This window comes from Crocuta crocuta, unplaced genomic scaffold (assembly GCF_008692635.1).
Source record: "Crocuta crocuta isolate KB4526 unplaced genomic scaffold, BGI_CrCroc_1.0 scaffold36, whole genome shotgun sequence".
In the NCBI taxonomy this organism is placed as follows: Eukaryota; Metazoa; Chordata; class Mammalia; order Carnivora; family Hyaenidae; genus Crocuta; species Crocuta crocuta.
Window position 1 is genome coordinate 22,059,998 of NW_027532203.1, and position 288,358 is coordinate 22,348,355.

General features: G+C 37.0%; 1 protein-coding gene and 1 pseudogene across 2 annotated transcripts; both read right to left on the reverse strand.

Moving 5' to 3' along the window:
* Positions 1 to 16,588: 16,588 nt before the first annotated feature.
* PIK3C3 (phosphatidylinositol 3-kinase catalytic subunit type 3) lies at positions 16,589 to 162,925 on the reverse strand. 2 transcript variants are annotated; one of them, XM_077777613.1, is made up of 25 exons: positions 162,790 to 162,925; positions 159,179 to 159,367; positions 154,335 to 154,478; positions 147,076 to 147,205; positions 116,340 to 116,426; positions 114,199 to 114,294; positions 111,542 to 111,613; positions 102,756 to 102,860; positions 101,954 to 102,046; positions 93,719 to 93,904; positions 88,492 to 88,646; positions 86,821 to 86,911; positions 80,550 to 80,617; positions 74,373 to 74,478; positions 72,771 to 72,887; positions 69,610 to 69,741; positions 66,186 to 66,314; positions 65,494 to 65,563; positions 63,442 to 63,506; positions 57,171 to 57,255; positions 51,839 to 51,913; positions 37,888 to 38,056; positions 32,764 to 32,854; positions 26,160 to 26,285; positions 16,589 to 16,940 (listed from the first exon to the last, which is right to left on the reverse strand). In XM_077777613.1, the coding sequence occupies exons 1-25, from the start codon at positions 162,855 to 162,857 to the stop codon at positions 16,926 to 16,928; spliced, it is 2,664 nt and encodes an 887-aa protein (XP_077633739.1). In that variant the 5' UTR covers positions 162,858 to 162,925; the 3' UTR covers positions 16,589 to 16,925. The 2 variants fall into 2 exon arrangements, with proteins under 2 accessions (XP_077633739.1, XP_077633741.1); XM_077777615.1 differs by lacking the exon at positions 114,199 to 114,294.
* Positions 162,926 to 258,372: 95,447 nt separating this feature from the next.
* On the reverse strand, positions 258,373 to 274,165 carry LOC144242661 (cleavage and polyadenylation specificity factor subunit 5 pseudogene; annotated as a pseudogene).
* Between the last annotated feature and the right edge of the window lie 14,193 nt (positions 274,166 to 288,358).

A 288,358-nucleotide genomic window follows, 5' to 3' on the forward strand; every position in this document is an offset into this window, starting at 1 on the left:
CACAGCATTCCATTCTTCAAAGACTATGTCAACAGCAGAAATTCCACTAACTACAAAATCTTGGCTTCAACTGTCATTTGGTGACTATCACCGCCTACCTTCCTATCTCACCTGCTCACCCATGCCCACATTTTAAATCTCCTACAGACCTCCAATGCATTGACTCTACTACTTTCACAATCTTCTCCCTCTCTTATCTTCACCTCCCATTCTTTGTGGAGCATGGATGACATACCTTATCAATTCAAGGATTTCCTGAAAGAACCCTGAATTCTCTTACTCTACTGTATCTTCTTCACTTTTGTAGAACCAAAGCCAAGCTCTGGATACCCCCAACAATCTAGTTTTTCTACTCTTGCAGCTGAAGATTGTTAGAAAAGAGAAATTATACAACTCTCTTCACTTTATTTCATTATCACAATCTTGAAATGGGCCAACAATACGGCAAATTATTACCTGGGATAACCATCCTAGCCAGAGCAATCAAGCAAGAAAAAAGAAATTAAAAGAATTCGAAATGGAAAAGAAGAAATAAAATCATCTCTGTTTACAGAAAACATGATCTTATTTGTAAAAAAAATCCTAAAGACTTCACCAAAAGCCATTGGAACTAAAAAGCAAATTCAGTTACACTGCAGGATACAAACTCAATATGCAGAAATCAATCATGTTTCTATACACTAACAACAAATTATCTGAAAAAGAAATAAAACAATCTAATTTACAATAACATCAAAAACAATAAAATAATTAAAAATATATTTAATCAAAGAAGTAAAAGATCTGTACACCGAGAATGATAAGACATTCATAAGAACAATGAAGACACATGAATAGAAAGATATCCTGTGTTTTCAAGCACTGGAAGATTTAATATTGTTAAACCATCCATGCTATCCAAAGCCATCCACACATTCGATATACTTCCTATCAGAAGTTCATCAGCATTTTTCACAAAAATAGAAAAGAAAATCTTGAAATTCATATGGAGCCACAAAAGACCCTGAGTAGCTAAAGGAATCTTGAGAAGGAACAAACTAGAGGCATCACACTTCCTGATTTCAAACTATAGTACAAAGCTATGATAATCAAAATACTATGGTGGTGGCATAAAAACACATAAGCCAATTGAACAGAATTGGGAGCCCAGAAATAAACCCATGCATATACACTCAACCAGTGTTTGACAAAGGAGTCAAGAATACTCAACGGGAAAAAGATAGTCTGTTCAATAAATGGTGCTGGGAAAACTGGATATTCACATGCAAAAGAATGAAATTGGACCCCTATTTATAACACCCATAAAAATTAACTATGAATGGATTAAAGAATTAAACTTAAAACTGAAGCCATAAAACTCCTTGAAGAAAACATAGGGAAAAAGCTCCTTGACTTTGGTCTTGGCACTGATTTTTTTGGATATGACCAAGAGCACAAGGAACACAAGCAAAAACAAACAAGTGGAACTACAACAAACTGAAGGCCTTCTGCACAGCAAAAGAAATGATCAAGAAAATAAAAAGGTAACTTACAGAATGGGAGAAAATATTTACAAACAGATATGTGGTTTGTAAATCTTATTAACACAATTAATAAAATGATTAATGTATAATTTATTACTTATTACAATAGGTAAATAATAAGACTAGTAATTAATCTGATTAGGGGATTAATATGCAAAATATATTAAGAGCTCATACAATGGTAAAAAAATAATACTAATAATAATCTGATTTTAAAAAGGACAAAAGATCTGAACAGACATTTCTCCAAAGAAGAGACTCAGATAGCCAAAGAACACATGAAAAAATGCTCAACATCACTCATCATCAGGGAAATGCAAACCAAAACCACAATGATATATCACTTCCTATCTGTTATAAAGGCTATTATCTAAAAGACAAGAGACAGTGCTGGCAAGGATGTGGAAAAAAGGAACTCCTTATGCACAAGGAAATTCTCGTGGTGAGAATGTGAACTGGTGCAGCTGCTGTAAAAAACAGTATGGAGCTTCCCTCAAAAAATTAAAAATAGAACGAATAATATGATTCAGCAGTTCCACTTCTGGTTATATATCCAAATCGAATGAAATAACTGTCTTTCAGAGATATCCTCACCCTCATGTTTACTGCAGCATCATTTACAACCAAGACACGGAACAACTTACGTGACCATGGATGGGTAAAAGTAGCAAGAAAATGCAATGCACACACACACAGACAGACAGACAGACACACACACACACACACACACGCACACGCGCATATCCTGGAATGTTATTTAGCCATGAAAAGGAGATCTTAACATTGCAACTACATGGATGGACTTGGCAGGCATTATGCTAAGTGAAGTAAGTCAGAAAAAGACAACTACTATATGACCTCACTTATATGTGGGATCTAAAAAAAAATGAACTCCTAAATCTAGGGAGTAGATTTATAGTGGCCAGAGGTGAGGGAGCCCATGAAGTTAGTCAAAACATACAAATTTCCAGTTATAAGACAGCTAAGTTCTAGGAATGCAGGGTACAGAATGATGACTATAGTTAGCAATGTTGTATATATGAAAGTTGCTACAAGAGATGTTACAACTTCTCAACACACACACACACACACACACACACACACACACACTAAATTGTAATAATGTAAGATGATGAATATGCTAAGCAATCTTACTGTAGTATTCATTTCTTAATATAAACTCTCCCATCAAACCTTCCACACTATTCTATCACTCTCAATGAATAACCTTTCCTACCATTTTATACTGTAGAATTAAAAATTCAAATTTAAACTCCCTCCTATGTATCAACCTTCTTTGTAAAAAAAATATTAGAGTTCCATTATTTCTTTTAAATTTGATTTATTTATTTTAACAGAGAGTGAGAGAGAGAGAGAGAGAGAGCAGGGGCAGAGAGAGAGGGAGACATAGAGAATCCCAAGCTCATGCTGTCAACACAGAGACCAACACAGTCTCAATCCCACAAACCGTGAGATCATGACCTGAGCCAAAATCAAGAGTCAGACGCTCATCCAACTGAGCCACCCAGATGCCCCTGTATCAACCTTCTTATATCTTTCCCCTGCCCCATCTCCTGTCCTCACAGTGGAAAAATCACTCTTGCCATCTAAAAAAAAGTTCTCCACTTGGCTTTGGGATGAAACACCCCATCACCTTCTTGGAAACTTTACTCTTTTACTTACAGCCCCCTCTCCATTATCAGCCTTCCTTCTTTTAATTCATCACCATCCTCTTAAGGTTCTATTATCTAGTTCTGTGTTTTTAAAGAAGAAAAACATCCTTTTGCCCTATATCCTCTTCAATCTGCCCCTCACTTACCAGCTCTGTCAACTGTCTCCATTTATTGTTTCCAGTTTTTCACCTGCCATTCACTCTACAACTGTCCCCAGCGGGCTCTGTCACTATTTGTCCCATACAAATTGATGGTCTTATCAATCTGCCTTCAAAGAACTTAGTGTCTAATAGGAAATAAAGATAATGCTGCTTTACCAAATACACTGGTTGTTTCCTCATTCTCAACTTGCTAGCTAGCTTCTTAGTAACATTTCTATCAACCACTGCTTTGTGTCTGAGATGCTCTTTTAATTGGCTTGTGTCACGCTGTACCACACACATATTTCTCCTATTTCTTGGGCCACTCCATCTCAGTCTCCTTTGCCTGTTCCTCCTCCCCTACCCAATCTCTAAACGTGGAAGCTCCTCAAAAGTTTATCTGTGTACCTTCTGTTACCTTTTTCTCTTTTTTTCAATACTTTCTTGCTAGGTAATCTCACCAATTTTTATAGCAGTTTTATTGAAGTATAACTCACATACCATAATACAGAGTTGTGTAATCACAACCACTACCTAACTTTGGAATATTTTCATCATCTGCAAGAGAAATCCCATACCCACTAGCACTCACTCTCTATACCCACCTCTTCCCATCACTTGTCAACAGTAATCCATTTTCGATTTCTATAGATTTGCCTACTCTGAATATTTCATATAAATAGAACCATACAATATGTGGTCTTCATGGCTAGCTTCTTTCACCTAGCATGTTCTCAAAGTTTATCTATATTATAGCATGTATCAGAATTTCATTCTTTTTTATTGATGGATAATGTCCACTGTACTGTATACTACAGTGATTTATCCATTCATCAGTTGACAGGTATTTGGGTTGTTTCTACTTTTTGGCTGTCATGAATAATGCTGTTATGATCATTTGTATATAAGTTTTGATGCGGATATATATTTCCATTTATCTCAGATATATCTAGGAGTAGAATTGCTAGGTCATGTGGTAACTCTGCAATATTTTGAAACTGCTAAACTGATGGCTGAACTATTTTTCAATCTCACAACTAAGTGTATGAGGCTTCCAACCTTTCTACATCCTCATCAACAACTTTTATTGTCTGTCTTTATTATTATAGCTATCCTAGTGGGTATGAAGTGGCATCTCCTTAATGACTAATAACATTGAACATCTTTTCATGTGCTTATGTATATAAGCCATTTGTATATATTCTTTGGAGAAATATCTATTCAGATCTTCTGTTTTTCAATTATTTGTCTTTTTATTGCTAAATTTTAAGTGTTCTTTATATATTCTAGATACAAGACCATCATCAAATATATGACTTGCAAATATTTTCTCCCAAACACAAAAGTTTTTAATTTTTGTTCAGTGCAATTTATCTTTTTCTTTTGTTTCTTATGGTTTTGGCATCATAGCTAAAAAGCCATGGTCTAATCCAAGGTCACAAAGATTTACTCGTATGTTTTTTTTTTCTTTCTTAGCATTTTAAGTAGGTTTAGCTCCTACATTCTGTGTTGATTTTTGTGTATAATGTGAGATAAATAGCTACAACCTCATACTTTTGCATAAGGCTATCCATCTGTCACAGCACCATTAGTTGAAAACCAGTACCCACTACATACTGGATTTTCTTGGAAAAAATAAATTGACCATTGGAGCATCTGGGTGGCTCAGTTGGTTGAGCATCAGACTCCTGATGTTGGTCCAGGTCATGATCTCATGGTTCATGGTATCGAGCCCCATGTCAGGCTCTGCACTGACAGCACAGAGACTGCTTGGGATTCCCTCTCTCTCTGTCCTTCCCTTGCTCACACACACACACACACACACACACACACACACACACACACACACACTCTCTCTCTCTCTCTCTCTCAAACTAAATAAATTTTAAAAAATCAATTGACCATAAGTCAATAATCTCTTTCTGTATTCTGAAGTATCAATTCCATTGATCTATATCAATTCCATTGATCTATATGTCCATCCTATGCCAATACCATATTGTCTTGATTACTATAGCTTTGTGGTAAGTTTTGAAACCAAGAAACTTGAGTCCTTTAAACTTGTTCTTTTTCAAGACTGTTCTGGACATTTTTGGTCACTTGCACTTCATAAAGTCTTATCCTTTGAATACCATTTACTACATTTACTAACAGAAAACTTCCGAGATTATATCCCCCAAATCCTTTTCTGCAGCTGTCACTCATATTGAAGCTGTGCTTCAACTGGCTTCCCCACTTGACTATCTCACAGCTTTCTTCAAGTGTCCAAACTAAAGTGAAAATTCACCCTCAAAACTCTCCCTCTTAAATAACCTTTCTTCTTCTGTCATTTGTACTTAATCACTGCAAGCGTCCCCATAATTCACCCCACTGCTCATTCAATAAACCACTGCCAGTCTATATCTTTGTGCTCTGTCAGTAAGCTCTATCCATTCTTCCTCAAAACCAAAATTCAAATTCATTCACTTGTCCCTGTAGACATTTTTAAAACCTTAATTTTTAAAGCCTTAATGCGAGGACACTTGGGGGGGCTCAGTCGATTGACCATCTGACATCAGCTCAGGTCACGATCAAATGGTTCCTGGGTTCGAGTCCTCTGTTGGGCTGTGTGCTGACAGCTTAGACACTGGAGCCTGTTTCAGATTCTGTCTCCCTCTCTCTCTGCCCCTCCCCTGCTCATGCTCGCTCGCTCTCTCTCTCTCTCTCAAAAATATATAAACATTAAAATAAATAAGTAAATAAAACCTTAATGCTAACCACTATAATTGCCTCCTAGATTACTAATTGGACTCCCTGATTTTTCCCCAAAAGGTTATTGTTTACACGAGAAACAAAGTAATAATAGCTTCAAGCAAATCATTTTCGTGCCCTTCTTAAAAGTTGTACACTCAGAGGGGTGGTTGAGTGGCTCAATTGGTTAAGCAGCAGACTCTCGAATACAACTCAAGTCACGATCTTGTGGTTTATGAGATTGCGCCCCACATCTGTTTCCATGCTGACAGTGTACTAAGCCTACTTCTGTTGCTCTCTCTCCCTCTCTCTGCCCCTCCCCCTCTCACTCTTGCTCTGTCTCAAAATAAATAAACTTCCAAAAAATTTTTTAAATAAAAGTTTTACACTTATAATGAAATCTCAAATCTTTCCTATAGCTTATAAGGCATTGCATGATTTGATTTCACCTGTCTCTCCCACCTCATCTTTTAATGTCTCACTTTGCTCACACATTCAAGATACACCAGCTTTCAGGTGCTTGCACAAAGCAACCTTTTATCCTTGTCTGAGGTCTTTGTGCATGCTGTTCTCTCTAACTGTAGTGCTCCACCTGCCACAATGACCCTATGCTCTTCCATCAATAGATCCTTTGATTAATCTTTTCTTGGCTTAAGTATTATCTCCTCAGAGAATTCTTCTTTGGTGACTATATCTAAATTAGGTCTTCCTCCTATATCCTCTTTCATTGCACACAGTTGTTTCTTTCAAAATATTTATTCCATTTTATGGTTTATTAATTTAATTACTTATATTCTTGGTTATTGTCCCTCTCTCACTAAGTTGTAAGAGCCTCACAAGTAGGAACCAGGTGTGTTCTTTTCACCAGTTTATCTTCAGTACTAAGATTACACGATAAGTACTGGTTAAATCACTGCTTGCATAAATATCCCTTTCTTAGTAGCCATTTTTGAAAAATTAATAATAGAGAACAGTTTCATAATGTATAGTATAGGCCAGGTGCTGTTACACAAACCTTTACATAGAATAATTTATTTTAATATCACAATAATTTTATGAGCTAATCCTATTCTTATCCCATTTTTTTTAGAAAAGTCAATTTTGACACAGAGAAGATAAGCAACTTCCCCAATGTCACCCTGGTAAGACATGAGCACCTGGAACTGGAACCCAGGCACTTTAGCTGTGGCACCGACATTCATAACCATGGTGCTAGGCTGATGTAGAGCAGGAAGGCACAAGTCCTGTGGAAAAGGAGGGAGGGGGGCTTTTGGTTTGGTTCTGGGAGGTTGGCATCTTCTGCCTGACCCTGACTTTGTGCAGACTTTGGGAGAAAGGATGGAACAATTTGCATGATGATCCCAAAGGACTGTGAAGTAGAAAAAAAGTACCTTGTTGCAACTCTGAAATTCTAAGATTAAGGGAGTATTATGGGATGGAAGTAGGTGCTGCCTAAAAGTCCGATGACAGAGAGGATAACAAGGTCTTCAAAGTAAAATATGCTTGAGGGGGGATACAGAGGTGCCAATGCATAGGGAACATGTACCTCAATGTTCACAGCAGCACTTTCAACAATAGCCAAATCATGAAAAGAGCCTAAGTGTCCATCAACTGACGAATGGATCAAGTAGATGTGGGTTATCTATAAAATGAAATACTACATGGCAAGAAGAAAGAATGAAATCTGGCCATTTGTAGCAACGTGGATGGAACTCCAGGGTGTTATACTAAGTGAAATAAGTCAGGAAGAGTAGGACAAATACCATATGTTTTCACTCATATGTGGAACAGGAGAAACTTAATAGAGGACCATGGGGGAGGGGAAGGGAAAAAAATAGTTAAGGAGAGGGAAGGAGGCAAACCATAAGAGACTCTTAAATACTGAGGATTGATGGGGATGGGGGAGAAGACAAAAGGGGTGATGGGCATGGTGGAGGAAACTTGTTGGGATGAACACCGGGTGTTATATGGAAACCAACTTGACAATAAACTATAAAATAAAAAAATTAAGTTAAATTTAAAAAAAGGTAAGAGAATCAGTATTATAAAATATAAAAATATATGCTTGAGGGAGTCATAAGTCTAAGCTGATGACCTAGGATTAATGCATAATACAATGTGAGTGGCTAAAACAGTGAGCTCTGTCAGGAGAAGCCACTGGTCTTAGCAGAAAATGGCTGAGTCCAGGTGTACGTGAATTTAAGAGTTGCAGGTGAATCAAAACTACAATAAGCTATCACTTCATACCTGTTGGATGGCTTTTATAAAAAAGACACAAGATGACAAATATTGGTGAGGATGTGGAGAAAAAGGAACCATGTTAGTGAGAATGTAAATCAGTGTAGCCATTATGGAAAACAGTATGATTGTTCCTCAAAAACTTAAAACTTGGATACTGTTTGATCCACTAATCCCATTTCTGAGTATGTCCAAAGGAACTGAAATGAGTATCTTGAAGGAATATCTGCACATCCATATTCATCACAGCCGAGATATTGACAAAACATAGAAACACATTATTCACAATAGCCCAGATAGGGAAACCTAAGTGTCCGTCAAGTGATGAACGGATAGAAAACATACCCCTACAATGGAGTACTATTAAGCCTTAAAAAGAATGAAATCCTGTCATCTGTAACATCATGGATCAACCTGGAGGATATTATTCTAAGTGAGATAAGTCAAACAAAGAAGGATAACCATCACTTTTTTGTGGAATCTAAAAAAGAAAGAAAGAAGAAGGAAAGAAGGAAAGAAAGAAAGAAAGAAAGAGAGAGAGAGAGAAAGAAAGAATTAAAAAAACAGTAGAATGGTGATTACCAGAGCCTTGGGTAAGGAGCGAGTGGAAAGATGTTGTTTAAAGGTACAAATTAATAACTGGTAGACAAATAAGTTCTGGACCTCTAATACACAACAGAGTGATTATAGTGAACAATACTGTATTATAAATTTCAAAGTTACTAAGAGACTAAATCATAACTGTTCCCAACACAAGAAGAATGATGGAGGAGTGGAAAAGGTGTTAGCTAATGTTACTGTAGTAATCACACTGCAATATATAAATGTACCAAACCAACACATTGTATACCTTAAACTTACAGAGTTCTATGTCACTTACATTTCAATTGAAAGATATTTTTTAAAAATGAGTTACAGATGAAAGCCACATAACAGGCACTGCTGTGCATGGTATGGGCCTTAACCTTAACTCACACACACACACACACACACACACACACACACACACACACACACACGGCTCCCTGACATTTCAGGATGTACACAGGTTCTTGGCTGTTTGTGTGCTTAGAACACCACTATCTTCTTTTCTTTTTCCAAGTGAGTTCTGTTTCAAATGAAAAATGTGGCATCTTATAGCTGTCAGTGTCCCCACTTTTAGTCACAGATAGAACATAATTATCTTATTCTCTCTTTGAGCCTCACTGAATCCCCTTGTACTGTGGGCCTCCCAGAGTTCTGTGCTCACCTGGCACCGTAAATGCTAATTTAGTAGCAAGGGCAAGGGATGGGGACTGATAGATACACATATTATGGGCATCTCCTTCGCTTCCGCACATGTTCCACTGTCTCAACAGACTTCTGTTAAAAAGCAACAACTCAAAGATGAAAGTACTAAGGCTCTCAACACAGCAACAGCAGAGCATTAAACTAAGCTCAGGGCCCTTCTGAATGTGGTGTTTTGTGCAACTGCACACGTAGCAGCCCTCCCCGCCCCCCCAAGCTGGCCCCCGTCATCAGCACATCACCACTGGCCTCTAACTCCATGTGACTGGATGAGATGACTTCTGGAAATGCCAGCAGAAAGAACATAGGGTCCAAGCCACAAGCACTGTGGTGGCTCAACATTTAGAGGCTGATCAGAGGAGAAAGAGCCCACAAAGGAGTCTAAGAAAGAGCAGCCAGGGAGGTAAGGACGTGATATGAAGAAATGTCTGGACTTGATGCTGTTAATTGTATTTTCTGCCCTTTCATTCTGTGACAAACAGGATGGCAGTGATATCTGAGGGGCTCACTACTGAGTTTCTGGCATAACTACCTGGACCGTTGGGTGGGTATGGCAGAAGAGAGTCATTCAGTTGTAGTGGGCTGACATATAAATGCTCTCATAGGAAAGTACAGTAACATTTGAGAGCAAGTTCCAAACAGTTTTCGGATTCAGAGAGGTGTTTGTTCTTAAGGGAATTTGAGTCAGGTGCCTGTACAAATGGACCAGACATTTGAGGGTTAATTCTACTGATTCAGTGGCGGCAAGGTATATGGGGGGGAGGGGGATTTCCCTAAGGAAACACAAGCCCAAACCTCTACCTGGCAGTGTGTGTAGCCACTGTAGCAGTAATCCTGGGAAAGGAATTAGAACCACTGGAGGTTTTACCATCTATTTTGGGAAGAGAGACAAATTCCTCTCCTGAACCAAGAAAGAGTTCCAATAGTCCCAGAATACCGATTTGGCTTTGTCCTCTCATAAACCTAAGAAGCATCAATTTATAGAAAGGGCGCTACCAGTTCCAGTTCATCAGGTACCCAGGCTGCACATAAAAGAATTAAAGGGGTTACCTTTTTGAAGGGAGTGCAACACTCAAAGGGAAGTTATTCTCCTCCCCGTGGTGAAGGAAGTGGTGCTTCTCAGTTCAAGCCGAAGGAGAAAGGCCCCAAGAAAAGTGCTCCTAAGTTTGGAGGTGTCCGCTTATACCTGGGGCCTGGCCTCCTCTTTGATTTCTGCCTGGTACTTGATTTTCCAGTCTCTATCATTTCCCGAATTGAAGATTCCACATCTCAAATAATGTATAGACTTAGATAAAGCATGATACTGTCCTTCAAGATTGAAGTCTCCTTAGCAAACAATTTATCTTGGTCGGGGCTGGGCCAGCAGTTCAGGACCGTGCGTCTGTGGGCGTCTGCGACCACGCGCCTGAGGCCTCTGACTCCTCCATGGCTTTGCGGGCTCCTCCTGCTCCCTTGCAGCAGAGAGGGCGGCTCCACCCTTACCAGGCCAGGCAAGAACGCTGGAAATGTACATGGTGTCACTTTCGGTGACTCTGGAAAGACAGCTGGTAGAGGTGGCGTCTGCCAGGGACTTGGAAACTGAGGAGAAGCCCAGATAGGCACGTGGTAGAAGCGGCGGCCAGGGGAGGAGTGGCCCCGGAACCACCTGGTGCGGAGGAGGCGGAGACCTGGCCGGGAAGCCCGCCAGCTTCGCCCGCCAGCTTCCCCCGCCACCTCAGGCGCCTTCTGCGAGCAAGCAAGAAAGCAAGCATTTCCTTCCTTAGACCTTGAGTTGCTTCGGATCTCTCTTCCCAACACTGGCTTTACTGAAGCACAATTCACCTAATGTAATTCCATGGCTTTTAGTAAATATGGAGTTGTGCAACCATCACCAAAATCCAGTTTCAGAACATTATCATTACATAAAGCTCCCTCTTTTTTTTTTTTTTTTTATGGTCCATTAGCCTTTTTACCCCCAGCACCTGGCAGCCTCTGATCTGCTTTCTGCCTCTTAAGATTTTTTGTTTCTGGAAGCTTTGACTACGTGGTATTTTGTGTCTGGCTTCTTTCTCTTAATGTCATACTTCTGAGGTTCATCCATATTGTTGCAGTGTAAGCAGAGTTTTTGTTTATTGCTGAATAGTATCCCACTGTATGAATGTATCACGTTCTGTTTAGACATTCACCAGTCGATGGACATTTGAGTGGTTCCACTTTTGGGGTTATTATGAATCATACTAGGAACATTTATGTACAAGTCTTTAGGTGGACGTGTTTTCATCAAAGAGTGGTATTGCAGTTTGAAAGTTAAGTTTATGTCAAACATTTTTTATGCCAAACTCGGATCTCTTTATTAGGTTTAAAAGGGAACTTTAGATCAAGAATCCAACTTTATGAAATTAAAGTTGGTGATGGAAATTCTAATTATTACCTTTTAACTGAGAACCATTATTTTACTCTTTTTGGAAAACTGAGCTAGACAGACATTGTACTAAGTATTCAGTATTTGGTATAGTTAACTAACCGTGATTGTTTTCTTTGATGACTTGCAAAGGATCATGATTATGAACAAATCAGTCATTGTTCAGTGCTGTGTAAAGAAAATGAGGCTGAAGGTATAGAGACACTAGCATACACTCTGAGGCCTTTTTTAGTTCACTTTTCACTGAATTCCTAAACTAACTTGGTTTACTTGGTTTTTTCTTCTAAAAAGAGAAAACAGCAACAAAGATGATAGATAGATGATAGATAGATGATAGATAGATAGATAGATAGATAGATAGATAGATAGATAATGAGTAGTACCCATACAGCACAAAAATAACCTTTAATGTTCACAGATTCATTCCGTTGATGATGGCCCATGGAAGTCCAGAGGTTGTGGAGACAGGTTGTACAAAGCTGATGTTAATGAGGGATCTCGGTATAAAGAATGACTTAAGGAGGTCTGGGTCTCTTGGGGTGACTAACATAAACAGAGATAAAGGGCATAATAATATGACTAGTCTTCATAGACTCAAGGCAGTTAGGATGGTGATGATCTACAGCTGAGAACTGAAGCTACAGCTGGCTAAATTCACGTTAAATTCTGTGGTTTATTTGAATACGGATTACTCTATTTTGAGCTTATTTATATCCATATCTCATTGTCTAGACTCCAGAATTTTAGAATGGCAATATTGGATGCTAAATTAATTTCTATTTTAGAAAAATCAGATATTTTATTTGGGGAGTTATCTGCTAAAATCAGACCGGTTAAGAACTAGGACTCTTTGGAGAAATGGTTGACTCCAGGGCTGAGGCAGAGAAAGAAGATGAGCCTGAAACATCTTGTACCAAAAAGTAAAAAAAAAGGGCCCCAAAAATATTGGTACTGTGTCAGGGGACACAGGTACCAGTTTGAAAATAACTCAGTTCTGAGGTAATTGTACCATCAAAATAAATGGTAATAGGAATGCATTTCCTAATACAATAGGAACCCATATTAATATAAACAAATGAATGCATAATTAATGGAGAAAGGGGAATTCTAACTTGCAGTAGAACATGCAAAAGTGTAGAAGAATAATGAAATTTAAAACAATGATTTGGCTTTCACCATAGTAATAAATGATTAAGGCAAAAATCATCAATCCCTGCTAAAACTGATGGGTAAAAGTGTGGTAGAGAACAGGATATTTACATGGTTTTAAAGTATCTCCTCATAAAACTTATGAATTGCTTAATATTTTATAAGTGTCAAATACAAATTAATTTCAGAATGAAGAAAGCTGGAAACCATCTTAACCAAGTAATAAAAGTTAGACCACCAGGAATAGGACAAACTGACATCTTGTGCCCTCTGGTAAGATGCCTTGAGAAGAAGGGCACTTGTGGGGATGAGCACTGGGTGTCATATGGAAACCAACTTGACAATGAACTATTTAAAAAAAGAGAGAGAGAGAACACAGCATTATTTAAGTATTCTTACAAAAAGTGAATCAACCTTGAGAAAAGTTAGACAAACCCAAAGTATCTAATTGCTTTGTACTTTTAAAAATATGTCAAGGTCAAGAAACACAAGAGAGGGATGAGGAATAAGTTCAGATGGAAGATCTGATGCAGTTCAGTTTCTCTAAGTGGACACAAATGGTGGGACGTTCATGACCCTGAGGGTACATTCCACTTCTTTTTAAACTACTACTTTATTTAGATTCCTTTAGTTTTTACCTAATGTCCTTTTTCTTTTCCAGGATCCCACCCAGGTTGTATGCATTCTTTACGGTGAAGTTTATATCAAATTATTCATTTTGGCAAGTCAGTATATTTTTTGTATTTGATTATAGGTAGTCCATGTTGTTTCTGCAGTTTATTATTTTTTTATATATATCCTAAGTCTCAATCTGGTTTATCTATTTTTTAATTGCAATGTTAGGTCTATGTGGAAAGATATAAGGTATATCCTGATTGTAGGTTAACAGTTGCATGGTTAAGATTTATTTTACCTGTATGTTTTTACTGAATGGTTTATGCCAAGACAAGTATGAATGTGTGATATGATGATACAACTCCATTTCTTAAAAATTTGAAATCTACTTCAATTTAATTTCTCAGGAATTTTTAATTTTGTTTTACTACCTACTGCTGGCACCTTTGGTAATTCTGTTCATTACAATCAATCAACAAATCAATCAATCAACAAATAAACCATTAAATGGAATTTTGTTTTTGGGGGATCCAAATCTCAGGGACCACATACACATGCATGTACATATTAGAGGTCAGACTCACCACTGACTCAGTGACAAATAAAGGCCAGGAGGATTTGATGGTCAAGACTGTGGTTACTAGAATCTGACTTACTCAACTTCGAATGCCAGTTTTGCTCTCACTTGCAACCTAACGTTGGGCAGATGATTCAACAGTTTTAAAATTCTGGAAAATGGGGACACAAGTCTGCCTCATAGGACCATTATACAGAATAATGAGATAAAGTATATGAAGCAATTAGCAGAGTCCTCTGCTGTTATATATACAGTGAGCCCTTATAAATAATGTTGACTGTTACTACTACAATATATACCCAACCGAAAACTCTATAATACAAATGAGCTAGGGAACCCTAGTGTTATGAGAATAGCAAAAATCAGGTTGTTATCAACCCTTTATTCAGGAATGTGAGTCACACTTTACTTCTTTCCCTACTTTCGTAGCCCCACTCTCAGTGGCTGCCACCAACATTTTCTTTCCCCAATGCAGAAATCTCAGAGTACTTACAGTGCATGACCATGGTACCCACACTCTTGAATCAAAGCACTGTGTCCACAAAAACACATTTCTCTAACTCAAAACGAGTATTGACAGAAAGTGGAAGGCAATGACAATGAGAAACAGACTATACTGTAAAGAAGGCTCTGAACAAAAAAATAATGGAGTTCAGGGAAAACAGAAGGAACAAAGAGGTTGTTTGAAGCAACAGAAATTAAGACTGACAAATAACTTTTCTTTCTGATGTAGGCTCACCACCCACAGACAAAATACTCTCAGCAAAACCATGGCCACTGTCTACCCTCAAAGATGCTATTTCTTCACTCAGTAACCATCTTCCTTCTTAGAAAGTTTTATCTCCCTTATAATTCTTACCAAGTTTGCACTGAATACATGGTCATTCACGATCAGCTCTCCATACCAATTGTCAGTGTTGGCTGTTATAGAATTTCCTATTAGTCCAAAAATAATTCATGGAGCCCTACTATCAACATACTACTACCTATGCTAAGCACAGTGGAGTTCATAAAGATGAGTAAGATGGAGAGTTTTTGCCTTACACTTAATTCAAACTAATCAACAAATGAAGGCTCGAGGGTCAAATCTGGCCAAGCCCATTTGTTACATGTTGTCTATGGCGGCTGTTTTCCTCTAATAGCAGAGTTGAGTTGTTATAACAAAGATTATATGCTTTCAAAGCTTAACATAGTTACCGCCCTGGCCTTTTACATAAAATGTTTCCCAAACCTCTGAAATGGAAGATGCAAGTATAACAAAAATACCCACCTTTACTAAATGCCAATTAAAAAGCTACAAATAAAGGTGCCTCTAGGACGTCTCCCAATTATGTGCTTGCTGTCCAGCTGATAAGCTCACTCTAAAAGGGCAAGCTAACAGATAATGACCATGTGGTGACAAACAGATTGTAATTAACTGTACTCTCTGAAACTGTGCCTCAATTTAACCCTCTATTCTTTCTGTCATCTGATATTTAATATTTATTCAAATATTATTTACTCAATGAAAGAATGAGACATTGTTTTTCTTCCAAAACAAGTCACATGTGACCATGCAACACATTAATTTGTAAAGATTATTGCTTTGTTCCTCCTCTATTTTCATATGTGCCATTTTCCCAAAGTTCCACAAGGCAAAAAATCGATTAGCAGGACTTTTAGTCTTAAAAGACAAACAATTACTAGAAATAACAATCAGTAATGATTATTAAAGACAAACAATAATCAGAAAAGATATAGTACATTAACAAGTCTAAGAGAGCTATTTCAAAAAGCCTTTGAAAAGAAAGTTTGCATCAAAAAAGTATTTATTGCAGAAAGACAATTTATGCTTGCGTGTGTATGTAAAAAATATCTTGGGCTCAATACTAAAAGTGGTGTCATTGTTATCTTTTGGCCGGTGACTCACGTTAATATATCTGCATGTCCTGATTCATGGACTTACAACCCAGAACTCTGAACTAACCGTAGTTTACAAAAAAAATCTATATTTAAAAATGAGAGTACATGACTGTCTTATTTGAAGTATATGCAATTGTTGAACTTTTGTAAAAGAATGAGCCACAATATGTAAAGCTTTAGGTACTGTAGATTAGGGAAAAAAAACATGAGCAGGGGAGAAAAGGGGGAGGGGAGAGAGGGAGAAGGGAGAGAGAACAAAAAAGTCTTCTTAAGTAAGACAATCCAAATTCCTAACTGCTGTCTTGGTGTAAAGAAAGGATTTTTTTTTTTTTTAAAAAAAGGACAATCCAAACTCAAGAGACTAAAATGTTTTACTATTTCAACATAAAATTCTTCTAGAACTCTCAATATATACATGATCCTGGAATAAATTTTTCACTTCTTAGCTTATTAACAATGTGTACACTTGAAAATAAATATATACAATATTTCAAAACAAATTCTTCAAGACAATTTTTAGGCAGGGACATCCAAGGAAACTAAATTCTGGCACCATGTAACATTTAGGATATATAGTATCTTGAAGATTAAGTGTTCTCTTCCTTGTTACTCCGAAGTCTTCTTTATACAGAGGTTGCTTCTAAAGTCATTCTCTTACAGAGCCAAACATTTTAAGGTGCCAAACCCAGTTCATTTTCTCCAGTACTATGAAAATTAAAAACAGATAAACAAGTAGTAAGTAATTAACCTCAATGTTTACAAAGAAAGACAAACAACAGAGTCCACAGTTTTAAAAAAAAATGCTTAGTTTTGTCATAACATTTTTAGAGACTGTGAAAACCTGCTTCTTATTCCACAGAGTGCAACCATTTCATTCCAGAACTGACCTGGAATCAAATCAAAGAAAGCAGTCCTGAAAGAACAAGGAAACCCAGTCAAGAGTTATTTGGGGGCCAACATACGAACAGTGTTTGAAATTAAGATATCAAGTAGAAATAAAAGGAAACAATGCTTTCATCACCTATTTTTGCTAGGTATCCTCACAGCTACCTCAGATATGGCTGATAAAGAGATCTGTGACACTGCTCCTCTTCTCATTCTCTCTCTAAATTAGCATTCAGTGAAATTGAGAGAATGCTACACGTTACTTTGAGAACTATTAAGTAAAAATAATCTGCAACAGTTAATGGTTGTCTTTAACATGTACAGATACTGCTAACTACCACTTTCTAAGCACACATACCTCTCACTGTTTGGGCAAACATACACTCAGTCATCCATAACTCATGTGTCATCTTATTCAGTAAAATGGATGTCGGCATTATCTTGGAGGAAATAAGAATGCTGTACATGTGCAACAAAAATCTTGTTTCCGTGAACGTCACCTCATTATTACTCTGAGAAAAACAGGGGGGAAAACCTCACTGACAAATATTTGTGGATGTGGATGTGTATTCACATATATGTGTAAAAATGTGAAAGATGCTGACTGCTTTTAATTTGATACAATTTAGGGTGGCAATTCTAGCAAGAATATGGTAAGATTCAGCATTAATGCTGGTAAGAAGAATGTAGTTTCTGATTTAAGAAGCTGTATAGAGGCACCTGGATGGCTCAGCTGGTTAGGCATCCAACTCTTAATCTCAGCTCAGGTCTTGATCTCAGGGTTGTGAGTTCAAGCCCCACGCTGGGCTCCACGCTGGCATGGAGCCTAGTTAGAAAAAAAAAAAAAAGCTGTTTGAATATTTTCAAGAAGAAAATATCAGAGAAAATACACTTCTCAAATGGTCCTGGGCACTTATATAAAATCACATACTTTTATTTGGTGCCTACCATGTTCCAGGAATGCCTCAGGTTCTGTGAGAGTCCCCAAGTTACTTAAGACAAAAAAAAGCCTGAAGACAAAATGCTCATACAGAGTGTTCACCACTCATACACATAAACAAGCATAGCCCCAAAGCTGGCGAATGGTTGGGGAACTCATTCCAGACAAAGAGCAAAGGGGTAGCGCTTGTGACTGTTTGCGGGGAAATACTGGGCATGGGGAATTGTTGTGGGGGTAAACCATTGGAGTACAAAAAGGGTTCTTTTTGAAGGCTGGTAGAAGATGATTAAAGCTGAAAATGAAGGTTAGAGCCAAATTATGAAGGGTCCTCACAGACCTGTTAGAAGTCTAAACATCCTGGAAATGATAAAAAGCCACACAAGTGTATATACGTGTTTGTACATGTGAGAAAAACACTGCTACTGAACAGACGGTCTCTAATATATCTCCTAATATATATAATCTCCTAAGTACTTCAAAGTGTCTCTGTGAGGAAAAAAAAATTAGTAATACTACGTAACAGAGTCAGTCCCAAAATATTCAACGCCCTGCACATTTGATGAATTTATATGGAATAGTTTAATGTAACAGAAGGGCAGGAAAACAAGAGTATGAGAGCTAACTTTCCTAAAAGCAGTTAATGAAGCTAACAGACAAATTTCACCATGGATGACACTCAAGTGTTTAAAAACTTTCCCCAGAGAAGCAAAGAAATTAAATTTCTACAGATAAAAAATAAACTGCAGGGCATTTTAGTTGAAAATTCTGGGGCATTTTGCTGACTGTTGCTATTACAGTAATTAACTAATCTTAGGACTTTAAAACATTTGGAATGTAGCAAGCTCCTTCCTCTATTAGATTTTTAAATATCATGGGTTTTGATGGCTCTTCGTGCAGCAATGCTGACAGCAGCACAACATGAGAGCACGTGTGGGTCAATAAAATTCAAGACGGGTTATGACCAACGTGCAGAATAAATGTTATCCCACATTTTATCATATTTATCTGGGAGTAACTGCTCCCAACGACACCTTTTTATACCATCCCCATTGGCTGTCTGCACAGCTGACTTTTTTCTTTTGAGGGGCAGATGAAAGATCAAAGTTAAAAGATCTTTTTTTAATATAATTTACAGGTGTTATTTTTTAAAGCTCGCTATTCACAACAAAACCATCTCTAATAAATTAAAGCTTTAATGTATATCAAGAAAAACATGAGTTAGAAACTGTCTACTTCTACAACTTTGGGTCTGGGATTGAATCTGGACCTTTGTCCCCTATTAACCATGAGACCTGGAGTATGTTATTTAACCTCAGCCTCAGCTTTCTCATCTATGAAACAGGCCTGGTGATACACCCACTTCACAGGTGTGAGGATTAACCAAGGCAATGCAGAAAAAGCTCTTTACATAATTCTTGGTACATCCAAGTGTTCAATAGGGTGTAATTATCACTATTATTGTTGTTTCTTTGTTGTTAATTCTTATTCTTCCCAGGTTAATTCAAATGAATTAGGAATAGATCTGGGGCACAAAATGATACCAAATAGTTTTGTATGATATACTGGCATTATGATATTCATTTAAGCCTCATGGAATCAACTGACTCTTTAGAAAATTACTTATTTTAATTTTTTTTTATTTTTTTTTATTTTTTTAATGTTTTTTATTTATTTCTAGGAGAGAGAGAGACAGCATGAGCAAGGGAGGGTCAGAGAGAGAGGGAGTCACAGATTGAAACAGGCTCCAGGCTCTGAGCCGGCAGTCAGCACAGAGCCCGACGCGGGGCTCGAACCCACGAACCGCGAGATCATGACCTAAGCGAAAGTTGGACGCTTAACCGACTAAGCCACCCAGGCGCCCCGAAAATTACTTATTTTAAAAAAAAAGTTTGTTTTTTGAGAAAAATTTCTCTTTGGCTAAAGAATTCAATACTTTTTATTTTGTTCAATAAAATATTTTATACTGCTGTCCTTTACTCCAAATGGTAAAATACAGTCCATATAGCATAAACTCGGAAATGATGCTCTCTTGTTCTCTCCGAGGGCATCTTCTGCATCTACGTGCTCTCACAGGAGAGGAGAAGGTAGAGCAGCCACAGTGTGAACATCCTACACTGCATCTGGGTGCTAAGGTCAGTACATAAAATAGCAACACAAATCAACAACAATTACTCAAGAAAAGCCCTTCACAGGGAAACACAATACAGATAGTTATCTCCCCCCAAAAGTCTACATCAGAAAGCTTTTCCCTTAATACTGATACAAAACAACTTGTTTCTTTGAGCAGCAGATGGGGCATATGGAAGGTCTGCACCCAGACCATGTTGTACAAAACGTGAGAATCTTCAATACTGGAATCGCACGCAGCATGCTCATGGAAGACACCGGGATCCAAAACAGCCCGGAAGGAGCTCCGCTCACATTTATTAGAGGACGTATGCTCTTCAGGGAATACATCGGGCAGAATAACCACATCATTTTTCTCCTTTCACTTTTTTTTTCTTTTTCCAATCCCCACAAGTATATACATAGTTGAATTTTCTTCAGTTAAAGGCACATAACTTGAAGTGTTAAGTTGATGTGCCTCTCTACTTGGACCTGTGCTTTTCCCCTTGAACAGCACAGGGGGCTAAGTAACGATTCTTGCCAAATGTACAGCAGTAATGTGTTCTCAGTATCTTGAGCTGGAATTTAGGTAAACTTTATTTTTAAAATATTTTTAATGTGTTTTTTTTTTTGAGAGAGAGAGAGAAATAGTAGGGGAGAGGCAGAGAGAGAGGGAGACACAGAATCTGAAGCAGGCTCTAGGCTCTGTACTGTCAGCACAAGTCTGAGACGTGGGGTTTGAACCCACAAGTCTGAGATCATGGCCTGGGTGAGGTTGGACACCCAACCGAGCCACCCAGGTGCCCCTGGGTAAACTTTCTGAACCCAATCTGTTGCTGTTTTACTCTCAGTCTGCAAAAAATACATCTCTAGCCCACATCTACCAAGATTCAATTAATTAGATTATTAACAATATATATTAAGATGAATGGAAACCATACACACTCTCCAGCCTTCTATTGTCAATCAGTGAAGAAAGAGACAGGAGAAAGCAGAAACTGGGAAGAAATGGGTTGTACTGTAAAAGATCAGCATCCAAAGGCCTCATTTTAGTGCACTAAGTGCCCCAAACTAAGTGACCTCTACTTTCTGTGCAGATAAGACTAGAAAGCCTTTTAAAGACTGTTTCAGTGGAGACAAGAGTTCTGATGATGCAATTTCAAAGACAATGACCTAAATAAAAGTGTTTTTCAGTGGAAAATTTGTATCACTAATAGGTGGGTGTTGCTAGGCAACATATATTGCAGTGTTTAATCTCTACCCTTTCCAGGGAATGGTATGATGAAAGAAAATAAGGCTTTTTAGCATTATTTCAGCAACATAATAGTTTTATGTGGCCATTTTGTGGCCTTCTTATAGACTATAATTTCTTTTATGCTGAAAAACCATAATTTTTGTTAACATGTATAAATCAATTTACCTTCATTTTTAGAAAACTGTCCTACAATCCACAGTGATTAACAGGAATGCACTAAAATTAGCCTAACTCATTTAGCAGTATTCATTCTTATGATAAATGTTTTGAGTGACCAGAAGAAACAGATGTTGGTCATCCGGATTCGCATGTGCAAATAATTTATTAGTATCACTACCTAAAATAATATATAGTTACTATTTAGAAATTATACAACATTTAGAAATGTGAGTTTCAAAGGGAAAATAAACTTCAGAGATTAGCTTAGAAATAGCTATGCTTCTGTCATTTCATAATTTGAAGACTATGTAAAGTTAAAACTTTACTCAGTATCTCTTGTAACCCTCAATGCCTAAACAAATTCCAATGAAATTAAACATCCTTAGTTTATTCTTATTCTGATACTGTTTTAGTTGCACTAGAGTACAGGCACAGGTGATGAATACATTTAAGGAAACCTAAGATAGCATAAGCGTTTCCAAGTTCATCTCTTAGGATGAAGAAAAGGGGATATTCTGGTAAAGAACTGAATTTGATAAGCTAGGACACTTCTTATGTGGCTCAGCCTTCTCATTTATAAAAGAGAATGTTAAAACTCACTTTTGTGGTTATAGTAAGGATTATATAATATTAAAAAATAGTTAAGTAAAATATGAAATACCAAGTTAAAATAAATAAAGTATGGCTATTGTAGCCCCAGACACTGTTATCTGTCATTATAAACAGCTGAGGGATATGATCTAAAAAATTTTGTCTACATAAATAAATATTCATGCTGCATTAAACCTCCACTTTTACCTGTCTCGGATGATGCGAGTGGTATTAAGTTGCTGGAATCATCCAGATATTTGCTCTTATTAATATTCATGTTTACTACAGCCTTAATTTTAGATAATAATAACACTATTTTGTTATCAAGAATCTATTCTAGTCCAAGAGAGTTTTTAACAACGAAGGCCAGAGTGAGATAAAATAACTATTTATCCAGGATTTCTAATAGAAACCTAAAAAGACTTAATATCTCTTTCCAAGAAATATAATCATCCATTAGTTCATACTTATAAAATGATCTTTCCCATATTTAAGAGTATATCCATCTCTATTACTCATTTATCACCCATATTCATATTTTCTCTGTGAACAGAAAAGATATGTGCATTAACTCTTAGTTCTGAGCAACCTTCATAATTTAACCATCAGTGCTGGGAGGGGGGGGTTCATTTACTTTTAATTTTTGTAGTAGTCAGTATAAGCTTTATATATGGAAAGCAAATGACCTTTGTGTGTCTCTGATTATAGATTAACTTTATATTAGTTTTTACCTCAATACCAATCACACTACAGATATGGAAACTGAGGCCTAGAGATGCTGGTAAATGAAGGTCCCTCTATTACTACCTCCCCCAAATAATAATGTGGTCCCTTTTTTATCTACCCTTTTTTCTCCTCTACTTTTAATACCAATATTAAGAAAAACAGTACTTCTATTCTCAGATGCAGTGAGCAATGTAAAACAGGCATCTTATGTAAATTGACAACACAATTTCAAAACTAAAATAAAGTATGCCCCAAGTTCATTTGCAGAACTTGAAGGCTCAAACTTCAACCTGCAGTGTGTTAGATGAGTTAAGCTTTCAAAGATGTCACACTTAACCCCTCTCCTCCCAAGAGTACACTCTATCTCTTGTCCCTGAGAACAGGGGCTGGCCTTGAGACTTTCGCCATGCAGTAGAACAAGAGACTCGGCTAGAGTCCTGAGTGGTGAGAGAAGTGGAGAGGCTGTAGGGTGTGAAAGCTTTTGGGCCCTTCAGACAAACTCAATCAATGGCTGAAACGAGCCGAATAGTGAGCCCATTTGACATAACTGGAAACCAAAGAACCATGTGGCTGGGCTCTGGCTGAAATCCTAAGTAGAGGATCATAACAAATAATATATAATTACTGTTTTTTAAGCTAGGAAGTTCAGGTTTATTACATAGCTACAGATAATCTGAAATGAGGTGTTAGGCAGCTACATTATTTTCAAGTATGGAGTTTTAGCTCCATTCTATATGGTAAATAAATGTCCAGGAAAATAAAAGAGAAAAATGAGAAATTTCAAGTATGCAAGAAGGAAAACTCATGAAGGACAGAAATTTGTACAGTTGTAGATAAGGACAGAGTAAAATGAAATAGAAATAACCAACTCTAAAGGAAATGCAAAGACACAGAAGTTAAAAGTTTCTAACCTCAAGCATGGTACAACTATTTTGATTTTTTTTTTTAAAGTGTACATAGAAAAAGGGAGAGAGGTGACGGAATGGCTCAGTTGGTTAAGTATTCGACTTTGGCTCAGGTCATGATCTCACAGTTCATGAATTCAAGCTCTGTGTCAGGCAATGCACTGACAGCTTGGAACCTGGAGCCTGCTTTGGAATCTGTAACTACTCTCTCTGCCCCTCCCCCACTCGTTCTCTCTCTCTCTCTCTCTCTCTCTCTCTTTCTCTCAAAAATAAAATAAAAATAGGGGCACGTGGGTGGCTTGGTCAGTTAAGCGTCCTTGATCTAATGGCCTATGAGTTCAAGCCCCACATTGGGCTCTGTGCTGACAGCTCAGAGCCTGGAGCCTGCTTTGGATTCAGTGTCTCTCTCCCACCCCCCTCCTCCACTCACACTCTGTTTCTGAAAATTTTTTAAAAATGTATAAATAACTTAAAAAAATAAAATAAGAATAAAAAACATTAAAACAGGGAAAGAAAAAGGGAGAGAAAATAACAGGATTGTGTGGGCTGTGCCAGAGAAAATTTCATTAACACATAACATAACATAGTGGTGAGCAAAATACTGACAAGAGAAATGGTTTCAAAATATTAGATATGGAAGTCAAATGATGTGGGCTCGAGTTCTGGTTGTCCCTCCTTGTTAGCCACATGAAGCTGGCTAAGTCATTAAACTATTCTGGGCTTCTATCCTGTTCTATTGCTTCTGCTGCTCTAAAACAGTCTGCTGTGCTATGTGTAGACCCGGATTAACCATTACCTAGACAAGTCACTTATGTACTATCTGAATCACAGTTTATTTGCTTGAGAAGTGACTGGTTAGGATTAATAACCTGTGACACAGGTTGGTTCTTATAAAAAATATTACCCAAACTGGTGCTCTGGAAGAAGAAACTTTTTGTTAAGCCAGAAAGAGTATAAGCTGACATTTACAAGAAGAAGCTCCTTTTTGTCCACTGGATATTTTTTAATATTGTGCTAATAGGTGAGTAACAGATATAGCCCTGACTTCAAGAAGTTTGTATTTTAGGAGTTATAAAACAAGTATCCACATATCTATAATAGAAAGCAAAATATAAATGCAACTCAATAAACTTAAAAAGTACTATAAATAGCCAGAGGAAGATCAATCAAAGTGGCATTAAGAATACATCTTGGGGGACAGGATGGATTTGGTATGCAGAAGTTTACTCAAGATTCATTATTAAGAAGATGTATGGATGGATGTTCTGTGCTGACAAAATGGCAGCTGCAAAGTAATCACAGAGACAGAAGAAACCAAAATATTCAGAAACAGTATTAGGGAAACAGCTTGGAAAGCAGCTTGGAATACAATATCCTAGGAAGGCCTTGAGCTGCCAGAGATTGGTCTTCATTGTTAGGCAGTGGGGAAACACTGCACATTTACATTAAAAGGGGGGATGGGAGGACAAAGCAAAACATTATTTTGTGAAAATATATATGATATTTAGAAGAATAAAAAATGTTTAGAGAAAAAAAGGTTAAAACAGAGAGAAGAGTTACAAAGGGTTTTAGTTATCAAGTATTATAAAGAGCAAAAATGGATTAAAATGTTAGGAGTCCAAAAACGACAGAAAATGGTAACTGAATAAATAGTTAAACTGGCAAGGCTTGGTGACACAGTGGTACTGGGTGAGGGAGAAGTCAGGCTTTGAGCTTGGGAGCGTAGTAAAATTACCAACAGAATATGCAAAATCAGGAAGGGGTGCACAAGGAGAAGAATGTGAAGGTGAGGGCAGGGGGAAAGAGGCCTCATTTTTCTGTTTGCTCAGTATTTTCATAATCATCCTTCACTGTGAAATTCAAAATGAAACCAGGCTTTAAACCTGAGGTTTAGTATCATAGGCTAGTGTGAAAAGGTCTCCATCCCTCAGACACTTGTATGCAAGCTTCTGCTAACAGTAAGGCTACCGACAGACCATTTCAGTGTGTGGTGCACACTGGTTTTCTCAGCTTCAAAACTCCTTTCCCAACACTTTATCATTTGTCAAAACCCAACATGTGTTTAAGTCTCACTTGCCAAGACCACCGTTAGACCCATGATCATTCTCAAGAAAGGCTTGCAATCACCACTGACTACAAGGACAAATACACCTGTGCTGATACTCCACAATTTAGTTGACGACTAAGAAAATTTCAGTGGGCTGCTTTAGAATTAATGTATGCAGCACGTTCACAACAGCTGGCTGGTGAGATGGCAAAAGGGCTTGACAAAGAGCAGGAGAAAAGTACGGCTCTCTGAGGACTCTGGGGTAGGACATGGAGAGGCAGAGATAAAGTACACTGCATTGTGAATTTACCTGGGCAAACTTGTGAATCTGTTCTACCACTGCAGCAAAGAGAGCATGGACACTTTCATCAATCAGACTCTGCATGTAATGCACGGCCTCTTCATCGGACAGGTCTAGTCGGAATTTATCCTGAACCTACAAGGAATGAAGGAAAAAGAAAAAAAAAGGACATACTTTAAAGAGACAGAATGAAACAGATACAGATGTATGTTATTACAATATACTGTGACCTATTTCCATGACGAAGTGTTTCACAACTTAGAAGAAGTTCTGAAGTTATTATTCTTCTGAGTATCAAAGTTTACTGTTTTTGCTATATGCTCTGTATCACCCTATCCTTGTTAGCTGTTAGGTATTTTTAAAGAAAAAAAAATAAATATTAAACATGATTCTTAGGCCCTGCAAATTAAAAAAAAAATATTTTTAACTCAAAAGTATGCTTCATTTTTCATATTTCCAAGCTAGAACTACTGTGTAAGATTTAAAATGTTACATATTTATTAATTAATAATCTTCTTCACTTTACCCCTGTTGTTCATTATTAAATAGATATATCAAGGTGAGATAATAATGATATTCTCCTCCACTGTTTCACTGCCTATACAAGAACAGAAACTATGTTAGTCACTGGCAAAACTAACTGAGGTAAATCTTCCAGAAATGTCTCCCTTTCTTTAGCAATTCCTTATATTTTTGCAAAGAACTACTTTAATTGGTCTGTAATATCCAAAGACAGAGAAACTTTTCTGTACTTCATATTTATAGTTATAGTTGATTCCCAATAGCAAGAAGTACAAGAAAAATTAGTAGAGACATATATGAGAATGTTTCCTAAAAAAAAAAAAAAAAAAGGCCAAATATTATTGATGACCACTTTGTGTAAAACACTTTACATGCAGTATTTCATCTGACTCGGAGATAGCAATGAAGCAGAACAGTATTTCCATCTAAAAGATGAAGAAACTGAGGCACAGTGAATTTATGAAGCCAACCCACAGACCCTTAACTGATGGCAAGGGTCTCATGCTTGCAGATAATCTCATACCACTGCATATAAGCACTAGACTCTACTTCTTTCTCCTCTTATAAATGACCCAAACATACTTTTGAAAAAGCAGGGAAGGAGAAAATGATGTTTCCAAGCAAATAAAAAGTGTTCACAATTAGTATTTAGTTTTAAGTATAGAATTTAACTACTAGAAAAATGAAGAAGGACACAGTACAACAACCATGGCCATGGTTCGGTGCTCATCTCTTCACTAGATTGGAGGTATATCAAATGGCCCAACAGCTCTGAAGCTTCAGGCTGGGGAAGTAAAAGAGAGGTGGACATAAAGAGTGAAGAACAATTCGATGGAGGGACATATAAAGGTCTATTTTTTAATGTTTTTAAATGTTTATTTTTGAGAGAGAGGGAGCGTGAGCAGGGTAGGGGCAGAGAGAGAGGGAGATACAGAATCCGAAGAAGGCTCCAGGCTCTGTGTTGTCAGCAGAACCCAACGCAGGGCTCCAACTCATGAGCTGTGAGATCATGACCTGACCTGAAGTAGGATGCTCAACCAACTGAGCCATCCAGGAGCCTCTGAAGGTCTATCTTGAATGAACTAGCTCTCTCATTTCTTAATGCCATTTAATGGCCTATCTGTTCCTTGATTTTAATCCTTTATTTTCCTTGACTTAGAAAGATGTCTGACAGGTCTGTAACTATTTTTAAGGACATCAAAAAGCTATAGGGCAAAAGAATCAGAACTTTAGTCAATTGATCAAAATTTACACACTTGTATATGTGCTTGCAATACAAACAGAATATATGTATTTGGCATAAAAAGATGTTATTTATCAAATATGAAAAAATAATCTTTTATAACAAAGAAGCTAAGGTTAACGGCATATAAATGGTTGATCTGGTATTAATGTATACTGACTAGCTTACCTGGTACTGTCCCCTAGGTCCTTAAGATTCTAATCATTTTCTTCAAGCTACATTCTCTTTGCTCTTCATATTACACGTTTAAGCTCTATTTATGTGTGTACATGCACACAAACATGCACACACACAGTCTCTATCATTCCAATTAGTACTAAATATTAAGTTTTATCTTCAATAGCATTTTGATGTACACTCTTCTTGCATCCACATTCTCAGGGTTATAGAGCTATTCCCCACACAAAACACATTTCTAAACTAAATTATATTGTCTTTCTGGGCACCTGGGTGGCTCAATTGGTTAAGCATTCGGCTTCAGCTCAGGTCAAGATCTCACAGTTCGTGGGTTCGAGCCCCACATCAGGCTCTGTGCTGACAGCTCAGAGCCTGGAGCCTGCTTCAGATTCTGTGTCTCTCTCTCTCTCTCTGCTCCTCCTCCACTTATACTCTCTCTCTACCTTATAAAATAAACATTAAGAAAAAAATTAAATTGTATTCTTTCGTAAGGAGCACAGTGATTTCATTTATAGCTAACCTTTACCTTTGTCTCTGAAAGCTCAAAACACATCATCGCAAAACTAATTTAGAATTTGTTAATAAAGAAGACTTTTGCTTAAAACAATTTAGTGTTTAGCATCTCTGAAGTAAGAGTAAGTCATTAAAATAATAAAGGCAGAAACTCCCTATTAATTTTTTTACTCAAATTATTAGAATAAAAAAGTTTCCTTGTAATAATAATTCAATCACAAAAGCGATTACAACAAAGGAACAACTTTCATTTATCAGGGTAAAAGGAAGAGTTTTAATCTAAACATTATTTCCTTGCTGAGTTCATTTGATTATCTGAGCTGCATTAGAATAAACAAAAATCCCTTACCTGAATAAAAACCAGAATTAAAAACAAAGGGTAATTAAAAAGAAAACTGATAAAAACTGAACCCCCATCCAACTAGTGCTAAAAGAGAATCAATGCTATAATTGTTTGTAATAGGACACATGACTGCTAAAGAAAAATGAAACCTACATTACCAAAACTCCCTGAGAGTGGATACTATAGCTTGAATGCTTTAATAAACACATCTTGTAGGCACCAAAGTAATTTCATTTTAGAGGTCATTTGAAACAAATCTTCAATTTGTAGATCTTATACACATATATATAATAAATATGTATATATACAAATATGTACACCTACAAATATATATATACATGTACTTTTTTTGTTTTACAGATCACTCAAAAATCAATTTAGAGAAAAAAACACATCCATTTATTCTTCAACACAAACAGCATTATATTGTTAAATTCCTTTGAATAAACTTATACCACAATTTAAAAGATTCCTTATTACTAATTTGAAGAAAAACACAAATGAAAAAGCACTATTAAGTGGTGATGTTTATCCATTAAACTATTCTATTTCTCTTTCCTTTTTTATTTCCTAAATAGAGACTCACCTGTATCAAAAAGCTAAGAAAATTCAAAACTCCCTGAAGATAGGCAATTGTCATTTTTCAACACACTCTCCCTGGTAACAAAGTTAATGATTTGCTAGGAAATACAAGGTTTTTTTCCTTTTTTTTTTTTTTAATTGAAGTACAGTCAACATACAATGTTACATCAGTTTCTGAATACACAGGTCTTTTATCTCAAATATTTTAACTTCCTTTTATTTACTAGGACAATCTAGTCACACAGAGATGACCTAAGAAGTTTTATTTACATAACACAGTTCATAAAATATCTCCTTTTAATTTATTCAGAAAGAGCTGACGACACACCCTAATTGGTGAGGCCTTTCCTGGCCACAAGTTCTAAAATTTTCAAAATCAATACCAACTCAACATTTCATTTTCCCCTCATTTTTATTTTTTCTCTAAACACTAATCACTATTAATATGTAATGTATTTTAACTTACTTTATCCGGTTTCTTTTCTGTTTCCCTTATTAGAAAGTAAGATCCTCACTGAAGGTAAGAAATTTTGTTTTGTTCAGTATTACTATAACTCAAACAATTAAGATAGTGTTTGAGACATAGTGAATATAAATGGCTCAATAAATACTGTTGAATGAATGAATGTAGTAAAAAAATATTCATGAGAAGGATATAGGTAAATGTATGAGAATAATTATCCTTAGGCTAAAGGAAGACATGTAGGGTGCAGTTCAACACTAACGACTGTTTTGACCCATTAATAAAAGAGGACTTAAAGCAAATAGGGAAAAATTTTTAAAATACAGATGGTGATTACTGGGTGTTTCTTACATGAGCATCTGTATTCTTTATGATTTAAGTATTTCATATAAAATTTATCAAAAGAAAAAACTAGTATGATGTTTGCTCATTTTTGAAAATTAGTCTATCCATTATATTTTAGTTATCCTAACACTATAACACTTTGCTTTTATCAATATGCATTATTTTAATTAGACCACTTGGATAGCTTTGTTCCAAATTATTAAAAGGATTAAAGCACTTCTGTGCAAGCTTCCCATAGCATATAGCAAAGACTGGCACACTTACCTACTATTACCAGATGATTAATGTCTATGATTGATGACAATGTGTTTTAAACATTGTGATTCCATCTCACATTTTTTGGGCAATTGGGTTTTATAAGAAATGAACAAATCTGATCAACAAAAATATTATGTATTCCACCCATAAGTATTCAATTTCCAATATTAAAACATATGGATATATACTAAATTAAGTTACAGAGACAGGAAAATATTGTTGCACTTTGTTAGGATTACTCAAATAATTTTAATAATCTCTCTCTCTGTCTCAAATGTGCTACACTTTATTTCCTTAGTTGGCATCCATTCATGAGGCCAACACAAAAACATCCCAAGTGATAAGACTTTGAAGTAATGTTAGCAATTGTTATTTCAACAAGGTTTAAAAATCTATACTTTTTTAAAATGTTTATTTATTTTTGAGTGAGAGAAGGATAGCATAAGCTGGGAAGGGGCAGAGAGAGTAGGGCAAATCCATGTTGAAAAACTAATGCCCAATGTGAAGATATTAGCATAGAGCTTTTGGGAAGCGCTTAAGGTCAAGAGAGTGGGACCCTCATGAATGGGATTAGTGCTCTTATAAAAGAGATCTCCACAGAGCTCCCTATCACGTTTGCTAGATGAAGATATAACAAGAAGTCAACCCAAAGAGGACTCTCGTCTGACCATACTGACACCCTGATCTCAGACTTCCAGATTCCAAAACTATGAGAAATAAATTTCTGTTGTTTATAAGACATCTAGTCTCTAGTACTTTCTTACAACAGTCCAAATAGACTAAGACAATGTTCAAACCAGAGGAATCTTTTCTTTTTTTTTTTATATATATATTTTTTAATATTTTTATTTATTTCTAGGAGAGAGAGAGAGAGAGAGAGTGAGCAGGGGAGGGTCAGAGAGAGAGGGAGTCACAGACTGAAACAGGCTCCAGGCTCCAAGCTGGCAGTCAGCACAGAGCCCGACGTGGGGCTCAAACCCACGAACCGCGAGATCATGACCTAAGCGAAAGTCAGACGCTTAACCGACTAAGCCACCCAGGCGCCCCTCAAACCAGAGGAATCTAACAATGTTCAGAGTTGGTTATGTCAAAACTTAGAGCTTTTTGGTTCCCATTATGATTTTCAACCACCAAAGAGACTCCATCTCAGAGACTACTACTGTCCTTGAGTAACTGTATACTTCTGCAAGGTAAAAAGTTATACTATCTTTCTTTCAAGTTGCATAATAATAATCACATGGATATTGAAGATCATCTCATGTTATCTTTGGATTTAAAAAAAGCACTTTATATACACCACCCCTAATTCCCCCACCGAATCAGAGAATCAGAAGCTAATTCAGATAAAAATCTTCAAATCTATTGCCCTTCCTCCTGTCTCTTGTTAGAATTCATGGTAAAACAGGGGCACCTCGGTGGCTCAGTCAGTTAAATGTCCGACTTCAGCTCAGGTGATGATCTTGCGGTTTCTGAGTTTGAGCCCCTCATCTGGCTCTGTGCTGACAGCTCAGAGCCTGGAGCCTACTTCAGATTCGGTGTCTCCCTCTTTCTCTACCCTTCCCATGCGCTCTGTCTCTGTCTCTCAAAAAGAAATGTTTAAAAAAAATAAGAATTCATGATAAGACAATTCTGAATCACCGTTCACCTACATGACAACTATCCTTTTTTTTTTTTTTCCCTCTTTGCAGTCTGGTCAAAAGGCAGGTCTCTACTTTGTTGACATAAAAACAAAAACAAAAACAAAAACGGTAACCAAAGTATGGATGGGAAGGATATAGAATGGTTGTTTTGTTCCAGACAGGATTATAATTTGTCTCTGATTCTTAGCATGTATAGCCTGTGAGTGCCAGGCATCAGATATCCTATCAGGACTATTACAGGAGAGCTACAACTTTCTAGAAAAGACTAAAGGTTGCAGCAGTGAGCTCTCTCTGTAGACACAATGACCTAGTCATATGACTGTGGCTACGAACAGAGCTGGCTGCAAGGACCTAAGAGGCTGTTATATTCTGGAAGGTGAAAAATAATACAAAAGCTCTCTTTCTTAATTTAAGTTACTTAAAAGAGTCTGGACCCAGGGACATCAAGGGGAAATGGGTTATTAAAACCTTAACATCTTTTATATATAAAAAGTAGACTACGGTACATGAGGATATATAAAAATTACCTTTTTTACAGTTTTATCTGGTTCAAGAGCAATATCTGGAATGTTTGCATCCACCATCAAGGAAAACAAGTTCAAAATCAGGTTAGAATACCTAAAGAAGAGTGGGAAAGAAAAAAAATAGCAATGTGTTAGAATTTTGCAGCTTCTTCCTCTGCAAGAAGAGGCACCTGGATGCCTCAGTCACTTTAGCATCCAAATCTTGATTTTGGCTCAGGTCATGATCTCAGGGTTGTAGGATCGAGCCCTGTATCAGGCTCTGTGCTAAGCATGGATGCTGCTTAGGCTTCTCTCTCTCTTTCTCTTTCCCTTTGTCCCTCTTCCCTGCTCATTCACTCTCTCGTGCTCTCTCTCTCAAAAGAAAATAAAAATAAATGAATAAAAGCTCTCACTGGCCATCTTGTAGGGAATAAGAATGGAGGTAGGAAAACTATATCACAGATATCCAGGTAGAAAAGAAACAATATGGATGTTCTCAGGACGTACCCTGGGGTTGGAGTGGATGACACTTGCTGATGGTTTCAGCAGAGCAAGGGAGAGGGGAAAGAGGAACTGAGTATCACCAAGGATCAGCCTAAGCAATGGGAACTACTGTTCACCAAAATAAGAGTGAACGAACAAAGAGCAGGATTTGGGGCTGAAGATCAGTAATATTCTGTTTTAGAATACTGAGTTTAGAATACTGAATTTGAAATGCCTACCAGACTCTTAGTCAAGACATCACGTAGGCAGTCAGAGAATTCAGGGAGGATACCAGGGCTGATGGTATTAGTTCAAAATATCAGCATCTGGATCCTAATTAAAATCACAGGTCTGGATGAAAATGCTGAAAAAAAGTTTAGAGGGGAAAATAATCCAGAACTATATGCTTTGTACTGACAGTGGAACTTCTAGACAGTTCAATATGTAAAGGCCAGATAGAAGAAGGGAGAAATCAGGAAAGAAGCAGAAGTGGTCAGCAAGGCAAAGAGAAAACAGAGGAGTGGGTTACACCAAATCAAAAAAACTTTTTCAAGAACAAAGAGGTACCCAACTGTGTCAAAGAGGCAAAAAAGCAAGGTGGCCACTAGACTTGGTATAGGTTAACAGTTTATCTCGATAAAATTAGTTTTGATAGGGTACGTCTGGAAGTGTTAACACTGAAGGAAGAAAAGGAAGGTTAGTGGAGATAGTGAGAACAACTTTTTTAAAGCAAATGGGCTGTGAAAGAGTAAAGAACTAGGGCAGAAGTACAATGTTTAGGACTATCCCAGACTTCTCCCCACTAGACGGACGCCAGAGGCACTCACCTAGCTGTGACAACCAAAACTGTCTCCAGACATTGTGAAATGTGCTTTGGGAAAAGGGGAGTGCAAAATAGCTCTAGCTGAGAACTGCTATTTAAAACCAATGGTGAGAACACCATGGAAGTTGGTTTTCTTCAGTAACATACAGCTGTTGCACTGTACTCATGAAATAGGAAGGAACACAGTTCTGATTAGATATGAAGTATCAGCAGGTGAGTTTATAGGACTGGATAAAAATGTGTAAGAAAGTTTAGAGAGAAGTGATTATAGCTTGAGGCCATAAAATTCAGTGGGGAAAAGAGAAAAGTGAGAATATAAGGTAGATTTTATATGGTGCAATGGTGCTGTTGAAGTCTTCTAGGAAGGAGTATAATCCAAAAATGAGCTGAAAGGATAGATGATGTTGGCGAGTGGAAAGCTTGTGATTGATATTTTGGAGGGGTAAATTAATGGTACTTATGAGAGGCAGCAGACAAGCTGGTTCTACACGAAGAGGAAAAGACCCTCAGAGATCAGGTCATGGCTGGACCACTTATGTGAATGCTGAAGCCACAGCAGGCAACACAAGTTTTCAAGGAATAGAGCATGACAGAGAGATACCTGATCATTGCAAACGGGAGGATATCTATTGGTGTGATCTCACGGTGTGGGTGTCTATGTTTTTTTTCTTTAAGAAAGCAAGGAAAGAAATGGTTTGGAAGTTGCAATACGGAGCAAGGAGGGCACCAAGCTCTTCTCTAAGCTCTAGAATATGTAGAACAAGGAAATAAAGAAGATCCGCTTAGGAGGGCTGCAAGGACCATGGTATCAGCAGAGTACAGCCATTGGCAAGAAAAAATACGCTTTTTCAATGAACTTCAACTATTTGTACTCTGCTTTGTTGACTATACAGTTTTTTCCAATCTTGTCATAAGGGAATCTCAGGAATGTATCACAGGGGAAATTCACAGAGTAACACAGGGAGGGGAATACAAGGCTCAATTTCAAAAGGGATATTTCAGAGGTTCTCAAAACTGGCTGCCCACTAGATTCACCTGGGAACTTTTTAAAAATATTAATGCCTGAGCCTAATCCCATACCAAGTAAACTGGATGGAACCTAAAACTATTTTCCCCCTCCTAAAGTTTCCCCAGGCAATTATAATGGGCAGCCAGGATCTATGTGAAAATGTTTGCTTTTGGGGAAGCATATGTGTGTTTCTTTTTAAAAAGCAAATATTAATGTTTTCTGGATTATCTGTTGGTTTTAAGTTAACCACCATGCTTCTATTATTGTAGCAAAAGGAAACAAAATATAAATAAGGAATAGTCTATAAGAAACTTAAACATTCAATTATTTTGTAGAACATCTGTCACAAGCAGACTATATTAATCTTTTACACCTGTTGTTATGAACCTGTATCTTCCATTTAAGATAGGGTGAGCAACCCCAAACAGAAAGTATACACTAAACAGAGTAGTCATTAAATACCTTAACCAGAAAAACAGATTTAAAGGTTATGAGAAATCTTTAAAACCATTATCAAAAGAAAATATAAGGTCATACAAAGATGGTCTAAATTTTTCAGTGAAAACCTTCAATACTAAAAACAGAAATGCATTTAACTATTAGGTATTGTTTAGTAAAAGAGACAATGATATATTTTGTTACATGAAAATCATTAACACCATAAAATGTGTTCTGACATCTATATAGTTGTAAGCATTCGCAACTTATTTCAAAAAGGGACTGCTCTGTTTATGTGGTCAAATGTTAATAATGGATTCTTGTTGCAGAAAATCATCAGTCATTAACAAAAATCATGAAACCAACCCTAATAATAAAAGTGCCAAGTAACTTTAGCTCCAAACAGACTTTTAATTATCAGGTTAATTCTCATGTTATAAAGGCAAACTTTTACTAACAGAACCGTATTCTAAAAGACAACTTAAAAAAATAAATGTTGATCAAAATATTAGGGTCCAGCTGATCTTAACCAAAGTACAGTGAAATCTAAAAACAATAAAAAATAAAGGTTTTCATAACTTAAAATAAAATTATTTAGATTGCTCTGTGATTTTTCTTAGCAGCGAAAAAACTTAACTTTGGCTCCACATTAATAACCTGCCTTTGTTTTTCCATTCTACTGAATTGCTACTAATCCATTATCAATGACAGTTTATAAAGCACATTGTTTTCCTTCTGCTTTCAGTAAGACAGAGCACCCCTGACATTTTTCTAGTTATCATTTCATATTCTGTCTGCCTCCTCACTGAGAGTGCCATGGTTCCATCTAGTTTTTAGGAGGCTTGGACTATTTTAAATTAAAAATCCTAGATATTAAAATGGAACTTTCATCTCTCTGAAAGTGCTTCTGCATCACCAGACAAATCAAAGAGCACTCATCTTCTCATTATTCTTTTACCGTTTCTGGAAGCAAAACTGAGTCACTCTGCCACCTAAAGGATAAACAGTATGGCTATCTGTAAAATGCACATCAGAGTTTGTGACACATGGTATAGACTGAGTTAACAATGAAGGCCTAATGAGTCACTGCAAAGATGAAATCTAATTAATAGAGTACAGCCACTTTCGTAGGACCGACCACATCAACATAGTCCATGAACATGGCCTCACCCCAGATAGGAAGTGGAAATTCATTTAATAAACATACACTGGGTGTCTATGTTCTAACCACTATATGAGTAACAGGTTACAGAGACAAACAAGACAGAATACGTGTGCATAGTCAATTCACTGTCTACTGGTTATATTTTCATCTGGAATAGGTAAAAGGAGGTAAGTCTCCTGGGCTGGGAGTTTTCGTGGACTAAGAATATTCATTTTTGCAAGGTTAAGTTGAAAATGGAGTTAGAGTCAAATGATCCTGCCATTTTTGACTAACCATCAGAGCCATGTCCTAAATTTAACAAACCTGACCTAATTTATTTTTTTCCTGATGACATATGATGTTACAAGTAGTAAGTAAGCCAGGATGAAGAAAGGAGAGATGGAATGGCACTGCAGAAAAAAGAAGGGATGGAGAAAACCAACTTTTTTCGTTCAGCATGACCGATGAGGTATTAAAAAGAGACAAAATCATATGTAACACATTACTCCATCATTTAACAAACTTCTGAATGCTCCTGAAGAGCAACCAAAACCAAGGCTGATAAAGTTGCTAAAGAATAAAAATGAATGGATTAATATCACTTTAAATAAGCTAAATGCTTCGTTCTTTGATAAAAAAAAAAAAAGTGGGAAGTGAGCTTGGGAGAAGTAAAAAAAAAAAACCTCAATATCATGATTACAATCCTTCACGACTGGCTTCAGGGAGATGTGAATGGTTATGAAGCTTCTTAATCTTTTCTCTATCCCAGCACTGTCAAAAACCACAGAATATATTTTATTAAAATGATTTTAACCCACTGATTTTGAAGCTTCCATATTTGCCTAATCTTGTGGAATGTCAGCTTCCTTGTTGGTGGATTTAGCAATCAAATAATTAGTGGGAAAACATAAGATTCTTTTTCCTTTTAACTAACAATAGAACTCCCCTAGGACCCAGCAATAACACTGCTAGGAATTTACCCAAGGGATACAGAAATGCTGAGGCATAGGAGCACATGTACCCCAATGTTCATAGCAGCACTCTCCACAATAGCTAAAACATGGAAAGAGCCTAAGTGTCCATCAACGGATGAATGGATCAAGAAGATGTNATCAAATGTATATTAAGAAATATCTTTGTCTCTGTCATTCTGGGAAAGAGTGATGAAAAGAGTGTACATTTGAACAACTCCTTTTCTTTCTCTATGAAATGAATTTATCAAAATTCTTTACCCCAAGCAAGTCAACTTACCTTCGAAGGTGGAGAAAAGCCGTGTAACACTGTTTACGAAACTCTTGATACTGCTCACTCTGGGTGCCCCCCATTCCTTCTACCATTTCTTTATTCAGCTTCATTGGAGGAGGAAGAGGCTTCGGATCCCGACCCAAAATATATCCAAAGTCTATGTGGAAGAGTTTGCCTGGATATTGATAAGAAACTCATTTGTTTCAAGAATTATCTTTAAAAACTGAGAAGGGGATATGCATTATATACTGGTATAGGCAGTGTCTCTTCACAAGGAATATTAAGTCATGATGAAGTTGTTTAATCCTCTAAAGCCAGGCTTGGGTGTGGCCTTCAGAGCATACTGCAGTTCATTTTAACTCACATTTATTCAAATGAAGAAACTTCAGTTAAAATAATATCATAGTAATATTAATTTATATTCTACTTTAAGATCTCCAGAATCAAAGACGGTCAAAGGCTACATAACTTTTTAAGGTATTAGCAAAAATTAGTATCCTGCAGCAAATTCCTCATGTTAAAGTTTACACAAACTCCATTCATACAGAAGACCATTTCTTTCTGAAATAAATCCTTTAACTTTTCACTATTCCCCTCACACACACACACACACACACACACACACACACAAATCCCCCAAATTGCAAATTATATTCTTAGCTTCTTCTGAACCATTTTCAATGAACCCATGTCACTCATTAGCTACAATCTAGGAAACCAAAGTATTTATGTCTGCCAAGAACTGAATACAGCTGCAGTGCCCATGAAGACAAACTCCAGATGAGTCACCAAAACCCACAGACCAGATATGTAAGAATCTAATCGATCATTCACTTTAGAGAATGACTCACCACTGAATTCATAAAGCATTTTATGACTTACAAGTAGGTGTAAAAGAAGTGTACATGTTTAACACAAAAACTAGCCACATGGATCCTACAACCCAAGCTCCACTATGGCAGCAATTTATGCCCATTTCGTCTATCACTGTATCCATGCCTTGGAATAGTTTCTGTCACATAGTAGGCATTCACTGTTGAATGAAAGGAAGACTTTATTTAAAAAGCCAACCTAAAATCTTCCTAGTGTAATCCTCCCACTCTTGTTTGTCTTGTGATACATCACATGACCTGTTTTATGTGAAAACCTATCCTCCATCATGTATTTGGGAAGCTTAGATTCCTCCAACGCATCAAGGGCAGCAGCCAAAAACTGTCCTCCAAGTACATCTATGGAGATTGGGTATACTTCTGCCATCCTACAAAATATTTTTATACATCCATTCTATCCATTAACATATTAGCTAAACATCCTACCTCTTTCTCTGTGCATTATTACTGTTCCCTGTGAATGTTATTCTCCATCATTAGGTCACTGTTGGAAATATAAAGCAGTGATAGGCACGGAGCAGCTGAGTCTGGGTGTGGCAATGAAATCCCAGGTGAACAGTGATGCACTGGCAGGCCCTCTGAGTCAGTGATGTAACCACCCCTGAGTAACACTGACACCTTCACCTCTCACTTGGGATCAGGTATGTGACCCTGACAAAGCCACCTAATGTTTTAATCCTCATTTTTTAAACTGCAAAACAGGTTAATACTGTTGATTACCTCATAAGACAGAATTAAAAGAGATATAGATGTATTATCTTAAAACAGTACGCAGTACACAGTAAACAGTCTAAATGTCTGCTGTAATTATTATTTCCAACTAAGCTACAGATAACAGTGTCAAGCAAAATAACTAAACAACCTCAGTTAAGTCAAGAATGAATATATCTATAGCCTTGTCTCATTTAAGAAGCTATGCCCCTCAGAGGAAAAAAACAGTTTAGTATGAACACAAAACTAAATCAAGCTATATAATTATCTAATGACCAGGTATCCTAAACTCATATACAAATATTTATCTTAAATACTTTGAATGCCACTTTTTAAAAAAAAATTAAAATGCTAAACTCTGTTCAAAGAAATATTAATAAGTACCATTTTAAAGACATTTAAAATATACTGAGTTGGTATTTATATGTTCCTTACACCTTAGATCACTACTGACAGGAATGAGTAAATTTAAATATTAAAGGGATAAGCAAACTTATTATTTGCAACTCTTCCCAGGCATTGTTCTTACAATGAAAAACTAAAGAATACATTAAGTGGGAAATCATATACAACTTTGAAAATGAGAGATAACTTCTGATTTGCTCAGGGCAGACTATAGTAATAAGTCCAGATTTAAGGCAATAATGATATTAAGCTTAAGTAAAATTCAAAGTAGACTCTGGTGTTATTTTCACACCACAGTAAAGAAAACTACACTGAAAATTATCTGGAGTAGACAGCAAACAATGTACTAATTTGGGGTATGGAGTTCATATATATCTATATATATATCTACATATATATCTACATATCTATATCTGTATATATAAAAGCTTATATATGACTGCTCACAATAACAAGTAACCAAAGGTTTAAACACTGTCATCACCTGGCTACAGAAAAAGTAGCCATTAACAATGTAACTAATGCACTGAAAACCAGTTTCCATTTATCCACATTATCTTGTCTTTGTTTTTTTGTTTTTTAAGCTTATACCACACTTAAAATGTTCTGTTCAAATTGGAGAAATGATGAAAAGCTCATAAGAACTTTTTTTTTAAAGTGTGTATCTAGTATAGTAAATGACAGATGAGGGAGGTGAGAGGAGAAAGAATTATAATTAGATACAGAGAGCAAGGAATTATAATTAGATACAGAGAGCAAGGAACCTATAGAGAATTGGAAAAGGGTTTGTTCCCTCCAAAGTAACAAAGTAACAGTTTAGCAAAATGGTTCCTCAAGCTCATACCCAGGGCTAACTAAATACACAAGCATTTGTAAGTAGTTACTAGTGAGACTCCTACTTCAAAACACTTTAGCTAAGTGTATAATGAAATTATTTCTTCACTTATTTTTCTCCCCGAAGCTAACTCTTACTGAACCACTAAGAGTCTTATAATTACAAATCTTGCTGTATTTTTGCATAGTACTGAAACCTAGGATAATGCCCTTGCATGCAGAAGCACTCAGTGTAGCTATTTTGCATTTACTTAACCAATGATAACTCAATTTAACATTTATAGCTTAAGCAATTTTTTAAAAACAAGAAATTCTCTTCTGGAAATGATAGTTCTTATAGGAAGTTGTTTTGTTTTAAAATTTTTGTATTTTCATTTCCATGAAGATCTGTAACAAAATTAATAGAGGCCAAGTCTGGATCACCTACATGCTGCTTTACTACTTAGTACTATCCTGTGATTTCAGTTTTTGATTAGGTTGGTATAAAACAAGGCTACTGTAATTGTTTCAGGCTAACACTAACAGAAGCAGAATTGGTTATATGTTGAAATTACATGACAACATTCCGAACAAATGAAGGTTATTAAGTAGCTCAAGTAGAGAAAAATAGTTTAAGAATATTCACATGAAATATATATACAGCACTCTGAACTCAAACTTACTCTATAATACCCATACCATATTCACATTACAAGTGACATTTAGTTACATTATTTCATCTTTATTAATGTTGGATTAACATTAATGTTGGATTTCACTTTGCTAGTTTGTAACATGATTTAATGTATAAAGCTATCTTTATTTTAAAATTTTTTTAGTGTTTTTTTAATTTATTTCTGAGAGAGAGACAGAGAGAGCGAGAGACAGTGTGAGCAGAGGAGGGTCAGAGAGAGAGAATCTGAAATAGGCTCCAGGCTCTGAGCTAGCTGTCAGCACAGAGTCCGACACGGGGCTCAAATCCATCACCGTGAGATCATGACCTGAGCCAAAGTTGGACACTTAACCGACTGAGCCACCCAGAAGCCCCTATTTTTATTTTATAGTATAGAAGAGTAGATGCCCAAGAAGTTAGTATTAGCTTTATATTGTACATAGTTAAGATTATAAAATATTTAAGACTATAAACTCAGCACAATGGGTTTTACTTCTTTTTAAGACAGTTTTGTGTATTACTCATCATTGAAAAACACCATTTCAGAATTCCTAAATGGGCTTCAGAGGTCCCTAACCACAATATAATTAATTTGGGGAGAAATCTATAGACCTCACCAAATTCTCAAGGGAAGTCCATGATTTCACAAAGATGAGACAGTACTTTTAGAACAAAGAGTTTGATAATTGTAGTATTTACTGGGAAAGCATCATCTCCTAATCCTTTAAGGTCCAAGGACGCATGCTATTAATTCAATTTTCCATGATTTGCTAGAAAGTCCTTGATCAACTTCTCTTAAAGATGCCAATGCTTTGAATCAAATATGTATCCACTGTTCAGCTAAGATAAGCACTTCATTCTGTGCTTTACTCTTACTCTGGAGCCCCCATTTGTTTTCTACCTTGTTATACAAATACCAGTCTACCCCTCAAAAGATAAAGAGATGAAATGCTTACAGTATTATAGGTACAAATAAGCTTTCCTTAGTTTTAATTATTTAAGTAATGTTTACTTTAGGGCACCTGGGTGGCTCAGTCAGTAAAGGGACTGACTTTGGCTCAGGTCATGATCTCATGGTCCATGAGTTCAAGCCCTGCATCAAGTTCTGTGTTGTCAGCTCAGAGCCTGGAGCCTGCTTCAGATTCTATGTCTCAGTCTCTTCCCCTCCCCCACTCACACTCTGTCTTCTCTCAAAAAATAAGTAAACATTAAAAGAATTTTTTAATAATGTTTTGTTCTGTTGCCAATATAATTTCTAATGATACTCAGCACTTGAGCAGATAACCTATCTGACCCCTCTTTGATTCAAACTGATTTTTAATAAATCATGCTATCCTAGTATCAAACTGTACCAGCCATCACACATGGTTTATTTAATAGGCTCCATCCTTTAAAGAGAAACCTAGCCCCACTTTTCTCCATCTTACCACAGGCGTTACTGGAATTCCAGTGTCAGCTGCTTGCAAATGAAGAGTATATTTCTATCCTTCTTGTAAGAAAACTCTCAAAGAATAGGATTACTGCTTAATTATAAGGCATAAAAGATTCAGTATCTAACAATGAAACCATTATTACGCTTTGCAAGTTCAAAAAGTCAGGTATTTTGAAAAGAGGATATTAATGTTTTAAGAAAATTCATCCTCACAGATACCAAAGGGAATGGCTCTTTTAAAGTTAATGTCTAAAATGAAACTTGTAATGATTTTATAAATGCACTTCATGATATTAAAAAAATGTATAAGAAATTAAGGAAGTATGGGCTTATTCAAATCTAGTTATAAATTTACTAATCTTAAACAATCAAGAGGTAAAGTGTACATAACTAAATGTTTGTTGATTGCAAATACCTCCTCTTGTCATTGACTTGGAATACAAAGAAAATAAGATGTGGTAATTAAATTTTCTTGTTATTTGAATAAGTGACATGAACTTATTTTTAAAATTGTGGTTCTAAGTATTTGTAGTCCTTGGATTAAAGACAATAGATATTGCTGAAATGAATGTATTTCATAGCAGTTTTTTAAATTTCCCTTCTGTCTATCCAATAATTACATATGACCAATTTCAAAATTGTTCTTACTCTATTTTTTTACACCTCCATTTATTCCGTCCACTTGATACTCTTCTTCTGTTCCCTATAATCCAAACTTGTTTTTTTTTTTTTTTTTATCCCACACAATACACAAATTCAAATATTCTTCCCTGCCATTTTATTCTAGTCTCCTACTCTTTACTTTCTTGGCATCCAACCTGACATTTTACTATTCTTCCACAAAATGCCTTTTATTTCTTATGTGAATGTTGTATTTTTCCTATGTTTCTTTATGTGAATGTTGAAGTTGCCCTTCCATGAAACCTAGAAACAAAGAAGATAGTGGACAACCATTTATTGATAAAATGGAACCTATACTTTTGGAATTTAAAGTGCTCCCTAAGCTATACTCCCAATGTTCCCAATGCTTATTAGTTAAGCCCTTATGATATACTTGGTTAGAGCTATTTTCACTTACAGTTAAAAGCACAGTAATGATAAAATATTTTTTAGTAATAGTTTTTGAGTAATGAAGAATAAGACATACATAAGTAAAGATCATTATAGACATTCTACAATTATATGCTAAATATTTCATATAATTTATTTTTTCACATTCAACTGTTAAGATCTTAGGTTTCTTATGATAGGAAGAAAATTTAGCTCACTAATGAAAGGGGGGCAAAACATATCTACGTAGTGTATCTGATTATATAGTCCATTTCTATTCAAGAAAAACTTTTAAATGTTCTTCATTTTCATTTTCCTACAGTTATTAAAGCCAATAAAGAATCTATTCCCTAAAATATTCTATTCTTCTACAGAATTATTTTAATGTCTAAAACAAAACAGAAACCCTCTGTAGATTAAAAAAAAAAAAACCCAAAATACAGTCTTTGGTATTAATTCTAAAACTTTTTTGTGTAAAAGTTTTACGCTCTTAAAAATTATTGAGGACCCCAAATAAGCCTTGGTTGGGCTACTTCTATAGATATTTACTGCATTTTAATTAAAACCGAGACCTTTTAAAAATATTAATCTAAAAATAAGTAAACATTTTAATATTTTTATGAGTAATAACTATTTTCTAAGACAAAAAAATTAGTGAGATGAGTTCACTCCTTCCATTTTGCAAATCTCTTTAGTGTCTGATTTAATAGGAGACAGCTAGATTTTCATATTTGTTTCTTTCTATTGTGTTATTTTGATGTATAAGAAGAGAATCCAGCCTCTAAATAGATAGGAACTTTTAGAATTTTAATAACCTTTTCAGATAATTATGGGTAATTTTCTTTGCTACTGGAACAAATTCTCAGGCTCTACCATATGGACTGAATCAGAAACTGAGCCTGGTGCCCAGCAATCTGTATTTTAAGTTGCTCTCCAGGTGATACTGATATAGCCAAAGTCTGAGGACTTCTGATCTATTTTACACAGACTAATACAACTCTCAACTTCAGTTAGGTCACTATGGAAGAAACCCCATTACTTTTAAATTTGACACCTCTTTGTTCCAGGGGTCACTATAAAAATGGTACTAATTTTTTATATCTGGTTTATGGTTGCTAGTCTATGGTGGAACTTGAATACTTTAAAGTTCATTAAAATTCAACCCCTTCCAAATTATTTATTGCAAAACAAATATAGTATCTACCCAGCTTTAAAAAATATATCACCTGATAAGAAAACTTACATTAAAAAAAAAATATCCTAACCTACAGTTTTACTTTAATGACTGAATTAAGCTTTGCCATATAAAAGACGATACAAAAGGAAATAGATTGATTTGTCTCCACAATCTGATCTAAATCAATCTGACCAACCTAGTATTACCTGCAAAGGCACTGCTTATTTCAGCTTCCAGGTATTTTCACTGGAATGTGTGCTTTTACTGGAATGTGTAGCTCATAAAAACTCAGCACATTCTTCATAACTCAGTCTAGGTTAATTTCTCCATGAAGGATTTTTCAGCTCCTTAGGGATAAAGAGTATATAGCACTTTATCATTTTATATTACTTCTAATGAGAGGAAACAATGTCCTTATAGCACTGGAGCACAGAGCACCTGGGTGGCTCAGGTGGTTAAGTGACCTTGATTTCGGCTCAGGTCATGATCTCATGGTTGTGAGATTGAGTCTCCACTTAGTGTGGAGCCTGCTTACAATTCTTTCTCTCTCTCTCTGCCCATCTGTCTCTCTCCTCTGTTCAGGCTCTCTCTCAAAAAAAAAAAAAAAATTTAAAAAAAAACAAAAAACAAGCACCCTTTATGACACCAATAACAATTTCTTTATAATAGGTTTCATTAAGTATAAGAAGACTGCCAGATTTCTGACACTGAAAATTCAAGAAACTTTCAAAATATCGATTTTTTAAAATGTCTACAAAGAAAATTATTCACATGATTATGATTCCTTCTCATTATCTAACCATTTAAAGTAATGATTAATAGACTAAAAAAGTATTTACAGATTAAAAAGGGGTGGTCTTACATGCCTGGTTCTCTTCTCCATACATCAACTGAGAAAAAACAAACTGGTGAATAATACTATGTCCATAGTCTACAGTAAAAATAAGTTTAGGCAGGAAAACAGATTATTCTAGAAACCCTAAAGATGGATAAAAATGATATGAAAAAACTTAGCTCATTTATGCATTTTAAAAGCATTTACTAGGTGCCTACCAACTGCATAAAATGTTTTACACATTTTTCTCTCAAGTTCTAGAGAATAAACAAGCACATTAAGAAAGTAAGTCTATAGATTTTGGTGTGCCTGGGGTGGCTCAGTCAGTTGATTGTCCAACTCTTGATTTCAGCTCAGGTCATGATCTCATGGTTCATGGGACTGAGCCCAGTATGAAGCTCCATACTGTCAGCACAGAGCCTCCTTGGGATTCTCTCTCTCCCCATTTCCCACTCATGCTCTCTTTCCTGCTCTTTCTCAAAATAAATAAATAATCTCAAAAAAAAAAAAGGTAAGTTGGGGTGGCTGGGTGGTTCAGTCGGTTAAGCATCTGACTTTGGCCCAGGTCCTGATCTCACAGTTTGTGGATTTGAGCCCCACATTGGATTCTGTGCTGAATGAGCTGGGAGCCTGCTTCAGATTCTGTGTCTTCCCCCTCTCTCTGCACCTCCCGTGCTCATGCTCTCTCAAAAATAAACAAACATTAAATATTTTTTTTAAAAAAGCAAGTCTATAGATTTATATTTTACAGTATATTTAATCTACCAAATTAATTAACTTAAATACAAGTGGCTGAGGAAGCACCACCATATAAGTAGTAACTAAGTTCTCCGTATGGAAGATTTTGAACTACTGTGCTATACCGTGAGAAAAAAATGAAACACATAAACAACATATTTATTCTCAAAATACCAAGGTTTACCTCAAAACAGAAATAATAACATGAAATCAATGATCAAACCATTTATGAAAAAACTTTCCTATAGTACTAAGATAAAGAGCCAATCAAACCAGAATTTAAAAGGCAGTAACTTAAAGGAGTTAGGATTTTAGAGTATGAAAAAGAAATTTTTGAAATATATTAATTATATTTTTATCTCTAAAATTATGACTGCAAATCAAAAGCTACATAAGCCAAAAAAGGATGGCATTTTTCTTTTTTGGTAGTAAACCAAACAAAGAAAACCATAATAGCTAGCCAGCCCTTAAGGAATGTTGACTATATGCTCAGTACATACAAAAACTTGTCCACTTTATCTCATTCAACCCTCACACAACCACTGGCAGAGAGGTTCTATTCTTATGTGCACATTCAGAAAAGAGACTGAGTCACAGACAGAGACAACTTAAAGTCACCCAGTGGTGGAGGGACAATATAAAACTAAAGATGTCTACGTTAGAGCCTGATACATTAACTCCTATGTGAGACTTTTCCTCAGAATTAAAAAAGGATGTGAATCAATTTGACATCAAATTAAAGAATGATGAAGAAAAGTTTCCAATTAGGGTAACAATGACTTTCTTACCATCAGGCTTTGTGACAAAAGGTTCAGAGAGTATTATTCTGAAGTACTGAGACAAAGAGCCACCACTCCTCTCACTGTACAAATGGACAGCTCCAGACTGGAAGAGCCATCTTTAGGAACTATAGGGAACTTTCCATTTACTAGAGACATCTAGCTCCTTGTTTTCATTTATGAGTCTTTTTCACTTATTTATATAGTAATATAAATGTTCATTCTGTTATAAAGTCTGTAAATCATAAACAATAAAGTTTTTCAGTTATACTGGTCCTGGTTTTTCACCCTCAAATTTTAAAAACTAAACGATAAAAAAAATCTTGCCCAGAGTTGAGATAAACCTAAATCAGGCTTCATTTGACTCCTGTCACAATCGAATTACCTGGAATAAACTTCTCAAAGCTTCCTCAAAGGACACCAACTCCGAAAAAAGTTCATGTTTTCCAATCCCATTCTAGAACTTCTAGAATTTAAACTTTTAATTTCTTGCCCAAATAATGCTATATCACTGCATTAATAAGTGAAACACCATTCACTCCAAATTTGCTTCAGGAAAACAATGTTGTAAGTGACCACATGGCAATACACTGACAAAGGAATTTCCAGACTTTCACATTTATGATGGACACACAATGCCCTCTGCTGGACAAGCTGGGGATACTTCTACCAAGTTAAAGTATCTACAACCTAATAAATCCAGGCAAAAAATTTTTCTGGAAATCTGTTATTGAGTCTCATTATTTTGTGTTTTTGTACATTATTGTTGTATACATTTTGAAATTATTTCTATGCAGTGAAACATTTTCCTCCATACACTTCTAAAGTTATCAATCTGACCCTTTTGTGTCTCATCTAAATTTACAGGTGGAACAGTGTTTTGGGGGCTAACCCCAAGAGCTCCCCAGCAAAATGAAATCTAGGTGTCTTCTTCCTCCCTGCTCCAACTCTCATGCTAAAGGAACTGGGCACAGATGAATCAGGGGAACTTTGATTACAATTCCAAACCACTTTCATCCAAAAGCAGAGTCATGGACACAACCTGCTCGAGTTGGCAGATCAGAAGACCTTAAAAGGTATTTTATTCTGAAGAATGAGAGCAGTGTTACTTATCATAATAAGAACTGCTCCAACAAAACTGAGACTGGAGAGTTACATAAGAGATCTAAAGTTTTAAAGTTTTAATATGTCACAGTCTGTGCCTAAGACATAATGGATCCATAGACGATTTTCATGATATTTGAGGCATGTTTTAACTACAAGTACTGAAGTGTATTTCCTGCAATGAACCACATTCAAAATTCATATATATAATTTAATATGTGATACTTGTCTAAATTATACAAAGTCTAAGTATACTATCACATATGTAAAAACCACTATGAAATATGGACTATCAGTAAAAAAAATGACCATCAACACAAAACATTTTAAAATAAATCATTACAAATTTTTAGAAGTTGAGGAATATTTCATACTTCCATTTGTACTGATATAATTGGTATTTCCTTATATAATCTAATTTCATTAAAACTAAACTTAAAAATTAAAAGCATTAATCCTAGCAAGTTAGACTTAAAATGCTAACTGTATATCAGTAATGAAATAACTAAAGACCAGTTAAGAAAAAATAACCAAAAGAAATGCTGTTTCAAAAGAAAGAATGTGTCTCTCATGTAGCACATTTTAAGTTTTTGATTTTTAAAGCCATATTTTGAGCACCCTCTAGTGGAAAACTGGTGACAAGAAGCTTAAAACCAGCTTCTGAAATTTTACGTTCTGTTTCCATTAAAACCAATTAATTGTGAACTGGATCACCAAGTGTATTAAATAGACTCTGCTTTCCAAATCTTATTCTTAAAATATCCCCCAACAACACACACAGACATATACACAGACACACACATTACGGAGCAGTCTCAAAGTCCAATAGAAAAGGTCTATTATTTATCAATTTTCAAAAGAAGAGACACAAGATATGTGACAAACTATGTGAAAATAACATTATAGATGTAATAGCAGTCTATATATTAAATAATTCCATTTAGTTAAAAATAATTATAAAATAATTTCAATAAAAAACAAATAGAATCCCTTTGGTACTTTGATTCTTGCAGTTAAAAGATTCAATTGAAAAATCAGTGTTAAGGAACAACACAGGAAAACTTTTTCCAAATTACAATTCTCTCCAAATACACCATAACATTTTCTAAATATCCTCTGCTACACTGGCAAACTTGGCAAGAGCCTCCATGACATTCTGTGGTCCTGGTTACTACAGGGACAGCCTGGCCTTGACACAGACATGGTTCCCACATGCAAATTCTATCACAGATAATCTTTCACACTAATGTATGAAATTCCAGACTATGAGAATTAAAATTATATGTTAATAATTAGACTACATTTGATATATATTAAATTACATTTGATGTGTTAAATTCTTGGTATCACAATGTGGAGGAATACTAACAAAACAGAAAATGTTCTTACCTGAAAGACCATTTTAAGAGTAATTTAAAATCTATTTTCTGTGGAAGACTGAAGAAACCTGAATTATTTAGAGCAGGGAAGAAAAGACTACACAGAAGAGCAGAAATGTTTACTCACTCATTAATTCAACAGTGATTTATCAATCACTTTAGCTAGGTGTTGTTCAAGGCACTGTTGGCATGGTAGCAAACTAGATGGACAAGGTCCCTGCTCTCATAGAACCTGCATCCTGAATGGAAGAAGATGATGGATGAGAAGAAGTCAACAAGCTCCCTGAGGACCTGGATTTGTGGATTACATACAGTAATGCTCAATAAATGTTTGTTTTATTGTACAGAAAAGATAACTTTGGCTGGTGGTAAGTGCTCTAAAAAAAACAAAACAATAATAGACAGTAATAGAGAAGGGTGGTGTGGCAAGTATAGGCCATTTCAGATCAGAGAGTTAGAAAAGGCTATTCTATGGAGATGCTACTCAAACTTAGATTTAATAACCAAAGTCAGATTTGTGAAGATCTGAGAGAAGTGCTTTCCACAGAGAAAAACCACAAGGGCATTTGACTGAGGCAGGACTTTTGACATTCAAACATTCAAATTGGTCAGTGTGGGCAAGCCACAAGCACCACAGTAAAGAGTTCAGATTTTATTCAAATAGTTTGGGCAAAAGATGTTGGTGGTTCAAATGGAGTCAAAGCACTGGAAATGAAGAGAGTGGATAACTTCATGATCCATTTTGGAGGTGAAGAATAGACAAGATTTGCATAGATTTGATATGTGAAATAAGGCCAAGAGTGGAATTAAAAGTGACTCTTAAGCCTGGGGCTTAAACAACTGGGTGGATGATGTTGCAATTTATTGAGATGGAAAAAAATTAGGTAAGGAGCAGGTATTGTTACACAGGTAGTGGAGAAAGAGAACAACTTTTATAACTGGCCATATAATTAGGATGTCAAGTAAGTGACTGGATATTTCAGTCTGAAGCTTAATGAAATGGACTAACATACAGAGTTTGGAAGTTACCTGCTTCAAGATGGTGTTAAAGCCAAGGGGCTATCTAGTTATCAGGAAGAGAGGGATGAGAATGATTATTCTATGCAACTCCAAGGGGAAAAGCAAAAAATTAAAGACAGGGGCTGATGTGAGTTCATTCTAACACTAACTAGAGCTATGCAGTAACAACTCAACTGCTTGCATACATTATGGTCTTTCCACCAAAGGAGGCATTTTCAGAAGACAGAGAAAGAAGACTACCTAGAGAATTACTATGGAAGTGATTTCTTTGTAAGGAATGGGAGTTTCCAGGGCACCTGGGGGGTTTACTCAGTTGAGCATTCAGCTCTTGATTTCGACTCAGGTCATGACCCCAGGGTGGTGAGATCCAGCCCCACGCTGCGTATGGAACCTACTTGGGATTCTCTCTCTGTCTCTCTCTCTCTCCCTCCCTCCCTGTCTCTGTCTCTCTGTCTCTCTCTCTCTCCCTCTTTCCCCCTCCCTCTCCCTCCCTCCCTCCCCCCTGCCCCTTTCCCCAGCCTGTGCTCTCTAAATAAATAAATACGTAAATAAATACATTTTTTTTAAAAAAAAGGAATGGGAGTTTCCTTGAAAGGTACCATATGACAGGACTTTTAAAACTATGATTTTTCAGGGTTGCCTGGGTGGCTCAGTTGGGTGAGCATCCAACTTTGGCTCAGGTCATGATGTCACAGTTCATGGGTTTAAGCCCCACATCAGGCTCTCTGCGTTCTGCACAGAGCCTGCTTGGTGTCCTCTGTCTCCCTCTCTCTCTGTTCCTCCGCTGCTCGTGCACATTCTCTCTCTCAAAAATAAATAAACATTAAAAAAAAAAAAGGCTATATGATTTTTTTTCACTTATGCAACTTATTTGTTTTACTAAGCAGATTCCACAGTAAAAATCACCAGCGTATAAAACATATACATCTGCTAGTGGCCATTATTTGATACCTGTTTTTGTTAGCAAAAGGTTATCCAGGTGTCTGTCTCCAACTCCAAGTATGTACGTAATCACGCAATATCCAGCTGCAAATAACAGTTAAAAAATTGTGAAAACACATGCAAACCAGGTTAAACGTACAACTGAATATAAAAGCAGTCTGCGTTACTTTCATTTCAATTTAACTACTACTTTTTGAGTTCTCCCACAAATTCTCAAATGTGTAATTTTCTTTGACTCTATGAAGAGTTTATAACTTGAAACTCAATATAAATTGCTACTTCCATGAGAAATAATATCTTGTAGAATTTTGTCAAATTAGAAAAGTCACTTGGATCAAAAGTTAATTCAGGCTTCAGGAACCTTAATTATAATATGATTCTCCCATTTCTCATTTCAAATTGGACATATGTTACAGATGACAGCAGAAAAAGAAGTGTCTACAAAAATACACATAATGAAGTCAAGCATCCCACAACCCTATTATCTACAAGATAACAAAAGTACACGTAGGTTTAAAAGAAAAATCTTTAGAGAAACAATCATGAAGTGCCAACAGATAAAAAACAACTGAATTCACTTGAGTGGTAAAGGAATTTAAAAAGTTCACAGTACAATCTTCTAAAGTATTAAGAAAAATTACAAGAGTAGGGTTAGGGGCAGAGTCACTGGTTCTATCTTTATTCTTTCATCTTTCTCTTTGAAAAAGTCTAGAAACCTGCCATGTTTTGAAAATTCTCAAACAAAATTAAGCAAATACCACCTTTTTGAAGATTACGTTTTTCCATTCTATTTCTATCATTATTAATATAACAAGAAATATACCTTGTAAACATAAACATGGCTATATCAGTATTTACAAAACCATGTTTATTTCAGTTAATATGTAGAAAAAGGACTGGACCACCTGATAATGACCAAATTAATTTCCTTTGATTAATCATTAATTATTAATTAATTAATCACAGTTACAACTTACTGAAGGCTATTCCCTTAGCTAGGCACAGCACATTCATCATCTCTAACCTTTAATGATGCCAGTTAAGTATTATAACTATACTTCTAATGAAAATATCTCAGGATCCAGAAGTCAACAAGATTGTCCAAGATCACTAGGTTGGGATTTGAATCTAACTCTCACTCTAAAGTCTTTGGCTCAAGCCACTTCTGCGTTGTATAACTCCTGTTCCCCAAAGTGGCTATTTAGACAGATGGAACACTCAAGATATTTAAGCTCAAGTGTATTTGTTTGGAATAACTAACCATATCTTAATTATAGATAAACTTATATATTTTATATATTTCAAAATGCATCCATATGTACAGAATGAATGAAAGCACATTATTATCCAAAAAATTCTTCTAATCATATTACTGTTCTACTAACAATTTTCACTGAACTATAACAAGTCAGTTATTCTCAAAATATAGCCTGCAATGTGACAGGAACTACTAGTTTGCCTACACACGATCCGATCTATGTTTCTTCCTTAAAACAAAACAAGAATTTGGGGGACAAGCCTGTGCCTAGGTAAAAGACTATTTCCCAGCCTCATCTGCACTGAGGCATGTCCAGGGAACTATAAGCAAATGTAGGTTTGTGATGAGCATGTTTAAAGATAGAGCAGGGCTGAGCTGAGAAGTAAGCCTTTTAGGCTTCTTCTCCTGGCTGGCTGGACTGCAAATATGGTGACTACATTTATAATAGTCATTTGGGACCACTGGGAGAAGGCCAAGAGGATCACAAAGACCTTGGTTGGCCCTAACATCTGTAAGCAGCTAAAATAACTGCGACTAACATCTGGGCTTCTTACAAAAAAGGAAAATGACTTGTGCATGTAAATCACTATAGATTATGTTACCTTCAGCTGAATACAACTGTTGACATGTTAAGTGGTCCACTGAGAGACTTACATAAAGGGTGAGCAATATAGCTTGATGCCAAAATGGAACGCCTCTGTTTTTATATTTTATCAAGTTTACTGAAATCAGCCACATCCATTAATTTACCTATTTCTTGAGCACTACACTAGCCTAGCTGAATGGCTATAACAGAGACCATGTGGCCTAAAGAGTCTAAAATACTTACTATGAGGAAGGCTGTAGGGAGAAAGTGATTTGACTCTTCATCTAGGGAACTGCTCTTCAAACTGTGAAGCACAGACTGGCAGCATCACTCTCCTCTAGAAGCTGCTTAAAATTGCAAACCCTTAGAGCCCACTTCAGTCCTGCTGCATCAGAATTACTAGGGACAGTGTCATCAAAAAGTGATTGTTATACACACCACAGTCTGTGTACTCCCTAGTGCTTTAATGTACTAGAATCCCCTGGGAATCTTGTTAAAATGAAGATTCTGACCAAAACATTAGGGGCAAGGCCTGGGTTTTCCTTAATACAAACAAGTTCCCAGATGAAGCCAATGCTGTTGTTCCAGGGATTATACCTGGAGTGGTGCTGCTCTAAAACTGCAGCAAAATATGCAATTCCACAAACAACGAATGGCCTTCCACTTAGACACTAGTAAGCTCCATACTAAAGGGTATTCGTAAAGAGAAAACATAAGAACGTAGAGGACAAAGAGCTCTTAATACTTGTGAAGGATACAAAACTGATAATGTGTGTCAGAACACAGTTAAAACAGCTGCAATTTTCCAAAAGAACATCACTTGTGTATCACTGCACTTGAGTTGCTGTATGGTGCAACTTAATTTTTTGTTAATTATAAATTAGCTTAGTTTTATCATTATTTACTTTGTTTCACATTGTTTAACTGCCTCTAGGGAGTAATGATTCACATGTGCAGCAACAATACATTTGACCTAAAATTTTTCACAACTAGACATGCCATGAATTTTGCCTGTCTCTACCGATAAAGCAAGACGTTTTTATCTACTACTTTCTATCTTCACATTTGCTTTTACAGTAATATTTCATTGTTATTACTAGATTATTCTCTAGTAGAAATGGGAAATGTATGAAAAAGAGCCTTTACCTTGCTTCAGTGGGTTAAGGTCAAAAATATGTTTGAGGGTCACTTCAAGAGATGTTTTTGGTTTTTTCTTTTAAAGTTTATATCTTTTGAGAGAAAGTAAGCACACAAGCAGGGGAGGGGCAAAGAGAGAGGGAGAGAGAGAATCCCAAGCAGGCTCCATACTAAAAGAATGACATGAGGCTCGATCCCATAAACTGTGAGGCTGTGACCTGAGCCAAAATCAAGAGTCAGATGCTTAACCAACTAATCCACCCAGGCACCCCTGTTTTTTAAATCAGGTGAGATAACATATGATCTTCTCTCTTTCACATTTATACAAATGGGGGCTGTGTGAATTCAGGGTGTTCCAATAATTCAAAGTGTCAATACTTAAGGGAGAACACCCTGAAAAAGACATGAGTTAAGAGTGGGATGATCCCCAGAAATTTTCTTTTTCTTTTTTGTATTTTTAATTTTTTTAATATTTTATTTATTTCTGAGAGAGAGAGAGAGACAGCATGAGTAGGGGAGGGTCAGAGAGAGAGGGAGACACAGAATCTGAAACAGGCTCCAGGCTCTGAGCTAGCTGTCAGCACAGAGCCCAATGCGGGGCTCAAACCCACGAACCGTGAGATCATGACCTGAGCCGAAGTCGGACGCTTAACCGACTGAGCCACTCAGGCGCCCCGATCCCCAGAAATTTTGAAAGTAGTGATAACAGATTCAGAATAATCTGAGATGGCACAGAGTATATTAGAGGATTTTGAGAGAAACTGAAGCTATTCTTTCACTTCAGTGGAAACATTATACCTGTCCAAGGGAATCTTGTCAAAAGGATGCTGTGCATTAGTATTTTGAGCCCATATGAAATGCACAGCATCTTCAAATTGGTATTATAATACAACTTTGATTTAAAGTAAAATTAGACAACAAATACGTGTAAAAATAATTAATACTCTATTTACTTCCATGAAATATACTTGATACCTTGCATAATTTGGAAAAAAATGTCACCATAAATGATTATCACTTTCTTCTTACACTCTGCCAAAAGTCTAAAACTTTACTTTCTAAAATAAAAGTTATACCTATATCTATATGATAACGTCCAGCAATCAGATTCTAGTACAAAGTAGCAACTTATTGATCACTAACTCCTTTGATGAAAAACTTAAATAATGGCTTTCAACCTCCAATATACCAAACTCCCTAAAATACAAATGATTATTTTGTAACAGAGCAAGATATAAAGGAAAAAGGCTATTCAAAGTAAGATGAAGAGAAGACCTGCCATCAAATCAATTATCAGGGAAGGAATAAAAGTGTAATATTGGGAAAAGAGAGAAGCAATATTCAATTTGAACTGAAGTATCTAAGAGGTGCAATTAATTAATTAACTTATTTCTTTATTTTTGAGAGAGAGAGAAAGAGACAGACAGAGCACACACAGGAGAGGTAAAGAGGAAGAAGGAGAGAGAAAATCTTAACCAGGATCCACACCCAGCATAGAGCCTCATCTCAGGACTGTGAGATCATGACCTGAGCTGAAGTCAAAAATTAGATGCTCAACCAACTGAGCCACCCAGGTGCTCCAAGAAGTGCAATTTTAAATGGCAATTTTTATTTTACATGAAAAACCCAGTCATATTTTCATTAGGTCTTGGGAAAAAATAGAACATTACATAAAAGGTACAACAATTATGACATGCATCCATAATATACTGTTCCAGTAGTTTTGCTGCTAAGAGTGAGCAGGGCTTTCAAAATTTTAGTCACTATTTATAATGGTATGTGTGTATATATATTTCAAGTAGGAAAAGTTAGCATTCATTTATTAAATAGATTTATGGTGTAAAAAAGTTTTCAGTAACTAGGTGTGGTGGATTAAAGAATAGCCACATGCTCTTTAACATGCTTTTTTCACTCACGGTGGGAACTATAAGCCCTCCTTTTGGATCCAGGCAGGGTCTGTGACTGCTTTGACCAAGAGAGTATGATAGAAATGACAAGTGACCTGGTTCCCAGTCCAAGCAAGCCTTCAGAAACCAACAATTTCTGGTTGGGTAGACCCCTCATGAATGGGATTAGTGCTCTCAAAAAGGAGAGCCCACAGAGCTCCCTAGCCCATCTGCCAGGGGAAGATACAACAAAAAGTCTTCTACCCAAAAAGGGCCCTCAACTGACCACATAGGTACCTTATCTTGGACTTCCAGCCTACAAGCCACCTAGTCTCTGGTATTTTGTTAGAGCAGCCCACACGGAGCAAGGCAAAATCCTACAATGTACTAAATGTGTATAAATATAGCAACATCCGGATAGTCTACTTCCTTGACTCCAGTGCCTCAGTGAGAACTAGAGCTTGAAAAACTTACCACAGCTTTTAACGTAAGTGTCCATAACTTCAGCACTGATTCCATTTGGTCCATTCTCACTTGGTGCATATTTTCTAAAGAAGTTCTGAAAAGATATAATTTACATGTTTACAAATTCAATACAATCCTTAGCAAATCACACATTTTGCAATTGTAAAAAATGACCAAGTATCTGGTCTAAAGATTAGTCAATAATTATAAAATGTGGACTTAAAAAAAAGCATATTCTAACAATCAGTCTTACCACTGTGCTTGAAGATAGTTAAGGTCAAAAAAAAAGTATGCTACTAACATCAGATAAAATAAATTTGCTTTTACTCTATATCACTTTTTTCACCTTTCTTCTGAATGTAAACAATGAGGTTTTTTTTTTCATACATTCTCCTTAAAGTGAACACGAGTTATTGAAATTACTTTTTAAGTATAGCTATGGAAACACTGTTACCATTAACAAACTTCCAGTTATAAACCAAATAAGGCAAGGGATATAAACCACAGCACAGGGAATACAGTCAATAATATTGCTTATAATAACTATGTATGGTGGCAGACGGTAACTAGATTTATGGTAATCATTTCATAATGTATATATTTGGCAAACTCATTATGTTGTACACTTGAAAGTAATATAATATTGTATGTCAACTATACGTCAATAAAAAGAGCTCAATAAAAATAATTAGAAAGCAAGTGCTAATAATTCTCAGGGGAAATTGATGGAAAGATAAATATAAGAGAGATGTTAACTGAACAAAAGAATTATAGGGACACAATACATGCACTAGAGTGCCCAAAAAGTCTGAAANTTGTTTTTTTCTAATTATGAACTATAACTATTCCCTTACATGTAGATGTTAAAGAAAAACAGAATATACTATTTGAAAACACAAATAACATGCTGTTAGAAAACAAAAGGTTTACCCTATGTTTCAGGTTTTCTGAACACCCTTAGGTTTGACAAAGGATCTATGCCAAGAATATATAAAGAACTCCTATAAATCAGTAAGATCCAAACCACCCAAGAGGAAAATTAACAAAAGATGTAAATAAGGACTCCACAGAAGAAATGTATAACCTACACATATATTTTTTAATGTTCAACCTGTGGGGTAATCAGGGAAAACTAAAACCACAATAAAATACCAAATTTAAAAGTCTGACAATATCAAGATTAGGCAAAGATGTATAACAATGAGAAACAGGGGCACCTGGGTGGCTCAGTCGGTTAAGCATCCGACTTCAGCTCAGGTCATGATCTCACGGTTCGTGGGTTCGAGCCCCGGGTTGGGCTCTGTGCTGACAGCCAGCTCAGAGCCTGGAGTCTGTTTCAGATTCTGTATCTCGCTCTCTCTCTGACCCTCCCCTGTTCATGCTCTCTCTCTCAGATATAAATAAAATATTTTTGAAAAAAAAACAATGAGAAGCAGAATAACTTTGCAAAAACAACTATTTTAGAAAATAATTTTTAATTATCTACTGAAGTTGAACAAGAGAATAACCAAAACTCAGCAACACTATTTACACAGATCAGACATGAAACCAAGAATGCACTGTACAAACGGCACTGTCCTTATTTTACCAAATCATAATTGCACAGAGCAACATAATAACTGATAATTTATTAAACTAAATAGTATTAAATTACGATTTATTAAATAATAATTTCACTTAGAAACTATATTAAAGTTCTACATACACTTCACCTCAGCTTCAGGTACTAATTCTAGAGGCAGGTACTATTAATTATTACCAAACTTCACAGATGCAAAAACTGAGACCTAAAGGGTATGTTAGGTCAAGGCCTCCAATAACTTTGTTAGATGGAGTCAGAGATTCAATATATGATTGTACCACAACTGACACTTATTAAAGCAAAAGTATGCACAGTAGAATCAGGATAGGGAAAATACACGGGCAAAGTCTGGAGAAGCCCATGTGTCAGTCTACTGGCTCTCTTTTCTATGAGGGGATATACTGAGCATACTTACTACTTTTTTCCAATGGGAATTGGTGGGGGGGGGGGGAGGCAGTAATCTGGGTGCAATGTTCTGCCCAGAGATTTGTCTCTTCCTTCCTTTCCTCTGTTCATTTGTTTTGTTTCTTAAATTCTACACAGGAGTGAAATCATACGGTACTTGTCTTTCTCTGACCTAGCTTATTTCACTTAGCAATATACCACCTAGTCTAACCACGTTGTTGCAAATGGCATTATTTTATTCTTTGTTTACTGCTGAATAATATTTCTGTGTGTATGTGTGTGCATGCATGCATGCATGTATCTTTATCCATTCATCTATTTTTTTTAAAGCTTATTTAATTTGAGAGAGAGAGAATGAGCATGTGCAGGGGAGAGGCAGAGAAAAAGGGAGAGAGAAAATCTTAAGCAGGCTCTGCTCTGTCAGCTCAGAGCCCAACTCAGGGCTCAAATTCACAAATTGTGAGATCATGACCTGAGCCAAAATCAAAAGAGCATGACATGCTTAACTGACTGAGCCACCCAGGCACCCTACTATCCATTCATCTATTGATGGACAGTTGGACTGCTTCCATAGTTTAGCTATTATAAATAATTCTGCAATAAACACAGGGATGCATATATCCCTTCATTTGTGTTTTCATATTCTCCGGGTAAATACCCAGCAGTGCCGATTACTGGGTCGTAGGATAGTTCTATTTTTAATTTTTTGAGCAACCTGCATACTGTCTTCCTCAATGGCTCCACTAGTTTGTATTCTCACCAGCAGTGCATGAGGGTTCCGTTTTCTCCACATCCTCACCAACAATTGTTGTTTCTTGAGTTTTTCAGTTTAGTCATTCTGACAGGTGTGAGGTAATACCTCAAAGCAGTTTTGATTTGCATTTCCCTGATGATGAGTGATGTTGGTCATCTTTTCATGTCTGTTGGCCATCTGGACAGCCTCTTTGGAAAAATGTCTTATGCCCATTTTTTGATTCAGTTATTTGTCTTTTGGGTGTTGAGTTGTGTAAGTTCATTATATATTTTGGATATTATTTTATCGGATTGTGATTTGCAAATCTCTTCCCCACTTCAGCAGACTGTCTTTTAGTTTTGCTGGTTGCTTCCTTTGCTGTACAGAGCTTTTTTTATTTTGATGTAATCCCAACAGTTTATTTTTGCTTTTGTTTCCCTTGCCTCAGACATCATCTACAACATCTAGAAGGATGTTGTTATAGCTGATGTTGGAAAAATTAATGCTTATGTTCTCTTGTAGGATTTTTATGGTTTCAAGTCTCACATTTAGGCCCTTAATCCATTGTGAGATTTAAAAATGTGGTCCAGTTTCATTCTGTTGCATGTAGCTGTCCAGTTTTCCCAAAACCATTTGCTGAAGAGGCTTTTTCCCATTACATATTCTTGTCTCCGTTGTCAAAGATTAACTGACCATATAAGTGTGGGGTTATTCCTGGGCTTTCTATTCTGTTTTAACAATGTATATGTCTAATTTTGTTCCAGTACCATACAGATTTGATTACTACAGCTTTGTAATATAATCTGAAGTCTGGAATTGTGGTAACTCCAACTTTGCTTTTCTTTTTCAAGACTGCTTTGGCTACTTAGGGGGCATTTTGTGGTTCCATACAAATTTTAGGACTGTTTGTTCTAGTTCTGTGAAAAAAGCTGTTGGTATTTTTTTAATGGATTTTCTTCTTTTTTTTTTTTAGTTTATTTATTTATTTTGAGAGAAACAAAGACATGAGTAGGGGAAGGATAGAAAGAAAGGGAGAGAGAGAGAATCCTAGCAGGCTCCACACTGCCAGTGCAGAGCCCGACACGGGGCTGAAACTCACTAAACTGTGAGATCATGACCTGAGCTAAAACCATAAGTTGGACAAAGCTTAACTGACTGAGCCACCCAGGCGCCCCAATGCTGTTGGCATTTTAATAGGAATTGCATTAAGTGTGTAGAATGCTTTGGGTAGTATAAACATTTTCTTAATGTTTGTTTATTTTGAGAGAAAGAGAGACAGAGTGCAAGCAGAGGAGGGGCAGAGAAAGACAGGAGGAGACACAGAATCTGAAGCAGGCTCCAGGCTCTGAGCTGTCAGCACAGAGCCCAACGCAGAGCTTGAACTCACAAAACACGAGATCATGAACTGAGCTGAAGCTGGATGTCTAACCTATTGAGCCATCCAGGTGCCCTGAGTAGTATAGACATCTTAACAATATTTGTTCTTTCAATTCATAAGCATGGAGTATCTACTTCTTTGTGTTGTCTTCAATTTCTGTCATCAGTATTTTGTAGTTTTCAGAGTACAGGTATTTAACCTCTTTGGCTATGTTTATTCCTAAGTATTTTATTATTTTTGGTGTAAGTGGGATTATTTTCTTCTCTTTTTTGCTGCTTAATCATTAGTGTATAGAAATGAAATAGACTTCTGTACCTTGATTTTGTAGCCTACAACCTTACTGAATTCATTCATCAGCTCTAGTAGGCCAGTATCTCTGCTGAGCATGGATGCAAAATCTTTTTAAAAAAAATTACCAAACCAAGGGGTGCCTGGGTGGCTCAGTTGGTTAAGCATCCAATTTCATCTTAGGTCATGACTTCATGGTTCATGGGTTTGAGCCCCGTGTCAGACTCTGTGCTGACAGCTCAGAGCCTGGAGCCTGCTTTGGATTCTCTCTCTCTCTCCTTCTCTTTCTCAAAAATAAGCATTAAAAATAATCTTTTTTTTTTTTTAATTTAAAAAGTTAGCAAACTGAATCTAAGAATACATTTTAAAAAATCATTCACCACAATCAAGTGGGATTTATTCCTGGAATGCAAGGATGGCTCCATATTTACAAACCGATCAGTGTGATATGTCACATTAATAAGAGAAAGAATAAGAAACAAATGATCATATAGATGAAAAAAAGCATTTGACAAACCACAACATCCATTCATAAAAAAAAAAAAAAAAAATTACCTCAACAAAGTAGGTTCAGAAAGAACATACCTCAACATAATGAAGTCCTTACATAAAAATCCCATAGCTAACATCACACTCAATGAGGAAAATCTGAGAGCTTTTCTCCTAAAGTCAGGAACAAGACAAGGATGTCTACTCTCACCACTTTTATACAACATAGTACTGAAAGTCCTAGCCACAGCAATTAGACAACAAAAATAAATAAAAGGTATCCAAATATGTAAGAAGCAAAACTGTACTATTTGCAGATGACATGATACATATATAGAAAACCCAAAAGACTCCAGGGAGCATGAACTTTTAACCAGTGTATGTTACAATTCCTTAAACCAAAGAATAGTATAATCACTTGCTTTGCCATATCAGAATAATGCTTTTCTGTGACTCTAAACTCCATACTGAATTACTGTGACATGATAAACTGTGAAAGACAAAAATACACTGTAGCAAATATCCTCTGTCAAGTCCTTCTCTGTATTAGCTTTCATTTCAGGCATATCAGGTTTTCTGTGTGAATTACATACATTCTTCTTACGTAGGGAAAAAGAAAATCATATTTAAAAAGTAGTAAAACTTGGGACACCTGGGTGGCTGTTGGTTAAGCATCTAACTTCAGATCAGGTCATGATCTCACAGTTCTTGAGTTTGAGCCGGGCTATGTGCTAACAGCTTGGAGCCTGGAGCCTGCTTCGGATTTGTGTCTCCCTCTCCCATTGACCTTCCCCTGCTCGTACTCTGTCTCTCTCTCTCTTTCAAAAATAAATAAAACATTATAAAAATTTAAAAATAGCCAAAAACTAATCATTACAATGTGATAAGAACTGATCCATGCCTGTAAGTGTAAAAATTTTCAAAGACACACATGGCAGAATCCTAGGACCTGCTCACCGATTCTTATATTAAAGGGAAGTGACAAGGTTGAAGGGGAAGAGAGGGATCTTAAAAACAAATGAGCAAAACAAGTGTGAGCAAGAATATGTAGCACTGTTCTGAATAATAAAGTTGTAAATAACTAAATATTAATTTATGGTTAAAGTGTAGAATTTCATAATTTGGAATATAACTATCAACTAACAAATCTTTTAAATTTATTCCCACTCCCCTATTGTGTGCCAGGCACTGTTTAAGAATTGAGTATCTGTGTATACTACCATGGAAGAATTTCCAACTGTTAGTATTATTCACTTCTGAGAAAAGGAAAACAACTTGAGGAAAGAATGATGATAAAAGGAAACATTCACTTTTGACTCTACATACTTTTTATAAAGGCTGAACTTCTTAGAACAATGATATTATATTCATGAATTATATAACCCATTTAAAATTGGTTCTGTACCTGAATGCTTCCTTCTGTATCAAGAACTTCAGCAACAGGAACTGACTGGATAAACTGCATGAAGCCTACATAGAAATATATGCATTGCATTAAGCACATTGGTTAAGCAATAAAATAATGGTTCTACTAAGAATAACCTTCATTTTCAAATGCATACACTGCATACCCAAATAACTTAAAGAGTCTGTAAATAATATATTAAGTTTAGACTGGCATTTGAGTCATAAGAACTAGAAGGAAACTTCTTTCAAATAAACTGATTTACTCTGTTTCTCCAGGCCAATTTCTATTACTGTATAGAAGGAAGAAAATGTAATAGTTGGCTTCCTAAATCTGCACAAAAATTTCTTCTTTCTGTACTTTTATAACATACACCAATTAAAAATACTCCAAATTTACAATCACTTTAAGAACTCTAAAATTATGTAATATCAATCAACTAAGGCTAAAACTGCATTATATTCATTGGCTTTTTTTTATCTAATACTCCATGTCCTACCATTTCCTGGAAATGACAGAAGCATAGATCTCTTAAACTACCAAAAAGAAAGGGAAGAAGGCGTTATGAAAAATCAAAGTTGAATGAAGAAACTACCATATACCCCTCTGAAGTAAAAGATGTCTCAGGGCACCTGGGTGGCTCAGTCGGTTAATCATCTGACTTCAACTCAGGTCATGATCTCACGGTTTGTGGGTTCGAGCCCCGCATCGGGCTCTGTGCTGACAGCTAACTCAGAGCCTGAAGCCTGTTTCAGATTCTGTGTCTCCCTCTCTCTCTCTGACCCTGCCCTGTTCATGCTGTCTCTCTCTCTATCTCAGAAATAAAACACACACACACACACACACACAAAAATTAAATTAAAAAAATTTTTTTTTTAAAATGTCTTACTCATTCCTGTATCACAAACAGGGAATAGTCTGTATCAGTTCATTTGAAGAAATTTATTGTTTTCCTACCATGTAGTAATAAGTCTGCCAATAAAAAACAGAGCTTTGACACTGCCTTATAGACTGAACAAGCCTGCAAGTTTTACTGGGATAAATACTATGAAAGTAAGGATACTGTGAAAGAGAATAGTGTAGGGAGACCTAAATTACCATAGAGATCAGAAGGCATCTGACATTTGAGCCATGTTTTGAAGGAAAGTGAAAGTTAATAGGTAAAGCTGTGAGGAAAGGATGCTAAAGATAATGATCATAACATAAATGAAGGCATTAAGGCTGAAAAGAGCATGGTGAATTCGAGAAAATGCAAGGTGGCCCATTGAGCTATTGCCTGGGAAGCAAGGGGAAGACTGGAAAAAGAGAGGCCTGAGAGACAGGTACAGGAGTGTATCACAGCATGCCGGAACTTTAAACCAAGCTAAGGCCTTTGTCTTTGTCCAAAGAGCAAATGGAAGGGAGAAAGTCATTTTAGGCAGGATAGTCAAAGAGCGTACGTAGACTTTAAACAAGATCATTCTGAGAGAAAATGAGGAATTAAACCACCAAAAAGATTTGAGGGTGGCCAGGAGAAGACCAGGAAACTTCTATTTTTCCCAGACATCTAAGGGTGAGAAGCTCTGAGAGTATCAAGACTACGGATTGACAACAGTCTTTAGGCAAGCATTCCTAGAGAACTGTCTATCAAACTTCCAGAGGTTATTCAATCTCAGAAAGACTTAGATGCTATAGTTCTACATGAAAAAAATTAGTTCATAAGGCAACATCACTTGTTGAGTGGCTTTTTTTTTAAGCAGAGCATAATACAAACCCACTCTAGGTCACAGTAACTCTCAAATGATGACTCTGGACACAGATTAGTATGTAAGAAACTACTATAAATTATAACCAGTTTGAATGCAAAGAAATACAGTATAAAGGTACTAATCTGTCTTATAAATATGCTGTTGAATGATTTCAAGAGAGAGGAAGGGAGAAAGGGAAAGAGGCCCAGTCAGCCTTCAGTGCTACCGATGAATTCAATCTCTAGTGTTCTTAACATTCAATTAAAAGAGGAAAAGTATACTCATTAGACACTGAAATAAACAACCATGGTGTAAAATAACTTACCATGTTTTGTACTAGTGGCTAATACCTTGTAGGGTGTCAATTTCAAATCCAGATTTTCTTTCCGTAGCAGCTTGGGATCAAATGATAAAACATATTAATGAAATAAATATAAAGATTGTTCTGAAACAATTTAGAAGGAAAGTATTCTAATAACTTATTATGAGATTACTAAATTAACTTTACTTTGATCATCAAAAATATATTTATTAAGCACTTAATTGATGTTATTTCCATTTTTTAATCTTATTCTATCTAAATGACTGTCAATAGTTTTCAATCAACACTGGGGGTCTTCTAACTCATTTACGCAGCTCCTTCTACTCACAAAGTATTTTAGAACTCAGAAAAGGGAAATGAGGACAAATATGTTCCTTTAAAAGCCAGGGGCAGAAATGTTAAAGAAGAGAAAACTCTAGCTGACTAAGAAGAAAGGAATTACTAAACCTGACATCAAGAGAACTTAACTGAGAAAAGAGTTTTAATAAAAAGGAACAAACACAATTTCATTTTATATTCAACATAAGAGTCACTTTGCAGTGCACAGAACAACTAAACTTGTTCAAGGGCAAATGAAGATTGCTAAGCTTCCTATGATTGTACCTGAATGTTAAAAATACTTCAGTGTCCATACACAGCATATATACTAAACCAAAACTAAAAAATGTTACCCGCCAATATAAAGTTATAGTCACCTTGTCCATGAGTGAAATGATTTGAAGAATAAGTTGATCTTGGCGTAAGTCGTCTCCATGCTTAAATATAACTGGGTATTTGCCCCCATCTTCTGTCTTAAAAAATAACTGTGCAGGCATAAGAGCACTCTGAAAATAAAAATATCGTTTTCAAATCTGGATGTAAATAAATGCACAAAGATTTATCATGCACAGAATGAAATGCTGACACATAAGGTAAACAAATAGATATTCAGAACCTAAAAAAAGCAAGATGGATTGGCAGCAAGACACAACAGGAATCCTTGGAGAAAACCACAAGCTAGCTAATAGTCAGAAGACTACATGGCATATAGAGCAGAAGCTCTGGAGTCAGTCACAGATATGAATCCAGGCTCCACCAGTACTAGATGTTTGATCTTGCACATATTCTTTACCCTGTTTCCTCATCTGTAAAATAAAGACAACATTTCTCTGCACAGTTGTTAAGGTGATTAAAAACCATAGAGGAACAAGAGTCTGGCACCGTGCCTGATACAAAACAGACATTCTACCTACGTTTGACACCATCATTTTAGCATTACAGACATAAAGAAATAAATGAGATAAACGACAGCATAAAAACGCACCAGACAGAGGGGTACCTGGGTGGCTCAGTTCGGTTAAGGTCTTGATTTCAGCTCAGGTCATGATCTCACAGCTCGTGACACTGAGCCCTGCTGACAGCACAAAGCCTGCTTGGGACTCTCTCCCTCTCTCTCTCTGCCCTTCATTTGCGTATGCACACTCTCCCCCTTCTCACTTTCACAAAGTAAATAAGCATTTTTAAAAAATGCACCAGATAGAAAGTCATGAGCTATGATTACTATTTAATAGCAGGTATACGATTGATTAGTCATGCAGCTTTGAGACTCAAACTTCTCTTTTATAAAATAAGAGGAAGTCTCAAATATCTATATCTTTTATTCTGGAATAATTATGTTTTTGCCCTTAAATCTTTCCCTTAACTAGCTGAAATCTCTAATTTAGCTTATAAATGTGTCTAAGTCAACAAATAGTACATTAAATTCTCTTTAGAAACCAAACCTGATGTGGAGTAACATACCGAGACACTTACTTGGAGATACAAGGTCAGAAAACTTTTGAAAAAGATGCTCTATTAGTTTAGATCACTGAGAAAAAAATCCTACAATATTAAAATTTGGAAAATTTATGATATTCTAAAGAAATGAGTCTGACAAATAAAATGAAGGACAACCTTAATTTACACAGGAGAGAAGTAACAGAAAAAAGTATCAGATAGAGGGACAAATAGAAAAATTTGTGACAGAGCAAACACAAATACAGTAAAATGTTAAAATAAAAGGGATAAAAGGCATCAAAAATGCTTCAGTGAATATAGGTTTAAAACTTATAACCTCTTGTGGATTAAAATTCTAAATTTTAAATTATCTTAAGCTGGAGAATCATTTTATTACCCCAAGCAAAAATATATTTTATAAAATACCTCAAAGGCATTTGTGACCCAAAAAATGAATAAGAATTACTATGACTGGGGCACCTGGGTGGCTCAGTCAGTTAAGTGTCCCACTCAATTTCAGCTCAGGTCATGATCTCGCCATTTGTAGGACTGAGCCCCGAATTGGGCTCTGCACTGATGGGGCAGAGTCTGCTTGGAATTCTCTTCCTTTCTCTCTCTCTCTGCCCTTCTCCCACTCTCACTCTTTCTCTCAAAATAAATACATAAACTTAAAAAAAAAAAGAATTACTATAAGAGAGGGGAACGTGAGTGGCTCAGTCAGTTAAGCTTCTGACTCTTGACTTGGGCTCAGATCATGATCTCAGGGTCCTGAGATCAATGGGCATGGAGCCTGCTTAAGATTCTCTCTCCTCTTCTTCCTCTGCCCCTCCCCAAATCCTGTTCTTGTACATGAACACAATCTCTCTCTTTAAAAAAAAAAAAAAATTACTATGACAGAGTTAGTAGTAAATGCCAAAGAACCATTAATCCTAAACTCCAACCAAGAATTTTCAAGAATGCTTACATAAAGAAAAACAAAACCCAACCTGGATATCAGGATCAAAATTATATCTCACGATGTTTTATTGACCATCCATTTTGTGTACATAAGACATAAATACAATACTTAAGGAGAAAATGAGTCTAGACTACCTAACAATAGTGGCAGATATCTTCTTATACCCCACTCTTACAACTCCTGCTTTGTCTTAGATATTCTCATCCTGTTTCAAAAAACTGGTAAAACTACCTTTTTGATTTATTGCTCTTAATTAGTCCTCAGGGAATGTGAATATTAGATGCTGGTATTGTTTGAGAGTTCAAGTCCAAAGGAACACCAGTAGTCTACAGGTATACCAGTTGTTAATGTCTGGGTGTAACTCTACATTTTGGCTTCCACTGGGTTGTAAGCACAAGCAAGGAAATAGTTGCATTTTATCTCTTGTACCAGTATTTTTCAAATTGCAGGCAATAATCCATTAATGAATTTTGAAATTAAACCAATTAAACAAGTTGCAAAAATTTAAAATTTAATGCGATAGAATAATTTAAAAGAATAGAAACTATCAGAGTCCGTACCATGCAGTAAGGTTCAGTGTGCTGCTTGATAAAACTTGGCCTTTCAGTTGTGTGAGCTGTGCTGCTATAGGCTGCCTTTAAACACACCCCTGAAATTAATCCAAACCACTTCTTACTATAATCACACCCCTTTTTACATTCATAAGCTGTTGTCTTATGAGCCCTTTCTTTTCCGGATACAAAGTAATATCCAAGTGCAACTCATCACAACACTTAAACACCAGGTCTCCCAGACACCGTGCTTTATGATGCCCAACAGATAATGATGCTTCACAGGTACTGCTGTTCACTCCTTGGGGCTAACTGGAAAAAGTGGCTGCCAGCAGCTCTTTCTAGCCATCCAAGCCGTGGTCAGCCAAAAGAAGTATGACATGCTATTAAGGACTAAAGAGAATTACTAGTTGAAAAAAATGAAAAAAATTTAAGTTACAAGAAAGATATCAGATCAAGAAATGTTAAAAAGGTTAACTGAGACTGTAACTACATGGATTTATGAACTGAATGGGTAATATAAGTTTCACAATTGTTACTTTTTTTCAAAAAAGCTTACATGAAAAAAGTAGGTATGGTTCTAATTAATAAAAGTTCAAAAATTAAAGATTAAAAAATAGTCCAGAGTTTAAAAATGTACATTTTTTTTACACATTTCACATAAAAATGCCTACTGGTAATACAAGATCTTAAATCAAGACACACTAAATACACCAAAGGTAATTTTTTATCTAGCATGTACTAAATCAAACAAAATTATAGATATTATCTTCAATGTAATCATTTTTGAAGGGAGTGTTTTTGCTTTACAGAATTAGGTTCCAATCATATGCATTAGATATCCATCACAATTACCTTAAATAGTGTAGCTGTTTCTGGGATTATTCCTCTAATTTTCACCTGGGGTTCTAAAGGCAATGGGATAAGTTCCACATCTGACAAATTCATCTTTTCATTGTCTCCAAGCAATGCCTGTAGTCTCTCATTCTAAGAGAACAAATCAGAAAGAACTGAGTTAAAATGGAAAAGCAGTTTATAAAACACAGAGTTAAGACATAAAAACTAATTTACTAACTTTAAAATATTAGTGAAGCACCATAAAAGTATGTGCAAAGTATCATAAAGGAGGGGCACCTGGGTGGCTTGGTCAGTTAAGTGTCCAACACTTGACTTCAGCTTAGAACATGATCTCACAGTTTGCAAGATCAAGTCCCGGACAACAGAGAGTCTGTTTGGGATTCTCTCTCTCCTTTATTTCCCTCTCTCTCAAAATAAATAAACTCAAGACAAAAGTATCATAAAGGAGACAGTGAGAAACAAGCACTTATAATCTGCCTGACAAGAACGGTGGCATAGTTTAAAAGAAAAAATTCCTGGGGGTTCCTGAGTGGCTCAGTCGGTTAAGCATCTGACTTTGGCTCAGGTCATGATTTCATGGTCCATGGTTTCAAGCCCCATGTTAGGCTCTGTGCTGACAGCTCAGAGCCTGGAGCCTGCTTTGGATTCTGTATCTCCCTATTTCTCTGCCCCATCCCCACTCATGTTCTCTCTCTCTCTCAAAATAATTTTTTTATAGTTTATTGTCAAGTTGGTTTCCATATAACACCCAGTGCTCATTCCAACAAGTGCCCTCCTCCATGCCCATCACCCCCCTTCCCCTCTCCCCCACCCCCTTCAGACTTCAATTTGTTCTCAGTATTTAAGAGTCTCTCATAGTTTGCCTCCCTCCCCTTAACTATTTTTTCCCCTTCTCCTCCACCACGGTCCTCCATTAAGTTTCTCCTGTTCCATATATGAGTGAAAATATATGGTATCTGTCCTTCTCTGCCTAACTTATTTCACTCAGCATAACACCCTCGAGTTGCATCCACGTTGCTACATATGGCCAGATTTCATTCTTTCTCATTGCCATGTAGTATTCCATTGTATAGATAAACCACATCTTTTCTTTTTTAATTTTTTTAAATGTTTTTATTTATATCTGAGAGAGAGAGAGAGAGTAAGTGAGCATGAGAAGGGGAGGGTCAGAGAGAGAGGGACACACAGAATCTGAAGCAGGCTCCAGGCTCTGAGCTGGCTGTCAGCACAGAGCCCGACGCGGGGCTAAACCCACGAACCGTGAGATCATAACCTGAGCTGAAGTCGGACGCTTAACCGACTGAGCCACCCAGGCGCCCCCATAAACCACATCTTCTTGATCCATTCATCAGTTGATGGACATTTAGGTTCTTTCCATGATTTGGCTGTTGTTGAGAGTGCTGCTGTGAACACTGGGTTACATGTGCTCCTATGCATCAGCACTCCTGTGTCCCTTGGGTACATTCCTAGCAGTGCTATTGCTGGGTCATAGGGGAGTTCTATTGTTAATTTTTTGAGGAACCTCCGCACTGTTTTCCAGATGGGCTGAACAAGTTTACATTCCCACAAACAGTGTAGGAGGGTGCCTGTTTCTCCATATCCTCGCCAGCATCTATAGTCTCCTGATTTGTTCATCAAAATAAATAAACTCTAAAATAAATTAACAACTAGAGTACTGCTGCTAAAACCAAAATCAAGTCATGTCACTCTTCTGTTCAAAACTCCCAACAGCTTCTACACTAACTCAGTGTTTAAGTCATAGTCCTTGTAAGGGCTTACAAGGATAGAGTCCATCTGTGTCCCTGTTGTCTCTGTCCTCCAGCCTCATCTCCTACTACTCTCCCCCATTCCCCCTTTGTTCTAAATACACTGGGCTTCTTCCTATTTCACACATAAATCTCTCTCTCTCTCTCTCTCTCTCTCTCTCTCACACACACACACACACACACACACACACACACACACACGCACTCATGCACGCACACACAGACTCTCACACCAGGGCTTTTGTTCTTGGTGTCCCTCTGGCAGGAATGGTCTTCTCTAAATATTCACATGGCTTGCTCCCTCACCTGCTTCAGATCTTTGTCCAAATGTCACCTTCTTAATGAGGATTTCCTGACCACTCTATTGAGAAGTGAAACATTCACTGCCTTACTACTCAAACCCAGCACTTCCTATTTCCTTTCCCTGCTTTATTTTTCTCTATAGCATCAACAGTATCTAGCACACTATATATTTCACTTATTTATTCTATTTACTTTCTCCTCTAAAACCCCATTAGAATAGAGATCTTATATTCGCTGATATATCCCTAGAACCTAAAAAAGTATCTGGCAATCTAGACATGCAATACATTTTTATAGAACAAATAAATGAATACTATCACCTAAAGAATCAAAAAGTGAAAAGAGAACACTTAACAACATTCAAAATGAAAGCTTTAGGTTTTGGGCAGTTAAGCGTCCATCCAATATTGGCTCAGGTCATGATCTCACAGCTCCTGAGTCCAAGTCCCATGTTGAGCTCTGTACTGAGAGCTCAGAGTCTGGAGTCGGCTAGGCAAATGGTGGTAGAGAGCCATCTTGGCATTCTCCATGGTAGGGCCTGTTTCTAGAAAACCTATGTTAACAAAATTGTTTTTTTAAACACATGATAAAAAAATGTCTAAAAAGATTTTTAGCCAATGTTGGAACTATATTTAGTATTGTTTGATTTAAAACATAGGCTGTGTGGTGAAAACTAAAGTTAATTTGGGAAGCTTTAAGCGATGCCTCAGATAGGTAAGTAGTCAGCCATCCTCCAGGATAGCTAAAATTGAGGTGTAGCCGGAGACTCACATGTGTGCCAAAAAGAAAAGCACATCACACACACAAAAATACTGATTGAAATCTATGCCCCAGGAGCAGACACTCCTGCAGGTGGGTGTGTGGGCTCACACTGCTCCCTCACACAGGCACCTCTGGGGAGAGCGGCTCCAGTAGGAGCAGTAGGGATTTAGTTATTTAACTATGTGTGTGATTTTTCTCAGCAACAACAAAAAAAGTCATCTCAATTTCATTAAATATATCAACCTAAAGAGATAGTACCAGAACTCAGTATTTTATCATACCAAGACATCGTTATTTAAAAACAAAAAGCAAAGCCCATAAGTTTACCTTTTTCTTACGGTTTCCGCTTTCACGCTGCACTGCCTTCATTAGATGCACTAGCCGATCTACAAACGTTTGCTGCGCAGCCAGCAGAGAACGCATAACTCTGACAGACTTATCACCCTGAAGCGATTGAAAGGAAAGGAAAATTAGTTCTGTGTAGCATAATGATCAGGGTTTCTTTAATAGCATGGGTGATCTTTATTTATTCTTCTAATAGCTACAAACTTCAATACAAAGTGAAATTGAAAAAGATTAATTATCTTGATTCAGAGATAATGAGAAAGCTGCTAGCTTATTTAAACACTGCCAACTCTTCCACAGTTGAAAATTATCTGAGTCTTCAGCGAATACTAATCTATCAAAAACAGCACTTTTTTTTTTTTTCAAAGACAGCCATGTGATAAGATAGAATTCATTCACCCAAAATGCATTTACTCATTGACTCAATAAGTATCTGGAAGCCTATGATGTCTTTAGAAATGCACTGGGCATATGGCAGAAACAATTATCACCTTCAAGGAACTAAAACTCTATTGTGGGGGAGAAAAAAAGCAAAGTACTCAAACAGCAACACAATGCATGCTTGCTTAGTAAAGTGTAAGTTATAAAAATTAAATGCCATAGTCTTATGTAGTGCATTCCCAGTTCATAAAGTATTATAAAATACTTTTTCTCATTTGATCTTCCCAATAACAGAGATAAGGGTGGCTTATCAGTATAAAGGCAAATGTTATCATGCTCATTTTGAAAGTGAGGAAGTTTAAGCCCAGAGGAAGTGAAGTTTCTTCACGAGATGACAAAAGCTGTGACAGACTGAGGTTAGAAGAGACAACCAAGGACTTACCTATCAATAAGCTGAATGCAGAGAAGCTCTGAGAAATATAGAAACGTTTAGGCTCAAAGAGCTCAATAAGATGGGATTTAAATTTTTAAGAACATGAAACATTAAACTGCAGATAAAAGATGCTGTGAAGTAACACAATTCCGTAGAAAATCACAGATCATTGATGTGACAGTTCTCACTGCCCATGCGCCCTCTGCTGGCTGAATGGTGCCACAGTGCTTTAAGAAAACCAACACCAAAGAGGAGAAAATGGCTTTACGTAGATTTTAACAACTGTTTAAGAAGGAAAAATATAAGTTATGTAGTAAGTACCTGCAATACGACCATTGTCAGATTTCTAAAAATGTACCCAGTCTTGATAAACAAAATAAAAAAGACAGAGAAATAAAAAAGTAAAGCTTTGGAATTTGTTACATGTATAGGTTTATTCCATTAAATCAGGGGTCAACGAACTTCCTGTAAAAGATCAAGAATATTTTAGGTTTCGTTGGCCATAAAGTTTCCATTTCAACTATTCAACTGCTATTGCAGTGCAAAAGTGGCCATAAACAATATGAGAATAAATGAACATGATCATATTCCAAACACCAAAATTTGAATTTCAAATAATTTTCAAACGTCTCAAGTATTATTCTTTTTATTTTTTTCAACCATTTAAAAACATCAAAACCACCCTTAGCTCATGGGATATACAAAACAGGCAACAGACCAGATGTGGCTCATGAATGGTGTTTTTGGCACCCCCTACATTAAATGGTTACCTTCAACAACGCTTGGCTGAATCGTCTCATCACATTTAAGTACATCTCATGGGTCTTTGGATCTCTCTGCTGAGTGTCCTGATCTTCACATTCCACTATCACATACCTTAAAAATTCATAATAGGTGAAATGAGACTCAGATTCATTTTGTAAATATATATTCTTTTCCACAAAACCTGATTAATTCACATTTGCAAAAATAAATGGAAGTAATGAAACATATTTTTCATCAGTCTTTAAAAGTGGAAAATGAGGGGCACCTGGGTGGCTCAGTGGATTAAGCATCTGACTCTTGATTTTGACTCTCACGGTTTGGGAGTTCAACCCCTGCACTGGGCTCTGCACTGACAATGTGGAGCCTGCTTAGGGATCTCTCTCTCTCGTCTCTCTCTCGCACAAACACTCTTTTTCTCCCTCTCTCTCTCAAAATTAAAAAAGTTTAAAAACTTTAAAAAATTATAAGTGGAAAAGCAGGACACATACACAACCATTTATAAAAAAGTAAATTAATAACAATAATGCCTTAATTTGTGTAATAGTCTAGATGCTCTTTTGATGCCAACATTTTCTCCTAATACTTTATAAGGTACATACAGCATTACTATCTTCAGAAATCATCCAAGCTTACCTGTCTACCAAGTAACTCAAATAATATTTTCATAATCTCTATAATACTTATGGTATTACATATGGCTCTCTTATACTGAAAACTACTCTGAATCTAACTTCTCATTAACATACTTCTGCAAAATAAATATAATTTTAAATTGATTTCTTCCCATCCAATCTCCCCATTTCTCAAAAAATCCATATATAATCTTGTGTATCACAAAATTGTGGTTTAAGAGGGTTAAAGAAATTTTTAATATATTCTTATACATGAACTGCTTATACAGTTGTCAAGTCATAACCACTGTTCTGAATTAGATCTTAGACACCAATGTTTTCTAACTCTTCTGATGGGAACAGGCCATCCTAACAAACACATTTTGTATCACAACTAAGAACACACAGCCACATAGGTGTACACAAACGCCCAAAAATGAAATAAAGTTTCACAAACAGTCAATAAACAATATGTTAATATTTGCTACTCTGTTCTATTTCATTTTTCTTTAAATAACAAAAGCTAGATTGTGAGGCTTTAAATTGATTTAAGTGGATCAATTTTTTAATATTCATTTATTTTTGAGAACGAGCATGAGCAGGGAAAGGGCAGAGAAAAAGGGAGGCACAGAATCCGAAGCAAGCTCCAGGCTCTGAGCTGTCAGCACAGAGCCCAATGCGGGGCTTGAACTCATGAACTATGAGATCATGACCTGAGCTAAAGTCGGATGCTTAACTGACTGAGCCACCCAGGCCCCCTGAGAAAGACAGAATCTTAAGCAGGTTCCATCCTCCGTGTGTAATGGACATGAGAGTTGATCTCACAACCATGAGATCATGACCTGAGCCAAAATCAAGAGTCGGGTGCTCAACTGACTGAGCCACCTAGGAGCCTCCTAAATTTTTCTTCTTTAAACTATCTTCATAATGTTCCACCTGCATTAACAAAAACATCAATGGTTCTCTCTTGGCTACTATTTAAAATTTTAATATTTATTTATTTTTGAGATACAGATAGAGCACGAGCCTGGAAAGGGCAGAGAGAGAAGTAGACACAGAATCTGAAGCAGGCTCCAAGCTCTGAGCTGTCACAGAGCCTAATGCAGAGCTAGAAATCACAAACCACAAGATGATGACCTGAGCCGAAGTCACACACTTAACCAAATGAGCCACCCAGGTGCCCCTTGACTACTATTTTAAAACAGTTTCTGTGGCCCCAAGCATCTGGTTCAAACTTCCACTATCCAGTCAGGTCAGTCCCCTAACTACTCCTAGTATACAACCACTTGATGCTTTTGCTCATGTTGCAGTAATGTCCAGAAAACCTTCCCATCTCCATCTTTCCATATTCTACTCACCCTTTAAGTACAGAAGACACTTAATCTCTTCTAGGAAGTCTTCACAGACCCTGACGAATTCCTCCTTCTCTAACTTCCTAGAATAGGCCTTGCCTCTCAGACAACTTGTGTTGATGTTACCTTACTCATCACTGTTTCACATGTTTAACTCTTAGTTCCCTTCATAGGTTATAAAGAAACTGATGCCATAAGCCCTATCTTAAAATTTTTCAGTAATCCCTGATGACATCCCTGTAATAGTCTTACACACAGAAAAATTTTAATGATTGATAAAAGTAAAAGCCTCTCTACCTCCTCTCCTAGCCAACCAGTGCAATGGTTTACCGTGATAATAGCAGCTGTTTTGAAGTCCTAGAGTTGTACAACCTAGAATTTTCTGTAAAGTGGAATGAAGAACTGAAACATGCCCTTACAGCCACCATATCATGTTCCTAACAGGAGTTCTAAGCCAAAAATTCAAGAAGGCGTTCTTGAATCTTGAATCAAGAAAGCCTTCTACAGCCATAGGATACATATGACTAAATAGTATTTATACTAATAAAATTAATTAAAATTAAATGAAACTAAAAATACAGTTTTTCAATCACACACTCTACATTTCAGGTGCTCAGTAGCCAATATGTGCAGCATTATAGATAATTTCCATCACTGCAGAAAGTTTCACTCAACAGCTCTGTGGTAGATGAATAAGCTATAACACTTAAGATAAAACTCCTATTTCCTATTCACAGTATTCCGGAATGTTTGTCATTTCAGCACACCACCTGGAAGCGTTAAGTAGACAGTGATTCTAAACTATAAAACTGTCAACACAGTCGTATTCAAAACCTCTCCAGACCTTCCCATTCTTTAAAGTCCTTGACTATCTCCATCACTTTAGTATATCAATTGTCTTTTTCTGTGTGTTTACAAAGAAATTCACTTCCAAATGAACAATACTGAGAACCAGAACAAATAGGTTCCACTGCTTTGTTCAGGTCTCCCTGACCACCAAGTAAACACACAATGGTCACAGCTATTTCCTCTGACTGAGGGTCTACACTGATGCTCATGATAAAGGTCAAAAATCTTCCAAACCTAAGTTCTCCTACAAAAAGAAAAGTCCATCTAAAATACAGATGACGGTGCCATTTATATTATGACAATTATATATGAAGGACAAATTTGATCAAGACTAAACGACGTAGATTTGAACTATTGCCGAATCCTCTGGTCACGGCAGTAAGTAGATTCTACAAAGCATTCTATCTATGGTATTCCCTTGAAACCTATCATCTTCAAGTAGAAATCCAGACAAAACTGCTCAGGTACCCATTGTAAGATGACATCAGGAGACTACCTGCTTCCTGGCAATTTCATTTTGTGGGGTAAATAACCTTTATTACCTTGAAAGGTCTTAAAAGTTATAGAAAAACATGTCAAAGCATCCAAAGTTTACTTTCAATTTCAACATACTGGAATAGCTATAAAAATAAAAAAGTGGAACGATTTATAGATCTTGATGCCCAACACTTTACAGATTGGAGACTGTAACTCCCCTCTGTGGCTTAAAAGGTTGACACTATTCATTTTAAAAGGATTGTCTGCACAACTATAGGCCCCTAAGGATTCAGCTATAGCAGGAATCCCATTTAAATCACTGGAAAGGGAACAAATGAAAAAGGAAATTCAATGTTCAGAAGGAATAGCACAATCAATTAAAATTTTCATTTTCATACATTTGTTAAAATAAGAGTACCCTGAGAGTGAGAGAGGCCTTGAATTTGTTACATTTGGTTAATATTTTTATACTATTCTGTCCATGTTCAAAGGAAGAGAATGATCATTTTAAACCATGTACTGAAATTATTTTCCATATTTTCACCCAACAATCACAAAAGCAGTGTCTACCAACGTTAGAAGCACCATCAATAGCTTTTTTCTCCCCATTGAGTATTTCTGAATATGTAATACGCAGACCGTAAACACAGGAAAAACAATTACTCCTCAGAGAAGGAATAGACATAGCACATGCTATTGCTTCAATGAATCAGAGATATAGTGGGAAAACACAAATCAAATCTAAGTTTGATGGAATGCTTATAAGACTGGGAGTTGGAGTTGTGCTTTGTTTATCATCTATGGAGAAAACAAAGAGCTCTTTCTGAATGGAAACTGTTGCCTTGTTGGAAATTGTTCATCTAACAGGTTTCCTACTGTTTAACTGTTTTCAGAATGGTTTGAAAACTCTTCCTACTTGAAATAAGAGACCAAAGGTTCTATCACAACTAATTTCAGATTTTACAATGAAATCTGGTCTACAGTTAAATCCCAGTACAGCATTTTAAAACACCACATAATCAGTATATGCACACGTAGCTCTCAGAATAGTGACTACTCTAGACTATAAATTCTGAGCCAGAGAAAACTCTTCACAAATGTGGCAAGAAAATAAAAATCTCTGTAAAAGAATTCTCAGTAAATGACTTAAAAAATATATAAAACTTAATTTTAAAATACCTAAGAAGCTTATAAGTACTTACTCAAAACGTTGGCAATATGCTGTGCGCTACATTTTTTTAAATTTCCTTTTAAATATTTACTTAGATGTTCACGAGGAAATTTTCCATAACACCAGTGAATGGACATACATTTAAGAAATTAGATTGGAATATGAAGAACATTAGAAAGCAACAGATTACATTAAAAGGAAATACTAGTTATTTGGTAATGTGTGCATTTCCAAGTAAACTTTTCAAAATAAAAATAGTAATTAACAACGAGACAAAACATTCTGTGGGTGTTTTTCAGGAACATACTAAAATTTATTGTGGGAGAAATGTAGAATTATGAATATTGTATTAAACCGATAAAGCAAAAGTAAGGAGCTATTTTTCTCCTTAGACCAATAGGAAAAAAAAAAATCACAGGTTTCAGAGCAGTGCAAGGGGGAAAATGACAGATTTAGTTATAATTGTTGATAGTTTTTCTTCATTGTAAAGGGAACCATAAACGTTAAAATTTAAACAATTATTTACTGTTTATGTCCATAATGGACACCTGTGTTTGTAGAAGATTCCTCTGATTTAGTTGCCTATTTCTTGGCTACAAAGGCAGTGTCCAGAATAATATTATATGTTTGGAGAGTGAGAGAATGAAGTTAAGGCTTGATTGGACCCACAGGACAGTTTTCCAGAATCAGTCTAAAACAAGACAATATTTTGTTTCATTTCTTCATGGAAAGCAAAATGCCTCATTATATTTCAAAAATAATGAGCTTTCAGAATGAGTATCTCTTCATTTGTACTGTTCAAATAAACACTGTCAAGGAGTATTTTAGATCAGAGATAATTTCCATAGTTAAATACTATCTACTATGTCAAAAAGTTTAAACACTTCTGAATGTACAAAAGGTTTCAGGTAAGTCTGGCCCAGCTGGCTTGGCCCTTCGTTTGCTCTATAAAACTGAATAAGGCTCTCTTGTCTAGTGTTTAATCCTAGTGCTTTCTTTTATTGAACCAAAATATTAGTCACTGGGGCTTAAGCTACTTGTCCTTTACACTTTAATATTCTGTGACAGATAAAGGGAACCAGGCTTCATATTGTGTCTCGGGAAGTCAGCCTTTCTATGGTCTTAGTTTCTCTTCCTTCAACTCAATCAAGGGAACCTTTCTTATGTAAAATACAGATAATTCTACTTGTCCTATTTAACTTCATGGAAACAGTGAGAAAAGGTCACTGAAAGCATTCTGTAAATGGCAAAGTGCTAAATAAATGATCTAATTCTAACTGAAGTTCTGCTCAATTCAGTTACATCATGCCTCTGCCTCAGGTTCTTCATCAATGAGAGAGGTGACTTCAAATTCCAACTTCCTATGTTTGCATTACTCCAATGTTTTGGTAAATAATGTGAAAATGCACACTTCTGAAGGATTTTGATGTATCATACTTTACTTAAATAACATAAAAGGCAAACAGACATCCAACTGCAAAATCCATTACCCATTTTTACCTGAGATCCTGAAAAATCAGTAAAAGGAAGAGAAACAGTGGAGCCAACAAGCATTTCCATGAGCACAGTTGTTAAGAAATACAGCCAGATAGATGTAAGTACTGCACATAGGCTTTCGATGACTTCGTATACCTGATTTTAAACTGCCTTTATGTTTACAGTATAGGGAAAAATTACTCCTAACCAGTAATAAGAAAATAAACAGAAAGTTATTTCACATACCAGTATAAGTAATTAGCCAGTGTTGAGTTTTTGCAGGCTCTTGATATCAAGAAGGTACAGAGATCTTGCTGAAAGAATTAAAAGAAATGTATATTTATTACCATCTGCTAATAACAAGGGAAGAAGAGAGTCTACCCTTGTCTATCATTTTCATCTGCATAGCTCTTGTCACAAATCAGATTTTCACACATCCAACTATTCCCCCCCATACCTTCATCCAATATTTATTCTAAATGAAGCAATATATGAGAGGTTAACAACATCATGGTTCACAGAGTTACTAGTCCTACTAGAGTTTAGCATTTAGTGGAGAAGAGAGACATCAAAGAAAGTGAGAGGAATAATTCAGATCACAGGAGGTCAGAAAAGGCCACGATGCGGAGGTGTATTAGGCAAGACCAAAATGATACTATGTACAGAAGCCCTAGACTTGACTGTTAAAGAAATTTTAAAGAGGCCTGGTAGAGCTAAAATATGGTGAACATGGAAGTAAAGGAGGCTAAAAAAGCAGGCAAAGCCCAATTGTGCAAGACTTTTAAGGTCATACTATTCAGTAAGGATTTTGTCTGCAAAGCAATGGATACTGAACAAAAAGTCTTAAGCAGGAGAATGAGATGATCTGATTTCCGTTTTATTAAAATGATACCAGTTGCTCTGAGGAGTATAGGCCTGAGATCAGTTAGGATGCTATTAGAGTAGTCAACAAGAGTGACCCTTGAGAGTGAAGATTTAGAGAAAAAAACAGATTTTTAAAACATTTGGGAAGTATAATTAATAAGACTTGCTGATGGAAAAGAAGAAGGAAAGAAAAGAATGGACAGTAACTCCCATTAGCAAATGGGCTGATCTGCTACATGACAGATGGAAATTCCAGCCGAAGAACAGGCTGGAGTGTGGGGAGAGAAAATTGTATTTTAAAATACTAACTTTGAAATGTCTGCCAGATATACAATGAAGGGAGATTAAGTAGGTTTCTGGATATATGAATCTAAAACTCAGATGAGAGAAATGTACAAGATACATAAATTTGAGATTATCAGTACAACCTGGGGCAAGAGTATAAATTGAGACTAGAAGAGGACCTTGAGGAACATTAAGATGTCAGGCAGCAGACAAAGTGCTGAGAAAGAGAATTGAGAAGGCACAGCCAGAGAGGTGAGGAGGAAAACATGGGCTGTATGGTAGCATCTAAACCATGAGAAGAGTCATTCAAGAAGGGAGCCATTTACTTTGCTAAATACTGCAAAAAAGGAACTGAGAAATATATATAACCACAAACATTAAAGTCATTTCCAACTTTAGCAAAGTAAATTCTGATATAAAGATGGGAAGCAAAGGCAAGAATGATGTGAGTTAAAGAATGGAAAGAAAGGAAGAAGAGTCAGTTTGTATAAACAAATCCTTTTAGAAGCTTGATCATAAAGCTGTTTCAAAGGATGTGGTGCCAAGGAAGAGTTTTTGTTTTGTTTGTTTCATTTCTGAATTTTTCAGATGGGAGATACTGACATAAGAGAGCCTATCTTTAAAGGGTGTTATACTTCTGTGTAAGAAAACAGAAGGGAAGGATGGAAAAGGATTCTGTAAATTCTGGTGATAGGAAATTGAGACCATTCTTACTTAGTGACTTCTATTTGTTTCCAATAAGTGCAAGGCAGGGCATGAAGAATAGAAGAGAAAAAGTAGGAAGGAGCCATCACAGAGCAGGGAGAGCAACCCAGCCCACTGAGAGAAATGTATGATGGCAAACAGCATTGAGTATCCACCTGATGTCTGTGATCATGAATTTATAGTAATGCCAACATGCTAGGCTATGTGCTTTTCTTCAGCAATATTCAAGCATAAAGCAATTAGATAATTAATTAGGCTTATCAATAGTTGCAATTTCACTAGGGAAACTGAAGGTACTAACAAAAAAATGATTAAAATGTTAAAAATGATTAAAAAATTAAAATGTTGAGCCAAAGGAAAGCAAATATTGAAGGGGGCTGATGAACAAAAAAAAAAAAAAAAGGAATAGAGATCAATGGATTAGAAGTGTCTATACAGTAGGGGTATTCAGAAAGTAAGCTCTAGTAATAAAAGGCTGTTATCACAGAGCAGGTATGTCAGATGCTATCAGAGGTGGCAAGAATTTTATCTCTAATTTTAGAGATACAACCTCAGCAGTAGATTTTAAATGGGCAACATTTAAATGTCCAGTAAGGAAATGCCTCAATCAGAAAGCCATAATACTGAAACCATGAATTTAACAGGTAGAGTCTAAGCCTGAAGTTTATCTGACTTTCTGAGAAGGACATTATGCTCTTATATGGTTTTACATGTATACTTGAATAGAAAATATATATTTCTTTTGACAGTATGCTTTTTTCATTAAAAAAACAATTTATAGAGCATAAACAGGGAAGAATTAAATATAAAAATATCTGTGAAACAAATGTACTACTTGTTAGTATATATAAACATACTATAAATTTTTAAACTCAATTTGGGTAAACAATTTAAAAAATTTTTAAACTAGGAAAAAATATATTTTAGGGAAAAAAACGACCTCATATTAAAGGTCAAAGATACAAAAAGAAACAGTAAATAAAAACACAGGTAAATACCTCTAAGTACTTATTACTACTATGTATAACAATAATATCTAATTAGGGAATTAAATAATTAGGACAATACTTCTTATGCCAAAATTAAAAGATAGATGTTAAAATACCTAAAACAGCCAGTTAAAGAATTGATAGAGACAACATAACCTCCAAGCTGGGGGTAGAGACAAACGATAGGGAGGGGATCCAACCAAAGAGAGCAAAGAAAAAATATTTAAGGAGAGAAAAATACCACCACATGGAAATAAATCCATATAGAGCTGTAAACACAATAAAAATGGGATAAGAGTTTCAGTTAAAAGACAATAGTGTTAAACAGGATTGAAAAACAAACTCTAGCTGCATGTTTTCCAGAGAAAACCTGAAATAAAAAGACTGAAAAGTGTACCAGTGAACACTGATCAAGACAAAGTTCCATTACTATCAAACAAAACAGACTTTAAAGCAAAAATTATGATTAAATATAAAGGTTACTAATGAACAGTGATAAAACATTCAATTTACTTAAATGCACCTAATAAAACAGTTTCCAAATGTTTAAAGCAAACATCAACCAGGGCAGGGGGTGGGGGGGAAGGGATTGACAATTCTACCAGAATACAGAGGGAATTTTAACCTAATTCTTAAGATAGCAAACACAGAAAAGCTTCACGCTTGTTCTAGTCAAAAATGTATAATGGTGTACCCGACAATTGGGGAATATATCTTCTTTTCAAGAATCCAGGGAATTTACAGAAAATGACCATATGTGAGCAATGAGATTGAGTTCTATTTTATTTATATTTTTAAAATTATTTTTAATGTTTATTTTTAAGAGAGAGACAGAGCATGAGTGGGGGAGGAGCAGAGAGAAGGGAGACACAGAATCAGAAGCAGGTTCCAGGATCTGAGCTGTCAGCACAGAGCTCCATGTGGTGCTCAAACTCACAGACCTTGAGATCATGACCTGAGCCAAAGTCGGATGTTTATCTGACTGAGCCACTCATGCACCCCTGAGTTTCTATTTTATTTCTAACACTTGACCAGACATACATATCGGTTTCCTAAAACCCTAAGAACAGGGAAAGAAAAGATGGGAAAAGGCAAGGCACTCTTCAAGTGTCAGAGAGAAGACAAGAATGTAAGTTATCTGCAGTGATGAGAGAGGGAATTTCAGCTTAGTCAGATAATACCTTGACACCTCTAAACACTTAATCATTTAGAAGTACCTTAAAGGTGATGACTGTTTGTACAGTATTATTACACAGCTGGGGGCAATACATGAAAAGGGAGGGGAAAAGAACTCAAAATAAGTCCCAGTGCTTTCTGGGAAAGCTTGAATTACATAAACCCTTTAAGAAACTATTTAGCTGAGTAATAACAGACAAGTCAAAAAGACATGTACAATGGTGTATAACCAACAATTAGGGAATGTATCTTCTTTCACAACAGAAGTAATCAGAAATATATAAGAACTGTTTTTATTTTTAGCCTTAAGTTCGAGTGACAGTATGTAAAACTGTATTATGAATATAACATTCAGAATCCAATCACCTCACACACTCTTCACTGTAAACTGCCCTAGTTCAAGCCACCAACAAGTCTTATGTGGATTATTTCAAGTTTCCCAGTAAAAGTCATTTGGTAACATGGCCTACAAGGCCCTGCTGCATGACTATTCTCCCACTCTTTCCTGGACTCATTCTTCTCCCACGCTCCCCTCTGCTCACTCTCTGGAGCTAGGCATCCTCTGCTGTTCCTCACACACTTAAGCTCTGGCCTTTAAACTGGTTGTTCCCTCTGCTTCACATGCTCTTCTCCCCAGGCCACCCAGATGGTTATTCCCTCACCTCTATCACCTTTACAAAATAGGTTACTTTTCCAGGGAGGCTTTCCCTGACTGCTTTTCAAAACTGCACCTGTCTAACCCCACCTCAACACCCCTGTATCATCCTTCTCTGATTAATTTTTCCTTAAAAAGTAGATATTATCTTTTCTACTATATATAAGTATCATTATCATCAACCCGAATGCCAGAATACAAGCTCCATGAAGACAAAGATTTTGATTGTTTTGTTCTCTCCTGTACCATCCCCAGCACCTTGAATAGTTTCTGGTATGTACTAAGAGCTCAAAAAATATGTGTGAGAGGGCCACCTGGGTGGCTTAGTCGGTTAAGCGTCCGACTTTCGCTTAGGTCATGATCTCACGGTTCGTGGGTTTGGGCCCCGCGTCGGGCTCTGTGCTGACTGCCAGCTCAGAGCCTGGAGCCTGTTTCGGTCTGTGACTCCCTCTCTCTCTGACCCTCCCCTACTCACGCTGTCTCTCTCTCTCTCCTAGAAATAAATAAAATATTTAAAAATAAAAATGTGTGTGAGGGACGCCTTGTTGGTTGTCGATTAAGCATCTGACTCGGTTTCAGCTCAAGTCATGATCGCAGGGCTCCTGAGTTCAAACCTCACATCAGGCTCCGCATTGACAGTGCAGACCCTGCTTGGGATTCTTTCTCCCCTCCCTCTCTCTCAAAATAAATTAAAGTGCACCTGGGTGGCTCAGTTGGTTAAGTATACAACTTCAGCTCATGTCATGATCTCATGGTTCAAGAGTTCAAGCCCCGCATTGGGCTCTATACTGACAGCTCAGAGCACACAGCCTATTTCAGATTTTGTGTGTGTGTCTCTCTCTCTGTCTCTCCCCCACTAATACACACACACTCTCTCTCTCTCTCAAAAATAAACATAAAGAAAAATTTTAATATAAAATAATAAAAACTTTTAAAAAATAAACTTTTAAAAACGTGTGTGAAAGAATGAATTATTGAATCAATCTATATGTACCTTAGCTTTGAAAAGGCAAAACAATTAAACTGGAGCTAAATGGTTCCTTACAGGGCTCCCTTAAGGATTCTATGATCCCATAATGTAAAATTCTTTTTTTGGTACTTTCTATTCTAGCAAAAAGTAGGCAGATATCAAACTCTAGTTAACAGTAATAAAAGCAGGAAATAATTCATTCATCAACATTAACTCCTAAAATTTGACTAAAAGCAATATGCATATACATTTAAAAAATCAGCTGAACTTTCTAGTATCAAAGCATGCATTATTTGTTTTCAACATCAGAGATGTGAAAAGTTCTTTTCAAATCAGAAGAAGTCTTAGGGAGAAATTCAACAACATACTACATCAGCTTCTGCAAATATACTTCCAAAAGCACCTTTCAGAGTAGTACGAGCCTATTTGGTCTATTTTATCTCAAAAATCAGTCTACTTATTTAGAGGAATTTCACTTAATTTTTTGGTATGAGTTAAAAACAGCTACTAAGTATATAAGCCCCAGTGTCAAAGTCATACATTTCTACAATGTAATCACAAATACCAACAATTACAGTAATATTCATATAAATGTTAACAATAAATATTCTGAGTTTCCTTACTAAAATATTTAAACCCAGTTTATTTTCACATTGCTTACTAATCCATTTATATGCCCAAAGCACCAATAAAATGCCTTGAATTGAAGATTATCTGGCACCTTTTGTTGAGCTGAAATGTCATAAACATGCATCATAAAATAAGTTATTTAATAAGGTTGCAATATTTCATTTATTAATCAAAATCAATGTTTTAAAAGCCAACATAAAATAAGATTTCTCCTGTAGGAAACCTGAAAAGCATTGTACTCACCTCTAGATTTTCACCATCTGAACTGTCTTTTGTTTTAGATGCAGGAGGAGGGGAAGACACTGGTGGAAGAGGGCTGGTTATAATTTGTGAGCTGAAAAAGTAACAGGAGACATCACAGATAGCTAAAATACTCTGTTAGAGAAGATATACATTTTTAAGTACAGTTCACCTCAGTTGCATCTGATTAAAGTACTACTTCCTAAAGCATGTTCTGTGTAACACTGGAGTCACATTATCTCCTGGAAAAAGCCTATAGTCAAAAAATATGGGCAACAGACTTCTTGGAAGATTTTTGTGCAAGCTGGTGTATCAAGGTTTTTAATAAGTACTGTAGTTTTTTAAAAAGCCCATTTTAATTTAAACCACCATTTCCCAAGCATATCTGACAACAAGACCAGCCCATCTCTTTTTTTATCTTTTTAAAAAATATAGAAGTGGCAGCAGATCATAATTGGGAAATACTCAGTTACAGTTTACATTGTGTCATAAAATCTTAATAGACTTCTATGATAATATTCTAGGTGGCAGAAGAAAGGAAGAAGGTAAATAAGCATGACTGGAGATTGAAGGCCTCCAATGTATAATGGGAGACAAAGCCAATGGTCTGTTCTCTTAAAAACAAAAAATATAAAGCAGCATACGGAAGAAAAAAATGATCTTTCCCATTTTTCAGCTCTTCTTCAAATGAAACACAGAAGATAAAAACAGCAGTATCATAATCATAGTGAAAAATTCAGATATACAAACTGGAGCCCATGTGATAATTGTAATCCTTAAACTAATTCAGGAAATCTGAATTAGATCTCATCTGTCATTAACAAATCTCATGACCTTCACAGAATCACTGAACCTCAGGTTTCTCACCAAAAGGTTCCTATTTATATCTAATTTTTTAAGACTTCATGAAAAGCAAAATGGCGAAGTACAAAGAACATGAGCTTAGGAATCAACTCTACATTTGCAGGATGTAAGACCCTGCACTGTTTAGTCCCTCATTTCTAAATTACAGATATGAATACCTACTTCAGAGGATTATTAAAATGACTTAATGTCTGTGGACCCCTTCACAGTGTCTGCTACAGAGGTGAGAGTTCTTAACTGTTATTATTGTTAACAGCTTTTAATTCAAGTACTATGGTATTTCTTTTTTATTATGACTACTAAAAAAAGTGCAAAGCATAAAGGTGTAAAACATAAACTTTACAATAAAATATTTGAGTCCACTACCATGTCCCACCCTTTCTATTTTTGCATGAACAGTTTTGAACCCTTACCAAGCACTACCTTAAATGCTTTACGTATAATAACTCATTTAATCTTCCAACAACCCTCAAAGATCACTATTATTATATCCCCATTTTTAAGATGAGAAACTGGTGCCACACAGAGAATATGCACCTTACACAGCTAGTAAGTGGCAGAGTCAAGATCAAGAGTCAAGAATCAAGAGTGATAATGGATTTTCACTCAAGTATTCTGACTCCACAGCTTGCAAACCATTGCTCTGTAATATAATAATTTGTGTTCTATGAGTGCATATGCCACATTTAATGGTAAAACTTTAAACTCCGTACCAACGAGGTCTTGGTACATCTGGGGGAAAAGGAAAGGAGAAGTTTGAAAAGACGGGAGACTAAGATTTGAACATAAGTCCTCCCTGGATATCCATACCTATCTATTTCTGCAGAATTTATTCCAGAATTTGACACACTCTCTGACACTGAACCCTGACTATCCTTCTTGGTAGGTTCTAATCCATTCTTTATGTCATCAAAATTTTCATATTTGAGAGCTTGGACCAGCTGTAATAGGTACATCAACAAATCCTGGAAAACAAACAAAAAATAAGCTAATATTAGAAAAACAAATGCAACTGATTATAGACATCATTTATTCTTAAATATCAAGCTAACAGTTTAGTTTCATCTACCACTTATCAGCTGTGCTACCTTCGGCAAGTTACTAGGTTATTTAACCTCTTGGTGCCTCATGGGGTCCTCATCTGTAAAATGGACATAATCATATAGACCTTAAGGATGAGTTGTGACATTTAAATCAGTTAACAGAAGAAAGTCACAGAACAGTGACTGGCACAGAGTAAATGGCCAATAAATGCCTCATTTAAAGTAGTATCCAAAAAGAAAAGCAAAAACCAAAACAAGGATTAAGATGGTTCGTGTAAAACTAAAAAATTTAGGAAGTATCTTTTTTACATCAATAGATCAGATTACAACATTTTATGTCCTAAGATTTCAAAAGAAACTCCAAATTTTCAAGTTCTCAAAAAAATTTCTGTTTCATAAGCTTTTCTGGTTAGGATTTTTTTGAATCCTGAGATCTTCCTTCTTGTTTTCTCCTTGAAAGCTCAGGTTTTAGAGAATTTGGGTTGCTTCTTAAATGCAAAAATCTTATAAAACATTTTAATTTTTAACACTCTTGGTTAAGGGAAAAGCTTACTTTCCTGCCAACTAGCAATAATGGCTTGAAAAAACAAATGCCTAAGGTTAAATTTCCTATACTGCTATTGACAATTAATGGGATACTTAGGACTCAAAAGCACCAAAGTAGTTTTACTTTTCCTAGTTTTCCCTTAACGTAAAAAGACTCTTTCAGTTTAATGTTTAGGATGGATATGCTTCGTATCTTACTCTCTATAAATGTAGTTCTTAGCCCTTCCCCAATGACTACTAAGAAAAGTCCTGGGGCGCCTGCATGGCTCAGTCAGTTAAGTGTCCACATCGGTTCAGGTCATGATCTCACGGTTCATGGGTTCAAGCCCGGCGTCGGGCTCTGTGCCGACAGCTAGCTCAGAGCCTGGAGGCTGTCTTCGAATTCTGTGTCTTCCTCTCTCTCTCTCTCTGACCCCTGCTCACGGTCTCTCTCTCTCTCTCAAAAATAATAAAACATAAAAATAAATTTAAAAAAAGAAAGAAAAGTCCAAAAACCCTACTTTTAAAAATAATTATAAAATGAAGAAATCCACAAAACTCCCAACACTTTTTTAAAAGTACAATTATCTTCAAGTTCTAGTTGCTACTCACCTAATTAGCCCCTCAAAACTCATAATCTGACTACCACCTCAATCTTAGTCGCGTCTTTACGCTCATAAGCCAAGTGAAATCCCCAGTCAGAACTTCAGTCAGGGTCCACACTTTCCTTCCTTATTTGTAACAGCTATAGAATTTGTAGTTATTTCCTTATTTACTCTTGATCTTCTCCAGTTTATTGCAAACTCCATGAGGACAAAGACCACTCCCAACAACCTATTTTCATTTACTTAATACTCTACTGTATTTCTTTTTTTTCATAACTTTTTTCTTACATTGACATAGTGAATATTTTTATCATTATCTAAATAGTGACAGGGGAATAATACACAGGATTTCATGACTAACTATGATTTTGTCTCAAAAAATTAAATGAAAGTTTATATGGCTTATTCATTCATATTCAAATATATCAATGTCAGTGGCCAGAGAAATCAAATGCCTGTATCAGAGCACCTCTACAGTTTTTTGTTCTTTAAAAACCATTTTTTAAAATGTTTATTTATGTATTTTGAGAGAGAGAGTATGCAAGCAGGATGGGCAGAGAAGGAGAGAAAAAGAATCCCAAGCAGGCTGTCAGCACAGAGCCCCATGCAAAGCTCGATTTTACAAAGCATAAGACCACTACCTAACCCAAAATCAAGAGTTTAACTGACTGAGGGGCACCTGGATGGCTTAGTCGGTTAAGCATCCGACTTTCGCTTGGGTCATGATCTCGCGGTTCGTGGGTTCAAGCCCCGCGTCGGGCTCTGTGCTGACTGCCAGCTCAGAGCCTGAAGCCTATTTCAGAGTCTGTGTCTCCCTCTCTCTCTGACCCTCCCCTGCTCACGCTGTCTCTCTCTCTCCTAGAAATAAATAAAAATATTAAAAAAAAAAAATAGAGTTTAACTGACTGAGCCATCCAGGTGCCCCAAAACCATTTTTTAACTGAAGTCATAAACACTAATTTTCTACTATTCTTTTGAGACTTAGGACATCTAATAGCAATAGGTATGCTTTTTCTAAGGTAAAAAAAGTGAATTTCATAACAAAAAATTTATTAGTATATTTAAGGACAATTATCTTTCTCAGGAGAATTAAGTATTTGAGTTTCACCACTAGCCCTCATTACCAAGGCATGCTTCAAAAATGCTACTGAGTATATTACCTGTTATGTCTTCCCAATTATAGAAGACTTTCCACATGACATCAAAAAGGCTATATCATTATTAAATTCCCCACAAAGGAAGAATTCAAAAGAAAACCTTCCTCTTTTTGTTACTCATCCCTATCTGATTTGTTAGTCTGGTATTCTTACATTCAAACTACACTTTTCATTTGTACAAAGTCTGTTTGCTCATAATATAGTCGCATCTTGAAAAACATAAAATTCCTCTGAGCATGAAGGGCATAAGCATCAGAGTAAAACAAAAGAAAAAAAAAATCAGGTTTCCATCTGAGGCAATTCAGTAAAAATTTCCTAGGAGCTATGGAATATTATCTAGATAGTGATCACCATTTCTCTCAATAACAAGTTAATTCTAATGCTTCATAGTACACAGGCAAAATTTCATGTCAAAAATCATTGACTTCCCATTTCTTACTGAATTAAGAGTAATTCTTCATATAGGCATTTATAGTTAGAAAGACACAGATTCTGATCTTATTTCCTGAACAGCTAGCTATATACATCCCACATTCCTGTTAAAGTGAAATACTTTCTATTTTCCTTGTACTTTTCATTCTCCTTGACTTTGCTCATTTTGGTCTCTCCACTTAAAATGTACACTCATGTCCAACTGTGAACATTTACTCTTTTCTTACATTTATTCTTTTTTTCAATGTGTATCTCAGATGCCACTTTCTCCTCAAACTCTAACGGGGAACCTCTCCTTTTGAACCACACAATAAGAAATATGGCTTTTAAAAAATTCCTGAAGGGCACCTGGGTGGCTCAGTCATTCAAGTATCCAACTTCAGCTCAGGTCCTGATCTCAATAGTTCATGAGTTTGAGCCCCACATAAGGCTCTGTGCTGACAGCTCAGAGCCTAGAGCCTGTTTCAAATTCTGTGTCTCCCTCTCTCTCTGCTCCTCCCCTGCTCATTCTCTCTCTCTCTCTCTCTCAAAATAAACATTAACGAAAAAATTTTAAATAAATAATTCCTAAACACAATATTAGCAAATCAAATTCAGAAAAGTATTCAAAGATTAAGATCTCTAAAACCTAAAAAAAAAAACTACCATACTTTGTAACTTAAAATGTACACAATGTTTCTATCATTATCCTCTACCTCATAACAAAAATTATAAAATGGTCTGGAAATTGTCCAGTACCTGCATGAAAACAACAATCTCCAGAGACAATCAAATACTCAGCCTAGAAGCTCATGACGGAATTGAAACAAGACAATCAAAGATTAGGACTTATAATTTTTCTATTTAAATTCTGAACCCACATCAAGGTACTGTCTTGACTATATAGCCCAGAGGCTAAACGCTATGACTCATGTCAAGCATAGAGAATTAATAACTTAAGTTAAATTTCTAATGAATTTCAAAGTAAAGTTTCAGTATTTCTACATTTCAAATAAATATGTAATAAATTTTACTTGTGATACAGTAAAACAGTTGAGGAAGAAGATAATATGCTGAATCACAGTGTTTAGTATTGCTTTTTGACAGGAGAGTAAAAAACACTATTCCAGTAAAATTATACAATAGCTGAGATTTGCCTCCAAATAATCTGGTGAGGGGTAGGAAATGGAGAAGAGAAAATAAGTGGTGTTACAGATGAAGCAAGACTAGCTGTGAGATGGCAGCTGCTAAAGATGTGTAAATTCCATGTGAGCATTCACTAGAATATTCGCTTTAGTGCTTATATTTTACTATAATTAAAGACATACATCAATCTTAGTAAATGCTATGTTTTGCCACTATAAATTCAAAATGACCTTTTTTAGAAAAAGATCTTCAGTATTAGTTATTCTATGGAATCAACATTCCTATACACATTGAGGCTTGAGAAAAGTTATCCTGTATCCCATAAGCCCTGCAGGCTAGCATAAATTATCAGGTATGTTTGGGAAAGGCATTCACTGTATAAAAATTAATAACTTAAAAAAATTGCTGGATTATTCTATTTTATTAGGAATAACTCCAATACAAAATCCAGCTATGCTTTGTGTCCGCAGAGTGTTCCTCCTTGCCTGGTGGTTTTATAAGTATATAAATAGCCAGCATAAAGTTTGTAGGCTTAGCTTTCCAGAGGATTCAAAACCACCTTCAGCAAATCTACATATACACATAATTGTCAGCAGCTGAAAGTTTAAGGGAGAAGTTTGAAGGAGAATAAGATGACCATGCATCTCTATGCTTTAAAGGCCCCAAGGGCTTTTCAAGGCTGCAATTAAATGTGGCTTGTTGTATACTGACTGATAGAGGGGATCTGAATTATTCCCTAGCTGGTGCTGCATTAAACCATTTTTCATTAGAATTCCTTTTTCCAGACAGAGCAATACAAGCTCTGCTGCCAGGTAAATGTCCTGGGAGAGATTGTCCTATCATGTAACAGATCAGGAAGTAAATTTTCATTTCACAGAAGAGTCCTTGGAGGAATATTTTAATTTTACTTCTGAAAACACACCTAGTATATCCTCTTCCCTTCTAAAAATCTCTCTTTCTCTCTCTCTCTCATCTGTCTCTCTCTTGCTCTTTCCCTCTCTCCCTCTCTCTCTCTCTCTCTCTCTCACACACACACACACACACACACACACACACACACACGCACATACACACATAGGGTGGAGCAGGAGGAGTAAATGAGCCTATAATCAGGCTATAGATTAAAGAATGGTAATGGGTAACAATGTACCTCGTCATCTGCCTGCCGCAAACGTGCAACGGCGTAACGCCTCACAGTTGGATTGGTGTAATGGGAAGATAACAGCTCCAAGGAGTCCTCTACATCCATTGGCTTCCATTTTCCTAAAAGTTCCAATGCCTGTTTGGCCTCCTGAGGTAGATCCCAATTAACACATTTCAAGAATTTTGTCAAAGCCTAAAATCAAAAAGATTTTAAAATTAGAAACAACAGCCTATTACCTGGGAAAAGGAAAGAGTGACTAGGCAGACTTTCCCACTTCGTCCTGATGACAAAGTCACAGAATCAATGACAGACTTCATGTGTAACCACTTAACATAGTTATACACATGTTCCTAGAAAAATACTGCAGGACAGAAAGTAGAGGAAAAAAAAAAACATGTTCCCTGTAACTTTACATTTTTCAGGTTATTTTTTTTTTTTTTAAGATTTATTTTTGAGAGAGAGACAGAGACAGAGACTGAGTGTGAGCAGGGGAAGGGCTGACACAGAGGGAGACACAGAATCTGAAACAGGCTCCAGGCTCTGAGCTGTCAGCGCAGAGCCCGATGTGGGGCTCGAGCCCTCAAGTCATGAGATCATGACCTGAGCCAAAATTGGACACTTAACCAACTAAGCCACCCAGGCACCCCTACATTTTTCAAGTTAAACCACTTACAGAGCACTATGAATTTTTAAGTTTTCTTTGGCTTTTCTTCATTTTCCTTTTTTATTTTAAAATAGTGCAGGCCTCAAGGGTACCTGGGTGCTGGCTCAGTCAGTTAAGTGTCCGACTTTGGCTCAGGTCATAATCTCGCGGTTCATGAGTTCAAGCCCCATGTCAGGACTTTGTACTCACAGTGTGGGGTCTGGGAGCCTGCTTCTGATTCTGTGTCTCCCTCTCTCTCTCTTTCTCTGACCCTTCCCCTACTCTCTCTCTCTCTCAAAGGTAAAAAAACATTTTAAAAAATTTAAATAACAAAATAGTGCAGACCTCAAGATATGGAAATAAAGAAGCATACATATTCTGAGATGCCTTAAAAACAACATTCATTTTACAGCATCAACATGTGACATAAAATACTGCAACCAATAAATAAAAAGAGTTCAAAGCCAAGTGAGGGTAGAATCCCTACCATGAACCTCATTTTCAAATCTCCCTAGGATCACTGGGTTTCCTAGATACTCACACATGAGGGCTCAAGATAAATTAAATAAGTACATCTCTTACACAGAGAAGGAACTACTTTAAAAGACAACAACCCTCAAGAAACAAGCATACAGAAAAACAGAGAAGCAGCAACAAATATTCTATGATTCAGCTGCCTGTTTGTAGTGTCTTTTTGGAACCTCACTTCTTTAGATAAGCAGTGTAACTATCTAAAGTTTTTATAAGATTGTCCAGGTAAGTAAATGACCTTGGAGCATATCACTCATGGCTGCATACATAATAAATGCTCTTTTAACAAGGTTGTATATTTGTTCTCCATAAAAAACTATCGCTATTGTCACATCTCCCTCCTGGGAACACTTTCCTGGCTGATCCCATTTTCTTCTTTCTCTTTCTCTATGAATTCATCTCTTGAACAAAGATAACTTTAAAATTTTAAATTCCTGCTCTAACCAACTAAAATCTTTACTTTAGTAAACTAATCCAGTTCTCAAGAAAATGTCCTCTTGGACAACAAAACAGTTATTGGTTAGTATGACATAAAATGAACCCTAATGCCCATGCCGTAACTTATTCATGATTTAAGTAAATTTTTTAAAAAGGCCCAATGGAGATTATCTAGTCCAATGCTCAAATTATATATAATCTCTACAAAGTTAGTGGCTTGCCTATCACCTCAAAATGGTGGACAAGCTACACCCAAAATTGGAGTCCACTCTCAGCTCATTCATCTTTCGCCAGATGGTCCCTCCTTACCATTAAGGCACTGCCATCTCCTAATTAGCTAAATCCATGCCCCATAGAGCCATTATTCCATCAACACAGACCTCCTAAATCTATTCACAATTCCTGCCCATCATTTCCCAAGCAATATTTTCCGCATTTTTCCCCTCAGCTTGATTCTCACTACACCACACATCTGGAGTTTGGCATAGCCTTCTAGCTAAGAGCCTTAATACCAGTTTCTCTCAAATGATATCATACGAACACTCAGAAGCTCAATTTTGAAGTAATGTTAGCATGAACCACCAACTGTCAAGAGAAATTTATCTTCTAACATTCCTGGCAAAAAGAGACTTAATATTTAAGTAATTCCAGTGACTAATTTCTAAAGTACCTACTGTGAAGCCATTTTTTGTTATTTTTTAACTATAATGAACCAAAAAACAAAAGCGTTTTCATGTAACTTCTTCCCAATGTCAGTTTCATTGGGGAAAATGAGAGCAAATTTAAGCCCTCACACACACACATATATAGACAGCTTTTCCAACAATGGATGATGACTATCATATTGTTATAGTGTAGTTTCCCATTAAATGACAGAATCACTCTAATTTACAAAACAGAAAAAACAAACAAAACGTGGCTTCAAAATACTTCAACGATACTTCTTACCACAATCTTCTCTCCTTAAGCTAACTCCCCCCATTCTCCTTCTATGTTTCAACCAACTTAACCTAAATAATACATGACTCTAACTCCTGTCTACAAGCCTTCCCTATGCTCATCACCCAAATAGTAGTGTCATCTTCACGGCCAGCTTGTCAAAGACTCAACTTTTCCAATAAGTTCTCAGCAGCTTTGAACTCTTCCTTTAGTAGTTACCTCTTTATGCTCTTCATTCAAATGATGCCCTTCTTAACTGCCAAACGTTTTTGTGGGCATTCTTCTCTCTACAACTGGAGTCTATGTTCTGCAGAATAGCTATCCATTTCTTCCATACCAACTGCAAACCATCTAGCACAGTGCTCCCTTTCATGTAAGAACAAAGACCACCCTTCTAACTTATTCCATGCATTTTATTTTTCACTTCTAAAATGTATTTCTATGTTGAATGCTGAAATAAAGCAATACTTCTTAAATAACTACAGCGAAAACTTTTCCATTTCACAGCACATCAACAGTCTTAATAGAAATGTGCAGATATGTACTTATAAGCAAATCTTGCAGCATGCTGATATACTCAACTCAATAACTGAAACAATCTAATACCCAGATTCACAGATTTACAGATTTACTAGTAAGATTTATAGAGCATGCTGCTGCCAAGGAACTTAAGACATGGCACAAAGAATTACACAACTTTCTAATGCTGAATGTTAAAAATGTAAGCAAAGAGGTAGTAGAATGAAGGAAACAAGGAGAAGAGAAATGAGAAAGATAGAAAATGTAAGAATTTGAAGCAATAATAATACTAGTTAATTCCTGGATCTTTAAAATGCTGTACTGATGCATGTATTCATGCATCAGGTACAGGATTCAAAAGCGTTTTAGCTTTAGAGTATCCACTGATAACTGGACAATACAGGCTTTCAAGCCAGGGTGTTTGAGGTCAAATCCTAATTCCCAGCTCCATTAATTATTAGCTAAGTCACCTCGAGCACATTATCTAACTTTAAGTGACTTATCCTATAAAGTTGCAGTAATGATTAAATAAGTTACTGAATGCAAATATTTAGAACAGTACTTTGTATATTACACATATTTGATGTTAATTATTTTATCATTTGATATTACTGTTATTCTATTTCTGATATTGGGTCCAATTTCAAATGTTAACAGTAACACATTTATTGCTATATTTTAAATAGTAGTATTTCATTAACCTCCCTTCTGATCTTAGAACCTGCTCACTGTCATCTCCTATTCTTAGAAACATTTTCACAATCAGTCCAGAGCTGAAAAAACTATTTTCATCATACATATTTCTATTTTTAATTTCTACCAACTAAGTTATTAGAAATTTCTAATTTTTTGCTAAAGGGAAACCTATTCCTCTACTCACAGGACACTTTTGACAACAAATGTGTGGTTTTCCACACCAAACATTTGCTTAATTCTCTGAGGACAACAACAAGGTATGCCAAAATCTAATTCAATTCTGAACTCCCTGGAGTTACTGAAGATTCCACAGGTTAAAGGGTCAGTCTCACAAAACTGCTTCCCATTTTTGAGACAATTACAAATTTTGGGTCCTCAGGTTGCCCAAACTTGTGTGTGACTTGTCTACAAATCAGAAGTTACCAATGACACCTTGCTCAGGCTCTGTAATTTGTTATAATAGCTCATAAAACTCAGAAAGACTTTACTTATTAATACTGGTTTATTATAAAGGATACAAAATGAGTAACCAGATGAAAAGGTACATTGTACAAGGTCTGGAAAGGTCCCAAGCAGAGGAGGTTCTGTCCCTATAGAGGTATGGGTGTGCCACTCTCCTGTCACATGGATGCATTCACCAACCCATTAGCTCTACAAACCCTGTCATTATAGGTTTTTTATGAAGGTTCCATTACATAGGCATGATTTATTAAATTACTGGCCAGCGATGACTAATGCAATTCCTAGTCCCTCTCCCAGAGGTCAAGGGGTGGGACTGAAAATTCCAACCTTCTAATCCCATTCACCTGGTTGGTTACTCTAGCAAGCAACCTCATCTTGCAAGAGTCACCTTATTAGCATAAACTCAGGTATGTCTGAGAAGGGCTTATTATGAATAACAAAAAGACACCACTCTCATCCCTACCACTCAGGAAAACCCCTGGGCTTTGGAAACTGCCAGAAACAAACCCAAGTATATATTTCTTATTATATCACAACATCACAGTTGTGCTTTAATTCTTTTGACTCAGACGTGAAAATATCTCCTCACCCTGCTCTTTCCATTTGCCCTATTTCATTATTTCAGGCACTCCAGCCTAACTCCTGGGAGTTGTCACCAAGTCATCTTACACATTCTCCTCTTCTTCCCCTGCCCTCCAAGGTCACTCTCAAAATCATAGATGAGCCTCCTAATTAGGTCTCTTTTTTCATTCTCAGATCTGCTCCAATCCATCCTGGTTCAACTTCCTTAAAACATCACTTAAGACACATTTTGTTCCTTTAGTGGTTTCTTATCACCAGTGAAATCCAACTCCCAAGCTAGAATTCAAGACTCAAACTGATTTCATCTTTTCTATTTCATAACCATTCACCCAAATTTTTCTGTCTCTGAACTTAACACTCTACCTTATTCATGCTTTTCTTCTCCATGAAAAATGATCACATAAAAAATATCATCGAAGCTTATTCAAACCTTAAGACCAATCTTTTGCTCTGTGAAACTTCCTTCATAACACAGCACACCGATTTTGTTATACTCTACATATCGATTATAGTAACTACCTAAATGTTTAAGAGAGTAACGTTTAATCAATTTACATGCCTGTTTCTCCATTTTGATTGTGTACAAATATCCCTTCCGTAAAAAAAATTTTAATTTATATGAAGACAGAAAAATGGTATCTTGAAGCCTAGAGTCTAAGTATGACTAGGCAACAGTGGTAACTTTGCTTGCTCAAGTGAATTCATTTCTCCTATGGCTCCTCATCAACATCTTGACAGGAAGCACAAATGTGATTGTTGTCCTGATGTTACCATCTCAGTAGCTACTTTAGGAAAAGCTTCATATAAACATTTAGTACATCACTATTACCTTCCCGTGGGACACTTCCCAAATGCTTTATTCCCCCCAAAGATAACAGAAAGGCATTAAGACAGTTATTTTCAATGAACTTTTTTATAAGAAGCCATTTGGTTCTTCAGTCATTACTGGTTTTGAAAAGTTACCAATATCCACATTTTGGATTTCATAAAAATAAGTCACTTTCTACATAGTATGGACAACAAATTTTAAAATTCTTCCTACATTTTACTGGTTTTGCTAGATTAGGTGATTACTGTGAACTTCAGAGGTACATCAAATCCAGAGTAGAGGGTTTTCATACAAAATACTTAAGACAGGTCATTTAGGAAAAAAACAGGTGGAAAGACCAAATTTAATTAAAAAGCAAGTAAGAAGTATAACTTTGTAAGAATTTCCACCAATTTCTGAGCACTGCTTTCTCTCCAGGTAATCTTTTCAGCTTCAGGGCCCAATGACAACCTAAATCAGTTTCAGAGAAACTGACACGGAAAGAATTTCTTTGTGTAAGTAAATTAAGGTACAGGGGTATAAGAGTATTTGTTTTCTACAAAACCCATTTTAAATTATTACAAAGACACAAATGTGGCTGTGTGAATAATTCCTCTGGTCACTTGAAGGCCAATATATATATATCTGGTCTACTGCAAAGTGCTTCCCAAACATTAAAAAATATTGTTTTTTCTCCTCTAGTGATCATAAGAATCCTATAATGTGTCCTGAGAACTGAAGTTTCATCACCCACCTTCCGAAAACTTGAAATCAACTAGTTAAATGAAACTTGTCACATACTTTATATCACTTGAGCATTTTATTTCTTTTGCACATATCTACTAGTAATTGAATTTCAGTGGGAAGTGACTACTTGTTTAAACAAACAATTTTTCTTGCAAGCCTTTCTATCGAAGGCAGTTCTGCTCTGTAAATCTTTTCTATGCTTCTTGAACTCATACATTCTAACAGGTTTAATTCAATATCTTGCTCTGTGTTTTAGAAAACACTCTGCTACATTCAAGATGCAATTTCTGTGACCAAGGTTATTCTTCATTTAACAGAGTATCATGTACTAACTCAATCTTTTTATGAAACACAGAATCACAACCTAAGTTTTTATTGATGAATAATTCTTTTTGCAGTCATGAAGAGAATAACACTCAAAGCTATAGGAAATTTAAAATTCTTCTTTCGCTCTTGTTAAAGATGTAAAGGAGAGTTAATATGATTCATCTACAAAGAATTTCCCAAGGCATCAATAAAAGATAAAGAAGAAAAGCTGGAGAGTTTAAGATGAGCTGCAATTGAATTTTTACCTTTACTTTAGAAATGAAAAGAAATGCAATTGTTTAAGAAAAACAAGTTAAAGTAGCTAAAGATTGTCTCATGAGACTGTAAAACATATCCATTCATTCTCATATAATTATGTAACAGCTTACTGACAGATATTAATTTTCCTGATGTTGCTATGTTTTGTGCCCAACACATTTCAGAATCCCTGTGGAGGCATGCATGTGATGTTGCAACATTTTCTTTACAATCCACTAAATTCTCTTCTAATTCACAGATGTTACCACATCAAGAGATAACATATGTAAGAGCTTTGTGCTTCTGGCACAGGTTCCTTAATGTCTCTAAGACTCAAGTTTCCTCATCTGTAGAACACTAACAATAATGGCAAGACTGTAGGATTGTTGTGGGATTTAAAAGATCCCTGGCATACTGTGGCTAATTAATCGACTGTGGTTATTATTCCCATATCTTAAGAGTTAGTCTCTGAACCTATGTTCTAAGAATTTACAGGCTATCTTAAAAACAAAAAGAAACTTCTAGTTCAAATGTAATCAATTCATGTAAAATATGAGAAACTAAGATTCAGACAGGTGAAATGATTTGCCAGTAGTCAAAAAGCTTCTTAGGGGCAACAGGAAGATTTAGAACCAAGTCCCCAGACTCTAATCTAGTGCTGACTACTTTATCCTAATTCTCTCCAGAAACGTGGCAACCCCATGGAACCATTAAGAAAAGCTAATGTCTGGTTCTGACCCTACCTCTATTCTGCATGCCAAGATAGATACCACTCCACGACTCAATTTATACATTTCAAATTACATTTCTCATACTCCCTTTCCAGCCACATCTCCTCCAAAATTCTATACTCCTTTTAATAACATAGTTTGCTAGCCATCCAAGTTCAAAGAGGTAAGAACAACGAAGACACAAGTTAAACATTTACTTTGCATCTACTATGTGCCAGGTACTTAGCCAGGTTATTCACCAGTATTGCCTCACCTATCAGACTGTTATCATCAGAAAAATGAGGAAACAAAGCTTCCAAAGCAATTTTCCTCACTTTACCTCATAAGAGTAAGTAGTGGTGCCAAACCTAAACCCAAGTCTCTCTGATTTAACCCATTCAAACCATGCATCTATGCATAATCTACACATCAACCAACTGGTATGTGTGTCTTTGTATACACCCTCTGCAACATTTAAAAAATGAACTAGTTTTTATTTTGACAAAAATATTTTATTTCCATGGCAGTTTTACCTCATCCTGTTCATCAGTAACACAGTTTGCAGAAAATATGTGATATATAAAAATATTCAAGATACTCACTTTTTCTTGATTAGTGAGATAATATCTAAACTTCCAAACAAGATCTTGTTCTTCATATGTAAGTTGCTTGGTTGGTGGATAACTCACAATAATCTACAATGAAGAACAAAAAGAAACTACTTTTGTTAAATTTATTCTTCCTATATATTTCCATTTTATTTAAAAATTTTCATTTATTTAAATATTTCTATTTATTTAAGTATTTCTATATTCTGTAATATTCTATTACAGAAATAGGGAAATGTACATGAAACAGAGTAAAACTTAAGTTTGCTGTACTTCTCAGTCCAAAAAGGATATTACAAGAGTGTAGGGGGGGGAAAGATGAAATAAGTCACACTCCACACAGAAATCAGTAACTACAGAGCTCATTTAATTCAACCAAAAATAAACTAAATCAAAATAACAATAACCCCCTTTCTTTCCAAAAGGAAAAAGGAAATAAACAATAAACACTTTCCCTGTCAAGTCAAAGCACAAAGCACATAACAGTGTTTATGTGCACACCAAGGCTTTCTCCCAGGCAATGTACCTTGGGGCCAGTTTCTAAGACCACTGTATCAAGAAAGTATGTATATCCCATATGTCACCATCTCCAGGGTTAATATATTTTCTTAAAACCACAAAAATGATTAAAAAAAATAAAGTACAGAAAATGCAAAATTGCTGAAATTACACAGATTTCATTAACCTGGAAAAAACATGCACTTGAATCACTTTTAAATGAAGTGGTTATCACATTAGTTGCAACTAAATTACACATTTCATTATTTTTATATACATAGTCTGTAAACTCTCTTACATTTAGTTGATCTCTTGTGGCAGCGTTAGGTTTGAGATCATGGTCAGAAGGTCCACTTCTTAAACTCCGGGCGAGCTTGTGGTGTTTGCTCTCAACTAAATTCTCCTATAAATTATTGGTAAATATTAATCAATAATGTAAACTTCATCAAAAGGAAGTTTCAATAGCCAATTAGAAATACAAAAGTAAGTGGTTGCTTACTTAAGACCATTTTATAATTAACATTTTATTCTTGTTACAGCTTTAGCCCCCAGCGTATGTTTTTTTTAAGTATCACCATATTGAGGCAGGAAAACTAAATATGCCTTATGCTTCACTAGTGCCATAATGTGCACATACCATTCCAGCTTCTTAATACATCTCATCATATCCCTCATTTTCCATATATTCAAGGCTTTCACACTCACTTAGGTATTACCTTTACTCTTAAATCTTCCCTGACAACTCAGACTAAAGCATTCCCTCTTCCTATGAGCTACAAATGGCCCTGGAACATCTGCTAGCGGTGACTGAGGGAAAGGATGGTGACCATAAGCTTGAACATATATATGCATATTTGGTGTGGACTATTCTATCTATGGCAAAAATCATTAGTTTTGAACATACATTCTTTGCTTAAGAGGTTTTTTATTTTATTTATTTTTGCACGTGTGAATTACCTGTTCATATCTTTTTCCTAATTCTCAATTGGCTTTCTGGACCTTTGATACAGGGTTTTGCCATGCAATTTTTTTAATGCAGTCAAATTTATCAATCATTTTTTTTACTGTCTCTAAATTTTGAGTCATAACATGATTACAAAGTTTTTCCCTACACTGACAATAAAGTACTAATAAGGTTTCATTTTAATACTTAAATCCCTGATCTATTTCGAGTTTTTTATTATGTATGATGTGAAGTATGGATCTGATTTTATCTTTTTCTAAATGGCTAATCATTTCCCCAACACTATGGTCCAATGATGAAATGCCACCTTTATCATACAGTAATTTGCATATGTCCTGGGATCTATTTCTGAGCTTTTTCTCTTGTCCTATCAATCTGTGTCTATCCATCTATGTACCAGTGCTAGTGCATGTACTTATAATCACATAAGTTTTATAGTGCTTTATTCTCTGATTCAGTAGTATATCAGTTGGGTTTTTTTTTTGTTAAAATATATTCCTCTATTTGGTAAATAATCATGACTACAAACTGAACTAAATTTTTGAGCATAGGGAATAATGAGGGTAGTCTAGTTTTGTTTTTGTTTTACCTTTTGTTTAGTGTTTGCTCACTTGCACTTAAATTTATTTATTTATTATTTATTTTTTAAATTTTTTATTTATTTCTAGGAGACAGAGAGAGAGAAAGAGACAGTGTGAGCAGGGGAGGGTCAGAGAGAGAGGGAGTCACAGACTTTGAAACAGGCTCCAGGCTCTGAGCTGGCAGTCAGCACAGAGCCCGACGCAGGGCTCGAACCCACGAACCGCGAGATCATGACCTAAGCGAAAGTCGGACGCTTAACCGACTAAGCCACCCAGGCGCCCCACTTGCACTTAAATTTAAAATTTTTTTTTAAATGTTCATTTTTGAGAGAAAGAGAGACAGAGCTCAAACAAGAGAGGGGCAAAGAAAGAGGGAGATACAGAATATGAAGCAGCCTCCAGACTCTTATCTGTCAGCACAGAGCACAGGGAGCTGGAATTCACCAGTAAGATCATGACCTAAGCCAAAGCTGGACACTTAAATGACTGAGCCATCCAGGTGCCCTTGTTTTATTCTCTGCGCCACGGGAAACTGTTCCACTGCTTTCCTGGCTCAAGCCCCGGCAGGGAAGCACCCGGACTGTGGGCCTATGGGATTATATTTTGGGTGGTATCAATAAAGTGTACAGACTACGACCTGGAAACGAGGCATAGGCGTGGGACATAGAACATGGCCCACCTTGGCTACGCCAGCAGCACAAGGAGATCAGACCCAAAAGAGTGAGTTGCAACGCTTGGTTCAAGAAGGGACTGGGGCGCAGCCATTTTTCTCCTCACAACCACCAAGATAGAAACTCAGAGAGCGGCCTGCAGGACCACAGTGGAGGCTAACACCCACCTACGCCAAACCATGCCCACCCCGCTAGAGAGCTGTTTTTTTTTTTTTTTTTTTTTTNCTTGTCGCATTTGTATCCCTCTTCTCTGCTGGACTGGGCACTCTGCTCATTGGTTAGCTTAAACAATCATATTTAATCCATTCTCTAGATGTATATTCTACATCTCCACCACTATCTTTCTATCTCTCTCTGGAGTAATCAGACTATACAGTTTCTCTGAGTAACATTATCGTCATTTTTTTCTCCTCACATCTTACCATATTCTCCTCTTTCTCTCTCTGAATTAAGCCTCTTAGTCTCTCTGCCTGTTCACTGTTCACTTTCACTTTCTCTCTGCCCCTGTCATTTCTCTCTTTGTATATGCTCTTCAATCAGCACTGAATACACCTTGCTCTTTATTTGTAGCTGGGAATTCTCATTTTATGTTTTTAGATTCTCCTTTGTCTTTTGGGTTTCTTTTTTCTTTTCTTTTCTTTTTTTTTTTTTTAATTTTACCCTTTCAGCTTGCTCATTTGTTGCATTTGTCTGTGCATTTCCATGCCTTTGTTCCCTGTTTGTCCGTTTTCCTTTCCAAGAAAAGAATCTACCTCAAGAAACAAGCCAAAGTACACATGGTAGAGAGTCCCAAATACCATTACGAATAGGGAAATAAAATAACCAGAGTCTCAACAAGAGAGACCAAGAGACATCATTAAAAGAACACTTTCTAAATGAACAGGCCCTGGACAGTCAATGAGCCTTCTTTAATATAGCAGTACTCACAGCTGCAGAGTGCTTAATAAGCTTTTAAAACTGACAAGAGACAGAAAGCTAGCCAAAATGATGAAATGGAAAAACTCTCCTCTAAAGAAATTACAGGAAGAAATGACAGCTAAAGAACTGCTCAAAACAGATATAAGCAATATAACTGAACAAGAGTTTAGAACAATCGTCATAAAATTAATCACTGGTCTTGAAAAAGGCATGAAGACATCAGAGAAGCTATTGCTACAAAGACCTATGGAGCTTAAAAATAGTGATAAATTAAAAAATGCTATAAATGAGGTGCGTAATAAAATGGAGGCGTCAAATGCACGGGTTGAAGAGGTAAAGAGGAGAATACGTTAATTAAAAGACACATTTATAGAAAAGGAGGAAACCGAGAAAAAGATAAAATGATTCAGGAGCACAAAACGAGAACTGAGTGATACAATCAAACAGAACAATATCTGTATCGTAGGAATTCCAAAAGAGGAGGAGAGAGGGAAAGTCACTGAAGGAGTACTTAAACAAATCATAGCTGAGAATTTCCCCAATCTGGGGAAGGAAACAGACATTGAAATCCAAGAGGCACAGAGAACTCCCCTCAGACATAACTTGAATCCATCTTCTGCATGATATGCCATAGTGAAATTGGCAAAATATAAGGACACAGAGAGAATTCTGAAAGCAGCTAGGAATAAAAAGGCCCTAACATACAAAGGGAGACCTATTAGAATAGTTACAAACCTATCTACTAAAACTTGGCAGGAAATCTTCAATGTAATGAACAGAAAAAAATATGCAGCTAAGAATCCTCTATCCAGCAAGCCTGTCATTCAGAATAGAAAGAGATCAAAGTCTTCCAAAATAAACAAAAATTGAAAGAATTGATCATCAGCACTAAGTCAGCCCTACAAGAACTCCTAAGGGGGACTCTATGAGGGAAATGTTGCAAGGAACACAAGGTAGCAGAGACACCACCACAAGCTTGAATCCTACAAAGAACACAATGACTCTAAACACATACTTTTCAATAATAATCCTGAATGTTAATGGAGTAAATGCTCTAATCAAAAGACATAGGATAGCAGAATGGATAAAAAAAAAAAAAAATCCAGAGGCACCTGGGTGGCTCAGTTGGTTAAAGTATCTGACTTCGGCTCTCATGATCTCACAGTCCGTGGGTTTGAGCCCCATGTCAGACTCTGTGCTGACAGCTCAAAGCCTGGAGCCTGCTTCAGACTCTGTGTCTGCCTCTCTCTCTGCCCCTCCCCCACACGCTCTTTGTCTCTTAAAATAAAAGAAAGACATACAAAAAACCAATTTAAATAAAAATCATATTTAAAAAAAACCAAAATCCATCTATTTGCTGTCTACAAGAAACTCATTTTAGACTTGAGGACACCTTCAGATTGAAAGTAAGGGGATGGAGAAATATCTATCATGCTACTGGAAGTCAAAAGAAAGCTGGAGTAGTTATATTTATACCAGACAAAACTGGACTTTATTTTTTTTTTAATCCATGGAACTGTAGACTTTTTTTAAATTTTTTTATTTATTTCCGAGAGAGAGAAAGAGAGAGAGAGAGAGACATGAGTAGGGGGAGGTCAGAGAGAGAGAGGGAGATATAGAATCTGAAACAGGCTCCAGGCTCTGAGCTGTCAGCACAGAGACCAATGTGGGGCTCGAACCCACGAACCATGAGATTGTGACCTGAGCCAAAGTCGGACACTTAACCCACTGAGCCACCCAGGCACCCAAAACTGGACTTTAAAGTAAAGGCAGTAACAAGGGATGAAGAAGGACATTATATAGTAATTACAGGGTCTATCCATCAGAAAGAGCTAACAATTATAAATGTCTACACACCAAATATGGGAGCACCCAAATACATAAAACAATCACAAACAGAAATAATCTTACTGACAAGAATGTGCTAATAGCAGGGAACTTTAATACACAACTTACAGCAATGAATAGATCAAATGAAGAGAAAATCACTAAAGAAACAATGGACTTGAATAACATGTTGGACCAGATGGATTTGACAGATATATTTAGAACTCTACATCCTGAGGTCATGGAATTCACTTTCTTCTCAAGTGTGCATGGCACATTCTCCAAGATAGAGCACATACTGGGACATAAAGCAGTCCTCAATACATATAAAAGAATAGAGATCATACCATGCACACTTTTCAGATCACAATGCTATGAAACTTGAAATCACCCACAGGAAAAAGTCTGGAAAACTTCCAAAAATATGGAGGTTAAAGAACACCCTTCTAAAAAAAAGAATGGGCCATTCAGGCAAGTAGAGAAGAAATTAAATAATATATGGAAACAAATGAAAATGAAAATACAAAAATCCAAACTCGATGGTATGTGGCAAAGGCAGTCCTAAGAGTTAAGTACATTGTACTCCAGGCCTATTTCAAGAAATTAGAAAAAGCGCGAATACAAAATCTAACAGCACATCTAAAGGAACTAGAAGGAGAGCAACAAGAGTACCCCAAACCTAGTAGAAAGAGAAATAATAAAAATTAAGGCAGAAATAAACAATATAGAATTAAAAAAAAAAAAACAGCTGAACAGATCAATGAAACCAAGAGTTGATTTTTTGAAAAAATAAACAATATTGATAAACCTCTAGTCAGCTTCCAGTCTTCTCAGAAAGAAAACAGAGAGCACCCAAATAGACAAAATAATGAATGAAAATGGATTTATTACAACCAATACCTCAGATATACAAGTAATTATCAGGGAATATGAAAAATTATATGGCAACAAATCGGACAATTTAGAAGAAATGAACAAATTCCTAAACACACATGCACTACCAAAATTTACATGGGAAGAGATAGAACATCTGAACAGACCCGTAACTAGTGAAGAAATTGAATCAGTTATCAAAAATCTCCCAACAGATAAGAGCCCTTGGCCAGATGTCCTTGGGAAATTCTATCAGACATTTGAAACAGAATTAATACCCATTCTTCTCAAGCTATACCAAAAAAAAAAAAAAAAAAAAAAAAAAAAGAGAACTACAGGCCAATATTCCTGATGAATACAGATGCAAAAATTCTATCAAGATACTTCCAAATCGAATGCAACAGCACATAAAAAGAATTATCCACCATGATCAAGTGGGATTCATTCCTGGGTTACAGTGCTGGTTCAATATTAGCAAATCAATCAATGTGATACATCACATTAACAAAAGAAAAGATAAAAACCATATGATACTGTTGATAAATGCAGAAGAAGCATCTGACAAAATATAGCATCCCTTCTTAATAAAGACCCTCGAGAAAATCGGGATAGAAGGAACTTACTTAAAGATTGTAAAAGCCATCTACGAGAAGCCCTCAGCTAACATCATCCTCAATGAGGAAAAACTGAGAGCTTTCCCCCTGAGATCAGGGACACGACGGGATGTCCACTCTCACCACTGTTATTTAACATAGTGTTGGAAGTCCTAGCATCAGCCATTAGACAACAAAAGGAAATAAAAGGTATGAGAATTGGCAAAGAAGTCAAACTTTCACTTTTCGCAGAAGACATGATACTCTACATAGAAAACCCAACAGACTCCACCAGAAGCCTACTAGAACTGATCCATGAATTCAGTAAAGTTGCAGGGTACAAAAATCAACATACAGAAAGTAGCTGTATGATAATAAAAAATCATTATTTTTATACACCAATAATGAAGCAACAGAAAGAGAAATCAAGAAACTGAGCCCATTCACATTGCACAAAAAACCATAAAATACCTACGAATAAACCTAACCAAAGATATAGAAGATCTGTATGATGTAAACTATAGAAAACTTCTAAAGGAAATTGAAGAAGACACAAAGAAATGGAAAAACATTCCATGCTCATGGATCGGAAGAATATATATCGTTAAAATGTCATTACTATCCAAAGCAATCTTCACATTCAATCCAATTACAATCAAAATTGCACCAGCATTCTTCTCAAAGCTAGAACAAACTATCCTAAAATTTGTATGGAGCCACAAAAGACCCCAAATAGCCAAAATAATATAGAAGAACAAAACCAAAACAGGAGGCATCACAATTCCAGACTTTAGCCTCTACTACAAAGCTGTGGTCACCAAGACAGTATTGTATTGGCCAAAAACAGACACACAGACCAATGGAATAGAATAGAGAACCCAGAATTGGACCCACAAATGTATGGCCAATTAATCTTTGACAAAGTAGGAAAGAGTATCCAATGGAAAAAAGACAGCCTCTTTAGCAGATGGTGCTGGGAGAACTAGTCAGCAATGTGCGAAAGAATGAAACTAGATCACTTTCTTACACCAATCACAAAAATAAACTCAAAATAGATGAAAGACCTGAATGTGAGACAGGAATCTATCAAAACCCTAGAGGAGAAAGCAGGAAACAACATCCTTGGCCTCAACCGCAGTAATTTCTTACTTGACACATCCCCAAAGGCAAGAGAATCAAGAGCAAAAATGAACTATTGGGACCTCATCAAGATAAAAAGCTTCTGCATGGCAAAGGAAACAATCAATAAAACTAACAGGCAACTGACGGAATGGGTAAAAATAGTTGCAAATTACATATCAGATAGAGGGCTAGTATCCAAAATTTATAAGGAACTCACCAAACTCCACACCCAAAAAACAAATAATCCAGTGAAGAAAGGGGAAGAAACATGAACAGACACTTCTCCAAAGAGGACATCCAGATGGCCAGCAGACACGTGAAATGATGCTCAGTGTCACTCATCAGCAGGAAAATGCAGACCAAAACCACACTGAGATACCACCTCATGCCGGTCAGAGTGGCTAAAATGAACAAATTAGGAGAGTCTAGATACTGGTGAGGATGTGGAGAAACAGGCACCCTCCTACACTGTTGGTGGGAATGTAAACTGGTGCAGCCCCTCTGGAAATAGGTGTGGAGGTTCCTCAAAAAATTAACACTAGAAATCCCCTATGACCCAGCAATAGCCCTGCTAGGAATTTACCCAAGGGATACAGGAGTGCTGATGCATAGGGGCACATGTACCCCAATGTTCACAGCAGCACTTTTAACAATAGCCAAATCATGGAAAGAGCCTAAATGTCCATCAACTGATGAATGGATTGAGAAGATGTGATTTATCCATACAATGGAATACTACATGGCAATGAGAAAGAAGGAAATCTGGCCATGTGTAGCAACATGGATGGACCTTGAGGGTGTTATGCTGAGTGAAATAAGTCAGGCAGAGAAAGACAGATACTATATGTTTTCACTTATAGGTGGATCAGGAGAAACTTAACGGAGGACCATGGGGGAGGAGAAGGAGAAAAATAGTGGGGGAGAGGGAGAGAGGCAAACCATGAGAGACTCTTAAATGCTGAGAACAAACTGAGGACTGATGGGGGTGGGGAAAAGAAGAAGAGGGGTGATGGGCATGGAGGAGGGCACTTGTTGGGATGAGCACCAGGGTTATATGGAAACCAACTAGACAATAAACTATGAAAGAAAAACAAAAACAGAAACAGATTAAACAGTTCTTGTAGCTACAACGATCTTCCATATCTTTCAACAAAATCAGTCTCCCTATAACTATCATTCATTGAGTGTACAGTTTCATCCCAGTGTAAACAAACTCCCCTCCCACAGGATGACAACCTTTCAAATACCTGTTCCCTCTGTTCTCACCTCAAGACTACATTCTCTAGCTCTTCCAATAATTCAAATAAAATGGTTCCCCAATACTACATTATCCTGACCTTATTTTTAGGTGTTGATACTGTAAAAGTTCCACTGAACTTGACTCCAGATAGCTAAAATGGACTTATGAATTACTTTCAGCTAAGGGATTTAGTTACACTGTTTTTTTTAAAAAAAAAAAAAAAGTGTATCTGTGGATCCAAGTCATAATCACTGTGGAGAAAAGCACTTTCATAAGAAATTTGGCAATAACTCACCATAGACATCTGAGGGTCAGGAACCTTCACTATCTCAAAGCTTGTTAAAATTGGAGATGACTCATCACCATCCTGGGTTACAATGTAGTAAGTTAAGAAACAGGTTAAATGTAACCGGATGATAAAAAATAATACATGATAATGCACACTCCTATGTATTTTAATTCTATGTAATGAACATCATTCCTTCATTTAAAAAAAAAGAATCTTCTTTCAACTGTATTTTAAAATACATATCCATATTTTACCTGTTGTTGCTGATGAAATACTTCAGGAAAAATAAAATCTAACAATAAAAACTTGTTAATAGTTTTTAGATATATTAGATCTAGAATTAGCAAATTGTTTTTGTCAGCTATTTTTGACTGTTTATAATGATAATGGGTCAAAATTAGTATGCCCTAATTTTCCAACTTAGAACAAGAAACCACAAAGTATAATTGAAATATAGTAAGTATAAATATGAATAAAATACACAAGAGATGTGTTGCATCACCTGCAAAAACTACTGAGTAGATGTTGGCAACTTTTCAAATTATCACAATTAAGTTCCATTCAAAGAAGTCAAACTTTAGGTGTGGACTTAATGTTGCTGAACTTTATACACAGCTATAGAGTCAATAGCATTGCTTCTCAGAGGGACACCCCCTCAACGCAATGCAAACTTGAATAGTAAGAAGCCATCCATCAATTCTTAAGAAATCAACCTGTCTTATTTTGTTGGTATTATCATTTTTCAGGAGTATTGGCTTTTACTTTTATCCAAATCAGACGAGAGGTAAATCAGCATAACAAATGTTACTGCATACACAGTGGAGAAAGCTAAACTAATTAAGTCTAAAATTCATTTCCTCTTAACTGCACACCTTGCATCAAGTTCTTCTGTCAATTTCAAAATGCTAGTATTTCCTTTGTTTGATACTATGGAACAAAACCAGGAGAGACTGAAATAGGGGAAGTACTGTGTGACTTTCCTTTAGTTCAGTAATTGAGTCTTACAGAAAACCACAAATTCCCACAGCCGTTGTTTAACAGGCTGGTTCTCAGTCACAATACCAGAAAACACATTTATCAGCCCAACTGTGACAAGTAATCTTCACTAAGGCTATCTGTCACAAAAGACAGGTGACAAGAAAGTCTATTTCCATTAGATTCAATACACTGGCCCAGCAATCTTTACACTAAGTGGAAATATGACAGGGTAGGTGGACAGGCATTAATTTATGAGCAATTTTCAAGAAGCAGTAGAAAGGGGTCAAGAACCTTTTCAAAAATACTTGAAATTCTTCTAATTTTTATTCTGTTATTATTTCATCTATTATCAAAGCTGTCTTTCAAAAGATTCTTCACATCTCTTATGTTTGAAAGTACCATTTCCATTAGCATGTTTTGCAATATAAACTCCATTAGGGCAGGAAATACATAATGCTTTAAATTAAATTATACACAGTATAAAATGAAAAATGTGAGCTTATTAAAGTATATTGGTGACAAAATAATTTCACTCATCTGAATTTCTCATTGTTTTTAGTATAGTTTTTCTAATGAATTAATAAACAATGTTAAATAGTCTAACCTCCTAATGTCTTTTTACCAAAGATTATCATTTATAAAAGGCTGAAACAAGGTAACCTTTCCTAACCTTTTATTAAAGGGAAGGGATACAAGCTAAAGAGAAAAACATGTGTTAACTTGAAAAGTACCAGAAAAAATGACCATAAATTAACTATATAAACCTTAAAACTCCATTACAAAAACATCTTTCAAATAGTAATTTAGTTATAAAAAGATGTGTTTTCAAAGATCACTGTGACAGCTTTAATAAATAACACCAAAGCATAAATACAATTTAGAAGTATTAATACTAATAAACTACATATAACTATATACTAGAAGAAATACTATTCTATTATGCAATGTATCAAAAGTCTGTTCTCACCCCCAATGATTTAAGCACCTAAGTATTTCCACAATAATACCTGGTTTATATAGTTTTGAATTACGCATGCAATTATTTCTATAGTGCTTAAATTAAGATCCTTCAACAAGCATTTAAGGCACAGATATTTTTCATCTAGCTACATATCAAACATACAGCTACTTTCTTTTGCGTAATGAGCAGACCAGAACAAATCCAGAAGTGCATACTTGTTATCACTCAGCCTGATAACATGATTTTCTTAATTCAGCATTAATTATATAAATAAATACTTATTTAGAAAGGCTTTCATGAACATACTTATGTTAGGATCACATCTACAATCCAACACATTATGCTTATTCAAATAATATACCCTTAATTTTCAACCACTTATCACTTAAAAAACTATTCTTATTTTTCAAATGAATACTAATTCTTAATAAAGCTATTGTTTGAATGTCCTACTGTTAATTTATGAAACAATTAATCAAAAAGCTTTTAATCTGTTGCATATGTATTGAATTCTGGAACCCAGAACTCTATTACATGAATGAACGGCTGCTGTAATCTTGTTGTAGCTGTATGATCTGATTTGTGCATACACAGACAGCTGCTGCTGACAGCTGTCTGCTATCCTGCAACCAAATAATTCATCTCAGCAGGTATAACAGTAATTTTTTTTAATGTTTTCCCTCCCCTCTACTTTAGAGACTATAAACAGTTCAAAGACAAATACCTTTTCATAATAAACAATACCATATTCCTTATCATCACACTTGACACATCGAAATTCAACCATCAAATACATGAAATTAGAGCTTCGTTTTTCACTCTAAAAAAAAAAAGATTTTTAAGAAAAATAATGATCTTCAACATTCCCTTAAAGGATCAGTAATGCATCATTATTCCCAATTCAGTAATACATGATCTATCAAGTACAAATTAAAATGTAATAAATTTTTATTGCATTATTATAAACACAGTTGTATATAGTACTGCTATTTTATTTTATACAGCACCTATAAAGTAGTGTCTACCATTCACCTATAACTCCCTCCTCAAAATTAATGACATTTCTGGTTTATTCTAGTTTGGAATAAAATCTTGAAGGTATTTTATATATATTTCCATGAAAACTATTTTATTTCAGAAATAAAGATTTGTACTTCTAATAATTTTAAGAACTGTTTAGCCTTAAACCATATATCTAACTACAGAAATTAAGTATAACAAAAAACAAAGTATATAGTTAAAGACAGAAGCCATTTGAGCTTCAAAACCTTTACAAATTTTTCACAATTCACAAATGATCTTAAGATAACTGGCAATCATTTATACATTTTCATCAATATACTTTAAATATACTGGGGAAATAGTTACTTTTCTCCAAAATAAAAAAATCCTGCATGTATAAATGTGTCTTCGTAAGTAAAAAGCAAACACTAGGACAATAATAAAGTGAAAATAAAATGAAGTCTAAAAGCGTGATAAGTCTTAACCCAGTTTTAAAAATGGCTTTAAATCTATATGTATAATATCATAAAGGTCCAAAGAAGTCACTTAAATTGTTCGGCTCTATGAAGCATATTATAGTCTAATTACGGTAATGGCAATGCTCTCCTATCTTTTAAAGAAGGGAAGGTGAATAGGCTGGACAAGTGGTAACACTGCTTCTTCTACTCTCAAGGGTATCTAAATTGAAGAACAGAAAAATTAAACCACTTTGATTTAACTATTTTAGGAATGTGACTCTTATAAAAATTCAAAATATAAATTTTTCTTTCAGTTTCAATATGAAAATATATTATGAATAAATTTAGAAAAGATGCCCAGTTTATTCATACTGAATGTAAGTATTGTTAAACAAAACGCTCATTTTTTAAAAATAAATAGTAGAATTTAACTTTTAACATTGTAAATTAAAGGTTTCTCTCTTTCAACCTGCTAAAAAACATTCACAGAATATAAAATAAGTCAGTTGTGCTCTGTGGTAACCACAGTAAATTAGGTATATCACAAAAGCTGAAATTCCTATCTCCTAATTTGATTAAAATAACTGTTCTATTATCCAGACACAGAATGTGAGGCCAAAATCCAGTATGGCAGTGCAAATATATAAAAAAGAAAATAAAATTTTGTTCTAACTTTTGGAGTTTCATGGAAGCCATCTTTTAATTAAATGTATTTTGGAACGAATAAACAAGATCAAAAAACAAATAAATTACTTTGAACCATGTAACTTTACTAAGGGTGCAGAGTCCTCTAAGTAGTACATAATACACATAGTATCAAGTGTATACAATTAAAGCGGTAGCACTGTGTTGAAAGAATCCAGTACTGAACTGAATGTCTACATAAGCTGCCAAATGGAGAAAGAGAACACCCAAGAGAGGCATCAAGTCTAAGACAGGCTTCACTAGTTTAATACTCAGTACACTAAGGACACTCAATGCCTGCTTCATGGTTTGACAGAACATTGAAATTAAAGAAAAACAGATACCTCAAGTTTCCCACTTATTAGCATAGAACTCACAACTACAGGTTATCCTCAATGCTCTCACATTTGTGAGTTATCTGGCAATAAACAATGCTTCTCAAAAAGTTTGACTTAGAGGGGTGCCTGGTGGCTCAGTCACTTAAGCTGCTGACTCTTGATTTCGGCTCAGATCATGACCTCATGATTCTTGGGCTCAAGCCCCAGGTTGAACTCCATGCTGGCACCACATTTCCCTCTCTCTGCACCTCCACAACTTATGCACATATGCATGCTCTCTCTCTCATAATAAATAAGATAAACTTCAAAAAAAAAAAAAGTTTGACTTAGAAATCTGGAAAAATTATTTTGGAAAAAAAAAGAAAAAAAGGGATACAACCCACCTCATTTATCATTTCTATTTCTCTAAATGTCAATCTGTCCAGCCAGTCTACTTTCACCATGTGTCCTTGTCGATGAGCTTTGGTGAGCTGCAGAATAAATATAAAGAAGAAAATTTTAACATAGATTTCACAGAAAGGTGAATAAAAATGTTAATGATCATCAACATAATAGTGGGGGAAAATGCAGTAAGACAATAAAAAGGAAATAAATGGTATACAAATTTTGAAGAAAGAAATAAAACTGTCTTTATTTGCAGATGACATGATCATCTATGTAGAAAATAAAGAAAGATTAAGAAAAAAACTCCAGGAACTAATAAGCAATTTATATACTAAAATTGCAGAATTCAAGGTTAATATGTGAAAGTCAATCACTTTCCTATACACAATAAAAGAGTCAAATTTGAAATTAAAAACAGCATCATTTACATTAGCACCCCAAAAATGAGACTGGTATAAATCTAACAAAACATGTTCTACATGAAGAAAATTACAAAAATCTGTGGAACAAAACCAAGAACTAAATAAATGGAGACATATCATGTTCATGGGTAGAAAGGTTCAATATTGTCAAGACGTCAGTATCTCCCAAATTGATCTATAGATTCAGCATAGTCTCAGTCAAAATTCCAGCAAGACATTTTGTAGATATCAACAAATTGATTCTAAAGTTTATATGGAGTGGCAAAAGATCAAGAATAGCCAACATAATATTAAAGAGGAACAAAATTGAAGGACTGACACAACCCAACTTTAAGATTAATATAAAGCTACCATAAGCAAGACGGTTTGGTTTTGGCAAAAAAATAGACAAATAAATCATTGGAGGAAAACCCAGAACCCAGAACTAGACTCCATAAAGAAAGTCACATGATCTTTGGCAAAGGAACAGGGACAATATAATGGAGCAAAGACAGTTTTTTCAGCCAATGGTTCTGGAATAAATGGGCATCCACATGCAAAAAAAAAAAAAAAAATGCATCTAGGCACAGAACTTACCCACAAAAATTAAATCAGAAAAGATTATAAACCTAAATGCAAAATGCAAAATTATAAAATTCCTAGGAGATAACATAGGAGAAAACTAGATGAACTTGGGTATGGAGATTTTTTTTTTAATGCAATACAAAGGCACAATCCATGGAAGAGATCGCTGACAAGCTAGACTTCATTAAAATTAGAAAAAAAATCTGTTCTGGGAGAGACACTGTCAAGTAAATGAGAAACTAAGCCACAGATTATGAGAAAATATTTGCAAAAGACACCTGATAAAGGACTGTTATCCAAAATATACAAAGAACTCTTAAAATTCAATAAGAAAAACGGCAACTTGATTAAGAAAAATGTGCCAAAGAACCTTAACAGACAGCTCATCAAAGAAAACACATAAATGGCAAATGATCAAATGTCATAAAGGAAATGCAAATTAAACTGAGATACCACTTGGGGCGCCAGGTGGCTCAGTCTGTTGAACATCTGACACTTGATTTCAGCTCAGGTCATGATCTCAGGGTCATGAGAATGAGCCCTCAAGCGGGGCTCCATGCTGGGCATGAAATCTGCTTGAGACTGTGGGTGCTTGTTCTTTTAAAAAACAAAAACAAAACAAAACAAAAATAACAGGAAAACAAGATACCATCAAACACCTATGAGAATGGCCAAAATCTGTAAAATCCTACAACACCAAATGCAGATGAAGTTGTGGAACAGGAAGTCTCATTCTCTGCTGGGAATTTGTTGCTACACTGGAAATGTAAAATAGTACAGCCACTTTAGAAGACAGTGTGCCAGCTTCTTACAAATTAACCATAACCTGGGGCACCTGGGTGGCTCAGTTAAGGGTCTGGCTCTTGATTTTGGCTCATGGTTCGTGAGTTCAAGCTCTGCATTGGATGCTACACTGACAGCATGGAACCTGCTTGGGATTCTCTCTCCCCCTCTCTTTCTCTTCCTCACCCCTGCTCTCATTCTCTCTCTCAAAAAAAAAAAAAAAAAATTAAAAAAAAAATTAAGAAAATATGTGTACTCTTACCATATGATCCAGGAAATATACTCTTTGGTATTCACCCAAAGGAGTTGAAAATATGTCCATACAAAAGCCTGCATTTGGATGTTTATAGCAGCTTAATTCATAATTTCTAATACTTGGAAGAACTAAGATGCCATATCAAGAACATAGATAAATACATAAATGTTGTACATTCAGACAATGTAATATTACTCAGTGCTTTAAAAAAAAAAAAGGAGCTATCAAACCATAAAAAGATATGGAGGAGCCTGAAGTGCACATTACTAAATAAGAGAAAGCCAACCTAAAAAAACTACACACTGTTCTATATGACATCCAACTGTATGACATCCTGGAAAAGGTAGAACTATGAAGAAAATAGATCATTGGTTGCGGAGGAAAAGCAATAAATAGGTGGAACAGAGAATTTTTAGGGCAGTGATGCTACTCTGTACAATACTATAATAATGGATAAATGTCATTATTTATTTGTCCAAGTCCACAGAACAACACTAGAAGTGAACCCTGTGGAAAACTATGAACTTTGGGTGATTATGATGTGTCACTGCAGATTCATCAATTATAACAAATGTACCACTCTGGTAGGGGAAATGGATGATGGGGAAGGCTACACAGTAAGGGGGCAGAGGATATATAGGAACTCTCTGTACCTTCCTATTAATATTGTGAGGAACCTACTATTGCTCCTAAAAATAAAATCTTTAAAAAGTCTTCTTAAAAAATGGGTGGTAGAGGGGCGTCTGGGTGGCTCAGTCGGTTTAGCATCCAACTTTGGCTCAGGTCATGATCTCACGGTTCGTGGGTTCGAGCCCCACGTCGGGCTCTGTGCTCACAGCCAGCTCAGAGCCTGGAGCCTGTTTCGGATTCTGTGTCTCCCTCTTCTCTCTGACCCTCCCCCGCTCACGCTCTCTCTCTCTCTCAGAAATAAATCAAACATTAAAAAAAAAAATGGATGGTAGAGGCGCCTGGGTGGCTCAGTCAGTTAAGCCTCCAAATTTGGCTCACATCATGATCTCGCGGTCCGTGAGTTCAAGCCCTTCACCGGGCTCTCTACTGTCAGCTCGGAGACTGGAGCCTCCTTTGGATTCCGTGTCTCCTTCTCTCTCTGCCCCTCCCCTGCTCAAGCTCTGTCTCTGTCTCAAAAATAAATAACATTAAAAAAATTTTTTTTAAAAAGGGATGGTAATGTCACCTTCACATTTGACACATTCCTATCATAACAGAAACAATACACAACTATCAGAATAACAAATGGACTTGGCTAGAGACTAATCATTATATGATTTTTAGAGAAAAACAATTTTCAGACATTTTATTTAAAGGTGCATAATTTGCCAATATAAACATGTTAAAAAATAATGAAGCCTTTCCTAAAAGTATCTCCATGTTCTACATTTCTTATATTTTGATTACAGACAGGTTTATAATAACAACAGTTTCTCAAATGATAAATAAATTACCTTATCTATTTCCTTCCTGTCTCTCAATCTAAAAAAACTATCAAAAATAATTTACACACAGTAAGATATTTCTCTGAGGCCTATAATTAATACTCCAAGATTTCAGGGCATAGGTATACATGTGTGTTTTAATTTTAAAAGGCAGTGATAAAAGAGTTAACAATAATAAAGAATTAGCAGTAAGAAAATAATTTCTAGGGGCACCTGGGTGGCTCAGTTGGTTAAGCATCCAGCTCTGATCAGGTCATGATCTCGCTGTTCAAGGGTTCAAGCCCTGCATCAGGCTCTGTGCTGACAGCTCAGAGCATGGAGCCTGTTTCAGATTCTGTCTCTCCCTCTCTCCCTGCTCCTCCCAGGCTCTTGCTCTGTCGGTTCTTATCTCCAAGATAAACAAACATTTGGAGCACCTGGGTGGCTCAGTCAATTAAGCCTCCAACTTCAGCTCAGGTCACAATCTCGCCATTCATGAGTCTGAGCCCTGCACTGGGCTCTGTGCTGACAGCTCAGAGCCTGGAACCTGCTTGGGATTCTAGGTCTCCCTCTCTCTCTGCCCCTCCCCTGCTCAAGCTCTTTCTCTCAAAAATAAATAAACATTTAAAAAATAAAATAAACATTAAAAAAAATTTTTTTAAAGAAAAAATTTCTACAGTTGCAATTGGTAGAGTCCCCTGGAGGTCTTCTATACGTACCAATCTACCTTTGGTTTCAGAAATTAAATAATATACTGACACTTAAAATACATAGAGAATTCAAGACAATTTCCAAGGTCTTCAAATTGGAACAAGATTTTACCTTACAAAGTGTAATTTAAATACAGCATTATTCATGTAACAAAACCTCTCATTTCTAAACAAATTCATAGCATAAAGTAAAACTAGATAGCAAAGCCTTACACAGTACTGTGTTTACCATCTTCCTTTCCATTATATATGTTTTGATGGTATGCCTACAAGGATGCCAAACACTTCCACCAATTATTACGTCTCAAAGAACTAAAAATTTTCACCATCAATATTCTTTATCTTCTTCAACTAAGGGACTCTCATCACAACTACATGGTCATACTATTTCAGATTGAAAACAGTAACTTCATACAAAAAGTTTGAGGATCATTGTAACATAAAAATACCAGCTTAGCTTTCAAATTCCTTTTCACCTGAGTAACAATAGAACTCCCCTATGACCCAGCAATAGCACTGCTAGGAATTTACCCAAGGGATACAGAAATGCTGATGCATAGGAGCACATGTACCCCAATGTTCATAGCAGCACTCTCAACAATAGCCAAAACATGGAAAGAGCCTAAGTGTCCATCAACGGACGAATGGATCATGAAGATGTGGTTTATCTACACCATGGAATACTCCATGGCAATGAGAAACAATGAAATCTGGCCACGTGTAGCAACATGGATGGACCTTGAGGGTGTTATGCTTAGCGAATAAGTCAGGTAGAGAAGGACAAATACCACATGTTTGCACGTATAGGAGGCTTACGAGGAACTTAACTGAGGACCATGGGGGAGAAGAAGGGAGGAAATGGGGGAAAGGGAGAGAGGCAAACCATGAGAGACTCTTGAATGCTGAGAAACAAACTGAGGACTGATGGATGTCGGGGGGAGAGGGGAGATGGGCATGGAGGAGAGCACTCGTGGGGATGAGCACTGGGTGTTATATGGAAACCAATTTGACAATAAACTATTTGTAAAAAAAAAAAAAAAAAAAAATTCCTTTTCACCTGAGGTTATCTCTAAATGAAAAAGGAAAAGGCAACATAACTGCTTAGCACAATTCCTCACAAAGCAGGGACTAAGCATTTTGTTGGCTCTACTTGAATATTAAACAAATATGATACCATTGTGGAAAGAGACTAAGAATTAGTTACAAGGGAATCAAAGGACACTAGGCAATGTGACCTAGAGGAAAAAGTACTAGAGTAGGAGTCAGAGGACCTGGCATTATAATCCTAGCACTCCATTTTCCAACACTTGTTATTTTATTATCTTTTTTTTTTGACAGAGAGAAAGAGAGCATGTATGCATGAGTGGGGGGAGGGGAAGTGTAGGGGAGAGAGAAAGAGGGAGAGTGAGAGAGAATCTTAAGCAGGTTCCACACTCAGCGAAGAGCCCAACACGGGGCTTGATCCCACAACACTGAGCCGAAATCAAGAGTTGGACCCTTAACCTACTAAGCCACCCAACTGAGCCTCCTGGGTGACCCTCCAACTCTTGTCATTTTTTAATTGAAGTATACTTGACAAACAATGTTACATTAGTTTCAAGTGTACAACATAGTAATTCAATAATTCTACACATTATGCTATGCTCACCACAAATGTAGCTATCAATCTTTCATGTTTGAACCCACATCTACAAAATGAAAGTATTAACTTCTATTCTTACTCCCAAAATTCAAAGATAATGGATACAAACTATGACAGGTTATATTATTTCCTGTAGTCTATAAAGAATTGTATTCTTGCTCACTTTGCAGCACGTTCCAAACCAGTTTTTAAAATTAATGAAAATATAGGGGAACTTGGGTGGGTCAGTCGGTTAAGCGTCCAGCTTCAGCGCAGCTCAAGATCTCGTGGTTCATGGGTTCGAGCTCTGTGCTGACAGCCAACTGACAGCTGGCAGCTGCTGACAACCAGCTCAGAGCCTGGAGCCTGTTTCAGATTCTGTGCCTCCCTCTCTCTCTGACCCTCCCCTGCTCACACTGTGTCTCTCTCTCTCCTAGTAATAAATAAAACATTTTTTAAAAATTTAAATAAAATTAATGAAAATAAAAAAATTAATGAAAATATAAAGGGTCCTATTACATGCTTTGCCTTTATGAATAAAGTAAAGGTAAAAACCAGTAACTAGAGTTTATATTCCTAGACATACACAGCAAGAAGAAAGAGAAAATTAACATTTATTCACACACCAAATTTTTGGCACTTTTTATAACCTAACTATGCTATAAAGTAGATACTTCTAACCCCAATTTGCAGATGATTATCAAACAGTATAATAAAGTGGCAGAACAGGGGTCTGCCAGGTTATATGATCCTGAAGTCTATGCTTCTTCCACCAGGTTTTGCTGCCCCCTCTATGACATACTCTTAGGAAGACATTTAAGTTCAACTAATTTGTGTAACTTATTAAATACTAGTTTCATAGTATTGATATAGTGGTTAATTTTCCATTAGTTTCCTTTGAGGAAAGAATTAACAATAGCAAACTAAGTTTAGATATGGGAGAATGAGATGGGGGCTCCTTCTTTCCCTTAGTAAATTGTCAGACAAATCATAAATTTTCTGAGGTCATTTTCATTAGTTCCAGAATTCATGTCTGCTAATACATATTACTTCCCATATGGCATATTCTGGGTTTCTCCATGTGAATAGTAAAGATGACCATTCTCAATCTAATAAATAACTAACAAATAATGTCAATGGTCAAGATGGTAGTATCATAAACTTGTAAAGCACTTTGAGGACAAGTTTAAATTATCCTAGATAAATTCACTTTGTGCATCATTATTTGTAATATAGAAAATTTAGACATAGAAAAATATAAATATCCATCTTAAACTATTAAGTAAACTATGGTACATGTACACTACGGAATACTATGTACCCTGACAGGGAAAATTTACTGTTCCTATTGAATGCAAAAGTGATTGCAAAAAAGATACCACTTACACTATGACTGCTTACAAGCTTGTCTCCTGCATCCGACTCTGAAATTCCAAGAAATTCTAGATATTTCTGCTTGAACTAGTTTTATAATTTCTAACAAATTAGAAAATTGCCATTTAAAATGTCCACTAGCCATCTGTACTATTTATCTATTACTATGTAACAAAGTACTCAGTTTAAGGCACTGAGTGCCTTAAAACAATATTCAGTGGTTTTTCTTTTTTTGTTTTGTTTTGTATTTGTTTTTATTTCTGATTCTTGGAGAAGTCAAGATGCCAATGTTCTTGTGGGACACTTTTCCCCCTACTGGCCTAACAATCTCTCAAGAGTCTACTGCCATTTTGGTGGCTGGAGCTAGAATGTTCAAGATAGCTTGTTTCACTCACACATTTTTAATACATTTGTGAGAAAAGGTAGGCTCAACTGGGAAACCAGGATGGCTGGGCCTCTCTCTTTCTGCATCTACTCTCAGTGCTTTTTCCTCTCTAGGTAGTCTTTCAGTATAGTCAGTCCAACAGAATACCCAAACTTCTCACATATGGCTCACTGTCCCAAAAGTGCAAAAACAGAAGCTTATCAAACTGTCTTAAGGGTTAGGCCTGGAAGAGGCAGAGCATCACTTCAGCTGGACTGTATAGTTACCATAAGACACAGGCTAGTGCAGATCCCAATGTTGAACAGAAGGCTAGGAATATCAGGAGGCATCAGTGAGGGTCTTCTTTGGAGATGAGCTAGCAAAGCACTTACTTCCTGGAAAGCCCAAGCATACAATACAGTTGATTGCTGCAAAATCTTAGCTAGATTTCAAGCAATAGGGAAAGTCTAGAATTAGTTATTACAATTCCTAAATGATTAGTCCTGCTTTCCTCTCCAAAATGATCTTCTACAACTCTCCAACTGACACAATATACTCTAGTCACCCTTTTCATTCTTCAAACCATAAGGCATTTTACTTTGAAGACTCAACACAGATGAAATGATTAAACACCGGATGAAAAATTTTTACTACAAATTTTATAAAACTTTATAAAATTATACAGCACTATGCACAATATAAGCAACTATCATAATTAGACCATAATCTATGTTATTTCATTTCTAATGGAGTGCTGATAACAATGGAGACAGACTTCGGTGATTTTCACCAGTCCAAAGCTGCTATTTGTCTCCAGTCTAGTAACTTTCACAGTAACTAAAAAAAGAAAAATGAACTTTAACAGGGTGCCTAGGTGGCTCAGTCAGTTAAATGTCCAAGTCTTGACTTTGGCTCAGATCATGATCTCCCAGTTCCTGAGTTCGAGCTCCACATCAAGCTCCACATCAAGCCCCACATCGGGCCCCACATCAGGCTACGCACTGACAGCACAGAGCCTACTTAGGATTCTCTCTCTCTCTCAAAATACATAAACGTTAAAAAAAATGAACTTTTAAGAACTTACATTTCATTTTGGGTCTGAAATGCCAGTGACCTAGATCTTTCAAACAAGCAAATCTGCATTCTGTTAAACAGCAGGATAAAACCAGTACAATCTGTTTCAAATTGCTTGTGAAGAAATAACTCTCACTAGGGTGCCCATCCTAGGAAGCAGATAGGTTAACAAATCAATGAAAGTGTCATTCTCATTTTTAAGGAACACAGGTTTCCACTGAGAAACTCAGAACGCAGAGAAGCCCACTGTCATAGAAGTAATAGCATAATTACTAGCTAACTTCTCCAAAAATTACAAGCAACGGATTTTAAAGTCTCTTTAAATAAGACCAAATAACAACATGCCCAAGAAACTGCTTGGAGGACTAACCAACCATGTATTATCAGATTTAATAGGAAAACAGAAACAAGGTCTCAAATTAGTAGGTGTTCAATACAAGTACTAAGAACAGAACTAAAAGTAGGCCAATGTGCTGCCCTGTATATAAACTAAGAAGAGCTGAGAAAACAAATGTCAAACCTGATAGTTATCCCTGGGAATACAGACTTCCATGATCACCACAACTCACGGTTCATCTCTCCTTATCTGTCTTACTAGATATATTTCTATCTGCTCTATTAGACTATAAGCTAATAGTCCTGAGTGCTAGAACTATGATGGCTGACAGAACCTAGCACTTATTCAATGCATGTATCTGTTGAAAGTCTTTTAATGTAAAAGGGTGATAGATGGAAAACAAATGTTTGTATACTTCAGAATTCTGCTTAAGACCTGTGGGGAGTGGATGGGAAACATGGTATCGGGGGAAGGGTAACACTCAAAAGGAAACTTTTGCATCAAAGACGTCTTCAAGAATTCTTTCTTAGTCATTGGCTCTGGACCCCACGAGCCCAACCAACACACCAAACTTCATCAGAGGGGCACCTGGGCAGCTCAGTTGGTTAAGCTTCTGACCCGTGGTTTCACTCAGGTAATGATCTTACGGTTCTTGGATTCAGGTCCCACGTGAGGATCTATGCGGACAGTGTGGAGCCTGTTTGGGATTCTCTCTCACCCTCTCTCTCTCTCTCTCTGCCCCTCCTGTGCACACTCTCTCTCAAAATAAATAAATAACATAAAAAAATATTTTTTAAATCATGTTGTAGAGGGGTACTCAGGTGGTTCAGCTGATTGAAAATCTGACTCTTAATGTTGGCTCAGGTTGTGATCTCACAGTTCATTGAATTCAAGCCCCACACTGGGCTCTGTGCTAACAGTATGAAGCCTGCTTGGAATTCTCTCTCTCCCTCTCTCTCTACCCCTTCCCTGCTCAGGCTCTCTACCTCAAAATAAATATATAAACCTAAAAAAAATCATGTGGTAGAAGTATCTTAAATGACCTGGAACAATTCTGAAACATCATTAATTGCAAAAACAGGACTCAAACACACAGACAATATGATCCCAATTTAAGAGTAATGACAGAAGTATTTCTATAATACATATATTTATTTGATTACTGAAAACATATCAACTAAAATATTAATGATGGCTGGGCCACCTGGGTGGCTCAGTTGGTTAGGTGTCCAACTTTGGTTCAGGTCATGATCTCATGGTTTGTAGGTTCAAACCCCGAGTTCGGCTTTGGAACCTGCTCAGAGCCTGGAACATGCTTCAGATCCTGTGTCTCCCTCTATCTGTCCCCCACCTCCACTTGTGCACTGTCTCTCTCTCAAAACTAAATAAACATTAAAAATAATGTTTTTAATCTTATACTTCAAAAAATGTTATTTAAAAACTAAAGATGTTTTAAAAACAATTAATTGTGAGGAGATCTCAAGATTATCATTAATCAAGATGATGCTATGTAAAGTTTTTTCACCTCATAATAAAAACTCAAGGGGCGCCTGGGTGGCTTAGTCGGTTAAGCGTCCGACTTTCGCTTAGGTCATGATCTCGTGGTTTGTGGGTTTGAGCCCCGCATCGGGCTCTGTGCTGACTGCCAGCTCAGAGCCTAGAGCCTGTTTCAGAGTCTGTGACTCCCTCTCTTCTGAACCTCCCCTGCTCACGCTGTCTCTCTCTCTCTCTCTCCTAGAAATAAATAAAGCATTAAAATTTTTTAAAAATAAAATAAAATAAAATAATAAAAACTCAAAAAAAGACCTATCAGATTGGTTCCCTGGATGCCTCAGTTAAGTGTCCAAGTGTCCAAGTGTCCAACTTCATCTCAGTTCATGATCTCATAGCTCATGAGTTCAAGCCCCTGTTGAGCTCTATGCTAACAACTCAGATCCTGGAGCCTGCTTTGGATTCTGTGTCTCCCTCTCTCTCTGCCCTTCCCCTGCTCGTGCTCTGTATCTCTCTCTGTGTGTCTCTCTGAGTGTCTCTCTCTCTCTCTCAAAAAAATAAACATTTAAAAATAATGTTTTTTAGGGGCGCCCGGGTGGCTTAGTCGGTTGGGCGTCCGACTTTCGCTCAGGTCATGATCTCACGGTTTGTGGGTTCGAGCCCCGCGTCGGGCTCTGTGCTGACTGCCAGCTCAGAGCCTGGAGCCTGTTTCAGAGTCTGTCACTCCCTCTCTCTCTGACCCTCCCCTGCTCATGCTGTCTCTCTCTCCTCGAAATAAATAAATAAAACATTTTAAAAAAAAAAAAAAATAATAATGTTTTTTAAAGACCTATAAAATTAATTTAATTTCATCACCTAAAATGGAAACCAGGTGTTAACATAATTATTCTCTCTCAAATTTTCTTCCAAAAGCCTTTCAACTAAGTCCAACTAAAGAACTGTGGAAATTAAAAACTACTTTTCAATATGTAGTTTACTAAAAACTCCTATATAGAGAAATTTATAGGTTTTTATGTATCAAACCTTATACATGTCAAGAAACTTTACGAGGAGACTTACAAATAAATGGATTTCACACACACACACACACACACACACACACACACACACACAAACAAAAAAAAAAAAACAAAAAAACAGTAGCTATACAATAGATGATGCCTGGACCAGATACACATATGCTCTCTAGGGGATCTAAGAGGGAAAAATGGCAAAGTTGTGTTTTCTTCCCTGCCCTGGAATTTTAAACAAATTAAGAAAACCTACTCTGTGCTGTCACTACAGAGAAAATTTTCAGATCCACAGAACCTATGTGAAAAGTTCAAAATTTCTCTTTTGAAACAGTTATGAAAATATTGACCAATAAAAGTGCTTGCTACTATCATAAACAAGACTATTTTTCTCCAGCATGATTATATAAATGGTGTTTAATTCAACTCTCTCGTATCTTCTTCCTCTAAATTCCCTCAAAGTAAAGGCCAAAATATAACTCTTTCAACTCTAACAATTCCCTCAACCTAGATTGTAACTGAGCTAAATTAATAAATATTCATTGAACAGAATACCATTATAGGTCAGCTAATAAATTCACATGATGCACTATGGTTCATAAATTTCTATTGTTAAAATGTATAATTCTTCCATAAACATAAGACGATGAGTCCTATCTGTATCAAATCAAATACAAACCATACAGTAATTTATAATTCAAGATCAAATATAGTTGTATACATGAATTCATCTGAACTACTGAGATTAAAAAGGGAGCTGTGTATGTGTGTTAGAGATTCTGCACACACACTTATGTATTTTTTCTAAGGAAGCAAAGGAGTTTCTTCTATCTTCCTGATTAACAAAGTCTTAGCTACAAATCTTCAATTTTACTTTGAAACTTTACATCTAAGTCTAATTTAGGAAGAGCGGCTTCTGCATCATAAACGTTTCATTCAGTTAAACTCGTCAAAGATTAATCTACTCTTAAAAGCATGTTACTTCCTATTTTTCTGGCAAAAACTATGGCTGTAAAGACAGACAATAGATTTACAGAACATCAATCAATATTCTTTTAGGACTCAATCTTACACTGACAAAAACTAATTTAGTCTACTTGCTACCACTGCTTTCAAGACAAATCTAAAAGCTTTGACAGTCTTAGACAACAGTAAGCAAACCAAAGTGACTGATAAAGAAGATTCTACCATGTATCAATAGGAATAAATTTCTAAAAGATTCCCAAATCTTTCTTTTATGACAAAAAAGAGTAGCAACACAGGATCAAATCAAATAAGCTATGTTTATAAAAGTTACACATATTATTTATATAAAAACCTGTAGCTAAGGGGTATATTTGATGTCAATGGTGCCACTGAATACATATCATAGCCTTGAATAATTTCAGCAGCTGTCATCATAATTCTGTTGTTTATTACTGTCATTTACAAAAGATCTGAGGAAGGAAATAAGCCAAAATGAGATGCTTCTGCCTAACTGAAATTTTATAGCAGGATTCTGTTTTATCATTTTTAAAGTAACAAATTTTTCCATTAACACTTCTGATCACTGTTTTCCTTCCTCCAAAATGTAGACATTTAAAAACAGGAGTTTCTTGTTTTTGCTGGTTTCTTGTCAGTAAAGTACATTATTATAAACAAAATACATAAATGGGGTTCTCATTTTTTTTTTTGAGAGCATGACATTGCTTCTACTGTACTCATTATTCTGTGGTCAAGTTTCAATTGTTTTTCATTGTGATGATGATAACAATCACAAAAATAATGGTATTTTTATGACTCCTATAATAACAGAGAGAATGGAGTCCAACTGACCACTTTTTATTAATAAAAAAGATCCACAAATGCAGAAATAGCTGGTTATGCAATAAGCCACTGTGGGAGCTATAAATCAGGGGTTTTGACTGCCAGTCTCCCTACCTAGTTATATGTATCTCATTACTATTTAAATCTTCCATCAGTTTGATGGTTCTATTAATTTTAAAAGCCTAAATAAAAGGTAATGCCTTCATTTTTCAAAACATCTCCATGGATAATTCTGTTTCTCATGTTGCTAAAATCTAACCAGAAAATATCATTAGGCAAGTGCACATTTAAATCATCAGTTTGATAACCTGTCTTCGAATCTGTAACAAGAAATGATGTCCAGCCTATCACAAAACTCATTTCTTAAATCATATTTCTAAAAACCAAAACATTTGCCAATCTTAGTGCTCAATATAGTTCTTCTGTTCTCTAGATTCCTCCAACATCAACAGCAGATAAGCAAATAACATTGGGTTTGAGTTCCAATTTCAATAATGTGAAGACTAAGAAAAACTGATAATCCTCCCACAACAAACAGCTAAAACATGAAGTGACAGTAAAATAGGTATAACAACTTCGAAAGGTAAGCTTCATAAGAGATGAGTTTCCAATCTACAATTACAATCCAATGAAAGCTAAACTCAATAGTCATAGCAAACAAGTGGAATATACCCATATAAAATTCAGATAATACAAGAGTGAAAATAAAACAACTATTCAAAACTATTCATGTTTTAAAAAAACAATAACATAAAAACATGAAACATAAATCAAGAAATCAAAACACACAAAAAAAGAACAAGACATTATTTATTACTATAGGTATATGTCTGCCTTAATGTTGGGTAGAGTAATTCTTCCCCCTTTATTCCCCTTTTTCAAATTCAAGTGGTTTTATAATCTGGATCCACTAAGATCAATATGACCATGATTAGTAAAATTAGAGCAGTAAAGTCAAAGAAAGGAAAAGTTACAAGCAATTCTTACTTATACATATAGATGCAAGATTTCAGCATAAAATTACCAAACCAAATCAAGCAATTTAAAAACCCATATCATGATGAAACAGGATTTATTCTAAGAATGCAAGAACCGTTTAACCATTACATTACTGAGTATATCAACGGTTACCAAAATCAGGAGACAAACTCACAGGACTCAGAGGCAGCTGTAATCACAGCTAAGATTTATTATAGCAACACAGTAAGAATATACAGCCAGATGGTTCAGTAAGGGAAAAAGACAAGTCAGAGTCCGGAAAAATCCATACACAGGCTTCCTATACTTTCCTCTCCTTCCCCAAAAAGAAACATACTTTTTCTTTCTTTCTCTAGCAAGAAAAATGCAGCCTAAGAAAGCTCACTTGAGACTGAGAGTAGAAATTTTTATAGAGGGCTGGTCACACAGGCACTCTCTGCTATCACCTACCAAAGTTCTGGACTCCTAGGAACAAAGCAGGTGTTCACCATCAATCACAATGTACAGACAGCCTAGGCACAATCATACATCTATACCAGTTAGGTAATGTTTCAGAAGCCAAGTTCTCAAACATCAGCCCAGGGCCAATTTTGCAGGCAGGATCTCATAAAGATAGTAGCCTCAGGCCTTCTACACTAACTGCTCTGAAAAAAACATTTGGTAAAAGGATCTCAAAGATTTTTTGGTAAGTTTCAACACTCATGCATCATACAAAGCTTTGGTAATATAAAAGAGGACCTTATTAACCTGGTTAAAAATATATATATATACAAGGAAGTAGTTACCAACATCTTATCAAATGGTTAAATATAAGAAGCATTTTCACTAAAGTCAGGAAGGAACACAAGGATGCCTCTACTACTGTTTCTGTTAGACACTATACTGGAGCTTCATGTACCAGCCGTACAGGAAAAACATAAATGAAAAAAATTAAAAATGTTTACAGATGATTATCACATAGAAAAGTCAAAAGAACTATCAGACAAACTATTAGAAACAATTGAGTTAAGAACTGTCACTGAACTTAAGATTAATAAACAGAAATCAATGTTATTCCAATTTCCTTTTTACCAATCTAAAAATACACTCCTTAGAAGATATATAAAATGGCAACAAAAACTACCTGAAATTTAGAAATACACGGAACAGAAAATGTATGGGTGTTAATCTCTGAAATCCAACAATTTCACTCCTAGATTTCTATACTAAGGAAATCACTTGTGGGCATAAGTGACATTCACTTTAACCCTATTAATACAAAATGCTGAAATTGTTGGGAGAACAAATAAACTGATTTATTCACTCATTCCATTCATCAGTGGAATACTACACAGCAATTTAAATGAAATAATTCAAGCTACATATATTGACATGGATAAATTTCAAAAACAGCATTAAGTTTTAAAAGGCAAAAAAAAAAATTGAGGGAAGTTTTAATAAGTGTCTGTGATTTTTTAAGTCTTTTTTAAAAACAATGGGAGGGAGGGTGCCTGGGTCGCTCAGTCAGTTAAGCATCTGACTTCGGCCCAGGTCATGATCTCATGGTTCGTGAGTTTGAGCTCTGCGCCAGGCTCTGTGCTGACCACTCGGAGCCTGGAGCCTGCTTCAGATTCTGTGTCTCCCTCTCTCTCTCTGCTCCTCCCCTACTCAGGCTCTGTTTCTCTCTCCTTCAAAAATAAATAAACATTAAAAAATTTTTTAAAAAATGTGAAACAAGGCAAAATGTTATATGCTCAATCTTGACAATGAATACGTGGGTGTCTATTACAGTATTCTGTGTTTTTTGTTTTATGATAAAAATTAAAACCTTAACTGTACAAATATATAATTTTAAAACCCAGGTATTTAACTTGCCAGGACTGGGAAAATGAAATTAATCTACAGTCTGTGAGTGCCTTCTACTACTTCTTATCACTCTTGGGGTTCAATCACCAATTAACTTACTTGGTTAACTCCCTTAGGCTAAAGAACATTTTGATGAAGAAGATAAAACAACTAATTCAATTAGGCTGTCTCACATAGACCTGCTTCTTCATGTCCTTTTAGTGCCTTCAAAACAAAACAAAATTTATATTTAAAATATAAATATTGCAATCCTTAGGGATTTTTTTCTTTCAAATACCAAAACAGTTCCTGTCATAAAATTTTCTTATGCCTAGCCCAAATCACCTCTTGAGAATCACTGTTTTTCTGGGGCTGTCTTCCTTTTTAGATTCTGAAATCAACAGACTATCTTGTCTTTCTGCATTCTAGTTCAAACTGTTTTCTTACAGTCCAAGACTAACCCTACACTTGATCCATTATTCCATTCCTTGGCTATAACTGCAATCCCAAGGTATAATGGGACATCCTCAGTTTTTTCCAAACTTCTTATTATTCCCCTTTCACCAACTGGTTCCTTCATATTGATTATAACTCAGTGCTAGAGTAGCCACATCCCTTTTCCTTAATCTAAAAAATTACCCTGTGATCAAGCAATAATTTGACAAAAAGCCTGGGCTGCACAAATGAGACTTCATTACCACTAGTAACTTTCTAGCTGTATCATTTTTTATGATCATACAAAGAAATTATCAGCACCTTCCTCTCCACAACTCTGAAATGTTTCCACAATTTTATTAGCATGTTTACTTCCTTTTTCTTTAGCAAAGGATTCTCACATGCTTCTGCTCCTTGAAGTTCCTACCATATTGTTTCTTTGAACAACACTTATCCTCTTCACTGTCATGTGAAGCCTTAGCTGTTTGATGTCTATGGGTGAAAGAAATCTTGAGTGACTGTTACTTATTACTTCTAACTTATGCATTGGTAACAACTGAAGTCACAGTATTGTTTGTAAATCTATTCATTTATAGCACACATTAGCAATAGGTACTGACCACAGGCAAATTAGTTTACTAAGTTCTTGGGCACCACCTTTTTTTATGCCATACCTGATCAGATATATACACTGTTTCTCACTCCCTCTATCTTTTCTATTTTCAATTTTAATCTTCCTGATAAGAAAAACATTCTCCATACAAACAAATCCCTCACAAGCTTTACATCTTTAGAAAATAAGATAATTTTATTTGGAAAGACATTCACATGAAGAATTTAAAGACCTAATTTTAGGTCCTGATTCAACTTATTAACATGACACCTTAAATAAATCACTTAACTTCTCTAAACTTCCATCTTTTCATGAGTTTAAAAACAATGTACATTACATTGTCTAACATGTACAGTGTTTAATCGTTACACTCATTAGAATCAAATAAAAGGACATAAGATAAAGTAATAACAACAGTTAATATTTATTAGTGCTCAGTAATGCTGGCAATATGCTAAATCTTTCATTTTTTATCTCATTTAGATTTAGTCTTCACAATAAACGAGTAAAGTAGATGTAACTAATATTCCTATTATACAGATAAGGATTTCATGGCTTAGAAAAAGTTAAGTAGCTACTCTAAGATCACAACTATACGAAAGACAACTGAAATCTGAATGAAAAACGGTCTCCAAAGCCATGATTTTTACCACTTTTCCATTTCAGTTTTCATGAAAGCTGATTATCATTATTAGTTATTGTTACTCATAATGGCACTAATAATGACAGCATCATCAACCCAGTAATAACCTTTTTTTTTGTCTCCAACATACAGCAGTGTGCCTTCAGTACAGCATGTGATGGTGATGGAGATAAAGAGAGATAATGTTATAATAACTGTATGGTGACAGATGGTAACTACATTTACGATGGAGAGCATTTCATAAAGTATATAAATGCCAAATCACCATGTTGTACACCTGAAACCAATATAATATTGCATGTCAACTAAATTTTTTTTACAGTTATAGATGTTTCCAAATTTTATTTTGCCAAGATAGTCAGTTTTTAAATGCTACTGTGAAATGAGGGTCATTTTAATACTCAAAAGCACAGAAAGAACACAATCTTAATGTAATCCCTTACATTAAATAAATTTAGGTTTATAAAAACACTTAAAAAAGAGGACTTTTACACATACTTGAAATAAAAATCTCAGTGAGCTCCTCTAATTAATGCCTCTAGACTAGTACCCGTGCAATGTAATGCAGTCAATGTAAAATATTTTCTTTCAAGGGCAAATGTTTCAGCAGGTTAAAGAGTCCTATAAAAAAATTTAAATGGCCTCAATCCTACTTCACAAAATTATGTCACCAGAAAATTTGTTACCTTCATCTCAATTTTAAAAGATTATTTTGTAACCATAATTTGTCAACGTTTATTCAAAATAGGCAGTGTAGACAGCATATTCAAGTAATGCTGCAACTAAAAAGATAATGTTGAGAGAGAAAGTCCATTTAAGGTTTCCCCAAACTGGTATGTCTTTCAGAACATTCTAGTTCCTTCAGGCTTAGTTCCCTTATGGCTCACTAAGAAATCAAAATCTCCTAAAGACTAATTTAATTTCCAAGGTACCTTAAAAAACAGGGTGCTGGGTAGAAGACACAAGTTATATGGTTTCCAGAAAGATAATAATATGGTCACCAGCCCATTACAAATTAGTAAATTAGCACTCTACACCAGTGCTATCCAACAGACCATTTGGCAATGATGGAAATATTCCATAACAGCACTGTTCAATAGCTATTGGACACATGTGGCAATTGAGCACTTGAAATGTGATTATGGTAAAAGAGCAACTGAATTTTTAATCTTATTTAATTTTAATTAACTTAAATTGCTACCTGTGAATTATGGCTATTATTTTAAACAGTATAGCTCTAGATTATAACTCTTTAAATTGATTGGCATGAGCCTATTCTCAAGATACTAAGTGCTTCTGAATGAACTAAAAACATCCAGATCCTATTGCTACAGACCTTAAGTCTGGACCCTGGAACCAGAATAACCTCATGCAGACAACGTTAGGGTCAGCCTAAACCATCACCTTATGTAACTCAACTTCATGTCTCAATGCTCACCTATACACTCAACTTTCCCCAACCTATCTGTGTCACACAGATCACAAAGCATTTTTCATCTAGTTGGTTACTTTCTCTTTGCCTCCTCTTAATCAAATTGACAGAAACTAAAGCACATTCCAAAGGCATCAAGCAGAGCTGCTAAAATGAAAAGGAGACAGTGGAGAAGCATGCTTTTGCACTAACCTTTCATGTCTAAAGACATGGATTCAAATATAAATCAAACACTGAAGCTTGGTAGTCACATCCAAAACCCCAGGTGGATATGCATCCTAGTCATAAAACTCTTATAATATGACAAGCTGAAAAACGGAGCAGATGGGAACAATGGGCAAATTTGTTCAGGTAAGGCCCACAATCATTAAAAGGTTGGGTCATAGACAATGAAAGCAGAATTATTTCTGGCCTTTGATTATTTTCACAAATCAATTCAAACAGAAGGATACTATACTTGTAAATATTAAATAGCAAAATCTAGAGCTGGGATAGAAAAGATAATTAGGAAGAACTGGACTGGAGGGGAGTATATTTTAATGCATTCATTTCTCCCTATTCCTTATTAAGTCTAAGAAATTTAACTTATAAAAAATAAGAACTAAACTGAAGGCAGTTCCAATTTGTTTCCTTTTCTCAGAATCGTTTCCTCAAAGGAAAACTAAGCATGTTCACAAAATGATGTAAAATCATTAGAGAGGTTAATTCCCCTAAAATCCCTCTGAAAAGGTTTGACTTTAAAAAATATTCAACCTAAAAATCAGATTTTTAAACTTCAGTTATTCATACTGCAGTTATAATTCAACCTTCATAGCTAAGCAAGCAATAAGTGAGAATAAAAATATTTAGTCCAGCTTGAGTTTGAGGTTCTTTGCTTAATAATTATCGAACACCATCTTTTCACAAGCCATTTACGTAGTTCATCTTCATTTCACAGTCCTCTTGTCCCATTATCCCCAGGCAGCCCAGACTGAAGCATTTCTATAACTGAATAAACTTCCTTACACTGCATTTTGAAAATTGTCTCTGTGCTATTTATTTTGACTCATGGGTACAATGCATGGTAACTACGCTTTGCTATTATTAAGATTTATGCGCACCTATCTACTCTCAGTCCAAATGCCTTCTCAACAATTAGAAACAATCATGGTAAACTCACTGGCTGGAAAATCAAAGTACAAGAAATAAACCATTCAGTTCTAACCATTTAAATCTCTTCTAGTGGAATACTTATTTTCTTAAAATGGTAGCATGAGAAATTTGAGTATTGTATCTAAAATCTGTTCTTTTTGTATAAAAACGGAAAAATAATCACACACATTCTTTCCCAGTTCTTAAAAAGGTACTGTACCAAAGACTTCAAAATCTTTTGAGGAAAAGACTGCCAATCTAACTGAACAAACTTTTTAATGTGGAACCAGAAAAATGAGAGGGGGAGGAGAATGAGGGGGAAAGAGAGCTACTGTGGCACAGTTTTAAGAACAAAAGATATATGGAAGCTTAATTTTAAGTTCAGATATAACAAATACCAACATATACTTTCACTTGTATGAGACAAGAGACATAGACGCAGGAAGCCAGCCTGAAAAAGTTATACCTAAAGAAGCAGGCACTAATCAAACAACAAAAATAAAATCTAAGAGCACAGCCATATCATTCATATTAGGCAAGTCTGAATAATACTTTAGACACAGAGATGACAGAAGGAATGACATGAACACAGCACATTCACAACTACAAAGAGATGATCACATGTTTATTGTCTTCTAAAGTGAGAACTGTAAAATCCAGGTAGATAAATAATCTTGATCATTTACTATTTCAGTAGTTTTAGAATAACAGAGTATGAAGAGCTCCTGCATAGGACCTACATAGAAATCATCCATTCTAAACTTTTGATTTTATGGGCTCAAACTCTTTTCTGTGAGTCAGTGGGATGGCCAACTTTCTGACTCATACCACAGTGCTCTTCCCACTGGAAAGTGCTTCCAAGAAGTGCCCAAGCTTCCAATTTCATCAAACCTAAGATATCATTTTTTAAAACACGTTCTTCCTCCATAGCAGCAAGCTTTGGAAAGGTTTTGAAACCACAAACAGCATGACCAACTTTATACAGAAAAGAATGAAACACATTAGCCCAAAGTACCAAGAAACAAAAAGAGCTTCTTTCAAAGAGGCAATAGTTCCTTCAACAATGCTACAAACACAATGTATTTTCCATGTAAGAAAAGTAATTACTGGTTTTAATGGTTTCTCTTGTGTCTCTGGGAAACATGAGGTAACACTAAAAAAGCAAGAAGTCACAGCATACATAGCAAGTTCTGAAGCCTCCACTCCACTCAGAAGTAAAAAGTACAATTGTGTTAGGAGCAAAGAACTTTGAAAAGAGTTCATTTCCAATTAGCCTCAGAAAGGCTGTAAGACGGTTATTCTCATTAATTCTATTCACATTTTAAAGACTTAGAAATTAACAGCACGGGGTGTTATATGGAAACCAACTTGACAATAAACCATTAAAAATTTTTTTAAAAAAAATTAATAAAATAAAGAACAGCAAAAAAAAAAAGAAATTAATGGATAAAGATTTATTTGAAAACTGTTAAACACTCTGGGAAATACAGACAACATATAAATTTAGTATCTCTTAAAAAAGTAGGACCCAACTTGCCATACTCTTCAATATAAAGAATTTAGACAGTTAATGATTACTACCAATTACCAAACATGTTAAAGCTTCTTCGCAACATCTCATTTTGCTCTGCCTATGCTTAGTAATCATTTCCAATGCTGCAACTGTACACTAATAATCAAAAGAATATATATGAACTCATAAAACTCTTTAAGGGGTTATTATTTCAGTCATAAAAAAAAAAGTTGATTATCACGTCACATCTTTTTATCCTGCCATAAAATTCAAAAAATAAAAATGAGAAATACTTAACATCGTGCTACCTTACAAATCCAGAGAAGTACAGTTCAAACAAATTCCTATGCTGCATATACGGCTGTTTGCAAAATGGCAGAGTCACCTGTTATAAAAATTATTTCTGAATCTTCCAAAAAAAAATAATTGGAGAAAAAAATTAGGAACATATGGATAGAAGCACAAATAATTCATTTAAAAGAGAAACAAAGTGAATGAAATGTGCAACCATAGAGCTTTGTATTTCTTGATTCTCCGTATTATCCCTCAAATTGGAATTTCATCCGTAATATGAATCATATTGCTGTTCGCAAAGAACAAGCAAAAAAATTAAGAGCTTTCCTTCTTCCACACATGCTACCTTTCTCTGCATCTGAGATTTAACCTTCTGTGACCCATATGCTATAACTGAGCTGATTCTGATAAAATGTCTATAACTATGAAAGGTTTATAAAAGTCACAAAGTGCAGCATAAAGTTCATCACCAAGATCAACTCTTAAAATGAAGGTAGACATATGAAAAGCTTGAAAATTTTCCTGAATCCCATGTAAGAATATAAAAAAAACCTCAGAATGAGTGGCTGAATTAAAAATTAAATTCTAATTATGGGAAGAGGGAAGTTGACAACAGTAATTTGGTTAAAAAGCTTATGAGAAAACCATGACATCACTTTCCCATAAAAGAGCAATACAAAAAGACACAGAATGAACTTAACAAAAATTTTGTTGAGCAAAGCCAACCCAAAACAAGTTCTTATTCTTTGCAATTAAGATTTCTTCCATATGTAGGATGAAACAACAAGCTATAAAATGCTTGGCATCAAAATTTTCTCCAGATATTAAGGAGTCATCCATACAAATAAGACTGCAAAGGAAATTTACATGTAAGAATTAAAAGAGAGTCTCTTGGCAAACATGGCGGAGAAGTAGGGGGATCCATACTTCCTGTGCCTCTCAAACAAAGAGCCAAAGGACTCTGAACCCCAAGAGTCTGGGAGGAAAAGAGATGGAGTCTACTAAGGAGAAAATGGGAAAACCGGAGGGCCCCATAGGTGGGTGACTGCAAACTGGCGAAGATAAAAACGAGGCTCCAAGGGGAGCGATCCCCTTCTGTAGAGAGACAAAGGGAAGAGAAAGAGCAGCGGGGGAAGTGCAGGACTGTACCTGTACAAGAGAAAAAAACCTCGGTTTGGGACAGAGAGGGATCCCATCTCTAATTGCAGGGCTTTCTCCGGACTGGGGCCAGCTGCCCTGTCCACAAACCTGCGGAGGAGGGGAGCCAGCACGGGTTAGGTGGTAGATCAGGGGTTCAGTCTATAGCAGGAGAAACAGGTCCCCTCCCTGAAGTGCTGTGGCACAGCCGGGGGACCACGTCACCAAGTGGGAGTTTAAATCCCAGCTAAGCGGGGGACATTAGAGACAGTGGGGCGAGACAGTCCACCTCATCTGGGCCCGAGGCACAGGAGGACAGATCCAAAAGAGTGATTTGGGACACCTGGTCTGTGAAGAAGGGACTAGGGGGTCACCATTTTTCTCCCCACAACTATCAGGGCAGGGCCTGAGGGACCTATCCCTCAGGCCCACAGTGGGGGCAGGAACTGCCTATACCAAACCACACCCACCAGGTAGCTGCCTATCTACTAGAGGTGGTTAGACACTGTGGAATCAGATGGCCCCCTCCTCCGGACCAGCACTGCGGCATTGCCTGGATTAATATTAGGACAATTCTTGTTATTTGGTTATATTCTCCCTTTTCTCCTTCTCTTCCCTCCTCTACGCTGGTTACTCAGATTATTAGTTTGCTTAAACAGACATATTTAATCCATTCTCTTAATGCAGGTTCTATACCTTCTTCTTTACTTTCCTTTCTCTCTCTCCGGAATAATCAGGCCATATAGTTTCTCTGGGTAACTTTATCTTCATTTCTTTTTCCTCGCCTTCTTCCTCTCTCTCTAGATTAAGCCTTTAGTCTCTCTGCCTGGTCAATATTCATTTTTTTCTTTTTCCCCACCCCTGTCATTTCTCTCTCTGTATATGCTCTTCCATCAGCACCACCTCCATCCTATTTTCTACTCGTAGCTGGTGTTTCTGGTTTTTCCTTTTAGATTTTTTGGTTTTTGTTTTTGTTTATTTGCTTGTTTGTTTTCTTTGTGTGTTTGCATGTTTTTGTTTCCTGTTTGTTCGTCTGTTTGTTTTCCTCTCCAAAGCTACTTCAAGGAATAAATCAAAGCACACCTGGTGGAGGATCCAAAACACCACTATGAGTAGGGAAATAAAATAATCAAAGTCACAACAGAGAGCAATTAACCCTCTCCAAAAAACATCTCCTAATGACCAGGCCCTAGACAGTGTATAATGCCCCTAATATATACAGCGCTCGCAGGTGCAGAGCACATAACAAGACTTTAAAACTTACAAGGGAGAGAAAACTAGCCAAAATGATGAAACAGAAGAATTATCCTCAAAAGAAACTCCAGGAAAAACTAAAGAATTGAACAAAACATATATAAGCAAAATAACTGAACAAGAATTTAGAATAATAGTCAGAACACTAATCACTAGACTTGAAAAAGGCATAGAAGGCAGCAGAGACTCCACTGCTACGGAGATCAAGGATCTTAAAAACAGTTATAATGAATTAAAAAATGATCTAAATGAGGTGCAAAATAAAATGGAGGTGGCCATAGTGTGGATTGAAGAGGCAGAAGTGAGAATAGGCAAATTAGAAATTAAAGTTATGGAAAAAGAAGCAGAGAAAAAGATAAAATGATCCAGGGTCATGAAAGATTAGAGAACTGAATGATGCAATCAAATGGAACAATGTGATAAGAATTCCAGAAGAAGAGACAGAAAGGGGTTGAAGGAGTACTTGAACAAAAATCAGAGCTGAGACTTCCCCAATGTGGGGAAGGAAACAGACACTGAAATACAAAAGGCACAAGGAACTCCCCTCTGACGTAACTTGAATCGATCTTCTGCAGGACATAACACAATGAAACTGGCAAAATACAAAGATAAAGAGAGAATTCTGAGAACAGCTAGGAATAAACAGGTCTTAACATACAAAGGTAGACACATAAGGGTAAGTAGCAGACCCATCTACAAAAACTTGGCAGGCCAGAAATGAATGGCAGGAAATCTTCACTGTGATGAACAGGAAAAATATGCAGCCAAGAATCCTTTATCCAGCAAGCCTGCCATTAAGAACAGAAGAAGAGATAAAGGGATGGAAACTAATTTGACAATAAACTATTTGGAAAAAAAAAAAAAAAAAAAGAAGAGATAAAGGTTTTCCCAAACAAACAAAAACTGAAGGAATTCATGACCACTAAACCAGCCCTACCAGAGATTCTAAGGAGGACTCTGAAAGCGAAATGTTGCAAGGAACACAAAGTACCAGATACATCACTACATGCATGAAAACTACAGATAACACAATGACTCTAAACTCATATTTTTCAATAAAAACACTGAATGTAAATGGATTAAATGCTCCAATCAAAAGACATAGGGTAGCAGAATGAATTAAAAAAAAAACAAAAACAAAACAATACCCATCTATTTGCTGTCTTCATGAGGCTCATTTTAGACCAGAGGACACGTTCAGATTGAAAGTGAGAGGGTGGAGAATTATCTATAATGCTACCGGAAGTCGAAAGAAAACTGGAGTAGCCATACTTATATCAGACTTATACACTTAAATCAGACAAACTAGACTTTAATAGCTGTAACAAGAGATGAAGAAGGGCATTATACAATAATTACAGGGTCTATCCATCAGGAAGAGCTAACAATTATAAATGTCTATGTACCAAATTCAGAGCTTCCAAATATATAAAACAATCACAAACATAAGCAACTTATTGATAGGAATGTGCTAATTGCAGGGGACTTTAATACTCCACTTACAGCAATGGATGGATCATCTAGAGAATCAGTAAAGAAACAATGGCCCTGAATGATACATTGGACAAGAGGAAATTGACAGATATATTTAGAACTCTATATCCCAAAACACTTTCTTCTCAAGTGCACATGGGTCATTCTCCAAGACAGAGCACATACTGGGTCACAAAGCAGCCCTCAATAAATATAAAAGAAGTGAGATCATACCATTTACACTTTCAGAATACAATGCTATGAAACTGGAAATCAGCCACAGGAAAAAGTCTGCAAAACCTCCAAATGCATGGAGGTTAAGGAATATCCTACTAAAGAACAAATGAGTCAACCAGACAATTAGAGAAGAAATTTAAAAATATATGGAAACAAATGAAAATGAAAACCAAACCCTTTAGGATGCAGCAAAGGCAGTCCTAAGAGGAAAATACATCACAATCCAGGCCTACCTCAAGAAACAAGAAAAATTCCAAATATAAAATCTAACAGCGCACCCAAAGGAACTAGAAGCAAAAGAGCAAAGACACCCCAAACCCAGCAGGAGAAATAATAAAGATCAGGGTAGAAATAAACTATATAGACTCCAAAAAAAAAACCAAAACCAAAAACAAACAAAAAAAAAAACAGTTGAACAGATCTATGAAACCAAGAGTTGGTTTTTTGAAAAAATAAACAAAATTGATAAACCTCTAGCCAGGTTTCCAGGCTTCTCAAAAAGAAAAGAGAAAGCACCCAAATAGATAAAATCACAAATGAAAAGGGATTTATTACAACCAATCCCTCAGAAATACAAGCAATTATCAGGGAATATATGAAAAATTATGCACCAACAACTGGACAACCTGGAAGAAATGGAAAAATTCCTAAACAGTCACACACTACCAAAACTGAAATGGGAAGACATAGAAAAATTGAACAGACCCATAACTAGTGAAGAAACTGAAATCAGTTATCAAAAATCTCCCAACAATAAGAGTCCTGGACCAGATGGCTTCCCTGGGGAATTCTACCGTATCTTTGAAGCAGAGTTAATACTTCTCAAGCTGTTCCAAAAATAGATATGGAAGGAAAACTTCCGGACTCATTCTATGAAGTCAGCATCACTTTGATTCCCAAACCAGACAGAGACCCAACAATAAAAGAGAACTACAGGCCAATATCCCTGATGAACATGGATGCAAAAATTCTCAACAAGATACTAGAAAATCAAATTCAATAGCATATAAAAAGAATTATTCACCATGATCAAGTGGGATACATTCCTAGATTGCAGGGCTGGTTCAATATTTGCAAATCAATCAATGTGATACATTACATTAACAAAAGAAAAGAACCATATGATCCTGTCAATTAATGCAGAAAAAGCATCTGACAAAATACAGCATTCTTTCTTAATAAAAACCTTCAAGAAACTTGGAATAGAAGGAACATACTCAAACATCATAAAAGCCATTTCTGAAAAGCCCACAGCTTATTTCATCCTCAATGGGGAAAAACTGAAAGCTTTCCCCTTGAGATAAGGAGTATGACAGGGATGTCCACTCTCATCACTCTTGTTTAACATAGTGCTGGAAGTCCTAGCATCAGCAATCAGACAACGAAAGGAAATAAAAGGCATCCGAATTGGCAAAGAAGAAATCAAACTTTCACTTTTCCCTGATGATATGATACTCTACATGGAAAACCTGACAGACTCCCCCAAATGCCTGCTTGAACTGATCCATGAATTCAGCAAAGTCACATTGTACAAAATCAACGTACAGAAACTGGTTGCATTTTTATACACCAATAATGAAGCAAAAGAAAGAGAAATAAAGAAACTGATCCCATTCAAAATTGCACAAAAAATCATAAGATACCTAGGAATAAACCTAACCAAAGATGTAAAAAATCTGTATGCTGAAAACTTTAGAAAGCTTATGAAGGAAACTGAAGACACAAAGAAATGGAAAGACATTCCTGCTCATGGATTGGAAGAATAAATATTGTTAAGAATATTTACTACCCAAAGCAATCTACACAGTCAATGCATTCCCAATCAAAATTGCACCAGTATTCTTCTCAAAGCTGGAACAAACAATCCTAAAATTTGTATGGAGCCACAAAAGACCCTGAATAGCCAAAGTAATTTTGAAGAAGAAAACCAAAACAGGAGGCACAATCCCAGACTTTAGCCTCTACTACAAAGCTGTAATCATGAAGACAGTATGGTATTGGCACAAAAACAGACACATAGACCAGTGGAATAGAATAGGGAACCCAGAATTGGACCCACAAGTGTATGGCAAACTAATCTTTGAAAAAACAGGAAAGAGTATCCAGTGGAAAAAGACAGTGTTCTTCAACAAATGGTGCTGGGAGAACTGGACAGCAACATGCAGAAAAATGAAACTAGACCACTTTCTTGTATCATACATAAAAATAAACTCAAAATGGATGAAGGAGCTGAACAGGAAACAGGAAACCATCAAAACCGTTGATGAGAACGCAGGAAACAACCTCCTTGACTTCATCTGCAGCCAGCAAGTTCTTACTTGATGCATCTCCAAAGGCAAGGGAATTAAAAGCAAAAAGGAGCTGCTGGGACCTCATCAAGATAAAAAGCTTCTATACTGCAAAGAAAACAGTCAACAAAACTGACAGAATGGGAAAAGATAGTTGCAAATGACATATCGGATAAAGGGCTCGTATCCAAAATCTATAAGGAACTCACCAAACTCCACACTTGAAAAACAAATAATCCAGTGAAGAAATGGGCAGAGACATGAATAGACACTTTTCCAAAGAAGACATCCAGATGCCCAACAGACACATGAAACTATGCTCATCATCACTCATCGTCAGGGAAATACAAATCAAAACCACACTGAGAGAAGGACACTTGTTGGGATGAGCACTGCGTGTTATATGAAAATCAACTTGACAATAAACTATGAAAGAAAAAAAATAAACAGAAACTGAAAAAATAGTAATTAAGTGACCTTCTCCTCAAATAAACGAAAAAATAAATGAATAAATAAAACCACACTGAGATACCACCTCACACAGGTCAGAGTGGCTAAAATGAACAAATCAGAGACTACAGATGCTGGGGAGGATGTGGAGAAACAAAAACCCTCTTGCACTGTTGGTGGGAATGCAAATTGGTGCAGCCACTCTGGAAAACAGCGTTGAGGTACCTCAAAAAATTAACAATACAACTACCCTATGACCCAGCAATAGCACCGTTATGAATTTCCCCAAGGGATACAGGAGTGCTGATGCATAGGGGCACATGTACCCCAATGTTTATAGCAGCACTTGCAACAACAGCCAAATCATGGAAAGAGCCTAAATGTCCATTAACCGACTAATGGATCAAGAAGATGTGGTTTATCTATACAATGGAATACTACTTGGCAATGAGAAACAATGAAATCTGGCCATTTGCAGCAACTTGGATGCAACTGGAGGGTATTATGCTAAGTGAAATAAGTCAGTCAGAGAAAGATGGGTATCATATATTCTCACTCATATATGGATCTTGAGAAACTTAACAGAAGACCATGGGGGAAGGGAAGGGGAAAAGAAAAAAAAGTTACAGAGAGGGAGGTGGCAAACCATAAGGGACCCTTAAATACTGAGAACAAACTGAGGGTTGATAGGGGGTGGTGAAGAGAGGAAAGTGGGTGATGGGCATTGAGGAGGGCTTGGGATGAGTACTGGGTGAAAACCAATTTCATATTTAATTCTATTAAAAAAAGGGAGAGTCTCTTAATAAAAGAATTATAAAAGGATCTTTAAATGGTATCTAGCATAGTGCTGTGTGAAGAAATATTCATCAAATAAGTTATACTGTTGTGATTTAAACACAGAATTGAGCCTAGTTTTTTCCTAAATGATAACATTACATTAAAACAATTTTTTAAAAAAAGGTAATTAATTCATTCTGCTTACAAAAAATGAGATGGGGAAGATGCGTGAGCAATTTAAATTAGCTAGTAATACAAGGAATTTTTACCTCCAAGCAACGTAAGAATCTGAAGCATGTAACACCTGCATCTTTAAGACTATATCACCAAAAAAAAAAAGTGGTTATCTTGAAAATATCACTGAAAGCTCCACAGTTTCACATCTGACAGAATTACAAACACAAAGGGCTATGTATTATACAATTCTATTTTTTGATATGTCCAGAATAGGAAAATCCACAGAGATAAAAATAGATTAGTAGTTGCCAGGAACAAAAGAGCAGAGGGACCAGGGATTGACCACTAAGAGGTACAGTGCATGGTGACATATTTGATTTAAATGTTCTGAAATGAAATAGTGGTGTGAACTTTTAGTGAATTTACTAAAAACCACTGAACTGTACACTTTCTAAGGGTGAATTTTACAGTATGTGAATTATTATTTCAACACAATTCGTATTAAAAATTAAATTAGGGGTGCCTGGGTGGCTCAGTCAGTTAATCAAGAGTCAGTCAGACTCTTGATTTCAGCTCAGGCCATGTTCTCACAGTTCCTGAGTTCGAGTCCTGTGTCAGGCTCTGCACTGCCAGTCCTTGGGATCCGCTCTTTCCCTCTCTCTCTCTGCTCCTCCCATCTCTCCCTCCTTCCCTCCCTCCCTCTCCGTCTCTCAAAATAAAGAAAGAAACTTAAAAAAATGAAATTTAAATAAAAAAATAATCCAAGTCATAATGTCATTTATACTACAGTGGACATCACTCAGATTTCCACCTGATCCAAAGTCTCTTTTCTACCTTGGCAAGGCGGCTCATCTGATCTTCTGAGAGAGTACTGCTTGTTCTGCCAGGAGTTTTTGTGGGTTCTGATCCATCTGCTTCTACATTAGGCCAGACTTTCAAGTCGTGCATCCCTTGGCGAAACATGCTAGGCGAAAAGAGAGTGTTCAGGGTAGAAGTAAATTAATGCAGTTCATTATAGGACATTTAGGTTCCTAAACAAGAGAATTCAACACAGGAAAATGCATGTCCTCCTGCCAAGCCTGAGGTCTCCAGTGGGTTGTAAAGCAATTAACTAAGCAACTAAAATCCATGTTAACACTGTTTTTTTACATGCCATTCTTTTCCCCTCCACACAGAACTATTTTTTATTTTTAAATGTTTTATTTATTTCTGAGAGAGAGAAAGAGAGAGAGCGTGAGCAGGGGAGGGTCAGAGAGAGAGGGAGATACAGAATCTGAAGCAGGCTCCAGGCTCTGAGCTAGCTGTCAGCACAGAGCCCAACATGGGGCTCAAACCCACGAACCGTGAGATCATAACCTGAGCCAAAGTCAGACGCTTAACTGGCTGAGCCACCCAGGTGACCCCCTCTACAGAGAACTATTAAGAAATCCTAAAAGTAGAGTAGAAACAGAAAGTTCTGTAATGGCCCACACACACACTTCATCAGATCTGAGAATAATAGAGACCAAATTCCTATCTAATGAAAGAATATCACATTTATAATAACTGAAACCAAATTTAAATAATTACATAACTCTCTACTTTAAGTGACAATTCAACACAGCAGAAGGTGAATTCAAAATGCTGGGATCTGAATCCCAGTGGTGCCATCAACTACTACCTACGTGACCTTGGGTATATTATCTAACCTCTGTCTCAGTTTTCTCACCTATAAAATAAGATTATAAAGAGTACCTGTATCTCAGAGTTGTGAGAAAAATTAAATAGATCAGTAGAAGTAAAAAGTACTTAGAACTATGCCTGCCACACAGTAAGTATTCAATAAATGTTAGCTATTATCATCCTTTCACTAGGTACAGGCTGATTTTTCTCCTGTCTTCTTTTGCACAAGAGATAGATCTGAAACAGAATACAACTGAAGATTCATATAAGAAAAAAGTCCCATGTCTACGAATCAGAGATTTAACATACAGCCAAAATTCAGTCTGAGCATGGTGATCCTGCTTTAAAGTGAAAAACTATACATATGATTAGTGATTGTCAAATTTTGTTCTAAAAGCTACCAAGAAGATCTAGAGTAAAGGTTGAATAAAGTTATAAAGGAGCGTTAGACAACTGTGTTTTAAATACGCTGTTAAGTCTCTGAGTGCTTTTTCATGAGGGGATTAGAGATGTCCTTCTGTTAATGTGTTCTCTTTTTTTTAAGTGTTGTTTTTTTTAAACAAGACCTTTAAAACAACAGAAATTCTACTCAAAGAGCATCTTCCCAAAGCTCAAAGAGCAAGGTGATGATTGCAATGGAAAGAATAAGACTGGAAGTGAGTAGACAAGCCCAAAGCATTTTGCACACTCTCATATTTAATAATTTATTTTAAAATAAAGTACATTATGGGGTGCCTGGGTGTCGGTTAAGCGTCTGCCTTTGGCTCAGGTCATGATCTACAGTTCTTGAGTTCGAGCCTCACATCTGTCAGCATAGAGCCTGGAGCCTGCTTCAGATTCTGTGTCTCCCTCTCTCTCTGCCCCTCCCCAGCTTGTGCTCTGTCTCTCTCTGTCTCTCAAAAATGAATAAATATTTTTAAAAAATTAATAAAGTACATTAAATATATCGATACAGCATTTTGCCATCCTTAAAAACATTACACTTAACTGTAAAAGGCTTACATAAAATTTTCAAGCCATTATTATCATGTTCTGACTAATGGAAAATTTCTTCACGGATTTTCCCAGATAAAGATTCTCACTGATTATGTAATGTATATAAGCAATGATGCCATGAACAAGGAGAATGGAATGACAAATGATAGCTACAAGCTCATAAGCATAATAAGATTAAGGTATGAGCATACTTGTTATAAGCTCTCTAAGGCTGGCAATAAACAGGTAACATCCAACAACCACGCAAACCTTACCTTAGAGGCCCCCCAAAAAATGCACTGACTAGTTTTAAAGTATCAAAATTCTCAATATTTATCTACCATATTAAAGATCAAAAAGTTATATTACAAAAAAGCACATAGCCAGCCTTTTATAAAGTTCACTTTCCTTCAAATCAGGTATAGATTCAATATCAAGCAGACCTGCTTAGTCTCTAAGAAACTGGGTACAGTGAAGCAATAATGCCACTTTAAATGAATATCCTTACATGTACCTTGAGAAACAGCAGAAGGCCTGCCTTCCTTCTCTCTACCTCTGTATCCCCCAGTGAATACTGTGACTGGCTGACTGTAACTAAATCAAAAATAAGTACATTTGGCAGGAAGTCAGTTTACTAAATGATTTAGGTACCTTGGGATGGATCTGGAGAGAAGATTTAAGGATACGGGATGTGGAGGGAAGGGGTGATGCCAAGTGACTCAAATGATCAAGTGAACATATTACTTTCTTTTGACACTAATGGAACCTTTGCAGAGAGTTACACAGCCTCCAGGTGGCAAGCCAAAAGATGTTCAGAGCTTCATGTCCACTTGGGAAATTAAACCAAACAGGCAAGACAAAAGAAAAAGCAGAGTGGGATCTCCTTCAGACTCCAGCGGAGGGCCCAGCAACAGCTGCTGCTGACACTCCAGCTCCCAGTGCCAAGCCACTACCACAGCCACTGCCCTGACTTCTGAATTCACATGTGGAAAAACATCTGCAAGAGAAATCTGCAGCCTGCTTATAGTTCTTTGCCAACTCAATCTACTGATCAATCCTTTTTTTAGCTACTTAGAAACCTCACAAGCTAAACTTTCAAAATGAGGACAATTAGTTATTCTAGCTGTATCTTAAGAGATGAGTCTTTCAATTATTAATTATATATTCTCCAAGAAGCACTGCTTCAAACAGACTCAAGTATACAAAAAACAGACATTAGCAAATAGCAAGAGTTGACAGTCACAAGGTTCCCAATACTATAAGACAACTATCACCTTGCTTGAAGACCACTTCTTAAAAGCTACTGATAAGTCCTTATCAGGACTACTTAGGGGAAAAGGTGAGGAGCAACTGGGGTTACGTCATTGTTCAGGAAACATCTAAAGAAACTAGTCTAAAGCACAGCTTCCTTAAGTCACAAAAACTGTGGTGGCATGTGAAATGATTTTTAATGGTAGGAAGAAAAAAAAATCTGCAGCAGCTTCCGGCTGAGGTCACCCAGAATAGAGATGCTGCACTCCCTCCTGAAATGTCAGCAGCAGCATGCAGAGAAGCAGCTGTGACCCCGCAGTACCAGTGGAGGTGTGCACCCTGCCACAGCACTGGGACATCCCGAGCAGCCACACACAAAGCTGCACACAGTCTAGTACCATGCCAGGAAATGCCAGGGCTTATATGCGGCACAACCCGGTTCACCTCAAGGAAAGGCCCCTTGAGAAAAAGGAATTATTTCAATTTCATAAAGTTTCTTATGCTTCCTTTTTCTGAGGTGAAGGTCAGGATAAATGTCAGCCTAGAGGGAACAGGAATAGTGATCCAGCTTTTCTTCATTCATTCCCCACTGTTCAAAATATCCAGAAACCTCTACTGAAATCTGATGTTATCATTTGGCTAACTAACATACAACCACAAAGGAGGTGGACTGGTTAATAAAGAATACGTTGACGTAAAACCTTATCTTTTACCTTTAATTAAGTGACTGTGAGCTGAATATCCCCTTGTATTTAACTAGGCACAAAAAGAACCATTCCAATTAAAGAAGGACTTTTTCTATAGGCATTATTTACATATTTTGCAAATCAAATACATTTACTATAATTTATATTTCACTGCAGTTTTTCCTTCATTTCCAAAATTTCATAACAAATTCTCATTGTATTTATCACTGCCCATCAATGTTAAATAATACTTGCTTTCCATGCATATTAGAGATAATACCTTTCTTCTTTCAACCACATGAAAGTTAAAAAAAAAAAGAGCAAATTCAGATAATCAAGTAGAGACACTCAATACAGACATAAGGCAGGAATTCTAAATGTAGTAAATCAAGGAGTCCTATTTGAGAAACCCTGCTCTAAGCAAGGGAGTTTCACAGAGTCAGTACCGCTCTCCAGCACATTTCATTTGCACCTGACATCTCATGTGTTCAGGACATGGAGGGACAGCATGACCTAGTGTCCAATAAAGAGTTATGAAAAAATAGAGGGCTCTCCAAGATTCAAAGCCTTAATTTACTTAGTATCAGGAAAATGAATTGAAGTTTAACTCCCACCAATTGCTACCACTACCTTCATGGAAATATTTGGGGTTTAATTATTTCTTAAAGTACAACAAATATCACTGACTTATGTTCCAGGCACATTTCCATCATAATTTGGATGGGAGGTAAAGGAATGCTTCTCTTACTACTTTTCACATAGAACTACAAATCAAGCGGGCAACAGGATGAAAGAAAGAAAGAAACTTTGCAAACACCTGCTGGCATAAGACCTACAAGTAGACTATTATAAAAAAGTTAATGCAACGTTTCCTAAATGTGATCCACAGGCCACAGAATCACTCAGGATCCTGCTTACTAAAAATGCCAAATCTTGGGCCCCGCCACACCCTTACTAAATTAATGAGAACACAGGAAGATGTTTGTCTAGTGAGCTTACCAGATGCTTCGTATTCATAGGCTGATTACTACTGACTTCATGTACTTTTCAAAAACTTGCCAAAAGCCAAGTAAAACTGGGTCACAAATGTTGATTTGAGAATGAGTTTGTTTGGCTTTAGGCAGTTCATTTCACTGCACTTATGTGAAAACTTCGGTTGTTTCATACTTAACATCTACTTACATTGTCTCCTGAAACTATATCCTAAGGTCATCTAAAATGCAGAGGTGTACTAAAAGAGGTGCTTTTATGGCAAAACCTCCAACTGATATTCCAGAAGGTAAACCACTTATAAAGAGGTCAGGAGGAAAAACCAAGAGGTGTATCTGGTTGTCTCTCAAGAACCACAACCACACAGTAAGAGTAATCAACTGTTGTGCACTTTTTTACTCTGTGACAAGCAAACCTCACCCTAGTAGGGAACAGTGAAAAAAAAACACTCTAGAAAAGGAAGAATACTGACTGAGTGATATGTCCATTCTAACATAACATGCTATCTTACCCATATTGTATGTAATGTATCAGACTATGTCTAAATTTGTTCTTTCATGGATTTCAACAATAAATCCCTTTAGTAATTACATTAAACTAAAATATACTTTCACATTATAAGCAACCAAGGTATTCTAAATGAAATTACACCTAGATTTTATTCATGAGTTGAAGACTTTCTGACACACCCTATTCCTGGATGGCAAAATTCAATATTACAAAGGAGTCAATTCTCTCCTTTAATTAACATACCTAATTCAATACAATTTTCTAACAAAATAACAATGAACTTTTTTTATTTGAGGAAATATTAAAATTTATCTAACAAAACAGGGTATATCCATAGAAATTATAAAAAGAAGGCAAATAAGGAAAATGATCTCCATCTAGTATTAAAACATTTTATAATAATATTCAAAACTAACAGAATAGTTCAGAAATGTTATAGCTCATATTTACTGAACACTCTTTAATTATGTGTCTTCAGTAATTTATCATCATAAACTGTAAGATAAATAATATTGTTATATCATTTTAGAAATGAGGAAACTGAGGTATCAGGAGATTAAATAACTTGGCCAAGGTACAAAATTATTAAACAAAGGAGCCAGGATTTGAAACCAAATAACCTAGTTCTACATACTGCATCCCTAACCACCACCATATGATAGATTACACTGTTTCTCTTAGACTTCAACACATGACAAATTTAATATGTAAGGGTACCATTTCAAAATATTTAGAAACAATGGCTAATTTAATAAATAGTGTTAAGACATATAAGTTGCCATTTGTTGGTCTTCTGGTTTTTTTAAGTTGATTCTCAGTACATCACCTCTTTCAGAAAGTGATTTTAGACGAATCAAAAACTTAAATAAGGATTGAAATCATAAGAAGAAATCTTTTTTAAAAATAGAAAAGGACTGAGGTGCTTGGGTGCCTCAGCTGGTTGAGCATCTGATTTTGTCTAGGTCATGATCTCACAGCCTGTGGGTTCGAGACCCATGTCAGGCTCTGGGCTGACAGCTCAGAAGCTGGAGCCTGTTTCAGATTCTGTGTCTCCCTCTCTCTCTGTGCCCACTCAGTCTCTCTCTCTCTCTCAAAAAATAAACATTAAAAAAATTTTCTAAGTAAAAAAATAAATAAAAATTAAAAAGGACTTTCTAAAACAATTCATAAGCCATAAAGATAAAGGCTGATCAATTCAACATTATAATTTAAGACTCATAAGACTAAAAGTTCATGACAAAACTTAAAAACAAAAAGGAAAAAAAAACTTCAACGTCAAACAGACAAGTTATCAGAACACCAACTCATTCTTAAAACTGGTAAAGGGGAAAAACGTGAACATTCACCTGCCTTTCCTATATGCATTGTATACCAAGGTAACTCAATTAACTGATGAAAGACCATGTTGTTTAGAGGAAAATCCCAATTAATGAACACAAAAAGAATAATAGACTATTACCAATTCTCTAGAGATAGTGCTCCCTCTGTTCCAGGAAGAAAAAGAGAAAGAAAAAAATACCTTTTCACGATTATGCTTTTGTTACTGTTGTTGTTTTACAACAAACTTCTATTATCTGTAAACTTTTAAAAACTGAGTTGACAACTTTTCTATTATAATCACTATTATTATTAGTGAGTTTGTGCTTTTTAACTCTGCTTATTGCCCTGTCACTATTTTGAGAAAGCAAAAAAATGGTTTAACAATGCAGTTATAGTATATATCAAAGAACCTCTTATTCTAGCAAAATTCTAGTTTCTAATGACTATTTTCAAATAGAAATCGTATTACCAATCACGGATAGTATAGTAACATAAGTTGTACTTCTTAATTAATCTACCTGCATATCCCATAGGAAACATATGTCAAATTCAGTCGCAAGAATGAAGGAATCATGCGTACCAAATAGGTTTCTACTTCCTAGGACACAGAGAACCAGAGTGGGTACAAACTATTAAAGCTCTTCTGAAAAGAAAAGCTCTCCCAACATTCCTAAAAGATTAGAAGAGAAGAATGCTTACCCATATTTTCCAAAGAGCGAAACCGTTGTTCCTCCCACAGGCACTGCCTTCCCTGGTCCATATACATCCCATATAGTGAGGGCCACTTGCGCATTCCTGGGCAAGTCCGGGTATTTTACAGGCAGTTTGAGCCATTCATTCCAGCTATAAAAATAAAGTCAACATAAACATAAAGCTAAGGAAATAAAGTCTGTATGTGTGTGTTTGTGTGTGTGTGTGTGTGTGTGTGAGAGAGAGAGAGAGAGAGAACTTCCTTTTAAATTAACAAACCATACAAAAAGATTTGTCCAGAGAAAATGTTCCAAAGGATTAGGTTGGTACTACAAAAAATGTGACACTTACCTCAATTATGAAATAGGCAACTTCAATTTTAAATACAGAATAAATGAAAAAAAAATTGAAAACCCACGCTCATAAAAATTAACACTGATAAATTCTTTAATCAAGAAATTCAGATAATATCACTAAGACACAAGGAAGGTGATAATGGCTAATAAAAATCTGGTAAAACACAAACTTGTTTTGAACCAAAGTTTGATTACCTATAAGCATTTTCCAGAACACAGTTTTTTAAAGAGAAAAAACTCAGAATTAATTCAAAATGCTACTGAGGATAATATGGTCCTATATTATACAACAGTACCTCAACAAAGCAGAAAAAAAACAAAACAAAACCTTAAAGAGGTCAAAGTTAACTATCCACTACCTCCCTAACATGAAGTTACCAGACTGCTCTGGACAGACGTGTGACAATTGTTTATATACTTTTCTGTTCCTCAAGTTATTTCATCAATACTGATAATGCATAGCTATCAGGCTTCTTATGCTTTTAAAGCATAACTATATATATGATTATAAAGAATGTTCATTCTTAATGATTTAGTAATGATAGCACAGCTTTTTTTTTTTACTTTCTATTTATCCCTGCAAATTTTCTCGTGCATTCAAACTTCATACTGAATCTATTTGACAATTTCAACTCCCTTAAACAACAGATGGCTTTTAAAATCTCTAAAGAAAATTATGTAAACAATACACAAAGTAATACCCAGCAGACACATAGAACTGTTTCCCTCTGTTTACTCAAAATTATTCTGTTTACTCAAAATTATTATCAAAGGGGCATTTCCCAGTCTAGGTCAAACACATGTGCATCAGTAAGAAATTGAACAGAATTTTCAAAATCTTAAAGGACAAATAAATCATTTATACCCACCACATAAATTCAAGGATCTGCAGGAAAATTAGACATGACTATCAACTGAAAGGAGAATCAAGTCATTAAATCCTTTTCTTCTATGAAGAACTTAAAAAAAAAAAAATCACCTCTGAAAAAAGCCTTTCTTAAAAAAGCCATTCTTCACTAGATAAGCTTCAGAACTAAATGAATTTATTTAATTACTATATACAAGGTGGGACTAGCTGTAAATACTAAGTAGTGTCATCTTGTGCCAAGGGAAAAAAACACAAACCAACTTGACAATAAACTGAAAAAAAATTTCTTAAAAACTTTAAAAAAACCACAAAGATTAACCAACACAGGCTCAAGATAGAAAAATCAGCAACAATATCCAAAATGAACTATGAAAATTCTGACCTCTATATTCTGGCCTTTGACTAGAAGACGATATCCATGACCAAGCAATCATCAAACCTTTTGCCATCCAAAAACACCCCCCCAAACCTTTTTAAAATCAAACTACACTTTCACCTGCTTTATATACTGGACTTCTGCAGAAGAGTTCTTTTGAAGAAAATCAATCTGCAGATATAATACTGTTTCAAAACCCTAGATATTTAGAAATTATGGAAAGATCTGATCAGACATCAAAAAGATATGAATTCTGAACATGATTTTGTTCTCTCCCTCTTAGTGCATCATGCCTTCCACAGGCCCCAACCCTCACTGAGCCAGAGACTAAATCTACTTGGCAAACATTTCAAGATTGTAAAGCCTGATTCTGGATGGCTGGATTCTCACCACCCCACATACCACTGTACTAACCTTCTAGTCTGATCAGTGCACTCCTGAATCCTACTGTTGTCATTTCTGAATTATATTAGATTATCAGTCTATGTTTCTCTCTCTGAAGTCATGTTATATCCTTTGTGGGACAGGACAGAATGTAAATAAAAAAAAGAAAAAATATTTAAACCACTTGCCTACAGAATAATATTTACATATAAAACATGGATATCAGCAGTATTTCACACAAATGACAACCCTATTTAAATGCAACTAAAGTACAAGTATTCCTCACTATGGACATGATAGGAGAAGACAGAATAGACTTGGATAAATTTTGGATGAATCCTCACTATTTGAACTCTTACAACTCACTATCAGAATCTCAAAAATCAGATTCAGATCATTTGGAACCTCAACTAAACAAAACTGTTGTCCAAACTACGGGAATGCGAAATTTTACATTGCAAGAGATCCTTTTATAGCAAATTATTTTTCCTACAGTTTGCACATTATTTCTTTTATAAGTAAGTATATAGAAGATGACTGTGAAAAGTTTGCCCTCATGCATTTTAGGAGGACAACTTTTGGTTTGATAAACTGTAAAAAACTCAATTCTCAAATACCAAAGAACAGGATGTACAATATCTACAAATGTCTTTCCCGAGCCAAAAGAATATATTCAAAAGAAACAAACAAAACAAACAAAACGCCTATCCTATTAACCTAACATGGGTATTTTCTCAAGCTATTTCCTACACAGATGTTTTGAACATTGCAATTTAAAAAAAAAAAAAAGGAGCCACGGGTCACCTGGGTGGCTCAGTCAGTAAACTGTCCAACTTGACTCAGGTCATGATCTTGTGGTTCCTGAGTTTGAGCCCTGCGTCAAGCTCTGTGCTGATAGTTCTCAGAGCCTGGAGCCTGCTTCAGATTCCGTGTCTCCTTCTCTCCCTATTTCTCCCCCACTCACTCTCTCTCTCAAAAATAAATAAACATTAAAAAAAATTTTTTTAAAAGGAGCCACTTTAATTATTCTGCAGTACTTTATTAAGTAATCATAATTTTAAAAAATACAAAAAAAATTCAAACTTCAGGAGAGTGAATATGGCAGTTTTTATATCTTTCAACAATACATAACACCTAAAAAAGTGGAGAGAGGAGTTGACAAATGGGAAGAGAAGACTTTAATCTCCCTGTAAGTGGGAATTTGCTTTTTCTCTAATTTTCTTTATTGTCCTGGCATAACCACTATACAATTTCCCTCACAAAGAAAAGTAGAATTCACCATAAATGTTGATGGTCTAAACCTAATTTGTAGTTTTAAGTCTTTTTTGAAGTTACATGCCACCTCAAAAAACCTAATACAAGCTTTGAACTCTGTCCCTGTAAAAATGCACAAGATATAAAATTCTCCATACAATCTCAGGATTTTGTAGAATTTCTGATTCCAGTTTAAAAATCTGATATAATTAAGAAATCCTGGTCCATTGTTTTAGATGTAATTATGTACTATAATTATGTACTGTAGTTTTGTTTAAAAAAAAGAAATACACAAACGGGTGCCTGGGTGGCTCAGTCAGTTAAGCTTCTGACTCTTGATTTCAGCTCAAGTCATGATCTCAGTGAGATCAAGTCCTGAGTCCACGCTGGGCGTGGAGCCTGCTCGAGATTCTCCATCTCCCTCTGCCCTTCCCTTCCACGCACATTTTCTCTCTCTCAAAAAAACAAAAACAAACAAAAAAACACACACAGAAATACAGTTAAAATGATAAAATACCTGGAATATGCTTTAAAATAACTGTGGATATAGATGAAACACAATTGGCTTTGATTTTGTAATTATCAAAGCTAGATGATGGGGTCTTGGAAGTTCATTATATTATTTTCTCTACATTTGCAGGTTTCCAATTTTCCAACATAACAACTATATACATATATATACTTGAATGTGCTCATGTGTGTTTGTCCACAGAAGGACTACTACAGAAATTACGCTACTAAAATAGTTGGTTTCAATGAAGCCAGGTCACTAGAGCTCAGGCCTCTGCTCTGCTCTCTCTGAAAAACCCTTCTCAGCTGACTAGACCACACTTGGTAAACACAGGGTTGTACCCTCAACCTGGTATTCCATTTGGTCACATCTTGTCTTCATAAACACTGTGGGCATAAGCTTCTTCCTTAAGAGGTACACAACTTGTATATCCTGCATGGAGCCCACAAGGATGCTGAATAACCCTCATAGGCAGAACAACAAAACTGTACCATACAGTCTATCAAATAAGAGGCAAGAGTTTGAGTTCAGGACCCACAACAGTGTTCTGGAAAAACAGGAACTTCATGTTCACTATATTTACCTTGCAACCCAACAATGGTTTGCTAATGTATCATGCTCAGTAAACCATGAATTTTTTTAAGTTAGTTTCATATTTAAAATAATCATAAAAACCTGATCCAAATAGATGACAACAGATCTCTCTGAAAATCTGAGCTCCAAACATCAGGTTGGACTACATTTCAGACTATTCAGAGGTGTTCATGTATTTAGAGCATAGAGAGGCAGAATATTTAAAGGATGTTACACACGTATTTTTGATTTGGCTCATTTTGTGAATCAGTCAAGTAGTTATAAAAATATACCAATATACTGAATACAAACACACATTCACTTGTATCAAAATTGTACTTACAATATTATTATATATTTTATTCCATCTGAGGAGGCTACTGATTTAAACTATTAGATCAATGCTTATAGGTATTAAGTACAATTTTTTTTTTGAATTTCCTCTTTAATCCCTACCAAATCATACTTGGCACATCTATAACGAAATGGAAGAACAGTCTGGAACCCACCATATGCAAGACAACAACTTACTTCCATCTTGTACTAAATGCTTTGTAGGATGTTCTCACTGGCAAGGCCAGAGGCTTTCCTTCTGCAAAAACTTGACAAGTAACATAGAGATCAGAACACGTCTCCTGGTATAGTCCTGAAAACTTCAACATTGGGTCTTCTAGAACAGCTTTATAACTCTTTTGTTCTCTCTTCCCTTCCAAACTTCCTCTGAAAGTATAAGAATAATAATACTTATAGACATTTTATAAACATATACAGAACAAACACTAAAAATAGTTTATATTTATATCATAGTAACCTTCTGGTATCTCAACATTTTCCTGTATATAAAATTAAAGTCACTTTTACATCTTTTAAAAGACTCTTACAATCCCAACGTATCTAAGATCATTCTAATCTTCATCAACATATATCTCTATTTTAGGCTTTTACTTAATTTTAAATTCTGTCATCAACTCTTGATCTACCTTCTAGACATCAACAGTTTTCCAGGCCTTAATTTCACTTTATTAATTTCAAGCTAAGGACTTGTTCGTATATTCGTTCAACAAACATTCACTGTACTGGGCACAGACTTCCAGAAATGGTAGATGACATAAACAATACAGTGTTATAAAAAAAATGTTCTTTGCTTCCACTTACTTGTAACTGTATATTCTTTCATTACTCTTTCAATTTTTGTTACAACGTAACAAAACAAAAATTTTATATAACATATGTATAACACATATATAATATATATAAATACATTACCTGATCATATTAAATTAAAAAATATAGTTAGAAGTCATAAAAGAGGGGCACCTGGGTGGCTGAGTCCAACTGTGGCTCAGGTCACGATCTCACGGTCTGTGAGTTCGAGCCCCACATCAGGCTCTGTGCCAACAACTCAGAGCCTGGAGCCTGCTTCAGATTTTGTGTCTCCCACTCTCTCTCTGCCCTTTCCCTACATGCACTCTCTCTCAAAAATAAAATAAAAACATAAACAAAAAAATGTTTTAAAAAAGAAGTTATAAAAGAAACGCAGAGACATTAAAAAAGAGGGAGGGACATTTCTTGGACATCAAGATTATGTCAAATATTGTGCCTAGCATTTTATATACTCCTTATTACTTCTCACTCTTTTCTCATTTTGTAAATAATGAAGCAGAGACTCAGAGATCAAGCTCATTATTCAAGAAAACAAAGTAACACAGCTTAGAATAAAAACCAGGGCAGAAGAGGCCAAAGCCAGCCAATGTCCTTCCTACTACAGAAAGATAACTCAAAAAGTCTCAGGACCACCTAACCTTGCTTGGGAGCAAGAGCTTAGCATCCCAGACAGATGTCTGAAATGAGCCACCAAACAATATATAGGAGATGAGAACCAAAAGGTAAGGAGTCATCCCAGAAGAAAGAAATCACCATATACAGAGGCAAAGAGGCAAGATGGTATGTTTGGGGAACTACATATATAGTTTGGTATAGCTAAAGCATAAAGCTCACACGGCAAAGAAGGATCTGGAGATGAGAATGAAAAGTAGGTATAAAATGAAGCTAGGTGGGGGTCCCTGGGTGGCTCAGTCGGTTAAGTGTCTGACTTCAACTCAAGTCATGATCTCACCTTGTGGGTTTGAGCCCCATGTCAGGCTCTGTGCTGACAGCTCAGAGCCTGGAGCCTGCTTCGGATTCTGTGTCTCCCTCTCTCTCTGCACCTCCCCTGCTCACACTGTTTCTCTCTCTCTCAGAAATAAATAAAACATTAAAAAAAAATTTAATGATGCTAGGTAGACACCATATTCAGCACAGTGCCTGACATAAAGTGAACATTGAAAAATCTGTTAAATGAATGATCTGAAGTGAGGGTAAGTCAGTCAGATTTCAACTTTTGGCAGCAATATAAGAACATAATGGAGAGAAGGGACTGAAGTTTGGATCAAAGATATGAGGCAGGTAGATTTAAGACAATTTGTGAATGATTCAACAGAGACGGTAAGAGAGGGGTGTGTGCAGAACTCCAAAGTTTTCTGTCTTAACCAACTTGCTGAATGATGTCAGCAATCTCCAAAATATGGGAGACAATACAGGAAGAGTAGAGTTAGAGAAGGAGGCTAATGATGTGCCAGTTTCAGACAAGCTGCTTTTGAAGTGCTTTGGCGCATCCAAAGTGACCATGTCTCACAGGTGGTTTGATATCTAAATACAGCGCTAAGAAAGGAGACATCAAAGTGCAACTTGTTATTAAAACTGTAGCATTGAAATTAAAAGCCTGGGGAGAACAAAATTAAGAATTCACTATTCTCTGATTATATGATTCTAATTTGATACTTCCTGCCCCCCAATAACCAACAGTGGCAGTCTGAAAAGCTGAAAGACGGTACTGAACTTTGTCAAACTTCTAATTTATGATTTATCATTGTCTCAAAATACCCAGTGTGTGTCTGTTAATAACATGCCAGTTTTGTTTTCGTTTTGTTTTGTTTTTTACTTTTCTTCTTTCCTTCTAACATTCAAAAGTTTCAAAAAATTCATTCAGATGTCCAATAAATACTCAGACGTAGGAGACTGAAAGAACGCCCTTTACCAAATGATAATACAGTCCTGTATAAGCAACTAGTGCTACATGCTGTAGAAAATTCCTGAAATAGGTGTGCAAATTACTTTACAAAGTACAGTTTGGTTGCTGAATTGTTATTTTTATTACCACTACCAGATGGAGAGAAAAAGATCTGTCAGAGTCTGAAGTAACTTGTGAAAATAAAAAGGAACAATTCTTCAAAGGTGCATCTGACAGCTGAGAAAATGTACTCATTGCATGTATGCAGCCCTTTCCCAGAGGCACATTAGATGAATACTGAATAAACATATTATGAATGATGATATGATTCATAATTTATGATAGCTTTCACATATGAAAATACATCTATAAGACTGCCTTAAAATGGACATAATTTCCAACTCAGTGCTTCCAGTCCCCAGTCTCGGTTCCACTAATCTCATCTCAGGCTGTTAACGCCCTTGGCCTTTACTTCAACTGTGATGCCCCAAGATTTTCCTGCAAGGCTCTTTTCTCATATCTTCTAGTCCCTTTGCAACTGCCACCATCACCTCTGAATGACTTCCAACTTCCCTGGTTAAATAATGTCAGATGGTCCAAAGATTCAACCTAAGTCTCTATCACCTCCTGTGCTTCTAATAATACTGTATCCATGTACTCATCAACTACCAGATCTGCCTGTGTCTATTTTTCCATAATTTCTGTAGTCTCTCTTCCGCCGGCCAGCCCCATTCTAAACTAAAGACCGTCCAACTATTAACGGCGAGACGACGACTTTACTGAAACTCGATTCCTACATGCGTAAAACGTAAAACCCCTAAAGAGGTTGCTGCCAGCAGCAAAATGCTTCAAAGAAAGTCGTGGGACTTGAGGGCATATTCCTACCCCTCTCCTTCTCCCAGAGACCAGTCTTCAATCGGTCTTTGACATCGCCCCTTTCCACGCTCCCGTTCTCCTCTGCTTCCCTGGCTGCAGCCAGGCAGCCCCCAGGCTGGCCTTCTGGCTAATAAGCATCATTCCCCCCCAAGCCAGAGGCCCCCGCCTCAGCGTCCCTAAACCCCAGCAATCCCAGTCACTGTCCCGACTCTCTTACATCTTAAGCTGCACGTTGATGTCCAGGTCACAACTGTAGATGTAGTGAAACTTCTCCGCTTCCCCCATGACACCCCCGGCAAAAGCAGCACCAACCGCTGGGAACAAGGCGCTGGAAAGACGCCGGGACCGAACAGGCTGAGGCTCACAACACAGGCGCTCTTCCGGTTCCGCCTCCCACGTCCGCAGCCACCAATCCCTGCCCGGAGCGCAACCCGACGCAGCGGAACTCCCCGCCCAAGTTTTCCTTCTGCGCAAGTGCAAAAGTAGCTCACCATATTGCTTAAGGGTAAATGGGACTCTGGAAACGACCTATCTGGTTACTTTCCAGGCTTCCTGTGTTTTTCCTGTCTAAAGAACTTTTTTTTTTTTTTAAAAAATTTTTTTTTTTTTTTTTTTTTTTTGGTTAAGAAAGGAAGCCGTCTTTTGCGCTTGAGCTCTGCCTAAAATCCAAAGAAAATACGATTCAAAAAGAATGATAACAGTCTTTACTTGCTGTAGGCTAAACAAGGAGCAATCACAAGAATTAAGAGTTTTGCCACGTTTAATTTCTAGTGGCCTTTCCAAAAATTATTAACTTAATCCCTAAATTGCTATCTCAAACAAAGATTTCCTCTTCGTGCTGTGAAGAGTGGAGAAAGGACGAAAGAGCAAAGAAACCTGGGTTCCAGTTTGGCACTACCGATATCTATGTTACTTTGCTCAAATCACTTGGTACTTGTTTGCAATGGTAATATTCAGACCCAATTTGGATTTCAAGACAAGAGTAGTTGGAACGTGGAAACATCAAGTAACAAGCTAGAACTAAGTTTTCTGAACCCTATGAAGTCCTACAATGAGTATTTTTATAATATTTAACATCTAAACTAGTGATTTTTATTTTCAACTAGATTCAAAACTCCTGGAAGTCAAGAATAGTGTGCATTTACTTCAGTATCTGCCCCTAGTAATGCTCAATACATTACCGAGTTTAATAATTCCTATTTATTACTACTGGCTATATTGAATAAAGTTTCCATTTTGTATATGTTTATTTTTAGGTGCCACATTGCAATAGGAACATGGCTAGAGTTGTATAAATTACAGTAATTAGGGGAAAATGTTTCAAGGAAAAGTCAGGAGTGTAGCTGTTTAAGCTTGGAAGAGCAAAGAGCTTATGCACAATGTTTTGGCCAAAGTAAGTTCTCAAAAACATTTATGAAAGCAAGACTCTGGAAAAAAACATGATAGTTATCCTCCTATAACTTAAAGGTCCCAAAAAAGAGAAAAGAATTGAATTGTTCTTAAGTATAACTCCTACCAGCGGTTGGAACTTACAGGAAATGTAATAACAGCAAAAAATAAAAAACTTTCTAATCGTCAGAGCTGTCCAACAGTAAAACAAATACCTACAAGTGCCCTATGGGATAATTACAGGAATGGTTGTGAAGTTTGATGTGAAACAAGTTTATCAAAACTGAATAAAATAGTACAATTTATGAAGAATAAATTCTCTGCTCCCAGTACTAACTTAAATTACTTTTATTATAATGTTATTTAATGTATAAACCTAAGTAAAAACACCATAAACCTACATATATATAATTTATAATTCTTATAAATTATTTTTAAATTTTATAAATTAAATATANATAACATAGAGTCTTTTGGCTGAAACTCTATTGTCTACAACATGGATTGTCTAATCTTACAGGACTGTTTCTTTGAAATTCAGCATGTCTGTATTGCTGCATATCACATAGCAATAAATTTTTCTTGCCTCTTTTTTTATTCAAGTTACTATCAAATTTTCATAACTATAAGTACCATAATGGCATTTGGCCTTTAGATGGTGCCAAAAAAAATTTTTTTTTACCTTAAGTCTATCTCTGTCCATTTCTCCTTAGCTCATGACAGCTAAAGTAATACTAATTGACCCTAACATAGTTACAAACACAACACAGGTAAAGGCATAAAAATGAAGTGTCAGCACTTAGTTCTAAGAAAGTATTCATTCATAGAATCCAGGATAGACATATATTAACCTTTTAAAAAATAATCATCAAGAAAAAATAACATTAAAATTTTATTATGGGAAATATTAGAGGGTTGGACTATAATTGGTAGAGACACTACTACAGCAGCAGCAACAACACTAGTGTGACAGTTAAGGAGAAGGATTTTGGTAAGTCATAAAAGCACGGTAAAAGTCACAGAAACCAAAACAGCAATGCTTTTCCCAGACCAATTTTGAGTCAGGAGAATGTTGTTTAGTAAATCTGAGTACCACAGTCCTGTTGGCATGGCCATGGTCATACAGGAAATGGAAGCTTTCAGCATTATACTCTGAATGGAGAAGAGTGATTATTTTTTTCCATGTGATCTTCCACAATTCATAAATATAACACATACTTACAATTATGGAACACAATTTGTACTTCAAGCATCCACAGTTCTATATATCACTGTCTACTGGCCTATCTGTAGGGAACTATTTTTTATGCATAAGTATTGTCTTTATATGGTAGGCTGCTTCATGGCTACTTGGTCCTGCATTTAATTCACCTTAGCAGTTGCAGTTTGGATTTTATGTTTCTTTTGCCATCTTTTTCAATCTCATGTTTATTCAAATAACAGATTTTAGTAACAATGGTTCATTCCTTCAAATTGCCCAAGACTCAGGTAGTGGTAATCAGGTTTGTTTTTCTCAGTTCCTGTCTTCCAATTTCTTCTCTTTTGCTTATAATAAATTTTACATTTATAGCTTTAAAAAGGCAACCATCTGTTATTAAGCTTCTATTAAGAAAGAAATGATCATGATATCATGATATTAAAATGATCTCATGCCTCCTTTTTCTCCAGTTAAAAAAAAATAGCTTTACAGGTTTTCCATTAACTCAAAGTGTTTTAGAACCTAATTAAATAATAGAACAGTGTTAGGTAACTTGAAAACTCCTACCTCATAAGCCAAGACTCTTGGCCTGTTATCAAGTTACTTACAATGGGGGGAAATACGGACTTGAGAAAGTCTGCTGGTGATTCTGAGCAGGAACTCACAAGGCCTGAGCAGTTCTATTCAAAAATGCAATTTCTATCAGCTACAAAAGGGAAAAAAAGTCAAAAGCATGAGACATCCTGGGAAATAATAAACATATCTTGCATCTGTGTGACTTTGTGATATTTTTATTATGTAGTAGAAGAAGCTTCTCTCCCTGTGTCACAATTGAGGAAAGAAAACTTGCAGTTGGATGACATCCCTGTCAAAAACCTCAGCTATGAAAGAAGGATACAGTCCTATCTCCCCTAGGAAGTATAATTAAGTCATGGGCAAGGAACTTTGTTGTGGCAGGAGCTTTGTGTCTCTTCAACTCTCTCACTCAATATGGGAGTGATTTCTAGTATGCAACCTTAGAAAGAAGAGCTAAAACACAGTGTGAGAAATATCTGATTGTCATATTCTTTTTTTTTTTAATTTTGTTTAATGTTTTACTTATTTCTGAAAGAGAGACAGCATGAGCAGGGAAGGGTCAGAGAGAGAGGGAGACACAGAATCTGAAACAACTCCAAGCTCTGAGGTGGCAGTCAGCACAGAGCCTGATGTGGGGCTCGAACCCACAAACTGTGAGATCATGACCTGAGCCAAAGTCGGACGCTTAACCGACTGAGCCACCCAGGTGCCCCTGATTGTCATATTCTTTTAAGTCAAGTTTGTAAAAGATTTTTTAAAAATCTAAGCTCCATCGACTCTGGGATTTTACAAAATTATACTAGACCAGGGAAGAGTCTCCACCCCCTCTTTACCACCCCTGCCAAAGGAATTTCTGTTAGATCTTTTCACTGCAAGCCAAACTTGCACCCTCAGAGAGAAGCCTCCTCTGACCTCACCTTCTTCCCCAACACCAATGAAATCATCTAACTCAAAAATCTATCTCTTTGCATTCTTCTCTCACAGTATTTTCAAGAGTTTCTATGATAATAATTTGGTTAATGGCTGTCTCCCTACTAAATTACAAGCTCTTTAAAGGAAGAGTTGTATATATCTTATCCAGCGCTGCATCCTACTTTACTTCTTGACACAAGGCAAATATTGTGTCTAAGCAAAGTAGAGAAGAAACCAGCACTGGAAAAACTACTATAAGTCAGATATCATGTTAGGCAATTTCACGTGTATTCTTTTATTAATTATTTCAACAATTAATTTCTGTTATCCTATTATACAGAAAAGTAACTATAAGATAGATTAAGTGATTTCTATATAATTAATCACTAACACATAGCAGAGCTAAGTGTATCTGGCTTCAAAAGTCATGATATTTTTACCAAACCGCAAGGAAATATTGCAGAACAATTCCTGAACTTAACTTTTTGCAACAGAAAATAAATCATTCAGGCAGTATCTTTAGCATCCTCGATGCTAGTTATTTAGCACTGCCATTGATTCCTCTTCCTCTCTATAGATTATATTTTCAGGTAAACATCCTGATTTATTACAGATTAACCCCATGGTGGGAGGAGATTTTGGCCTGGTTAGCATCTTTTCAGGTCACCCATTTACATAACAAATATTTACTGAATGCTTAAAACGTGCCATGAGCTACTCCAAGCATTATATTGGATGTCGGCCCCTCCAATCTCACCAGGGAAAAATTGATAGTCCCCATCTGCATATTATGCCACCCCTGACATCCCTCACTGTGTATTCCCTATGTCATCATGCAACCTGTCCTGTAAGATCATAGGCCACAAAGATCATTATTTCATTTCTTCTATGGATATTGTGGGATGACAAATGACTTTAGATTTTCCTGAGAACTCACTGTTGTTAGGAAGCCCATGGCAATGAGTACATTCTCAGCCCACATTATGTTTGATCTGCAATTCTGGTCTGTGTTCATTCTTTACTTGTGCTTCTACAAGCTCCACAGGACAGAGATGCTGCTGTTATTTTTGGCACTTCTTATTGCCTTGCCTCTGTGCATTTGTGTTTGCATGAATATTTAATCACAGAGAGGTTGCTGACCCAACACTCAGGCTTGCTTCTCTGAGACAGAAGGAAGAGGAGCAATCAGGATCTGAGTCCATAGACAATAATTAGTGACACAAGAAATTCCTCGTGATCTCTTGAGTCATTTTAAGTCACTTTGCCACCTACCCAGATGCTGTAAATGCACAGGGAAAGAGTAACAGAGACTCTAAAAAAAGGAAAGACTCTCACTGTGTTGTAGGAATTTATCTTTTAATAAGAAACAAAGCAAAAAACCTTATGTAAATACTAAAAGAAGCCCTGGAATGAAAAAAGAAAGGAGGAAAGGAGAATTGTTCACTTGAGGGTCTACTTGGATTTAAGCCATACATTAGTGTAAGAGCTCCAGAAGTTAATACTCTTTCCAGAATGAGAAGGATCTTTATCAAGCTGGAGGGGGGATTTGATAAAGGAACAGACTTAAGGCTCAAAGGTGGGAATATGAGAAATAAAACAATGGGATGTCCATCTTCTCAGAGAAACCAAGTCTAACTAAGGTTCAGGGGTAAAACAGTTTCTTTTTCTGTCTCAAAAATTATAGGAGGAGGTCATAGAGAGGACGTGACCACTGGTTGACCCAGTAGCTGTCTCCAGGCAGTCATAGGCTTCTCACCTCTCCCTGTCCTGTATTGTACATTCTGTCCGCCATTCCCAGAGGGGGAACCGTTTTGAAGGATGCAGCTTTAAGAGAGTGATGTGGTGTTGAGACTCTAGACAGTACATGTGACTGAGCTCCACTTAATGCCTCAGAATAACTGTCAAGATTCTAATGAGCAAGTGCAGGGATCTACTATGCTTAAGGCACCTAAGACAACCCTGTTGGTAATTCCCTTGCTTACAAAACCACAACTTCCCAAAATGGAGGAGCTAGCCTCTTTCTTCACATTTCTCCTGGCTCTCTGTTTTGGGAGAGAGGGAAGCAGTTTCATATTTCCCCTGGGAACTCCCCAATTTGGGAACCAACAAAGACAAAACAACACAAAAGTGCTCTTAAATCCTGGGGCTCTTTACAGCAGTTAAAAGGAAACAGAGGCTTTCCAGACTTCATAGACTAGAATTGGAGCTAAGTTTTAGCTGTTTTATGAAATTGTTATTTTCTATTTGTCTCTCAATGTTTGCTTGAAGATATCAGTTTTGAATAAAATATTTTTCTATTATTCTGTATTCAGATGTTACCCTTATCTTCAACCAGTAGGGGTGTACTGATTCTTGTTATTCATAGTAATCATGTTCTATAGTGTCACAGAGCACTGAATTAGTGAATTTTGAAATATTGCTCTTAGGGGAAATAAAGGGTTATGTTCCTGCAGGCCTCTGATCATAACACTTTCATCAAACAATGAATATATAACCTTGTTTGATTTATGTTTCTGTTTAAAGACACCTTATTTGGGGCACCTGGGTGGCTTAGTCGGTTAAGCGACCGATTTTCGCTTAGGTCATGATCTCACGGTTCGTGGGTTCGAGCCCCGCGTCGGGCTCTGTGCTGACGGCCAGCTCAGAGCCTGGAGCCTGTTTCAGTCTGTGACTCCCTCTCTCTCTGACCCTCCCCCGCTCACGCTGTCTCTCTCTCTCCTAGAAATAAATAAAACATTAAAAAAATTTTAAAAAAAGAATGTAAACATTTAAAAAATATTAAAAAAAATAAATAAAAACACCTTATTTAACATACATACTATTGATTTGTTAACATTGAACTCATGACCAAAGCACTAAAACTCATGCATGAATGAAGCTTACCTACCACGTGTATTTTCTCTATGAGGCACATTACATTCTTGTGTTAGAAACACCAGAGGGCACTTCAGCACTGCACTTGGGGGCCATTTTAAACAGTGAAATCATCATTGCAAAAAAAACAAAAAAAAAACAAACCAACCACAGCATGGCACTAAGAAGCTGTAAAAAGACCACTTGTTTACAGTAGGAACAGTGAAAACAGGAAGTCAGAGGATTGCCTTGTTTGATCTCAGCTGGGAATGTGTACACTGAGTGACTCACTTTTTACTTCCCTGTGCATGTCTATAATGGCTGCAAATATTGATTTGGGGGTTACAGAAAAATCTTAGTGAGCAAGAAAATTCGTAAATATGGAATCCATGAATAATGAGAATTGATCTTATTTGTTCCCCAAAGAGAATGAAGAGCCTCATACTAAAATGAGGATTCTGATTCAGTGAATGTGGGCCATAGGGCCTGAGAGCCTTTATTTCTTTTAGTTTTGATGAGGGAGCACAAGGCAAGCTAACACCCCTCCCCACTAGCAACCCCACTGTGGCCCCAGGTAGGATATGTGTGGCATTTCTCAGGCACTCCTGACTGCCAAAGAACAAAGAAAAGGGAAAAACAAATGGTTAACTGATAAGAGATCACAGTCATGCAATATATGAGTCTCCATCAGTTTACAAATATCTTAGTAAATTACAAGAAAAAGGCAATCTTATCAATAGCCTAATCTCCAGGAAGCTTTACTGTCTTCCTGATAATGCTTTGCTAGAGGGAAAAACCACCTTAGCTTGACAATAGCTAGGCCTCCAGTAATCTGCAAGTCTTCTTTAGCAAATGGAAATCTCTTTAAGAAACTTCCTATTGACTTTATCTTCCCCAACTTCACAGTATATAACCAGTCACTCTTCACAGCCCCCGTGCAGCTGTTTCTGCCCATGGGTCCTACCTGGCCCCATGCTTTAATAAAATTGTAAGGACACAAGTCTAAACCAGACTGACTCCATAATAGGCTTTAAGTTTCCCCTTTAAACTAGAAGGCCTAAGTTTCAGTTTCCCTGGAACTATCAGGCAGCTACACATTGCCCAAGGCCGAAGAAACTGCCCACCACATCACTCCACCACACTACCTTGGCAACACCCAATCAAAAAAGGCCAACAACTATAGATAAAACTCTGTTACCTAATGTTAAAGTTAACCCATTAGGTGCCGAACAAGACCCTAGGCTCGCTCTGTAATTGGTTGAATTTAAAAGTACTCTAAATGTTGTAATTGGGTCTCGTCAAAAGTAACAAATACTCTAGACAATGTGTATGGTTGAACCCGCTGTCAATAATGTTGTATAATTATGATTGGATCACTGTTCCTATGTCAACAACTTCTGTAACTCCCCCATCACAAACCCCATAAAAACCCTACTCTGCCTTTGTTCGGGGCTCACAGCATGGATCCACTGCGCTGGTAAAGTCTGTGAGCCCGAGCTCGAGCCCGTAATAAAGCCCTTTGCCTTTGCATGCATGACTCGGTCTCCCCGGTGGTCTCTGGTCGTTGAGGATACTGTAATCTGGGTATAACAAAATCACCTTTTTGTACTAAAGACATCTCACGAATTCTTTCTTGGCCATCAGCTCTGAACCCCTATCACTCTAGGACCCATCAGTTTCATTTTTGTTTTGTTTTGTTTTGTTTTTGTTTTTGTTTTGAGAGAGGAGTGCCAAGTGGGGGAGGGACAGTGAGAGTTGGGAAGAGAGTATCCCAAGCAGGCTCCACACCACTTGCACAGAGCCTGATGCAGGGCTTAAACTCACAAACCAGGAGATCATGGCTGGAACCAAAGTCAGACACTTAACCAACTCAGCCACCCAAGTGCCCTGGAGAGCCTTAATTTCTAATGAGTGACACTAAGACTCTCGTGAGTAGTACTAATCTGCACTATCCATTCCTCTTCATTTAGAAACACAGAAATTTAGTCCTGTAGGGATTAAAGCAAATTGTTGAGGTCATATTGATAATTATAGAGTTGGAACTGGAGGATAGTGTGCCAGAAGATTTCACAGGGGAGATGGATCTCTGTGATGCTAACAGGCTCCATATTAAATTTATGGCTAGGGCTTCTTAGGAAGCTATGATCTACACTGGCTGCTCTCTGCTTCTCCCTTTCTCCATTCCTTCCTTAAATCTTTTTGCATTTCTTGAAGGACAACTCTCTATAGAGGATCTTCTCTGATGCTTCTTAAGAAGAACAGAAGTTTTCTAATAGGATCCAATAATCCCAGATAAGAATCCATTCCATTTCCCCCCACCATGCCTACATTATATATCAGTTTGTCCCTCTCCTGCTCAAAACCCTTTCATGGTTCATCATATTTAATGGAATAAAAATCAAGTCTACCAGGGCCTGCTTTATCTTCCAGATTCTTACTTCAGCCTCCTTTTGGTATGTTGCTTTCTACAGTTTCTTAAGTTGGAGTGTCTCTTACTCTCTACCCAACTGCAGTCTTCTGCACAACCCATGCTTGCCACGTATCTTTTGCTTATACTATATCCTTTAGGTACTATACCTAAAGAGTTTCCTTCTTTTCTTATTGTCCCACTTACTTCAGGAACTAACTTCATTACATTTTGCCTCCTTTTTAAAAAAAAATTTAAATGTTTTTTTATTTCTGAGAGAGAGACAGCATGAGCAGGGGAGGGTCAGAGAGAGAGGGAGTCACAGAATCCAAAGCAGCAGAGCCCCAGTTTTTAAAACCACAAATCAGAGGAGTGAAATGATTAGATTTCAAAAAGATTCCCTCCAGCAGCTGTGGAAGGAGTGGATGGGAGAAGGAAAGCAGTAATCCTCTAATCAGAACAATTAATGAGGTTGTCTAAATACCAAGGATCAGCAATAGGGCAGAGGCTGCTGGGATCGGAGTGGTTATTTTTGAGAAATACTTGGATAATTTTCAGTGCTTGGTATGGATCAGATGTGATCCGCTGTGGACGGCAACAGGACGCTGTTCTGGGCCTGGAGCGCAAGACGCACAGGGGCCCCTCACAGAGATCCAGATTAACTGAAGAACTCGGATTTGGAGACCATTGCGTTCAGCTCTCAGCCCCAACCATAGGTGGCAGGGAGGGGTATCCGTACCCTCCATGCCCTAGCCTACCCACAATGACAGAAAGTGCTCACATTTTGCCTCCTTAATCTTCAGAAACAAGTTTTCCAAGCTCCTAAACATCTTTGAAATTCCTAGTAATTGGTATGCATAAGTACGTACAAATTGTTATCTTGGGTCAGCATCCTGTAACCAAAATTAATTTCTTTGTATTTTCTACAGTACAATTGCATGAAAATTTATTATTACACCTGTTATTCATTCATTCTTTCAACAAATATCTATTAAATATTTTCTATGGGCCTGGCGTAGCAATTAGAGAGAAAATAGACATAGGTAATGTAGCCTCTGCTTTCTCTGAGTTACGGTGTAATAGGGAAGGTATAAAACTAAATAAGTACAATCATTCTCATTATTCATGGATTCCTTATTTACAAATTTACCTACTGTCATTGAAATGTATCTCTAACATTTACAGTACTTTTGTGATCATTCACAGACATGTGCAGAACAGCAAAAAAAAAAAAAGGTTGTCCAATGTGTACATTCCCAGTGGAGATAGAAAAAGGCAGTGCTCGGAGCGCCTCGGTGGCTCAGTCAGTTAAGCCTCCAACTTCGGTCATAATCTCATGTTTGTGGGTTCGAGCTCTTGGCCAGGCTCTGTGCTGACAGCTCAGAGCCTGGAGCCTGCTTCAGATTCTGTGTCTCTGTCTCTCTCTGCCCCTCCCCCTCTCATGCTCTGTCTCTCTCTGTCTCAAAAATAAATTAAAAAAAAAAAGAAAAGGCAATGCTCTGCATTCATGTTTCAGCTCTTATATTGTAAACTACTGTCCCTTTTGTATTTTCTTTAGGGTTATGTTGTTTTGAATGTTTGTCCTACTTATCAGTGACTTCACTGTTTAAAATGGCCCTTATGTGTCATGTTGAAGTGCAGTCTAGTGTTTCTAAATATAAGAAGGTTGTGATGTAACTTACAAAGAAAATACATATGTTTGGTAAGCTTCATTCAGGCATGAGTTATAGTGCTGTTGGCCATGAATTCAATGTAAATGAATCAATAATACATATTAAATAAGGTGTCTTCAAACAGAAACACACATAAAACAAGATTATGTATTGAGTGATGAAAATGTTGTGACCAGAGACAAACAGTAACTTAACCCTACGTTTCCCCTGGGACCAATAGTTCAGAATTCACTAATTCAGCATTCATGGCTACCTTATAGAAGAACACAGTTACTGTAAATAACCAGAATGGACTATAATTAGTTATGATAAGTATGAAAAGGGATATAATGTTCCATGGGAGCACATCAGAATAGTTCTTTACATTTTGGGAGTGCAGGTGAGACAAAGAAGGGTTTACAGAAGAGGAAAGGATGAAGCAGAAATCTTCTGCATAGGATGCATAGGAGTTGGCCTGGTGGCTGAGGAGAAGCATAGATGAAAGGAAGGAAAGAAAAGAGTTGGAGGCAGTGGAAACAGTGTGGGTTTTCTCAGGAGAGGATGACTTGAAAGAAACCCAGAACACAGTAGGAAGGGAGTATACTGGTTTGCTAGGGCAGCCATAACAAAGTGCCATAAACTGGGTGACAAAAATAACAGAAATGTATTGTCTCACAGTTCTGGGGGGCTAGAAGTCCAAGATCAAAGTGTCAGCAAGTTGGTCTTTTCTGGGGGCTCTGTGAGGCTAGTGGTTTTCTGACCACATTTTGTGTTCTTTGATTTATAGAAGTATCCTTGTTTTCATCTTCACATGGCCTTCTTCCTGTATGCATGTAAGTGTCCAAATTTCCCCTTTTAATGGGGACACCAGTCATAATCAATTAAGGTACGCTCTGACTTGGTGTAAGCTCATCTTAACCAATTACTTCTGCAGTGACCCTATTTCCAAATAAGGTCACATTCTTTAATGGAACAATTTTGAGGGGACACAATTCAATCCATAACAGAGAGGAAAGGCAATGAAAGACAGTGAGAGGTAGGAGGAAACAAAGCCTAGAAAAGAACACTTAAAAGTTCAGGCTTCATCATAAAAGCAATGCAGAAAATAATTATACTTCAGTGAAGAACCAGGCATATTCCAGTGACACTCCTACAGGTTACATGAATCTAGTTGAAATACTAAAATGTCTGAGCTATTTTATCACCTTGTAAACTGTAGGCAACCAATAGCATATTCATGTCAATATTCCTGATGAAACTATCTGAATTCTTCTTTGAACTGGTTATGGTAACTGCTTGCTTCCCTCATTGATTAATGAGTAGAACAAAATGGTTAACATGTGTCCATTTTTACATCTGTATGACAGTCATCATTTTACCTTTCTCTGGAAAGTACCTTTTATAGGAATGTGAAGCCCTCATTGGGGCTTGGATGGATGATACATCAATTAATGAACTACCACGTGAATAAGGTTGCCTCATAGGTGAACTCTCAGGAGGCAAGACAGTTTAGTTCTAGTTAGTGGCCAGATTGAGAATGGCAGTGGTGAACTGTATTTGAGCTCTGTGTTCCTAGAAAACAGGCATGATTAAAACAAACAAACAAACAACCCTACTCTTCATAATCAGAGAAAATAGTTTACCACAAAGAACCATGTTTCTCCCTAGGACTTAGATAAAATTCACTAATGAACCTCTTTTTTATCTACAACAAGACCAGACACAGACCCTTCAAATTTCCATTCTTTGTTTCATAAATCATTAACTGAATTTTCTGTTGTCCAAAAATTGCTACATACACAGAGAAAATTGACTGAGAATCCGTCTGCTTATAAAAACAACCCCTACTATAAAATCACCTAACCTATAACTTGTCTCCTTCTCCCTGTGAAAGTCTAAGATGAAACCATCCTGCTGAGAAACTCTGATCTTCCCACCTGGGGTGTTCTCCCTATGGTAATAGCCTGAATAAAAGTAATTTCCTTCCTTGTTTGGTTTTTGTCTTTGACAGGAACCAATCTCAGATTCCAAGTGCCTCCAAACAGCCCTGAAATTGGAATGAAATCCAGAATTTAATAGACAACTTGTAGGTTCAGTGAAATTATTATTTCCTCTTCAACCTGAGTTCCAATGTCAGGTCTATTTGCTTTTCCTTTTCCCGTTCCATAGCTGGAGTCTCATCCTGCAGTTTTGGCATCTATTGTTTGAACATACTGCTGTTGAGACCCTCTGTGAGAGGGCTGACTTCTCTCTACACAATAACCTCTTGATTAAAATTTTAAAAAAATCTTACTGGATTAAATTATTTATAATTAAACCAAAACTATTAAATTTTTTATGAAAAAAGAGAAAGAAAAATTCTGAAGATAAAATTATATAACATGCTATTTTGTCGTTACTGACATGTGATGCATGAAGTTATTCAGTACCATGTGAACTTTTGATGTTATGAGTTTTGGTTCTCACATTCCCAGCTGACTTGAGGATTACTGAAAGTGTTTTTCAGTGCATGGCATAGAAGCAATCCCCTTTCTATAGAAGTCACCCTTATAAAACACAGGTTTTTCTTATACTGATTTAAAAAGTTCTGCCAGGACTTAGAATCTTTCTGAGGTTTGTTGTTTTTTGTTATGTTTTAGCCTCACAAAGGATCTCAGCTAAAAAGGAAAAAAGACCTCACCTTTTAAATTTCCATTTGAACCAGATTATTTGCATATTATATGAATGAGGTGACCAACATGCTTTATTTATTTAATACCTGTGTGGAAAACCTAGAATGTGTAAGGTATATTGTATTGCCGGTTCATACTTTTTTAGTTAACTTTTTTTTTGTTTTTGCTATTATTTCACATGTTTGCTTCTTCACCCACATTGACCAATACGACCTTTATTTTCTTATGCTTATGAATGGTCCTGGAAACTGCCAGTCAGATATTGGCAGTCAAAAAAAAAAAAAGTGTTGATGTTAAATTGATTATCTTTTGAGTAATTGCTTCTAGGTGAGTGACAAGCATTTGAAAATCACTGTTTTTATTAATATACTAAAATTTTAAATACTGAGGGGTGTCTGGGTGGCTCAGTGTTAAGCATCCATCTCTCAGTTTCAGCTCAGCTCATGATCTCACAGTTTTGTGAGTTCGAGCCCCTCACTGGTCTTTGCGCTGACAGTGAGGAGAATCCTGCGTGGGATTCTCTCTTTCTCTCTCTCTCTCTCTCTCTCTCCCTGCCACTCACCTACTCATGTTGTCTCTGTCTCTCTCAAAATAAATGAGTAAACTTAAAAAAAAATTTAAATATCGGGACAAATAGTAGACTTAATAACCTTAGGGCATTGCACTGGAAGTAACTTAGATAAAACTTTATTTAAAAGTGAACTAGTATGTTCAGTTACTCTGCTGAAGTCCCCAGAGATGAGTAGTGATTAAAAAAAGCACTCCTGTTTTGCTTTATATAAGGAGTGGTGGGGCTCCTCCATTCTGCAAGTTCAGTAGGTTGTTAAGTGAGTAAATGGAGATGTAGAGAAAAGGGGGAGCAAGCAGTGTTAATCTCTGCCTTGCCTGATTTTATGCCTAAGGAGACTGGCAGTGCCCCTGACATGATTTGAATCTTACAGTGAATTCATAAACTCTCTTTGGTCTTTTTCCTTCCCTCCCAACCCCTCATCAATCAGAGATTATATCGGCACAGAGGCAGTCTCCATCATTATTAAGCTGGCTGTTTTCCTGATGTAAATCTGTATCTTAACAAAGGAAGGGAGACAGAAAAGGAAGGAGAGAGAGATGCCTGGGGCAGGGTCATTCTCTGACCCCAAGCAATCACCCTTCCCAACAGAGCAGTTCCAGGATCCGGCCTAGGCTAAAGCAAACACTTCTGCCTTATCAGCTGCTACCTTTCCTCCTGTCTTTTGAAGAGCCTTTCTCCTTCACCTGCCTAATGAATGCTGCCTGCCACTCTCAGGCTGGCTTTTACAGCTTGAAGAGCCCTCTGCACACACATTGAGCTCTTCTCTCTACTTTGCACTTCAAGAACTTAGCAAGCTTCAGGGGAAATAAGGATTCAGGATTTTTTTTCTCCCTCCATTGTGATGAGCATTTGCTTTTCCTACAGGATACATTGAAGCACCTTGAAAACGCATTGAGGCTCTCAGAACACTGGCACTCAGAGGCTGAAGGCACGTGGTCTGCAGAGCAAGGACTGGAGCACAAGGGGATCCTTCAGAGCACTGGGCCATAAACATACCCACTAGACATCCCTCCCTTGGCTCACCCAGCCCTGCTACAGTATAGAGTAGATATAGGAGAATGGCTGAGGCTACAGTGAGGGAGGGAGTAATTGCTGAAAGACCCATAGTGGTTGTACTGTCTTCAGCCTCAATTGCTACCCTTCTCTCTGCCTTCCCCATTTCTTCTCATCAAGTCTGCCAAGGCCCTCTGTTTGCAGATTCAATCCCTCCCCAATGTTTGAAATGATCTGGACTGAGTGGGAAATATGCCTAATGAACAAGAGTTTCAGTCCTCAGCCCTATCCCTATCCTTGTCTTCATACTGGTACCCACCAAAATACACACATACTTTATCCAGTCCAGTGGGGAGGCTGATCTAGAAGTGTAGCCTCTTGCATTAATGCCTCACTATATACTTGGGCCAACTCCAGATATTACAGTCTGGATGGAGAGGAAAAGTCAGCTGGATCTCAGGTCTTTGGTAAATAAGGACAGAACCCTGGTCGTTAGTGGATTTGCAGGAGAGTAGAAGTGACAGATCTTGACAGTAGGAGCTTGGAAAGAGCTGAAAGCAGGATCATGTTATGACTTTTCTGGGCCCTGGGCATATTAGCCCCTTCCTTCATAAAAAAAAAAATACTAAAAAGTTTATTTTACAACTGTGTGTGTGTGTTTTTAAAGTAAAAGATGAGTACAATTCAGGTTGGATTATATCCACTTTTTTCCTAATTTTAAAATAAATTAAAATATTTTTCTAATCCTCTCAAAGCATCACAGGGACTGTGTCTACTGTGCCTACTATGCCCTATGGATAAGTTAACCTTAGTGTGAAGGAGGATGAAGGAGAAATGTCTGGAAGCAGTGGCAGGGATCATGTGAGTATCTAACCTACCTCCTGGTCCTGAAGGAGGTGGTGTAGAAGAGGAAAAAAAGAAACAACAGTCTCCATTTGAGAGGGGGCATCATGCCCCCACAAGACAGACACACTTTGCATAGGCATAGAGGTGAAGGTATTTTCCAGAAATAGAGTTGAGGACACTCTCTGGTTGCAAAAGATTGTTCCAAAAGGTCCAAGGAAAGGATTCAGAAAGAAGAGATGGAAGTGAGTCAGATTAGGGATGGCATGACCAAATCAGAATGAGAATTCAGGTGATAACAGAGAGCCTGGACTTCTAGTCATGAGGGGCAACCCAGGCAAGGCTTAATGTGCTCACAGTGTTCCTGAGTTGTTCAGAAGTGGGTGGACAGACGGTCCATGACAGTTCTACTCTGGAGAGTCATCTCACTGGAATGCTAATTTTAACCTTAGAGGGATAGTTCCCTCTGTTATGGTCATCTATGAAATGACTGTCAGGTTACAGATTGCATTCAAAGCACTTTTTATGCTTTATCTCATTTACTTCTCACAACAACAGCTCTCCATTTTATAGAAGAGAGAACGGAAAAACAGAGAGGTAGATTCTTGCATAGGGACACTCCTCAATAATGACTCCCTATGCTATGTGTATGTATGCATGTGTAGGGGTGTGTGTGTGTCTATGTTTTATACATAAACTTGCATATGCATAAGCATATCTGTATATATATACATACAGAGGTATATATGTAATTATATGTGTATATGTATGAAGTATGTATATATATACACTCACACACACATATATAAATACTGATGTGTGTCAGATGTTCCTGCTGTAGTTTTAAGTGTAACTTGAAAAGTGAGGCCCTCTAAGTTGTAGTTTATGGTCCATTAATGTATAGGGTAATGCTTTTATTCTTTAGGCTCTATGTCTTTCATGTATCTATGCCTCCCCTAATGTGATTGCCCTAGATTCCAGCTTCCTAGAGGCAGGAACCATTTCTAATGTAATCTCAGTATATAGATGTGCTAAATAGTGTTTTGATGCTAGTGAAAAGATAGATTTTTCAGTTTCCTTACATTAAAATATTGGCTATCTATAGTCACAGTTAGGTATCACAATGGGGAGAAGAAAGAGACCTTCCCATATTCATTTAACAAACGTGTGAGACATTCCTACTTATCAGAAGCCTAACTCCTGGGGCTAAACTTGCTCTTATTAGCTGGGAGCCCTGGATGATTTCCCTAATTCCTTTAAACTTGTTTATTATCCATGTAAAATTACTGAACTTAATTTCTGAAAGTCAGTACTTGCTCAATAAAAATCTATTACTGTCATATGCCTACTACATGTCCGGTACTTTGCAATGTTTTAGGGATTCAAGGGTACTCTCAAGGAATTCATAATCAAGAGGTGAGACTTTGAACTTAAAAAAACTACACCTTACCTCTCTCTCTCACACACACACATGTACACACACACACACACACACACACACTTAGAATTGTGCATGCTAAAACAGAAATAGGCACAATGGACTTTTCAAGTAGAGTGGAAGTAGCCAAATGTCAAAAGGAACCAGAGATCTCATGAGGAGATAGTAGAATTTGGTTTAATTTGTGTGCTGGGTTGGGGACAGGCAGTCATAGTGATTCTGAGGACATCTGCTTTTTTAGCTTGAGCTGCCTGAGGTTCCCTGCTCAGTCCCACGTCCACTGGGAAGACGTAGTGGAGTAAAACTGGTGTTTGCCATTTATATTCTTCTCTGTATGAACAAAGCAGCACGGAGGAGGAAGAAACACCCCAGAAACTTGAAGCTCCTGTTCTGTCCTTGCTTCTTTCTGCTCTCTCCTCTCCACCTCTCTCTTATAGTAATAATCATCCTGTGAGTATATGACAGGCTCTTTGGTCATGAGGTACCCAGGTGAATGCCAAGAAGTTTCCTCTCTGTGGCTCTCTTTTTCTTCTTTCTTTCTTTCTTTCTTCTTTTAGTTTTATTTTTGCTTAAATGAGCAGCAAGAACCCCAAACTTACTGTTTCTCAGAATCAACAGTAAAGAGCCCTGCATTGCTGATAATGTTTGGAGTTTTTCTCTCTCTGGGATTATAGGCCTTTTCACAATGCTGATGCACGGTTTTTAGCTATGTTAGCTCTGTAATGTTAGTTCTGAATGTTTTCATAATATTCCCCTGGTAGTTCGAAGCAGGGAAAGATTTATTTTAAAGGGAAAAAAAAGAGATCATTATTTCAGCCCCAGAGTCATGAGTTAAGAAAGGAACCTTGGAATGTATAAATGTAACACTCCTGGCTCAAACTCCAAACCACCTCAGGTTTTGCCCAGCTCCATTTATTTATCATGTCAATTACAGAAGCGATCTGTTGCCACAAAGAGCCAGACTGTGTCTGTAAGAAAAACCAATTTAAGGCAATTTAATCTTTAAATTCTTTTATGTGAATATTTTTTCTGCTGTTGAGCATTTTAGGAAAGGAAGAACTTTACCTATAACCGGTTTCCTTTCATACTCAAATCATCTGAACTCAATTTGTTTTTTTTCTTTTGAGATATTCCTTATATCCTTTTCTACTGAAGGTTAATTATATGTTTTACAATAAACAGATTTCACTTCTTATAAAAACAGGATTCTTAGACACTAAGGGTCTTTAAAAATTTCACTAATGTACATGCTACTTATGGTTATTCTCAACGGTGTGTTCAACAATGTTTTTCCTACACAACATTCAAGAAAAATTAATATGATATATTTTTTCATGATACCGTAAAGACCTAAGAAGTCCATGTATTTAGGTATACTTTAAATACATGTTTCCTGTTTCAGAGTAAAATGCAGTCTTCACACTTCAATGGGAAAATTGTGTCACATAAGGACCACTCATCACTAACTCAGTGTGATTAAGAGACCATTGAAAATACAAACTCTATTAAAGAATCTAATAACAAAAGATGTAAATGTGTACCAGAAACACAGAGCTCTCACTTTCCATATATAGGTACATGTGCTATGTTCATTTTTTAAAATTGTAGTTGACATCCAATGTTACATTAGTTTCAAGCGTACAACATAGTGATTCACAGCTCGATACATTATGCTATGCTCACTGCAAGTATAGCTCCCATCTGTCACTATACAACACTATTACAATACTATAGACTATATTCTCTATGCTGTAACTTTCATCCCTGTGACTTGTTCATTCGGTAACTGGAAACCTGTACCTCCCACTTTGCCCACCACTCCACTCCCCTCCTCTCTGGCAATCACCAAATTATTCTCCATATTTAAGGGTCTGTTTCTGTTTTGTTTGTTCATTTATTTTGTTTCTTTTTAGACACCACATAAAGTGAGATCATACAGTTTTTCTATCTTTTCTCTGTCTGACTTATTTCACCTAGCAGAATACCCTCTAAGTCCATCCACGCTGTCACAAGTGGCAAGATTTCCTTCTTTTTAAGGCTAATATTTCATAATATATATATACCACATCTTTCTTATCCATTAATCTATTGTGGACACTTAGATTGCTTCCACATCTTGACTGTTGTAAATAATGCTTCAATAAACATAGAGGTGCATATATCTTTTTGAATGACTATTTTCATATTCTTTGGATAAATATCCAGTAGTGGAATTACTGGATCATACTGCATTTCTATTTTTAATGTTTTGAGGAACCTCCATACTGTTTTCCACAGTGGCAGTACTACTTTGCATTACCACCAACAGTGCACAAATGTTCCTTTGTTTTTCTTCCTTGCCACTTATTATAACACTTGTTATTTCTTATCTTTTTGATACTAGTCATTCTGTCTGCTGTAAGGTGATATATTACTGTGGCTTTCATTTGGATTTCCCTGATAATTAGTGATGTTGAGCATCATTTTATGTGTCTGTTAGCCATTGTATGTTTTCTTTGGAAAAGTGTATATTCAGGTCCTCTGACCATTTTTTAAAATTGGATTCTTTTTTTGGTATTGAGTACTATGTACATTCTTTTATTTATTTAGAGAGAGCATGCACAAGCAGAGGAGGAACAGAGAGAGAGAGGTGGAGAAAATCCTAAGCAGGTCCCACACTGTCATCAGGGAGCCCAGCGCGGGGCTCAAACCCACAAACCGTGAGATCATAAGATGTTTAACTGACTGAAAGCCCCATACTATGTACATTTTTATAGAATATTGCAAAGTTCAAAACTAGGATCTTAACTATTTCTCCAGCTTTAATGAATGGACCAAAGTACTATTATTAAGTTTATGGCATGGATTTGCCCTTCAAAATAAAGATTGAAGGCAACAAATTTGCCCTAAGGAAACCATCACAATTATGTAAAGATAAACATTTATTTAAAAAAATTATATTTTGCAGCACAATTTTTAGTATCAAAAATAAACACTCTAAAATTCAATAAAAGGAAATTATCTGAATAAATTCAGATTTATCCCTTAGATGGTAAACTCTATTGCCATTAATATAACCTTTCCCAATAGTATTAGTATCACAAGAAAATGGCCAAGATGGTGTTAGAGGAAAAAAGGGGGGATTTTAAACTATATGTACCATGTAAATTCAATGAATGCATCTAAATAGACATACAAACAAAAAGACTGAAAAGAAATAATTCAAGATATTAAAACTTAGTAAGATTAAAGGTATGTTTAGTTTCTTCCTTAAACTTTTCCATACTTTGAGGTTTTCCATAATAAGCATGCACTACTTTTCTAATAAAAATAAAAATGAGCTTTTTAAAAGTTAAAAAGTTTCAAAAATCATATTTGGAGACAAGCTCACCATTAGATTAAAAATTAAGTATTTGTTATTTAAAATCTTGAAATAGAGGGACACCTGGGTGGCTCAGTTGGTTAAGCATCTGACTTCGGCTCAGGTCATGATCTCATGGTTTGTGGGTTTGAGCCACGCATCAGGCTCTGTGCTGACAGCTCAGAGTCTGGAGCCTGCTTTGGATTCTATGTCTCTCTTTGCTCCTCCCCCACTCTCCCTCTGTCTCTCTCTCTCTCAAAAATAAATAAACATTAAAAACAATTTTTAACCTTGAAATACACATATCACAGTAGTGTTTTTATGCTAATTTGTCTAATTGTTTTCATAAATTGTCTTTTTTGTGTTCAAGTAAAAATAAAGGGTGGTTATGTTACATTACATGAAACTAGATGACAGTGGAATGGACCTTTTCTTCAAATCACATGGCAATGACTAAAATTTCAGAATATATAGCATTCATTCATTCATTCATTCATTCATTCATTCCTCCAATGTATTTTTGCGTAGGAAGATTTCTGGTTGGGCTGGCTCCTGCCTGAGATTCCGAGGTGTGTCTCAATTATATGAAAAAAGTATCATACCCCAAATTTTTTGTCTGACCAAATTAGAAGTCACCTCAAAAGCCTTGGACATAAAAGAACAAATTAGCATAAGAAGACTCTGAAAGGTGGAAAGCAATGGATGGACTGTTTAGAGACTGTGGGTCTTGAGCAGCCAGAGGGCAGTGGGTGCCCTGGGTTTCCTTATTGGTACTCATATATCCCCAGATTGGATACAGCTGGCAGGAGCTTCCAACAGGAAGGTGCTGGAACCATCAATAGGCACAGACAAAACTGGAAGCAAGGACTGTTTCTTTCTCCAAGCCAAAGAGTACGGAAAAGGGTGGCCCAGGGGCGCCCGGGTGGCTCAGTTGGTTGAGCGTCCGACTTTGGCTCAGGTCATGATCTCATGGTTCATGGGTTCAAACCCTGCTTCGGGCTTTGTGCTGACAGCTGGCTCAGGGCCTGGAGTCTGCTTCAGATTCTGTGTCTCCCTCTCTCTCTCTCTGACCCTCCTCTGCTCACACTGTCTCTCTCTCTCAAAAATAAATAAAATATTAAAAAAAAAAAAAAAAAGGAAAAGGGTGGCCCAGCAGACAACCTAGCACATGCTCTCACTGTGGTCTCAGCAGGGTGAATGGGGAACTAATCTTCCATCCCTTCCTTCCCCAGAGGAGCACACCCCCCCTGACCAGGCAGTGGCAGCAGGGCCCTATATGGAGCTGAGCCTCAACCCTCAGCAGACAGCACAAGACTTAAAGATAGGGTGCAAGGTAAGCAGGTCCTTAAAGACCCCCAAATAGGGGAGAGAATGGAACTCAAAAGGTATTCAAAGAAGTAATAGCTGAAATATTCCCAAATGTGGTGAAAGATATAAAGCCTGTAGATTAAAGAGCTGTGTGAATATCAAATATAATAAATCCAAAGAATCACACCCCCTTTAATTGTAGATATTAGCTAAGGACAAAAATATCTGGGCTATAGAGAAAGGGCATATCATATTGCTTAATGATTCCTACTATTCTTTTTGCAATAAAAAAAACAACACTCCCTAGGGTAGGTGAAATTCCACTTGGTACTTTATTAAGGTCTCAAGTTACTCATTTGCATCTTCACAAATTTTTGCTTTTCTTCCTCCCTCCATTTATTTCTTTTGGATTTTTAAAAAAGGAAATATTTTTTTTCTTTGCCCAAAATATTTACTGAACATCTACTATATTCTGTTCTATTCTGTTCTACACATGAGACATGAAAAGAAAGAAGGCAAATTATCTTCACCTTGGGGTTTCAGAGTTTGATGTGGAACACTAACATTGATATGACCATGTGATAAGAGGTGTCAGTAGAAGTGTGCCAATTGGAGTCATGCTTACACTAATGTAGGTTTGGTTGTTATGGGAGAACATATATTTATTTGAAACTATGAATGCTATACCTATTATCAAGTGATGACAGCAAAGACTGCTTAGATCATGCGTGCCTTTCTATTTGCTGGTAGGTAGTGACAGACACTACCAGGAATAGGAATCTTAGGTCAATAAATAATTAATGGTTGGCTCTATGAAAAGATCAACTTCCCACAAGATGGCCTTGTGCAGAGCTGTGAGTATTCAGTATCCCAGAACAGCTGTACCCAAGTTCAGACTCTGGTGTCTATGCTCAGACTATGCCCCCATACTCCACAGTGCAAACCACCACAGGAAGGAGTAGCAGCAGAAGGCAAGATCCTTCTCTTGGAGCCCAGCCTCATGGTGATGGCAGTGCTACCCAGCCAGTTACATTGCTCCACAGGATGGCATGAGAGTAGGGGAGACGTACATGTGCCACTCTTCTGTCTTTGGTGTCCAGCCTGAAAAAAATGATGCTTTCTGGTGTTACTCAAAACACTGTTTGTTAAATAGGTTTAAAGATCAGTACCTGTACGAGAAAACAAAGGTTCAGATTTTCTAAATTCTTTGTTCAAGGGCTCCAATCCGGAGAGGAGGAATTATGATTTCAGGGCAGGTCTTCTAACAATCAGGTCCTTTCTACCTCATCAAACTATCATTTCTTGTAGGATTGAATCAAAAGAGGATATAAATTCTGAATGAAAAAATATATGAGAAAATATATTATTCATAGCTTGAAAAGTTAAACAGGAAACTCTTCTGACTTAAATGTTTAAAGATGTGGGAGATTACCATTATTGACCAGATAGAAGGCATCAATGTTTCATTTACTAATGTTATGAGGTCTATGTGTATTTATCCTTAAAATTTGAGGAACTGACTTGATTGGCTCCATTAAAAATTTTTTTCATGTTACATATACCTCTAACTGAATAAGAAATAGATCATGTAAACAGTATTGAAGTCCTATAATTTAAAACAAGAAGAAATCATTATTGTTGATATGATTTAATTGATTTTTTCTGCATATTTACTTGTGTTTTAATGACAGTTAATTTTATTAGGATACATGTTTACCTGCATGTTTCTTGATTTATTCTGTCTCTGATCTATGTTGATCTTGATCTAATCTGTTCAATATTATCAAGATAATTTTCCTAAAGTGGCTTTTATCATATAATCTACATTCTTGTTATTGCATAATGTATCGTATGTTAATTCATCTACATTCTGTAGCAGGCAACTTCTGGGGGCAAGTCCAGCCTACAAGGCCATAACCTTTCTGGAGGATCTTGATTCACAGAGTGAGCTCCTAGTATCCCTGTATATATATGATGTGATCTTTCCTCCTGGCTACAGCTGATTGAGTCAGTGGGGGACACATGACTTGTAGAGCACCCAAAGATCATCTTTCTTGGGATGTGATATTACTATCTATAAATGACCAGTCTGTGTCTGAAACTATAACATGTAAACAGAAGCTGAGAAAGCCAGTCTGCAGAGAGTGTAAAAAAGAAGAGAATGAAAAAGACATATCAAAAGAAGTAGAGGTGAGATGGTCAGCAAAAGTACTTTGTCAGCTTTCCCATATCTGGTTCTCAGCCTTTTCTGAGCCTTGGAAGCATTCATACATTTGGGTTCCCTTAATCTCCTCCATATCGTTTTGGTTATTTCCCTTATTTGACTTAGGCTAACTGAAATCAGTTTGTTTCTTGCCGTTGAAGTACCTTATGTAATGCATGGGGTTCAACGAGTGTGAGATCCGGTCCTATGTTATATAGCTAGCCATATTGCCCAATATTTTCTAATGCTTTCTATATACTTGTTATTTACCTTTTTTATTCACATAGACCTCACATCACTCCTATTGCTCAAATTGCATATCCTGGCCTAGAATGCTTTTCTTTCCAAATAACACCATTCTTGACAAATCTCAAGCTGAACACCCTTTTCATACAGATTTGTTCCATCATAGTCTATATTAGTCGGGATTGGCATGTTATGGTGATGGATATTAGACTTGAAATATTAGTCATTTAACGAATCTTTATTTCTTGTTCATGCTACATTTCTAAAAAAGGTCATCAAGGATTTCTCTTCCACACAATCACTTAGAGACCAATGCCTGAAACAAATAGCTGTACCATTTGGAACACACAATACCTTGATTACTGAAATTAGATTTGTTCCTTCCAAATAATTTCTGGAATATGATATCCCATTTATTTAGAAATAAGACTTCAGATATACTCAACCCTGTGGCATATCTGTGGACCAACAAATAAGTGACTAGGTACCCTGAGATTCCAAAGTATCTCTTGTAATATTCTAGTGTTCAGCAATCTGAACACTATTTTCTACCCATGCAGATGCAAAGGCTATTAAAGTTTTGTTTGTAATTATGTAACACTGAAGTGTTAGGGAGACAAAAGAAGGAAAACAGGTGGCAGCCAGTTTGGGAGAAAATTTTCTCTGCAGATATTTTTTTCCTTTCTCTAGGAAAAAAATAGAAGCCAAGACTATGTCAATACTCAAGGTTCAAAGATGAAAAATTGTACATGAATAAAAACTAATCCTGTTTGGTCAATATTATGCAGCCAGAGGAATGTGTTCATTTAGTTAAGTTGTATCTTTAAGTAAGATTAAGAAGCTAATACTATGATAAATAATTCCTATTCTTCTGCTAATGTCTTAAAAGGAACTAAGTCCATGTAAGAACCCTGTTCTTGCCTTCTTTGTGCCTTTTCTTCTTATAAAATTCCCCCCACATTCTCCTACCTTACCATCTTTACGGAAAGGACATTAGTGAGAAGGGAAACGTGAGGAAGGATCCTGGTGACAAAATGGGGCTGCTAGGAGTAATGACACATCTATTTCATGAGGATGAAGTCCTGATACCCATCCCAACCCCACTGGCTCTCCTTGGAATTAAAAACATGAAGATCCATCCATTCTCTTTTTTGTTATGTTTATTTGAGAGAGAGAGAGAGAGCGAGAGAGGAGGAGAGAGGGAGACAGAGAACCCGAAGCAGGCTCCAGGCTCTGAGCTGTCAGCACACAGCCATACATGGGGCTCCAACTCACAAACTACATGATCGTGACCAGAGCTGAAATCAGACGCTTAACCAACTGAGCCACCCAGGCGCCCCTCCATCCATTCTGTAACAGAGTCTACGTTAGCCATCAGTGCTTAAAGGAAGAATGGCTGAACTTAAGAGCCTTCCAATCTATTAGTCAAACTGAGATTCAATTGAGTTATGGGAGTGCAGGACAACTGTCCTTCATCTTCATCTTCTCTTTATGAGAAGGTCCATATTTTCCCTCTAAAAATGACTGATGTTAAAATATGAGGGAAGGCTTGGGAGAAATGAAATAATCTCTCTGTAAATGCATGAAAAGTCTTTGTGGAAGGCATTCTGGAATGACAACAGAAGTGACCTGACAGTTTGCAAGGACAGGAGACTCAAACCACCATGCAGAGCCAGATGGTGCGTTATAGTGTATTACAGGGAATGGACACTCATAATGCTGACCCCACTTCATGAAGAAAAGGTGGGTATACTCACTATTCTTTGCCTCAGAAGTGAGGGAAACAAAGCATTTTTGAGATATTTCTATCAAGTGTGATTAATGAAAACACAATATGATACTTGGCTGTAGATAAACTTCAGTTATTTTCTGATATTTATGTATATGGAACAACTTTTCCTTAATGATGACAGGTAAATACAGTATCACTGGATTTTGATTTCCATAAATGGTTTTCCTCAAATCTAATGAGAAAGAGAATGTATTTTGTATTTAGAAATAAAACCCAAGAGAGAAACAGGAGAAAAGTCAATATTTGGTAACAGGAGTCTTAGGTTCGTTATTGAATAAAACTGGAAGAAATCTCATAAAATTTCTCTGAATCAACCTCATGTCTACAGATTTAAAAGTGTCTAAAAGCATCATGATAGTTTATAACATATTATCTTCTGGGACCCCCCTGCCCTAACAATGCCCACATATTTTCTCAGAGCTTTCTAAAGAATTCTAAGAATTTTGGTAATTATGATAAGATATTCTTTGAAAACCTAGCCCCAAATTTTCCCCTTAAACTTTTTAATAATAATGTTATTGAGATATAAATAATACAACATCCTTTTAGAGTGTACAATTCAGTACATATTCTGAGTTGGGCATCCATCACCACTAATTTTAACACATTTTTTTCATCTCAAAGAGAAACCCTGCATTAGCAGTCACTTGCCATTTCCCCTTTCTTTATCCTTTGGCAAAAAACTAATCTACTTTCTGTTTCTATGAGGTTGCCTATTCTGGGCATTGCATATAATTGGAATCATACAATATGTGAGCTTTCAAGTTTGATTTCTTTCACTCATATAATGTTTTCAAGGTTTATCCATGTTGTAGCATGTATCATTACTTTATTCCTTTTTAAGGCCAAATAATATTGCACTGTAAGGCTATACCACATTTATCTATTCATTAGTTGATAGACATTTAGAATTTTTTCTACTCTTTGGGCTATTATGGCTAATACTGCTATGAACATTTGTGTATAAGTTTTTGTATGGATATATCCTTTCAATTCTTTTGGGTATATACCTAAGAGTAGAATTGCTGGGTAATATGGTAATTCTATCTTTAACACTTTGGGGAACTTCCAAACTGTTTTCCAAATTGGTTGCACCAATTTACATCTCTACTAGCAATGAATAAGGGATCCAATTTCTCCACATTCTTGACAACACTTAATATCATCTCTCTTTTTGATGATAGATATCAGAGTGGGTGTGAAGGGCTATCTCACTATAGTTTTATTTGAATTTCTCTAATAGTGTTGAACATCTTTTTACTTGTTTATTGCTCCTTTGTATATCATTGGTATATTTGTGCGTGTAGAAGTATCTATTCAAATCCTTTGCTTACTTAAAAAAATTGGATATGTCTTTTGTAATTGTAAAGACTTTTGTCTTATAATTTGTAAGACTTCTTTATATATTCTTGACATTAATCTCTTATCATAATATGATTGAAGATATTTTCTCCTGTCCCATGCATTATCTTTTCACCTTCTTGATGGTATCCTTCAAAACACAAAAATTATTAATTTTGATGAAATCCAAATTACCTATTTTTCTTTCATCTCTTGTGCTTTTGCTTTTGTATCTAAGAAAACATTGCCTGATCCAAAGTCACAAAGATTCCTATGTTTTTTCCTAAAAATTTTATAGTTTTTAGCTCTGATATTTAGGTCTATGAAATATTTTGAGTTAATTTTTGTGTATGGTGCAATGATCCATTTCATTCTTTTGCGAGTGAATATCTAATTGTCTTACTACTGTTTGTTGAAAAGACTGTTCTTGTTTGCTTTGAATGGTCCTGACACCCGTTTTGAAAACCAACTGACCATGACAGTAAGGGTTTACTTGTGGACTCTCAGTTCTATTCCACTGATCTCTGTTTACCCTTATGCCAATACTACAATATTTTGATTTCTATAGTTTTCTAGTATTTTCCCTTAAATTTGTTTGTTTATTTTTAATGTTTATTTATTTTGAGAGAGACAAAGACCGTGTGAGTGGGGCAGGGGCAGAGAGAGAGAGGGAGAGAGAGAATCCCAAGCAGGCTCCACACTGTAATCACAGAGCCCAATGTGGGGCTCTAAGTCACAAACTGTAAGACCATGACCTGAGCCAAAATCAAGAATTGGATGCTTAACGAACTGAGCCACCCAGGCGCCCCTTCCCTTAAATTTAAAACAATTTCCTTTAGTTATGCCAGAGAGAACAACTTGGCTGGCCCACCCTGTCATTATAGGCCCTTCTTTTCAGTTATGAAATATCTTAGCTGGAAGAGAACTTACAATTAGCTGGCCCAGTCACTTCATTTTATAGATGATGACTCTAAGCCCCAAAGGTTTGTCAACAGGATGTGACTATATGGGCCTTCCTGCATACATAGTACAAAGTTTAAGAAGTCTCATCTATTTGTCTATTTGCTACAGACTTTTTAAAAAAGAAATCAAACATCACACACTCTGTACTCCTACCTGATTCTATTCTTCCCACTCTCATCCCTGGAAAAATTACCACCCTGAATCTAATGCATATCATTTCATGTTTCTGTACTTTTCTAGGACAAAGACAAGGTAGCATATTTTTTAATCATTCAGCAACATTCTTTTCTCATCTGAGCATTTTTTAAAAGATTGTATTTTTAAGTAATCTCTATACCCAGCCTGGTGCTCGAACTCACAACCTTGAGATTGAGAGTCACATGTTCCACTGACTGAGCCAGCCAGGTGCCCCTCATTTTAACATTGTTTTGTAATGTGTATCCAGGTTGATAGACACAGCTTTGATTCGGTCATCTTAAATGGTCTATAATATTCCATCTAACAAATATCTTTTATATATCCATTGTCCTGTTGAGAGGCATTTATGTTTTCTTCTTTTATTTTTCTCTCTATTGTAAGCAATGCTTGTGTATCTGGCTTTATGTTCAGATATGAGAATGTCTCCAGTGGAGAAATACCCCCGGAGAGCAGCAAAAGGCCTGCAGCTTTTTAACTAGATATTACAAATTGCTTTCCAAAGTGCTTCTCATAGCTCCTTTTTCTTACATCCTCACTCGTATTTAATATTGTCACACTTTTTAATTTTTGCCAATCTGATGTGTGCATAAGAGTATCTCATTATTTAATTTGCATTTCCCTGATCCCTAGTAAAACTGAACTTTTTTTCATATGTTTATTGGCCATTTGTTTTTCCCCTTCCATTACATGCTTAAAAAATACATTTCAGAATACTGTTTTTTCCCCCTCCAGAATGATATCGCTGCTTTGTATTTAGCCTGTAGTTAAAAATGACTCCCCAAAGCCTAGTCTATTGCTACTGCTAGTGCCGTCTTACTTCTGCTGCTGCTGTTGCCACCGCCAATATCTCGCTACTGCTATTCACGGAGTGGCTACTCTGAGCCTAGAATATTTATTATTCTAATTCTCACATGAAGCTTGCAGATACATATGGTAATTTCGATTTTGAAGATAAGAAAACTGAGGTTTAGAGAGGCTAAGTGATGTATGTAAGGTATTATAGCTAAGATATGACGGAGTTTTAGTCACATTTGAATTCATCTTCAAAAGTCCCTTTTCTTGCCCAAAGATTTTTCTTCCATCTAGTTCTTTCTTTTTATTCCCTCTAAATATGTCTCCTTGTCCCACTGATTTCTGTACTGTTTAAAGGCAATTTTCCCAATTTCTCAGGAACACTTAAAATTTTCTTTCTATCTTCCAACACTTACTTGGTGATACATTGAAATTTCCTAACTATAGTGTTGACTTTTGAAAGGAATTAGTCATTGTTTTCAACAGAGAGATTGAAAAGAATGGATGCTAAGGATGCGTCATTCGGACCAGCATTGGAAATAGCCAGGTGAAGAGTGAGTCATTTCTAACTCCGTGAAACATGTATCTTTTATCTGTGTGATCTATTCTTTATCATGGGAGGAAACTGAACTAGTCTAAAATGTTATGTTCTTCTGGAGAACATGTTGATGCTTGCATATTTTATGCACAAAATAACTGCTACTTGATTGATGACTTGTTCTGATATTTCAGGTGCAGATGGCAATCTGGCCTAATCTGTCTTTATTCATTCATTCTATTCAACAAGCAGGCATCTAGTTCCAATTATGTGGCAGGTACTGTGCTTGGCTGCGGGGATAATAATTCTCTATCTAATGCTCATTGAGTGTCTCCTATGTGCAAGACACTAGGATAGGTGCTTTATATGCTGTTCATCTCATTTAATTTTCCCCAGACCCTTACAGGGTTATTGACCCAGTTTTACAAATGAGAAAACTGAGGCTTAAGAAATTAAGCAGCATGCCCAAGGCCACCAAACTTGTAAATAGTAAACACTTGGTCAGTCACACATATTACTTGGTTGACTTATACATTGGGCAATTGCCAGCCAGACCAAATCCTTGTGTTTGATGACCTATGTCAGAGTCTTGAGAGAAAGGAATGAGAAAAGTACTGGCAAGGAGGGAAGAGTCAAATGCTAAGGTATAACTTGAAGCATCTGAGTGTGGGTTCCAGATAGGTATGAAATATCATGAGGACATTGGGACACGGAAGCCAAGCAAGTACAAGGTAAGCATAGATAGCTTATTTAAAATGTTGCATGTTAAAAGAGTAGTTGTACCTTTAGTTGTTGCAGGTGAGTAAAGTAGAGAACAAAGGCCTGTCTCCTGAAATGAAATTGAGTAACATATGTATTTCTCTTTAGTTATTTATTTTTGCCATTAATTAACCAGAGACTTTATTTATAGCTGATTTTCACAAAGAGCAGCATAGTGGTCAATAAACAATTATTTTCAGGCTTACTTGTTGGAAGCCATACCCTGACCTACATTGCTTTGCAGTGGGTTCTGAATGTGGTACAGATGGATTTAATCATTATTAGGATCACTATTTTTATGAAAGGTGAAATATGACAAAGAAGATTCATGCTTGTCAACAAGCCTACTTAGCACTTCATGGTTTTCTTTTTCAAATGTGCTTTTGCAAATATTAAACAGACAAATGATTTTACTGTGATGTGAATAGAAGCCACACAGCTGTAACTCCATGGACTCTGTGAATATGTTCCCTGCAATGTCAATTAATTTTGCTTCCTGAAGCATATTCTTTCATGTATAGTTTCATCCATGCTGTGTGTTCTGCCTGAAATGATTAGAGGCTTGCTAAAGTGGATAAAAATAACAAATTAAAAACAGAAAAACAACAAAACATAATAGCTTTTCAGGAGTGAGGCCAGAACTCGGAGTCTGTTTTCTTTCCATTTTCTATGTTTTAATTTATAGTGTAAATTAATCGCCTTTCTCCCACCCCTTGATAAGAATGGTCTTTTGCACTCTATTAACCCCAGGTTCTACAGAGAGGCAATTTCCTAACAGGTGAATTAACACTAGATAACATTACCTCAAATGCCAAGTCATTTAATGTGTAATTGAAAAAAAATTTTTTAGGAGGAAGTAAAGCAGTGTCTTAACTTAAAACACACACACACACACACACACACACACACACACACACCATTATAAAGAGTCTTTACAAACTAACTATAGACTCCCTACCCCCTGCGAGTGATTTGCCTATTAACAAAGCACAAGAACAACTCCCACTACCAGTACACGAAGAAATACCCCCTATTTCCAATTACTTTTGCCGCTGACAGTTCACTGGACTGTTAAGACGCACTCGGCACTATTGTGTGGATGTGGTGAAGCCAGGCAGCCGTGTGTGCCTCTCTTTTTGATTATGCAGTAATTAGACTGTTCCACTAATGGAAGGAGGGAAAAAAGTTTCCAGAGAAAATGACATCTAGTGAAGCTCGCCTTGAAAAAATCACTGGCACAAAAGAATAAAGAGTAACCTTTTTGTCACGAATGCTGTGAAAGGCTTTATGCGTTAACTAAGCTGCATTAAAAATGAAAAGTTGGAATCTCAAATTAGCTCAGGCATAATTGTATGTTTGCTTGCAAATAATAAAGCAAATAGGTGATTCAGACAAGCTCATTAGTCAATAATAAGGCCTTTCAAAGATGTACACAAGAGACTTTCTGGACGCAGACAAGCATCTCTAAGAATTGCGGATTCTGTGTCTCTGCTCCGTGAATTCATTGAAGATCCCTTGACAGTGTTCCGAGACTGGGAGCTTGCCCTTTTGTCCTTGAACTGGCTTCACCTGAGAGCTCAGCGCTTCCTGTAGGTTATTAATGTATTAGTCAACCTATAAAAGTTCCCTTGATTTACTTTTCTCATGGAGAATTTAATTCCTTTTCCACTTAAAATTAAAAACTCAATTCAGTCCCTGCTCTTTCAGTCTGCCCCCAACACCCACAGCCTTCTTTTCCTCTTTTCTCTTTTTCTTCCCACTTTTTTCCTCACTCAACTTTGTATTTTTAGTATTTTGTGTGAATGTGACATTTTCCTTTTTACCTATAGAATTTCCCTATTCTCTGTCCCCAGTGTGAATTGAAAACGGCAATTCTTTATTCAGTGCACTGCAAATGATTGGCAATCTCTTGTAGGTACGAATATAACCAAATGTCTCCCTTTTTGGTCTTATAAATTCTTAGAAGCTTGGATGCCCTTTACAGTTTCTTCTCTCTCTCTGTCTCTCTGTCTCTCTCTGTTAACAGACATAGTAAAAAGAATTTGGAGATGAACAATGTTGAAATTATCAGTTAAATGCATTGCTTTGATGAAAGAGAATTTTTATTTATAGGGGTTTACATGTATTATTGGCTTATACCTGATTAAATGTCTGTATAATGGTTCTCTGGTTCTGTTTCTCTTTTATATGGCAATTAACAAACATTTTTAGCAGATTGCCATGGTGACCATATTTTTTAAACAAAAATCCAGGATTTAGAATCTGACAAAAAATTTTGTGCCAATTCTGCCATTGAGAAACACATTGTTAGATTTAGATTGTGAGATGGTGACAGACTTGAACGCTAGGATCTTTCCTTGTTTATGGGATGCCAGGACATTTAAAATGAGGATCCATGAAGCTTTTCAGCATAGGGCTTGGTATGATCAAAATAGAAGGGCTTTATGGGTACCTGGGTGGCTCATTTGGTTATGTGGCTGACTCTTCATTTTGGCTCAGGCATGATCTCACAGTGGTGGTTGAGTTCGAGCCCCAAATGGGGCTCTGTGCTAAGAGCCTGGAGTCGGCTTCAGATCCTCTGTCTCTCTCTCTTTGCCCCTTCCCCACTCATGCTTGCATTCTCTCTCTCTCTCTCAAAAACAAATATTAAAAACTTTGTAAAATAGGGCACCTGGGTGGCTCAGTCGGTTAAGCGTCCGACTTTGGCTCAGGTCATGATCTCAGGTTCGTGGGTTCGAGCCCCGCATCAGGCTCTGTGCTGACCGATCAGAGCCTGGAGCCTGTTTCAGATTCTGTGTCTCCCTCTCTCTCTGACTCTCCCCTGCTCTCTCTCTCTCTCTCTCTCTCTCTCTCCCTCTCTCTCAGAAATAAATAAAAACATTTTTAAAAATTTTGTAAAATAAATAGAAGGGCTTTATATACAAGTTTTAAATACTAGTTATATCATCATTTCCTCCTCTCTCAGGAAAGCATATTTGAAAGAAAATGTGTGAAAGTGAAATTGTTCATGGTAGAACCTCAAAGATACTGTTTTGTTAAAAAATCACATTTTAAAGTATATTCCCTATTAATATCTCATTACTTATATCACACACGAAGATTGATTTTAAAGTACTCCACAGCTGTTATGAACAAATGAGTATGTCATGACACCTTGGTTGAGAACTGGTGATTTAAGATATGGTTCCCTGTGTCAAGGAACATAATGTATTTGAAATTATTTGTGATTCTCTACCTATTATTGCCAATGGAGAAAGCGGAAGAAATAAAAGGAAGAAATGACAATTTAAAAGGGCCCATTTCAAATATGAGATTTTTCATTTTGGCAGTCTTCACTACCTCTCTCGTCAACATTATTCCTGTCATTAACATCATTAATGTGATCACCACCTTCATTAGACTCTGAAAATCTGGGAATAACAAAAAAGGACTCCATGTGTCTCTGCTCTTGAGGGCTTTTGTTGGTGCCCAGCATTAAAGAAATACCCTAAAAATTAAAAAAAAAAAAAGAAATTTTTCAGCAAATACTTGGAAAATATATTTTTAATTAGTTAAATTATCCTTAAAATAAATGTTCTCAGACTTCTCTAGCATGTATTTTATACTGCATACTTATTTCATTATTAAGTCACATAATATATAAGCCGAAGTTGGAAAAGCAGGGTTTCAACAATAACAACAAAATATAAAGCTGCTTCTCTTTATGAAATACTGGTGTGGATTATATTTTACAAGTAGAAGAACATTTTAATTGAAACACGCTTTTACATGCACTGGACTGCTCATTTTTAAATTAACCTTGCAGCAAGTTATCTGTTAAATAGAACACATTTTTTTTGGCAATACAAATAATTGCTTCCCCATTTTTTAAATACATATTTCAGAATTTTTTAATCCACATTTTCTTATATTGGATTTTCTTAAAGTTTGACATTAATTCAATGTACAATCTTTTTGTTTCATTGTTTTATTGTATAAACAGAGTATGCATAAGAAAACATATACTTGGAGAGGTATTATGATTATAATTCCTAAAACTGTTGAGGGATCTTGTAATACTTGTGGACCCATAATGTGAGTATATATTTATGAATTTATTTAAGTTCCCAGATGAGGAAGGTTGATTTTCTTTTTTATCTTCCTTAGTTTACACCACACCATCAGCCTTACTTCATGCAAGGCCTTTCCATCATTGTACCCTATTCCTGTAATTATGCCCTTCTTCCAAAGCCACTTTATTCTGTTTAATATACACTGTTTTGTTTATATAGATTTTTATAAGATGCATGTTTTATTTGTCTGTGAGTATATTAAATGTCTACAAATGTTGCTATAACATTGTATTTTTCCACTTTTCCACTAAGCAGTATCTATTAAAGCCCCATTCATTTTGCTGTGAACATGGATTGGATTTAAAAGTTCGGAAGGAGCTGGCAAGCAAGCAGCCTTCACTCTGTTATAGAGTAAGAGAAATCTTGGGACTGGAATGTTGAAGCAGGTGTGGATTAGAAACCCAGAGTGATACATAAAACATACAAAAGTATCATTACAGAATATTATTAAGTACCCAAATATGAAGTACATGGTAACTGGTAAAATTTCAGAGGAGGGGATCAGTAAGGGATGGAGAACTATAAGAAATTTAGGAATGGAAGGACTCAAGATTTGAAAATGCAGCAGGAAGGGGCGCCTGGGTGGCTTAGTCGGTTAAGCGTCCGACTTTCGACTTTGGCTTAGGTCATGATCTCGCTGTTCGTGGGTTCGAGCCCCGCGTCGGGCTCTGTGCTGACTGCCAGCTCAGAGCCTGGAGCCTGTTTCAGTCTGTGACTCCCTCTCTCTCTCTGACCCTCCCCTGCTCACGCTGTCTCTCTCTCTCCTAGAAATAAAAAAAAAAAAAATTAAAAAAAAAAAAGAAAATGCAGCAGGAAAAGAGATTTAGGTGTTGCAAGTAGGGTGAGGGGAGAGGAGTCAAAAAAGAGCAATGGAAGTGGAGGCATGAACTTGGAGGCTGCAGGATATAGGGAAGGGAGAAATAATTTACGTGATGCATTCTAGATTTCAAGCAAGATCGGAAACATAGTTTTTCTATGGACTTGCTCTGTCTTTGTGCATATCTACTTCTTTTTACTGGTTGCCTTTTGTCTCTGCTATTACAGACACCTTCCCTTATGTGGTTGGGGCAGATGGTAGCAATAGCCCCAGCCCACAACCTCCATACAAACGGTAATCCAAGAAGAGGATATTCTTTCGCCAAGAGTCTGTTTATATCTAAATTCATGAATAGATTAATCCTAGTTCTTGGATATCTATTCCTTGAATCCATTGCTGAAGGCATGCGAATGGAATACCACAAATGATCGGGCCTCTACCACATACCCCTGAGATAAGAAGCAAGTGGGCCCCTATGATGGAATATCCCACAGGTGATAAGCAGATGCAGAGAGGTCACAGTTCCTCTAAGAAAAGAGAGAGTCAGGCAGCCAAGAGCGACAGATATAAAGTTTCCCATTGGTTCCTGGCAACAGTTCCAAGAGGCAGGTAGGACAGGAATTCCCATCCTCATTAACAGATGAGGACACACTGGCTGACCCAAAATCAAATAATTTGTAAGTGGTTGAGCAAGAACCTGATCAAAATCCACTGAAGATTTTAGGGCAGGGAAGTGAAAAGATCAAAGTGATATTTATGAAAGGTTAACAGTATAGAGAAAAGCCCTAACAGTTATGTTTTATTTTTGAACAGAATTTCTTTCTACCTTTTAAGTTTGCTTTTTTCCTATAATCTATAACCTGTAAATCATACATTAGTTCTTTAAGCATAAAATTCAGAAAATCAATGCCAAAAGCTTTTCATTATTTAGAAAAATGTATCTAGGTCTTAAGTGCATGAACACACAACACTCACACACACACTCTCTTTCACACAGACACAGTCCCGTTATGTTTATTGTGAGTTTATGTTATAAAAGGCACCTCTCACATGTCTTACCCATAATATATCACTTAACCCTCACACAATGACCTTATGATGGAGGCTCTACCTTCATTTACATTTTATAGAGTCACAGAGGGGTTAAATAATGTGCTCATGTTCAGGGCACCTGGGTGGCTCAGTCAGTTGAATGTCTGACTCTTGATTTTGGCTTAGATCATGATCTCACAGTTCATGGGACTTAGCTCCATGTTGGTCTCTGTGCTGACAGCCTGCTTGGGATTCTCTCTCTCTCTCTCTCTTTCTGCCCCTCCACTGCTTGTTCGTTCTCTCTCTCTCTCTCTCAATAAATAAATGAACATAAAAAATAATTTGCCCAAGTTCATGTAGATAGTAGATAGTAAAGCCAAATTCATATGCAACCTGATTGCCAAACGATGCTTTCATCCACTAACCCATACAGCTACATGATGTATGCATATACAAGAAAAATGTGTATATATTTTACTATATAGGTATATTTTACATGATTTGAAATTGCTAATGACAAATAATCTGTAATGAATGTAAACCACATGCTTATTCTTTTAGAACTCAAAAAATTCTTTGATTTAGTTTTCCACTGTTCTAGAATGAGTGGATGTGTAAGTCTGGACCAATATAAGTTTAATCGCCATTAGATGACCAATTCCAATTCTTCCTGTATACATAAAGCCCAAATTAGTCATAAGAGAAAATGTCAGATGTCAAATAGTCTGATATTCACAAATACATTGCCCTATATATCATTCTGTGACTTTATCTGTTATTCAGACACCTCTACCAGGACTGAAATCTTACTAAATATATTTTTTCATGTTTAATCCTAAATATAATTATTCTTGAGTTATAATATGAAAGACCAGCACTTAGCAGCTGGAAAATAACATTTTGATGGTAGCTGAGACTTGGGAAAAACTCTGCTACGGATCTTGTCAATATTCAGCTGACAGAGGCTACTCCTGTGTGTTTCAGGAGAAGATTTTCAATCTGTCTGCAACTAGCTGCCAAAACTTGTGGATGAATAGGGAGGAATACAGTCAACCACCCAGATGTTCCACCTGCAGGAGGCCATGCACCCAGCCATTTAGAAACAATCAGGTGCCTGGAACATGAAGACAACACATCTGGAGGGTGTGTGTGTGTTTGTGTGTGCATGTGTGGTGATATGAACTTTTTGAGGAGATATATTGATGTCATGTAGAAACAAATATTAACCCCTCTTGTACTCAACTTTGAGATAAAGTATGTAAACTATAGAGAAATGCTTAAGTATAGTCCATATTATATTTTGGTCTTATTAACCAGATGTGGATAATTCTATCTCAACATATGTCTGTATGCTGATTATCTAATGTCTAACCCTATTTGGATATTACATATTGAATACTTCATCTGAGTAATGGTTAATTAAATAATATAACCACTTCTAGTTTTTCTTTACTTCCCCCATCTCCATCTAACTTCCAATACTTTATCAAGGTCACCTAGTCCTAAATGAATTCGAATGACCAATAAATATAAGAAAACATGCCCAACCTCCTTACTAACTCAGGAAATGTGAATTTAAATAATAAGATACACTGTAGGGATTTTAAACATAGGGAGGATATGTTCAGAATTCTTTTTAAAGGTTTAGCTCAAGATATAAATCATACAGATCAGAGATTTTGAAAAACACAAACAAAATATAGTAATTTAGAGCTTGGAAATATCACAATATTCTGGAATAGTGAAATACTGAAAGCTGGTATTATAGCACTAATCTCAGATGCATTGGGATATCAGAGTCCCAGTCTTAGATGAATAGAGTTAATTAATGGGCAGGTTGTGAAGACAGAAATATAGGATCAGGGAACAAGAAGGGTACACTATTACCAAAGTCGGACATAAAGAGAGGGGAGTGGAGGAGTATCGACTGGGCTTGGGATCTAGGCTGAAACATACTCCGCACTGTACAGGCCAGTGATACACCTCGCGGTAAGGAGCCAATTGGGAGCCAAGGGGTCCAGAGGTAGGGCCATACTCTGCAGCTGATGTACTTATGCCTTTGGACAAGTCTCTATACAAAATGACTGAGGTCCAGATAACAGGAGTCTCTCTCCCTCACTCAGAATGAGTTTGTAATGGCCTTGGAGACAGAATTCCATTTAGAAAAATAGTGTAATTATTTAGGAAAGTGCCTTGGTAAGATTCAGAGATAAATCTGAGATCCTCACTGGATCTGCAGGAACCCAACACAAGAATGAAATAACTACACGGCTCAGAATTAGAAAGAAAAGGGAATTGAGACAAGAGAAGAGATATAAAAGGTGGAAGAAGGAGAAGAGCCAGTGAGAAGACACAGGGCTGAGGCATCACAGATGAAGTAGCCAGTTGGAAAAAAAATCCCTGATGTGGATTAAAGGAAATTGAGAAAACAAGGCTAACATTCATTTTGAAGTTTGCAATTCTATAATGTGAGTTTGACTTTCCCCTAAATCACTGATAACATCTGATGGGATTTTTAGTGGGAAAGGGGTTTAGCTTCATACCTGGGTTGATGTGATGTAGAATGCAGTGTATACCTGACAAGGTGAGTAGGAAGACCCCCAAGCAGGAGGTCATTGTTAGGATATATCCCATCCATCCCCATAGTCCCCAGAATTTGGAGAAAATCTGGTAATGATTTTGGATTTGCACAGGACATTGAATGGAATTTGAGCCAATCAAATAAATTCTAGACAAAGATTCTAAAGAGCAGGGAGCCATAAGCTGACATCTAGGCTACTTTGTAGGTCTGGAGTCCTATTCTTTTCTTGTTGAAATAATAAATGATTTTTCTCCTTTAAGAAATAGATTTAATGCAACAGCTGAGCACTGTGATAAATTGTCTGAAACTAGTGTGGACCATCTGGCTGTCAGGAATAGTCTTAAATAAAACGAACCCAAAGTAAGAAATCTAAGGAGACAGTAGATTCCATCTAAAGAGAACGTGCAAGGTTTGAAAAACATGATTTGGTTTTCAGAGCTTGTTCATAGTAATGTGGAATGTTGCCTAGTCATAGGTGACAATGACACCATGACTAGTTCTAGATAGTTGAAGCAGAAATAGAGTTATGAAAGGACTCACAGATCTCAGAATACAGGAGACTCTCCAGATAACTAATTACTCTGTCCCTATAAATTTTTACTCAGAGACTCAGTGCTTATTTGGCATTAATCAAAACAGTAATGTTAGAACCAATGTCTCCTGATGGTTTCTTTTTCTTATAGTCTCGAATTTAAAAGTATCCATTAATTCAGTTATTCATCCATTCTCAAGCATTTATTGAGTATTCACTTTGTGTCACACACTGTGACACAGCACTGAGAATACATAGATCAATAAAATGTGGTCCCTATTCTTGGGAACACATAGTCTAATGAATGGATAGCAGGTAACAATTTTAATGGAATTACAAGTCATGAAGCCTGGACAGGGTTTCACTGGGATCATAGAAGAGAGAGGTACAGGCTGGCTGGGGAAAATGGAAGGGGCTTCAAAGAGGTTACACAATAAAACACGATATGACCAGAATCAGGGACTTCAGGTATCTCCTAGGAAATGAAATAGGTTTCTTGAGGCCAAGTGAATCACAGGCAAATTTTATTAAGCCTCATTTTATTAGTGGCCATTATATTTCTCCCCATTACTCTAACCACAGAAAAACAATAAATTTGGATGAAGACACATATCTTAAAATCATATCTACAATCAATATGTTGCAATTGTATTAGTTAATGTAAACTAAGTTGTTGTAATAGGTAGACTCCAAATTCAGTGGCTTAAGGAATATTTTATTTCTTGCTCATGTAATTTCAGGGACGGTATTCTAAGGTTAGAAGTCAGCTCTTCTCTGCACAGAGATCCAGGGAAACTGGTTCCTTATGTTTATGGCTCTGTCATACCCCAAGATCTTTTTGTCAGCAGTATAGTTAAGTATGGTCAACAGTTAAGGTGAGTCATCTATTTCAGGTTAAAGAGTAGAAAGAGTGAAAGAGAATGCAGTAGGCATGCTGCCGCCTGAAAGCCTCCCTAAAATAGTATAAACTCTGTTTACTCACATTGAGTTGGCTAGAAATCCATCTCAGAGATGCATCTAACATAAAGAGGGCTGGGAAATGTAATCCAGTCACGTTAGCAGGAAGGAGAGATTAGATTTTGGTGGCCTAAAGTATTCTCTGTTACATAAATAAAATTAAAGTTGATAAAAATTTTAAATCTAGATCATTCTAAATTGGTATAAACCCATAACATACATTTTTTTCAGTATTGTAGGTAAATTCCTTCATTTAGGCAAAAAAAAAATAGTTGCACATGTACAAAATAGGAAAGGCAAATTAGCAATGTTCACATAGGAAAATATTAGAGATGCTTCTTGAAGACTAATTCAATAGAAGGCTGCAGTTTGATGTGGTTCCTAAAAAACAAGCAAACACAATTAAAAACAAAAAAGAGAATACCATTGTAGGCTGCATCAAAACAAGTGTACAGGAAAGAAATGAATTCTGATCCAAAAAGATTTAAATCAGTATCTTTCAATAGCATTGTGGTGCTATTTTTAAGAGGCACAAATAGTGAACAGAAAGAGTCTAGGATGATAAGGTAACATTGACCTAGAAACTATGTTATTTGAGGATGAGTAGTGAAAAATCAGTTTTTGCCCTAGAGAAGAAATAGCATGATGAGGGAAGGATGTGTTTGTGTGTGTGTGTGTGTGTGTGTGTGGTGTAGGAAAGGGCATGTATTAAACTGGTCTTTTATTTATTTTTTTAATGTTTTATTTTTATTTTTGAGAAAGAGACAGAGAGCACACAAATTGGGGGAGGGGCACTAAGAGGGAGAGAGGATCCAAGTGGGCTCTGTGCTGACAGCAGAGATCCCAATGTGGGGCTCAAATTCATGAACCAATCTGAGCCAAAGTCGGTAACTCAACCAACTGAGCCACCCAGGAGGTCCTAAAGTGGTCCTTTAAACTCAAAAAACTTAAATATTTTGAAGGTTCGATGCTTGAAGGTTAGCCATATGGAAGAGAAATTAGATTCATTCTCTTTTGCATCTTGAAATTTTGGCTCAGTATGATAAAGATCTGAATAATAATCGAAGCTATCTAAAAATGGTGGAATGGGCTGCTTAAAGAACTGATTAGATTCATGTCAGTGAAAGTGCTTGATCAGAAGCTGACTGACCTTGTGTCAAGCCTGCTGTAGAGAGTGTTCTCTTAGAGTGGACTACATGTTGTCTAAAACTTTTTCTAGTTCTACGATTCCCTAAATTTGGCATTATTACTATGGCTCTTCTGGATAATTCAAGCCAAAATAAAATTCATGTTGAAACACATGACTGAAGGCTATCACTGTTAACTTGGCCAAGAAACACAGACAATGTGGCCAACATCATAGACACTCTCTTTCCCATTTGAATAGTACTTTTGAAATTGTTGAACTAGCAGCTTTTTTCATGAGACACCATTTTGCTTGAAATCAAACACTGACAGACAAATTATGGTTATTCAGGCTTGAGAATTTGGCAGACATTTTTTGAAAATGAACAATGCAAATCTGTCACTTCAAGGAAAACAATGAATAATATTTATTGCCAAAGAAAACATTTGAACTTTTCACCAAAAATTGGCAGTGTAGATCTCTTGTATTTGCCACATGACCATGACAGCTACGCAATACTTAAGGAATTTTCTGATGATGTCAGTGGTGATATTATTAACAAATGTGGGGGTTTTATATAATGAAATTGTTAGCATATAATGTTATTGTATAATGAAATATGTCAACATTTGGATGATATTTATAATTCAGTGAGCCAGTAATTTCCAAATAATAACAACATAATGCTAAACAACCATGCATGGATAAAAGACCTACTTAAAGTATGCAACAAACCAATAGATTTTTATGTAAAACAGTACAAATATCATTGATATGGTTTGGATTAGACGTAACTAACTTTAAAGAAATTACCACTTGCTGAGTTTTGGTGTAGTATTAAAGAACAAGAACCACATGATCTAAAATTGCTAGTAGGAGCACATGAGTGGCCCAGCCAGTTAAACCATTGGACTTCAGACCAGGTCATGATCACGTGGTTCATGATTTAGAGCCCTGCAACAGGCTCTAAGTCAGCAGGGAGCCTACTTCCAATCCTCTGTCTCCCTCTATTTCTGCCTCTACCCTCCCCCCACCTCTCTTTCTCTCTCAAAAACAAACATTAAAATTTTTTTAATTGCTACTAAAATATTCCTCCTCTTTTCAACTATATACCTGTTTGACACCAAATTTTCTTCCTGAACTATAACCAAGATCACAGATTGCAATATTGAATGCAGAAGCTGATATTGGAATCCAGCTATATTCTATTAGGGCAGACATGAAAAAAAAGATTTGCAAAAATGAAAAATAATGCCACTCATCTCCCTGAATTATTTTGCTTTGGAAAATATGGCTATTTTTCATATAAATATATCATGTATGTAAACATGTAGTGGGTTTATTATTGTTATTATAGGTGAATTATTAAGTGTTTTTAAAATATTTTAATTTCTAAAAGAATAAATATTAATTTTTTTCATTTGCTCTATCTCACCTAATATTTTCAATCACCATGGGCCTACATATTATTATCATATTTTACTTTTAGTGAAAGAAAGAAAATAGAGGACCAGAGAGGTTGTGGGACAAACTCAATGTCATAGAATAAATTATAGAATCCAATTTAGATTCTTTAGCTCTAGATAGGCTTTTTGATTTCTTTTAAGAAAAACCCAAATCAACCCAGAGATGGAAGAAAGGACAATAGCTGAAGAATTAGTTGGGATATCTGCACTAAGCAGAAAATTTGCTGAAGTTGCAACACCCAAGAGGTGTAATCAAAAAACAACTTGATTTATTTTTCCACCACCCATTCAAACATCTGCTGCAGGACTAGTAGTTGCCTTAATTTTTGAGTGAAAACTAAGGCATGGTCCATGTTTCTTGGTAAATCTGAGGCTATAAAAGTGATTCACATCCAGGAATTAGTGTGTCCAGTGTAATAATAAAAAGGTCCAACTTCTCTTGAAATTATAGCTTCTCTGTCTCCCTAACTTACTATCAGGTCTTGTGAAGAAGGAAGGAGCTATGGATCTTTTCCCCTCACTTAGTACTACTGCCCTCTGTCTATCTTTCTTAATATGAATGATCGTGTGCATTGAGGGTTGGGTAGGGGACAAAGGAGAGTTAGTGGCAGCAGGAAAGATTTTACTTTGACTAGTGGTTTCACTGCAATCTGGGTTTCCTATATCAAAGGCTAATTCTTTGTCCATGGAGGGTGTATCTGTTTTTCTTTAGAACCCTAATTCCTCCTTCCTCCCAATCGAAGCATCCCTGATCATCAGTTCTTCAAAATGGGTAATTGTCCTTCTTTTCTAAATGGTCACTTAACTTTCAGGCATCCCACGGTACACATTCTGCTTCCTTTTGCTTGAATCCTCATGGCCTTTAGACAGGGATGCAAGACAACCTTGTCTCATCTCTCTAAAACTCTTAGTTCACATCTATTCCACAGGAAGACTTGCACTTGTGGCCTATCATTGGTGGGAGTGCAGTGATTTCACAAATTGCACTGCTTTATCCAGCTTCCCTTACTTTATATTTATCCAGTTTGAGTCAGATAGCAGTTTCACAGCATCCTTCAGATTTTAGGAGACATATTTCAAGCTCTTTAAGAAGTCTCACTGAATTACTTCTTTGTAGACTTCGTTTAAGGCTGGCGCAAGATAAAGGGCACACACCTTTATCTTGGTGTGTGTGTAGGAGGGAATGTTACTTAAATTCAAAGCACAGCACCCCCATCTGATCTCCATTCTTGATGAGAACAAGGAGTTTGGAACTTCAAACCTGGTTTCAGACAGTCCTTTTAAAGTTCTATAGAGTTCTATAGGTTGATTGCTAAAATAGACATTTTTCTTCACTTCCCCTGTATCTGCATCCTGTGCAAAGTGACATTGTGGTTCATCCTATCAAGAGGTGGGGTCTATTTCTTTATAATTTGAACTAGTATTGCGATGTTCTTTGGCCAATTAATTATGGTGGAAGTAACAGAGTGTTTAGTTCCATGCCCAGGCCTCAAGAAGTCATGGGTGGTCTGCTCGCTCTGGATACCTTGTTCTACCATGTGAGCAAACCCAGGCTAGCCTACTGAAGTATGGAAGAGCACAGGGAGAACAGTCCACTTGTCACAGCTATAACCATCTTAACAACCTACAGTCGACCTACACCCAGCTAGTAACTACGTAAACAGGAAACTGTTTTCCTATAATCTTCTCACAAGAAATCTGACATAAAATGTTTGGGGTTTTTTCCCCCTAATCAGTTCTCCAAATCCCTGAATACCACCTGGGTATCCTATAATATAACTATGACATTGAGTACCTAGAATTAGTGCAGACCCTATAGGTTAGTGGTTTAGTTCCACAAGATTGCTCTCTACTTCAGACACCAGTTTCAAGTCCCAGCCTGTCATCTGTACTTCTGACCAACTGGCTATAAACTGGCAGTTCTCACAATCTTCTTCTCAGTTTTGACAATTTATTTTAAGGGCTCCAATAATTCAGGGAGACACTTATATTCACTGGTTTATTATAAAAGACATAGATAAATAGTCACATGAAGAGATACATAGGGCAAGGTCTGGAAGGATCCTGAGCGTAGAAGTTTCTTTCCCTATAGAGCGGAGGTGCGCCATTCTCCCAGCACATGGATATTTATACCAACCCAACTCTCTGAACCTGGTAGTTCAGGGATTTTGATGGAGGCTTTGTCATATAAGCATGATTGATTATCAATTAAATCTCCAGGCAGAAAGTGCCAAGCATCTAATCATGGCTTGGTCTTTCTGGTGACCATCCCACATCCTGATCCTGAAGCTATCCAGGAGCCCACCAAGTGTTGTCTCCTGAAAATAAACGACTCTCCTATCACCCCAGAAATTCCAGTGGGTTTAGGAGTTTTATGTCAAGAACCAAGGCCAAAGACCAAATATTAGAACAAAAGATGCTTCTCTCACTTATGTAATTCCAAGAGTTTTAGGAGCTCTGTGTCTGGAACCAGGAAAAATAACCAAATAAATATTTCTTGTTATGTCACATCATCATACATGTAAAAGAGCTGGACTAAGAAGAGCAGAGCCATCCAATTGGCCCACCACTGAGCACAGATGCGTTAATAAGCCTAAGTGAGGCTGCAACTACTCAGCTAACTCATAGACTTGAGAACAATAATTAATGTTCTAGTCTAAAGCCACTACAATTTGAAGTTTTTGTTATGCAGCAATAACTGATACAGATCTCAATGGGAAACAATACTAAAAATAATTTCATTTTGATATCCTATTACATATAACTTGAAGGATTAATAGGGTTGAGTAAGTAGGAAGAAGAGGGGAAGAATATCACAGACTAGGGAGAAGGGACAAAAGTAAGAAAATGACGAGAGGCTAAAATATATATTTATTCAGGAGTCAATGGATCGGCTAAAGTAAAGATCAAACTTTATACCAGGGCACAGAAAGAGACTAGAACATCGAGTTTGAGTCAGACTTTAGAAATTTTGATTTTGGGGTGGGAGCTTTTGCTGCTATCCTAAATGCAATGGGAAACTGAAGGTGATGACTGTCACTGGCTCCAGCCTCATTTCAGCTTTTCTCTTTCATTCTAGCCACCATTCAATCCTAAAGTGTTTGTTGAAGTAGAGTACAGTGTCAATGCCTCGATTTTATTCCACAGAGTAGTGACATGATAAAGGAGACATTCTCAATGTGTTTCCTTGTGAATAAACCCCAGCCTACATTTATGGCTCAAAGCACATTTTGACAAAAAATGAGCCAAGATGCTTCTATCACAACCAAAGAGAAACAGATGGAAGAAATAATTTCTTTAAGAAAGAAGGCAAATACAGAAAACTCATCCTGTTTAAGTAAAAAAGAAAAAAAAACACGTTTGGTTATTCATGAAAAGCTTTTAAGTGTTTCCTTTTATGAAGAGCCATGTAAGTTTATAGATGGCCACTAGATGGCACTTATGTACAGCAGTTGAAATTTATTCCAGTCAAAACAAGAGAAACCTGTGGTGTGGCCAGAATAGAATCTCAGGCTTTGCTCTTATGCAGCCCGCTTCCTCTTGTAGCAGCCGCCGCCATCCCCTCCTCCCCTGCCCCCAACCCTGAGTCAACAGGGTGTAGAAGAGAGGGCCTAAATCTCTTCTGCGGTTTTTCGACTTATAAAGAAAAATGAACATGGCAGAAGTGTTCCTGATTAGATCAGGAGAAAAAGGATGATGCATTCTTGCTGGATGAATCAGGAGAGATGATGTTCTGTCATTCTTTAGATATAGACCTGAAACACTAACTTTAAATTTATGGTTGCTGGTAGGAGCCACGGTTCTGTTTACCCGGTCAGTGCATTTGGGTGAAGCATGAATAGTGTGTCTTCCAATTGGTTACTTTATCACACTGACGATTTTAGAAAATATAATAACTCTTACCCTTTTGGGTGAAAAACATGGATCTCACAAGCCTTCTTATCAGATCACCATAGTTTGATTCATCTTTATGAGAGCAGGCTGCCTGGTTGTTCCTTGCTGCCTCCAACTCATCTGGACATTTTCAGATGATGTGGAGGGTGATAGCAACTGTGAACATCATCCACAACTGTATGAAGACCAGTATAGGACATGCCTTCAAAAAAAAAAAGGAAAAGAAAGACAGACAGAAAGACAGACAGAAAGAAAGAAAGAAAGAAAGAAAGAAAGAAAGAAAGAAAGAAAGAAGGCAAGCAAGCAGGCAGACAAGCAAAACTCCCAATAATTCAAAACATCCCAGTGAAGGACCAGCGGAATTGACAATCCTGCTTGATCTGTGACCGTCATTTCTCTGGGCCTGGGGCTATTACCAACATTTAGAACGACCTAGCAAGCATGACTCCTTTTCTGGAAGGTAAGATGCTGGCGATCTGCCAGTTACAGCTCCGCCGGCCCGTTAGCTTGTCACCACTGTGCTGATGCTGATCTCTTCTGGGTCTTGTCTAATCTGGCCTTTAAGTAGCCTCAGCTTTCTACTGTTTAGCCTAAGCTGCTGTCAGTGCATGTTTTGAAACATCACCAGATCTGATATAAAAGAGATGTCTGTCCTAAAGAAGATTAGGGTAGGGTCAGGGTGTCCCAATAAGGCAAAAAGAAAGCAGCAGAGGGGCGCCTGGGTGGCTTAGTCGGTTGAGCGTCAGACTTTCGCTTAGGTCATGATCTCGCGGTTCGTGGGTTCGAGCCCCGCGTCGGGCTCTGTGCTGACTGCCAGCTCAGAGCCTGGAGCCTGTTTCAGTCTGTGGCTCCCTCTCTCTCTGACCCTCCCCTGCTCACGCTGTCTCTCTCTCTCTCTCCCCTAGAAATAAATTAAAAAAAAAAAAAAAAGAAAGAAAGCAGCAGATTGGGTCATATGAATCAGAAATGTAGGCAGAGACAGGGGCGCTCTTTAATGTCTGCAGTCCTGTGCTTTTGACCTCGAGGATGGCATCTCTTGGTCCTCGTTTTGGTTACTTGTATCTTTTATACTTTCTTCCAAATGTCTTTATCAAATCATCTTGTGAAGAGTATTGGTAAACTAATTCCAAGCAAAGACTGGCATTTTAACAGGAGACAAGAATGTAATAAAGTAATGGAATCAGATTCTAATGGTAGAAATGCAACTTTTGGCAAGCAATGTCAGAGATACCTCCCTCTTGTTTGTGAAGCCACCATTAAAGCTTATTCTTTTTGTGTTTTTTACAAAACTATCCCTGACCACATACATGAATGTATGACCAGGAGCCTAGTTAGCTTCTGGTTTTGAGAGCACCAAATATGCCCAATTTGATTAGGAAATAAATAGGGGCTGAATTATTGGTGAAGTGCAAAAGTTGTAGCTTAAAGAGGGACACATATAAGAACATGAAAAAGCAAATACAAAGAAAATTATGCATAAGAAGCTCAAGGATCTTGTGGAGATAGAGAGAGCAAAGGGCTTTGGAGGCTGGTTGAGTTGAAGGAATATGAAAGGTACCAAAACTCTATGAAGGAAAGAGAGCTCATGGAGGGTTATGGCAGGAAGCCATGGGTCCAAAAGGTATTCAGGTTCCAGAGCCGACAAAGTCTGAATAAGACAGAGCCCCAGTGATGGCAGGCATTGTCAGGTATGATGAACTGGCCTGAGAGCAGAGGCTGGTTTGCTCACTGCTCTGTTAGTCTTTCTTGTTTTCACAGTGCCCTGAACCAGTAAGCATTAATCATTGCCAGAAGAAAGTTTGAGGATTTGGGTGATGCTTGCTACTATTGTCTGGGGCAACAAAAAGATAACCAGAAGATTTTAAGTTGAGTGAAGTGGATTTTTATCATACAAAAAGGAATGTTCATATGCAGGGCCAATGGCTTCTAGTGCTAGACATTTTTTTTAAAAATCTGCTCAGTATGCCTTTCCTCTTTCTTCTAGTATAAATATGTCCCTTCTTTTGTGCAACTGACCACAAAACTGATTCTTTAGAATCTGCCAAACACAGTATCTCAATCTTCTGGTTACAGGTTAAGCATGTTATCAGACCTCATTAATCATAGTATCTGATATATAACTGGCTTGTGATTCAAAACCAGCCAATCAAACTTCTTTGCTGGGATTTTATATATGAGAAAAATGTTATCTCTGTCCCTTGAATAGCAGAGCTGGGATGATGCAACTGGAACTTTGATGGTTTTACTTCCTCCTTTCTTCAATATGTAGAGTAAGACTGTCTGAAGTCACAGAAAATGAGGCTGATGTGTAGAGAGAAACAGAGGTATGAGTTGAGCAAAGGGAGAGAGATGTAAAATGCTTGTGTTTTATATTCTCCCAGTTAAATGACCCAATGTAGTCCCCTTAGCTTAAACTATTTGAGTTGGGTTTCTGTCCTGGCTACCGTGAGAATCTTGACAAATATATCATCCCAACAAGTCCAAGTAAGTCTTCTAATATGGCATGTATGTTGCTACTTGGAGTTTCATTAATTAAATTATTTTATATCTCTAGCTCAGCTTGCCATCTGATTCTAGGAGAGACAATAAACAATATCTTAAGAATAAAATATAACTATAATTCAAAGTTTTGTCATCTTGACTCATAATCATTTTATGACTTGGAGCATAAGTAGTTAGCTATCCCCACAAGAAGTATTATTTAGGACTGAACAAATAATATTTGCAACAATTTACAACATTTTCATAGGTGAAGTTTGAATGAATGTATTCTTCATCAACTCCTGGGCTTAAAAAAAATTCTGTGATGACTGGCAGTGTGCTGAGCTGGCCAGCATTTTTCTCTTATGTTTTCTCCTATCCAGGGCCACAAGTAGAATGCAAGAAAGATTTGTTGAGGTTCTGAGGTAGTTTAAGCCTGATAGCAACAAGGTTAGAAGAAGGAGAAACACACATCAGCAGGAACTAGAATATAACTTATTGCTTTTTGATTCCCTAGACTATTCTCCTTTACCCCCACCCCTCCAGAGTAGAAATGCAGGGACCTCAGTCCAACTCCATTATTTTATAGAAGAAAAGACCTAGGACATTAATGGAATCACTTACCCAATGTCACAAAGCAAGTTCACGAAGAATTGGGATTCCCCATTCTCTTGATATATTAAACCACACATAAATACTTGCTTTAAAAGAATTTATTTTATTTTATGGTGATTATTCCCCCAATTAATGAGCCCCAGAAAATAGATAAAGAAAAGAGTTAGATGATCTCTAAGCAAACATAAAAACAAAAAAGGTGTATTCATAGCTTATCTTTTTCCAAAGTACCATCATACCATCTCTTTATCCCTCCTTTACCCTAGACATGTCTTAGTTTTTGGAGTCTTTGCTACTACTTTCGTTGCTTGCATGCCTTAGAATAGCCTTCCTATCTTGCAATCTGGTTCAATACGCAAGTGGTGAGCACCTTCTTTGTGCCTGACACTAACATTGGTGTAGTATAGAAACAGAATGCAAGCCACATATGAAATTTAAAATTTCTAGTAGCCACCTTAAAAAGATGAGTCAGTAAAAATTAGTTTTAATAATATATCCTATTTAACCCAATATACCCAAAATACTATCATTTCAACATGTAATTGACATAGAAAATTGTTAATGGGATATTTTAAATTCTTTTCCTGTATTAAGTCATCTAAATATGGCACACATTTTACACTTTGGCGTATTTCAGTTTGGACTAGCCACATCTCAAGTGCTTAACTGCCACATGCAGCCATAGGCTATATCACACAGTGTAGATGAAGAGTCTTGGAATAGACTCATAGTACAGCTAAGTATTACCAGTTTCTCAAGATCAAAATCAAGCTTCATTTTCCACTGTAATTTTTCCTTTCTTTTTCAGGTTGAAAGAATTGCTTACTCTTTCTTTTTAATGTTTTTTTAAACATTTATTTCTGACGGGGAGAGAGAGAGAGAGAGAGAGCATGAGCAGGGGAGGGTCAGAGAGAGAGGGAGATACAGAATCTGAAACAGGCTCCAGGCTCTGAGCTAGCTGTCAGTACAGAGCCCGACACGGGCCTTAAACCCACAAACCATGAGATCATGACCTGAGCTGAAGTTGGATGCTTAACCGACTGAGCCACCCAGGCGCCCTAAGAATTTCTTACTCTTAATTAGTATGTCTGTAATTGTGAAACTTCCCTTTTGCCATGAGTAGCAATGAAGAGCCAGGTATCATGCTAAATCTTAGGAAGGTCTTCCAGTATTCCTTGAGTCCCTGGAACACTTAGCCTTTATTAGTTAGAACACTAACATACTGTTATATCTCAGCTTATGTGTTTTCTTCACTAATGTACTTTACTAGAGTGGAAGCAATCTGCCTGGGGGTGCTATCTCTTCCTTATCCCTGTCTATCCCACCATCTCTCACCTGTGGTAGACCATTAATACAAAAGTGTTGAATTGTAGGGGTCCCTGGCTGGCTCAGTCAGAAGAGTATGAAACTCTTGATCTTGGTATCATCAGTTTGAGCCCCACATTGGGTGAAGAGATTACTAAAACAAAAACAAAACCCAGGATATTGAATTCTGTAGATGGGTTGAAAAAGAAAGGTCCCTATCTTATTTTTCTCTGTGTGTACTCAGAAACTAGTAAGAAAAATATTTGTGCAAAGGATATACTTGCCAAATATTTACTGATTGTTTTTGATTTCCACCTAGGGTAAAGACAAGTATTTTCCTGTCCTGAAGCATGGTATAGGTGAAGGCACAATTTTCACTAAATGTTTGCCAAATAGGTTTGGTTACCAACCACCCCTATGCTTCTGGGTAAGACAATTAATTTCCTGGAAAACTTTTTTTTTAAGCCCGAATTTATTTCTATTTAAAATGTTTTTGTCTGGATATAATATAATATTGGCGTGATGTCTGTTTGTTCCTTCATTGCTGAGTTTTTAAAATTTTCTGTCTTATAAAACCAGATTTGTATGGAATACAGATTTAGTGAAAAGAACATGAGCTTTAAATTCAGAAAGACCTATTTTCTAATGTAGGCTTTTGCTATCTTCTACTTATGTAGTTTGATTCAGTTATTTCATTTTTTAAACCTTCATTTTCACATCTGTAAAATGAGGTTCATGATATTTATGTAAGTTGTTCAAATAATGACATGAATTCATTGGTTCAAAATTTCTTACTGGTATCTGACATATGACCATAAGTTCACAATTTATGCTGTATTTTTTCCTTATTTGTTGTCAGAAGAAACACAATTAGTAAATAATAATCTGGGGTTACAAAGTGGGTCTAAGCTTTCATGGTATATTATTTCTCTTTCTTGTGACTTCTCATGTGAACTCAGGCAATAGTGCAGCTACAAGGTAAATGACCATTAATCTGGAGGTGAATCTTTTGGAGCAAGTCTCAGGGCTCTGTCTATGACTTTGCTCAGCTACTTACTGAAGACCTGGGTAAGGAAGTGAGAGAATGCTGATAAAATTTATAAGTGGCACAAAGCTAGGTTGAATATCTAATATGTCAGAGGTCAGAATCAAGGCTCAAAGAGGTCTTTAGATGATGGTATAATGGCCTAAATCCAATAACACAAAATTTACAGGGAATAATGTGAGGTCTTGCACTTCAGTCTAAAAACTCAGTTGGGGGAGATGTAGCTTAACAATAGATCTGTGAAAAAAATCTCAGGGGGGTCTTAGCTGTCTATAAACTTGATATGAATCCATAGTAACAGGATTGTTCAAAAAGAGAAGTCAGTCTTGGGTTGAAGTTCTCAATGTTTAGCATTCAGGATGAGAGTAGTGATCACTCTGGTTCTCCATTCTTGCTGGACAATACCCAGAGTTTTACATTCTGTCTTGGGTGCTGCAATTGAAGGACAGAGATAAATGAGGACACACCCCTCTTAAGGCAAATACATTTGGAATCATTTGTTCACTCACATACTCATCCAGTACGTCTTTGCCAAGTGTCTACTATGTTCTAGGCACTTCCCTTAGCTCTTGGGATACATGAACAAACAAAGCACACAAGTGATTCCTAAGGGAACTCAGGAAATTTAGCCTGTAAAAGGGAAAGCTTAGCAAATAGGTGTCATCTATTTTCCAATATTTGATGGACATAGCATCCTTCTGGATGATCACAGAGCTAGTACTAACATGTATGCTAGAATACAGTCATGTCTGGGCCATGAATTTCCACCAGTTATAAGCATCTGCTGATGGAATGGGTTGCTTTGCAACTGAGCTATCCAGCTTTAAGTTGATTGATCTCTTAGAAACCCTAAGAGGGAATCAAATATAGTAAAATCCTGTGACAATGAACCCATGCTAATAGGAATTCTAATATAATGCCACTGCCAACTGGCCCCTTTGTCCATTCTCTTCTAGAGAGACTGGCTAAGTTTTTTATCTTCTTTCAGGTGAAGGGAAAGGAGAGCTCACTGAGTTGTAAACAGGAGAGGGAGTTTAAGTAGGGAAATAGCAGGCAACCCCATCTAGAAACCTATATTCTCCTAACCCAATCTCTTCTGACCAGACCTACAGAACAGGTGCCATTTCATTAAATGATTCCTAGAATTGCTAAAGGAATCTTGGAAGTCCCAGCCAGCCCCAAAGCCCTGAATGGTCTGCATTGATATTGATCTGAATTAGGTAACCACCATTAGGTGGCATCAAACTGTAACTGGGATCTGGATAGATCCAGATTATACAACCAAATGAAATGCCACACTTGTCATTTCATTAACTTCATAATAATCAACCTAGACATTTTATGGGATTGAAAATTATAATTTTCAAATTATGGAGGGATTTTACGGTATCAAAAACACTGTTAGATCACATCACCACTAAACTTACATCCTGTTTATCTAACTGCCCTAATTCTATAGTTATCCACTCATCATTTGGGGCTCAGTTTGAAAGTTATCTTGTAATGTCTAGCCTGATTCCCCCAGTCAGAAATAATTTTTCTTTATTTGTATTTCTTTTGAATTCTTTCGTGTTTACCCTCAAACAGTTATTAAATTGCATTACAATTCTCCAGTCCCAATACATTCATCAGTAAATATTTGCCAAACACCCGCTCTCGCCTAAGCACAAGGAGAAGAAATTGCTCCTGATTTTAAAGGGCTTTCAGGACTTTGGGGTAAATCAGATCAGAATAGATGGGCCCTCAGACAGCATTGCTGGGCCAGACTTCATGGTATGGCGTTCAGATTGTGCATTGTTCAGAGATGGGAGAGGTTTCTGGGGATGGAGGAGACAGGAAGGCTCCCGAATGAGCCAGGCAGGCTCCCAAATGAGCCAGGCAGGACACATCATCACTCAGATTATGCCCGAGTCTTCCACAACATTATTCTGACTTCTCCCAGGTTCACAAACTAAAATGGTGTTAGATGAGAATATATATTTCAATATTTCAGGCTATGGATCAGATTTTCAGGGCAATGCTACTAAGTTATCATATGTTACATCTTAGCAACTATAATTCCATTATAAAACAAAACTCACAGTGCGCCTGGGTGGCTCAGTCGGTTAAGTGTCGGGCTTTGGCTCAGGTCATGATCTCACTGTTCGTGGGTTTGAGCCCCATGTCAGGCTCTGTGCTGACGGCTAGCTCAGAGCCTGGAGCCTGTCTTTGGATTCTGTATCTCCCTCTCTCTCTGACCCTCCCCTGATCACATTGTCTCTATCTCTCTCTCTCTCAAAAAAAAAACCAAAAACAAAAATAAAAACACCTGCAATCTATAAGTATTATTATCTTGATAGTTGGAGAAAAGTGCCAGAAAATCATTGTCAATATAGCTGCCTTTAAACACAGAAATTGGAAACAGGATCATTTCCCTAAACATTCTGCTCTTTAAAAAAAATAAGATTTTGGCTTTATCTTTTAATATTAATTTATTAATTATGCACCTCTAAGCCATTTTGTCTCTCTGAGTCTCAGAATTATCATATGTAGAAATATTATCCTACCTTTCAGGGCTATGAAGAGCATCAAATGGGATGCCTAATATAAAATTAAAGAATATATGCTCTTCTACGGTATTAGATACCATAGAAACTACGGCAGTTTGCCTCAGTTCCCCATTTTCTCAGTGCTTATTTCCTTGCTTTCTGCCTGCCATTGACTTTGCTTGATGAAGTTTAATTGCTGTTTTTCAGGATCAATTGCTGTTGGCAAATCTCTCCAAATACCTCACTTTTTCCCATCAATAACTAAGGGATTAAAATTATTTCATTGAGTGCAGAGCAATGTATTGGTCTTTGGGAGGTTTTAGATGATCTAAAGAAGATTCGGTCCTTGCCCTCTAGAAGTCAATAGTCTTAAGGATGTATTAACCAAGACACAAAATATTCTATAAATACATAAATTAAGCTCTGTGTTTCATCCACCTAAAATTTATTCTAGCAAGGCATAAAAGAAGAGGTTGTGGAAACCCTCGGCTCTTCTTGGAGTTAAGGACTTAGGAACATTTTCCAAATACTCTGATTCTTTTCAAGAACACCTTTAGATTTATTATCTAGGAATTCATATCGACTGCTTTTGAGCTATTTTTAACTTTCTAGCTGGTGTTACAACTTGTGAGATACCAATGACAATTGTGAAAATGTATTATTTATTATGTTTTACTATGCTATGTGCTTCACAGGCATTGTCTTGTTTTATCCTTATAGCAACCTTGAGAGGGATGATATTCTGATAACCCCCATTTCACAGACAATCACATTGAGATTTTTTACAAGGTTATTTGCCTTAGAACACACTTAGAGTAAGTGAAAGAGCAGGAATTCTAATTCACGTATTCTGATGGCAGAATTTGTCTGCATGATAGGTTTACTAACTTGCCTTAATAACAACTTTATTCATCTTAAAATTGCTTCTTTCAATTTTTAAATGTCTCTTCACTCCGCCTTACCCAATTCTGATATTCTGCAATGTCATAAACCCTCTCTCTTTCACTGTTCCAAACCTTTCATGAAAAAGGATTTGTAGTGTAATGGGTGTAACAGAAGCACCTTGGGTTAAGGATTAGAAGGCTCTCTAATTTTGGCTCCACCAGCATTTATCTGGATAAATATGAGAAATTCACAATGTCTCTGACTTTATGTCTGCCTCTGAGAAATAGAGATGAATGATATCTTCTGTGCAGCTGTGAAAAGCAATTACTTAACATATATGAAACTATATGGTAAACTGTAATAGATAAAACTAAGGTAAAATGTAATTAAAACCATAATTGATTTCAGCTCTGTCTTGTCAGTTTTTGCACTTCCTTTGGATCTTTGTAGTTTGACGTTAAAGAGGAACTCTCCATTTTGTTAAATATCTTCAGTGTCTTTTCTGGATCTTTCAGAATAACATGAAGAACAGAAGCACATGTACCAAGGGAAAGATTTTCTTATTTTTCACTTCCTGTTTTAAAAATATGCTTCTTTTTGACTCCCTCAGAAGTTTCTGAGATGGAATGAATAAGTGCTAAGATACAGAGGGTCATATTTACATAGCAGTGAAAGATGGGAGTTATTTGGGTTGCTTTATAAATGGCTGTTGAGTGTTTCATAGGCAGTGCTAGAAGCAAGAATCAACTGGCTCTTTGTGAGATGTAGGGTGGTGATGACCCAGTAAAACCATTTCTTCCTTTTCTTGTGTACAACTATTGTGCTGTGTAGGGAGAATGCCAAAGGGTATTATGGTTGGACAATATGGTCTCCTGTTACGCCTGGACCTTCAGGGATACTTTTGTATGAGGACTAAATGAATCTTTCAGAAACAGTAGCAATCATAATCTAGCCCTAGTGCTGAAATTCCCAAGCAAGCAGTATATAAATGGCCATTCTTACATGGGGAGTTGGGGGGTTCACTGATTTTGTCTGGGACAGGATAATGATTTGGTTCAGTGACAAAGAATGATTTTTTAACACTGTATCCTTTTAAACTTACATATATTGCTGTCTGCCCCAGAATCTTTGTCCTACAGCCATTCTTTGCCAGCTAGACATAGCGCCTGTGGGATCAAGAGTGAAGAGGGAGGGAAGGGTGTAGAGCAAGGAGTAGGAGGGGTTTTACAATCTTTTTGTTGACAAGAGTTCCAAATCTGAGATTTTATGATTGCATTTCCATGGTTTATGACATCTGGGAAATGTGGACTTATTCTTGATTTTTCTGTTTGATAAGAAAGACAGACCCAGATCATGGGATACTATGTTACTGTGTTACTGTTCTTACTTCATGCACCCTCCCCCACAATGAGCACATACTTTTTACTACCCACAGCATCATCTTGGAGAGTACTGAAAACATTGTTTGTGAGACTAAATTACCGTGAGGAAAAATTATAAAGTAGGAAGTCACTTGTATTAGTCAGACTATAAAATCAGTGCATCGTAAAGCATAAGTCTCCCTGTATACTATAAACTGCTGAAAATTATGGCAGAGGCAGGTATTAGCAAAAATGTGAAGAGTAAGTTGAGGACTGATATGGTAACCCAGAGAAAACTCATCCATAACACTAATGAACCATTTAGCAAGGCAGGGTTCATTCCTTTTGAATATATGAGGGGAGGCTGACTGATGAGGAGGAAATGACCCACTCTCCGCTGCTTTCAGATGGGGGATACAACTTGACCCAAAGTTCCGTATTTCAGATAATTACTTATTAGAAAAGACCCAACTGAAAAGACAGGAATATGAAACAAACTTCTCAAAGATGGAGCAGCTTCCATGTCAAAATTCTGAGAGGAGCACCTCTGCTATTTGACCAGTTGCCCAAGGGCACCATGGTCTTTCCTATCATCCATGGGAGGGAAAGAATGCCTTATTTTATCAGCAGAAGAGAACCAAGGGCTGGTGAAGGAACTATAGATATCAACATACCATCCTTCTCCTCTTTGCAGTTTTTGTTTCTCTCTCTCTCTCTCTCTCTCTCTGTCTCTCTCTCTCTTTCTTTCTTTCCTCCCTTCCTCCCTCCTTCCCTCCTTTCCTCCCTTCCTTTTTCTTTCTTTCTTTTTTATTCCCTCTTCTTTCTTTCTTTCTTTCTTGTTACCTTCTTTTTCCTGAGTGGAGAACAAACACTTATAAAGTTAAGGAGCTTTATTTAAAGCTTTGAAATTCAAACCCAAGTCCTATGCTATGGGAATACACAGGAGGTAGTTTGGAAAGTTGGGATGGGGGTAAGGAATTGATTCTCTCAGAGTAGATCAGGCTTGAACAGGGTCTAGCAAGATGACTTCTGTGTTTAGTGCATCATATTAGCAGCTTAAAATTAGCCATGATGGGTGTATTTTCACCATTGAAATCAGCAAACACTACAAACCAGGGCTTGATTTATTGTTCTGTTGGTTGTCTAGACTCCAAAAGTGATGGAGAAGATGCTAATATTGCAGATAAAACCCAAAAGTGTGTTGTCTCTATAGTTGTTACATTGTGACTATGATAAAATTTGAGAAAGTGTTCTTCTAGGATTAAAAAACTATTATTAATTGAGCAAAGAAGTCTCTCATGTCATTGGCTGAGTGAACTTCCAGCATCTTCATTGTTTCAGTTTCATCTTACTCTCTGACATTTAATTAATTTTTTCCCTAGAGAACCAGTTGGTTAACCTTTATCAGAACTTTGCTGCTCTCAGGCTATCATTCACCAAGAAAAACATCAAAGGACATAGAGTTTGGGGGGTGAGGAATGTTGATGAGTCAGTTTTATACTTTGGACATAGAAAGTAGGCAGTTAGAAATGTGATGCTTGAACACATGACATGATAGGTTTCATAAGGGAGATAGAGCATGATTGGAGGTCAATGTAAAAAACGATCATTGTTAATAAACAAGTAGGGCAAAATTTATGGATTAGGAAACATTTTTGTTGAGGCACATGAAAAAGGGTGGCCTTTTGATGCAGATAATAGGTAAGGGCACTTCAGATTGAAAGAGCAGTGATAGCAAAGGCATTTTGTTGACAGAATGTGGGATGATTTTAGGACATAGTTAAATGCCAAATTGGTCTGAAAATTAGGGTAAGTACAATAGGTAAATTGTGGGAGATCTTATTAGAAAGGCAGAATAGGGTAATAATAAGGAGGACATTGATCACCAATCTGAAGAGACTACTGAAGAAATATAGATGAGATAAATCACAAGTGAGGTATTTTTCTGTGAAATGGAGCATGGAGAGTTTCAAGGGATCTTAGATAGATTTTTAAATTTATTATTTTAGAGATGGAAGGAACATTATCCATTTGGTCCTGTTCTCTAATTTTTTATATGAAAAATAAAAATTTACACAAATTTTTAAAGGCAGGTTCAAATTCAGACCTCAGACCCCTGGCTTAGTATACCAGACTGCCTTAACCAAGGTGTTCATGTTTCTAAACTGTTTTCTGGCCTTTATGTTGACTGATTGTTTCCATGGAATGCCTACAATCTTACGGCATCTAGCATGGGCCTAGCACATAGTAGGGGCTCCGTAACTATATTTGGTGAATAAATGCATGAATATCATGGAAATGAGTGAAGACATATTGGATATACATTGGAGAGACAGGGAAATCACACACAAAGAACTTTTGGAGAAATGATAAGACTAAATCAAAAGTTTATTCCTTTAGGGGTGCCTGGGTGGCTCAGTTGGTTAAGTGTAAGGCTCTTGATCGCAGCTCAGGTCTTGATCTCAAAGTTGTGAGTTCAAGATCCATATTGAGCTCCACACTGGGCTCTGTACTGGGCATGGAGCCTACTTTAAAAAAACAGAGAAGAAGAAAAAAAGCTTAGTCCTCTAGCCTGATGATTGGTTAAAAGTGAAAGAAACACAAGAAAAAATTTAAGGAAGGAAGAAATGAGCTTGCCAACATTAAAAATGGTGGTTTGGACACTAGAAAGAAGCCATCAAAATAAATAATACATACATACATAGCCTGATACAAACTTACTGTTGGTTGGGTGAGATTACTCCATTGGACAAGTCTGTGAGAAGTCAAGGAATATTCAAGAAAGCCTTGACTGGGGGGAGTTTATTCAGGACTCTCATGGTAGCATGACTTGACTCTTCATAGTAAAGGCTATCAAATAAATCTAATATACATAAGACTCAGCAGCCTGATGCAAGTGTCAACCAGAAGCCACTTCATGAATTTGGTTCAGGGTGAGCATAGAAATGGTGATTTAGTGTCAAATACTCTATAAAAGGCTTTCCAAATTGAGATTAGAATTTCCCTGTAGACTAGTAGAACAGATTTGGTAGAAAAACTTGACTTGTACTGGGATCTCACAGAGGATCTATATATCTATATCTATATCTATCTATATATGTGTATACACACACACAAACACACACACACACACACATATATTTTTTTGGTCAGTGAGAATTTCCCTCGTTGCTGACACAGGCATACAAATAGAGGGACAGAACTCCTCTTAAGAGATTTCTCCATGAGTCATAATTCATGATATTGGTTAGGAATTATTTCAATAAATTTTGACTAAGTTTCATTAAATATATTATTTCTTGATCTATAACAAGCAGGCCTTCCATGTTATGCTATTACATTATCCCTTTTTTTTAAAAATTTTAAATTTATTTTTGAGAGAGAGACAGAGCATGAGCAGGGGAGGGACAGAGAGAGAGGGAAACACAGAATCTGAAGCAGCTCCAGGCTCTGAGCTGTCAGCACAGAGTCCGACGCGGGGCTCGAACCCATGAACTGTGACATCATGACCTGAGCCAAAGTTGGATGCTTAACCAACTGAGCCAGCCGGGCATCCCTACAGTATCCCTTTCTTAATAGATTTTAAAGTATTTGCTTACTATATGTTAGATGTTGTGTTTAGGTGCTGGGGAATTGAAGACAAATACTACTTTCTTTATGATGTTGGCTAAAACTTTTTTCTTTTTCTTTAGTGTCCTGAGTTGGGTAGTGGAAGACAGGGTCTTAGAATCAGGTATGGTATGTCCTTAGGAAAGTCATTTGATTTACCTGTCACTACTCTTCTCTCTTCCTTTGCCTCTAACAATCTGGACTACTTGATGGTGGTGAAGATGTTCCTTCCACCTCTATGGCTTTGCTCATATAGCTTTTCTCCCTTCCACATATACAGGTGATCTCTGTCCTCCCAAACTAGGCTCCATGCCACTTGATTTCCTGATTTTCCTGTAGGAAGAAATTTCTTACTTCTCCCTGAATTTCCACAGTAAAGTACTTGAAAGTCTGTAAGGCATTTAAATGTTTGTTTATGGAATTGGACTAGTTTATTTACCTGTAAACTGATCTTCCAGATGGTCATATTAAGCTAAGGGGTCTGAAGTGGAGAGATCAGGCTTGAGATATGTTAATGAATTAATATTCCTCAGGATAATATTATATTAACCTATTTATTTTTATCCCTGTTTCACTTACTCACATTTCTAGGCACTTATCTGGTTTTACATTTTAAGGTAGGACAGACAGACAAATAATAGGACAGACAAATAATAATGAAAGTAGTCAACAGTTTCTGAGCATTTAGCATGTACAGTCAGGCACTATTTAAATGCTTTTCTTTTATCTCATTTAATCCTCAAGACAACTTTGTGAGGGAGGTGCTATTATTGTTTTCATTTTATATTTGACATTACTTATTCAAGTAATAAGGGTCCAAGTCTCCTTTTGCTTCTGCCACTTTTGACACATTGATTTTGAGAAAAAACAAACTTCCTATCGTCCCCTCCTCCCCAATTTCTTCTTATCCTTATAATTACATAGCACATGTGACCTGTCTCTCTAGTTGGTTCTCTGGTCAATAGTTCTTGCTTCAAGTGCTTTGTGAAATGTCTTGATCTTTTGTCTTTGTATGCATTTTATAATCCTAAATCCAGTGATTGGTATCATTGTTGCTTTCTCTGGTTGGTGAGTTAATCAATCATTAAGTATTTATTGGATTAGTACATACCTTTTGACCTTGGTCTCTGCTGAAGGTAACTCAGGTTTTGTTTAGTTTTTTGTTTGTTTGAGGGAAGAAGTTACATTTAATTTCCAAGCGGTCATAGGCAGTTGTGTTAGCAGAATTCTACAGTGAAATAGAATCAGTAGAGAAAGAGAGAGAGAGAGAGTGTGTGTGTGTGTATGAAGAGATTTAACATTAGGAATTGACTCATGAAGTTATGGAATTATGGAGGTTGGCAAGTCCTGAGATCTGCAAGGTGGGCCAGCAAGTTGGAGACCCAGGAGAGACAGTGTTCCAGTTCGAGTCTGAAGGCCATCTGCTATAGAACCAGTAAGAGCCAATGTTGCAGATGAAGTTCAGAGACAGTCTGCTGGAGAATTCTTTTTTACTCAAGGGAGGCTGGTCTTTTTGTTCTATTCAGGCATTCAACTGATGGATGAAGCCCATTCACATCATGGATGGCAATCTGCTTTACTTGAAGGTCACTGATGTAAAAGTTAATCTCATCCTCACAGAAATACCCAGAATAATGTTTGACCAAATGTCTGGGCATCCTTTGGCTCAGACAAGTTGACACATTAAAATAACCATCACAGGAGTGTTGTAAATAGTTTGAACCAAATTTTGTAGAATGTTAGGGGCTCCCAGCAGAAAGAAATGAGGGATACTGATCCAGTAGTTGTATAGGGAATGCTGACTATGGTAGCTGCATTGGCCCCCATCTTTCTGGGGGGAGCCAGGTGTAAAAGGAAGAGCTCAATCCAAGCTGATGTCAGTACATAAACAAGATCATTTAATACCAGCTGAAAAATGACATTACGTCTTTATGTACTTATTTATTATCTGCCTCCCATACTGTGAGAATTAAATTTTGTTTGTATGAATGTTATAGTATCATCAGTGACTGGTACACTGTAGTGCTCGATAATTTTTTATTGCTGTTGAAAGAGAGGGGTTATGGAGGAAAGAGTGGCAGGGGATTGCAGTTTCTTTCTCAGGGCTGTAGTTCAAAGAGGACTGTCCAAGATAAGACAAGGGATACTAGACACAGGGGACAGTCCTGGGAGAAAGGACTAAGCAGAGTGGGGAAGAGACATTCAGGACCCTAGCTGACCACTTGTGAGTTTACAGCAAGGTTTCATTCTTGCTGTAGGCAAGAGTGCAAGCAAGAAACCAGGCTTGAAGGCCAATCAGATGAATAAAGAATTGGTTGTACACAGTGAGTGTTAACCAAGGGAAACTACAATGTGATACACTAGGCATTGCTAGTTCCTTAACAACAGAGCCCCTGATCTGGGGCAGCAGCCTATGTCCTGACTTATTAATTTGACATGTTTGCCTATTGGGCACTTTACAACTTCTCAAACCCTGGAATCAGATTGGATACCTCCACCCTTGTTTCTCGTTTGCCATTGATTTCCATGCAGCACTGCTTTTCTTATCACAGCGATCACTGAAAACAGCACCACAAAGATATGATATCATTGAAATAAATGTAGTGTGATTTAATGTTGAAATTGCAGTGTCTGGTGGAGTATTGCTGCTTCCTTCAAAAATTAAAAATGTACCAGAACGTTCTCATGAGTTTCTAATGGAGTACATTTTGAGAATAGTGAAAAGAAGGGTCTTAAGCAGGGCATTCACATAGCGAGCCTATTTTGAAGAAACTAGTGGCCTATGGATTGGTAAGAACCAAAAGTAGAATTGGAGGAGATGAGTTTAGAAGTTAGTGGAGCAGAGAAGGTAAAATGATGGAGGCTTAATCTAGCATAGTGTTACTAGAAATGAAGAGGTATGTGTGAATATTATTTAAGAGAAAAGCCATCAATATGCAAGGTTTGGAACTACAGTAAGGGCAGGGAAAATAAAGTATTTGATCTAGGGTTATTTATTTGGGATATAAAGTTTTTGAAAATGTATTATGTTGTAACAAATTCTGCTTGACGCAGGTATAGAGATATATTCCTTAGAAGTCTCATGTTTCAGACAAATAGTTTGCTAATCTTTTGCATAGAAAAATGTCTGTGGCTCTTGGTTTCCCCAGACCCCTGCAGTGGGATAAGTCAGGATTCATGGGTTACATAGAGAGGCCTCTGGGTAGTGTCCAGCTCCATGGTGGCTACATGTGTGACACTCAATACTAGAGGAATGGACTACATTTTCTTCTTGCCTTTCTTCCCAGCATCAGTAAGAAGGCAGTTAAGGTTATAGAAAAGACCAGAGAATTTCAAAGCTTCAAGGCCTTTTATCCTGACTACCTGGACTCACTTTTCTGAACCTCAAATCTGTGCTGGTATTCTCCTCTATTTCCTTGTTGGGCTGAAGCTCTTGCCAAAAAATCTGAGCTTCAGTAACAGGGCTGCAGATTATTCTCAGTGTGACAGGTTTTCAGTCAGCAATGGTCAATGAAGGTTCTAATTCCAGCTCCTTTGATCCTTAGAAGTTGGTTTTGATCTTCAAGGTTATTGCTCTCTCTCTCAAGGCATGTAGGAAGGAAGAGATGGATCCTCATTGGGAACCTCTCCTGGTGTCCTGGGGTAGCTAAGAGAGATGTCACCTTAAGAATTCTGACAATGACTGGGCCTCAGGCAGGGCCATGCTCTATAATATCTTTCCTTGGGCCATGGGGCTGCATTCCTGGGCATTCATGCCTGTGGTTGGGGACCTTTATATCCTTGCTTTTTGTGCAAATGTTTAAGTACTGTGGTCCAACAACCTAATTATAAAATCTGGAGTCCTCTTCGTGGCTTTCTCCAGAGGGTCTGAAGGCCAATCTCAGTGTCTTACAAGCCCCATAGGAGGATAGGTACTACACTATTCTACCACAATCCTTCCTAAAAGTGTAAGGAAAGTACAAATTTACTTCACCTCTCCTAGAAGACAGATTTCCTAAGTCCTGTGCTGTATACACCCAGGTGCTTTTATATCTTTCTTTATTCCTACTTAGGGACTTATTTTCTTTGGATGTTTGGGGCTAGAAGTTAGAATGTCACAAGCACAGCTATCTTCTAAATAGAATGAAATATTTAGGGACTGATAGTACCTATCCCCAAATACCAAATCACCTTAAATGAAAAAAGCTTCTTAATTTATCTTAAATCCATAGTGCTAACATGATCTGGACCTGTACCCCAATTTATGGGGTTATGTTTATATGAGGAAGTTATACAACAGATATTTAGACATGTATATGACAACTTCCCTACAAATGTGTGTCTATGTGCAACCTTTTAAGTGTGATAGCTTTTCTTTCTTTCATTTAACATCAGAGTAGGGATGGCAATCTCATTGTGTGGTGTGGCTTTGTAAAAGTCTGCTTGTGGTCAAACATAGCTCTTTGAGAGATCCTTGGCTCTGAAGCATAAGGCATCTGAAATGGTATTTGCAAGATGGAAGCAACCAACAGATCAGCATTTGTGAGGTGCAGGAAAGATGACTTCAAGCTGCAAAGCTGGGCCTTGACAGACGGATTTAGCACCATTAGCAGTGGCTTGTTGAAAAACAAAAATGACTTCAAAACTCTTCCCTCTGAACCAGAATGTTACATTCATCTCTTCGTTAAAACATCCGTTATTTGCTGACTTGTTTTCTGTCGCTCCCCCGCTCACNTTTGTGTCAGAGCTAATGTTCCCAGCGTCTACACTGTGTAGGCCCTGATTATTTGTGAGACAGAGTGAGTTAATGCAGATTTGCAAGCTGTTCCCATTTGTTAAATGTCAGAAAAACACATGCAAGTCACTGGCTTTAGCACTTAGCTGCCAGCTGGCTCTTCTGGAGGCAGGGGACAAATGACAGTCTATCACACAGCATGCTTTCAAAGAAAGAGGGGACCTATTCCAGAACCGCAGCATCGGAGCAGCTTTTAACAACATAAGCAAAATAAGAAGCCAACATCAGTTTTTTCCTCCCTTATTTCTCCCCCTGTTGTTGAATGAATGGCAGCACAACATTTGGGAGCTTTTTAAAGCCTTGGGAATATCGATTCCACTGCCCACCATCTGAGAGAGTGATGGGATAATGGGAGCTTGCCAGAAGTGCCGCATGCTCTCTGGTGAGTGACGGCAGAGATACCCTTCATGCCTTGAGGGAGAGGGTGCACCCCTCCTCACTCTGTCCTTCAGGTGGTTGTAGCTCCCACCTTCCCACTGCCAACCTCTCTGCAGGTATCTGGATTAGAGTTGAATTTCTGCCTTGCTCTTCTTATTGACATCATGCTACAGTCCTTGTCTGGTCCTAGACTTTGTCACTTGGAGGCCCCCACCCCAATCCCTTAAGAAGGTATAAGTTATAGGAAGGGGATAGTGCAGGAATTTTTCTTTAATTCATTCACTCATCTATCCATCAGTTATTTACCGAGTAGTTAGTATACATCAGGTATTGTGGGGATGAAAAGAAGTAGGAAGAATGGATAGTTCTTGTATGCAAGGATCCAATAGGGTTGTTGGCAATTAAAAAAAAATCATTCCTGAAAGTACAAATAATTGCAAGTGATTACAAAAGAGGATGAAGTCATAATTCTCTGGTATCAGAGGAAGAATTCATGAGATGAGCAAGTAATGGACTGGGCTGGGAAAGACATGAAATATTTTAGCAGCCAGAAAAAAACAAAGGGCACCTGAGCTGGGGATGGTGTGGGAGGGAAGAATGTGCATGAAGAGGTGGGAATAAGTGTTGGCTGTGAACACATCAGACAGTTGAGGGCAGAAAGTTAGTGGGGGGGTATGGTGGGAGAAAATGAAAAACCAAATTGAAGCCAGGCTATGGAATATGGACTTTCAATGGGAGGTTTTGAATCTGAGAGTGCCATTTTGCAGTGGTATTTCAGATGATTTTTACTTACTCATCCATGTGAGATCAAATTCAGTGCTCTGATAAACTTCATTGATTAATGCACAAAAACAAACCATGTTTTCTCCATGGTAATCCCACACAGGGCATGCTACAGAGAACAATTCCATGGTTTGGTTAGAGCACCTTTTTGGGGACATCAAACAATGTTTTTGGCAGAAATCTGATTTCACCCTAAAGCTACGATCACCCTTGTTCTAGCAGGACTGCTTGTCTTCTGATAGTTTGCCAGCATTTTGTTAATTTCTCATTGCTATTCCCAGATCATTACTCTTACTTAAGCTATCATGGAAAATAATCCCTCCTTTTTCAGGTTGATGCAGCTGGGTGGCTACCCTTTACCACCTCTTTTCATTTAGGACTTTGATTCCTGCCTTATCTTACTTGCTCTTCTCTCTAAACCTCTAGGTGACTTTAATATCTATGTAGACAGTCTGGCAAGAAGTGGCAAAAACTTGCCATATGTTTCTACTTTTACCCTTTCAGGATAGTTGTTACTTATTGTCTGTGGTACCATCTTCTATTAAGCCTAGGTGAACCCCTAGAATCCTTGTCAACACAACACTTCATGAGAGAAAAAATATTTGACCTTCTTGCTTCAGCCTTAATACTTAAAACAATGTTTATCCTCTATCTCATGTTCATACTTCCAAGATCATACCTTGAGTTTTTATTTCTTTTAAGTAACTAAAATCTTAGGCTGAAAGCAAAAGAATCAAGAGCAAAAATAAACTGTTGGGACCTTATCAAGATCAAAAGCTTCTGCACCGCAAAGAAAACAATCCATAAAATGAATAGGCAACCAACGGAATGGGAAAAGATAGTTGTAAACATATCAGATAAAGGGTTAATATCCAAAGTCTATAAGGAACTCACNAAATAAAATAAAATGAAAAATTTAAAAAGAAAAAAATGGAAAAAAAATCTTAGGCTGGCTCAATGGTCTCTGCCCTTTTTCCATCCTTCCTAAGGTGATAGACATCCACTTCCCTCCTTTTTTAAAAATTTATTTCCAGGCTGCTACCTGGCATGATTTTGCCTCCTTTCCTGGTCAGCCTACATCTATGGTGAGGGTTGGCATCTCTACAAAGGTAAGTTCTAGTCCTGGCATTCTCAAAGCTCTAATGCCCTGGAAGGGTCACTTTCATCATGTCCCCAAAGTCCCCAGCTTCAAATCTGCTCCTGTCATAGCAGAGACCTTGTCTTTTTCTTCTTCTTTTTTAAACATTTTATTTTTGACAAAGAGAGAGAGAGAGAACAAGCTGGTAAGGGGCAGAGAGGGGGACAGAGGATCTGAGGCAGGCTCTGTGCTGAGAGTGGAGAGCTCAATGCAGGGCTCAAACTCACCAACGATGAAATCATGGCCTGAGCCAAAAACAAATGCTTGACTGACTGAGACACCCAAGTGCCCCTTGCCTTTTTCTTTCTGAGGAATGTATACCTTTACCTAGGCTCCTCTCCTGAGAAACAGGTGAATCCCACCAGAGCTGCTCATAATCCATCCCATACTTCTCCACTAAGACATTGTCATTTTCTGTTCTTCTTGTCATTTTCAACCTTTCTCTCACTATTGGTTCTTTTTCTTTATCCTATAAATATGCTCAAGCCTCTTCTACCTTAAAAAAAATATCCTCAAAATAGTCTCTCTGTATTCCACACTCCCCTCTGGGAATCATTTCCTCTCTCCTTTGGATGAGAGTCAAGCTTCTTGACCTCACATTCAGGCTTCACCTCACTGCCTTCTGATTTCCATGCCTGCACTTCTCTTCAGCATTTCTGGCAGAGAGCATGAAGGAACATCTGAGACTCAGTCCGTAAAGACTTTTCTGGCCCTTCTTACATGACCTCTTAGAAATGTTTAACCTTATTGAATATGCCTGAGGACAAATGACCAGGTTTCATCAATTTTCTTATAATGCTGATGATTATGGTCTTGAGTTGTTATGGTAATAGGAATGACTTGCAAAAGCTGCTTCAGTGTGAAGATAGGCTTAGTTTATATAACTTTTTGGAAAGCCTACTCTTTGGGCTGTATTTGACTTGTGATATTACTTACTCCCTAGGTGTTTGTGTACATCACAAAGTAGGTGTTCAGTAAATATAGGCTCAATAAATGAATGAGGTCAGCAGAGAATCTAAATAATGAATAACGTCTTCAGACTTGTTCTCCTTTTATGATCTTAACTCTAGTGGTTTCCAGAGGCTATAAACACTGAATGTGGGCTGGTGGCTGTAAAGTCTGGCACAACTAGAAAAGAAGAGTGTGTGACCCAGACTGGTGGTTCCTGGCACTGAAACGGAATCTTGAAGGATGAGTAGAAGTCAGTCAGGCAAAAGGGGTTATGAGGGCATTCCACAGAGGACAAATATGATGTGTAGAAGTGATGGCTTATCCTACATCACTGTTTCCTGATTCCCTTCTTATTTCATCCTTCTCAATATTTTCAGGTTCTTCTATCTGTTATTTAAATGTAATAAAAACAGTAACATTGATGGATTACTTATTCTATAATCTGCATGCATTATATCATATAATCATCAAACCATTAATCTGTTGAAAAATATTGACCATCCAGCACATATCTGACGTTGTTTTAGGTTCTACAATAAAAAATGGAAAGACATAGGGTAAACCATTCAGTAAGCTCATGGTCTAGAACTCAGGCACATATACACATGTGTCATATGATGCAGCTAATTTGATGCTTAGAACATAGTAGGTACTCAATATTAGTTACCTAAATTATTAATATAACTCAATTATTTAGATATTATAAGACTGGGCTTCCAATTTTCATCCCAATCCCTGCCCACACTAAAGATTCACTTCTCTCTGGATATTAGATATGTATAAAAATGAGCTGTAAATGAATAGATAAAAATTGAAACTTATGGAAGGAGGTTTTACCTCACCTTTTTTCTTAGTCAAACATAGCTGAACCTTTATTTTCTCCAGCCAGCACTCCAGTGATGGTGTAAATTATTCTACCTTTTCTACCAATTTTTGTCTAACATACAGAAAATACACACCACCTTGAATAATCTCATTCTAGTGAAATATGCAGGTTATTTAATAGCTCTTATAGAACTAAGAAAGGGTATAGTTTGACCAGAAGTCATTGGGAAAGAGGAGATCAGATCAAGATAGTATAAATGGTTTTGGTAATCTCAGATTACAGAAACTCTATCTCTACTTCTCTACTTCTACTTATACCTTGATCTACATCTATCTATATATATCTACACATATATATGTATATATCTAACTCTATATTCATATGTATGTAACTAGATATTCATATTTAAGTGGGTTACAAAATTTGTCTTCATAAATTACTCCAAATGCCTCGTCTCAACTCCAAAAGAATCAGGATGGCTTGATAATTTTTTTGACATATGACATATGTTTTCTAGGCTCTATATAAGTACAAAAGAGCTTTTCAAATGCAGCTGAAAAAAAACATTATAAGCTTTTCTATTCTGTGTCATGCATGCAACAGCACAATAGGCAAAGACAATGTTGTGGTATGGAATAGAAAAAATAGACAAATAAAAGCTCAGGATGGTATGAGAGAGGCGAGTATCTAATTGAATTATTTTCCAGAGATAAGAGACCAGGAGAGTAGAAAAATTGCAATCTATACATGCAGTCGATTCTATTGGTCTTTCCAAAAAGGATTTTGTCATCATGACAAATGCAGGGTAGATGGCCCTGGACACTCAAGTCTGTAGGTGAGCAGGAGTACATGCACAATGCTGGTTACCACTGGGCCACTTTCTCTGTGCTTGTACCCAGGCTAATCTCCAGGGGAACAGTGTCCATGGAGAAGCTCGTTTATGAGGGAAGCTAATTTGTGATGGTTTTTAACAATGATGACAATGATATTTGGCCAGCATTTTATTCTTTTCAAAGCTTATTTTAAAACATAGAATTTTTTTAGATTACAAATTATATTCCACATTTATCAAGCATATTCCTATTTTTGTACTTTACCTCCTAATTTAATTCTCTAAATTAAATAGCTTCCATTTCACCCAAAATTGTCCTGTTCTGACCCTTGAAACTGGCTTAGACTTTTCAACATTTTTACATACCATCTTAACATGCAGCACCTCTCTTCTCCTTTATATCCTCCCCAATTCTTACAAGCATGGCTCAAGCCCCATCTTCTCTGGAATGTCTTCCCTTGACCTTTGACTCTCAGCTCCCATAATTCTCATTATCTGTATATCTCACTTGGCAGGTGTCTCTACATATTAGTTAGATCTCTTTCAGTTATAAGTGGTAGAAACCCAACTCAAACTATCTTAACTAAAGAAGGAGATCTTTTGTGGGAGGTCATAGAGCAGATAAATTAAACATGTGGATGTAGCTTTAGGTATAGCTGAATTTAGAGGTTCAATGATATTACCAGGACGCTTGAAGTCTCTCTGCTTCTCTCATCCTGGCCTCTTTCTCAGACAGACTCTCTCCATGTGTTGGGTAAACTGCCATTGGTAGCCCTTGACCCTCATTCTCCAAGTTTAGGGAGTTTAGGACTTCCTGGTGATAGAGGGGCTTTTCTTAGGGAGACCTTTAGCATAAAATTCCTGGAAAGGACCCTAATTTGCAAGCTTAAATCACAGAACATTTCTGCATTAATGGCTGTGGCTGCTGATAGAGTTACTGTGAGGTCAGTTCTATCTGAACTACAGTGAGAATATTCCTTATTGGAACAAAATAATGAAGGGACAAAGGCAAAAACAAAGGACATCCCAGCATCTAGTAGGATAATGTTATCATGTATATAATGGTTTTCCTTCTACCCAAGAATGTAAAACATTAAGGATTGAGGCTGTGCCTCAAAGTCTTTTGTTTCCCTAACCATTCTTTACCCATACATGGTATTCAAAAACATATTGAAATGATTTTGAAGTAATCATGTAATATGTCTGCAGCTGGTTATTTTAATTGGTCATAATACATTTTTAAAGAGACTAAACTACTATCCTTTACATTTTTCCTGGGCCATGGAATACTCCTAAGACCTCAGAAAGCTGTCTTACAAATACAGCCATTAGACTGGGGTGGGGGTGGGGTGCAGATGAGAGCCTGGAAATGGATCACTGCAAATCTAATCCCTTTGTTGGAAAAGCAATTCCGTGTGCACATTCTGATGGTGTATTATCTTCACAAGAGAAAAACATGATTAATAGTAGAACATAATATATGACGCTAGGGTGGCTAGAAAAAAAAAAAAGCCAATTTTCTGTTCAGCACTTGGACCCCCTTGGAAGTAAGTTGTATTGTAAATTCAAAAGAGTCTTGTATAAATCTGGTAAAATTTCTATTGGAATAGATGACCTATTTAGTCTATTACATCTCTAGTTTCTACAATTCTGAGATTCCTTGGGGCGTGTGCAGAATGGAGCAATCGAAGAACAGCAAATTTCACAGTATGGTCTACCATCTGTATAGGAACAGCAAGAAAACTGATGGGATTTCTCTCCCTGGCAGATATTTATTTCTCAAGTGCCTTTAAAACAGGAGGTCTGCAAAATTCTTCATGAGCGGTTAAAACATGAAGATTGATTTACAAATGTATATTTACTAGGAAGAAATATTTCACAATGTGCCTGAAATTTCCATTAAAAAATCTAACCAAATATTTCTAGCTTTTCCCCAGACTCCTTAGCTCCCACAATTTTAATAAATCAAGGAACATTTGTAAGTGCTAAATGTTAAATGGTTATTCACAGTTAATTTTTAATCAACTAACAACAGTTATGTGTTAATTGAATGCCATTAACAAACCATAACTTGATGCATTAGCTCTTTTGTTATGCAAAGAAACTTTTCCCTACAGCTTTATATATTGTCTGACTTTCTTCTAAATAGAACATCAATATATACAGACTGTGAATTTAACAAAGTGTGTTTGTTGGCAGCTAGGTGTGTGTAAGTGTATGTGTGTCCCTGTACCCATTTAAAACAAATCAGAATGTGCTGAAGTACTGAAAATAAAAAAGAAATCCAAATTTAGTCCCATAAAAGGAATTAGATAAGTAGCAGCCAAACTAGAAGCCAATTTGACATTTTGGAATTTTAATCTTAACTCATTGTTTTTACTCTGAATATCTGAGTAAGTTGCTTAATATTTCTTTGACTTATAATTTTGTTTTTGCTACTATTTTTTAAGTTTTTATTTATTTATTTCAAGGTAGAGCAGGATGGAGGGGAAGTGGGGCAGAGTGAGAGAATCCCAAGCACAGAGCCTGGTGTGGGGCTCCATCTCATGACTATGAGATCATGACCTGAGCCAATATCAAGAGTTAGATGCTTAACTGACTGAACCACCCTAGCATCTCTTGTTTGCTCTATTTTAAGAACTACTTTGAAAATACAGATTATTTTTTAAAGTTTACTTCTTTATTTTGATAGAGAGAGAGAGAGAGAGAGCAAACGAGCATGAGAAGGGGAGAGGTAGAAAGAGGGAGAGAGAGAATCCCAAGCAGGCTCTATGCTGTCAGTGAGGAGCCCAATGCTAGGCTCCATTTCCTGAACTATGAGATCATGACCTGAGCCAAAATCAAGAGTTGGATGCTTTACCAACTGAGCCACCCAGATGCCCTTGGTTGGCCAAACTTCTAAACCATAGCCATTGTGTTTCTTCTGTTAAGGTTTCTGTCAATCTTGTCTCTTTTCATTTGCTGTCTCTTTAAGGAAAGAAACACATACCTTAAGTTCACTTCTGCATTTCTTTGCAGAATTTAACACAGAGTAGTTAATGGTTGCTGAAGAGTTTTTAAACTTATGTGAGCCTATACTTTTCTTGGGGACCATCCAAAGTCAACCATAGTTCAAAAGTTAAATAAGGCAGCTCATTTTGGGTTTCCTTTTTTATTTTTTTTTCTCCTCAGTAATTAAGCTACTTGTTCTCCTCAAGTTCTAATCTAGCTTTATTAGGACTCACCTTTATGCTACCTTTATGTTTGCCTTCCCTAGGCAGCACCCATGGCTTCAGACTACTCTTTCAAGGATGGAATGTACGTCCCATCTCTTCAGGGTCCTGCTATGCCAGTGCAGTAATGACTGCTATTGGATTCATGTGAAGCCTTCCTAGAAGTAGTAGCTTTATACTGGAGTTTTCTGAACCAAATGCTTTATGTTTTAGTAGTTTTGGAACAATTTTTTAATGGCGAGAACTTCTGACACCATGATAGGCAAATGATAGAGAGATTTCAAGGCACAAAAGTAGTTTTTTAGTTTTCATATATTGCATATCACAGGCATTTGCCAAAGTATGAATGTGGCACTACCATCATTATTTCCTTTTGACAAAAAATCGGAGGATGTAGAAGAAGAGATTGCCTGTAGCCAAGTTTACCATGGGAAATGTGGCTTTCATATCTAATTGAAATTCTCTGTGGAGACAGACTGCTTCTTTTTCTAAGTTGGCTGGAACGTGGGGAGTAGAGTTTTTCCCAGGAAGCAGTAAGAGGGAGTGGGAGGAGATTAGCCTGAGAGACTGGGGTCTGGCTGTATGACTCTGGATTGCTGTTTGCCCAAGTTCTCACAGTTATAAAGTATACTGTCTATTTAAGGATTCTAAGAGTCCCTGTCATTAACATTTTGCCTAATCCTTGTAACAAAATCTTCCCTCAGCTTGGTCCCAGAAGGGGTAGGATTGCAGATCTTTAAGACCTCTTCTAGCAATAAACTTATATTTATTTGAAACAATTATTAACTTTCAACGTTCCCTGCCTTTATCATTTGGGGATTAATTGTACAGATTAAAAAATTTTTCTTCATTTCTTTCTTTAAAATATCTATGAAAATATTTCTAATGGGGTACTTTTCAAGCTATTAATTACTAAAGTAAAGATGAAATATTTAGGCCCCTCAAACTTGACAATGTCTCTTTTAAATTGCTTTTTTCTCCTGCACAGCTAGATCCACATCTGTAATGTCTGAGTCCTATTGCCAGCCAATCTTGCCTACAGCTACTTGATTCTGGGAGAGCCTTCCATAAAACTGATTATAGCATTTCCCTGCCACACAGTGAAAAAACAATGTAGTGTGATATGATAAAGCAAGGATTGAATACGGGGAATATGAAAGTGTCTGTCATCAGATTGGAAGGGGCAACAAGAGTGGCTTTCTTCTTTCTCTGGGGTGAGGTGGGGAGGAGGTTTGCATAGATATTCATAGAGATAAACTCCCTGGTCTTTCTTGAGAAATCTCTCTGTTATCAGAGCTTTGCCCCCTCTCAGCTATCAGTGGATATTGTCAGCTTCCTAGAAGTGTGTGTGTGTGTGTGTGTGTGTTATGATAGAGAAGACAAAAAATGAAAGAGGATTGCTAAGTATTAATTTACTGATTATTTCTATATATGCTAATTGACAGCCTAGAGTCAATTGATAAGTGTCTGGCATCTAGTAGGTACTCAATTAAGTTATTGAATGAATCAAAACAGATTTTTAATTCAGGGAGACAAAATTTAAAACAAAGGGAATGTTTCATTTTGGGGTGAAGCGACAATGCATTGTCTGGGATTGAGTTTCTGTGAACGGAAGGAGCAAGGGGACGGGTCATTTTCCTAAGGGAGATTACAATCCAATTAAATAAGGGGGTTTGTACAAGGTTTAATAACAATTTAAGAAAGTAATTAAAATGACAATAAAAAAGCTGTTTTAAGACAATGAATTGTACATGTTGACAGGGTGGTTGTGGCAGGCAGGTGGGAATTCAGAGCAGAGGGCTGTTCCTGGAAGGGCAGGGTGGGTGGAGCCAAGACTACACAAGCAAAGAGGGATATATTTAAATAAAAATATTTATTCATTTCATAGCTGCTAGAACCCAAGCACTCTGTTTGGTGCTGGGCACACAATAATGAAATTTAGGTCATGGAAAAACTCAGAATTTAAATTAGTGATTCTGGAACTTTCACAGACTTAAAATTCATTTGGGATATTTATGACAATGCAGGGTCCCAGAACCCATCCAAAGAGAAGCATATTCAGTAAGTCCAGAGAGTGACTTTGGAAGTTACATTTTGATTTTCCTTTAACACGACTGTGTATAGACTGTCTGGGGACTGTGCCTTGGGAAACACGGAAGTAGGGCAGTCAGTACTTAAGGTATGGTCTCCAGACTAGCAGCAACACCTGAGGATTTGTTAGAAATGCAGATTCTGAGAATTCACCTTAGACCTACTGAATCAGAATCTACAAGGTGGGCTCAGCAATTTGTGATTTGATGCTTACTGAGGTATGTGAACTAGATCTAGGGGCTGTACTAGGACTGGAGACGAATTTTGCCTCCTTCATTTAAGTCCTCTGGGCATATCAGTGAATAATGTTTATCCCTTGAATACATGTTTGTATTATTCAGCTCAATCCAAAAGCACAGCATGATGTCAAAAATCCAAGTCTGCATGACATTAAAATATATATATAAAAAAAAACTGGCCTAGACTATAAAAACTAAGCTTAACTGAGAAGAACTTCATAATACCAAGTATGTGTTCATCTGTTGGTAAGTAGCAGATCAGATGTTGATTAAAGCACAGGAAAGCTCAGCCAACAAGGACAGTCATTCTTCCCTCAACTGCCTTCCATGTTTGTACTTTTCCTCTTGTTGGTATGATTTTCCCTCCATCCCTACCATCAGAGGGAGAGTACGATAGGGGTGAGCACAGGACTTGAGAGGGAATGCCTGAAGTCCATTGCCTTTACTAGCTCTGTCATCCTTTGCAACTAACATAATTTTTCTCCCCCCTAGTTTTCTCTTTAATGTATAAATAATGTGCGCCTTATCTACCTCACAGGGTGATTGTAAAGATGATAATAGGAATAGCTAACATTTACGGAGGGTTTACTCTGTGCCAGATACTGTGCTAAGTACTTTACATGAATTATCTCTTTTAATCTTCCTAAGAACCCTATTATCATTGTTGTACAAATGAGGAAATTGAGGCTTGGCAAGATTAAGCAAATTGCCTGAGGTCACACAGCTGGAAAGTGGTAGAGCCGGATTTAAATTTAGACTGGCCCAGAGCTCAAGCACATAACAGCCAAACTGGACTATAAAGTTCCAAATGAGATAATATATATAAATTGTAAAGTACAGTTCACATTGAGGAAAAAGAAAGTGTCCATGCACTTTGCTCTTATTTTTTTCATAATGTCATACAAAATATTATGCACATACCAGGATCTCAATAAAAAACCGTTGATAGATCATAATTTTGTGTTAACATTTCTTTTTAAAACAGAAGGTCTTATCTGATTGTTTTCAATGTTATGTAACAGGCTATAATTAGGAATGAAACCAAAAATCAGAATAGTAACATAGGCATGGAGAATGTTCTTTGAAGTTTCGGACCAGCTCTTGGGTTTTACCATCTTCAACACATGTCTGGGGCAGATTGGGACATATGTGGTATGGTTATATCTCCTTATCACAATTAGAGCTCTGTAGTTTAATCTTTAGTATCTAGACTTTTATACTTACTGAATAATCACCTGTAAATCTGTTAGGCAACACTGATAGTGTCCATATACCCAGAACTATGCTAAGCCCCATGGGATATGAAAGAAGTTTATTTTTTTAATTTAATTTAATTTTTTCTTTCATAGTTTATTGTCAAGTTGGATTCCATATAACACCCAGTGCTCATCACAACAAGCGCCCTCCTCCATGCCCATCACCTCCCTTCCCCTCTCCCTGCCCCATCAGCTCTCAGTTTGTTCTCAGTATTCAAGAATCTCTCATGGTTTGCCTACCTCCCTCTCCCCAACAATTTTCCCCTTCTTCTCCCCCATGGTCCTTGGAACTAAGAACTACCTTAGGACTTTATAATTTATTGGGCAGATGACGTAAAGGATCAGGTTTGCAAAATGGAGCTATAATGAATAATGCAGACTATAATGGTATTTCATAGTGAGAGAATAAAGAGTTAGGGAAACAGTTACCAGAGGCACCGAAAACAATTCTAAGAAAGAGTCTATTTAATAGGAGCTTAATAAATGCTTGTTGAATGAGTAAATAGATGGACAGCTAAGAATTAGACCTGAACTGGGGCGCCTGGGTGACTTAGTTGGTTAAGCGTCCGACTTTCGCTTAGGTCATGATCTCATGGTTCGTGGGTTCGAGCCCCATGTCAGGTTCTGTGCTGACTGCCAGCTCAGAGCCTCGAGCCTGTTTCAGTCTGTGACTCCCCCTCTCTCTGACCTGCTCACGCTCTCTCTCTGTCTCTCTCCTAGAAATAAATAAAACATTAAAAAAAAAAAAAGAATTAGACCTGAACTCTAGTTACGGTCCTTATTGCTATTGGTATGATTTAGAAATTACTTCCTCCTTTGAAGCCTTAGTTTTCTCATCTGCAAAACAGTAAAATGATACAAATCCTAGAACCTTTTATAAAATATATGATGATAATTAAATAATATGTAGCAGTACTTTATAACTGGGGAATGAAATACAATTTTCAATTCTGTTTACAATTTTAAATGTTTATATAAACATTCAAGAATATTTTAGATCACTGTTTTAAAATGTGTTACGTGACAATAATGATAAAAAATATAAAAATAAAATAAGGTGGAGCTCTGTGATAAATTCAAGCCAATGGGCTTCTTGGCTGAGGATGGACTTAAAGTAGCAGCAATGTTTCCTTGCATAGAACCTGACTTCTGCTGCCTTGCTGCCTGATTCAGGGAAACAAGGCTCAGACCTGTTTTTGTATCAAAACTTAGGAACCATTTCGATATAATCTCACATCAGGAGTCCATTATCTTTTGTCCAAGAGCTGTTCTTAAAAAGTCACCTTCCAATGCAAAGTAGATAGAAACAATAACCATCTATCTGATTTCAACTCCTTGTTTTAACTTTAGGAATTCCAAAAAGATAGAAGGTAACATTGATTTCTCTTTGTTCTCTATACATAATTATATAAGTAGTTTATGAATTTTAATTCTTCTTTTCAAAGAGAAAAAAGAGAATGGTCAGAGAAAGCTTCTTGGTCCACATTTTCAATTCTGGTCCTTTGTCTTCCTTACCATATGGAATCACTATTATGAGTTTGATGTGTGTATCTTCAGTTCATTTTAAAAAGAATTTGTTTGCCTGTCTTTAACATCCCCATAAATAGCAAATAGTACATATTGTTCTATAATTTTTTTTTCACTCACTGATTTATTTTTGATTTCTAGTCAGTGGAAATAAAAACAGTTAGCTAATTTTCCTTAACTAGATAATGATCTATTAAAAGTTCATTTTAAAACCATGTCTGATTTCTGTCCCCAAACCTCCCCAGCCCAGCCTCCAAACAGGCTCATTGCATTTAAGAAAAGTACACAGTTAGCAGAGCTCCAGGACATATTGCATCCCATTTCCAATAGGACAGGCAGAGCCTGACCAAAAAGGTGAAGAACTACTAAGGATGATTCATAATCAATATCATGAAACAGAATTCAAACAATGGCCTGCTTCTGAAAGCCACTGCTCAGTTGACCTGAAAATAATCTCTCTGCCACTCTACGCCTGTGTTCTGTTCTCTGCCCTATCATCCCCTCCCCAGAGACTTTGTGTGCTGAATCCAAATGAGTTGAGTTTGAGCTTTAACTGCTCTCTCAAGAGTATTATTATTTTTCCCCCTTTAAACTTAAGGGTGCTAATTAATGTTGGAGAAGTTATATGCCAAGTTCGCTTTGCCTGTGGTTTCCTTAGATTAAAGGCTACTGGCAACTTCAGCTCTGTCAGAAGGGCCAGTGCTGTATTCTTATCCCCTGAAGGAGGCTTCAGCTCTGCTGACTCAAGAAGACTTCAGCTTTTGATTTGGAGTTATTGGATATTGACCCATCACTCACAGCAGAGTTATGGGCCTGCTGCCCTGGATCCAGATATCTGGGCTCTGGCTTTGCCTACAGCGTCCTCCACCCCTCCCTTTTCAGTTTCTGTTGAACCTAAGCCTGCAAATGTCAATTTCATTTTGTAAAGGCCAGGCAGTTGTCAGTTCTTCCAGGGGATTGAGGGAGAAGGAGCTCAGGATGATGCCTTCAGCAACATTTTATAGTATTTTACAGCAGCTACCAACTACTGCCTCTCTCTCTTTCTCCTTCCTTCCCTGCCCTAGCCTCACCCAACCCACCACCATATTCCCTCACCTTGGAGACCATTAGTGAACCAGCTTTTCATTTGGCCTGACTACAGATATAACCAGTTTCAAACAATGCTAATGTGTGGCAGATCTATTGTGATACAATTTCAACACAAAGTAGGTTTTAATTCAAAGAAGGTTAAATTGTTTAGAGACATCTTCTTCCTTGTAAGAGACCACTTTTGATTAAAAAAAAAAAATCCTAGTTGACCATACATGGACCAGACAATGAGATTCACCAAGAACAATAATTCTGATAATCTCAAATAAAAGAAAATCCTTTTAAATTAAACTTTAGCTTTACAACTAATTCACAGCTATTTCTCTTTAATTCTAATTGTGGTAGCATCCAAGCTCAAGAGGAGATTCCTAAATGTCTATGCCTATCAAACAACTGGATTTGAGGATATGCTACCATGAATTTTATGAAAGCTAAGTGGTCTCTTAGTAGAAAACTCATGTTAGGGGATGGGAAAAAAACAGGCATTAAAATTTTAAACCATTGGCAAAGACTTGTGTTTTGAATAATGCTGAGGGTCACAAATAAAAGACAGAAAGGGGTTATACCTAAATCTCTGTAATACAGATGGTATGAATCCCCACTAATAGACTTTGACACAAGAATGAAATAGAAATCTAGAAGCCTTCTTTCCCTTTCTAGTATCCTTATTCCTTTAAAAAAATTTTTAATGTGTACTTATTTTTGAGAAAGAGAGAGAGACAGAGAGAGAGAGAGACAGCACAAGTGGGGGAGGGGCAGAGAGAGAGGGAGACAAAGAATCAGAAGCAGGTTCAATGTAGGGCTCAAACTCATAAGCTGTGAGATCATGACCCAAGCTGAAGTTGGACCCATAACCGACTGAGCCACCCAGGTACCCCTAGTCCCTATATTTCTATCACCCCCAAGTATCTTGGCTCTTTAAATAATCCATGTATTAGTAAAGGTACTTGGTAGGAAGTGCAGGCAATAGAAGGACAGCTGTAGAGACAATGAGCTCTGAACAATGGCACAGCCTTGTGGAAGGTACTTCTGAGACTTGTCCACAATGTGCAACAGAGGAGTGATGGAACCTTTCAGCCAAAGTTGCCTCAGTGCCTAATGGAGGTGGTGAGACTCTGCAGAAGGGCTATGTCTTCTAGTGGGGACAGGGAGGCATAGCAGAAGCAGCAGCATTGTCCAGTGTAGGAAGATAACAGAGTGAACCAAGTATCAAACCCCATGTGCAATTAATTGTCTTCTCTGGCATGAAAAGCATGGGAAAGAGCCATGTCAATAGCATGGCCTAATGGTGCTGTTTAGGCTATGGGTGGCTCAGTGGAAGATACCACCTAATGGGATTGGAATAAGAGTAGAGGCCAAAGCTGAAGACCACCCTCCCATGTGAAGTGGACACTTTTGGAGCATCCAGCTCAGAGTGTCCTGCTATTCTCCAAATTTTGGTCAACACACGAACTAGGCTAGACTAATTAGTCTTCATTATCTGTGAATTTGCAATTGGGCTCCAATTGGTTTATTCTTTCCTAGTAGCTAGATCTGTGTACTACACTCTCCAAGGCTGTCAGTTTTCGGGTGGACCGAGGAAGCAAAGGGGCCCAAGAGGTGTGGGTGGAGAGGAGCTCAGCACAATTTAAGCCTTGGGTTCTGTGAGGCACTCCTGTGTTCTCCTAGTATATCCTTCTAATTTTTTTATTTCATAAGGTAGATTGAGTTAGCTCTTGTTATTCTCAAGTCCTGGAAGATTTGAGGTCATGTATGTAGTAAGGAGTCCTTTGAATGGATAGGAAAGCTCCCTGGACATCAGTGAGGAAGGGCTCAAGAACCAAGAGCAAGGTAGAATCCCAGAGAACTTTAGCTAGAAGACTGGCAATTTATGCCTAAGGAAGGCTAGCAGCAAAGGTTGAGTGCTTGGTTATTACCTTTCTCAGGTCCAGATGGCTCTGGGAACTAGGGGCAGGAGCAACAGAGTGTATGGAAAGGAAGAGTGGAGAGTGGCAAGAGGCTAGCAGTGGAAGTGAGGAGTAAGGCCAAGACTGACTGGCACACCATGAATAGTTGAAATCTGATAGTAAGTGTCTGTGTTTCACATGTTTACAAGCAAGACTTTCACCTAATTTTGATACGGTAAAATTTCCAAGTCTTTATTTATCTTATGCATAGACCAAGCCACCAGTAATCTTTTGTCCCAGGTCTGAGAGCAAACCTTATTCTCAAGACACACGATTATACCAGCTTTAGCACCATCAGAGCGTTGTGGCCTTTATCTATGTGTGATTAAAAGGCATCGTATTTTTAGATGCGACTAGTTAATTGTGGATAATATTTTAAAATGTACAATTTCAAGAATTTAAAGATAATAAGAGTAAGCATCAGCATAATAGTAATGCCTTATTTCTTGGCAGCACTTCTTTTTACATTGTAGAAATTTCTGTTTTAATGAATATTTCATTTAATCCTTATAATAATCCTGCAGGGAAGGCAGGATAGAGGTTTTTCTCTTCCTCATTTTGAAGATGAACTCATGGAGAATTTGAATGACTTGCCACAAGTTACTTAGCAAGTTAGTGTTAGAGGCAGACTAGATTGCAATCCCCTGAGAGACGGGAGACATGATCCAACTTCTGTCCTCTATGGAGCACACATCTACATGTGACTTGACTTGGTTCCTGCAGCAGTGCTGCAAGGCAAGGTTTATTATTCTTTTTCGCAGGTGAGGAAACTGACTGTCAATGAGATAAAGCAATTTATGATTACCCAACTATTTAGGGTGCAACAATGATTTAAACCTATGCAGAGCCTGGGTGCTTCAGTCACTTAGGCATCTGACTCTTGGTTTCTGCCCAGGTCATGATCTCATGGTTTGTGAGTTTGAGTCCCACATTGGGCTGTTAGCGTGGATCCTGCTTGGGGTTCTCTATCTCCCTTTCTTTTTTGCCCCTCCTCTGCCCTTCTCTATCTCTCAAAATAAATAAACTTAAAAAAATAGATAAGTTAAATCTGGATGGAACTTTCTAGCTTGAAAGCTGCCCTCTTTCTCCTGTCCCAAGGTTTCTCTGTCCTCTTGATTTTCAGCTGTCCCCAGTGCTGAGGAAACACTCATGCTTTATAGCTCTAACACTATAGAGGATTCCCTTAAAGGGTCATGGATCCTGGTGAAGCAGAACTGGAAATCAGTGGAGCAGAGCTTTCTATAAAAAAATACCAATAGATTTTAAGTCTGTAGGAGAAGCTGAGAGGAGCAGGGATGTAAAGCATGGTTTGTGAACAAATTTAGGAGCTGAGGGGATATGGGGGCACCCCTGAGATGGTGACCTCAGACCATGCCTGGATGGGGACAGAAGGGTTGTTAGCACTAAGCACTTACCCAGTTGTACAATTCGGAGCCTGGAAAAGTTCCCTACTGATCTAGGATCAGCTTAAGCCCCGAAGCATGAAATGTGAATACCTTTTGCTCAGCATCCATTAAATAAATGTTATTCTTCTTCCTGGCAGAAAACACAAATTTCTCTGTTCAGAGCCACAGTGTAGCAGAAGGAACAGAATTTACAATATCCCTCTTTACGATAATGGCTCTCACCTTCCAAGGAAATGAGCTTGGAGGAAAGGAGCACCATTGAGTGCCCAGTGACAAGTTGGCTGTGCTTGCTGCTGCTGCTAATTATCTGGCAGGGAGGAAAGGCTGTGTCCCTGGAATACGGAGAAGGGTCTGTGAACTTTGGAGAATGGGCAAGGTACTTTGGTGTCTGTGTCATGCAAACTGGAGAATTGCCCCCACAGGGTCGTGTCTGACCTTTACCTCTGTTTCACTACTGAGCAGACATTTTTGCCAATTATGATCCCAAACACACTGAAAAGTACCCTTGGCCACTGACAGTTTGCAAGGGAGAAGCAATGCCTCTAGAATAATACCATGCCCAGGACAAAGAGGAAGGGTAAACAAAGCATTACTTTGTGTTGCAAATAGATGGCTTTGTTAAATACTGGAGAAATCCCCTCGGGTCCACCTTATACAGCTCTGATAAAAATGCATTTGCAATATGCCCAGTGTCAAGAAATCACATCTTACTGGGCCAGGGAGGTTAAGAGCATCTCCCCATCTACAGAATAAAACTCATTAAAGGAGTCTTTCCAGCAGGAGAAGGCCCAGTTTGCTGCCTTCTCTACACCCTCCCCCTTTTTTCTTTTCAACTAATGTATTGCAGAAATAGATACATGATCAAAATAGTATAATCCATATTTGTATTAAAAATAATAAGATTGATAACAATGGGAAAAATAATGGTAAACAGCATCAGAAAACACAGCAGATTCAGAAGTTAACAGAACATATTTGACCGGCAGGTAACACATTAAAATGCTATTTCAGCAGACAGAATTGATAGCAGACTTGCTGAAAGAAAATCCGCTCGGAAAAGTCGACAAATACAATCCTAATCCCTTTCTTTTCCTGCCACATGCTGCAGATGAGTGAAACCCGGGGGTGGGGAGGGAATTCTTATTACAGCAAATAGGTGTGAGTCCAGAGGAAAAATTAAGTCAAGTTGACAATTTACAAATTTGCTTTCAAGCATGAAGGGGAGCTGAAAACCAGGGTATTTACTTGTTTTTTTAAAATCCCAAGCCCCGTGTTTGGTACCTGTTAATATGGCTGCTGAGAATAGGGGTATAGGAATCCCTCATAAATAAAGCCAGAATGAAATAACCTTTGTTAGACAAGTGATATTAGAAAACCTAATGTTGGGAAGAGACATTTTTCTGCTGCCTGGTGGGTATTGACAGAACGGTTGCTTGGGTTTAGTTAAGGTACCACTTATGGGAATCAGAGGGGGAATGCACAGTCTCTGGACAGTTAATACAGGACTGTCAGAGTTATGCAACAGCCTCAAGAGCATTTGTCTTCAGATGGGGATGTTACTAAGGATCTGGGTATAGTTTCTTTTTTTTTAATTTTTTTTTTTTTTTTAATTTCTGAGAGAGAGAGATAGCGTGAGCAGGGGAGGGTCAGAAAGAGAGGGAGACACAGAATCTGAAGCAGGCTCTGAGCTAGCTGTCAGCACAGAACCCGATGCGGGGATCAAACCCACGAACCATGAGATCATGACCTGAGCCGAAGTTGGACGCTTAACCGACTGGGCCACCCGGGTGCCCCATAATTTCTGATATTCACATGGGCTTCTGTTGATCCTGCATAGCAGACACCTTTGCTTATCCAAAGAAAAGCCACCTTCAACTGTTAGTCAATAGAATGTTACAGGTGTGATGGAGACTGAGTCCCAAAAGGAGCCAGCTAGAATATAGACATAAGAAAAAGTAGAAAAGAAAGGTATATATTCTTAGCTTGTTTCTGAGAAATAAGGGTGAACATGGACCCAAAGTGAAATGAATTTGAATCACACAGGCTGTGGCATGGGTCATTGAAAAACTCTAAAGGCTGAAATTCTAGTCCCATTCTTTGATACTTCTAGTTCTTCTTTCTTAAATATTAACTTCCTTTGTGATGTAGACAAGTCCTTTGAGTAAGGATGAACATATTCTAGTATGCCGTGGTTTATGCCTAATGTAACTACTAATGATCCCCCTTTTACTTTCATTTTGGATGAAAATTACATCATCACTCTACTTATAAGCTCTCTGGGGATCAGTTACCATATTTGAAAATAAAGATGTTATTCTAGAAAATTCTCCCCTCAGACATACACAGGCATTACTTGTGTTCCACTGTTTACGTATGCTCTTAATCAGTACAGCTGACCAGGGCCAACAAATAAGCTGCCGTGGATGAGGATATTGGCCCAATGAAGGATATTTTTTTTTTTTTTTTACAAATAGTTTATTGTCAAATTAGTTTCCACATAACACTCAGTGCTCATCCCCAAAGTGCCCTCCTCCATGCCCCTCCCCCCCTCNTCCCCAATGAAGGATATTTACCTTTTAATAGGGATCCTTTGAAAATAAAGTTCTTCCAACTCAAAATACTGAATCTTTAATGGTGAAATTACAGGCAAACTTGTTAGCTCATTGTATTAGCTATTTTGTCTTCTTTGAGAATCACAAAACATTGAACTGCTGATTAGTGGGTAGTTTAGGAGATCCAAAAACCAGTTCCAGGAAGGCTTATTCAAATAATGTGGTTATAAAACCAGGTTATAAAAACATGTTCTTGGGCCCTAACCTTTTAGCAAAGCCCCCAATTTGGACTTTTTAAAAGCTCCCTAGGTGTTTCAGATACACAGCTGACTTTGGGGGCATAGTTCTATCTTCATTTTACAGACTGAGGGACTGACACTCCGAAAGAAGGCAGAGAGACAACAATGGCGATTTGTTTGGTTTCTTTTGTTTATTAAGTGCATCTGTGAGCAGTATTTCACTTAATTCTTATGGGGTTTGAAATATTAACCCCATTTTATAAGGGACAAAATAAAAGCAAGTGCTGAAAATCACACAGCTAGTTAGTGGTCAGGACCGGAATTAGTGTTCATGTCTCTGATACCCATCTGGATCTATTATTCCATGGCAACTCAGGTGGTTTGGGAAAAGGTTGCCTTTCCTTGACTGAAGTGCTCAGCTCACTCTCTTTCCTTGTTTTTTGTTATTTTCTTCCTGGTCTTGCTTTTTTTTTTTTTTCTGTTTTGTTTTTGGATGAACAGTTAATTCTGCTCTCCCTTCTCCCTATGTGTATAGTGGGATGCCTGGCAGAGATGGCAGGAGATGTTTTCATGCGCAATCAAGGGCGTAGATGCATTGGCTGCCAGCCTCAGGCAGGGACACAGACTTGTCTCCCACCAGCAGAGCGATGATGCGTTTCCCCAAAATGTTCCAAGAATGGCCTGGAATGTGACTAGACAAGGTCCATGCGGCCCCATGAATGGCTTCACACTGCACCAGCTAGAAAACAAACACAACAGTAATTCTTGGATTAGCATGAAAACACTTCCAAAGGGGGCTAAAAGACAGCCTTTTGTCCCTTTTATAAAAGAGAAGAGATGAGGTGTGACAAATGGCCTGTTGGATGGCTTTCTGTGCCAGGCAGAGGTCATCTTGGAAGGGCACTACAGACACAATCGGTTTAATAGAGAAGAAACGGACGCAAAGATAAAGGACAAAGAACATTTCAGAAGAGACAAGGTGGCATCTACAGAAGACAGTTTAAATTAAAATAGGAAAAGGAGATAGCATGACTCATTTTTTTTAACCCACTGTCTTTTGACACATGCACTGAGACAGGGCATATAGCGCGAACAACGTGGGAGTTTATTGTCAGGAGATGTAGGTATTCCAATCGTAGTCTAGATGGCTAAGATACTCTGAAGTTCTGGACTTTAGTTTTTGCATCTGTATAATAAGACTAATATTATCTACTTTGCCTGGTCACTGTGAGGATGACCTGAGATTGGTGGTAAGAAGTCAGGAGGATGTGGATTGCTGACGAGATGGGTGCTGGGACATGAATGACTTGGACTGGGACCCTTGTTTTGCAGGGACTATGTATTATGGTTCAAATCAAGTCATTTTGTCTGAATGGCTCTCAGATTTTTCAGTTTTTTTGGTGTGTCTTTGGAATCAGAATTTCACATGTTAATTCTTATGTAAAATCCCAACACATTAAAACAGATGCATGGAGCTGCGCCGTTTAAAGCATTGGTGGGTTGGTCTAGTCTTATCCACACCCTAGTCTTCTTCTCCCATCTCCTCCTGTGACAATGCCTAAAACAGCTCTTCCATTTCCCTGCTCTAGGAATTGGCTGCTGCTGGCTTCTGCTGCCTTTCTGGATCTTTCCAGCATGAATCAGGAAGTGATTCAAAGCCTTTCACTAAATCTTATGAAACTTTGGTGGAGTGGCCAAATTTCCTCATCACTGATGATTGTAAAAACAAATGGAAAAAGCAGATCCAGGTAAATGAATATCTGGATGACAGAGTTAACTGCCTCTGATGGACTTAGTGCTGCTTCTCAGAGCACAGGATTTAAAAAGCACCTCCAGATTCACAAACACAATATCATTGTCATTGTCCAAAATGCTTATTTATTTATTTTTAGTTGAAAGAGGAATAAGAATCTGAGTATAAATATCATAGCTAAGGAATCAACTTTGAATGTCAGAGGACCTAGGTGGCTGTGTAAATGATGAATCCCAATCTAAAGTCAATAGTGCCATGTAAAAACTAAATGCAATTTTCAGCCTTTCATTTTCCTAGCATGGTCTGTCTCAGGTTGCCCTTCTGTTATTTTACACTGATGTGTGCATATGTACACATGTGTTTGCATGTGCAAACACACACACACACACACACACACACACACATACACTGTAGTAGCAAGCCCTCTATCAAAATCAAGAGCACCAAGCCAGAGTTTCATGAAATTTGAATGAACCTGTCAGAAGTTCTCACAATGTCAGGCTACTTCAAAAGCATCTTCTTTGTGTCTGCTTTAGGATTTCTCTGTGTCTTTATGGAGATTAGATACACCTTCAAAGCTTTGAAGACAGACAAGGAGAATTATATATTTGGAGCCATTATAAGAAAAAGAAAAGGTCCCTAGTCTTTGCATTATATTAAATAAATGTGTCTTAATCCTATGTCAAGAGTCCTGGTTCTACCATTCTTTTACTGTGTAATACTCGGTAATAATTTTGAACCCGTGGCTCAGTTTTATTGTCTATAAAATGGAAATAAATAATGCCTTGTGAGGATAAATGAGACAATATATGTTAGAGTTTTTTAAAAAAATTAATTTAAGTGTAGTTGGCATATAATATTAGTTTCAAGTGTACAACATAGTGATTCAGTGTTCATATACATTAGGAAGTAAACATGATGATAAATTTGCTGCCATGTGCCACCATACAAAGTTGTTAAAACAGTATTGACTGTATTCCCAATGATGTACAGTGCATTTCCATGTTTTATTTATTTTATAACTGGAAGTTTGTACCTTTTAATCTCTTTCCCCTATATCACCCATTCTCTCATTCCCCTCCCTTTTCTTGCAACTATCAGATTATTCTCCATATCTGAGTCTGTTTGTTTTGTTCATTCATTTATTTTGTATTTTAGATTCCACATATAAGGGAAATCATATGGTATTTGTCTTTCTCTGTTATACTAGGCTTTGAAAAGTATAAAATGCTAGTCAAATATTATCTTTAGGTTAAAAATATAAAATATAATTGTTATTACTTGGGTAATATACATTTTTTAATAAAGATATAAAGGGAGACCTATCCCTCCTTCTGGTAATAACTCAAGCAGCATAAACTCGTAACTAGTATTAAAAGGAGTCGCTGATTTTAAGCACATGTGGTTTTTCATTTAAAATTAGAGTGTTTACCCCAAGTGGCTTGGAATGTAAGCACAGTGTTCCATTGTTTGGCAGAGTTCTCTAAGACCTCTCTTGTTTATTCCCAGTTGGATCCAGGAGACTTTGAGTTAGTCAGTTGGAGTTATGTTCTGTAGCAGTTGCCCTGTGATGTCTGGTGGGAAGTTTTGGGACTCTCTAGTCATGAGCTCTCCCAAGCCTCTTGGGTGATAAAATAATAGAAGCTTCTTAGTGTCAGCTTTAAACAAACAAAAAGGTGTATATTTGGGGTTCCTAGTCCCAAGCCTACCTTCAGTGTACCTGTCTTCCCAATGATCCTAGTTCTTTTCACTGGGAGGAGAGCAATCTGATAAATTTATTTACTGTGCAGTGTTTGTAGCTAAATATGAATCTTAAAAAAGGATGCATAGAGCTGACAGGGAGGCCAAATCCACCCAAACCACATGGCTGAGAATTGGAGACACAGTGATGTCTCAAAGGGAATCAGGGTGATACTAGGAAGCAGAATGGCTGCTGGGCAGCTTTATAAAACCAGACACCATCTCTGATTTATTTCGTTTATGAGAACTTGAGAACTCCTCTTTTCTTTTCTTTCTCTCTCTTTCTTTCTTTTTCTTTTTCTTTTTTTTTTTTTTTTTTTTTTTGTCTTTGGGGTTTCTGGTGCCAGTGTAAACTGGGGTTTCTGTCATTGCTCCTGAGAATCAGAATTACTGTCATAGAGCATTCCACTGAGTCAGGAGGCGGAGGCTCTGGTTTTCTCCGGTCATGATGAACCAAATGACCTTGAGCAGTGTTATTTTACCTCTCTGGCTTTGCCTTTTTGTAAAATGAGTTTGGAAATAGAGATGTTTCAAGGTGTCTTCCAGCTCTAAATACTGTAATTATTTTATTTTCTATCTACGGAGTTCTGTAGATGGTGTGCAGCTTAATTGTGATATGCAGGTTACTACCCACAATAATGGGGAGAGGAAGAGTGCCACCATGGAAGTGGACCAGTGTGTGAGTGTCCTTCATCTGTTTCTTTTCACCCCCAACATAGGAGGGCAGGAGTGATATATATTTTCTGTGTGCTGCACAGATGAATATCTAGCATCTGATTCTTGATTGTTTTAGGTGATGTTCAGGTCAGGAGCACTAAGAGGAACACAGGGTATAACTGGGAGAGGAACATTATTGCTCTGGGATCTATCTTTACTCTCTTTAATTGCGTGAAATGAGAAAACAACTCCACTCTGGAAATGTAAATGGAGGGAGTTGACTCCTCTCCTTCTTAAATGGCTTAGGTGGCAGCCTCAAGCAGAGGATGGAAGGGTTGACCTCTGGGAGTCCTGTCTTAGTCCCTCCATTCTCCAAAATGCTGGCCCTGAAGGAAAAGTGTCACACATCCTCTCACATGTCCTGTCTCACACTGAGTAATGTTGCCCCTCTGCCCCCAGCAGAGCGTTTTAATGATAACGGCTGTCTTCAGGGACAGATTGTGACTTGTCTTTTAAAGGAAGATGAAATCTATTAAGACAGTGAGGACAGAAAGGAAAAGTGATGTCCCTGAGAGGAGAGCTCTAAAGGAGAGCACAGTTGGTTCCTTTCTTGCCCCCTCCCTCCATCTCTTTCTCTCTTTGTTAAAGTGTACCCTTCAACTGCTCTGTTTTGTGCCTGGATTATTGTGGTTGTTGGTGTATAAAATTGCTGCTGGTGTGTATAATTTATAAGCTCTAAAAAATGATAAATAGTCTCAAGTAAGAAGAGTGATTTGTGTTAAAGTCCTCAGGGTACTTTTGTAAAGGAATTTAATTTCTTGGGGGAAATTGTCTATAACTTCATGTGGAATGTTAGTTAACTGGTTCATAGCTGGGATTTATTTTCTGTCATCCTTTTTCTTTTTTTTCCTTCTCATTATTGGTTTGGATAGGTTTACCTGGGCAAATGAGATTATATAGCAAAATCTTGATGCACTGGGAAGCTTAGGGAAATAGAGAGACTAGTTCATTTATTTTCTTAGTTGTTTTTTGTTTTTTTTTTTCCAAACCTATTATTAAATCCTGAGTTTTTTGTGTTGTGGTAAAGTGCTTCTCAACCAGGGGCAATTTGCTATCTAGAGGGTATTTGGCACTATCCAGAGACATCTTTGGTTTTCACAACTAGGGGGTTAATGGTGGCATCCAGTAGGTAGAGACCATGGACACTGCTATATGTCCTCTAATGTACAGAACAGCCACTTACCCCAGCCCCAACAAAGAATTATTAGGCCCAAAATGCTAATAGTGTCAAGGTAGAGAAATTCTGATGTTGTCAGTAGGCTCTAGGGAACATAATTCAGTATTCTGTTACCAAGTATTCTATTATTTTTCTTGACTGGGATTCTCATCACCAACAATGGAGATAGGCAACAAGATGTTGGACCTGGGCTAAATGTAATGAATCCCACAGTATATAGAGTCTAGGGCTTTTTCTTTATTTAAAGAAACATATGACTTCATATAGTATACTATTATTGTTTTGCATTTCCTTAATATTTAAGTTCAATTGCTTGATTGCAATAAAAAATAATGACCATTTGATGTTAACTAGTGAAATGGATTTCAGTTACTTGAAGTATTACAATGATAGGCTTCTTGCAAATACTTCTCAACAAAAAATGGTAAAGCATTGAGACTTGTGACCTCAACCTTGCACTGTATGTGTACAAATACTGTGATTCAGATCAAAGGTTGGGCAAGGAGTTTTTGGTAGTGGGGTTAGGACCTAAGGTGGAAATATCACAAGGCCAAACACCTTTAGTAATTGGCTCAGCATTAAGCCTAGTGGTTATTGATGAGATTAATGGACTGACTTAAAAAGCTATGCACCATCTATATGTTAGTATCAACTATGCAAATATGAATAGTCTTAAACTACTTAGGCTGGTATTCAAGACTCTTACCACCTGATCTCTACTTACATTTTTTGTTTATTTGTTTTGTTTTTAAGTAGGCTTCATGCCCAATGTGGAGTTTAACATGGAGCTTGAACTCATGATCCTGAGATCAAGACCTTGAGCTGAGATCAAGAGTTGGACACTTAACCAATAGAGCCACCCAGGTTCCCCTGATCTCCACTTACTTCTTACTAACTTTTCCTACTTAACTCTCCTGCACTAGTCATATTTTTGTACCCAATGCTTCATAAACTCACCGTGCTTATCCCTAGATGGTCATATATCCACACTGCTGCTTATGCCAATTCCTTCTCCTAATGGTCATTAACATTTCAGCTATCCTTCAAGAGCGAGATAAAATTCTATCTCCTTTGTGAACCAACAAGCCAGAAATACTATTTCCTCCTTCCATGACAAAATAACATTTATTAAATGTTGGTGGTTGGCCCAAGTTTTATTTTGTTTTGCATTTTTCTCTACTAAAAAAAGGTACAATGAGTTAGGGAAACCCAAGTTCCAAACTCACACTGATAAAACTTCTTGTCCAACCCAGAACAAATCACTCACACTGACAAAATTTCTTGTCCAACCCATAACAAATCACTTAATCTCTATGACACTCAATTTTTTTAATTTATAAAATAGAATAATATTTATTTTAGTTCTCCTGCAAGGTAGTTTTGGATCAAATGAGATAAGGAACACAAAAAGCCCTTTGAAAGATATAAAGAACTACATGAATGTAACATATATTTTTGTCATCAATATACAAAAACACAATGAGTCCTACAAAGTGCTAATGGTGTATACATTCTGGAAAGTATTTAGCTGTAGTCTACACTGAATAAATGAGAACTCACACAAGCGAATTGTTCCACAGTTAAGACAGACTGGCAGGAATAGCAGTTAGAGACGAGAGGCTGGTTAAGAGGTTACTACCTGTATTGACAGAAACGCTATTAAAAGCAGAAGGTGATTTTTAATATCTCCAGGACCATGATAGAAATGAATAAAATTTTGTGTGCTTTATCATTTGTGACCCAGAAAAGAGAACCCTGAAGGCATGAAAAGTCTTAAAATAAATTATTTGTGTGCAAAAGGAGGCAACATATTCCACTGATTTGACAATTTCAGTATCTCCATTAAGGGTACAAATGGGAGATGAGGTCACCTAAGCAAAATGCTCCCTGATTTGTTAAAGCCTTTCCTGCCTACAAATTAATAAGCCTGAATTCATTTTTGTGGCTCATAGCTGGCTCAATGTCTGAACTTTCCCTCTTTCCCTCTTGATTGGTGGAGGAGGGTAAAATTTGCCTGGATGGGTCTAGGAGTATAATTTGGGAAGAGGCCAGAGCTGGCCTTCAGTGTTCATTGTGGAGCCAAAGGAAGAGTTTCAGAGCCAGTAGAATCTCCAGGGTCGCAAGTAGAGAGACAGGAGTAGGGGAAAAAGAATAGATGACGGTTCAAGACTAGTGGGTGGTAGTGAGCTACATAGAGGTCTGACAATTTAACTAGTAGACATGCCCTGAGGACACACAGGGAGTACTTTTATAAATCGCCTGCCTGTATCTCACCCTTTCCCAATGGTTGGGAAAGAGCTCTTAAGGATTTCCAGGTGTAAGGACATTACATGAACAATAGATTAATCTACTGCCTTAGAACCAAATGTGGTTATGTTTGCTCAGTAAGTACAGCATGAAAGAGCAGGGCAGTGAATGTGAAGAGTTTGGACTGTAAGCTAGAGTGTTTGTGTTCAGTTCCCATCTCTGCCATGGATCAGCTAGTTGATATGACCTTGAACACATTATTCAGCTTCTTCTAGCCTCAGTTTTCTCATCTTTAAAACAAATAATAATTCCTACTTCACAGGGTCATTGTAAAGCCTAAATGAAATAATGAATTCAGTGCACACTGCACAATGCCTGGCAAAATGAGAGTCCTCAGGAATTGTTAACCATTATTATTGGATGGTCAGCAAATAGAAGCAGGAAGAGATCCCTCTTGTATTTCTTGCCTCCCCAGTTATGTCTAGCAGTTGAAAGAATGCTTAGAATTGAAGCATTGTAAGGGGTTTTCCCCCCTGGTTTTATTGAGATAAAACTGATGTGTAACATTGTGTAAATTTAAGGTATACAATGTAATGACTTGATACATGTATATATTGTGAAATATCTACCAAAATAATGTTAGTTAACATATCCTTTACCATGCATAATTACCATTTTGCTGCTACAGTGAGAACATTAAAGCTCTACTCTTACAACAACTTTCAAATACATAATATAGTATTGTTAACTATACTTACCATGGTGTAAAGGATTTTTAAGAACTAGTGATTGCTACTCAAAGTATGGTCCATAGACCAGCAACACTGGCACTACTTGGGAGCTTACTAGAAATGCAGAGTTTTAGCTTCACCATCCAGACTTACTGAAATCAGAAGGTGCATTTATACAAGGGTCTCTGGTGATTCCTATATTGATTGAAGTTTGTAAAGCACCACCCTAGAGTAATGACAGAAACAGGATTTTTTGGAAGAAAGAGAGGAAGGGAGGAAGGAAGAAAGAGAGAGAGAAAGAAAGAAAGAAAGAAAGAAAGAAAGAAAGAAAGAAATGGAGGAAAGGAAGAAATGGAGGAAAGGAAGAAAGGAGGAAAGGAAGGAAGGGAGGGAGGAAGGAAAGAAGAAAGGAAGGAAGGAAGAAAAAACGAGGAAAGAAGGAAAGACAAGAAAGAGAAGCCACATACTGTTGAGCATTTTGAGATTGCTGAAAAGACTAAGATAAGGATGAGATGTAGCACAAGCATAGTCATGACTATAGTATATTTTAATAAGACTTGGTTAAAATTGATATAATACATGATCCCCAAAGAGGATATGGCATGCTAGAAAAAATATTTTTGAAGTCCACTTTCTTTAATATACAAAAAATGTAGGACAAAAAGTAAGTTAAATATTTTCACATCTGGTTACACCACTGTCTATTTTTTTTTATATTAACTTTATTATTCAAATAGTGGATAGTAGCTGGCATTTTGGGGACTGGGGAAAAGATAAAACAGAAACCCAAAACACTTCTCTACCATGTTTATTCTACACTGTGTACAGCTGTGCTCACAGAACAGCTTTCTGCATCATTCAGATATTCAGTTGTATATAAAATTGAACTTGCCCCAAAGCTGAGGGAGACTAGAAATGATGGGTCCTCATCCCAGGGCATCATCATACAATTCAAACAATGATGCAGCTACCAGCTGCAGTTTTAAGGACTGCAGATAAGGCTGCTTCTTGAAGTTGAACCAAAAACAAATTCTTATGCTTCTTAGGTCGTGTAACATGTGCAGAAAGGTCTGGATATTGATGAGGTTCAAAATTTGGTCTATGCCAGTTACCAAAATGCAGGGCCTGGCTTCTCTGTCATTAAGCATTTTAGTCCTTCAGCCTCTTCTGAGTTGTTTAACACTTAATTTGGTAATTTGAAGAAAGTTGTTCCCAGCTGTAGCAGTAATGCATGGGCCAGCTGGTACTCAGGCACAATCAGAACCCCTTCTATGACCCTCCTCTTTCCAAATGTACTAAATTCCTTGCTCATGCAGTGAAACCTAGCTACAACAGAGCTATCCTTCTCATAGAGATACTCTTTAATACCAAAAGTATAATTAGTAAGAGGGTACAGGTGGACGGGGCACTCCAGGGTGAGCGGCTTGGTTGGCTAGATATACTTGTTGCCAAACTGGTTGACAGCCCCCACCCCTTTCTGCTCCCTCCTCTCCCTTTGTAGACAGGCAGTCTGCAAATAGGTAGCACCATGAACATACTGGTAATCTCAAACTGGTGGTGAGCTAAGAGGGAGAGGCCCAGAAACTTTCCCTGTGCTGGCAGTGCCACCACCATTCTGCTCAGCAGTGCCACCACCATTAACCTGAGAGCATCAATAATCTTTGATTATAGTAGATGCTTATTAAATATTTATTGATTTATTGATGGACCTTTGCCTGACCCAATAACAGAGTGTCGAAATATTGAACTAAATAGCTACTAAGTTGGCATGACGAATACATTTTTTTCTGCTGTTCTGAAAAAATATTTTTTCTGATAATCTTTCCTCTTTTTCAGAGAAACAGTGAAATCTCCCTACTGTGGTATATGCCATTTACTCCCTTTGGCATTTAATGACATTTATTTGTATTAAAGAAAATTATGTGGTGTGTATGGAAAATTCTTAGAAGGTGGAAAAGTTACATTTTTGGTAGTTCCTCTAACATCTAGTATAATACAATTGAGTTCAAATATTTGTAAAACTGAATGAATATACATCAAAAAGGAAATAAATTTTCATTGGAGTGGATTATGATAGGAATTCCTATTGATAGAAATAGATCCAGTTTATTTAACATTTACTGTGTGTTAGTTACTGTGCTAAGTGCTTTACCTATGAGGTCTCATAATTCTCATAACGACCTTATGAAGTAGCTGCCTTCATCCTTAGTTTACAGATGGTATTATTGGAGCTCAGAAGAGTCAAATGACTTTCTCAAAGTCATTCCATTAGACATGTCAGAAGTGAGATCCAAAGACATCTGACAACTAGGCTATTCCCCTTCTCACATAAGCATAAGAAGTAAGTGGGATTCTAAGTTCACATTCTTTATTTCTTATGTCGGGAATTCATAGTAAAGACACTACTAGTATCAGACCCTTGCTGAAAAGATGAAAGAAAACTAGAACTCTCCTGGGAGACCCTTTGAAGAAATTTTATTTTCTTCAGTTTTTTCAATTTGGGTTACATATGACCAATCCCTGTGGGCTTTGAGTATCTGTACAAAACCTTTGAAGCCAAGATACAGCTTCCCAAGTGACACTGCATTAACATTATAATGAAGTGGCCATATTTTACGTCAGCAAGGGAGATCAGGTCAAGGCTTATGCTTTGAACTCTACTCTTTCTAAAATCTACTTTCTAAAATCTACTCTTTCCTAGCTCTCTGCCTGCTTTTACCTCTACTTTCTCTCTAGCATATTCTGGTATTTATTACATATTTGACACAGACATACACTAGCCTCATGTGACTAGTTACACGGAGAACCCAGATGTCAGCTTTAGTCTCCTTTTTTCTTAAAATCTAGGTTGGCCTGTATTCCTGTTCCATGCCCTTCCCAAGATTTTCAACAGTTCAAAGGCAGGTTATATCATTGAGGTCAATATCTGGCTCCAGCTTCTTGCCTTCTCTAAATTCCAGATTTACCATCTTGTGTGTTTTCTCCTTGTTTATTTCCACAGTGGCCTCTATCTAAGCATGTATCTTAGTCCATTTTCCTCATTTCCACAAAAATACCATTTGTGTGTGTGTGTGTGTGTGTGTGTGTGTGTGTTTTGCATTTTGCAGAATTTGCTGAAAGTTTGAGGAGAGGAAGTTCATCTATATCCTAGCAAAGCAAAATCTTATATTCAAATACTATGCTATCTCTCATCAAAAGTCCTTCTAACACTTCTGCAAATTGCTGGTCCATTCTCTCTTTTTTCCTTTTTCCTTTATTCTCTACCCCCATCCCAATAAAATCCAATATCTTCCCTCATTTTCTTATGCAAAAAAATTCAGCTCTTGTCTGTTCCTGTTTCTAAATTCAGGTCTTGGCCCTTCTTTGCAAAGCTAAACACTCTCTGTAGAGCTTCTTAATTATCAAATTCTTTTGGAAAAAGCAAGGACTTCTATTTTCAGTTACTTATATTTTTAGTTACTTATTAATACAAATATAAATTTTCACTCCCCATCTACAGGCAAATTTCCTTAGGTATAAAGACAGAATTCTCCTTCTTTGCTACTCCTATAGGAAATTTAGACGTTGGTTCATTCATAACTCGTTTAGCTGAATAGATAGATAAGAAGGAAAAACAGGTATAGACATAAAGTGGGGAAGGAAATAGAGAAACAAGATAGTCTCTTCACTTAACCTGTCACTTGGGTGAGCCCAGAAAAACCAGGACTGGAGGCCCTATCCAATGGTCCTTTGTGTTTGGGTAAGGGTTGATAGACAGTAGCTTAATTCTTTTTTTTGCCTCAAAATACGTCTTGCTATCTATGTTTCTTATTGGATTCCTACCTTTCCAGGTTAGTTTCTGTCATCTTTCTTGCTAACTGCTTTGCCCTTTAGATATGAATTTCTCTTTTTCTTTTTTAAAATAATAAAAAATAATAACAATAATTATTATAATTGGGCTCCAAGCAATTTTTAGAACAACTATTGTTTTTCATAGGTTTGTTTTGTTTTGTTTTGGTCATAAGCAGGCTCAAGGGCATTTATGTTCTAGCTGAAAGAGTAGGATAGATATTGGTCACTCTTTCTTTTGAAGATGATAGACAGAAGAATGTTTATTAAAAGCAAAATATGGCCTAGAAATTATGTGAGATTTTTGCTTTTTAACTTCTTAACATGCAAAATTCTGCACACTTATTTAAAAACTTTAAATATATCATAGAGATTATATGTGCATACACATGTACACACACATGCACAACAGAAACATGAAGTAAAAAGTTCTTTATCTCAGTACTCTTCTATTCCAGTCAGTTTCCACTATGAAAGCCTTCACTGTGAACAACAAAGTCACTTTGCTAAGAATCAGAATATTCCATTTATTTAATGCTAGAAGGGACACATTTCTCTTTTCTGATCTTTAGATGGGACTTGTCTTTTGTTCTCCCATGAAATAATCTTCTCAAAGCTTCCTTTACTCATGAACTTTGTTTTCAGACTAAAATGTATTCAGATTCACATCTTTGGATAGTCCTCAATATATGAAACGTGTGCACAGTCTTCTGTGCTATTTTGTTTATTGTGACATTGCAGGCCCTATATAGGCGTACTGTTCCAAAAAGGAAATACTAGGATCATGGAAAGTTGTTTACAGGTCAGCCAAGTCATAACATATAAGCACTACTCTACTGGTGCCTTATTATGAGTTACTGACATAGAATAAGAGGAGTGATTCTTTTAATGAAGATGGAATTCATGGTTTATGAAGGAAGAAGAAATGTCATTTGCTACTTTCAAAATTGGACCATTTGTTTGAACATTTGTGTTGCTTTATTTGCTGCTTATGAAAATATTTAGATAGGTCTTGCAAAGTCCTTATTGAATTTGGGAATGTAACCATAGAAAAAGAAAGAAAAAACAAACAAAAATACGGTAACATTTAAGAGGCAAATTTGTATCTAGAAGTCTTTGTGATTTCCTAAAGAATGGTCAAGCAGGCCACATAGTTGTTGGGGGAACCAAGTAAACCTGGACTAAGAGACAAAGAAGAGCTGATTACACAGAACCCCAAGTCATAAAGCTGATATTCAAGCTCTACAATCTTCAGGTACTACTCTCTGGCTTCCTCCAAGTTGTTTGTTAATTCCTAATCAGGAAGCTTTGGACTTAAGCATTTCTTGTATGCAGTCAAGAAGCTATGGATAAAATAATTGCATTCCCCCGCCCCCCCGCCATTTTCCCTAGAAATAAAACAAATGGACTTATATTCATATGAGTGAATTAGGTCTATTAGGTGCTAAACTTCTTAAGATAAGGATTTGGGCTTTATATATTTTTAAATTCCCCTCACACTTAGCCCAGTGATGGACATCAGATAGATAATAATATATATTTTATGTTTGTTTTCATTTGTTGTTGTTAAACATAAAGAGAACTGACTGACAGTTTGATTAACATGGACGGAGAACTACCAACAAGTAGGTAGATTCTCATTAATTTGAGATTGTTTAGGTAGGTGCTATATGAAGTCTGTGGAAAGAGCCAAATGACCATTCAAATGCTTTTCTCATCTAAAGAGTCTGCTAGTCAATCTAAATACTTATGATAAACTGTGTAATAGGAGGAAACAATCATAAAATGACCCTTTTCCAATTGCTTCAGAGACAAGCAAATTAACACTTTGTCACAGACCCATTTGTTTTAATTGTTCTCTCCTAGGTAATATCAAAAAGTCAACATGGGTAGAGGAAACAGAAAAACAAAACAAAACAAAACAATTTGTTCCTCATTAAATGTTAGAAAAGTCCAAGATAAACCTATTTAAAATTGATCTGATAAGCCCTGAGAACTGTGATGCACTGATGTGTTTTCCTCGGCTAATGGTCTTCAGCTAATATTTATCCATTGCTTTGAGTAACCATTAATCTCTTGTGTTGAGAAACTCCACAAATGCAATTTCTAGGGCATTTAACCTTTCCACGTTTGCTGTCTCCTGAGTTTGGGTGACTCAGTTGTGTATACTCAATTTCATTTAGTTTTCTTGGGTCCCAATTGCCAAGATAATAGCACCAACTCCATTTAAAATTAGTCTTTCTTCTTCCACAACACAGTGATATGTTCCTGAGGTATAATGAAGTTAAATTCATTTTGCCTTCCCATACTTACATTCTTACCCATTACTACTTTCTCTTCCCTGCAATGCATTCCCTGTTATTTTTCTCTTCTGTAATTTGACATCAGGAATGGCCACACAGGAAACAGCTGAGCAGTGTAAATGCCTTTCTAATGATCTCAAAGCTTCACCACAAGCTTAATAATATTAATGTCCTTGGTTGGTTCAATCTTTATTGGTTTTATTTTTATTCTTTTTTTTTTTTTTGTAGTTTGTTGCTGTTGAAAAATTCCCATAAGCTTAAATAAGCAGTGAACTTAAGTTCACTTTTTAACCTAAGGATGTCAGATCCACCCTTTTCCTCCTCCTTCTTCTCTTTTCTGTCTCCAGTTACCCTAGTCTGGGCCTGACAAGTAAAGCTTTTGAAAAAATGACCACGGTTCTGAACAAAGCCTGTTGTTGCAGGTAATTGTTGAAATATCAAGGGTATTGCGTCCTCCATTACTTAAGCTCTCATTTGTGGTTTTCATGGTTTTGAGGAATGTTTATGGCTGACAGTCCTTTCTTTACAGCTCTATCCTTCAAGCTCCGGCTGATACTGCTGAGAATGACCGCTTGAGTGACTGATAAAATGTCAAGATGCCATTATTTCCAAGAGAGTGTTTGGGAGCAATAAGATCTGTTTCAATTTATCTCATCCACCTGAATTTAAGTCTTCAGGTTTAACTTCGTTGGCTGCTACAACCAAATTGTCTCCGGGTTTTTGAGAGAACAGCCATCATGGAATGCAGAGAGGGTTATAATGATGGTCACGCCATGACATTTGTGTTGTATTTCACTGTGCACATTGGTGCAATATTTTGGACTTAATTAATACTCTCCAGGAACCTCAGTTTATGGATGGCAATAACCATATTTTAGATCATGTGAAATACTGCAACAAAAATTCAATTCATAAGGCAGATGGCAAAGCCTAGTTTGAAGAACAACAAAACAGGAAGATTTACAGTGAGTTTCAGAACTCTTCAACTGGAATCCAGCCGCTGCCAAAGCTCTGTTATTTCACTGGAGGGTAACAATCTGTGAGGGTCATTAGTGTCCTCATAAAAACTGAGATTAAAAAGTAGTCAAATGAAATGAATAAATAGTTGAGGCTTTTTCTGTGCAATAGAAGTAGAGTTGTTTAAAAAGCAAGGTTTCTAAATGTTAAAAGAAATCATTCTGTAGTCATTTGTTTTCAACGTGGAATTTACTAAAATAGTAATTTTTAATGGAATGACAAGGATCTTGTTACATTCTCAAGTGTGCAGTATAGAAGAAAACATTTCATAAGCAGGTATATTTTCTTTCTGTCCCTCTCTTTCAGAGCTAAGAACTCATTGTGGAAACAGTTATGATGAAGAAGAAAGGCTAATGAACAGAATGTTAATAACACTACTGCCCAGTTACCTTGGTGTTTTTGATTTTGGCACTGCCACAAGAACCATGTAACATAAAGTATGTTCATATAAGTTTTAATCAGATGAAGCACAAAGTTTATAAATAGTTTAGATGCCCTTTAAGGTTTCTGAGACTACCTAGGGAAGGCTACTGAGGTGGAGATTTGACCATCCACAGACCCAGCAAGCACCTTGCCTCTGTGTAAGTGCTAAAGAAAATGGGACTGTGAGATGGATTTTTAAAAATTAAAGTGAAAGCCATGAAAAATCATAGGATGTTAATTATTTCAGTATAGACTTCATTAGTGCTCGTGTGTGTGTGTGCGCACGTGTGCATGTGTGTGTATACATGCACACATGCATGTATGGAACTTGTAGCAGTTATTCACATTTATATTTCTTCTATTCTAAAAATCACAACTCGGGGCGCCTGGGTGGCTCAGTTGGTTAAGCGTCCGACTTCAGCTCAGGTCATGCTCTCACGGTTCGTGGGTTTGAGCCCCTCATCGGGCTCTGTACTGACAGCTAGCTCAGAGCCTGGAGCCTGTCTTCAGATTCTGTGTTTCCCTCTCTCTCTGACCCTCCCCTGCTCATGCTGTCTACATCTCTCTCTCAAAAATAAATAAAACATTAAAAAATTTTTAAAAAATCACAACTCTAGTTATTATAAAACTTAGTGAGTGGGGAGGAAAGAGTGGGATAGTGCAATGATTTACATTTCCATTTTCTAAGACCAGAGATCTTGGAAGGATCTGAAAAGTAGAGACATTAAGTGGTTATACATAAGACAGATAGAAATTCCTTAGGCAACTACGATTTACATTCAGCAACTCTACTGTGGATCATCCTACTTCTAACCTTTGTCTCTGGCCAATTGGCCAAGACAATACAAGTAACTTATGGAGAATTAGAAATTCAGATGTTACTCTTATAAATCTGCTGTTTGAGTATATGTACTGTAGACCAGAGTTCCCCCTTGATGTGTACCTTAGCAACCTGTAGTACTGTGAATGGATTATAGGTGTGCCAAGATACTGATCCCATAGCCTTCTTGGTGGCAGAGCAGGCCTGAGGTGCCCTCAGATGGTTGCCTTTAGCTATGATTGGCCTTTATAAATTTTCCTATTGTTCCATAAAAATGTGTCCACTTTCTCTGTGTCATCACATGTACATAGGTGCAAAGAACTGCTTTAGACCTCAATTTCCTATGAAATGAGGGAGACTGGACAAATTGATTCTCATGGTCCATTCCATCTATGTAATTCTGTGAGCATATATCAGCCTGCAGTTAAAATACCCAGCATTCTCTGTTCCTTTAGCCATAGTTCCTTCAGCCACAGAGGCTCATAAAAATTGAATTAAAAAAACATGGAAAAATGTAGTAGAGTATATTTCATGTACCGGAAATCTACTACCTGATTTTTATTGGACTCTGTGCACAAGAGGCAATCCTTGTTTTTGTGGTAGCAAAGAAACCCAAGGAACTATAACATGATCTATTATTTAAAAATATTGTTATATTAAAAGACCTATGGCATATCTCTGTGATCTATCTAGTCTTTTGCCTCTTCCATCTGATTTGTTGTTTTTGGCCATCCCTAGTGGTTTGCTAGATAAGTTCCCAAATGCTATGCAGAGACGGACTTTGAAGGGGAAAAATAATTATTGGTCCATTTCATTAGTGACTATGAGTGAGCATGTGAGGAAAAAGAGGAAGACAATGGAACTGGCTGACTCCTACATGTTCTATAGCAGTTCCTTTATAAGAAATAACATTTAATTGTTTTATGAAAATGATGCAATGATTTTCTTCTAGATTCAGGGTAGTGGAGAAAATCATTTTTTTCTTTATTTTACTTCCAGTTGCATTTCAGAATTCCACATGAGGTTTGCAATCATCTTCTGACATCTTCGAGATCCTGCATATTCCCCTGGAGAAACACTGTTCTTTATAGATCTCATAGACAAAGACCAAGTTGAATGATATTTCACTCTACAAAACTTCACATTGGCACACAGTTACTTCTGAAGCATTCCTTGACTGATTAGAATAAAGTTGGTAATTCTTTCCTTGATATATATCTCCAATATGTTTCAATTACTCTGTTCCTTAGTATATCTTTTTCTAAGATAAATGACATAATGTTTATGAAAGGGCTTTATAAACCATATGATACCTTATAGACAAAAGACTGTTATTATTATCATTTTGTTAACTAGAATATAAATACAAGAAAATACTATATTAATTTGTTCAATATTTTTCCTCATTTTGCCATCATGCCTATTTCCTTTAAATGTGATTTTATAATTATTTTATGTGTCTTTGTTTATAAATATAGTAAAGGCAGGGCAAGCTCAAGACTCTTATAAACTGCCTTGTCAAGTATTTCTAACTATGTTCTGTTTCCTTACCATATGCAATGAAGAAGAAAAGGAAGTGTGTTCACTGCCCTTCTAACCCACAATTGTACATTTGAGAAAACAGGATCAACATTTATAAAACAATCTTAGAAAAACATGAGAAATAATTGATAAAGTTATAAAGTACCCTAAACGCTTGGTATCATGGAAACTTGAGAAGACCTGATGACTTGCAGATAGCTGTGAGTTTAGGGGATCAGGGGAGATCTCTCTGAAGTTGGTGGTAAGCTGGTCTTTAGCAGAGGAATAGGATTCATGTTTACAGAAGGGGAAAGCATGCATGAGTAAATACTTTTCTTTCTTTTTTAAAATAATGTTTTTTAAGTTTATTTCTGAGAGAGAGAGACACAGCATGAGCAGGGGAGGGGCAGAGAGGGAGATACAGAATCTGAAGCAGTCTCTAGGCTCTGAGCTAGACGTGAGGCTCGAACCCACAAACTGAGATCATGACCTGAGCTGAAGTCAGATGCTTAACCAACTGAGACACCCAGGTGTCCCGAGTAAATACTTTTCTTAAAAATACCTTTACACAGGGTGACTGGGTGACTCAGTGAGGTATCCAACTCTTGATTCCAGCTCAGGTCATGATCCCAGGGTCATGGGATCAACCCCCCACCTCAGGCTCTGTGCAGAGAATGGAGCCTGCTTAAGATTCTCTCCCCTGCCCCTCTACCTCTATCCCTCTTCCCTGCTAATACTCTCTCTCTATCAAATAAAAAAAAATACCATGACACATTTTTGCTACTGAAATGTCCACTCTTTATTTCAAAACCATGTCTTTGCAAATTGCTACACACTCATAACTTTTTTGGAAAATAATATTAATAACAGTAGTATGGTATACATGAATATATTACTGCCATCAGAATGTGAATTAAGCACCAGTTAAAGTCAGCAAATACTTTCAAGCACTCACTATATATAAGGGTCAGCACAACATGTTATGAAAAATATAAAGATATAAATATAAGAATGGAATACTTGATCACTTTATTAAAGAACAAGTAATCTAGGAGGGTGGAAATATCATTTTAATATAATGGAGAAAGTGAGGAATCAGTTAACTTGAATTTTACCTCAAAATTTCCCCTGATTTGTTGTTAGAACATAGGGCATAGGTGATATCTCTTATCCTTCTGAGGTTTTAGTTTTCCTTCCTAGAAGTGCAGTAGTTGGGTTAGACTAATTCTCTTTCCCATGATATTGGCCACTGCCCTTGGGCAGTTTCTTGCCATCTCTAGGATGGACTATTATCACAGATGCCTAATTCAACTCTGTTCTCCAGACTTGCTCTCCTCTTGTCTACCATCTATATATATGCCAAGAAAATAATTACAGCTCTGATCTGACCATGGCATTCACCATACCATTCTTAAGGCTCTCTTTAGGGTCTCTGTGGGGCAAAATCTTAGTTCTTTAATATGGTACAGGAGGTTGTCTGTAATCTGTCTCTAATCTATGCATTTTTTCTTCAGTCTTCTAGCCACTCTAAAATTTATGGTTTACATCTAGGTAATATTAAATTACTGGTAGCTTCCAAGAAATACCAATGTGCCTCTCACAACTGGGAAATTTTTTTGTGCATGTGGTCCTTTTTATAGGAAACATCCTTCCTTTTTTCTTCACACTGAGTTTACTTATTGTTTAATTCCTTGTGTTCTGGCCATCCCTTCTCAGTGTTTCCACGAAGCTCCACAATCACAAAGCCTCTATTTTATCTATATCTGTCACCCTCTTCAGTCATTAATTTCTTTCAGGTTGGGCACTGTCTTGCATTCACTTTTGTTGGGAACATAGGAAGCACTCAATAAATACTTTGGAATGAATGAATCCATGGATGAAGAGTGTATGTTCTATACCTTATGATAGTGGAAACTAATAGAATACAAATATGGAAAAATTATTATGAGCCTAGAATGGAGACAGCAGTTAAATCATGACCTGAGCCGAAGTCGGACAATGAACTGACTGAGTCACCCAGGCACCCCATGAATGAAATTTTTAAAAGGTAAAAATAGGGAGGAATAAAATTCCAAGCAGTTGGTGGTGTGCCTGGGTGGCTCAGTTCGTTGAGCATCCAACTCTTGATTTTGGCTCAAGTCATCATCCCAGGGTTGTTGACTCAAGCCCCACATTGGTCCCAGGCTCAGTATGGAGTTTGCTTGGGATTTTCTTTCTCCTTCTCTCCCTCTCTCTCCCTGTTTCTCCTGCTCTCTCTCTCTCTTAAAAAAAAAAAAAAGAAAGAAAGAAAGAAAGAAAGAAAGAAAGAAAGAAAGAAATCCAAGCAGCTGGAACAGAAATGAGAGTAAGGATATTTAGGGAGTTTGACTTATTCTGAATCATCCCCAAACTTAGTGGTTTAAAAAAACAATTTATTGTTTTCTATCATGGTTCTGTGGGTTAACCAGGCTCTCCTAAGGAGTTTTTGCTAGGGTATCTAAAGCAGTTGTCTTCGGAGAATAGCTGGGGCCAGATCATCTGAAGGCTTAACTGAACTGGAGGTCCAAATGGCTGGCATTTGTGTCTCAATACCCTCCAAGGGCCTATTTATCAGAGTAGCATAGACTTCTTACAAAAGCTGAGGAGTTGGATGATGGTGGCCCAGTGAAGGATTATGCCAAGAAAAGTCACAATATTACTTTGACCTATTCTGTCAATCAAAACTTCCAAAGGGTTCATCCAGATTCAAGGGGGGCGGAGAATAGACTCCACCACTCAATGGGGAGGAGCAAGAAGAACACATGCTGCAGTAGAATACATGAGATAGGAGATATTGCTGCAGCCCTCTTGGAAAATACACTCTACCACAGGTTTTCTTTTTTTTTTTTTTTTCTGGGAATAGTAAGGGATGTGTGTAGGTCACAGAAAGGGAAACATGGGTTCTTACACGGTAAGGAAAGTTAGCTTGAGCTCAGAGAGCTTTGAGTGCATAATCTTATTAAAGTTTTAATAAAAATGTGTACCATTTTGGGGCGCCTGGGTGGCTTAGTCGGTTAGGCGTCCGACTTTCGCTTAGGTCATGATCTCACGGTTCATGGGTTGGAGCCCCGCGTCAGGCTCTGTGCTGACTGCCAGCTCAGAGCCTGGAGCCTGTTTCAGTCTGTGACTTCCTCTCTCTCTGACCCTCCCCTGCTCACGCTGTCTCTCTTTCTCTCCTAGAAATAAATAAAAAATATTAAGAAAAAAATGTGTGCCATTCTATCAGTAGGTAGTTTATGGGGTTTTTCATTCTGTTGGAGTAGTTGCTCTCTTTCAACCCTCTGGAAACTTTTTGTTTTAAAATGGGTTTATTATATATTAACCTATTTTGCTAAAACTGTATACCTTATGATAGGATACCAAGATGTCTCTTTATTTTTTTTTTTTTAACACAGCCATTCATCTTGAGACAAAATGGAAGCTGAGCAAACTTTTCAAATAGGAGTATCTTCTGTATATTTGATAGATTTCAGTGAAATTTAGTACACTTGTAGGGGTCGTAGAAATAACAGATTGCATTGGGGGATGGCTACAGTTCACTGAACTGCTAGGGTAGCTGTCTCTGAATACTTCCCAAAAAATCACTTGCCATAATTGATGCCCTGGGAGAAGCTAATGTATTGGCAGAGGGGATAGAAATTTAAGAAAACTGTAGTGATTTGGTCAATGACATAGCCAGCCTATATAAATTTAGACACATCTGCCATTTTAGTGAAAACAGGTTTTTGGGTTTTTTTCCCTTTGCCAAAGTTTCTAAATAATTATATCTCTACTTCAGGGTACTTAGGTAGGTACAGCTTCTGGGTCCAAGAAATCTTAGGAAGATTTTCAAAAAGCCAGAGCACTATAAGTAACAGCGCATATGTCCCCTAATTTTAGAGTATTTTTTTTTCCTGTTTGAATAGCGTTCCTCTAATGTTTTTTTTTTTTTTTTTNCGCCAGCATCTAGAGTTCTCTGATTTGCTCATTTTAGCCTAGAGTATTTTTTTTAAAAGAAAGATCTCTTTCATTTTTATGCCCACCTCCAAAATGTAATGCAGATGATTCAGCAGGCTACCTTGGTAGATGATAAACAAATGTTACTTGCTAATTTCCTGTTCTATTGCTTAACTTATCTACACAAGTAATGGCAGTACCACAGAAAATGCTACAGCTGTGTTGAACTTTAGTGTCATGTCAATGAGCACACTGAGAGACTTTCTAGGAAATAGTCCTATGAAAACTGTTAATGTTTTCACAACGTGAATGTATTTTTTTTTTTTAAAGATGTTCATTGCATGACAGGGTTTTTCTGTGAGGACTCTGTTCTTAGTACCAGAAGAATCAACTTCTTCTATGCACTTGGCTTGGGTTTTATCTTCCAGACATTAAGCAATGTTACTTCTAGCTTCTCTTTTTTTTTATTGTAGTTCTTTTGGAAGCTTGGAGACAAATTTGTGTTCCATTTCCAGTATGTGCTCTGTATTATACTATGTACACTTTAAATCCTTCTAGGGACAACCATGTGCAAAACAAATAATCAACCACATAGTGAATTTATCTCAAGTTGATTGATCCAGGATTCATTTGCTGTAGCAGTTGATTAACCCTACATATGGACGTCAACCTCACAGAGTTCTGAGAAATTAGGAAGTTGCAATCCCCTTCCTTGATGCATGCAAGCTCATTCATCTTTCAAGTGAGGTAAAATAGAAGTATTTGGCTAGCCTTCACCCTAAATAATGTGTGGTGATGGTGATGGTTTAGGAAACAGCCAACTGTTTAAAAAATTGTTTGGGAATGTAATTAGAGTTTCTGGCTTCTCCACATGAGGACTTTACTTCCAAACTGACTTCAGTTGGCAAATATTATAGAAAGCTTAATTCTAGCAGGGGCTCTGAATTACTTCTCTGTTAATTGACAGAATGTCTACACCAGCCCTACATTTTTTAATGGACTGTCTCACATATCTCTCCTGCTGAGGCTGTCAGAGAAATCTGTGAGATGTGAGGCCAAGAATGGTGTCCTCTGCTAAATATGTTCAAAGGGAAGGGGGTGAGTTTTGATGGCACATATATTTACTTTTTGCTCCATTGGCTGATATAAGTGAAGAAAAAAGTCTAGATTAAAGAGAACAGGTCCTCTTAATAAAATACCCAAACTTGAACACCAAAACATACTACTCATTCCAGTGTGTTCACGTCTTTATTTGTAAAATGTATAAAGTATTCCCGTTGTTTAGCCTATGGTTTTATGCACATTGTAAAAACAACAAATAACAATTTATGATGGAAATAAACCACGTTTGTGGTTCACTACCACCCAAACAACGATGACACTGACTCTCAATCTCTTTGACTTTGGATTCAGAACACAGTGACAAATGCTACCCAGCTGTCTGTCAGAAATAAATTTCTGGATTAAATCAACAGGGCTTCAACTCAATCCGGACAAAATTGTGGCAATGTTGACAGTATAAGGGCATGACTCTGAAGAACTCATCTGAAATGTATCCTATCAGAGACTCATGCAATAACATCTCAGAGAACCAAGAAAATGTAAGTGAGTTTGGGTTCGTTTTCTGGATAAGCAAGTGAATACACCCCCTCCTACTTCAAACCTGTGTACCATAATAGGACACATGCATTATCCTTTGTGGAAATCTTTTATGTGCAGGACATGAGTAAAACTTTGAATCAATTAATTACTCAAACAATGACTAAACTGTAAGTTCCTATTAGGGCATGATAATTATCTCAGTGGCAGATGCAAATATGCATGACACTATTCTTCCCTTTGACCATTTTCACATCTACTTGGGAAGATGGGGTATGGGCATAAAGTAGAAGCAAATTAAAATAGTTTTGGAAGGAAGTCTCATAGAAGTTTAAAAACAGGAGAGGAAAAACTTGATAAGGCAAATTTGAGTTATGCCTCACAGAATAGAAAGTGGGTTTTTCATACCCTTCCCATTTCTCCTTTGGTTCACTGATGCTAAGGGACTATTTACCTCTGAACTTCTTGTGAAATAAGCAATAAATAGTACTCTTAAAATCTGAGTCACTTTTAGTTGGGTATTTTGTTATTTGTAGATGAAAGTGTCCTGCCGTGAAAACCAGCTATTCTGGATTTAATCTCATGAGAGTTCTGGCTTGTGTAAAATCATCTAAAACATTCCCTTGGGATGTTGCCATTTTTCAAATACTTTGTTCTTTGACCTAGTTAGAGCATATATTTACTAATTCATAAAATACACTTTTATTGAATTATCTTCCATGGGATAGGCCCCATGCTGGGCACTGGAAATTTAAAGATTAATGAGATGTCCTTCCCTTCACAGAGCTCACAAGCTACTAGGTGGCTGGGTAGCTGGGTGGGTTGGGAGCGGGGGATGAGAGAAGACACAGAAACAACTAATTTTAATGAATTATCCTAAGTTCTGATATAATTATACGGTGTTTTGACGAATGAAAGAGAGAGAAGTGGAATGGAAGGGAAATAGTGGGAACAATTTCCCGAGAGAAAGTTTCTCCAGGATATTTTAGAAAGCCTTTTTAATGACGGGAGTTGCAGACATCACGGCAGGATGGAGCCATCATTTGACAGCCATCCTTTTCTCTGAGACCAGAGAAATTATGAGCTATGAGCTACAAGGATCTGGTCCTGTCTCTGCCATTCACTTACTCTACAACTGTGGTGGTCACTTCTGTTCTTGAGCTCTTCTTCTCTTCCTTCTAAAGGGAAGGTCATTAAGCCATCATTTGGGTACAGGTGTGAGGCTAGCCTGAAGAAAAGGAGGGATGCCCCAAAGGGTGTTCTTAGTGACAGAAAGAAGGCAACTGGGTGTGGGGTATGAGGAGTAGGCTCAGGAAAATTGCAAGGGGAAGAAATAAGCCAACTAAAATAATAATAAGAAAGGCCAACAGAGTTTGCCATGTGGCAGGTATTTACCTAAACTCTTTATTTCTACTAATAAATTTTGTCTTCACAATAATATGTTTCAGTAGACACTCTTCATACCCTCCTATGACTGAGACCCAGGGATATTAAATATCTAACCCCAAGTCACACAGTAAGTATAGTATTATAACCTAAACATATGGGCTGCATTGTAACCTAAGCGTTTGTAACATTTTTCTGCATCATGAGCCCTGGTTGATTTATACTATGAAGGAAATAAGACTGTGAATGAAACAAAAGGTAAATTCCAAATGCAAACTTAAGGATAGCAGAGGAAGGAAGACACTGTTGTGATGTTCTTGAGCATCTAGCCTTATTTGTAATCTGTAAGCAATCTGAAGAACAAGGTAAAGTAACTACATTGAACTGAAACATGTTTAGGGTAATGAAAATAATTTGGCTACAAGAAGAAAGTAATGACTGCATTTCATTCCTCATTCTACGATACTTTCTAAGGGTGGGGTGGAATGAAGGAAATAGTCCAGGTGAAGAAAGATGGTAATCTGAATTAATGTATCTGCAGTGGGGATAGAGAGAAGTGAATGGGTTTGAGTTACAGAGGAAGGAAAAGGAAAGTTAAAAGGAAAAGGATTTGGTGATTGGTGAAGTGGGAAGAGGGTAAAAGGAGAAAAAGAAGAAAGAATTGGGGATGACTACCAGGTTTCTGCCTCAGGTAAGTGGATAGATGATCTTAACTTTTATGGAGATAAAGAATACAGAAGAGGTGCATATTTGGGTAAGTGGAATAATGAGTTCATTTTTTGACATGTTGAATTTGAGGTGCCTCTAGGATGTTTAAATGGAAGTATTCACTCTATGAATCTGGAGCTCAGGAGAAAGATATGGCTGGAGATAGTGAAAATCATCAGCACACAGGAACATCTGGAGTCATGGGAATAGATGAATTCTCCCAAGAAGACAAAGTAAAATGAGAAGGGAAATGAAAACAGAACCCAAATATTTAAGGTGCAATAGAAGAATGTAAGTCCTTGAAGAAATGGCTAGAGAGGTAGAACAAAAAAAATGGGGTTTCCAAAAAAGTCAAGGACAGTGGGCACAAGGATTTCAGTGGAGTGGGAACAATGTTCATCGCTGCAGAGAGGCCAGGTACTATCTATTTAGTAAATGTCCACTGGATTTAGCCGCAGAGAGCACTGCTGACCTTTGGAAGAATAGATTCACTGGAGTAGTGGGCTAAGGAGGGGCTAAAAGGGGAGAGTAAGTAAAAACAATGGGTTGTGGGCAATGCTTTAAGGTACTGCGTAGTGAAGTGAGAGAGAGAGAGAGAGTTGTCTAGATGGAACAGATTTTGGGCATATTTGATGCTGATTAGAAGGAGCCAGTAGCAAGGGAACTTTTAAAGATTGAGAACAGAAGCAGAGTATTCTGAATAATGAGAAAACAGTTGTGACATAAACAACATTGACAAGTAAAAAACAAGTTATTTTTATATATGCCTCTGTATACAGACACAAATAGGGACTTCTGTCTAGAACTGCTTTCCTGTGTACCCCAGAAGGACCTGCAGAATGGTGCATTGGTATGCTTTAGGAAACATAGTTTCTCCTCTGAAGAAGATCAGAGAACCAATATGCTCCCCAACATATCTATGATCTCCACTGTGGGAGTGAAGGGGGTTGAGAGCAACCTTCATCAGCACATTCCACAAAGACGAGCACAAGTAAGAAATAAATCAATATAAGCAAAGGTGGTTTATTAGAAGTTCTGACTAAAACAATAAGCAAGGAAAGGGGATGTGTAAAACTATCAGGTTTAATGAGTTTGGTCAGAAAATCTTGGGTCTGTGAGGTTAAGTGTAAATTGTGTTTTTTTTTTGGTAACAAGAAGATAGTCTGTGGGCTGTGTATGTAAAGATGGCTGGGAGGGTGCAAACAAACAACAAAAACAACAATCCAATCCATTGGTCTTGGGATGGAACATCAACTCCTGAGTGGCTATAGTATCTATTTTTAAATGAATACTAACTACTCCCTTTCTCTCATTTGTTCATTAAGCCAACATTTAATTTGGCCCCTGTCTGTATGCCAGGCACTCTGTTGGGTTCTGAAAGACACAAAAATTAATAAAGCCCCATTCTTATTTTCATGGGGTCATAGTTTCCTGGGAAAGTTAGACATAAAGGTAGTCCTTACACAATGTGGTAACTACTATTTGTAAAAAAAGTATATAGAAGGAACCATGGGTGCTAATTCTTCCTGGGCTAAAGGAAAACTTCAGATGAAAGGCAAAAGATCTTGCCTTTATTTTGAAACTACAGAAATAAATGATTCTGCTTTAGCCATCCTTTTTCATAAATGTATGTTTTCCATACTTAAAATACTTACATATTTTTTGTCTCCATGAGGAGCTCCTTACCCCACTTACACTTGCTAAGCATGTCGGCATGAATGTATTTATAAAAGGATCTCAGAATCCCATTGCTGTATGTGACTTGAGCAATCATTTTAACCACCATACTGTCAATTGAAAAGTCCACCATTATTCAAACTCTTATCATCCATACAAATCACTCATTACCACTCTAAAATGGTTATTCCCACTTATTGTGTAGTGTGTTCTACTCATACATTTATGTGTTAGTAGAAGTAGGTACATACTTCAGTATGGTTACTGAAGTAAAAATACAATAAAATATTTTTTCTACTACTATTTAGCATTGAATTAGATTTTTATTACACCTTATTACAATTTGTGTAATTTTCATTTGAATGGCTGCATGATAGTCTATTGTCTCAATCTACCTTAAATTACTAAATAATTCCTTTAATCTTGGGCATGCACAACCATTCCACTTTATAGATAAAGAAATTGACGCCAGTTAAGGTACTTTATGCTTTGGGTCTCTGCCAATACTTCATGCCATGTTGTCATTTTTATATGGAAGATGAGAGTTTTAGCTGATTCAAAATTACTGGCCAAAAGTCCTGTGAGTTTGGTTTCCTTAATGCTGGTGTATCATTTGGTGTTTGTAAAATATCAAATCATAATGAAAAGCAGGTATCTGCTGAAAATTGAGGAGACTGGTCAACAGACAAGGGGATATGGGTCATTTTTTCCTCTGATCTGACAGTAGCTTCTTATGCCGTGTTAGACATATTCCAAAGAAATCCTGTATTCTCATACGTGCATGTTAATGGACAACATGAACTTGCCTCATGCCTCAACTATTTAAAGCAGTAGCAGGTTTCTAAAGAGCTAGGATAAATATGGGTAAGGCTGACATAGGTGGAAACTAGTAGAATAGGTCAGCCATTGGAAGCTGTTTTAGGAGGGCATGTCGTGGAGGAAAAGAACACTACTATGGGGGAAAGGAGGGTTTTAGAAACTTAGTTATAGAGATAATTATGGGAGATAGGAGAGGCCCATCAGACCTCTCAAATACTAGAGTGTTGGTACTGGAAGGGACATTAGAGACCATTTTCAATTCATCAAATACCTAATTAGATAACAGGGGTTGAAGTAAAACTCAAATATCATAATGTTAAATTGAATTCATTGTCCGTCAGAGGAAGAATTGTTATACCCAGATCGCAGTATCCTCACCGACCAGAGACCACCAGGGAGACCGAGTTACGCATGCAAAGGCAAAGGGCTTTATTATGGGCTTAAGCTCGGGCTCACAGACTTCACCAGCATATGGATCTGTGCTGAGAGCCTCGAACAAGGGCAGAGTAGGTCTTTTATGGGGTTTGAGATGGGGGAGTTACAGAAGTTGTGACATGGGAACAGTGATCCAATCATAATTATTCAACATCATTGACAGCGGGTTTGACCATACACATTGTCTAGAGTATTCGTTACTTTTGGCGGGATCCAATTACAACATTTAGAGTACCTTTAAATTCAACCAATCACAGAGTGAGCCTAGGGTCTTGTTCGGCGACTAACAGGTTAACTTTAACATTAGGTAACAGGGTTCTATCTATAGTTTCTATCTCCAGGCCTCTACCTTAACAATGTGGAGGGTGGTCACTGGCCTTTCTGGATTGGGTGTTGCAAGGGTGGTTTCTCCTGCTTTGGGCATTGTGTAACTGCCTGATAGTTTCGGGAAAGCTGAAACTCAGGCCTTCTAGTTCAGAGGGGAAACTTAAAGCCTGGCATGGAGTCAGTTTGGTTTAGACGTTTAGACTTGTGGCCTTACAGAATAATACCAGTGACAAATTTTTCTTCCTTCAGTTATTAAGGACTTTCACATACAACTTCAATTTCCTTTTTTAAAAACTCTAGTCGCCCTGCTTCTAATTCCAGATGCCAGACAAATATGTTTGACTATGGTCTTCTTCCATATACTGGAGACAAGGAATCCAAGCTGAAGAATCCATGATTAGTCTTCAGCTTTACTTCATTATGTTTTGAAATACATGTTTTAAAGTATAGCCCAGTTAAATAGACTAGTAGTACCTTCATTCAGTAACACCTCTCCACATCCTACTTTGGAAAATGCTGATCTAATTGGGTCAGGGTTGAAGGAGCATAACAAATAAAAGTTGGAAGCAGGAGGAAAAGGAGTGGTAAATGTGTTCCCCTTCAAGCATCCCAAAGGATGTGTGCAACTAAAATGACAGAATCATAGAATTTTAGTTTAAGAATTACCGTAAGAAAGCATGTTATTTACCATTTTTATCTGATAGATTGAAAAACTGAATCTTATGGGGCGCCTGGGTGGCTTAGTCGGTTAAGCGTCCGACTTTCGCTTAGGTCATGATCTCGCGGTCCGTGGGTTCGAGCCCCACATCGGGCTCTGTGCTGACTGCCGGCTCAGAGCCTGGAGCCTGTTTCAGTCTGTGACCCCCTCTCTCTCTGACCCTCCCCTGCTCACGCTGTCTCTCTCTCTCTCCTAGAAATAAATAAAAATATTTAAAAAAAAAAAAGAAAAACTGAATCTTAGGCTTGTTCAGGTTTTTCAAGAGCTTATTAATTACAACATAAGTTCATGCATTCTTTTTTACTCTAATCTAGTGCTTCTGGTCAACTAATGAAATAATTATTGTTCCTATTGTTGCCATGAAGTAGGATGAATATCATTGTGTACAAAAGTAGAAAACATGTTACTATCCTTAAGACTTTACCAATTTGGATTGCATAGACAGAAATACAGTATAGACTCAAGAGCTTGATCCTGCATTCAGTTGGTGAATCTGAGAGAAGTCCATAGAAGGTTGATTTGGAAGAAGTGGACCTTGAGGAAGTGGGACCTGATCTAGCCCCTAAAGGATTCAATTTGAACTAGCAGGTGGTAGTTGAGGGAGAGTGCATTTCAGGCAATGCGTATTAGCATGCCACAGGAAGAGCCATGACTGCAAAGAACATTCACTGCATTCTTTACAATAGTTTTAATATTCTCATTTTAATCCATGTGAATAACTTTGGGCAAGTTACTTAGTCACTCTTGTCCTCTTTTTCTTTAGCAGCAAGGAGGGAATAACAAAGCAGGGCCGCATTACAGGGAAACCAGGAGGCATTGTGAATACGAAGCATTATAAAGGGTTTTATTCACATAAAGGGAAAGGAGAATATGCTCCACAAAATTCTACAGCCAGAATTTCAAAGCATCATTGTTGCCTAATGACGGTTTTAGCTTTGCCCTCGGTGAATATATAGTTGGAGTTTTGCAACTGAAAAATATCTTTGTTATGTTTTGCCTGGATCAAAGCACACATAAAGCCTGATCAAATGGAAAAAAAGGCACAAGATACAGGCGAGCGCCTCAGCATGACAAAGAGCAGCCCTCAGGTTTTTGCTAATGCCCTACCCAGTTCAAATGTTCTGAAACCTTTGTAAGCAAAGACTGAAAATTCAACAAAATTACCATATATGTATCTTATCCAAAACAGTTGCTCATGCCTTACTGGAGATCAGAGTTACCACAGATAGAAAGACCTGAGCCCTTCTCTTCAACTGGGTGTGAGGCCAGGCTGCCAGGGAAGAAATATTTGATTGAAAAAAAGTGAAACTGGAAAAGAAGATTTTAAGAGAGGGTGAAGATGAGGAAATCAGTTCAAGTAAGAATGAGTCAGTGTAACGAAATCCAGATTTTTCAGTCTTAGGTACACAGTGGACTCCTTAAGACAAGTTTTATAAACAGAAAGAAATATCTTATGAGTAATTTATCAATTGTTTGCCTATGAGATTTTTAATGAGAACCAGAGAAACTTTTCTCAGAATGAATGAGATTGGTGTTTTTGTTAACACTGGGTAGAGGGGCAGTCTATTCTCGTAGGCTGTAGTTTCTAAGGGCACCCACATAAACTGAAGTTATTTTTTGTCATGATTTGAGATAGAAGTGAAAGCAGGAGTTGTTACCATTCATTCCGTAAATTCCTACCAAACCTGGAGAACCATGTTGTGATGCATATTTCTAGTATTATTGGCATCTTATCTTCTTTAAAAAACTAATTAATGTCTGGTTCTTATCTTTGACTTCCTGAACCTTCTCATTTTTTTTTCAAGAATTTTGTTAAGATCTTCAGTATCATATATTTTTTTCTGCTTAAAGGACGATTCTTTGAGGTCCTGAAGACCCTTTGTTACCCATATGGGCTATATATAATAAGACAGATGGAAAAGTAGGAAATTCAGTTCAGAAAAGATAAATGGTTTTTGAGTTCAAAATAAAAAATGAGAAAAAAACCCACCTAATTTGATTGTCTATTTTTTTTCTCACTGGAATGACTATTTTTTGTAACAAAATTCAACTGTACTGTAAGCTCCTAAGAAAATCTTTTTTAATGCTTTCATTTTATTTCTTCTCCCACATTTCAGTATTTAGGATGAAGCTTTATCCTTAGAAAATGCTTAATAAATATAAATTAATTGAATGATTATTTGCTTATCAAATCGACAGGCTTGTCAATATGCTGTTGATATTGCTTGACTTATGAGAACATTTGGGGGGTTTTCAGTGGAGACACAGGGAGACCTTCAGGGGCCATATTTATCTTCATCTCCCTTACACTGGTTAACTTCATGCTTTGCTCAGTGCTTCTTGTAGGTAGATGCTCCATTTCTGTTTATCGAATAAAAAATAGTTTCTATTGCAGAGCAATAGCTCCTCAATTAAGTTCTGTTATGAGAACTTGTACCACCAGATTAAATTTAAAAACACCACCAAATTGTTGCTATATGACCTGGTCTTTCAGAACTGAGAATCTAATATAATAATAAAAGGTTATTTCCTTCAGGGTGTATTATCTCTCTAGCCAGATGCACATTGTTACATGCATGACAAGCTCCTTAGAGCTAAAACATTCTCCCTTATTTGGATGGAGGAAAAAAATGAAAACCACTTACCTGGTCAACATTATTTCATAGGGTGCTGAGGAATAAATCAGGCTTGGCATGACCTTCATTGAAATTTCAGATTTATTTACAGAGGTTTGTGCTGATCGCTTTATCTACTGGAGGCTCGGTTTCCCCTTGGTGAGTCATAAGTAATGTGGTCCACGCAAACCCGTGTAAATAGAGCTAATATTTCAAGGGAGGTCATGCTATATACTCTTCCCCTGAGAATAGATGATGGCTGACTGCTGGGCTGATGTGAAATTTATCTTTGTGAATGAGAAGAGGGAGTGTGTGGTCTAGAGGGCAGTATCCAGGGTTTGTGAATCCTCAGAGGGTCTGAGATATGCTGGTTCCAAGTGTTTGTGTTGTGTGTTTCTACTTATGGGCAACGATTAACAACGGAAAACAAAATAACTCACTCAAGTCAAGTCTTCTATAGTCTATAAAGTCGTCATTGATTTTTCTCACTTTATTTGTATACATTTTTCCCTCTGAACCACTAAATCCAGTGGTCTCCAAAGAAGAGTTTGGACTTACCAGTGAATAGATCTGTAAGCTGGTTGCCTCTATCAATTCCATTTCTTTTCCTTTATTCTACTTTCAATCTCTTACCAAGTCTCTCTTTCCCTGCCTTCTAATGTTTTTTGCTGGGATTTGTTGCACATAGTAGCTCCTATTCCCTAATGTATATAGACCTCTACAATCAGCAGCCCTCCTAATTTACCACCCAGAGACATCTCCATATATATGGAGAGACATCTACCCATCTACTTGCATCTACTAGGTGAATACAACGCTTTTGGAAAATGAAGATAAACTTCTCTTCATAAAATGTGTAAAATATAAAATCTTGTGCTCTAAGATTTTTGTATCTGCTTTATAACATATGATTGTATGATCATAATATAAATAAAAGTTATTGATTAAGATGTCTATGAGGAAGTCAGATAATTGTATTAGAAAAAATTAAGAAATACACCTTAAGGGTACTCTATGACCTTAGTGTGTTGTTGCTTGCTATGTAAGGTAAGGATCATATCCTTGTGTAGGTTACAATGTGTTTGGGGATGCAAGACTAACACTATGGGGGAAAAATACTGAAAAACACAAGTTTGTAAAGAATTTTCTGTGTGTTATGTCGATAAGTGACATTCTATATACATATGTGGTCATGCCACTCTCCTTAAAATCAGCCTGAGGGATAAAATCCAGACCTCTTTACAGCTTTTGGGTCCATAAGAGCTTTGCAACCTGCCCCAGTTCATCCAACCATGTCCATGCCAAGAAACTCTGTGTTCCAGCTTCACTAAACACATCTAAACCACTATTATATTTATTCAGGGATGAAAAAGCTAAAGATAAATAACTTGTATAAGATCATAAGGCATATTAGTTATAGTCACTTGACATCTAAGGTCCTTTTCAAATGTATTACTTTATTACCTTTATCTTCTTTCAGCTTGGAATGTCTTCCCCCACACTCTCTGACTGGCAAATATCAGTGTCGCAAATCGTCCCAGAGCTGAATGAGTTATTTCTTCTCCTGAGCTCGTATAGCACTTGCTTCTACTTGGCTGCATTTTAAGTCATCTCTTTAACACTCTCCCCCACTAGACCATGAGCTTTTTGAGGGCAAATGCTGTGTTTTATTCACTGTGGATTCCCCAGTGTCTAGCACCAGAATGTTTTATGGGCATTTTAAGGGTGAGTAAATTCCCAGAAAGTGTCAGCGTGATCTCCTAAATGAGTAGAGAATGCAGCCACCTCATGAGATCTAAGAGCTACTAAACAGAACCTTCACACTAAAATATCCCCCCATATCCTGCCTCTGTCACAAGAGAATCCATGCATACCTCTTGGGGCTGAGGTTGCTATGGTCTTGATACCATGACCTGGGGCAAATTACTTACCCTTACTTTTATTGCAGTATCTTGTATTGTCATTATCTGCATCATTTTCAACAACAGCAGCAACAAGGCACATGTCCATGGGATCTTATACCCAGTATTGTGGGTGCAGACAGCCATAAAACCTGTCTTTGCATTGGAGAATCTAATAGTAGAAAATAGAAACAAATGTTATATTTGTAGCACATACTTTCCATGTAATACACCTATCTAAGAACACTTTAAAAATGAGGAGCGCTTTGGATAAAAGGTGCTATATTCACTTTTTGGAGGCTTATCATGTACAGTAACAGAATATAAGCTTTTTGAACTCGTGATAAAAATATCTATTTAATCTTTTTAATATCTGTACAGTCTCCTTTTTTATTGAGATATAATTGCATATAGCAACATATAAAGTTTTTAAGTGCAGAGTTGAACTTTTGACCAATGGATACTCTCTTGCAACCGAAACCCTAATGATCTAGAATATTTCAATCACTCTAGAAAGCTTTCTGTGATTCTTGCCAGTCAATCCTCTTCCTCCTAACATGCCCTTGCCCCCTAGCAACCACTATTCTGATTTCTACCCTCATGCATAGAGTGGTTTTGGTTGTTCTTCACACTTACTCAGCAACCCTTATTAAATATAATATTTATTAATATGTATTTATTATATGGTGAAATATGCTTTGAAAATGCTAGGCCATCCCTTTTTAGTTTTAATGGATTTTCATATCCATTATCTGATTTAATTCAATATAATAAGTATACTTACTGTAGGCACCAAATGAGTGAGTGATTCAAACGGAGGTTGCTGTAGGAATTGGGATAAAAACATGTCACTTAGGGTTTGTTTGAGTTGGGACAGCTTTCTAGTGATTATTATTAGCCAGACTTTACCTGGATCTTCCCTAAGGTAGGATGTAGACAACTGGAGGAAAAAAAAAAAAAAAAAAAGGCAAGGGTCTTCCCAGGACGTAGGAACAGGGTGGGCAAAGACTTAACGATGGCCACATATGTTTTAGATTAGAAGAACAGCAGGAGAGGAGGGCACTTGTGGGGATGAGCACTGGGTGTTATATGGAAACCAATTTGACAATAAAGTATTTGTAAAAAAAAAAAAAAAAAAAAGAAGAAGAAGAACAGCAGGAGAATAATGCTGTGAATAACGCTGCAGTTCACACATCCTAGATCCTGCTCCGAGCCCTGAGGGCGCTCTGTGACCTGGAGCCGGAGGCACTGCTGCTGGATCTGGTAAGTTTGGCTTCCTGCTTTGGTCTTCTGAGAAGTGTTTCCTTAGCAGTGCTGACGTTACCCTAACCTTCTTTTAGGGACTGAGCTCACGTTGGATTTGAGTGCTATTTTTTTGTAGTCAGGGACAAAGTATAGCTATTGTTTGAAGGTGTCGTGAGACCACGTGACAGCGGATTAGCAAAGAGGTGGACCCCTGCAAACGCGGAACTCCCCACCCTCTCACCGCCTCAGTGACCTCTGCACCTAAGCTCTGCCCGCTGACCCTCAGCGAAGCCGTCTCCCAGCGCACAGCCGCGAGTGAGCACGTGGTGCTCAGATCCTCTGGACGCATGCGCCCCGGCGCCCAGTTCCGCGTGTGGGAGAGCCTCAGACCCTGCAGTGGGGAGGTCCGCGGTTCTGAGGGCCGTGGACGAGCGAGCCTCCTGGGTGAGTTCCCCGCTCCTGAGCACTCCACCGGCTCTTGGTGGGAGGAGCCAGCTTCTCTAGACTCCCTCCTCGCTGGCGTGTTTACGCCAATTTCCAACTGCACCCTGGAACTCCTGAGAGGTGAACCACCAGCCACCAACAAAACTTTACTCACGTTCATTGCTCTTCTGGTAAATTTGGTGTGTGTGGGGCGGGGGGGGAGGGCAGTGAAGCTGCTAAAAGCTTTGTGCCTAAATGTTATCATAGGGGAAATGTTTGCAAAGAGGGCTCACGGCTTGGAAAATGTGAGGAGTCTGGATTTTCCTAGGGCAGTTTCTTTAAAGACCGCTGTATTCTGTAGCCACAGGGCTATCATCCCAGGGATGTGCTTATCTCCCTGCTCTAGGCTGCCCCCTGCTCAGACCTCTGTAGGCCTTCAGAGGAAGGAGATGTCAGGGGGAAGGGGCTGTGGACTGAGAAAATGTACATCTCTACTGGTAGCTTTTTGGTTCATACACCCTGCTTCCCAGAGAATTCCTCTTCAATAGGTAAGTGGGGGTTTTGTTAAGTAATTCATCCAATGGGATCACATCGTTTCTGCTGATTCACTGACTGACAATTTTTGGACAGGGCCTTACATTTGTTTTCCATAATTAAAACTAGTAATAAGAAAAACAAGAGAAACACACACAAATACAATACACTGTGGTCAGTATTGCATGAAAGAGGTACTGTCTTTTTTTTTTAATTTTTAATGTTTTATTTATTTCTAGGAGAGAGAGAGAGAGACAGTGTGAGCAGGGGAGGGTCAGAGAGAGAGGGAGTCACAGACTGAAACAGGCTCCAGGCTCTGAGCTGGCAGTCAGCACAGAGCCCGACGCGGGGCTTGAACCCACGAACCGCGAGATCATGACCTAAGCGAAAGTCGGACGCTTAACCGACTAAGCCACCCAGGCGCCCGGAAAGAGGTACTGTCTTAAATAGCAGCAAAGAGGAAAATGGATACACTGTAGGGTTAATTCTTAATGGAATAAAAATTGCATCTTTTGAAACTTTCTACCTTATGCACCCTCTCCACCTGTGCCTTTGTGCCCTTTCGTTACTTCCCAAATTTGTCTGCACCACATTGGCCCCATTCTGTGGTAAGAGCAGCAGGGAGAAGACTGTAAGAAGATAGGATGGGTGGTCCTTTTAGATGAGGTTCATGCCCCTCCTTTATTTATCTATTATAGACATGAGAAATAAACATAAAATCATAAAACATTAGAGATTTTCCATATTATGTATCCTTCTACCCTCATTTCACAGATAAGAGAATAGGCATTAAAAAAAAGTGAAGTGCCTTGTTAAGTTCACAGTGAGTTAGCTGTAGTACCAGAGTTAGCACTCAGCTTCTTGGCTCCTTTTTTATAGCCCTTTACCCTGCACTCTGGTGACTTGAGAAATAGAGGCAGTGGCTGTGTGCATGGTCTTCTACCAGGGGAACATATTGTTCCCTTCTTCTGGAACTCCATCTCCCCAACCTCTACCTAGCTGACTCATTTCCTGTCTAAGGTAAAATATGACTTCTTCATAGAAAGCATTCCTTTTAGTTCCAGGCTGCCTTCTACACTCTTCAGAAGGGCTCTGGCTTTCTTGCTACATGTTATACATCTAATTACCTGTTAACTCTTCTCCCTGCCCTACTGTGAACTGCACACGGACATAGTGCCTGACACATAGTTTTTGTTCAATGGATATTTGTTGCTTGAATGAATGAATGCGGATTGAGCCCTTAGGTAGGCCTGTATGTTTCAGACACTTTGACAGAAACACATTGTGTATAGCATATAGGCATATTATTGTTAGTTTTTTCCTTTAATTTGGTTTTTGTTGTTGTTCAGATAACTCTGCCTAACTAAAGCAAACATGAAATTTAGTGGAAGGATACAGCTAACTCACATAGAAGGCTGAGAACCAGGCTTGGAAGAAGACAGGAACTGAGCCAGCTCTGGAGGAGCAGAAACGGTAATGACTGAAACAGTATCATAGCAGGGAGAGCTGGGTCAGGGGCCATGGCTATAATCAGTTAATTTCTGCTATTTAAAATCTCTGCTGTCAGTGTGAACAAGTTTCATGTGTCAGGGAAGGACCACCCAATTAGCATAAGGTTGAGTCTGCTTCTAGGCCCATTGGGGAAAGAATAGATATCTCAAAGAAGATCCTGTTAGGAAAGAGGAATGAACGCTGAGCAGCTGAGAAGGAAAAGCAGAATAAGACACATGTCTACTCCATATATACATAGATGGACTGCCTCAGGTCTTTCTGTGCTTTCAAAGCCCAGGCGAGGTGTTCCCCAGCACATTGGGCACCTCTCACATGGGGGTCCAATTCTGCCAAGATCTCTGCCTTTCCCATGAGTGTGTGAGCCCCTGAGGCCTGGTATATAGTTGGTATATGATAAACCTGTGCTAAATGAATAAAAAGATGAATTTTAAATAGGTGAGATGGTGATCATCAGAGAGAGGTCTCAGAGACGATGCCAGAGACAGAGATAATAAGGAAGATATAGCCAGTAGTAAACATTTGACTTCAGGTGTATATTTAGTTCTCAATTATATCTCATAACAACCTTGTAAAATAGACAGGACGGTTATATTCCTTGTGTTACTGATAAAGAAATTAGAATAAATGAATTTATTCAGAGTCACAAAGCTAATTATTTGCAAAGCTGGTATCAGAATATAGGTCACCTGTCTCCTACCCCAACGCTTGATATAATGGTTGAATAATTTTTTTCATGTTTTTATTCAAATGTTTGGTGATGGGTGATACATCAGAGATGAATATGGGGTTTTGTAAGGGATTAAAAGATGTTCAAAGACATTTGAATATCATGAGCAGTCTTGGAAATGAAGCTAATGAGACGTACCATGTTTATATGTATATAGGGTATGTGAGCAGAGAGGGAATTGTTTGTGTGTGTGTGTGTGTGTGCAAAGTGGACTATGTAGGGTAGAGATTTTCTTGGAAAGGACTCTGGGAGAGGGAGTAAAGAAATAAGAATGTTGTGGAGTCTTTAAAAGTTACATGTCATTGATCCTATTCCTGAACATTTAGTTTTTTGTTGTTGTTGTCATTGCTACTTAATTAT

What these genes read in the sequence shown, in the direction of transcription:
- PIK3C3 (XM_077777613.1), bottom strand. Translation starts at nt 162,857, where the DNA reads ATGGGGGAAGCGGAGAAGTTTCACTACATCTACAGTTGTGACCTGGAC. An exon ending in CTGGCTAATTACTTATACTG is followed by an intron (nt 74,479 to 80,549) that starts GTATGTGAAATA and finishes TGAATTTTTAAG; the next exon opens with GTATGTGATAGTGGAATGTG. An exon ending in AAACAGCTACACTATTTAAG is followed by an intron (nt 66,315 to 69,609) that starts GTAATTGTGATG and finishes TTTTATTTTCAG; the next exon opens with AGTGCTCTTATGCCTGCACA.